This window comes from Phocoena sinus, chromosome 3 (genome assembly GCF_008692025.1).
Source record: "Phocoena sinus isolate mPhoSin1 chromosome 3, mPhoSin1.pri, whole genome shotgun sequence".
Taxonomy (NCBI): domain Eukaryota; kingdom Metazoa; phylum Chordata; class Mammalia; order Artiodactyla; family Phocoenidae; genus Phocoena; species Phocoena sinus.
Window position 1 is genome coordinate 138,918,236 of NC_045765.1, and position 288,358 is coordinate 139,206,593.

General features: G+C 38.9%; 4 protein-coding genes, 1 non-coding gene and 1 pseudogene across 9 annotated transcripts; 2 read left to right on the forward strand and 4 right to left on the reverse strand.

Moving 5' to 3' along the window:
- Positions 1–19,901: 19,901 nt before the first annotated feature.
- FBXO4 (F-box protein 4) lies at positions 19,902–33,509 on the reverse strand. 3 transcript variants are annotated; one of them, XM_032627196.1, is made up of 7 exons: positions 33,270–33,472; positions 31,050–31,285; positions 28,783–29,003; positions 25,169–25,244; positions 24,883–25,058; positions 20,676–20,851; positions 19,904–20,275 (listed from the first exon to the last, which is right to left on the reverse strand). In XM_032627196.1, exons 1-7 carry the CDS (start codon positions 33,456–33,458, stop codon positions 20,186–20,188), a joined length of 1,164 nt encoding a protein of 387 aa, XP_032483087.1. In that variant the 5' UTR covers positions 33,459–33,472; the 3' UTR covers positions 19,904–20,185. The 3 variants fall into 3 exon arrangements, with proteins under 3 accessions (XP_032483089.1, XP_032483087.1, XP_032483088.1); XM_032627197.1 differs by having other exon boundaries at positions 19,912–20,275; positions 20,676–20,749; positions 33,270–33,458; XM_032627198.1 differs by lacking the exon at positions 20,676–20,851 and having other exon boundaries at positions 19,902–20,275; positions 33,270–33,509.
- Positions 33,510–37,902: 4,393 nt separating this feature from the next.
- On the reverse strand, positions 37,903–58,742 carry C3H5orf51 (chromosome 3 C5orf51 homolog). 3 transcript variants are annotated; one of them, XM_032627010.1, is made up of 7 exons: positions 58,419–58,675; positions 53,495–53,601; positions 51,194–51,337; positions 49,919–50,050; positions 48,913–49,027; positions 44,739–44,850; positions 37,903–43,259 (listed from the first exon to the last, which is right to left on the reverse strand). In XM_032627010.1, the coding sequence occupies exons 1-7, from the start codon at positions 58,516–58,518 to the stop codon at positions 43,250–43,252; spliced, it is 720 nt and encodes a 239-aa protein (XP_032482901.1). In that variant the 5' UTR covers positions 58,519–58,675; the 3' UTR covers positions 37,903–43,249. The 3 variants fall into 3 exon arrangements, 2 of the variants coding, with proteins under 2 accessions (XP_032482901.1, XP_032482900.1); XR_004349226.1 differs by adding an exon at positions 54,018–54,097 and having other exon boundaries at positions 37,903–49,027; positions 58,419–58,702; XM_032627009.1 differs by lacking the exon at positions 44,739–44,850 and having other exon boundaries at positions 58,419–58,742.
- LOC116751297 (protein FAM136A-like) lies at positions 52,541–58,539 on the forward strand. Its single transcript, XM_032627011.1, has one exon. It carries the CDS (start codon positions 53,647–53,649, stop codon positions 54,058–54,060), a length of 414 nt encoding a protein of 137 aa, XP_032482902.1. The 5' UTR covers positions 52,541–53,646; the 3' UTR covers positions 54,061–58,539.
- Positions 58,743–85,789: 27,047 nt separating the features above from the next.
- OXCT1 (3-oxoacid CoA-transferase 1) lies at positions 85,790–228,536 on the forward strand. The gene is made up of 17 exons (XM_032626760.1): positions 85,790–86,005; positions 89,890–89,998; positions 98,805–98,895; positions 103,425–103,560; positions 106,866–107,015; positions 112,739–112,845; positions 115,253–115,313; positions 154,421–154,528; positions 155,950–156,064; positions 158,827–158,921; positions 160,691–160,739; positions 166,297–166,369; positions 166,987–167,062; positions 199,474–199,563; positions 213,519–213,599; positions 219,607–219,708; positions 226,335–228,536. The coding sequence occupies exons 1-17, from the start codon at positions 85,928–85,930 to the stop codon at positions 226,374–226,376; spliced, it is 1,563 nt and encodes a 520-aa protein (XP_032482651.1). The 5' UTR covers positions 85,790–85,927; the 3' UTR covers positions 226,377–228,536.
- Positions 131,115–131,187, reverse strand: TRNAE-CUC. Its single transcript has one exon. It is a non-coding gene; the product is annotated as a tRNA-Glu (tRNA).
- Positions 135,374–143,473, reverse strand: LOC116750536 (annotated as a pseudogene).
- Positions 228,537–288,358: the final 59,822 nt, after the last annotated feature.

Here is a 288,358-nt window from a genome sequence, read left to right on the forward strand (position 1 = left end):
AGACACATTAACTGTTCTTCCAGTCAAAATAAATACTTGCTGTCTTTGTGGATAAGCCAACTGATGACTGTCCTTTCTTGAAAGCAAAATATAAAACATGTTTTTTTCCCATTTTCAATTTTCCTTTATTGCTTTATGTAAATCATTACATTTGGATGAAGGAAAGTAATTCCTCTAAGAGTGAACTTTTAAATTGCTATTGTTAGCTTCTTCCAATAGTAATAATGTCCTCAAGTTATGCTGGTAAATACAGTATAGGAAACAATGAACCTGAGAAGTTAGTTTCTTTGATAAAGAGAGTGATCAGATGCAGGGAGGGGTGACTTCAAGTTTTACCACCTGAGTAGTGGTTGAAGGATCAATGGATGATTATTCCACAGAAGAGGTTTTATGGGCTGTGAAACAGTTTGTGTTTGAACATAAGAGAGAAATTTGATTCATTCTATGTTGCCTCAGAAGACATAACTAGAATTGATATATGAAAATTGTAAGGAGGAAATTGCAGCTCAAAAAAAGAAGACCTGCTTAACGATTACATTTTAAACTGATCTGATTTTAGAATCCCACAGGATAATGGGGTCACTAAATTAGAATCTCCATACACCTTCTGAATATCATACAAATCAGAGAGAATAAATAAAACCACAATAACCCATGTTTACAGCATGACTAAAACAGAATAATACTTCAATTTACAAGTAACTAGGGAAATAAACATTCAGAAGCAAGCAGAGCCACCTCTGGAGCCCACCGTAGAGCAGCAAGTGGGCACTTGAGGTGTGGAATACAGATATAATTATCTTCCAAAAGACAGAGTCCCACCCTTAGAGCATAAATGCTGAGAATAAGTCTGACACCTGGATATTCAGAGTACTGGCTGTGTGGAATTGAGAGGGAGAGCCTTGAAATTGTTTGCAATCAGAGGTGGGAGTTGTACCCCTTCTTGAAAAGAGTGGGAAAGACTTGGAAAGGGAATAGCGTTAAGGGGAAAGATTCATGTGGCTTTGAGGGTGAAAGAGAAGAAGGAAATAAGCGGTAAAAATTTAAAGTTCAACATTAACATAAAATAGAAACATCAGAAGACTTCATGATCCTCTCCCCTTGCCACCCAAAGAACATAGACCTTCATGAAACAAGCTGCACTTCAACATGCCAACAAAAGAGGGCTCTCTTGAGCTAAGAAATCTAATTTGCCACCAAACTCATCCTTTTCTTCACACAACTGTTAATGCTGGCCTAGAAAAATGTAAGATATTCCTAAAATTAACAGAATATAGAAGATAACATCTATATTAAAAGTACTGTAATAGAAAGCAAAAAAAATGAAAATCAAAACATTTCAGATGAAAATTATTCCCAAAAAACAACCACAAAGCACAGAAAAACTATAACAAAATATGCCAGACAAAATTAATTATCTTTAAACAAGCATTTGCAGGTGTGAAAAAAACTCAAAGAATATATTTAAAAATTCAAAATAGAAATGGACATAAAGTTAGGAAGATGTAAAATGAGAGTTAACAACACAGGGGATAAAAATGAAGATAAAGAAAAAAATCATCCTTCCTTGAATGATAACCAAGGAATGAACAGCTTAGACTGAGAATATAATGAGGGACATAAGCAAAAATTAAAACAGATAAAACAGTGAAAATGAAATAAAGAGAGAAGTAACAATGGTCAGTAAAAAAGTGACAGAGAAGGTAAGGGGAAAAAATCTAAGTAAGGAAATGGGCATTAACAAAGGTATTAGTACACGGGATTCTCTGGTGGGGCAGTGGTTGAGAATCTGCCTGCCGAGGCAGGGGACACGGGTTCATGCCCTGGTCCAGAAAGATCCCGCATGCCACGGAGCGGCTGGGCCTGTGAGCCATGGCCGCTGAGCCTGTGCGTCTGGAGCCTGTGCTCCACAACGGGAGAGGCCACAGCAGTGAGAGGCCCGCGTACCACCAAAAAAAAAAAAAAAAAGGTATTAGTACAAAGCTAACCATTAGAACAAAAATTAAAATATAGAACATATAAAATACATAATATTTTATATATGACATGTAATATTAAAAATATCTAGAGAACATATCAAAATAGAAGAAAAAGAAGTACACAGATTACAAAAAATGAAACTACAGTTTCAAATTTTCAATATCTGCAAATCAATCAATGTGATACACCATATTACCAAATTGAAGAATAAAAATCATATGATCATCTCAACAGATGCAGAAAATGCATTGACAAAATTCAACATTCATTTATGATAAAAACTCTCCAGAAGGTGGGAATAGAGGGAACATACCTCAACATAATAAATGCCATAGAGGACAAATCCACAGCTAACGTCATACTCAATGGGGAAAGCTGAAAGTATTCCCTCTAAGGTCAGGCACAAGAGAAGAATGCCCAGTCTTGCAACTTTTATTCAACACAGTATTGGAAGTCCTAGACACAGCAATCAGACAAAAAAAAGAAATAAAAGGAATCCAAATTGGAAAGGAAGAAGTAAAACTGTCATTGTCTGCAGATGACATGATACAACAGATAGAAAATCCTAAAGATGCTACCAAAAAACTAATAGAGCTCATCAATGAATTCAGTAAATTGCAGGATGCAAAATTAACACATAGAAATCTGTTATATATCTATACACTAACAACAAACTATCAGAAAAAGAAATTAAGGAAACAATCTCATTCATCATCACATCAAAAAGAATAAAACACTCAGGAATAAACCTACCTAAGGAGGTAAAAGACCTATACTCAAAAACCTATAAGACGCTGACAAAAGAAATCAAAGATGACATAAACAGATGGAAAGATATGCTGTGTTCTTGGATTGGAAGAATTAATATTGTTAAAATGACCATACTACTGAAGGCAATATACAGATTCAGTGCAATTCCTATCAAAATACCAATGGCATTTTTCACAGAACTAGAACAAATAATCTTAAAATTTGTATGGAAACACAAAAGACCCCAAATAGCCAAAACAATCTTGAGAAAGAAGAATGGAGCTGGAGAAATCATGCTCCCTGACTATATTATGAAGCTTCAGACTATATTATGAAGCTACAGTAATCAAAACGGCATGGTATGGACACAAAAACAGACACATAGGTCAATGGAACAGAATAGCCAGCCCAGAAATAAACCCACACACCTATGGTCAATTAATCTATGACAAAGGAGGCAAGAATATACAATGGAGAAAAGACAGTCTCTTCAATAAGCAGTGCTGGGAAAACTGGACAGCTACATGTAAAAGAATGAAATTAGAACGTTCTCTAATGCCATACACAAAAATAAACTCAGGACTTCCCTGGTGGCGCAGTGGTTAACAATCCACCTGCCAATGCAGGGGACATGGGGTCAATTCCTGGTCTGGGAAGATCCCACATGCCGCGGAGCAACTAAGCCCATGCGCCACAACTACTGAGCCTGCGAGCCACAAGCACTGAGCCTGCGTGCCACAACTACTGAAGTCTGTGCACCTAGAGACCACGCTCCACAACAAGAGAAGCCACCACAATGAGAAGCCCACACACTGCAATCAAGAGTGGTCCCCACTCGCCACAACTAGAGAAAGCCCGCACGCAGCAAAAAAGACCCAACACAGCCAAAAATAAATTAAAAAGTAATAATAATAAAATAAAATAAACTCAACATGGATCAAAGACCTAAATGTAAGACCAGAAACCATAAAACTTCTAGAGGAAAACACAGGCAAACACTCTTTGATATACATTGTAGCAATATTTTTGGATCTATCTCCTAAAAGCAAAGGATAAAAGCAAAAATAAACACATGGGGCTAAATTAAACTTAAAAGCTTTTGCACAGAAAAGGAAACCATAAACGAAATGAAAAGACAAGCTACTAAATGGGAGAAAATATTTGCAAATGATATGACTGATAAGGCATTGATATCCAACATATATAAACAGCTCATATAACTCAACATCCAAAAAAACAAACAACCCAATTAAAAAATGGGCAGAAAAACTGAATAGACATTTTTCCAAGAGGAAATGCAGATGGCCAACAGGCACATGGAAAGAAGCTCAATGTTACTAATCCTTAGGGAAATGCAAATCAAAACCACAATGAGATATCATCTCTCACCTGTGAAAATGGCTATCATCAAAAAGAACACAAATAACAAATGTTGGCAAGGATGTGGAGAAAAGTGAAGCCTCATACAATGTTGGTAGGAGCGTAAATTGGTGCAGCCACTGTGGAAAACAGTATGGAGGTTTCTCAAAAGACTAAAAATAGAACTACCATATGACCCAGCAATTCCACTCCTGAGTATATATCAAAAAAAACCCTCAAAAACACTTATTTGAAAAGATACATACACCCCAATATTCATGGCAGCATTGTTTACAATTGCCAAGATATGGAAGCAACCTAAGCGTCCATCAACAGATGAATGGATAAAGAAGATGTGGTATATATATACAATGGAATACTACTCAGTCATAAAAAAGAAGGAGGGCTTCCCTGGTGGAGCAGTGGTTGAGAATCTGCCTGTTAATGCAGGGGACACGGGTTCGAGCCCTGGTCTGGGAGGATCCCACATGCCGCGGAGCAACTAGGCCCGTGAGCCACAACTACTGAGCCTGCGCGTCTGGAGCTTGTGCTCTGCAACAAGAGAGGCCACGGTAGTGAGAGGCCCGTGCACCACGATGAAGAGTGACCCCCGCTTGCCACAACTAGAGATAGCCCTCGTACAGAAACGAAGACGCAACACAGCAAAAATAAATAAATTAATTAATAAACTCCTACCCCCAACATCTTCTTTAAAAAAAAAAAGAATGAAATTTTGCCATTTGCAGCAATGTGGATGGACTCGGAGGGTATTATGCTAAGTGAAATAAGACAGAGAAAGACAAATACTGTATGTTATCACTTATATGTGGAATCTAAAAAGACAACAAACTAGTGAATATAACAAAAAAGAAGCAGACTGGATGATAAAGAGGACAAACTACTGGTTACCACTGGGGAGAGGGAAGGGAGAGGGGCAAAATAGGGGTAGGGAGATTAAGAGGTACAAACTACTATGTATAAAATAAGCCACAAGGACATGTTGAACACCACAGGTAATACAGTCAATATTTTATAATAACTATAAATGGACTATGACCTTTAAAAATTGTGTAGCACTATATTGTACACCTATAACATATAATATTGTACATCAACTATACTACAATGAATAAATCAATTTTTAAAAAGAAATACAATATATAATACATAGTAAATATTACTTAAAAGAATATGCAATAGGGGCTTCCCTGGTGGCTCAGTGGTTGGGAATCTGCCTGCCAATGCAGGGGACATGGGTTTGAGCCCTGGTCCGGGAAGTAGCAAAACCCAACTGCTAAACAAACCCAACTGTTAAATAAACAGACTCACTTAAAACAAAGTGACTCAGAAAAGCTGGACCCGGTAAATACAAGTAAATAAAAAATCCTGATATTCCATAAGGGAGACTTTAGGGTTAAAAGTATTAATTAAGACAAAGAGTTTACTAGATAATACTGAAGGATCCAATCCACAGTAAAGAAAAAATGGCTATGAATATATTTTCACCAAATAACGCAGTAACTTCCTTAATAAAGCAAGCAGAAATAGACAGAATACAGTAATAACAGGTGACTTCAATACTTCACTCTCTCTCAAAAAAGATCAAAAGAACAAAAAAATTAAGTAAAGATATATACAACCCAAATAACGTAATCAATAAAGTAGCTCTTACTGACACCTATCAAAAAGAACACACCTTCTCAAATGTACATGACACATTCAGTAAATCTGACCATCTATGAGGTCATCACAAAACCTCTGTAAGTTTCACAAAGTAAAATTAATACCACATTCTCTGATTATAAAACAACAATTAGAAATTAATTAAAACAAAACAAAAAGACTCTTCAATGAAAATTTTAAAACTTTCTATTAAACAGTTCTTTGGAAAAGAAAATAAAAATTTCAGAATTTCTAGAGAATCATGATATAAAAACACCACATTAAAGAATCTATGGAATACAATAAAAGCAGTGATAAAATAATCAAATTCCTAAGAAAGAAAGTAGAAGAGAGAAGGGAAAAATAACAGCAGAATTAATGAGGTATAAAAGAGAAGAGCAAAGCACAAAATAAATCAAAACTCTAGTTCTTGAAAAATAAGTAATAATACAGACAAGGGAGACAGCACACAAACACAAAATAAGAAATGATCAAGAGGAATTAATCACTGAAACAGGATCTATTTAAAAATCATAAGTATAATATCTATGCAAATAAACTGGAAAACCTAGATGCAATAAATAATTTCTTAGGAAAAATTGGTCCCTACAGAGATAGATTAAGCAATTTCCATAGAATAGAGAAAGTCATCAAAGAACTATCCTGTAATAAAGGAATCAGAAGCAGATGTTTTCAGAGAATAAATTCTACCAAAATTTTAAAAACCACATGTTCCCAATATTACCTAAACTGTTTCAGAGAACGGAAAAAAGAAGAAAAACTTTATAATCATTTTTATGAAGCAAGTGTAACACTAATACCTCAACCTGATAAAGATATCACACTTTCTGGGCTTCCCTGGTAGCGCAGTGGTTGAGAGTCCGCCTGACGATGCGGGGTACACAGGTTCGTGCCCCGATCTGGGAAGATCCCACATGCCACGGAGCGGCTGGGCCTGTGAGCCATGGCCGTTGAGCCTGCGCGTCCGGAGCCTGTGCTCCGCGACGGGAGAGGCCACAACAGTAAGAGCCCCACATACCACGCAAAAAAAAAAAAGATATCACACTTTCAAAAATTCTTATGAATTTACATACATTCATAGTAAAATGTTTTAAGCAAATATTAGCAAAAGATTTTAACACTACACGAAAATAATACAATATGAGGCAAGAGAGATTTATCCCAGAAGTGTCAGAATGGTTCAGTATCAATCTAACACATTTCACCCTATTAAAAATTTAAGGAGAAATACCATGATTATCACCATAGGTGTTAAAAAGACCTCTGATGAAATGTGTCACCCATCCCTCATTTTAAAAAAGCACTTAGGGGCTTCCCTGGTGGCGCAGTGGTTGAGAGTCCGCCTGCCGATGCAGGGGACACGGGTTCGTGCCCCGGTCTGGGAGGATCCCACATGCCGCGGAGCGGCTGGGCCCGTGAGCCATGGCCGCTGAGCCTGTGCGTCCGGAGCCTGTGCGTCCGGAGCCTGTGCTCCGCAACGGGAGAGGCCACAGCAGTGAGAGGCCCGCGTACCACAAAAAAAAAAAAAAAAGATAAAAAAGCACTTAGTAAGATAGTATTTAATGCATACTTCCTTAACATGATTACTAAACCATCACTCCTAAAGCCAATATGTTACATAGTGGGAAACCTCTGACTAGAGGTATTTCCACCAGGATGAGGAACAAGGCAAGAAAGGAGGTTCACTGTCTCACTACTCTTTAACATACTACAAGTATTAGCAAAGCAAAATCACATAGAAGATTAAACACTGTAAAATAAGAAGTAAAACCTCCCTATTTGCAGATGATGCCTTTATATCTAGAAAATCAAAGGAATCAAAAAAACTAAATCAAACTATAAAGTAGGATATAAATTTAATAAACAGAAATCAATAACTTTCACATATACAAATAATAATGAATATAGAACATTAAGGGAAAACTCCATTTATAATAGGAACAATAAAGATAAAATTCTTAAAAATAAACTTAACAAAAAATGTGCAAAATATATGTATATAAGGAAAACTTGAAAACACTTCTGTTTTGAATAAACGGAAGCACATCCATTGCCTTGGGTGGGACAACTCAACATCCTAACTACGTAATTTCTCTCCAAGTTATTATATATATGTGTAATATATTTATGCATGGGTATACATAGAATTTCCAATAAAAAATACAAATTTTTAAATAAGCTGATATTATAGGTCATATTGAAAAATAAATATTTAAGAATATATTAGAAAACCTTTCAAAAGAGGAATGATGGAGGACAAGCTCTATCAGATATTCAAAAATGTTAAAACCCCTCTATAAGTTTAACAGTGTGGCATTAGAACAGGAACACAGAAACAGACAGAAAAGCAAGGCTAAACTAGATTACATGAACAAATTTAGCGTCTAATAAGATGGTATCTCAAAACACTGGGGGGAATATGGTCACTTTTAACAAATTACAGTTGACCCTTGAACAACACAGGTTGGAACTGTATGGATCCACTTATATGCAGATATTTTTTTCAAAAGTATTTACTACTACTACATGGAAGTGGAATCATGGATACTGGAGGAATAGTGTATACAGAGAGCTGACTATAAGTAATACACAGATCTTTGACTGCATGGATGGTCAGCACCGCATCCCCCATGTTGTTCAAGGGTCAACTGTATGACGAAACAATCAAATATTCATTTGGAGAAAGCCAAAACTGAATTCACACTTCACAATATACCTGAATACACTCCAAATGGATCCAAGATTTATGTGTAATATATGAAACCACACAAGTATATACAAGTAGAAATATGGGTAAATTCCCTTATAACCTGGGTGTTGGTAAAGAATTTCTAACTATTACCAAAATATATATATAACAAAAGAAAATGTTAATAAATTAGACTACATTTTTTAAAAGCTTTGGACATCCAAAATACAATAAGTAAAGTCAGAAGACAAATGATAAACAGGGGAAAAAAATACTTCCAACATACATCACAGACATAGATTTGTCTCCCTGATACACCCAGCCCTTTAAATTTTGAGGGGAAAAAAGAACAATTTGATATAAAAGTGGGCAAAAGGCATGAACAGAAAGCTCAAAGGAGAAAAAATTCAAATGGTTCTAATAATGTTCATAAAAATAACCTCAAAAAATCAGGCTGAAATAATACTAGTCCATACAATGTAGCAAATTATTTATTACCAGTTACTACTTTCTGTTTCATTTAGTAAATTATTAGTCTAGATTTCTAATTTAATAGTATATTATTTTTTAAAAAAGCAGACTCATAGATATAGAGAACAAACTAGGGTTACCAATGGGGAGAGGAAAGGGGGGAGGAGCATAATAGGGGTAGCAGCTTAAGAGGGGCTTAAGAGATACAAACTATTAGGTTTAAAATAGAAATTTTAGTTGAAATAGAAATTTGGCAAAGGAATATTTAATTTATTTAAAACTCTTAAGAACCCTATGAAGTAGGTACTACTATTATTTATCTTCATTTTAAATTAGGGAAACTCAGGCACATAGAAGATAAGAATCTTGCTCAAGATCATAAAATAATAAAGTTAAGATTTGAACCCAGACCAATCTGGTTTTAGGGTCTTTGCACATAATAACTTAGTTATGCTACTTCTAACAACTTCTTATACAGATGTGTACAAAGAATAAGCAGCTAGAGATTTTTAAATACAGGAAATTTAATTTGATGAGACTGGTAGCAAGAATCAGATCTCATATGTTATGCAAATTTGCTTAGTACTTATTCCAAGGATCAAAGAATATGAAGGTAAACACAACCCCATCAAAAAAGAAAAAAAAACAGTAAAAAGTCATCATACTATATAGTAAAAATGAAATAATGATGAAAATCATGAGGAAAATGAGACTGTGAGAACTTTTCACAACATATAGTAATAATAATTCAGATAATGGGTATAGACATAATGTTAAAAATGTTTTAACAAATGAACATTGTAATATATGAGATCATAGATGATAAGGTGTTTAAAACAGTGTAAAAACCACTAAAAGTTTTGTTTTAAGACAGAATGTAGGTCACAAAAGATTGTTATTGCAGCAAGAAAACACAGGATAAAATGAAAACTATACTTGAAGCCAGCAAAGAGTAGAAGATACAAAGAAATCTAAATAAACTAAATTCCAAAGAGAATCAGGCTATTTTAGTGATCAAAGAGCTACACTGCTTTTATGGGACCAATTGCCTATTCTGGGTATCTGTGGATGGAATACCAGCTCTGTCATAGGAAAAGAGATTATGCTGGGATGAGAAAAATACCACTGAAGCTTTTAATTACAAAATGACTGGCACAACATATTGTAAATGAAAGAACTCCAAATGTGAAAACAAGTTGTTGAGCCCACCAATTCTCCCCCACAGGAATTTTGGCAAGAGACAAAGAGGGCAGAAAAATGTCTCATATTTTTGTTCAGTGCTTAGGTTTCAGGACCCTGCTGGAATTACATCTAGAGATGAACTGAAACTGACTATATAGGCAACCCAACCCCTTTCCAGGTGATAATATAATGAGATCAGCTCCTTGGTGGTAGCATAACATATTGGGGATTGGCACAAAAGGAAACAAGAGATATGATCAGATTTGTAAAAGAGGTAAGTTAAATAAAGATATGGTCCAGCTCCAAGTCAACCTAGCTGACTGATGAAAAAAGAAAGGATGGCTGAACTTGCCTGAAAAACAAAAGACAAAATAAAAAGTATTATCTACTTCACAATCTACTATTCTCTTAAGGAAAAACTCCCTGTGTACAATTTTTCAAAACAGGAGACATATAGAGATTTCCCTGGTGGTCCAGTGGGTAAGACTCTGTGCTCCCAATGCAGGGCATCCGGGTTCAATCCCTGGTTGGGGAACTAGATCCCACATGCATGTCGCAGCTAAAAGTTCGCACACCACAACTAAGAAGTCCGCATGCCGCAACTAAAGATCTCGCATGCCGCAACTAAGACCCACTGCAGCCAAAATAAATTAAAAAATAATTATAATAAATATTTTTTAAAAATAGGAGACATATAAAGAAATAGGGCCCCAAATCAAGAGAAAATATACTCAAAAGAGGTATGGTATGCTCACAAATGACCTAAGTTGAAATTAGTTAAAAATGATTATTAAAAAGTATTTAAATATGTTAAAGAATGTAGTGGAAAAGACAGAATGAATGAAGAGATAGAGTTTTAGCAGAAAAAGGGAAGCTCTAAAACAGTGAAAATTTTAGAACTAAAAAATATGATTAAATTTTTAAAAAATGAATGGATATAAGAAACTAGACAGATTAGAAAAAAATCATAAGCTGCATGGTGTGGCCAAAAAATAAATAATATTTTGTTGAGAACTTTTTGCATCTATGTTCATCAGTGATATTGGCCTGAGTTTTCCTTCTTTGTGGCATCCTTGTCTGGTTTTGGTATCAAGGTGATGGTGGCATCATAGAATGAGTTTGGGAGTGTTCCTCCCTCTGCTATATTTTGCAAGAGTTTGAGAAGGACAGCAAACAGAATCCAACAGCACATTAAAAGGATCATACACCATGATCAAGTGCGGTTTATTCCAGGAATGCAAGGATTCTTCAATATATGCAAATCAATCAATGTGATACACCATATTAACAAACTGAAGGAGAAAAACCATATGATCATCTCAATAGATGCAGAGAAAGCTTTCGACAAAATTCAACACCCATTTATGATAAAAACCCTGCAGAAAGTAGGCACAATGAGAACTTTCCTCAACATAATAAAGGCCATATATGACAAACCCACAGCCAACATCCTCCTCAATGGTGAAAAACTGAAAGCATTTCCACTAAGACCAGGAACAAGACAAGGTTGCCCACTCTCACCACTATTATTCAACATAGTTTTGGAAGTTTTAGCCACAGCAATCAGAGAAGAAAAGGAAATAAAAGGAATCCAAATCGGAAAAGAAGAAGTAAAGCTGACACTGTTTGCAGATGACATGATACTATACATAGAGAATCCTAAAGATGCTACCAGAAAACTACTAGAGCTAATCAAGGAATTTGGTAAAGTAGCAGGATACAAAATTAATGCACAGAAATATCCGGCATTCCTATACACTAATGATGAAAAATCTGAAAATGAAATCAAGAAAACACTCCCAGTTACCAATGCAACAAAAAGAATAAAATATCTAGGAATAAACCTACCTAAGGAGACAAAAGACCTGTATGCAGAAAATTGTAAGACACTGATGAAAGAAATTAAAGATGATACAAATAGATGGAGAGATATACCATGTTCTTGGATTGGAAGAATCAACATTGTGAAAATGACTCTACTACCCAAAGCAATCTACAGATTCAACACAATCCCTATCAAACTACCACGGGCATTTTTCACAGAACTAGAATAAAATATTTCACAATTTGTATGGAAACACAAAAGACTCCGAATAGCCAAAGCAATCTTGAGAACGAAAAACGGAGCTGGAGGAATCAGGCTCCCTGACTTCAGACTATACTACAAAGCTACAGTAATCAAGACAGTATTATACTGGCACAAAAACAGAAAGATAGATCAATGGAACAGGATAGAAAGCCCAGAGATAAACCCACACACATATGGTCACCTTATCTTTGATTAAGGAGGCAGGAATGTATAGTGGAGAAAGGACAGCCTCTTCAATAAGTGGTGCTGGGAAAACTGGCCAGGTACATGTAAAAGTATGAGATTATAACACTCCCTAACACCATACACAAAAATAAGCTCAAAATGGATTAAAGACCTAAATGTAAGGCCAGACACTATCAAACTCTTAGAGGAAAATATAGGCATAACACTCTAGGACATAAATCACAGCAAGATCCTTTTTGACCCATCTCCTAGAGAAATGCAAATAAAAACAAAAATAAACAAATGGGACCTAATGAAACTTCAAAGCTTTTGCACAGCAAAGGGAACCATAAAAAGACCAAAAGACAACCCTCAGAATGGGAGAAAATATTTGCAAATGAAGCAACTGACAAAGGATTAATCTCCAAAATTTATAAGCAGCTCATACAGCTCAATAACAAAAAAAACAAACAACCCAATCCAAAAATGGGCAGAAGACCTAAATAGACATTTCTCCAAAGAAGATATACAGACTGCCAACAAACACATTAAAGAATGCTCAACATCATTAATCATTAGAGAAATGCAAATCAAAACTACAATGAGATATCATCTCACACCAGTCAGAATGGCCATCATCTAGAAACAATAAATGCTGGAGAGGGTGTGGAGAAAAGGAAACACTCTTACACTGCTGGTGGGAATGTGAATTGGTACAGCCACTATGGAGAACAGTATGGAGGTTCCTTAAAAAACTAGAAATAGAACTACCATATGACCCAGCAATCCCACTACTGGGCATATAACCTGAGAAAACCATAATTCAAAAAGAGTCATGTACCAAAATGTTCATTGCAGCTCTGTTTACAGTAGCCCAGAGATGGAAACAACCTAAGTGTGCATCATCGGATGAATGGATAAAGAAGCTGTGGCACATATATACAATGGAATATTACTCAGCCATAAAAAGAAACGAAATTGAGCTGTTTGTAATGAGGTGGATGGACCTAGAATCTGTCATACAGAGTGAAGTAAGTCAGAAAGAGAAAGACAAATACCGTATTCTAACACATATATATGGAATTTAAGAAAAAAAATGTCATGAAGAACCTAGGGGTAAGACAGGAATAAAGATACAGACCTACTAGAGAATGGACTTGAGGATATGGGGAGGCGGAAGGGTAAGCTGTGACAAAGTGAGAGAGTGGCATGGACATATATACACTATCAAATGTAAAATAGATAGCTAGAGGGAAGCAGCCGCATAGCTAGTGGGAAGCAGCCGCATAGCACAGGGAGATCAGCTCGGTGCTTTGTGACCACCTAGAGGGGTGGGTTAGGGACGGTGGGAGGGAGGGAGACACAAGAGGGAAGAGATATGGGAACATATGTATATGTATAACTGATTCACTTTGTTATAAAGCAGAAACTAACACACCATTGTAAAGCAATTATATTATAATAAAGATGTAAAAAATAAATAAATAAATAATATTTTGTGGGACAAAATATCAAATGATCTAATATATGTGTAACTGGGAGTTCCAGAAGCTGTGGAAAGAACTGGACAGCGGAAATATTTAAATATATTGGCTAAAGATTTTCCAAAGCTGATGGCATATAGTCAGCCAGAGATCAAAGAGTTTCAGTTCTTTAGTTTAGTTCAAAACTAAGAAATCACTGCCAGACACATCAAACTGTTTGAACATTAAAAATAAAGAAAAAAAATTAAAGCAGCCAGGGAAGTATAACACATTCAATTCAGGGAACAAAAATAGCTGACTCTTGTCAAAAACATTGGAAGCCAAAGGTAATGGAATTATATCTTTAATGTGCTGAAAGAAAAAAGTCAACCCAAGATTCTATTTCCAGATGGGTATTATAATTCCTAGAGCAACTACTAAAAAATAATATAAAGTGATATAGGTAAAATGTCAAATGCTTTTTGGCCCAACAACTTCCTACTGGAATAATTCTTCTGCAGAGAACATAATATTAATACAAAAAAGGCAGCTACCTGATACCGCTGAATAGTGAAGAGAAGCAGGCAAATTTTGGTGGAGAGTATATACTCTGGGAAGTTCAACAGAGTAATTTCCCACTTTTTTTTTTTAACTTGTAGATTGGGGGTAGGCATTGGTATACATTGTAGCATGGGGAACTGGTAGAATAATCACAGCCTTTCTGGCATGGGGAATGAGAGTAATGACACGGGGCAATTGCAGCCATTAGAGAGAAAAGCAGGAGTCTTAGAAAAGAAAAATCTAGGAACGGAATCCCCAAATTCTGTCTGTATCTTTGAATCTTGAGCGCAAAACTAACTCAAGCTGCTCACTTAAAAAAAAAGATATGGGCTTCCCTGGTGGCGCAGTGGTTGAGAGTCCGCCTGCCGATGCAGGGGACGCGGGTTCATGCTCCGGTCTGGGAAGATCCCACATGCCACGGAGCGGCTAGGCCCGTGAGCCATGGCTGCTGAGCCTGCGCATCCGGAACCTGTGCTCCGCAACGGGAGAGGCCACAACAGTGAGAGGCCCGCGTACAGCAAAAAAAAAAAAAAAAAAAAAAAAAAAGATATGAGGCTTCCCTGGTGGCGCAGTGGTTGAGAGTCTGCCTGCCGATGCAGGGAACACAGGTTCGTGCCCCAGTCCGGAAAGATCCCACATGCCGCGGAGTGGCTGGGCCCATGAGCCATGGCCGCTGGGCCTGCGCGTCCGGAGCCTGTGCTCCACAACGGGAGAGGCCACAACAGTGAGAGGCCCACACACTGCACCAAAAAAAAAAAAGACATGAACTGAGAGTGGAGCTATTGCCCACGGGACAGAGTTTGTTTATGTCTAAACCTGTTAACTGATTAAATGAAAGAAACATCATCCATTGGAGAAAAATAGCAGAATCCAGAGTCTCCACAACTTAGCATTTATATTTTTCAGGATACAATACAAAATTCTGCAACATTACAAAGAAAACTGAGAATGACACTCATTCCGTTCATAAAAGAAAATCAACTGAAATCAACTCTTTCACATTTCAGAATTAGCAGAGAAGGATTTTAAAGCAGCCATTACAACCATTTCTAGTGATATAAAGGAACATATGCTCTCAATGAAACAAAGGAAATCTGAGAAGAAAAATAAAATTTGGGAAAACTAAAGGAAATTGTAGAACACAATATCTAAGTGAAAAATTCACGGGATTTATTTAACAAGAGAATTGAGATGAAAGAGGAAAGAGTTTGAGAACTTGAACATTAATCAGTTGAAACTACCCAAACTGAAAAACAGAGGAAAAAAAACTGAAAAACATGAGCAAAGCCTCAGAGACAGGTTAAATACCAACACATTTAAAGGTGTTACACAATGGAGACCTAAGACGGATGAAAAGAGGAAAGAATGGGGAAGAAAACATATTTGAAGAAATAATGACCCCAAATTTCCCAAACTTGGTGGATGACATGAATTTACATATTCAACATGCTCATTAACCCCCAAGTTGGATAAATATAAAGACAACCATACCTAGACACACTATGGTGAAAGTGCTGAAAACCAAGACAAAAAGTAAACTTGAAAGCAGAGAGAAAATTACATTCAAGGGAATGAAGATGCAATTAGCGAATGACTTCTTATCAGAAATTAGAGGCCAGAAGAGAACAAAAGAACATCTTGAAATGGCTGAGAGAATAAAATTGTCAACCCATGATTTTATATACAGGCATACCTCAGAAATACTGAGGGTTTGGTTACAGACCACTATGATAAAGCAAATACTGCAATAAAGTGAGTCACACAAAATTTTTAGTATCCAAGTACATACAAAAGTTATATTTAGGGCTTCCCTGGTGGCGCAGTGGTTGAGAATCTGCCTGCCAATGCAGGGGACGTGGGTTCGAGCCCTGGTCTGGGAAGATCCCACATGCCACAGAGCAACTAGGCCCGTGAGCCACAACTACTGAGCCTGCGTGTCTGGAGCTTGTGCTCCACAACAAGAGAGGCCACGACAGTGAGAGGCCCACGCACCACGATGAAGAGTGGTCCTCGCTCGCCGCAACTAGAGAAAGCCCTCGCACAGAAATGAAGACCCAACACAGCCAAAAATAAATAAATAAATAAATAATTTTTAAAAGTTATATTTACAGTATACTGTAGTCTATTAAGTGTGCAACAGCACTGTCTAAAAATACAGTTGAAATATCTTAATTAAAAAATACCTAACTGCTAAAAAATGCTAATCATCATCTGAGCCTTCAGCAAGTCATAGTAGTAACATCAAAGATCACTGATCACAGATCACCATAACAATTATAAGTAAAAAGCTTGAAATGTTGCAAGAATTATCAAAATCTGACACAGAGACATGAAGTGAGCAATGTTGCTGGAAAAATGGCACTGATAGAGATGCTCAGTGCAAGGATGCCATAAACCTTCAATTTGTAAAATATGCGTAGCTGTGGAATACGATAAAGCAAAGTACAATAAAACGAGGTATGCTTACATCTTGAAAAAAATAAAAGAATACTTTCATTATCTAAAAATTTTTTTTCTTCTTTTAATTTCTTTATAATATATATGACTGTTTCATCAAAAACTGTAACACTGTCTTCTGGGATTTATAACACAGGTAAGTGTAATACATTCAATAGGTGTTAGCAAAAAAGAGTGGTAAGGAGAAAAATAGGGCATAAACAGTTACATTTTGACATATTACACATATTGGTACAATATTAATTATAAGAAAACTTTGGAAGGTGTATATGTTGTAATCACTAGTGCAACCTCTAAAAAATGCAAAGAGAAAAGCTACTAGAAAAATTTTAATCAATTTCTAAAAAAAAATAAAATAATTCAAAATAGAACAGAAGGAATATAGAAACAACATTGGTGAAGGGATAAATGATAAAGAAAATAATAAAACAGTAGATCTGAACCCAATCATATCAATAATCACATTAAATGTAAATAATCTAAACATTCTAATTAAAATGTACGTATTGCCAGAATGGAAAAGGAAAAGGCAAGATTTACTATATTCTAACTATAGGAGATACACTTAAAATATAAAAACAAATTTAGGTTGTATGTAAATGGATGGAAAAGATATACCATGAGAACAATATTTTTTAAAAGCTGGATTGATTATATTAATACTAGAAAATGGATTTCAAGACAATGAGTATTATCAGCAAAAAGGACATTTCATAATGATAAAAAGGCCAGGGCTTCCCTGATGGCGCAGTGGTTGAGAGTCTGCCTGCCGATGCAGGGGACACGGGTTCGTGCCCCGGTCCGGGAGGATCCCACATGCCGCGGAGCGGCTGGGCCCGTGAGCCACGGCCGCTGGGCCTGAGCATCCGGAGCCTGTGCTCCGCAACGGGAGAGGCCACAACAGTGAGAGGCCCGTGTACCGCCAAAAAAAAACAAAACAAAACAAAAAAGGCCAAATCATCAGGAAGATAAAGTCATATATGTGTGTGCATTTAAAAACAGCATCAAGGGCTTCCCTGGTGGCGCAGTGGTTGAGAGTCCGCCTGCTGATGCAGGGGACACGGGTTCGTGCTCTGGTCCAGGAAGATCCCACATGCCACGGAGCGGCTGGGCCCGTGAGCCATGGCTGCTGAGCCTGTGCGCCTGGAGCCTGTGCTCCGCAACGGGAGAGGCCACAACAGTGAGAGGCCCGCGTAGCGCGCAAAAAAAAAAAAAAAAAAAAAGCATCAAAATACATGAAGCAAAAATTGGCAGAATTAAAAGGAAAAATAGGAAATCACAGTTGAAGATTTTAATGCCTTTCTATTAGTAATTGATAAAACAACTATACAAAAGCAATATAGCCATATAAAAATATCTGGACATCGTCAACTACCTTGACCTAATAGATAGATACCGAATATTACACCAAAAAACTATAAAACATAAACTCTTTTCAAGTGCATGTAGTACACTTGCCAGAACAGACCATGAGCTGGGCCATAAAGCAAGTCTCAATAAATTTAAAAAGACTGAAATTTTACAGAGTATGTTCTCTGATAAAAAGATAATTGAATTAGATGTCAATAAATTATCTAGGAAATAGAGAGTAAATAACACTAAAACAATACTACTAAATAATCACTGGATTGAAAAAGTAATCACACGGGATTAGAAAATATTTTAACTGAATGATAATAAATATACAATATAAAAAAACATGTGGATGCAGCTAAAGAGGTCTTGAGGAAAATCTATAGCTTTAATTTTTCTTTTTTTTTTTAAGAAATAGAATCAGTGACCTAAGTTTGTACCTTAATAATCTAAAAAAGGGAAGATGAAATTAAAAATTTTTTTTACATTTAAAAAGCAGAAAAATAGAGATTAGAGCATAAATCAATGAAACAGAATATAGAATAAATCAATAAATCCTAAAGCTGGTTCTTGAGAATAATAAAATCAATAAAACTCTAGCCAGACTGATCATGAAGAAAAAAGACATAAATTACCAACATCAGGAATGAATGAGGTAACATAACTACATATAATTAAAAAAAGGGGAGAGTAGATCTACTTTTGGCATAACAGAATGAAGAGTTCCATGTAATGGCTCCCTAGAGAAACTGGAGAAAATTAATTTTTTAAAATCATTAAAAAATAAAATAAAGACAAAAATGGACTAAAAAAAAATCATTAAAATCTCTGTAAATGGTCCTAAGAGCATACAGCAAATGAAGAAACATTTATTCAAATATATATATATACTAAAACTCAGTAAGAACAGTAAGCGTCTGTGGGATTTGAACCAAGACCCACTCCCCTCCTTCCCTCCTCCAGCTCAGAAAGAAGAAACTCCATTCTAGACTGGGGCAGCTGAGGAAACAGCACTCTCTCTCCAAGTCAGAGGGCAACCTTCCTAGGAAGAGCAGGATGTCAGCATTTCTCACTCTGCCCCCAACTATACAAGTGCTGAAGCTAAGTTCTGGATAAGTGCACCCAAGATGTGACAGCTCCTTTCTTTGAAACGGCACCTAGCTCGCAGGATGGAGGCTGTATCTTGGGTGCAGCACCACTAATATTATGCTTTTTAAATTATAATTTAAAAATTCTTCAATTCCAATGAGATAGGAGGACTGTAATGTTTCCTCTGCAAAGTGCAAGCAATTAGTGAATAGGAGGTCATATGATCATGAGCGTCTCTGGAATATTTTCTCTATGAGTAAAGAATAAAATTTGGCTTTAGCACCTCATGAGCTTTCAAAGTTATTTGAAAAGAGCAAGAATTTCCAGTTATTTTCACTGAATTAGTATTGAATATGATACAAAGTTAATTCCTACTGTTTCAGAAAAGAAACAGAAGTTGTATGGCCATAATAGTAAATGAAATTCCAGTGAATATTCAGTTTTAAATAGTACATTTATTAAAAATAGTTAGAAACTTATTTTTTGATAACCAGTTAAGGACCTTTGAAAAGAACCTATTGAAAGCTTAGTAAATTTGCTATTCCCCACTATAGCAATCTTTGAAACAAAAAGAAGAGAAACCACAAAGAATGAGAGAGGCATAAACTTGTTTTTCCAGAATTTAATATTAAAAAATATATATATATGTATATATAAGTTATTTTAAAATATTAAAAGGTTCATTTTGGGGCCAAATGCTAGCACTGAAACTTTTTTCTTGTAATTAAGGTAAAAAGCAAAAATTATATTAAAAAATAGAGTAGCTACAGCTGTCCAATATAAACCCTACCTGCAAAAAGGCAGGGCAGAATGAGCTGACTTGAGCAAATATCCACATCACAACCTTAGTAACAAGTTCCAAATGCTTTCAGTTCCCAAGGTCTGAAAGGAGGATCATCTTGCATGCTTAGATTCTACTTCTTCAAGAATCCACTGAATGCCATTCAAAAAACCAGTTAAAGTTTCAGCCTCTGTATCCTGGACCTATGAGCAAATAAAAGAGATTACTGTCAATAAGAAACTGAGTGAAAAATCTTATAATTAAGTGGGACATTTTCCTGGACACTCAAAAAAGAATAGGACGAAAAAGATCCCAATAGACTTTGGGTGAGTCACTCAAGTTTGGTCTTCTAGAGAGCTTAGATTAAAAAATATCATCTTCTCTTCTGTCTTATAATTACTACCAATATGAGGTTTATTACTTATCTCAGAGGTCAGCTTTGATACCAAATATCTCCCACCAATTAAGCTACTAAAACTAACTTTTAGAATGTTATTTTATTAAAGAGAATGAGTAGAAAAGAATTTTAAAAATAAAAATCAATTAGAAAGTAGAGTGAAAAACAAAATGAGATTTTTCTCACCAGAGAAAATAGGGCCTTACCATCCATGGGTGGCTTAGATGATTCAGACGCAGCTCATGGGCCAAATAAAAACAGGGCATTCTTTTTACATTAGCTTGAGAAATACAAGATAAAACCAGCATTGGTCTTCCTGCAGATCCAAAAGCTGGATCTGTCATTGCCATAATACGAGAAAATTCATCTTGCCATTCATGTCCTAAGGAATGTAGTCAAAACCCTTAATTTGCATTACTTGTAATGACTTAAAAAATAATAAAACAAAATTAAAAACTAACAAAACAAGGGAAGCAAAAAATTACCAGGATCCAAACATAACAAACTGCCTCTATTGCTGTGTTCATTTACTGATCTTTCGTAAAACTACATTAATCAGCCTTGCAAGGACAGGAATTTAGGTGAAATCAGAGAGAACGAAAACAGTACCACTCAGATGTCTCTATGGTTTAAAAGCAAAAATACTTTGATATAGATATTTTCCTCTCACAAATTCTGTAGCTGTCACTACCCTTTCTTTCAAAGGCCATAGTTTCCAAAACTTAAACATATAATTGAGTCTAGCTTTTTTATCCAAACTGAAAATCTCTGCCTTTCATTGGAGTGTAAATCACTGACATTTTGTGGTAGGCAGAATTCTAAAATGACCCCAGTGACTCATACCCCAGTATAATCCCTTCTCCTCTGAGTGTGGGAGGAATCTGTTAATACAGTGGGATTATCACTGACATGATTAGGCTATACCATAAGACACAGCTGACTTCAAGAAAGGGAGATTAAACTCAGTGAGCCTAACCTAATCAGGTGATCCCTTAAAACAGATGAGATTCTACCTAGTGAGAGAGACTCTCCATTGCTGGATTTGAAGACAGAGGGAGTCACATGACAAGGAATGCCGATGGCCTGTGAAGCTGAGAGCTGCCCCAAGCTGACAGCCAGCAAGGAAACAGGGATCTCAGCCATACAACAGTAAAGAGCTGAATTCAGCCAATAACTGAGTGAGCTAGAAAGCAGATTTTTCCCTAGAGCCTCCAGAAAGGGATGTAACCCATCTGACACGCTAATTTCAGCCTCTGAGACCTAGGTTGAGAACCCAGCCATGCCGTGCTCAAGACTTCAGACATAGAGAACTCTGAGCTAATAAACAGATGTTGTTTTAAGCCACTAGGTTGGCAGTAATTTGTTACATATTAATAGAAAACAAATAAACATTTAATGTAATTATCAACACAGTACACTTAAATCTATCATATACCTCTTGAATTTTGACTTGTTCCATCTATTCTTTGTTCCTTTTCCTGCCTTCTTTTGAACTGACTTTTTTAATGATTCCATTTTATCTTCACCACTGGTTTATTTAACTATACCTCTGTTACACTTTGTTTTAGTGGTTGCTCAAGGATTTATAATGTATATTTTAAACTTATAACAGTCTACTTTTTTTTTTAGTTTTTATTTTATTTATTTATTTGACTGCATTGGGTCTTCGTTGCTGCGCGCAGGCTTTCCCTAGTTGTGGCAAGCGGGGGCTACTCTTCGTTGCGGTGTGCAGGCTTCTCATTGTGGTGGCTTCTCTTGTTGCAGAGCATGGGCTCTAGGCACGTGGATTTCAGTAGTTGTGGCACATGGGCTCAGTAGTTGTGGCTCGTGGGCTCTAGAGCGCAGCCTCAGTAGTTGTGGCACACGGGCTCAGTTGCTCCATGGCATGTGGGATCTTCCCAGACCATGGCTCGAACCCATGTCCCCTGCATTGACAGGTGGATTCTTAACCACTGTGCCACCAGGAAAGTCCCTAACAGTCTACTTTTAAAAAGTATTATATAACTTCACATATAGAACCTCATAATACTATATTTCCATTTCTGCCTTTCATGCTGTGTAATATTGTTACAATATATTTTATTTAAAAAATATCATAAGCCCATAATACATTGTTACTGTTTATCCTTTACATAATGATAAATAAATTAAAATTAGAAAAAAATATTTTATGTATAGCTATATTGTTTATATCCCAAGGCTCTTCATTTCTTTTTGTAGATGCAGTTTTCTACCTGGTATCATATTCTTCTGCCTGAAGTTTCCTTTAATATTTCTTATTATACAAATCTGCTGATTGAACTTTCTCAGATTTTGTTTGCCTGAAAAAAGTCTTGATTTTGCCTTCATTTTTGAAAGATGTCTTTGCTGGATATTAGATTTCCGCCCCCCTTGAATACTATAAAGATTTCCCTTCATTACCTTCTGGCTTACAGCAAAATTCTGTCAGAAAGTCTCTGTCCTTATCTTTGGCCCTCTATATGTATGTTTTGTTTTGCTCTGGTTGCCTTCAAGATATTCTCTTTACCTTTGGTTTTCATCAGTTTGGCTATGATGTATCTGTATTTTTTATTTATCAGGTTTGGAGTTCTTTGTGAATCTTGGATCTGTGGTTTATTCTCTTTCAGTAATTTTGAAATAGTTTTGGTCATTATCTGTTCAGAAATTTCTTTTTCCCTGTTCTTACTCTTTTCATGTTTTGGGACTCCAATCACATATAAATTGAATCAGGGGTCAGCATACCACACTCTGAAGATCTGTTTTTATAAATAAATTTCTTTGTGAAACAGCCATGTCCATTCATTTGCAAACTGTCTATGGCTACTTTTGCACTATAATAGCAGAGGTGAGTAACTGTGACAGACTGTATGGCTCACATGTCTAAAATATTTACTATATGGACCTTTAAGAAGATGCCAACCCGGGCTTCCCTGGTGGTGCAGTGGTTGAGAGTCCGCCTGCCGATGCAGGGGACATGGGTTCGTGCCCCAGTCCGGGAAGATCCCACATGCCGCAGAGCGGCTAGGCCCGTGAACCATGGCCGCTGAGCCTGCGCGTCCGGAGCCTGTGCTCCACAATGGGAGAGACCACAGCAGTGAGAGGCCCGCGTACAGCAAAAAAAAAAAAAAAAAAAGAAAATGCCAACCCCTGAGTTAGATCACTTAATAGGTTCCCCCAGCTCTTGAATGTTTTGTCCTCCACCCCTACTCTTTTTTCTCTTTGTGTTTTAATTTGGGTAATTTCAATTGATCTATCTTCACATTCACAAAAGGTTTCCTTTGTTAAGATGTCCACTGAAGGAACTGTTCACCTGTTATCATATTTAGCATTCCCATTTTACTTTTTCATAGCTTCCTTCTCTCTGCTGAAAATCCCTATTTGTTCACATATATTGTCCATCTTTTCCACTAGATTCTTTAACATATTAATCATAGTTCTTTTAATGTCTCTTTCTGAGAGGGCTAACATCCAGGCCATCTCTGTGTCTAATTCCATTGAATGCTTTATCACTTGACAATGGGTCATTTCATTTTGATATTTTTTTGTATCTTATAATTTTTAATTTAATGCCAGATGTTTTATGTGGAAGAACAGAAGAGACTGAGGTAAAGAATTTACTTCTAGAAATGGACACGATTATTCTGTTAGGCCATTAATGCAGCAGGATGAGTCCAGCTAGTCAGTAATTGAGCTGGATTTGGCTTTTGTTGCTATAGTTAATTTCAGTGCACCATAAACTGTAAATTCTTTCAGCAGTGGGATGCTGCTATCTTGTTCCGAGTGAGAATAATATATTGTATATTTATACCCTACTTTATTCACAGAGGATTTGGGAAAGAAATTACAATACTGGCTTGTGGCCCAATAGTATTCTATTTTCATGCTATTTATCACACTGTGAATGGCAATTATTCAGAATATATGGATAGTGTTCTTAACTAATCTACTTAAAGTAAACACTCCACCCCACACATCTCTCTACTCTCTGGATAATTAAAATAAAGGTAAAATTTTTCATTTACCTGCATGAATTATTTGAATAGGGCCAAAAGCAGACAAAACACCAATAACAAAAAGTGTAGACGCATACAACAACAAAAAAACACTATGTAGTTATAGTATCAAACTTCGGTGTGCATCAGAATTCTGTAAAGCTTGTTAAAAAAACAGATGCCCAAGACACAACCCAAATCTATGAGTCATAATCCACCAGGGTAGGAATCAGGCAGCTGCGTTTTTAACAAGATCCCTCAGTGATCCTAATGCACATCAAGTTTTGGGAATCCAATATTAACAGTAATAACAGAATCACATTGATAAAATTAGCCATGATATTCTTAACAAGCCACAGTAAAGCCTAAAAACATATTTGCTTTGCAAAGAAAGCACTGTTAAAAACAAAATAATACTTACTTTTATGAGCTTCAGCATTTGCAACATAGATGAACCCATCAACAACTTCACACACCTTCTGAATTTGTGGAATTACACTGTACCGGCTTCCCTGTTGATCATCCCCTTCATTCTGTATACTGAACATCTTGTTAACTGCACTTGTATGTTCTTCTCTTGCTCTATCTCTTTCCTTCCTATAAGAAAAATGTAAATACAGAACATAAACAGACACTATACAGACTTCACCCCCCTAAAATATTCCATTACTGATGTCTCAGATAGGTTGCCAAGTAGGTAGCCTTACCTTGTAGTTGAATATAATATTAGGATGTTGAATTTATGTTGGTTGCTCAACTGAAAACTGACTCCTGATCCAATACCTAAAGGAGAAAATTACAGTTATCAAAACAAGTCATTAATAAAGACAGCAAAAGATGAGAATGAAAAAAATTACTTGGTATAAGTAAAAAGAGTAAATGAAAAACTATGACAAGTGATATATATAGCTTTGGAATAAAATGAAATGTTTGTGTTGAAGAAAAGATGCCGTAAGCAATTTTTATTCACATAGTAATAAACTATGGATATAGAAGAAAAAACTGCTAGGCTTTAACATTCCTTTTTTTTTTTTTTTTGCGGTACTTGGGCCTCCCACTGCTGCGGCCTCTCCTGGCCTCTCCCATTGCGGAGCACAGGCTCCGGACGCGCAGGCTCAGCGGCCATGGCTCACGGGCGCAGCCGCTCCGCGGCACGTGGGATCCTCCCAGACCGGGGCACGAACCCGTGTCCCCTGCATCTCAACCACTGCGCCACCAGGGAAGCCCTAACATTCCTTTTTATACCATCATCACTATCATCATTAACTTTATCATCATCCTCTCAGTAGCAGCTGCATCGTAACAGCTACTACTATTTATCCTCAAGACTAAGGCTTAGTTTCACTTCTTTTATGTTTCTCATTAGTCTTATACTCCACGTACACATTCAACCAAATGGCTTTTTTCCCCCACTCTGAAAAGCTGTTTTTAAATTCATGGCACCTTAGAAAACTGAGGAAATATGGTAGACACTGAAATTTTGAATTGGACTTGGGCTACAATCCTGAATTTGCCACATATGCCCATGTTTCTGTGAGCCTTCTTTGACATCAAAATATAGAAATAATACACACTTTTTAGGGTTATTGTAAGCATTAAATGAGATCACATATGTAAAACACCTACGGAGTGACTGGTAAGTAACAGGTGCTAAACACTATCTTCTTACTATTTTATATCTAAATCATTCAACATTGTCATTTGTCCTTCTTTCTTAACTCCTTCCCTCCTTTGGCTGTGTTAACACTACAGGGCTGATTCTCCTCTTGCCTCCTGGAAAGATCCTTTTCCTCTTCCTTGGCTTTACCTCTTTTTGCTATATAAATGTCCTCTTAGATCTGTCTACTTCTCTCCATCCTCACCCCCACCTTTTAGTTTAAATTATCTCTCACCTGGACTTCTGTAATCATTTCTAACTAGTCTCCTAAATCCACTTCTGCCCCCTACTATCCATTCTTATGACAGCAGCTGGAGAGATTGCTTTAAAATGCATTTAATTACATCTCTTCCCTTCAAAGCCCCTGCTCTTCAGATAAACAAAATTTTAATATAATCTGGCCTCTACTTACCTCATTAGGACAACGCCATCTTTCATATCCTTAATCCCTGCATAACCACTCTAGGTATTTAAAGCAGCTATGCCGTGCCATCTTATGTCACCATTCTGGGCAACACATATATAGAGATCTTGGTGGCTGGGACTGCAAGCATCCCAGGCAAAGTGGCCCTAGTCCTCCCGCCACCAGGGGCCTCCCAAGAGAGATCACAGAAACAAATTCTACCACGTCTCTAATCTTTGTTTACATCAGTTTAACTTCCAGAAATTACCCTCTCAACACATCTAACCTCAGCCCAGTATGATTCTCATGTTGTTTTGCCCCACCTTGCCAATGATTCATCCCTCCACTCTTCCCTGACCTTGCAGGGTCTGAGGCACAATTAGATGGGCAATTTCAAACAATCACTCCAGCTGCTGTCTGGAGAATGAAACTGCCATTTCACAATCAGCAAATTTCCCCATATCCCCAACCTCTTCTTGAAGGGTTCCTTCCACCTCATGGCCCTACCTGAAACTAGCCTGTCCCTAGGTGCCACTTCTCTTAACAGTGGGGTCTCAAGTAACAAAGTTACCTATTCTCTCACATCTCAGGGTAAAGAGATGAGGTGAATGGTCTCTTTACTCCTCAATGCCATGTCTTAACCATTACTCACCAACCCTCTTGAAAAAACTCCATCTCTCTGAGACACGCACACCATTTAGCTGTAATACCATCTCCTGTCCTTAACCTTGTCATTTATGAATCTCCTTTTGATAATCCCTTCCTCCAAACATTCACTGATGATTTCAGCACCTGGCTTACAATATTCCTCTCTATACTCAGAAATTTCCAAGTCCATGTGGACTTCATATGATTCCCAAATCTTCATTTCTAGCCCAGATCTTTCTCTTGAGATATGGATGCATAAAGTAATCCATAAAGTCATTCGTTCATTCACTCATCAAATGTACATTGAATGCCTACTATGTGCCTGGCACCACAGCTAAGAATAAAGCTGACAAGTTTTCTGCCCTAATGGAGCTTCCATTCAAGTGGCTAGCTTATAGCAGGCATCTCTACTTGTATCAAAAGTTTCTCTTCCTCCTGTGTTTCCTTAACCTAGTGAATGGCACCATCATCCAATATGAAAATCAGACCAAAAACCAGGAATTATCCGTATTACTGCTAACACACATTGAGTCAATTCTATATCCTTCATATTTTTATCACAATATTGTAGTGGTTTCTTAACTTCTAATCAAGTCTCCACTCAGGAGCCAGAGTGATCTATCCAAAATGCCATCTTGATCATCTTACTTCTCTGCTTAAAATCCTTCAACAAATGCTTGACATACAAGCGTCTTCTCACCTGGCCCCACTCTGGACACACAGAGCTACTTCAAGTGTGTCATGCACACTCAGAACTTTGGGATTTCAGAAATGTAGTTCTCACTGCTTAGAATATTTTACCCTTTTTTTTTGATGGCCTACCCCTACTTATCCTATTGACTCATGTAAGGCATCAGGTTCAATGCAGAGCTTTCTCTGACCCTTACCTTTCTACACAGGAGCTAATTACACCACATTCTAATCACCTGTATACATGTCTCTGCCCTCCTTTAGACCAAGTACCTTTCAGGGCAAACAGGAGATTTCTGATGTTGTTTGTTTTAAATCTCTGCATCTTTAGTATCTAATGGGTACTCTCAATAAATGAATAAATAAAGCACAAGCTAGTTTACACTGTTATGCATGTTTATTATACATCCTGCTTACGAAACTAACTCCATGGCTGTTGTTGCTATTGTTTATCATAGAAATAAAGGTAAGGTGATAATTTAGCTCTTTTTTGAAATTCCAATATATATCAAAGTACTTTGCATATAGTAGGTGCTGAATGGATTTTGCTGTTAACATTCTTTTAAAATATGGTAAATGTACAAATATAACTTTTTTTTATAACATCTTTATTGGAGTATAACTGCTTTACAGTGGTGTGTTAGTTTCTGCTTTATAGCAAACAAATATAACATTTTGACAACATACAATTTGCTTTCACATAATCTCATATTCTGGACTGAGAAAGTAAGAGAAAGCTTACCTCTTATAAAAAGTAAATTAATTCTTTCAGTCCATAGAGACCTGAGGGCTCCCATGCACCAAATTAGTATATTTCATTACAACAAAGAATTAATTTAAAAACTAATTTTTTTCTATTTAACATTAGAGTCAAGCTCAAAGTGTTTGAATTATTATGTACTGTAGATTAACATGAAAATTACCATCAATCTGCCTCTGAGGCAAACCAGCTGTTGGGCAAAGCTCCTCGGAAGACATCAAGCTCAACACCAAAGATGTATTTAGTTCTTCCAAACCTGGTCCAAACATGGCAAATCGTGGTTCATTCTGAATGATCAATGAGTGTAAAAATGAGGTGACAGCTCCATACATAGGACGGCTAGATTTTGAGGCTCTTCTTGTATATGGACAGCACATTTTATAGCTGTATAAAATTGTCACAATTAGAAAATTAACACAAACACTTACTTAGCCAGTTATTCATTCAACAATATATAATGTATTGAGAACTTGCTAGACAAAAGGGATATAATGATTATACAGTCCCAATCCTCATGGAGGGCAGTGGAGGACAGGCACCATTATAATACGTATGCCGAGTTTCATGACAGAAAAAAGCACAAGATGCTATGGGAGTAGTAGTGGTCTAGTAGCTGAGGAGGTCTTCCTTGGGAATCAGTTACTTACTTTCTAATTTTTCATTTAGATTCTCTCATGAAACACTTGGTCTAACACGTGTTTCAATGCTTAAAATTCACTACATAAAGCAGTGATTCTCAACCTGGGGAGATCTTGCACCCCCAGGGAACATTTCCTAAGGTCTAGAGTCCAGGGATGCTGTTAAACATCGTACAATGCACACAAAAGACAGTTCCCATAACATCTGGTCCAAAATGTCAACAGTGCCAAGACTGAGAAACTCTGTACTAAACATAAACTACATAGTTAGTATAAATGTCCCTAGAGATAAAAAAGAAAAAAAATTACTAAAGCTACCAATATAACCAAATTTCTTAGGGTACTTCTATTAACAGTAACAGTTCAATAAGTATTAATCACAGGGCAGCTCAAATGTTCCTTATAGGTAACCTGGCAAACTAAGAATCATGTGAAAGAAACGACTCAACTTTTTCAATAGCTATAAATTTCTAAACTAGCAATTCAACATGTTATCAAAAATTAAAACAAAGTTACTCAAATCAAAATAAAACCTAAAGCCCTTTAAATCGAGCTGGTTAAGACAACAACTAACGTTACATGACAATCATCTTTACTTAGGAACCTTGTAATTCAAGAAGGGAAAAAAAATCAACTTTGCAGCTATGTAGATCTGGCCAAGCCTCACCACTTTAATTAGTCATATAAGCCACTTATAGTCTAAACTTCAGTTTTTTCATCTGCATTATCTGAACAATAACAATCAATCCAGGGTCGTAAGGATCAGAAATAATTTATATGATCACAAATGGTCGTTATTACGATTATTACTATCCCTAGGAAAACGTGGTTCCACAGCACACAGAAACACTTGATGTTATGGTTGGCTGTGGGACAATGAAGAGGTAACACTAGCAAGTGAGAGTACAGTAGCACTTGTTAAAATTACATACATGTATATTTTAATCAAGTAGTCTCACAAGACTTGATGTAATGGCATCTGTATTGAAATAAGGAAAGATGCTGAATAACTTAAAATATGAAAAAAAGTCCCACATGTAGCTATTAAATCTACCACAGGAAAACAATTCTTACCTAACGCACAAATATTCTTTAAATTTTACTTACAATGTCTTAAATTTGGGGCTCTTAATAAAACAGGTTATATCCAGAAATAACGACATTACAGTCCCTTACAAATTATACGACCTTAGACAAATCCATAACCATGCAGAACCTTCATTCCACATCCATAACACAAGGAAAATACCTTCTTATTGCGTGAGAATTAAATAAGTAAACATACATAAAACATCCATCATAGAATCCAATACACTATAGTTGCTCAACAAAATTAATTCTCTCTAATACATGATATTCGAAAATGTCAATGCATTTGGGTGATAACAAAATCTTATTTCCCAGAAACTTAAGAATGGTTTTCTTCCATGCAAAAGAACTCCTGTCTGAACTCTGGCCTTTCCTTCTCTGGACATGGAAAAGTATTTATTTTAACAAAATGTGTTCTAAAGATAATGAAAATTTTAAGAAGTGTTTTACTTCTTGCCATATAAACTATCTATAATTATTCGAATACTCTACTTAGGTACTACAGGGAAATAACAAAATGTGAATGCTAAAAGGGTTCTATGAAGGAAGTTATTTTACCTAACCCCCAATTTTTACAAAAGGACACTCAGACTCAAAATTCATGCAACAAATTAGTAGGAGGGCCAAGACTAACTTAGACTACTGACTTGTAATATAGTCAAATTTAATATCTTCTTTTTAATTCGTAAAACTAGATACTTACACTGCCATGTAGTCAAAAAATGCACCATCAGTGACCTCAGATATAGGCTTTTTTAAGATTTCTAGATCTGGAAGAGACTTCCAGTCAACAGATGACCAAGAAGGAAGATCCCGCAACAGAAAATATCTCCACAGAATTGCATCTCGTACAGTTTCATTCCAATAATGACTTGTACTTCCCAAATGACATAGATCATGAGGTGAAAGAAATGACAAAATATATAGCTGTACATCAATCTGAAACAGAGGGAAGCAGCAAGTAGGTTAAAGGGATGAATAATTTGTCTTGGTAAAAAGTTTTTTTTAAATAATACATTACAGGGACTTTTAAAAATAATAAATTACAGGGACTTCCCTGTTGGTGCAGTGGTTAAGAATCCGCCTGCCAATGCTGGGAACACGGGTTCGAGCCCTGGTCCAGGAAGATGCCACATGCCGCGGGGCAACCAAGCCCGTGCGCTACAACTACTGAGCCTGCGCTCTAGAGCCTGCGAGCCACAACTACTGAAGCCGTCACTCCTAGAGCCCATGCTCCGCAACAGGAGAAGCCACCGCAATGAGAAGCGCGCGCACCTCAATGAAGAGTAGTCCCGGCTCACCACAACTAGAGAAAGCCCACGCACAGCAACGAAGACCCAATGCAGCCAAAAATAAATAAATTTATATTAAAAAAATAAATAAAAAATTAAAAATAAATAATTATATTATACTAGGAAACCAAAGGTCAACTGAACAGTGTATCATTTGAATAATTAAATCTATCATGATAAATGACAAAATTAACAGTTTTTATACTAAATAACAAAAAATCAACTTAACAGTCTTTTTTTTTTTTTTGCAGCGGCATGTGGAACTTCCCTGACCACGGATGGAACCTGTGCCCCTTGCAGTGGAAGCACAGTCTTAACCACTGGACCACCAGGGAAATCAACAGTCATTATTTTTAATGATGAAATCTATCATGCTGAAGTTATTTCCTGTCTCAGGACAGAATCATAATGAACATTTCATTTTTGACACATGGAAACATTCCTGAAATACCTCCCATTGTTCTGGTAGTTTTCAAGTAAAATAAGCACTTCATTTAATTTTTCCTTATGGATATTCTGCTCCACCATTTATCTGAATGAACTTCTTAATGAAATAATTTATTCTTCAAAATAAAATCTTTATCAAGCGTACAAACTTCTGATTTTATCATTACATCAAATCAAAGAGTAAATCTGTCACCTGAGTTCTTCTGTAAAATCTGTTATTTCAGAGAACCTCTGCAAGGAGAACCATGGAGGCAACCTAAGCCTGAAGTTTTTTAATTTCTGATGGACCTCAGAGAGTCAACAGTCCAGCTGAGATACAGCACTTTAATAATTTCTAAGAAATTCTCCTCTCTCCGTTTTCCTATCTACCTGAAAAGTTTAACAACGAAAAATGTGTGTAATTCTCGTGGCCTGCTGTAACTTGAGGCCCTTGTAACTTAGTCATTTACTTTCCCGCATTTTTTTAAGATTTTTTTTTGATGTGTACCATATTTAAAGTCTTTATTGAATTTGTTACCATACTGCTTCTGTTTTATGATTTGGTTTTTTGGCCAGAGGCATGTGGGATCTTAGCTCCCCACCAGGGATCCACCTGCACCCCCTGCAGTGGAAAGTGAAGTCTTAACCACTGGACCGCCAGGGAAATCCCTAGTCATCTACTTTCAATTGTCAGTTTTGTCACTTGAAATACAGGTAAGATAACAGTCGCAAAATCCTAGGAGAGTGTGTGTTTTGCGGGACCGCCAGGTGTTTCGGTACATGGAAGCTGGGATGATAGATGCTGAGAACACAAGACACTGGACGCTTTCCATGATTTCCAGAACGTCTGGCATGGTCTCCGCGTTTCCTTAACCTGATGTTCAGGGTGCCCCAGTCCCTAGACCTGTTTTTGGGGTAGAAGACCGGAGGGTGACCTGGCTGGTTGCCAGGGCACAACCTGCAGGTGAGTTTCGGGGCGACCTTCGGCCCAGCTGCGGGGCACCACGGGTCAACGCCAAGGCGTTTCTGCTCAACTGCTGCCCCCAGGTGACGACACTGCCCGGAATGGCTGCAGGGACGGGGCCAGACACAGGCCGAGCCCAGGGAGGCTCCCCCCGCCCCCGCCGCGGCCCCCAAAGGCCGCCCCGGCGAGCGCCCCTCCCGGCCCGGCCCGCGGTCCTCCGCGGGTGGCGGCCGACGCTCACCGGCAGCCGCGTTAGCGAGCTGGCCTTCTCGTCCGCCTCCTCCGGGGAGGACCTCGGAGCCGCCCTCTCCTTGCCCACCGACTGCCAGAAGTTCCTCCAGCCGCTGAGGATGGCAGCCTCCAGGCGGCTCCAGTCGCTGTGGTGAGGCTGAGGGGTGACGCCTCCTTTGCGCGGCTCGCTTCCCGCCATGGCTGCCGACGCCGCACGTGACGCGCCGCAGGGTGACGCCGGCGTGTCAGTCCCCTGCTCCCCGCCCCGCCCCGCCTCCGCTCCCTCCCTTCCCCCACCCCCCGTTGCCGCCTCCATCCCCCCAAGCCCCCGCACCCCCGGCGGAGAGGCCTCCAGAGACGGGGACAGAACTGAGAGATGGCCCGATTGAGCGTGGTTCCCAGTTGAGCTTGAGGTTCCAGCCGACAATCACTGCTACCCTCACTCCACGCCTCAACCTTAGGCGCGCTGACCTCACCCGTTGGTATAAAATCTCTCGCCCTTTGACCCTTTATAACTTCGTTACTTCACCCAAGGTGGGTCCCTCTGTCTGGGACCCATTTCCACTTTGCCTGGGTCTGGGAGACTCTTACTTATGCAAAAGATGGGGGCCCTCTTCCACTATCTGGGGCTTAGTATCTCTACGTAATCTGGTTTAAACTGTCAACCAGCACTTGAGTGCAATTTCCAGGCCATGCAGCTATCCCTTCTCTTCGTGAGAATATTCAAATATGGAAATTTCTAAATTTCAGAATCAGCCTCCGTCCACCATTGTCTTGTCAATTGTCAAAATCTTCTCTCACATATTACCCAAATCACCCATTTAAAAAATTAATCTATTTTTTGTTGCAACTTTTTTATTTAAGCATAGTTGATTTACAGTGTTGTGTTAATTTCTGCTAGACAGCAAATTGATTCAGTTATACATATATACATTCTTTTTTATATTCTTTTCTATTATGGTTTAGCACAGGCTATTGAATACAGTTCCCTGTGCGGTTCAGTAGGACCTTGTTGTTTATCCATTCTATATATAATAGTTTGCATCTGCTAACCCAGAACTCCCACTCCATCCCTCCCCCACGCCTTGGCAACCACAAGTCTGTTCTCTATGTCTGTGAGTCTGTTTCTATTTTGTAGATATGTTCATTTGTGTCATATTTTAGATTCCACATATAAGTGGTATCTTTATGGTATTTGTCTTTCCCTGTCTGACTTACTTCACTTAGTATGGTAATCTATAGGTCCATCCATGTTGCTGCAAATGGCATTATTCTTTTTTATGGCTGAGTAATATTCCATTGTATATATATGTACCACATCTTATTTATCCATTCATCTGCCAATGGACATTTAGGTTGTTTCCATGTCTTGGCTATTGTGAATAGTGCTACTATGAACATAGAAGTGCAGTATTTTTTGAATTTTAGTTTTGTCCAGATATATGTCTAAGAGTGGGAAATTAATCCCATTTTTTAATAGTCTTCAAAATAGAAGACAGGATCAGCAACTTCATAAAACCATTCAGGTCTTTAAGGATCATGATAGGCTACAGGGAACATATACATACCTTGTGTGTATGTACAAATATTTAAAGACATACATATATTTAACATAATATATATTCACCTCTCTGCCTCTCTCTCCCTATCTGTATCTATATCCATATTTTATCTATATTCCACATAGCAGAGTGCCATAATGCTTAACGGACACAGGGCTTATCGGTTTGTATTTGCACTTCAAAAGTAAATATCTGGGGATCTAAATGTCAAATAACAGAAACTCAATAAAGCCCAATAACTGAGGTTCTGTGAGATCTGAATTTAGTTTCATTATTTATCTTGCATGCCATTGCCAGGGGCCAATAACCAACCCAACTGAAGGCTTAGTTCTGTGAGGCTGTCCAGACCAGAAAAAGAGCCATGAATTAATTGGCATTCCTCCTACCTCTCTAGGAACAAGAAAGAACTAACACAAGAAAAAAAAAAAATCAGTTTAGGGCTTCCCTGGTGGCGCAGTGGTTGAGAGTCCGCCTGCCGATGCAGGGGACACGGGTTCGTGCCCCGGTCCGGGAGGATCCCACATACCGTGGAGCGGCTGGGCCCGTGAGCCATGGCCGCTGAGCCTGCGCGTCTAGAGCCTGTGCTCCGCAACGGGAGAGGCCACAACAGTGAGAGGCCCACGTACTGCGGAAAAAAAAAAAAAAAAAAAAAAAAAAAAAATCAGTTTAAGTATGAAGTACTGAAATGGTTCTAAGCTTTCTTAGAAAGAAAGTGACATTTGTAAAATAATGTGTTCAAATAATTTTTTATTATGGAAAAATTTGAATACATATATATATAGGAATATGAGTGAATAATAAAATGAAATAAACTGTATTTACTAGCTAAGATTCTAGTTACCAATGATTGTTTTTTGTTTACAAGGTGCAAAATGTTGCTTTTCAAATTTTGTAATTCCTTTTATTAGATGAATTAAAGAAAAATTGTCCCTCATCAACCATTTGACTGCCCTGCCCAAGATCTGAATCGGCCTTATCTCTAAGGAGCCCTAGTTATTTTTAATGGGTAATGGTATTTAGACATTATTTAATGGTCTTCATGCTGTTATTTCCCATTCAAATTTAGAATTACAGAATTTTTACTTACCTTATTCAGTTTCATGTCTCTTTTCTCTTACACTGAAAATCCTCAATACATTTCTGATTTTCATAGTTATTAACAATATAAGTACCGAGGAGTTTGATTTCTTTCCAGCTCCTTTTGCCCTTGGGGATATCCCACTAGGGGTGTGAAAATTTTGTGCTTTAAAGATAACTGATACATTCCTGTGTGTTGAAGCCACCAACTTGCTACATAATTACAGCTCATTTGTTTCATTTTGCTTTGGATTTTTAGGGGTTTTCTTTCATTCTGATGTAAAAAATACAAAATTCAGCATATATTCAGAGAAGTCTAGTTTCCATCCTGATCCCCTCCAACTGGTTCCTCTGACCCCATCTCCCACTTCCACCATAGGTAACCATTTTTTTAAAGTTTTTTTTTTTTAAATATAAGCAAACAAGATTATTACACATTTATACTCTTTCTTAAATAAATAGTACTATACACCTTCTCCATCTTGTTTTTCACTTAATATGGCCACTCCATAGCATTTTACAGAAATATTCCTCTTTGGTTTTTAAAGCTACATGCTACTCAGTCATGTGGATTTACCAGTTTAATCTATTTTTAAATAGGGTATCCATAATATTTAGATGACTAATATTAATTAAATGCATCTGACTTGTGAGATAAGAGACCAAAAGCTAAGAGTGAGACCAGAAGCCAAGTCAGTCAAGCTGATTGGTAAATGTGGAAGTTCGTATACAGCAGGTATATATACATTTGGAGTCTGAGGCTGAAAACTTCTGAAAATTAATTGACCGTTTTCTCCCAGCCACACTTATTACAAACATTTAAGATGCCTATACAGCCAGTGATTTCTTCTCTGAAAACTTCTCATTTAGAATGGCCACCACCACTTGTACTGAGCAAAGGGCAGTGAGTGCTCACTGGTCAGAACAAGAATTTGTCACTCAATTATTCTGGTTCATGAGTATTATGGTATTTTTTAGCATGATGAGTGAGGTGTGCCAATACATAGAACTGGCCATTAAGGAAAATAACTTTTGAGCTCTTACCATGTGCTAGGCATTGAACTAAGCACTCTGAATATTAACTCATTTATTCTTCGATAACCCGTGAAGTAGATATTATTATTATTCCTGTGTTAATAAAATGCTAAGGCACAGAAAGGTTAAATAATTTATATGGAATCACACAGCTAGGAAACAACAGAGCTGGGATTTAATCAGGCCTCTACCCATATTCCTAACCACTAAACCACCCTGTCTGAAAGTTATCAGGACCAGAAGAAATAATATCGTCAGTATGTTACCAAACCAAACTTGGGTCCATTTGCCCTTATGCAGTAAAGCCAATCTATTGACACTAGGTTGTGGTGAAGGTAAGTGCAGCATCTACCTCAGGCGCCAAACAAGGAGCATGCACAGCTAATGCTCAAAAGACCCAAATTCTCTGACGGCTTTCAGAGAAAGGTTTTTAAAGACAGGGCGAGGGAGAGGGTTGCGGGGTGCATGGTCAGCTCGTGGACACTCCTGATTGGTTGGTGGGGAGGTAATCGGGAGTCAGCATCATCAACCTTCTGGTTCCAACCAGTCTGGGGTCTATGTGCTTGTGGGCAGCATATAGTTAACTTCTTCCACCTGGTGGGATTTTCAGTATTTGCAAAACAGCTCTAAGGGTATGGCTCAGAATATTATCTATAACCCTTGAGGAGGAACAAAAGGTTCTTGACTTTGTTTAATGGTTAAACCATTATTATTTTGTCCTGTTTGACTGTTTTCCTTTGTTTCTGCATTTTCTCACTTCTCTGATTAAATTTATTTTTGGAACTTGGGGAAAGCCTAGGAGGCTAAAGTTTTTCTATAAACAAGAGGCAGGTGGAGGACATAGGGGGAGGGGAGGAATCTGTCCCAGAAAGGGCCCATAGGGTCCTGCTTGATTATAAATCGTAAACTAACATGATAAGTTTTCATTCTGACACAACACTCAGATATAAAAGAAAACAAAGATACAAATATGGGACTATGGTTTTATTTTTTTTTAATTTTATATGTTCCAAAACATTTTACTTGGAAATTTTCACTAGAAGTAGGAAAATAAAAAACAGTAAGGAACAGCAGCACGAATACATAATGCATATTTTAACTGTGGATACATTAAATGTATGTTAATGTAATACTTCCATGATAGCTCATATTGTGTTAAAAAATAATAATACAAGGAGGTGATACTAGAGAACTATGGAATCCTGTATTCTGTGGTAGAAGGGGTATCCTTATGGGAGTCAGAAAAGGAGCCCTGGAAGGTGGAGAGAAAAGTGACAAGCAATCTAAAACTAGCATATAAGCCAGCTGTGGGTTTTTAAAAAATGGCATTAAAATGAATCTCCCACTTTAATGAACATCAGACAATTCCCAGTGGGACTGACTGTAAAGGCAGGAATGTAAATTTCATTGTGGGGTTTTAGCCAATGACTCTCACCTCACTCTACTGTATGCAAACAAGTAAGGGAAAGTCTTCACTCATGATCTGCACCTTAATCAGCATCAAACAATTCACAGTAGCCAGAAACCCTATAAATGCAGCAAAGCAGACAAGCCTTTAACTAAGTCTCAAAGCCTAGATAGCATGAGAAAATTCATAATGGAAAAGAACCATACAAATTTAAGGATTATGAAAAATCCTTTAACAAAGTTTAAGTTTTAGTAACCATCAAAGAGTTCAAAATGGAGAGAAACCGCAAGTGTAATAAATGCTACAAGGTCTTTAGGTTATCACTTACCCATTAGTAAGGGCCACACTGGAGAGAAACCCTTTAAATGGGATCAAAATGAGAAGTTCTTAGGTAGTGATTCATTGTTTAATTCAGCATCAAAACTTCCGTAAGAAAGAGAAACTTCATGAATATACTGAATGTGCAATGGCACACTGAACAGTATTCAACCAGAGGGGTAGACCCAAATGCTGAAGTGGACAGGTGCTTACAGGTGCCTTCCCAACCACCCTAAATAAAACAGCACCCCTCTTGAGTCACACTAGCCCCATGCCCTGCTTTATTCTTCATAGCACTCATCACTCACCAAGCTACACATTTATTTCTTAAAATGCGTTAACTTCCTCCACTAGAAAACAAACTCTGGTGTTTTACAAAGCTATATACTCAGTGCCTAGGATAAAACCTAGCATGTAATAGGCACATAATAGTTGTTGATGAGTGAATTATAGTAATTATAGTACTTTTCTTATGTGGAGTATTTGGTATTTTGAAGTTAATCCATTCTAAATGAAACAGAATTTACATAGCAGGCTTTAACACATACAAAAATGTACTGTCCATTGTTTTGTAATACATCACAGTAAAAAGCATTATAACTGTTATGGTCTACAAATTATTCTCCAATTGTGTGGGGGATGAAAAAGTTGTACAAAAAGCACCCAACAGTAGCCCCATTAGTGTACCAACCAGTGAGAGACCCAAGTGGTTCACAGGGTCATGAAGACAAAATGGAGTTCCCAGCTTCTGAAGAGAAAGCTCTCTACTTTTCTCTGGTTCTAGATCTAAATGATACTTTACTCCTCTGAGGAGTAATTCCCTCTTGGCCTTGTCAACCGCTGGTACAGAGGTCAGGGCAGTTTGGAATCCAAGAGCAGTAACCCTTTTGTGGCAGACTTCAGCACTTAAGAATCATGCCTCTTATGAATTCAAAAAACATTACTAAGGGCCTACTATTCATTAAGCACTATGCATAAAGATAAATTTTTAAAATATGGAGTTTGCCAACTCATAAGAAAAATGACTATAAAGCAATGTGATCAGTGTGATAACATGGGTTGGGGAAGTTTCAGGGAGCAGAAGCAGAGTGACATGTAACTTTGACTGAAAAGGGCTGGAAAAAGCCTTATGGATCCAATATCACTGGAGCTGAGTCCTAAAGGATAAATAGGTATTCACTTGACTACAAAGAAGGGCAAAGTGTTCCAGCCAGAAGTAACGAGGATATTGAGGAAAAAATACACACAGCACATTGGGGAAGGAACTAGTATACTTGTGATTGATCATGATTCTCTAAAAAGGGTGGGGCGAGGGTGGGTAGTCTGTGATTTAAACCTTTATACTTAGAAAGCACAAAGGTTATTTTCATAGCAAAACTTGTAAAAGCTAAGTTAAATAAAAATCTTAGCTGTGTAAGGATAAACAAGGAGACAAAGGCAGAGATAGGGAGAGACTCTCCTTGTCCCAAGCAGCTCCATCAGAATGTTGATCAAAAATGAGCCTAAGGAACACTGGACTAGAAAATGATCACACAGGAAGAGCTGCAGAGATGTGGCTGGCAAGGTAGGCAGAAGTAGGTTACAGCATTCTGTGTTGCCCTGCTTCGTGGAAGATCAAAAAACGAGAAAACATGAACCGGAAAAGATTTTAGATGAAAAGTAAGGATTAGTTGTTTGAACATATCGAATTTAAAATTACTATGGGATGTCTAAGTGAAGATATTTAATAGGCAGTTAGAAAGAAGGTTTAGAAAGCAGAAGCTGGGATTCAAGCTACAGGTTTGGGAGTCAGCCTAACATTACAGGTGATAGAAGCTGTGGCTATCAATAACATCACATAAATGCACAGTTGACCCTTGAACAATGACGGAGTTAAGGGTGCAATCCTCCTGGCAGTCAAAAATCTGCGTATAGGGCTTCCCTGGTGGTGCAATGGTTGAGAGTCCGCCTGCCGATGCAGAGGACGTGGGTTCGTGCCCCGGCCCGGGAGGATCCCACATGCTGCGAAGCTGCTGGGCCCGTGAGCCATGACTGCTAAGCCTGTGTGTCCGGAGCCTGTGCTCCGCAACGGGAGAGGCCACAACAGTGAGAGGCCCGCGTACTGGGAAAAAAAAAAAAAAAAAATGTGCATATAACTTTTAGTCAGCCCTCCATATCTGCAATTCCTCTGTATCCAGAGATGCAACCAACCACTGATTGTGTAGTACTGTAGTATTTACTACTGAAAAAAAACCCACGTATAAGTAGACCCACGTAGTTCAAACCTGTGTTGTTCAAGGGTCAACAGTATTTAGAGTAAGTAAAAAGGAAAAAAGGGAGAAAGGAAGGAAGGAAGGAAAAATGGAAGAAGGAGGTAAAAGAAAAAACAGTATTCTGGAAAAGAGCAATATGTACAGGATATTGGCAGATAAAAGAGAAGCCTCGGGGGAATGAGGGAGCCGGCAGAGAGGAAACGTGGAGACTAGTCTTCAACACGAAGCAGGATACCTCTTTTCCTCCTCAAAGGGGGGACATGAGCAGGGCAAAATGGGTGAACAAACACTGACCTCCTCATAGTCTCTATTTTCTTTAAGACAGGACCAACAGCCATGTGCTAGGGGAGGGGACAAAGGGCCAGAGGAGAGTGATGAGGCAAGTTAGAGGTTTGGATTAGCCACACTGGGAAAGGGACAGGGGCCACACTAGTAACAGACGAAAGGCTTACACTGAGGGCTCTTCTAAAGCTGAAGGCAAGATACTTAGAGTGATTCCACTTTGAAGAAGCTGCAGGAACTTCACATGAAACTCAGCATCCCAAAAAAAGAAGGTGGAACGATAGGATTAATTCAATGTTGAGGGACTGCAGAATGATTAGGCTGAAAGACCAGGGGAAGATGGATTTGAAGGGACTGTGAAGAGCACGTCATATGGTGCCCCATAAGGCCAAGGCTGGACAGGGAAGGAAGAAAACCTGAAAGAGGCTGATGGTGAGGAGAAAAGGGGACAGGAAGAGGAGGAGGCTATGAGGAAGCTAAAGAGATACAAAAGAAATAAGAGAGAGAAGAATCAATCAAAATGAGGAAGTAAAAAACTGGAAAGATAAGAATGTCACTAGCTATTGAAATTTAAGATTTCAGAAAGAGAAACTCAGGATGGTGATATTCATGTTGAGGGCATGGGAGTTAAGTTCCTGGAATGTGATGAAGTCAACGGCCCAGAGGTGAAGGATATTGGCAAGGTATCAGACAGATCATCCCAAGACGACAACAGAAACTGAGGTAGACAGAAAGACTGTCAGCAAGATACGAGGTGGGGCTCTTGGCCTTTAACACTCACCCCTACAATTAAAGACAAAGACTATTAAAATTTCAAAACATGAAAAGATGTGCTCTAAAGACATAAGACTAATGGCGGACTAACCTAACTTGGTTTTATCTTCATTACTCATTTAATAAACCGTGCATATTCTTTTAAACAAAATAGGAAAATCATTTTGAAATTTTTATAAAATGCCTAATAGACTAAAAATTTTAAATGCCATTAGTAGTACGTGGTGAAACAAACAAAAATTCTTTTGTGGAGTCTTTCATTATTTATCTTAGTCTGGAAATGGTACATGGATGTTGGTCACAATTTTTCATTTTGCCAATTTTTATATCTATAGCATATATACAAAGCAAAGAGGGGACTTGATTTTAATCTCTGAAGTGCAGCAAACTTCAAGACAGGGAGATTAAAAAATAATCTAAAAACAGTTAAAATGTTCAATTTTATGTTATGTATATTGTACCACAATAAAAAAAAAAATCTAAAGTAATAGAAAAAAACTCTTTATAGAGATAAATTGGATTTCTCCTTAGTATTAGTTACAGGATATCTGTAGCTCAGAGTGAGTTAGAATAACATAAATGCCATTTTAGATATTAAAGAATCATTCCTTCACAGGTTTAAGAATATATAGTGAGGGACTTCCCTGGTGGTCCAGCGGTTAAGACTCTGCCTTCCAATGAAGGGGGTGCAGGTTCGATCCCTGGTCGGGGAGCCAAGATCCCACATGGCTCGTGGCCAAAAAACCAAAACATAAAACAGAAGCAATAATATAATAAATTCAGTAAAGACTTTAAAAATGGTCCACATCAAAAAAAATCTTTTTTTTTTTTAAATAAAAAGAATATTAGTGAAAGATGGTGATGGCATTTAAAAAAGGGTAATAACCATGCTGGCTATCTTTATGTAGTGTAATGTTCCTAAATTCAGTATCAATATGTCTTCTTTTCTGGAACTTCCATTTCCTGAGCCTTTTTGTTTTCCTGTTTGAAAAGGAGTAGATGAACTTACTAGTTAGTGTGATGCTGAAAGAAGTTTAAAATTTGTTTTGCATTTGTTGTATTCCATTCTTGTTCTTTCAGGGGTCCTTCGCACACAGATACATACTTTTTCAAAATTTTTTCTCCTACTTCTCGGAAATCCAAAGGTTCTTTGTGTGTAGTGTAGCTTGCTCCAGAAACACCAGTATCCACTTCATGATTTTCTGGCTGTTGATCTGCACAATGCTTCAATCCCCAATAACACATTTCTCCACTGTACATCATAGCCAGCAAATGAATGTCACTAAATATTCCTGGGAAAGTCATTTAAGTTGAGAGATTAGAATTTAAAAAGAAACCCTGGTGATTAAGACTCTAATAAAATCCTTTTACATCATTAAGCATTTTCCCTTCTCATTTAACAGCTGTACTTAGAAAAGCCAACTATCACTAACACAATCCTCATTCCATAGGCACTTCTATCTCTATTTTATCTATAAAAGAGACCCAATCCCACCCTCCCCCAGAAAAGAATTATTTTTAAAGACTCATATAGGTCAGTGTGTTAATCTTTCTGGTGTTCTCTTTAGGATCTCTTTGAGAATCTAATCTAAATCGATGGAACCTCTCCCAGAAGGTACATCCCATATTCCGCATACAATTTCAGAGTACTCAAAGATTCCCTCAATCCCATCCATGAACACAGCTTTTACTTAGGGGTATACTCAGGATCAATAATACAGTTCCTATATTTCTACAGCAGTGTACAGAGATGATCCTGCATAATCGTGTCCCTTAGAAGCCATATGATTCTAAGTTACCAAAGATGTTAAATTGTATCCAAGATGCTTTATGTTCCCAGGAAAAAGGAATACACTGCAGGATTTCCATCAAAAGTTGAAAGCCTGCTTATTATGGAAGAAGGTGATTATATAATTAAACATTTATGACACACAAAGTATATTAATTTGATATAAAAACAAAAAGACCTAGAATTGTAAAGATCTGGGGATAAATTATCAACTTTGTATAACTCACTAAAGCTCTTTAAACTTCAGTTTGCAAAAATCGGGATTCCACATGCCCTACTTATTTCATGGAATTTTCTTAAGAAACATAAAATAAAAATGCATAAACCATAAAGTGCTATTAAATTATATGACTATTTAACTTTTTCAAGTCATAAAATACAAATAAATGATCTATTCTACTAGACAGGTACTTGTGTGACTAGAAAAGTTTACCTCAAATAAATGAGCATCATAATCTCAGTTGCTCACCTAATATGGCTCATCAGAAATGACTATGATAGTACTAGAGATATAATAATACAAGAAAAATCCAGCTTCCAAAACTGTTACAGTTTGTATTATCTTGAATCTATTGCAAGTTTTTGGTAGTCTCAGAGTTTGTCCCTATAGGTAACCCTTCACCTCACCTCCAATTCAGCTTATAAATAGTAGCAAGAGAAGGAATAAGCTTAGCAGACGAACTGATTCATTACACTGTTATATCAACAAAAGAAATAATTAAGAGCAGAATCTGAGGCTTGCATTCATGAACATACGATGGGCTACACTCTATAAATTATGCTTTCTATGTATAAAACAACTCAATAAGTACAATGCATATTACCCATAATCACTTCTTTTCACTTCATTTCTTCATAGTTAAAAGGTCATAAACCTCACAGAAAAAGCTGGAATAGCATTAGATGTTATTTAGAATATAAAAAGAAACAGACCTAGAATCAAGAGGATCTGGGTGTAAATTATTGACTTTGTGCAACTCACCAAAGCTCTTTAAGCCCCAGTCCGCAAAAATCAAGATTCCACATGCCCTCCTTAATTTCATGGAATTTTCTTAAGGAATAGTTTGCTGTTTTTTCCAAATTAACGATTTTCACTGCAGAATTATATTTCATATTAGATAGGACATTTTCACTGAATTTATATCCTTTTTCTTTTTTGTGATCCTACACCCTAATTATTCCTCAAAAGACTGGTAGAGGGGAGTAAGGAGATAGAAGCAAAAATGAAAAGAAGGTTAACTTTTAAGCAGACTAGAGCCTTAGCAGGAGGAGCTGAAGTAAGTCCCACAAAGTGAAGCCACTTGGGAAAGATGAGAAGTGTTTGCTTAAGGGAGAGCTGGCATTCAATTTGTGCCCAACTCTAAGTTAGCCTCATCCTTTATATTAACAAGGAGTGATGGTTAAACAAGGTAGACAGATATCCTTTGGAAAGGTGTTTCTGAGGAGAGAATGAATAGCTATATGCTAAAGAGTGGTTCTCAAACTTTAGTCTGCATTAGAATTACCTGGAGGACATGTTGAAATGCTGATTGCTGGGCCCCCACCTCCAAAACTTTCAGATTCAGGTATGGGATTGGGTCTATGAATCGGCATTTTTTTTTTTTTTTGAATCGGCATTTTTAACAAAGTCCTAGGACCTAGGGTGAGGCTGCTGGTCCATAGACACTATGCTAAACTACTGTACTGCATTAAAATACCAAAGGAAGAAATGAACAACGTAAAAATTACACATTCTCCCTCTCTACTCCCCCAAGGAATCCATTACTCTGTAGCTATAGTCTTTTTGCTGATACAAATTTTCCTTGGTATTTTTTCTGCTAATGCTCAGCATTGTTTTCAATAAAATACTTCACTTTGCACTGCTTATATCCTTGGCGAACACATCAAGAGAGCGCGGGGGGCAGGGAGGAAGAGAGTGAATAACCCATGAAGTAAAAGTGATGGCAGAAAGATGACCTTCATAGAAAAAAAAAGGTAGCCAGACTGGCATTCTCTAGAAGCACTGATGTCTAAATCTGACTGCATCATAATTACGGTAGATTATAAAAATAGATTCCTGAACTCCACATATTAAATCAGAACCTGAATGTGATACACAGAAATCTGTATTTTTGGGGACTTCCCTGGTGGCGCAGTGGTTAAGAATCTGCCTGCCAATGCAGGGGACAAGGGTTTGAGCCCTGGTCCAGGAAGATACCACATACCGCAGAGCAACTAAGCCCGTGCACCACAACTACTGAGCCTGCACTCTAGAGCCCACAACCCACAACTACTGAGCCCACATGCCACTACTACTGAGCCTGCGCACCTAGAGCCTGTGCTCCGCAACAAGAGAAGCCAGAGCAATGAGAAGCTTGAGCACTGCAACGAAGAGTAGCCCCGCTCGCTGCAACTAGAGAAAGCCCGTGTAAAGCAACTAAGACCCAACGCAGCCAAAAATAAATAAATAAATTTAATTAAAAAAAAAAAAAAGAAGAAAAGAAATCTGTATTTTTAAACAAGCTACCCAAGCAATTAGTGGCGTCAATTCAGAGCTGCTCCTTTAAGCCATCTGAAATCCAGGTTCTGGGCTAAGCTATGAGCCAAAGGCTGCTGGGAAGGGGGCTCTTCAGTGGCATAAAAAGGCATAACCCAAGGATGTGCACAGCTGAACAATCTTTTAACCTAGTTAACTCGAGTTATCCTGACAAGGCTATTTTTATAAGGGCCCACAGAAGAATGAACCATAGAAATGAGATAAAAAGATTTACTGAATACATTACCTGGTAATTTTTAAAAGCTGAAAATTTAATGGCATACAGGTAATGACCAAAGGACAAAATGATTATCTCACCTTGGAAAACGAAATAAAAATCATACTAAGTATACACTGTTTTGAGTTTTATGTAAAATCAGGCAAATTATCATTAAGATCTGGCCACAAAAATATTTTGATGATTCATATAGAACTTTTCTCTCTAATTAGTACTAAGAATTTTTCCGAATTATGTTTTTTATATTGACTAACAAAAAATTTAAAAAAAAATTAGAGCCACTCCACCAGGGCCTTAAGAGTAATTTGGCCTATGAAAAGTAGGCTTCCTGGCTTCTAATCTACATCTTGAGGAATGAAGTATGGAGGAACAAACTGCTTTAGATGAGAGCAAGAAGTCAGCACCAAAAGAGGACTGATGCCTGTGGCAAAACTGCTAGGGAGTTGATGTTGTTTTGTTGTTTCCTGGAAAAAAGAGACCCTTTCTGTGCCTTTGATTCCCCTGTTGAAGAAGCAATGGAAGATAGAGGCGAGTGTAATCAATTATAATCCAAGAGAAGACACCAGTATCACAAGCATCGTGATAAAAAAATGCTAGGCCATGAGAATATATGACTTTATGACTAGAAATGGGAGAATAAGGGAAATTGGTGACTTGTGCTCTTTTCTTTGGCTCTAAATAAGCTTTAATGCCCATCTCTGCTTTTTCTTTTAAATCAATCCATGTGGGTGAGGAAATTTTAGAAAGATCATTTTTAACGCAGGTAATCGGTTCACTAGTTACCTGGAATAAATACTTCCCACAAATAAATCAAAACACCCCATGTTTGTCAAAACATCATGCCCACTGAAGAAGCACCTTATAGTCACAAGTTTTTTTAGGACAAGCTACTTGCCTGAATAAACTGAAGGTAACAACTTTTGGACAGCAGTAGCCAGTCATATGTTAATGGCTCTTAAATCATGGTGGTTTTTTTCTGTGTGTTTTCTAATAGAAAGGAAAAGCCTATAGAAGCTAACAAAGAAAGAATTAAAATACACTTATAAAATTAAAACACAGAATTTTCCCTAAGAAGTTTTCTTCTTATTCCCCATGTCTGAATTTTCCCCATCAAAATTTCCCCAAAATTTCAGATGAAGCATAAAAGCAAGTTTACACAAAGAACCTAACATCACTTGCCAGCTATGTGACCTTATCAGGCTTATCAGGACCTCAGTTCTTCCATCTGTAAAAAGAGACACTAAAAGTAAGTGGTTCTTCCCTCCCAAACCTCAGTCTAAAACCCAAATGATGCTCTATATCCAGTTCCTAACATTTTTAAGTGCATATAAGTTTATGACAGAAACTAGCAGTTACCACCCAATATTCATTCTTCCTTTCTTTCTTAGTAAAGAGACATTATTTGGGATGGCAATGTATCATGTAAAGGGCTATACATCCCAGATTCCCTTGTAGCTATATGAAGCCATGTGATTAAATACTGGCCAGTGAAATGTAGGTAGAAGTGTCCTAAGTGTTGTAACAAACTTGAGAAGGATGAAAGAAAGACTTGGCTGAAAGAAACATCCTTTTGCCATTCCTATGGACTGGAACACAGGTGAGACGGAAGGAGCTCCAGCAGCATCTTGAGACACTGAGAATGGAAGCAATGTCCTCAACAGGGACGCATGTTGCACAACTCTGGCAAGTACTGTTTACACGCATTCTATATAACTCGCCTCCTTCTGAAGCTGTAGCGCTCCACTTTGAAAGACGATGGAGGAAGAAGATAGGAACCTGATGATGCCATGAAGCCACCATAACCAGCTCTAGACCTTTCTGAAGTGAAAAAGCAGTAAATTTCTCCTTGTTTAAAAGTTACTTCCAGTCTCAGGACTTCCCTGGTGGTGCAGTGGTTTAGACTCCGCGCTCACAATACAGAGGGCCTGGGTTCAATCCCTGGTCAGGTAACTAGATCCCACATGCATGCTGCAACTAAGAGTTCTCATGCCGCAACAAAGGAGCCCGCCAGCCACAACTAAGGAGCCCGCCTGCCGCAACTAAGACCTGGTGCAACCAAATAAATAAATAAAATAAATTTTAAAAAATAAAACTAAAATAAAAGTTACCTCCAGTCTCTGTTACAATTAGCTGAACCTAGAGCAGGATCAGGGCTTTGTGGGGATGCAAAATAAGTAAAAGCAACATGATATATTACTGTCCCTAAATTACTAAGCAGAGATTAGCAGTATTTCTCTATATTACGTGAGAAGATTTTTTTTAATTGTTTAAAAAGCCCTTTTATTATTTTTCTGTCTATAATGTAACCTGAAATTTATTTCAATCAAAGTTAAATCTAGTAAACTTCTTAAAATTTAAAAATGCTTTGAAACACTTACAAAACTACAAAAAGGATCACCTTACCTTCACTCAGTAATTTAGCTGTGTCTAGGTCTTGGAAAGAAACTCCTTCATTTAACTGGATGGGACACCGAAAATTCAGCATCTGTAGCAAATAACTGATTCCATCAACAAGGTACTAAATGAAAGTCAAAGATAAAGAATCCAAGTATTAGATGCAGAACTGTAGAAACTTCAAATGTTAATATTTTTACTCAAGAGAATATTGGCTAATATACAGATATATCATATGATTATTACATTACAATATAAGGACCTACTACCCCAAAACTTTTACAAGTATAACCCTCTAATTAGTAAAAGAGTATGGGGAAAAAAGAGAAATCATTAACCAAGAACACATGATTCAGTAATATACTTGTCAAAAATGTCATCAGAGCAAGAAGAGGTTAAAGATAATAAAGATGTGTTCAAAAACTTGTTAAAAATATGGATGTACTTTATTACAATTTAGAAATATTATGATCAAACTTTTACATCTGAAAGTGTGACCTCTCATTTGCAGGCCCACATAAACCATGTGTACAATCAACCTAAGTTAGGAAGGATCCTTAGTGATACAAATATTAAGACAGGATCTTTGGATTTACTAATTTGGTCAGAAGAGTCAAGAAAAATCAGAGGGCCACAATTTCCTAGGAGCAGGGTCATGTGGGATCTTTAGGAGTGATCTGCTGATAGAGAGAGGCTCACAACCAAGTTTGTTTTCTTCAGGCCAAAAATATGCTTAGAAATTAATATAGATTATCTATCTTGTACGATAAAAAATAAAAATCCAGAACTTAAAAAAAAAACATATAAAACTTCCCAGTTTACAAAGGGCTTTTACATGTTATCTTATTTAATCTTCACAGTAATTCCAATTTGTTTAAGATTACATAGCTGGTAAGTACAGGCCTGGAATGCCAACCCAGGCCCTTTGATTCCTCTACTCTTAATCCTGTACTAAACAGCTTTTGGAAACCTATAAATGTCAACAATAAAACATGTATGAGGAATGCTTTTTCACCTTTTTAAGCAAGCTAGATTTTCTTGTGAGCCATTCTCTCCTTTTGGTCAGAGAATGACAATACATGTAGAGTAGGGCTCCTCGTCTCCAAGAGAGACATTCCAGGAGTTCATCCCCAAGCAAATCGCAGTGCTGAAATACAACAAAGACACAGCTAAAAAGAGAAACTTCGTGTCTGTAAAAATCAAAATTAAATTTCAAAATATTGAGCAATTAAAAAATACTCATTTCACAAAATTTGCTCTTTACTTAGCAACCTACACAGGAATGCCTTACTCTGAATCAATTAGAAATATAGAAATCTATTGCTACGTGAAAATTAAAATAACTACTCCAATTTACAAATATTTCTAGAAAATTGATGTTCAAGTATTTTAGTAGCCAATTCTCTAATACATTTGAAATATAAGTATTCCATAATCTGAAAAAATAAGTTTTCAGAAATATGTTACTTGAAACAATTTCTACTACTGCTAAAATAAAACAATGAAAAGATATACACAAGAACAATTTTAATAAATCAAACTTTTACTATGTGATATCATTTAAAACTTGGGATTATTTGTTTCCAGTTAGCATTCCCTGATAAACACAAAGAGCAACAAAGATATCTACGTAGAGAAAGCCAGCGGACAGTTCAAGATGAGAAATCATTTGCTTGAAAGAGTAGCCAGGGCTAGAGACAAAAATCTTGGAATCATCTAAACAGAGACAGCAGTAAAAACAAGTTGTCAAGCAAAGACAAACTACAGACTATCAGAGGATTAAGGAGATATCTTTGGGGAGTGCCTATGTTTCCAGACTGGAAGAGAGGGGAGATGCTTGAAAAAGAGCAAGAGCAAGGCTTCTTAGAGATGAAGAGGAGCATGCAGGGCCTCCAAGGGATGGGGTGATCATTGGTAAGAAAGGCAACAAATGTCCAGGCAGAAGAAGACTGAAAGGACGAGAGATGTGGTATTAGGTTACTAGGGACCTTCAAGAAAACACAGCATCTGTAAAAGTAAAGGGAGCAGAAACAGCAAATGTGTATGTTTAGAAAATTACTAGGCACTGTAGTTACAATATAATTCCATCAAACAAACATTCTGAAACATATTTACAAAAATATGATACTCGAGTTGTGACATCAGTCTGAAATGTTCAACTCTTACGTCCCTCCTTCAATCTTAATTTAAAACAAAGATACATTTAAGAAAAAAAAAATACAGATTCTAAAGGGTAATATAGCAGTAATCAGCAGCATTCCACCATAATTCATAGTTGTGCAAAACTTACTTTTGGATGCATATTATTTTCTTTAACCAAAATTTCTGGTTCTGAAAGAAAACTGATCAACTCTTTTACTTTTTGTGAAGAATCTTCAGGAAAATCTTCATCTACTAGCTTGTTCTCCTCAAAATATGTCATGTCCAAAATAGCCTGAAGTGAGAGAGAAAAAAAAGTAGAAATGATTTCAACTCGAATAAATAATTCTTATAGTTTAATCTTACATATATATACTTTATTAGACATTTAAATCTTCTAGCACAGTATTTAAGTAGTCAAACTATCTAGCTATAAATATAATCTAAGATGAACTTTATAGTAAACTTCATAGGATTTTACTAAAATACTGAATTAAGATAATCTAGTTTCCCTCAAAAAGTAAAATGGGTATTTATGTTTTAATTCAGATAAGCTAACTATATACAATATAATTATGAAAAGTATATTATAGTCTTTGCTATTTGTACATATATACTTCCTGAACATTTTCTAAATGCCTGCCATATCAAGACAAGGTCACTACCTCTAGTTTTGTATACTGAATCTTCAAAGAATTACCTGTTTCTCAAATGAAGCACCAGCACTTTAAAACTACCCAATCCTTTTTCTTTGTTTAATCTACTGGACTAAGACTAAGGAAACTGAGTTCTAACAAAGGACAAGTCATATTTTATCTTTGTTTTGGAGCCAGTTTCTTCATTGACAAAATGAAGAAACTGATCCAAATGCCTTTCAAAGTCCCTTGCTTTGAGGGTAAAATGAATTAACATATGCAAACACTTCGAACATTACCTAGCAAACAGCACTACTTAAGTGTTAAGTGCTCTCGTGTAGAAGGTCTAAGCCAGGAAGGGAGAGATTATCATCCTAAGGAAAATGACCTGGTGAATGAGAACCGTAAGTAAGATCCAAAGGGGTTTGGGGAATTTTAATCTATATTTCTAATTCTTTTGCCTTATTCTTAGAAATAAGTTAAAATGTTTAGAACTCTCCCATGTGAAAGAAACAAGACAAGCAAGGAAACTTCTGAAAGAAAAGAGAGGTAAATTTCTCCCAAATTGTAACAGCTCTCTGGGGTTTGTGGGTAGTTGTTACAGGCTCATTCAACCACATCGGAAGGCAGAAAGCATCTCCATGTACCTCCTAACAGAAAGCAGAGTGTCAGGCACCTAAGTGCTATGAACGTGCATTTTGGAAACTTCACTGAGTTTACTCTATCTCCTATAAACCACTTCATCTTTATTATCCCTTGGCAATCAAGTAAGGGCATACGAAGCACTCTGTCAACTATAAAGTGCTATACAAATGTTACTTACTATGATAAAATTATGTGTTTTGTTTTTTTTTTTTGCTGCACTGCACAGCCTGCGGGATCTTAGTTCCCTGACCAGGGATCGAACCCATGCCCCTTGCAGTGGAAGCACGGAGCCTTAACCGCCGGACCACCAGGGAAGTCCCTCAAAATTATGTTTCTTAGTGTCCACTTGCCTCAGCAGTGTTTGAGAAAACTGAGAAAACAGATCTTATCTGTAGAAAGGTCTAATGTGAAAGGAAAGTAAAAAAAGGGGGGAACAGAAAAATCTTATGGACTTGCATAACAAAAGCACAGGTAGTCAAGTTGAGAATCCAAAGGAAAGGTGAATTTCAGGGAAAAAAAATAATCAGAGCCCTTATAGAAACCTCCATTCCCTCTGACTAACCTTTCACACCTTGGAAATTGCACATTTGAGTGTTTCTTTGTTTTGTTTTGTTTTAATTAATTTATTTATTTTTGGCTGTGTTGGGTCTTTGTTTCTGTGCAAGGGCTTTCTCTAGTGGCAAGCGGTGGCCACTCTTCATCGTGGTGCGTGGGCCTCTCACTATCGCGGCCTCTCTTGTTGCAGAGCACAGGCTCCAGACGCGCAGGCTCAGTAGTTGTGGCTCACAGGCCTAGTTGCTCCGCAGCATGTGGGATCTTCCCAGACCAGAGCTTGAACCCGTGTCCCCTGCATTAGCAGGCAGATTCTCAACCACTGTGCCACCAGGGAAGCCCCATTTGAGAGTTTTGCTTAATTATCTATAAAGGGAAGCAATACTGTTATCTGCAAGATTTTTTTCCTTTTTATCAACACATCCAATAAACTTTTCTTCTTTGTAAGGATACTTACTGCCTTACAGCTTCAAGTCTATATGCTTTATACATACAGTTTTTTTTAACACAAACACTTTAAATAGAGAATAAACTGCTTTCATCACACCTAAATTTTGGAGTAACCCTCTTAAATAAGCAAACTGCCTCAACAACGTCAGAAACCACATCTGTTTCAGTACCTGTGTGTAAAGTTCAAGAAGATTTGATGGATTTGAACATTCTTTGTCTTCTCCACACAGAAGTTTCAATTTTTCTAGAGCTGCAGAGGCCCGAATTAAAAAGTGATCTATAAGAGATAAAATCATGATTATTGGAGCAGCATGGGGTCATCATGGCACAGCTGCAGCAGCTCCAGGTGCAGGAGGCGGTGGACTCTATGGTGAAGAGTCTGGAGAGACAGAACATCCGGAAGATGCAGGGCCTCATTTTCCGGTGCAGCGCCAGCTGTTGTGAGGACAGCCAGGCGTCCATGCAGCAAGTGCACCAGTGCATTGAGCGCTGCCATGCACCTCTGGCTCAAGCCCAGGCCCTGGTGACCAGCGAGCTAGAGAAGTTCCAGGACCGCCTGGCCCAGTGCACTATGCATTGCAACGACAAAGCCAAGGATTCAATAGATGCGGGGAGTAAAGAGCTTCAGGTGAAGCGGCAGCTGGAGAGTTGCGTGACCAAGTGTGTGGATGACCACATAAACCTCATCCCAACCGTGACCAAGATGAAGGAGTCTCTCTCATCCATTGGGAAATAGATGTCTGCTATTGGCCATCAGGGCTGAAGGCAGGAATCTATTTAAAAAGAGGAATGGGGATTTGGGTTTTCTAAAGTTTATGAATGAGGAAATTAAGGATGGCAGCAAGTGCCTATGTCTCTTGCCTCTGGACACTGGTTCCTTTGTGTTTGAATCCTAGAAAGTGAAAAAACCTGGTGCTAGAATTTGGGTCAGAGATAGCACAGGAGAGTTTTTGTGAGCCTGAATTTCATGTGGCAAGTGCTTATCCTGGCAGCAGGGAGTCTCCCTTGTACCAAACCAGAGCCCTCCAAGGTACCAGCTTCTCCTAGTACACAGATATCAACAGGCTGGCAGGTTCATCTGACCTGCTTATGAGCTGGTGGAGTGTGAGGAGAGGTGTTTCTGTTTGTTGCCAACCTCCTGTTTACCAGAAGGATCACTACAACATTTTCCACAAACTGGAAATAAAACAAAATCCATGAGGTCACTAATTTAGAAGGGGAAAGGGGGGCTTCTGGGGATTTGTTTTGCTTGGTTTTGTTTTATATACAAGGGCATGAAGTTACTTTAAGATGTAGAGTTGGGAGAGGTAATTTGGATAAAAACTTTGAAAGGGTCCTTGCGGATATTCATTTCTGGCCATCAAGATGTGGATGCACATTTCTTAAAATTCTCACACATTACATCTTTCAGCCTGGAGACCCTGCAAAAATATAAGAAGCGTTATCACACCGGTAGGGGAAGCAAACCTTCCCTCTAACTGGCAGCCATAATGGGCCCTGAGGGTGTCTGCAGCAGAGTGAGCTGAGTGACAAGACAATCTTGCAGTGATACCCTTGAAGGGAAAGGGGATTTTGATTGTGCTATATGCTAGTATTCAGGAATGAACAGCAAAAGAGGAATTGTTAGCTGCATAATTAAGAGAGTTATGAAGTACTGGCCTTGGAAAAATCTTGTTTTCATAAAACATAACAGAATGAAAGCCTAAACCCAGTATTGCTTACTTTGCCCCCTGTAATAACAGAGCTCTGTTCAGACAATCCCCTGGCAACACGAAGGTCAAAGGAGAAAAAGTAAGCAACTCAGGGGCGAGCTGTGACTCCTTTAGGGCAAAAAAAGGGACAGCCCTCCGTTACCAGATACCACTTTTGCGACCTGCGTTGTTCTTGCCCCAGTTCTGGCACCTTATCATTTTATTAAGGACCTTGCTGTATTTTTACCAACTTATTACTTGAAACGATAATACAGCATGTCTGTTTGCTGTTTCAAGACTGTGATATATTATCCTAGTGGTTTGGTTTTAAAAATAAATAAGACTTAATTTTTCTTCAAAAAAAAAAAAAACATGATTACTTCACATAGTTTCAGAGTGTCATTTAAATGAAAAAAGTTACATATCTAAAATGATGAAATGAAATTATTACAGCATGGTAATAATATCTTTCGTAAAACATGAAGTACATCATAATGCCTAATCCTACTTAAATGTATCATGGAAATTTATTCTTGAAAGCTGGACTGAAAACTTTCTAGGTTCAGCTGTCATTTCTTAAGTGCAATCTGTATTTTCATAATGCTTCTTTTATGACGTTGACATACTCAAAATGTTTAAGCAATAAATTTAAAACCTGTATTGGAATAGTACAAATAATATACATAAATCTACAGAAAGGACTTCCACTAACTTATAACTTCATAAATATATTCTCCAAAAAATAACATGTTTGATTAAATCAAATGCCTCATAAAATGTAAGCACTCTGAGCAATTATAACTTTATAATTGTGTTTATGTATTTATGTATGCAAATAGCTGTTACAATTAAAATTACACAAACTACCTAAATATTTTACTCCTTTAAAAACCTAGAAATGGGACAAATTACTTAATGCCTTCAAAACCTAGACAAAATTAAACTAAATACTTCTGATATACCCTCTAAAAACAACTCCCCCTCACTTCCCCTCTACATGGTCTAATTTCTTCCTTTTCTCTTATGTCATATTCTCTTTGCTTCGACGTTTTCAGTTTTTCTTATGGATTTTTCCTCCCTAACCTACAAAGTGTCCATACCAAGGTGCCATCCACACTTCTGCATCATCTCACGTAGTCAAATTTAAATATGCCCACCATCAAGACGCTTAAATTCCTAAGTATGCCCCTCTGTGGCTTCCTCCTGAAATATGTATCATTTTCCCCTCACTGGCAAATGGACAGAAAATTTAGCACTTGGTGAGGGTCCATCTGATCCAACCTCAGCACCTATACAGGTACGTAAGCTGCTCAGCGTTGGAACAAAAGCACCACCAGCTTAAGCTGCATCTGTTGGCAATAATATGATGACTTTAAGTTTTCCCTGGTAAAGCCTAACCTGTATCTAAACCAGATTCTGAACGCATTAAGGTCCACTATTCACCTAAATTGAAAACTACTTCTTTAGCACTGCCCTCCTATCTCTCCTCAGCCCAGAAGTATCATCCACACAGCTCAGAAAAAAAATTCTATTGCGAACTAAATTGTATGAAACATGGTACTCCTTAGGTACTTCTTAAAACACTGAGTTGATATTTTCTTCTTAATTTGCAGGATTATTTTAAATGTAAAGACTTGCACTTAGTTCACTGAACCGCTGCTGAAGGAGTATCTCATATGAATTCATGACGTAATTACAGAGGTGGAGGGATAATGGCTCACAATTTTAGAAAATTTTTATGAAATGTAGTATTTTTCCTAACCATTCAAGGTAGTGACTGACAAGGCAAAGACAAGTGATTCTTACATAGTCCCTGGAAAAGGTCCCTCTCATGGTATATTTCCATAAAGTAAACATACTATGCTTGTACAATGAGAAATAAATGAACAAAAATTGACCAGAGGTAAAAAGGAGAGTATTCTTAGATGGACTAGTGTCTGGTTGTATCTGATCTAATTTAAAGATAACAGGAACTATCAATCCCTATAACCTAATACAAATATCATTAAAGGACAAATTTTAGGTGCATAGTATTTTTGTGCTATGGGAAAATACAAGTTCAATTCAAATACATGCAACCATGTTTTAATTAAACTTCATAAATACAAGAAAATCTTGCTAGTAATACTGATGAATAGCTCATTACGTGGACCACTATTATTTTAATTCCAGTACACTTCAGAACTTTAAAGCCTCCAAACAAGAATATATACCACTTTAATTTTCAGCCCCCATTCTAGACTGGATTAAAGAACTCGTCCATTGGAAAATGACAATGGCTTTTGGTTTCAATGGTAAGTGAATAGCACACATTCTTTGATCTCTTTAGACTGATTCTAATGGAGTTGGAATGGGGTGGAGATCACTGAATAGCTTACTTAGAAGTAACTTAGATACACTTCCAGGTACAGCTACTACTGTCCATGAACTAACTATTCATGTGATTCACTTACCACAAACCAAAAAAGAAAACAGCTCAGGGTAGTCTGTGGGTTTTTAAGAACATACCCCTAAGAAAAGAAAATCCAGCAAATAATCTTCACTGGAACTAGAGCCATTTTATCATGGACCCTATTCAATAAATTCAGCAACTACTCAATCGCTTGGGAAAACGTTCCACTACTATTTTCCTATGAGTTCGATGACAATGAGACAGTCCACAAGAATTTTTAAAACTGTCTATCTGTAGTAAAGGTGCAAAACTCAAAAGGAAATAATGTAGAAACGTAGAGGCAGCCGGTAAGTATTGAAAGAGAACAAAAGTCCAAGTAATTCTCCGTCAGTTTTTCAAAGGAAACCACTTAGACATTTCCAAGAAAGTATTCTAGTACTGACAGGGCCCTTATGAGACCTGAGGTGATGAATGTGAGAGAATCGTCGAAATTATAACAATGTAAATCTCTTCTGTATTGTTTACAGCTGAGTTTAGAATCCAAAACATAACACAGAAATTCACAACGAAGCAATGAAAAAGTCGAACTGTTATACACGCCTAGCTATCTCTACTACACGCAAAACCATTACTTATTTGCGTACCATCATCCAACTTTAACAACTCATTTAAACTTCCACGTGTACTTCCATCCAGATCTTGCCCTTTTCCCAGTTGCTACCGAGACAATTAAAGACAAGCAGCACTAATATGACTGGGATTTCAGCGCTTTTCACGGGTTATGAAAAATGGGGTCTGGAAGCAAACGCCTTGCCTTTAGGCGTTGTGAGTTCTTGGAGGTGGACCAGCGACCCCGTAGCGCGGGCCAGAAGGGCAACACCTTCGGCAGTCCTGGCCTGGGATCCACACGGACAACAGGCCGCAGCCTCAGCCCCTACGGCCGTCGACCGCCAGCTCTGAACAACCGTCCGCCCGCCCACCTCCCTCCCTCCCTCTCCTCGGCTCCCTCACCATCTTCGCCGGCGGCTTCGCTAAGTTGTTGTATGTGGGCCTGAGCCAGGTCCCCGAGCTCCTCCACTCGCCTCACCACACCGGAGCCTGAGGCCGCCATGGCCACAACAGGCGGGCGCGCCTAGTCACGTGACTGCGCCGGCCTAAGGTCACCTGATACCCCGGCGCTGGCGGGGAGTGGGGGGGTGGAGCTCTCCTGATGGGTGGGAGGGGACCCCAGCTCCAAAAGAGGGCAGGCTCAGGCCCGCACAGGTTGTTCCGGGTTATTCTCGGAATTCTCTCTCCAGAACCCTGAGCAGCAGGCCGACTTTTTAGGGCGGGCGTGACGTCAGGACGCACCTCCCCTCCTCTAAACCAATCGGAAACCGCCCATGTCCCCACGCTGATCCAATGAGAAGCCAGATCTCTGGGTGCGGGGGGGAGGGGGCTTGGCGGGGGCTCTGACTAGAGAGTGCCGAAGTGGCTGGCTGGTGTCTGCCCTGTGTCCAGGGCTGCAGCCGCAGTCAATAGAGCAGACAGGAAAGTCTGAAAATAGTACTGTCTGGTTTTGGTTGCCTGAAATATGCAAAGCCTGGGAGACACTGCTTTGGGAAAGATCCCTGGTATTCTCCCTCCTTGCTGCAACTAATAAATCATTCCTTCTCTGGTTAAAAAAAAAAAAAAAAAAGGACTGGCTCTCCTGGAGAACATCCAAGTCTCTAAGAGGTTACTGTGCGTCTAGATGGGGACCTCCAAACACTGGTGGAAATTCCCAGTCCAAGCGGTTGAGGGTCGCTTTTTTAAAGTTTAATTTTAGCAGCTGGGTTTGTTTTATTTCTGGTCTGCTTTGTCCAGCTCATATTTAACATATTCATCATCATCTCACATCCAATAGTACAAAAATTTTGCATTTACAAAAATTTCTATTGCCATACATCTGAAGACCATGCCTTAAAGCCCTTCGTGTGAAAAGTTCATCCTCTCAACTGTGAGTTTCAAAGCACTCAGGAGTCTAACTTCCACTTTGCAGTCCCTATTTTCTTGCCTCTGGTCAAACAAATCTTTAACTCATTTTTTTCATTTTTCAATTTGACACAGTATATCTTGAATAATCTCCATCCTATCTTATTTCTTATGAAAGGTAGTTTTTTATTGAATAGAAAATACTAAAAATAGGTGCCAACTAAAAGTTGTCGCTTGTCATCTGTTGCCATTCTACAAGAATGAAGTCACTAGCCACTGTAGTCGCTGACCTTCAACACACTCTGAAAGGAGTTCAGGGTAGAGATCAGAAACGAGGCACACTGTACTCTGGGAAAAACTGCAGAACAGACCTTCAGATAGTTAGATATATTCAGGAGAAGGTTTTGTGAGCCCAATTTCTTGTCTCTTCTCATTTCTAGAAAACAAGTAAAATCATTAATGGAGACATCTGCTCCTCGTGACTAGCAGCAACCTTCTGCCAAAATGTGTACTTGACTGCACATATCCCCCTTCACTAAAATCATATATACACTGACAGTTCCTCAGAGCTATCTATAGTCCAGGCTATAGTCCTCATGGGGCCCCAAATAAAACTTAACTCACAACTCTCACGTTGTGCACTTTTTTTGCAGTTGACATAAGGAAATAGTGTAATTGACCACAATGGCTTTCTAGCTGACCTTTGTAACACCAGTTTCTTCTTCCTTCAATTCTCCCTAAACATAGGGAGCAGGAATCAGGTATTAATTTTGTATCCTCAGGGATTCCTACAGTGCCTGATACGTAATAAATACTCAGGAAAAGTTTATTAATTAAACAAAAATTTCATGTTATCTTGTCAATATATTACTCTCTAATCAGGAAGCTGAAGACCAGGAAGGTTACATTATGTGATCAATGTGGGCTAAAGAATCAAAATTCTTATAAACATTTGACATCTCAAAATGCCAAACCTCACTAAGTATATGTATTAAATAAAATTTACAATTCCAGAGATTCATTAAACAACCATGGACTTTCAGCGGGAAACATACCTGACACTGGGAATTATTGCTCAACTGATAGTAAGTGTGTGCATGTCTTCAGAGAGATTTGGAAGGGATCTGAGAACATATAGTACAGCCCCTCATCTCCGGGTGAAGAAACTGGACAGAATTTAACTATTAACTGCTCCAAATCCTAGAATACGTGATACTGTGATTTGTCCAAAATCATACCAAAGTAAGCATGTGTAGAAGCCCCTCACCATAGACATAAACAGCTAACAGCCGGCCCTCACCAATGCACACTGAAGAAAGGGCTTAAAGCCAGAAACCCAGTCCTAGAAAAGAGGAAATGTGAGTAATTTCTCCAATTTTATAGTTAATTATTTCTACTTTAGGAGACCTACAATGCATAGAACAAATACAAATATAATGCTAGATTTAAAAAACTCATTGAAATTAATAACTCATTATGAACCTACCAAAAAGTACCTTCTAAAATAAATAATTGATCTGATTTGGACCATTTCTCTCTCAATTGATATATAACAGATAAAATCCAATTAGCTAAGAAGAAATTAATTTCTAGGAATTTTATAAAAAATACAAGTCTTTTTTTAAAATTAATTAATGTATTTGTTTTTTGGCTGTGTTGGGTCTCTGTTGCCGTACATGAGCTTCTCATTGTCGTGTCTTCTCCCGTTGGAGAGCACGGGCTCTAGGTGAACGTGCTTCAGTAGTTGTGGCACGCAGGCTCAGCAGCTGTGGCTCGTGGACTCCAGAGCCCAGGCTCATCTGTTGTGGCGCACGGGCCCAGCCACTCTGCGGCATGTGGGATCCTCCCAGGCCAGAGATTGAGTCCATGTCCCCTGCATTGGCAGGCGGATTCTCAACCAGTGTGCCACCAGGAAGCCCCCGCAAAATACAAAGTCTTTCTAAGAATAAATTCTTGATTGCCTCTGAATTACTAGTACTTACAACTTGTACCATTCTTTTGAAACCTTCCCTTTACTGCTTTACATTTTTTGTGTGGGTCTTATTCTTTCATATAAATTTGTCAACCCCCTGTGAACAGGGATTGAGTTCTATTTTTTTTTTTTTTTAGTTGCCACCAGTGACTTGAATGTAACAGGACCTCAATAAATGAGGTCTTTTTCATTTAATGACCCATTATTGGGTTAGGCACTATAATAGGCACTGGATTTATGGCAGTAGACAAAATAAACATGATCACTGCCCTCCTGGAGCCTGTTACCTAGTGGGAGAAGACAGAGACATAATAATTACACAAATGAATGCATAATTTTAAAACTGTGGAAGATGTTATGAAGGAAAAGAAAAGGGATAATTTGGTTTGAGATATCAGAGAAGTCTTCTCAGAGGAAATGATATTATCACCTAAAGGATAAATAAAATTAGACAGGTGAAGAGAAGGGGTGCATACCAGTCTGTGTCCAATCGAGAGAAAGAAGCTACATGGTCATTTGAACAGGGAAAGTTTGATATAAAGAATTATTAACAGGGACTTCCCTGGTGGTCCAGTGGTTAAGAATCCGCACTTCCACTGCAGGTGGCGTGGGTTCGATCTTGGTTGAGGAACTAAGATCCTGCACGCCGCGAGGCACCGCCAAAACAAAAGAATTATTAATGGGATTGAAGTCACAATGGATTGGCTAGTAAGAAGTAAGAATAGAGGAATAGCAGAGATAATGGGCAGTCATTACTCCTGGGATAGAGACCTAGACCTTGTTGGAGAATTTCTGGCTGTGGGTAGCTGGCTAGTAGAGTAGTTCACACCAGTGGAACTTGCTGGAACTCTACCCTCTGGGACTTGCTAGAAATCTGCCCTCCAAGGTGCTGGGAAAGCTGCTCACGGTGAGGTATCTCACAGGAGGCACTGTGCTACAAAACTGCCCAAGATGGGCACCAGGAGAAGCCGCTGGCCTTGCTGCAGAAGCCTGCCAAGCACAGAACCAGGAAGGAAAACTTTTGTCTCCTGCAATGTCTCTCTAACTCCCTCTACTGACAAAGTTTAATATATCAGCTGACAAAAATTATTTAAAGGGCTCATATATTTTTTCACAAAAAAGGACAAATTTGGAGCTGAGAGGCAATAAATATATAACCAGCACAGTGGAGAAGAACATATCTGGCACAGGGAATAGCATATGCAAAGACTCTGAGTTTGGAAAGAGCTTGGCAGTTTCGAGGGATGAAAGAAGGCCAAAGGCTCCTGGTGCGAGGGGAAAGTAGAGCAAGGTGAGGCTGAAGAGCACATGTAGAGGTTATCTCCTGAGGTGGATGCCTCACCCTCAACCATGGAAATGGACTCCACACCCCAGTGTGAGCCCCCATCAGCTGTGTCTGTATCAATTGTCTCTATCTTCTGACCATGGCCAATTCCTTTATTCAATTAGGTGGACATAAATTAGTTCAATATTTAATGAGCCCCTACTCTATGCCAGGCACGTGTAATACGATAATAAACAAGAGAGACCTGCTTTTGTGGAGATAGATTCAGGGATAGATAGATCCAGGGGTGAAAGTCTGACAGAAGCCAAGCCAATCAGATTCTTTCTCCTGGTCATTTGGCACATTTAAGAGAGAAAACTAATCACATCAATGTCAGCACTTGAGTGAGACAAAGCCACCTGCTGCTGCAGAGGTTCCTGGGGGAGGACTTGGTTTCTTTACCTCCCTGAGTCTTGTTTGCTCAGCTTTTCCTTGATAGTCTCCTGTGTCTGTATCTAGAAACTAATTAGATTCAGTTTCTGTTGCATGCAATTAAAAAAAAAGAAAACAAAAACATAAGAGAGCTTATGTATAGAACAGTAGAGGCAGATCAGGCAGGGCTTCTGATGCCATGTTAAAGATTGTAGACTTTATCATAAACGGGAAAAAAGCTATTGAAGTACTTTAGGCAAGGGATTGATATGATCAGACTGTATGTTAATGACTCACTCTGGCTGCTGAGGAGAATGGAATAACAGAAGTGTGAGAGAGAATTGGGTAGTTTAGTTGGGAAACTAGTTCTTTGGAAGAAAATTAACTAATTCCTGTCAGAATGAGCACAGCGAAAATAGCGAGGATTACGTTTGACACACTATAGAAGTAGAATTGACAGGACTTGGTGACGGGATTGGATGTGAGAGGGAAGGAGAAACAGGTGTCAAAGATGTCTTTCAGGTTTCTGCAGAGAGCTACTTGGCCAAAGGCAGTGACATTTGCTGGCTCAGATGAATCTGGAGTATGAGAAGATTGGTGAGGGAAAGCAAGAATCAATTCAGTCTTATTGATTTCTAGAGTTCTTTATGCAAATCCAAGCTGAATAAAACTTTCATCTACTATAAGTTTTTACATTCATCTAAAAAAACAATCAACAATTAATTTTTGAAGTTTACCTTGGGGAGGGAGAGAGAGAAAGAGAGCAACATCCCCTATAGGCATACTGGTAATTAAAAGCTGCTGGTTAAAGGACTTGAAATATAGATGTATTTTTTGGCTGCGTTGGGTCCTCGTTGCGGCGAGCGGAGGCTACTCTTCATTGCTGCGTGCAGGTTTCTCATGGCGGTGGCTTCTCTTGTTGCGGAGTATGGGCTCTAGACGCTCAAGCTTCAGTCTTCGCGGTGCATGGGCTCAGTAGTTGTGGCGCACGGGCTTAGTTTCTCCCAGGCATGTGGGATCTTCCCAGACCAGGGATCGAACCTGTGTCCCCTGCATTGGCAGGTGGATTCTTAACCACTGCGCCACCAGGGAAGTCCATGACTGGGAATGTTAAAGGCATGATAATTAAAGGGACCTTGAATAATAAGAACTTAAACATATAATTTAAGCTCTAGATTAAATTCATTCTGGAACAGAGCAGAAAGACTGCTGTGCCATTTAGGTTTTCTAGGTCTCATTTTATGTTATAGGAAACCGTTTCTTCTCCTCCACTCTCCAAGGTAATTAATCGTTTTCCCTATTCTGGGGGCAGTCCTATTTTGCTGTTTCCTTTAGCATTTTTAATGATATCCATATTACCTACAAGATATATCTGCCAGATAAACTAATTCTAATAAATGTGCATTATTGCTACAGTATCAAATAATTTCCAAGTTCTGTGCTTTGTTGGTGACATGACATTTAAAGATTGGGTACATTATTATAAGTCCACTGGAATCTTAAGAATCTTTTTTTTTAAATATTTATTTACTTATTAGGCTGCACTGGGTCTTCATTGTGGCATGCAGGATCTTTAGTTGCAGCATGCAGGCTCTTAGTTGCAGCATGTGGGATCTAGTTCCCTGGCCAGGGATCAAACCCAGGCCCTCTGCATTGGGAGCGCTGAGTCTTAACCACCGGACCACCAGGGAAGTCCTTAAGAATCTTAATACTTCAAAAACAAATTAACAGAACACATTGAAACCTTACAAATAACTGTTATTTAACTTGCAAAGATTCCATTAAAAGCTACACTTTGATTTATACTACCAGTTTTTTAATCCCTAATAAGCAAATATTGTAAAAACATCCACACAGGACATGAATCTCAACTGACAGACCAGACACACTAGCTTCTTAATATCCTAAAGAACTTACCTTAAGGAAAAGCGTTGTATTAAGTAGAATAATTTTGGCTGCAGATCTCAGAAAACCGAACTACAACGTAAACAGTGAGGAAACACATAGTTTGGAAAATGAATCCCAGAGGCAAGACAGGCTTCAGGGCTGATTTAAGCCAGCAGCCCCAGCTCCATGTCTCTGCGAGCGTCCTGGCTCTGCCTTCTTTGTCTGTTGGTTTCATGCTCAACCTGACAGTGAAAGGGCTGCTGCCATTCCAAGCCTCATACTGTCAGAGGAAGAAAGAAGCAGGTACTACTGGAAACTTTCACAGAATTATAACAAAGAACTTCTCCAGAATTCCAGATCAAACATTTCCTCACACTTCATTCGTTCAATCTGGGTCACATGATGGTCAATTACTGACACAAGGTTAAAATGATAGGGAAGATAGATAGATAGACATTACAAGGATAATTACAATAAGTGATTATATACCTAGAGAGAAATATAGATATAGGTATATACACATATATCACAAAGATAATCCCCTTAAGATCAAGTCATAGTGCTAACCTCGTCTACAAAATACTACACAGCAACACCTAGATTAGTACTTGGTTAGATAACTGAATATTATACTATAGCCTACCAAAGTTGGCACATAAAACTAACCATCACAGCTTCCATTTCCAAACCTGTGAGGAGTGTGTTGAAGAGGGTGAAAATGGAACTCTGTACAAAATCGGGACTCTGATCAAGAATTGGTCATTAACTTAGCACAAAGTTAAAGCCCAAGAGCATTAATTTGGGCCTGTTAATAAGAAAACTCCATTATTTAATTTCTATTTAATCTACTGAAGTAAAAGTTCTCCCTATCCCACTGTATAATATTGTTTATATTAACTTCAGAGATTTAAAAAAAATGATTTTAATGTACTTTGGTCAGGCACAAAGTTTTTTAGTTTTTCTTTTCAATTTATCAACAAAAATTAACAGACAATAAAGTATAATATAAAAGAGAACTTAATATTTTTAATTTAAAAAATTCAACTTCGTCCATCGCCAAAATTTAATACATTTTCGTTTCTTGTACTTGATCCAGAAACCTCCCTTTGACTTTACCGGCTATAATAATTAATTGCCTCTGGCAAATGCAGTTTACTTTTCCTGGCTCAAGACAACTTGTCCCAAGTTAACTCATTTGAGGTCAGTCACTTTCAACCATATTTCTAAGCTCTATGACCCTCAGGAAAGGGAAGTTCCACAAGCTCCAACATGCCTTTATGCCCTCATCTCCCTACTATCCTGAACATCTGCTCCCAAGATTCTTCCGAACAATCACCTTCCTCCCATCTTTTTCACTGTGCACCCTGGAACTCTTGCTCCAATGTTAATAGAGGCCCCCATCTCCTCCAAATTTTCATCTATTTATTTCGGTGGACATAACTATTAATACTTCATCTGCTTGAGGTCAAGCTCCCTGATCATTCCCCTCTTCCCCTCTACTGACCTCTGGATCCCTCTCTCACACTCAGTAGACACTGAGTCTTCATTTACATCATTTATCTTCACCTTAAACCCTGCCATAATCCTAAAATAGCCCAACATCCTGGTAGACCAATGAACCAGGCTATAGACCTCAGAAGCCTTAAACTCCAAAACTCAGTCTCTGACTACATCTCATGTATCATTTACAATTCTCTCATGATCTCGCAACAATGCAGATTTTTTTTTTTTTTTTTTTTTGTGGTACGCAGGCCTCTCACTGTTGTGGCCTCTCCTGTTGCGGAGCACAGGCTCCGGACGCGCAGGCTCAGCGGCCATGGTTCACGGGCCCAGCCGCTCCACGGCATGTGGGATCTACCAGGACCAGGGCACGAACCCGGGTCCCCTGCATCGGCAGGCAGACTCTCAACCACTGCACCACCAGGGAAGCCCAACAATGCAGATTTTTGATCTAGAAAAACCCTTTGGTGAAATTTTCTCTCAAACCTTTTAGCTCCTTTCTGGCCTTTTCCCCCTGGATAACAAGATTGGTCAACTGAACCTTTCACTCTACAAAACCCAACCAATCTTTAATGAACGTTCCTCTGCCCTGCCTCTCAGATGTTAAGCTCTGAAGCACAACAGACTTATTGCCATGCAGATTGATTCCACTATAAAATGAGCTGGAGCCTTCATGCTGCCTGGCAGTCCTTAATCATTTGTCCTTAGTCAGCTTCCTCTGGTGACATTCGCTCAGACAACAAGCTCTTGACGGCAGATTGAATACCTCATGGGTGGCTGCATCCCTTGCATATACCCCTGACTTACAGAGAGTAGACAAATATTTATTAACTTATTAAAAGTTAATTAATTTATTAGATATTTATTTTTAAAAAACGAATGAATGTACCTTAAAAATGCTTGAGCTTCCCCCATCTCTTGTCCCTGTGTTCCTCTCTGGCTCCTTTCCATTCTGAATCCAGCCCCAACATCCGAACTTTGCAGAAGTGTAGTCTACAGTCACTGACTCCTGTCTCCTCTTTCTTATCCTTTATTTTATTTTATTTTATTTTTGCTGTACGCGGGCCTCTCACTGCTGTGGTCTCTCCCATTGTGGAGCACAGGCCCCGGACGCGCAGGCTCAGCGGCCATGGTTCACGGGCCTAGCCGCTCTGCGGCATGTGGGATCTTCCCGGACTGGGGCACGAACCCATGTCCCCTGCATCGGCAGGCGGACTCTCAACCACTGCACCACCAGGGATGTCCTCTTATCCTTTATTGAGTCATCCACACACTTCAGTTTGGCTTCTTCCCTCATCATTTTTCAGTCATTATCTCACTGAACATCTCTGCAGCATGTGACACTGTTTATCACAATTTCCTCTGGGAACTCTCTACAGTTCCTTGGTTCAAAGACTCTATACTCTCTTGATTCTCTTTGTTCTTCTGTTGTAAATCATTACTTTACTGTCCCTTCCACAGAATTAACTTTTTCTACCCTCCCACAGAATTAACTTTTTCTACCCTCCCACTGAATGTGAGTGTATTAGCATTAGAATCCCCTGGAAATGGACACTAAAATGGAGATGTGTACAGGTGGGGTTTTTTGGAGTGCTCTCAGGAAGATTATCTGTGGGAGAGGTGGGACTGGGCAGGGGAGAAGTTGAACTGCTATGCAATTGCAACAGAGGCCTCAGCTGATCCTACAGAGAGTTCCTGAATTAAGGTAGCTCTTAATCGATGTCACAAACTGAGGCAAAGAGGCCAAGGCTTTGTATTTCTACACTGATCATTCGTTGGATGAAGGATTTCCCCAGAGGATGGGCTCAAAGTAGGGCAAAGCATCTCCCTTGGGCGGAGGGCAATTCTAGAGAAGTGATATGGATGTCATATAGCTGTGAGCCATCAGTAGGCAGTGCTCTCAGCAGCTGGGGAAGTGAGTGCCCCGGTTGTGAAGGGGGGAACTGTGACGGTGCAGTATAGCTTCCTCTACAGTGGGAAGTTCCTTCCCATTCCACCTTCAGCTCACTGCTCTTTCTGCTTCTTACTCTCCTTCTGCTCTTCTCAACATACCTCACTCGCATGGTTTCAGCTACCACCTATACTAATGACTCCGAGATCCATCTCCAACCCAAACCTCTTAACTGAGCATCACCCTTCCATATACTCACAGAAAACCGCCTACTGGGCATTTTCAGCTGCAAATGCCATAGGCATTTCAAATTTAAAATGTCCAAATGCAGAATCATCATCCCCAATCTCTTGCTCTTCTGTGCATCCACAGTTCCTATTGTGGAGTCATCCTTGAATCTTATCACTCACTCAGCCCCATTCCAGTCCAATCCAACCAGACAGAGACCTGAATATTTTACTTTCTTTCCATTTCTGGATAGAGGTGTGGAACTATCCAACCCAGAGTGTTGATTAACATATTCAATTTTATTAAGAGAATGATTAACCCATTGTGAGCAGAGCAATGGCCTCACAAAGATGTCCACTTCCTAATTTCTGGAGCTGTGAATATTTTACCTTACACGGCAAAGGACAATTAAGGTTGCAGATGGAATTGAGGTTGCTAATCAGCTGACCTTAATACAACGATATTATCCTGCATGATCTGGGTGAGCCCGATGTAATCACAAGTGTTCTTAAAAATGGAAGATGGGGGGAGAGGAGATCAGAGTGATGCCTTATGAGAAGGACTTGACTTGTCATGGCTAACTTTGAAGATAGAGAAAGGGGATTATGAGCTAAGGAATGTAGGTAGCCTCTAGAACCTGGAAAGGCAAGAAACTGATTCTCCCCTACAACCTCCATGTATCAGTTTTCTACTACTTTCTGTCACAGATTGTCACAAAATTAGTGGCTTAAAACAACACACATTTATTCTCTTATGGTTCTGGAGGTCAGTGTTCCAAAATCAGTTTCACTGGACTAAAGTAAAGGTGTCAGCAGGCCCACATTCGCTCCAGAAGCTCTAGGGAAGAATCCATTTCCTGAATTTTCCAGCTTCTAGGGCTGCATTTCTTGCATTCCTTGGCTCACGGCCCCTTCCTCTGTCTTCAAAGCTAGCAGTGTAGCATCACCAAATCTCTTTATGCCTTTATCACATCACCTTCTCTCTAAAGTCAAATCTCTCTACATCTCAAATTCTTACCTAGGAATTTAACTTGTAGTAGTTTTTCCAACTCTTACAAGACTTCTTAGAAACTATTCATACATAAAGGATAACAAGCCTTTCTATTACTATTCGACAGACCAGCACTGTCCAATAGAACCTTTTGTGATAATGGATATGGTTTATATTTGTTTTGCATTTCATATAAATAGAGTCATATACTATATGGTCTTTTGTGACTGGCTTCTTTCACTTAGCATAATGTCTTTAAGGCTCATCCATTTTTATGGCATGGATCAAATACTTCACTCCTTTTTATGGCTAAATAAGATTTCATTGATTGGGTATACCACATTTTGTTTACGTATTTATCAGTTGATGGGCATTTGGGTTTTTGTATTCACCTTTGGGTATTATGAATAAGCCTGTTATAAACATTCCTGTACAAGTATTTGTGTGGCCATATGTTTTCATATCTCTTGGGTATGAGTTGAATTGCTGTGTTATATGGCAACTCTAGGTTTAATTGTTCGAGAAATTGCCAGCCTGTTTTCCAAAGTGGCTGTGTTATTTTACTTCTCCACTGGCAGCATATGAGGGTTCCAATTTCTACACATTTCCACCAACACTTGTTATTATTTCACTTTTTGATTCTAACCATCCTAGTATGTGTAAAGTGGTATCTCATTGTATTTTTATGTGGATTTCCCTAATAAATAATGATGTTGAGCATCTTTTCATGTGCTTGTTGTCCAGCTGTATATGTTCTTTGGAGAAATGTCTATTTAGAATCTCTGCCCATTTAAAAAATTGGGTTATTAATACTTTTATTATTGAATTGTAAGAGTTCTTTAACCCATCCCTTATAAGATGTATGGTTTGCAAATATTTTCTCCTATTCTGTGGGTCACTTTTCACTTTCTTAATGGTGTCCTACTTTTTCTTTTGCTGCTCATGCTTTTGATGTCATATCTAAGAATCCATCACCAAATCTGAGGTCATGAAATTTACTTCTATGTCTTCTCCTAAGAGTTTTATGGTTTAACACATTTTACGTTTAGGTCTTTGATCCATTTTGAGTTAATTTTTGCATATGGTGTGAGGAAAGGGTCCTACTTTATTCTTTTACATGTAGATAGCCAGTTGTCTCAGCACTATTTGTTGGAAAGACTCTTCTTTCCCCATTGAATAGTCTTGGCACCCTTGTTGAAAATTAATGCATTAATTCATAACTAGGGAAGTTTTTTGATCTTCTTGCCTAGTTATTCTATACATTATTGAAAGTAGAATATTGAAATCTCTTTTATTATTGAATTATCTATTTTTTCCTTCATTCCTGTCAGTTTTTGTTCCATGTATTTGGTGCTCTCATGTTAGGGGCATATATGTTTATAATTGTTAAATCTTCCTGATGGATTTTCCTTTTACCATGACTTGGTGGGTATACTTATGAATGACCTGGCTATGGGGAATGCCCCTGTTCCCCTCTCTGCTCCCCCTCAATTAAAAGGAGGTAAAAATAAGTCTTCTCCTACATGCAGAGAGTCTGGTTTTCTTATTACTAGGATTGGCTTTCAGTAGATAATTGGCACAGCTATCCAATCATTGTCAGAAAGGAGGGCCACAGATTATTTATGCTAAAATACAAAGGACATTTTTTATTCTGTGCATTTCATTATTATAAACAGCAAGAATGTGACCCTTGTTTCCAAATCATTAAGTTCTAGTTCTTTCCTAGGCAACATCAAAAAAATATTCCTTACAAAAACTAGACTTCTAGGTCCCTGAAAGAAGGAAATAGATCTCATTCTTTCTTGTATTTCTACTGTGTAGAAGACAGCCTGCTCTACAACAAATGTCTGATGACTTGAAATTTTAAAACTATGTTTATCACTTCTCAGGTGATATGCCTTTTTATCCACAATGAAATTATAAAAGGTATTTATTTGTACTTCCCTGGTGGTCCAGTGGTTAAGAATCTGCCTTCCAACACAGGGGACACAGGTTCGATCCCTGGTCGGAGAACTAAGATCCTACATGCCGTGGGGCAACTAAGCCCTACGCTGCAACTACTGAGCATTTGGGCCAAAACTAGAGATCCCGAGTGCCGCAACTACAGAATCCATGCACTCTGGAGCCCTCATGCTACAATTAGAGAGAAGACTGTACACCGCAACGAGGAGCCTGCATGCTGCAGTGGAAGATCCCATATGCCGCAACAAAGATCCCATGTACTGGAACTAAGACCCGACACAGCCAAAACTAAAATAAATAACTAAATATTAAAAAAAAAAGAAAAGGCATAGATTATAAGAACATAAGAAATAAAGTCAAGGGAATTCCCTGGCGGTCCAGCAGTTAGGACTCTGTGCTTTCGCTGTTGAGGGTGTAGGTCCAATCCTTGGTCAGGGAACTAAGATTCCACAAGCTGCAGGGTGCAGCCCAAACAAACAAACAAAAAGAAATAAAGTCAAAATCACCTGAAATAAAAGCGGTTACTATTAAAATTCTATAAATATCCTTCCAGACATCTATGCATAAACAAAAGCAAAACTTTTTTCATGGAACAAAACTATAGGGTTTTAACCTGATTTAATGACATGTCAATGTCTTGAAGATATTGAAATGTGTCATTCTTTTTAATATTGCTGAGCTTATAAAATTGAGTTTAAGAAATTACTAGATAATTAATGGTTCTTCACTTTTAAAAATTACACAAATAATACGTATTAAATATAATACAAATTAAAACAATGCAACACATACAGGTGGAAAATTTTAAATTCCCTTTACTTTTCTTTTAATTGCTATACAAATATCACTAACATATAATTTTGATTTGTTCTTTTTTACATAAATGGAATCACATCATGCACATTATCCTGAAAACTTATTTATCCTGATTCCTTATTTATTTATTTATTTTGGCTGTGCCAGGTCTTAGTTGTGGCACATTGGATCTTTGTTGTGGCATGTGGGATCTTTAGTTGTGGCATGCAGAATTCTTAGTTGTGGCATGGGGATTCCTCGTTGTGGCATGCATGTGGGATCTAGTTCCCCAACCAGGGATTGAACCTGGGCCCCCTGCCTTGGGAATGTGGAGTCTTACCCAAAAGGGACCAAAAGGGAAGTCCTGTGATTCCTTTTTTTTCCCTAAGGTGTTATTTATTTATTTTTAATCTATTTATTTATTTATTTATTTATTTTTGCCTGTGTTGGGTCTTTGTTGCTGCGCATGGGCTTTCTCTAGTTGCAGCAAGAGGGTTACTCTTTGTTGCGGTGCACGGGTTTCTCATCGCAGTGACTTCTCTTGTTGCGGAGCACGGGCTCTAGGGTGCAGGCTCAGTAGTTGTGGCACATGGGCTTAGTTGCTCTGAGGTATATGGGTTCTTCCCAGACCAGGGCTCCAACCTGTGTCTCCTGCATTGGCAGGTGGATTCTTAACCGGTGTGCCACCAAGGAAGTCCCCCCTTGATTCATTTATTTAACTATGTCCTGGTGAAGTGTTACCATAAGTACGTGAAGATCCCTCTCATTCTTTTTTACTGCTGTGTAGTATCCCACAGTAAAGGGGTGGAAATGTTGAAGGAGGTGGAAATTTAAAATGATATTTTGCCTCACAAAATATGAGAGGATTATTTCTTCTACATCCTTGACAACATTGTTTATAACTAATCTTTCTAAGTTTTGCCTATCTAATACACATAAAGTGACATCTCATTATTTGAAATTGCATTTCCTTGGTTAGACCATCTTTTCATATAATAACTGCTTATTTACATTTACCCTTCCATAATATGTGTTCATTTTTCTTTTTTTGGTGATTATCTTTTTTGTCTTTTTTGTTTTGTAGGTATTAGAATTATGCCTATTAACTATCAGATTTACATGTGAAGAATACTTTCTCCCACTTTGTTGTTTAATTTTGGTCACGAGTGTGAGATTACAACTTTAAAGTTTATGTGGTTTTGTTGACTATCAATCTTTCACTTTATAGCTTCTGGATTTTATGATTGTTGGAAAGGCCTTTCCCATCCTAATATTATAAAATAATTCCTCTACATACTTCATTTACTTCATACATACTAACACCAATTTAGGAACTAGTTCATCTTTTTCTACTGATTAAAAGGACCAACTTTGACACATATTAAATTCACATGCATATGAATTGCTGAATCACATGTTGTTTAGGAAGTTTAATTCTTACATTTTCTTACATACAAATTCTTACAAATTCTTACATTTCTTACATTCTTACATCTTCTTACATACAATCTGTCTTTAAAGCATATTTACAGAAATTATATTTAGTTTGCTAAGCACGTGACGACATTGGAACTATGTGGAAAATTCTGTTCCTATATTATCAGTGTCAAAGATAAACAAAGCTGGACATTAAAGTGCTGAAAACAGATTTCATTCAGTAACTACTGATTGTAGGGGCAAGAGCTGAGGTCCATCTGATTAGTGCAGAGATGACTGGGCATTTTAATGGAAGAATGAAGGAGTAGGGAGGAGTGAGCGGGGCTCAGGTAGGAAAGGAAGTGAAAAATTACAAAGGGTGGTATCAAAGTGATTAGGCTACCTGTGTCTGCCAGCTGGCAATTAAGGAAATTAGAAATCTATCCTCCCATTGAGACTGGGAGACAAAGGCCCAATTCTTCCTGATAATTATATTTCCAAGGAATAGTTTTCAGGTCCTGGAGAGGACACCTCTGAGTAGTAGGAGGTATGTATACATCTCAAAGGGACAGAGGAAGGATTCATAATTGTAAGTGAATGCTCTGAGTAAGGGAGGTCAGGAGCCAGACATTGGCTAGTATCAATAAATTCTTCTGACAGTCCTGATTTTTTAAAGACAGGAACTCAAAAGGGGGCTGGGTCATCCCTGGGACCTGGCCTTAGGCTGCTAGAAGCCATGCTAGAATTGGTAAGGTTTCTTAGTAAAGGGGTTTGGATGGAGTTGGAGTTGTTATGTGCTAAGAGTTCTTTGCAGTTCTCACTAGGCATAAGTCATCATGTGCAAAACTGACATTCATTTCATAGGATATCTTTGGTAAGCAATTTCCCACAGCTTGAACTACACTATTTTCATAGGACATGTTCATTTTTTTTTTTTTTTTTTTTTTTTTTTTTTTGGCGGTGCGCGGGCCTCTCACTGCTGTGGCCCCTCCCGTTGCGGAGCACAGGCTCCGGACGCGCAGACCCAGCGGCCATGGCTCCCGGGCCCAGCGGCTCCGCGGCATGTGGGATCCTCCCGGACCGGGCGGGGCACGAACCCGCGTCCCCTGCATCGGCAGGCGGACTCTCAACCACTGCGCCACCAGGGAAGCCCAGACATGTTCATTTTTGACTACAAATGTTTCCATAGTTTTTGCCATACACAAAAAAAGTTATCAGAACACATGGATAAAATTATTTTATATTTTGCTGTGTTTCGATTAGGTGTCACAGGGGTTTTTAAGAACACTCCATGTACAAAGTCATTAGCTGATTTCTGAGGTAGTTGATTTTTATTGTCATTGAACCAATATTCATTCATACAAATGACCTGAGCTTTTAGACTATCACCTTGTCATAACAGCTCCAAAAGCGCTTCTTGTCAAGTAAATTCTCCTGACTTACCTTAGAAGTTGGCTCACATCACTCTAAGGGAAGCCTAAGTACTGTATTAGAAATTGGATGGGTTTAGAGAGACACAGAAAAAACACAGTCCCTACCCTTTTTTGAGGTATTTAGGTAAACATTCTTAGAAAATAGACTTATTGCCCTTGTAAATTGAGTTGTGCTTAGAAAAAGATAATTCAGAAATGTACAAAGAGGAAAGCAAATTTCATTCAGTTTCCTGCCACCAAGAGATAGCCACTGTTAACATTTTGGTTTGTGTATATTTAATATACACACATATATATACATATACATGTACACATTTAAACATATATTCAAACATACCTTTATGAATATCTCTATGTATACATACACATATACATTTTAGTAATTCTACATAAATGGACTCATACCATACATGTTCTTCTATAACCCTTTTTTCACTCAATATTGAATAGTGGGCTATTTTCTGTGTCAATAAATATAGATCACCGCTTTAATCATGTTAATGAAGAAAATCCCCCAAATTGATAACAACTTTATAAATTCTTCACACCCCAACTGCAGTGATATTTTACAAAGTTCAAAACTGATCATTTGGGACTTCCCTGGTGGTGCAGCGGTCAAGACTCCACACTCCCTATGCAGGGAGCCAGGGTTCGATCCCTGGTCAGGGAACTAGATCCCACATGCATGCCGCAACTAGAGTTCACATGCCACAACTAAGGAGCCCACGTCTTGACAGAGGAGTGGGCGAGCAGCAACTAAAAGAGCCTGCCTGCTGCAACTAAGACCTGGTGCAACCAAATAAATAAAAATAAATAAATAAATATTAAAGAAAAAAACCTGATCATCTTACCCCTCTGATTCAAATCTTCAGTGGCTTCTTTTTGTCCTTACAAAATGGACCGTGATTCTTGGCACACTTTTCAAGGCCCTACATGACATGTCTCTTGTCCACCTTTACTCATGCTGGATTATTTCTTATACCCACTAGGGCTTTGCATCATCGCCCTTCAACTAGCTAACTTCTGCTGATCCTTAAGGTCCTGATTTAAAGACAATTCTTACAAAAAGTGTTCACTGACACCCCTCTTCCTCTTATGTCAGTCTGTTATACAGTCTGTTAGCACTCTGCACTTCTCACTGACAAGACCCAGAACAAAAATGCATTGTTCAGTCTTAATCTTCCGATAAGAGGTAAATTCCATGAGGCCTGGGACCATGTCCGTCTGCCTTATTCACAACTGAATCCCTAGCCACATGTGCACAGTGCCACATGGAAGGAAGAACTTAATGATTAGTCCGTAGATGAATTAGTCTGTAGACTAATGTACTTTTACAGACCTATCCCCTTATTGACACATTTAACTATACTGTTTTTTTGCTGTTATAAAAATTGCTTTTTATAATTTACAAAGAAATAAACACATACACATACACATGTATGTTTATGCCCCTCGTTATCTGCAGGAGATTGGTTCCAGGACTCACCGCAGATAAAAAAAATCCGTGGATGCTCAAATCCCTTACGTAAAATTGCGTAGTATTTGCATATAACCTACGCACATTTTCCCATGTACTTCAGATCATCTCTAGATTATTTACAATATCTAATCAATGTAAATGCAATGTAAATAGTTGCTGGTGTGTGGCGAATTCAAATTTTGGTGTTTTGGAACCTTCTGGAATATTTTTTTCCGAATATTTTTCATCTGTTGAGGTTGGTTGAATCTATGGATGCAGAACCCGCAGATTCAGAGGGCCAACTGTATGTATATGTAGGGTACAACTTCAAAATTTATATATACAGATCACACAAAGTTTGTAGACCACTACTCTAGAATATGCAGAGAATAAAGATAGTGAAAATAATAATTATCATAAGATATTGATATCAAACGAATTTTTCTTCCAAGGTTCTTATCCAAAATGGGACATGAAGCTTGCCTGTTAAAATCTACGCTGCCTTTCCTCCACATGTGGTCACTGAAAGCAAGCTATACATTCTGTGACCCTGATTTTCCCCCAGTACTTTTCCTACTACATTCCAGGGAATTGCACTTCCGTGCTTTTAGACTTATTATATTCCAGGACTAGGCAGTAGATTAGTCAGTTCTATTCTTTTAAAATTCAGGGGTGTTTCATTAGAAATCAACAAATAGAGCTGCAGGACAAGCCTGAGGTAGGTAGAAAACCCACACATGTAGACATGGAGATAGCAATGTTTCAAGTCACAACTCAAGACTACTAGGAACTGGCTGATGTCCAATAGTGATTTACGTTATTATGAGGAGATATTTATCTTGTTCATTCTCTTGTTTCCCAACTAAATGGCTTTATTTCGTTGAAGGCTGCCACACTCGTTCATCTATAGAGAAGTACATACTGGAAGATTATTACTGTTACTCCATTCTGGGCAAAGGAAAAATTAGTTTGTGATGTGCATGGAACATAGTATCTAGTCCCCTGAAACACTCCCCTGGGTTTCCAGGTTGAGACTGGAGAAGGAAAAAGTTGGTAATCAAATCGGATATATATAATATATATAAACATAATATTTATGTATATATATATTGTGGTAGGAACACAACATGAGATCTACCTCCTAATACATTTTTAACTGTACAATACAGAATCGTTAACTATAGGCAGTGTTGTACAGCAGATTTCTACAACTTATTCACTTGTTCATCGTGTATAACTGAAACTTTATGCCTGTTAAATAGCAACTCTCCGTTTTCCCCTTCCACTGAGCCCCTGGCAGCCACTATTCTATTCTCTGCTTCTATGAGTTTGACTCTTTTAGATACCACATATAAGTGAGAATCATACAGTATTTGTAACCTTAAGGTTCATTTGTTTTGTCACATATGGCAGGATTTCCTTCTTTTGTAAGGTATGACTTTACCCCATTTCCCCTTTTAGTTAATGGTTGTACAATACCCCATTTTATGAATGTTCTGTAATTTCTCTAACTAGTACCACATTTTTGGGTATTTAAGTTGATTCTAATTATTTTGCCATTAAAAACAATACTATGATAAATATCTTAATGCATGTATCATTTCCCACATGTGTGAATATATCTCTGCGATAAATTTCTAGGGATGAAATTGTCAGTGTATTTAAAATTTTCATAAGTATTGCCAAATTTACTTTCATAGAGGAAGTATACATTAGTGAAATATACTAGGGAGACTTTCCTACATCTTTGCCAAATCAGCATGTGACAATTTTTGCCTATATTTTGGTGAAACATATGCCATTATAGATTTAATTGCAATTTAAAATTTATCAGTGAGGTAGAGAGCCTTGTACACTTGTTTTCAACCTTTTGTATTTCTTTTTCTATTGGTCCGTTTTAGTGATTTGCAGAGGCTCTTTATATGTCATTTGTTTCATGACCTTGTTTATGGCTTTTTTTACTGGTGTGAATTTTTTTAAAATGTATTTATTACTTTTTGTTTTATGGCTTTTGGGTTTGTGATACATTTATAATGATCTTCCTCATTCTAATATTTAAAAAGCTACTGTATTTTCTTCTTATAGCTAAGTGAAATTTTAAGAATGTGGCATGCCAAATAAATGATGCAATTTAATCATGAAGTCTTTTAAATAAAAATTATTGTACATGTAAATAACCATGGTCACTGCCAAAAATTGAAATCCTATAGTTTTTAAGAATTCAAAATGCATCCTAAAATATTGATTGGCATTTTATGCAAAGGTAATAAACTCTTTATATATTTTCTATATTTTAAAGTAACTAGGGCAATTAAATAATTTCTTGTTGATTATATATATATGTATATATATGCATATATGTATAAATTTACATAATTCCTGAGACATTTCTGTATTAACTCTTACAGGGTATAACCATAAAAGAAATAATTTGCTGGTGTATTCTGTCGGCCTGATAGACACAAGATAGCCACAAGTCACTTTTAGATTTCAATCACATAATATTTTCTTTCTATATACCAGGTCTATGTTTTGTGATGGTGAGTTGGCATAAAGCTTATTGTTCTTTGAAATGATGTCATCACTTTAACTTGTTTTTAGGATCTTCTACAAAATATGTGGAATTAGAGGTCTTTTTTTCTTCCCCCCCTACATGTAATGGGAAATGTTCTTTTTATTTCCCCCCCACAAATTTACACATTAGCTTGCTATTTGTTTTTCTGATTACTGACATTTCTATACCACATTTTCTTTATCTATTTATATGTGGATGGACATTAGGTTGCTTCCACATCTTGGCTATTGTGAATAATGCTGCAATGAACACAGGTGTAAAACTATCTCTTTGAGATACTGAAATGTATTTTAAATTCAATATATTTTAAACTCTCACACTAAAACTATATATATATAGTACTTTTAAGAGTTAACTAAAAGTTTTAAAATATTTAAACAATGAGAGAACATACCTAAAGTCCTGCCCTCATCGCATTTTTTTTTCTCATTTTTTGGGTGGTCCTTTTCAGTTTTGAGCCTTATGCAAAAATATTTAACACATGACTGTGATCATTATATAGTACACATTGAATTCTGCCTTTTACAATTATCCGAAACACATACTTAAAGTTTTTACTTTTTAGTGGTGGCAGTGTTCCAGAAGGGGATGTGAGAGAATAGTCATGTCCCAGGTCTCGGGCCCCCTTGGGCTCGAGTTTGGGATGGGCCAAGTGAGCATCCTTGGCTTCATGCAGGAAAGAGTTCAAGAGTGAGCCATAGTAAAGTGAAAGGGAGTTTATTTAGAGAGATATACATTCGACAGACAGAATGTGGTCCATCTCAGAAGGTGAGAGGGGCCCTGAGGTGAGAGGGTGGTTAGTTTTTATGGGCTGGGTAATTTCAAATGCCAAGGAATGGGGGAGTTATTCCAACTATTTTGGGGACGGGGAGGGGATTTCCATGAATTGGGCCACTGCCCACTTTTTAACCTCTAGGTTGGCCTCTGAACTGTCATGGTGTCTGTGGGCGTGTCATTTAGCATGCTAATATATTACAATAAGCGTATAAATGAGGCTCAAAGTCTATGGGAAGTTGAATCTTCCACCACCTTGGGCCTAGTTGGTTCTAACCAGTTTATGTCATATCCTCAATGGCTGTGGCATTCTTTTAATGGTTGTGTCCTGCCCCCTTCCTTCCTGTCTCAGTATAATAGTCTTTTAAAATGTATTTAGTAATTCAATCAACCTGTGTTGTATTTTATACATATGCTGAGATATAGCAATCTATATTTTTTCTAAATTTACAGCAAATTTTCCTAACCCAGTTCAGGGACTAGTTCATCTTTTTCCGCTAATTAAAAAAACCATCTTTGCCATATATTATTCTGAGTTCTGCCTCCTAACTGCATGATCTTGTAATTTTTAATATGTTAAAATCAGAGTTATACCACAATTGAGTATATATGCTACTATGTTAGAATTGACAGAAAAGTTAAAATATAATTAAAAATTTAATTTCAAGATTCAATGTTTGTGGAACCCCTGAAGTACTTCTGAAACAGGAGGGAAGGGGGCGGAGCACAACCTTTCAAAGAATGACATAGTCATAGGACATGACAAAAACTGGTTAGAACCAACTAGGTCCTGATGGCGGAAGATTGGACTTCCAGTGGACCTTGAGCCTCATTGTAATACATTAGCATCTAAATGACACACCCACCAGTGCCACGACAGTTCAGAGACCAACTGTAAGAGGTTAAAAAGTGGGCGGTAGCCCAATTCCTGGAAATCCTCATCCCTTCCCCAAAATAGTTGGAATAATCTTCCCACTCAGCCTATGAAATTACCCAGCCCATAAAAACTAACCCACCCCATACTCTGGGGCCTCTCACCTTCTGAGATGGCCTACACTCCATCCGTGGAGTGTGTTTCTCTCTAAATAAATCCACTTCTTACCTATCACTTTGTCTCTCACTGAATTCTTTCTGCGTCAAGACAACATCAAGAACCTGAGCTTCATTAAGTCCTAAGACCAGGTGTGTGATCACAATTAAAAGCCCGTGGGTTCAAGTCCCAATCTGAGTTATACGGTTTCACTTCTGCAAAGCTCTTAAGGTATGATGGTTTAGAAAGACCTTGGCTATAATTGGATGTTGAACTTTAACTTGTAGCCTATGAGGATTTCTCAAAGCGTTTTAGGAAAGCATATGAGAAGATCACATCTGTATTTGAAATGATAATTTAAAAAGCGGTTACCTTTAGGGGAGAATAGTACTTCATTTGGGAAGCAGCTGCAATAATCCAGGGGAGAGAAACTGAAATTGAAGTCCTGCACTAGGGCAGAATGAGTAAAATTGGGGAGGTGGGGTCAGATTCAAAGATATCCCATAAAGAAGGAGGCATAAATAGTCTTTAACACCATAGAGTACAGGGTTTGAATCCTGTCTGATGTTTCCCAGTTTATGAAAATATAGAAAGTATCTGAGAAATATATACGTTTACAAGGTATAAACTTTTAACACCAGAGTAGTACAAACAGATACTGGTCCAGACATGACCTTTCATTTTGCAGTTCTGCAGCTCTCTTTAACTATTGACCAGAGGAGGCCACATGGCTAGGGAACAGCAGAGCTGAGATTTGAACACAGGCAGTCTAGCTACAGAGTCCACGTTCTTTACTACTCTGCTATCAATATTTGATTCTGAGTTGTGCGGACTCATCCTGTGAAAATCAAGAGGCAAATACAGTTTGGAATACTGTATAAAGGTGATATACAGGTGAGAGGAAAACCAAAAGAGATGATACCCTTCTATGCCAAGTTAAGAAGCGTGGACTTTGGATCTTAAAGGCAATGGGGAAAACCACTGAAATTTTTTAAGCAGAAGTGACATGATCAGACTTGAATGCATGCAAGATATCTCTGGTGTGTTTTGCTCTTTTGAGTTTCCTTTGCACTTTAACATAATTTTCACTTTCATTCCAGTAGTTGAGCCTTCTCCAACCATCGCATGCATTTAGTTGTTTACCATTTTTTCCTAAGAAAAAACTACACTTTAAGCAAAATTCATTTTTTATCCATTGAACAAATATTAGTACACATTAGTTAATTAAAAAACACTATTTCAAAGAATCTACGAAAATAAGAAGCTTACAAAAAAGGTAAACTAGGGAATAATGATTTGCATAAAACAATACTTATATTTATAAATTTGTAAAATTTCAAATCTATGTCTTTCAAATCTACTAGAGGAAAATTGTCTGAATGGATTTGTTTTCCATATATTAAAGGATCATTGTATAAAATGAAACACATGTATATATATATATATATATATTTTTTTTTTTTTGCGGTACCTGGGCCTCTCACTCTTGTGGCGTCTCCCGTTGTGGAGCACAGGCTCCGGACGCGCAGGCTCAGCGGCCATGGCTCACGGGCCCAGCCGCTCCGCGGCATGTGGGATCTTCCCGGACCGGGGCACGAACCTGTGTCCCCTGCATCGGCAGGCGGACTCTCAACCACTGCGCTACCAGGGAAGCCCCATATATATTTTTTAAGATTCAAATGACCTACTTAAAAACTACAATTACTAGCTAAACCAGTCAAACAACTGGTTTTGAAAACAAGTTTTAAAGCCCCTGATTATCAGTTTGAATACTCCAACTGTGATGGCAGAATGTCCTATCTTTCAGTAATTAGAAAGGATGATGTTACCGCATATTTTAGGAGAATTTAAATAAAAATCCCTCAAACAGAGAATGACAACTTACAGTCTAACCAACTCTGACACATTGTTTTCATTCATTTGATAGAAAGGGAGGGGAATATATATATATATATATATATATATATATCACATAATATATCAATTACAGCATAAGCAAAAACTCTAAATTTCAGCATATCAGTTTTATAAAGCAGTTTAAGTTATGGTGATTTAGCAGAACACAGGAAAGCAAGAAAATGTGTTCACACTTATACCAAATTAAGGATGTTGACTTATGTTACTAATGTGTGCAACTTTAACTTTGTTTAACACTGTCTGCCAAAATAAACTTAACCCCATAACTTAAAACATGTATGTACATAAGAGTTTATTGTGTACAGTTAATGCCACTGTTTTGGCTGCAATAAAATTGATCTTGAAATTTAAAAAATATATTAAAATAATATATGCTATATTATATATAATAACATAATACAAAATAAACTTTCCTATTGCCTGTCTAAAATCAGACCTTTTGTTTAAGGGCTTTGAATTCAATTCAATTCTCCCAAGTTTTTTTTTTAAATCCATCGATCAATTAATTTTCTGCAACATCGGGTCTTAGTTGCAGTGTGCGGGTTCCAGAGCGTGTGGGCTCTGTAGTTTGCAGCACGCAGTCTCTCTGGTTGTGAGGCGCTGGCTCAGTAGTTGCGGCAGGTGGGCTTAGTTGCCCTGCAGTATGTGGGATCTTAGTTCCCCGAATCAGGGATCAAACCCGTGTCCTCTGCACTGCAAGATGGATTCTTAACCACTGGACCACCAGGGAAATTCCTCTCCCAAGTTTTAAGAATGTGGAAGTTAAACTCTACAATATTACACGAGGAAAAGTCTCCAGAATATGATATATATCTGTCACAAACTGCCCCTAAGACAAAGGGGAGCTATTCTTACTAGTTCAGAAAAATTTGGATATTTTTGGGGTTTTTTACTTTTATTTTTAAAAAGTTTTTATTGGAGTATAGTTAATTCACAATGTTGTGTTAGTTTCAGGTGTACAGCAAAGTGAATCAGTTGTACATATATTATACATATATCTACTCTTTTATAGATGCTTTTCCCAAACAGGTCATTCCAGAGTATCGAGTAGAGTTCCAGATGTTTTTAAAAAGTAGATTTTACAGAGGTTAAAATCGAAATGGTTGTGGAACCAGAAGGAAAATACGACAGAAAAACTTTTCTATAATTTGTTCAAGCTGAAGATTCTCATATTTTATTCAAAAAGTACAAAATGGAGTCATAGAGTCACCAAAAAATAATAGTGTGTTTTGACCGTTGAGTAATGAAGCTGATTTTTTTCACGAGATTTAAGAGTCACACAGAGTTTAAGACTAAAAATATGTGTCTTTTCCTCAGCCAGGAGCAACAGAGTGAGACCAGCCAAGAAGAGTGAGTCATATGACCACAGTTTGACACAGTTGCCAATGCTGTTTTCCATTTCATGTGTCCTCTGGAAGGGCGAAAGTGGAAAAGCAGACCCAGTTGTGAAGTTTAGCTTTTTCACATTCTGCCAGCTACCCTATGATGGCGTTATATGTTGTATTAGGACTAGAAATGGGACTTTAGTTCTAATACCTAAATTTCCCCTCTATCCAAGTTCTTAAAATGTGTCGAAAATAGAGAGCATTGTGAAGTTAATTTCTCCTTATGTCATTGGACAGTCTAACTTGGTATTTTGTTCTCTCAATGACTTTAATTAAAATTATACTAACACAACAATGTAAAGCAATTATACTCCAATAAAGATGTAAAAAAATATATATATATAGTATTCACAGGAAAAAAAGAAATTCGGAGTTAAAAAGAATACCATGAAAGGGCAGTGCTTTTATAGAAACAATTTAAACTGGACTGACTGTCCACCGTCTCAGTATACTTGCTAAGGAAGCTAAGGGCTCATTTAATTTTCGTGTTAGCTTTGCTTCAAAAACTAACAGCCACATTCCCAGGACATGGCCAGCCCTTAATCAAATAAAATGTTTATTGATTTCCCACTTGGTCCTTCCACTCAGCTGCTAAGTACATAGACGGTTCTGAAGAAATCAGACTTTCATTGAATGTATGTGTCATATCAATGCACCACTGCCAACTTGAAGAAACTTAGAGTAACGCCTAAGATTTATTGAGTGTTTATAAATGGGGCCAGAAGCTTTGCATGAATTACCTCGTGTAATCTTCAGGACAGTTCTGAGTATTATAAGCAATTTTAATTTGCAGATAAGGACACAGGCTTAGGAAAGTTATGAAACTTGTCTCAGGTCAGTCAAAGGGATACACAGCTGTATGTTTGCATCTGCTGAGTAATAGCTGGGGTTTCTGGGACTCCAGTGCCAGAAAGATCCTGCAAAATGCAGACTTGGATGATAGGGATGGAAAAGAAGGTGTGCTAAAATCAGGTCCCAGAGGCTCAGTCCTAATCTTGCCTTCCTGACCAGGGACAATCTTGACCAGGCCTGTCTGATCACACTTCAAGGAATATGGCTCGTGGCAGGTTCTCAGAGCAAACTTAACTCTACACAAGCCAGGGACAGGTGTGGGGAGAGGGGACTGAGAAATGGAAAACGTGGGAACGCTGTCCAGGCGGGGGGAAGAGAGGCGGTGGGCCTCCAGGCAGGTACCCCTTTGCAGCCCACACAGGTGCCAGACACTGACATGAAAAAGCAGCGAGCTCCGGGAGAGGCCTTCCTGCGCCGCCCGAACGCTAGGCCAAGGCTTATCCCTGACCTTGGTATATATAGACAGATACCCGCGACAGCTCAAAGCCGAGGAGCTGCGGCGGCAAGGGCGCGCAACACGACGGTCTGGAATACGCCCGACGCGAGGAAGCATCCGAGCGCGGCCGGAACGGCACTTTACCCGCGATCCGCCCCGGCCGCCAGCCCCTCCCAGCATCTCTTCTCTGTCAGCCGGAGCCCGGCCCCGGAGGTCCCAGGACGTCACAGAAGTGCGTTCGAGGCTCCAGCCCGCCCCCTGCGCGCCTTCCTTTTCCTCCCGTTCGGTGACGCGGAGGCCCGGGCCGCGCTTGCTGACACACTCACACGCTCGCTTCGGCCCGGCCTGCGACTACCCCCCAGCCCAACCATGGCGGCACTCACACGCCTCTCCTCCAGCCTGCGGTTCTGCCCCTCCGCCCGCCGCCCCGGGGGCGCCTGGTCCAAGGTAAAAGTGCGGGTGAAGAGCAAGGCCGCGTGTCGAACGAGTGCGGACGAACTCCCGAGTGGTGCCAGCGTTTTCTCCTCTGCCCGTACCCACCCGCTCCAGTCCGGGAGCCGGCATCCAGGGCCCCGAGACGCGACGACGCCTTCCTTGCCTGGCCGCTCTGCCGCATGGCCTCTTTGGCTTGGTTCTGCACCTGCTTTCCCGATGGGGCGAAACGAGGCAAAGAAGCGCGCAGAGAGGCTGAGGGGCAGGAGGACGCCTGGCAGCGCCGCCGCGCCCTTCGGGGCTCGCTCGCGTCCTTCCCGGCACGCGTCTCCGCTTCCTTGGCAGCCTTCTGGGAGGGGGCTCTGGCGGCCGAAACGGGACGAGGAGGGTTCGCTTGTTTAAAGGGGGCAAGGGGCGACGGCTGTAGCTGGTAGGTTTGCGCTCCGATATGGGAATCTCGGGGCAGGGGCGCCTCTAGAGGCCCGGAACCCAGCGCAGGGCTAGTCAGGGGTCGGCTTGAGTTCACCGCCAAGGGGATGGAACGTTGCGCCCCACCTCCCGGATAGGGCTGCGCCGCACCTCTGCGGTGGGACGGGGAACCCGGACTGGAGCCCTTGCCTGGGCGTTTTTTACCTCCCCACGCGGAGGAGCCTGTAGAGGATAGGCGGTGGCTAGAGCGCGGGCTTTGGGCGCCGGCGTCCCTTCTTCCAAGGCTCCTCGGGATTTCCGATTTCAAAGCCTTTTGCAAACCTTGTTCCGCCTTCACTGCAAACACGTTACGAGTGGTAGTATTCTGAGGCATTCGCGGCGCGATTGTTGGCTGATGTGTGGTCTTTTTTTGCTCCATGCTCTGTCCCCGCCTGTAAGCCCACGTCCCGGTGCGGTTCCTATTCCGAGTCCTCGGACAGGACCAGAGCTCTGAGTCTTGGAGGGTGGCTTACCTCGGCTACGTCCATCACCACGGGAGCCTTTACTTGGAAGAGACAAGGAAAAGTGATGTTTTTACTTAGCAGCGTTTTGAATAATAGTTCCGAGCTTAAAAGCGTGCCTTGCACACTTGAATACTCAGGGAACTCCTGCCCCGTCCCATTGCTCTCCCTTCTTCCCCACGTCCACCCTCTGAGAGCGGTGAACGCAGAGGAGCCACCAAGCCCCGTAGGTAAGGGCTAGGATGATTTAGACCTGGACCGGTTTACTCATAAATGCTTCTTAGGAAGCATTTTGATAATTGCAGATAGCTTTGGATATGTAAAGCATTATTAAAAGGGAACTTGACCTTCAGTCAGATTGCTGTGGGCGCTGAAACTAATGCAAATCAGGACACAGCGATATCCTTGGGCCAAGGTCAATATCATTCCTTCTTTTGACAGTTACTTATTTGCCTAAGTGTAACTTACTCATTTTCTTCAGTATATTGTTAAACTATTCCCGAAACCCAGCAAACCTCTTCTTAGATGGCCGAGCTACAAATTACGGGTTTTTCTATATCTCATCTCTCCTTTCAGGTTTGATTATCATCCAGCTTCCCTGTGTTCCTTCGGTGCTTGGCACTTAGGGCTCTTACTGCTTATTTAGCCCTTAAATCCTTACCTCCTGCTTGCGTTAACTGTGACACTTGTGTACTTGTTTAACTTTTTGAATGTGTGTACATTGTCTTCATAACCAGATGAAATTTGCAGAGACCATATTGTATGCCTTATTCTCTGTCTCTCTCAACATTACACACTACCCTGCATAGAATAGACATTCAACATGTTTCATAGGTGGATGAGAGAACGCTGTGGGAAACTTATGTGGTAACCTTGAGAATTTTTCTGCTAAACATACCCAACAGGTAAAATGAGATAGGTTTTTTTCTTTTTTATTTATGATAAACATGTCTTTCAAACTTGAGTTTGCATCAGAATTAACTGGAGGCTTTATTAAATAGATTGCTGTGTTCATCCCCAGAATTTCTGATTTAGTAGGTCCTGGCTGGAGCCCCATACTCTGCATTAATAAGTTCCCATTTGATAATGCTTCAGGTCTGAAGACTGCACTTTCAGAGCCATTGCCATTGACTTCGACTAAAATAGACTGTTGACTTAAAATATATATATATATATGCACAACGTGAGAGTTGCGAGTTAAGTTTTATTTCGGGCAAAATGAGGACTGCAGCCCAGGAGACAGCGTTTCAGGTAACTCTGAAACTGCTCGGAGGAGGCCAGGGGAGGGGCCAGGATATTTAGAAGTTTTGCAACAAAGAGCAGGTAATTGGGAACATCAAAAGATTGTTGTTAAATAAAGAAAACCAGATATCTCAAGTTTAGGAATTAAGCACTTTTTTTCTCTGTATGGGAAGATGCAAGAGTCTGGGCTCACTGAAATCACTCCTTTGATATGCACCTATCTGGGGCCTGTATTTTTACATCCTGAGTTTCCTCAGGGCTCCCTGCAGGGAGTGGCGGCAGTCTGATGGCTGCTAGATGGTAGGTATTCTTTTCAGCCCTGAGTTTTTTCAGGGCTCATCAGCTCACATTGGAGGGCTTGCAATCACTGGTGACGGTGACATTCTTTGTTTACTAATATGGCAGGAAATATTCAATTTCTCAGCCTACTTATTCAGACTATCAAACTTTTAATTTCTAAGATTAAAAATATGTTTTTGTGTGTATGTGTGTGTTAAGACAGAATCACATAACTCCTTGCTACTTGAGGGTAGGGAAGAGGAGAAAGCTGTTTGTAACTCAAGCCCTTTCCTTTCTATCCCCGCCTCTACTTATTTCCCTGTGTTTGGGCAGTATGCCAGAGTATACCAACCTCCTCATCTGACCTTGACCAAGGTTGAAATTTAAAAGGCCAAAGGTCATTTGGGCAACCTATACCTTTGCAGGTCTCATTTGACTTTCAGTATAGTTCTCCTAAATTTTCTTTTGTATTAATTAACACTTTTTATGAAAGGAGTTTTTGGAGGAAGAAGAATGACAGAGCTCATTTTTGCTGCTAAAAGGACCCCCTCGGGTTCTCTGTCTGGGAGACTGATAGGCCGTGGATGTGGGCTGGTTAAGGGACAGCATCTCAGGAGTCAGGTGTCATTCTCTCTACTCCCTCTCTTTCTAGGTTGACTATATAATGAGAATAAAGGAGAGAGGATGTTGAGTATGAGTGATTGATTACAACACAATCGACTTTATCATTTTTTCCTGTCCATATTGTGGATGAAGTGTAAAGAGGGAAACAGTTTAAAACTGATGGTGAATGCTCGCTAGATAGCCTGATTTGCAACAAATAGTACACTGGGGTAAGACTAACCATGCCTCTCTTGCAGATAACAGTTTGCTACTTTTCTCCAGCATCCATAAACTTCAGGCCCCTTAGGGGAATGAGTTTTTTGGTGTGCTGTTCTTTACTTGTCCTTTCAGGAGGCATTCTTTGACACCCAAGATTGGATCAGGATCCAAATATGTAGTATTTGTAGTATTGAGAGCAACAGTTGTGTCTTAATCCTTACTATCGATAGATTGAAATAAATAGTGCAGAACTTGGCACATAAATTTTGTCACAGGAAATATTTGTTGGTTGTGTTGCTATCAGAAATTGATGCTTGATGACACTGATATTGTGAATTTGAGTTCCAGTATACAGGTTATCTACTTTCTTTCACTTTTCCGAGGGGCCGCAAATGACACAGAGTTTTCCTTATATAATAAAAGATATGGATCATAAGGGGATTCTGGTGATAATCTGTGGGTAGAGTATGTCCATCCTACTCCTAAGATGAACTACTTACAGCCCAACTCTTTCAAAGATGAGCTAGTGAAATTGTATAGATAAAAATTGAATACATCGCTATACATGGAAAGCAAATGCATGTTTCCAAATGTTTATTCACTTAAAAATGTTTTTTAATGTTTTAGGGATGTGTTTGCTACTTTTCAACCAGCACACGTCACCATACCAAATTTTATATGGATCCAGTGGAAGCGGTAAAAGACGTCCCTGATGGTGCAACAGTACTGGTTGGTGGTGAGTAATAGTATTGTTTTTCTTTTTATGGTAACAGACTTATGTTTTTAGCAAAGCAGGGAAATTACAATGGCAAAGTATGTAGATTAGAAATGCCAATTATTTTCCTGCTTAGTTAATAAATGCCAAATATTGGAAATGCCAATTATTTTATTACTTATTTATTCATTATCTTATTTTTATTTATTAATTACATATTATCTATTTTTTATTAGTGTCCCCTTCCTGAAAGCTTAGCAAGGTTTAGCACTTTATGTTTTACCTTTTCTTTCCTTTTGTGTTTCTATTATTTTGAAAAGCTGATGCCTTAAATGGTGGTATCTTATTAGTAGTTTTGAAAAATCCGTAGATTCTTGGGAATTCATTGATCTCATCAGCCCACAGCTAGTCACTCTTTTTGTTTCTCCTCATTTTATGAGTTTGAGAGCACATATGCCTCAATCTGTTAGTGAGTCTCCCAAGGTCTTTGCTTCTCTTTGTTTAGAATATCTTTTAGCACCACTGTCTCACACTCATAATTGCTTTACAATGGTGTGTTAGTTTCTGCTTTATAACAAAGTGAATCAGTTATACATATACATATGTTCCCATATCTCTTGCCTCTTGTGTCTCCCTCCCTCCCACCCTCCCTAACCCACCCATCTAGGTGGTCACAAAGCACCAAGCTGATCTCCCTGTGCTATGCGGCTGCTTCCCACTAGCTATCTATTTTACGTTTGGTACTGTATATATGTCCATGCCACTCTATCACTTTGTCACAGCTTACCTTTCCCCCTCCCTATATCCTCAAGTCCATTCTCTAGTAGGTCTGTGTCTTTATTCCTGTCTTACCCCTAGGTTCTTCATGACATTTTTTTCCGTAAATTCCATATATGTGTGTTAGCATACGGTATTTGTCTTTCTCCTTCTGACTTATTTCGCTCTGTATGACGGACTCTAAGTCCATCCACCTCATTACAAATATCTCAATTTCGTTTCTTTTTATGGCTGAGTAATATTCCATTGTATATATGTGCCACAGCTTCTTTATCCATTCATCCGATGATGGACACTTAGGTTGTTTCCATCTCCTGGCTATTGTAAATAGAGCTGCAATGAACATTTTGGTACATGACTCTTTTTGAATTATGGTTTTCTCAGGGTATATGCCCTGTAGTGGGATTGCTGGGTCATATGGTAGTTCTATTTGTAGTTTTTTAAGGAACCTCCATACTGTTCTCCATAGTGGCTGTACCAATTCACATTCCCACCAGCAGTGCAAGAGTGTTCCCTTTTCTCCACACCCTCTGCAGAATTTATTGTTTCTAGATTTTTTGATGATGGTCATTCTGACTGGTGTGAGATGATATCTCATTGTAGTTTCGATTTGCACTTCTCTATTGATTAATGATGTTGAGCATTCTTTCTTGTGTTTGTTGGCAGTTTGTATATCTTCTTTGGAGAAATGTCTATTTAGGTCTTCTGCCCATTTTGTTTTTTTTGTTATTGAGCTGCATGAGCTGCTTGTAAATTTTGGAGATTAATCCTTTGTCAATTGCTTCATTTGCAAATATTTTCTCCCATTCTGAGGGTTATCTTTTGGTCTTGTTTATGGTTCCCATTGCTGTGCAAAAGCTTTGAAGTTTCATTAGGTCCCATTTGTTTATTTTTGTTTTTATTTGCATTTCTCTAGGAGGTGGGTCAAAAAGGATCTTGCTGTGATTTATGTCATAGAATGTTCTGCCTATGTATTCCTCTAAGACTTTGATAGTTTCTGGCCTTACATTTAGGTCTTTAATCCATTTAGAGCTTATTTTTGTGTATGGTGTTAGGGAGTGATGTAATCTCATACTTTTACATGTACCTGGACAGTTTTCCCAGCACCACTTATTGAAGAGGCTGTCCTTTCTCCACTGTACATTCCTGCCTCCTTTATCAAAGATAAGGTGACCATATGTGCGTGGGTGTATCTCTGGGCTTTCTATTCTTTTCCATTGATCTGTGTTTCTGTTTTTGTGCCAGTTACCATACTATCTTGATTACTGTAGCTTTGTAGTATAGTCTGAAGTCAGGGAGCCTGATTCCTCCAGCTCCGTTTTTCTTTTTCAAGGTTGCTTTGGCTATTAGGAGTCTTTTGTGTTTCCATACAAATTGTGAAATTTTTTGTTCTAGTTCTGTGAAAAATGCCCATGGTAGTTTGATAGGGATTGCATTGAATCTGTAGATTGCTTTGGGTAGTAGAGTCGTTTTCACAATGCTGATTCTTCCAATCCAAGAACATGGTATATCTCTCCATCTATTTGTATCATGTTTAATTTCTTTCATCAGTGTCTTACAATTTTCTGCATACAGGTCTTTTGTCTCCGTAGGTGGGTTTATTCCTAGATTTTTTTTTTGTTGTGGTACACGGGCCTCTCACCGTTGTGGCCCCTCCATATGCAGAGCACAGGCTCCAGATGCACAGGCCCAACGGCCACGGCTCACGGGCCCAGGTGCTCCGTGGCACGTGGGATCCTCCCGGTCTGGGGCACGAACCCGTGTCCCCTGCATCGGCAGACAGACTCCCAACCACTGCGCCACCAGGGAAGCCCCTATTCCTAGATATTTTATTCTTTTTGTTGTAATGGTAAATGGGAGTCTTTTCTTGATTTCACTTTCAGATTTTTCATCATCAGTGTATAGGAATGCCAGAGATTTCTGTGCATTAATTTTGTATCCTGCTACTTTACCAAATTCACTGATTAGCTCTAGTAGTTTCCTGGTAGCATCTTTAGGATTCTCTATATAGAGTATCATGTCATCTGCAAACACTGACAGCTTTACTTCTTCTTTTCCGATTTGGATTCCTTTTATTTCCTTTTCTTCTCTGATTGCTGTGGCTAAAACTTCCAAGACTATGTTGAATAAGAGAGGTGAGAATGGGCAACCTTGTCTTGTTCCTGATCTTAGTGGAAATGGTTTCAGTTTTTCACCATTGAGGATGATGTTGGCTGTAGGTTTGTCATATATGATCTTTATTATGTTGAGGAAAGTTCCCTCTATGCCTACTTTCTGCAGGGTTTTTATCATAAATGGGTGTTGAATTTTGTCGAAAGCTTTCTCTGCATCTATTGAGATGACCATATGGTTTTTCTCCTTCAGTTTGTTAATATGGTGTATCACATTGATTGGTTTGCGTATATTGAAAACTCCTTGCATTCCTAGGATAAACCCCACTTGATCATGGTGTATGATCCTTTTAATATGCTGTTGGATTCTGTTTGCTAGCATTTTATTAGGATTTCTGCATCTATGTTCATCAGTGATATTGGCCTGTAGTTTTCTTTCTTTGTGACATCCTTGTCTGCTTTTGGTATCAGGGTGATGGTGGCCTCATAGAATGAGTTTGGGAATGTTCCTCCCTCTGCTATATTTTGGAAGAGTTTGAGAAGGATAGGTGTTAGCTCTTCTCTAAATGTTTGATAGAATTCGCCTGTGAAGCCATCTGGTCCTGGGCTTTTGTCTGTTGGAAGATTTTTACTCAGTTTCAATTTCAGTGCTTGTGATTGGTCTGTTCATATTTTGTATTTCTTCCTGGTTCAGTCTTGGCAGGTTGTGCATTTCTAAGAATTTGTCCATTTCTTCCAGGTTGTCCATTTTACTGGCATAGAGTTGCTTGTAGTAATCTCTCATGATCTTTTGTATTTCTGCAGTGTCAGTTGTTACTTCTCCTTTTTCATTTCTAATTCTATTGATTTGAGTCTTCTCCCTTTTTTTCTTGATGAGTCTGGCTAATGGTTTATCAATTTTATTTATCTTTTCAAACAACCAGCTTTTAGTTTTATTGATCTTTGGTATTGCTTCTTTCATTTCTTTTATTTCTGATCTGATTTTTATGATTTCTTTCCTTCTGCTAACTTTCGGGGTTTTTTGTTCTTCTTTCTCTAATTGCTTTATGTGCAATGTTAGGTTGTTTATTCAAGATGTTTCCTGTTTCTTAAGGTAGGATTGTATTGCTATAAACTTCCCTCTTAGAACTGTTTTTGCCGCATCCCATAGGTTTTGGGTCGTCGTGTGTCCATTGTCATTTGTTTCTAGGTATTTTTTAATTTCCTCTTTGATTTCTTCAGTGATCACTTTGTTATTAAGTAGTGTATTGTTTAGCCTCCATGTGTTTGTACTTTTTACAGATCTTTTCCTGTAATTGATATCTAGTCTCATAGCTTTGTGGTCAGTAAAGATACTTGATACAGTTTCAATTTTCTTAAATTTACCAAGGCTTGATTTGTGACCCAAGATATGATTTTTCCTGGAGAATGTTCCATGAGCACTTGAGAAAGATGTGTATTCTGTTATTTTTGGATGGAGTGTCCTATAAATATCAATTAAGTCCATCTTGTTTAATGTGTCAGTTAAAGCTTGTGTTTCCTTATTTATTTTCATTTTGGATGATCTGTCCATTGGTGAAAGTGGGGTGTTAAAGTCCCCTACTATGAATGTGTTACTGTCAATTTCCCCTTTTATGGCTGTTAGTATTTGCCTTATGTATTGAGGTGCTCCTATGTTGGGTGCATAAATATTTACAATTGTTATATCTTCTTCTTGGATCGATCCCTTGATCATTATGTAGTGTCCTTCATTGTCTCTTCTAATAGTCTTTATTTTAAAGTCCATTTTGTCTGATATGAGATTTGCTACTGTAGCTTTCTTTTGGTTTCCATTTGCATGGAATATCTTTTTCCATCCCCTCACTTTCAGTCTGTATGTGTCTTTATGTCTGAAGTGGGTCTCTTGTAGACAGCATATATATGGGTCTTGTTTTTGTATCCATTCAGCCAGTCTGTGTCTTTTGGTGGGAACATTTAGTGTATTTACATTTAAGGTAATTTTGATATGTATGTTCCTATTACCATTTTCTTAATTGTTTTGGGTTTGTTATTGTAGGTCTTTTCCTTCTCTTGTGTTTCTTGCCTAGAGAAGGTCCTTTAGCATTTGTTGTAAAGCTGGTTTGGTGGTGCTGAACTCTCTCAGCTTTTGCTTTTCTGTAAAGGTTTTAATTTCTCCATCAAATCTGAATGAGATCCTTGCTGGGTAGAGTAATCTTGGTTGTAGGTTTTTGTCCTTCATCACTTTAAATAAGTCCTTCCAGTCCCTTGTGGCTTGCAGAGTTTCTGCTGAAAGATCAGCAGTTAACCTTATGGGGATTCCCTTGTGTGTTATTTTTTGTTTTTCCCTTGCTGATTTTAATATGTATGTTTTCTTTGTATTTAATTTTTGACAGTTTGATTAATATGTGTCGTGGCATGTTTCTCCTTGGATTTATCCTGTGGGACTCTCTGTGCTTCCTGGACTTGATTAACTATTTCCTTTCCCATATTAGGGAAGTTTTCAACTATAATCTCTTCAAATATTTTCTCAGTCCCTTTCTTTTTCTCTTCTTCTGGAACCCCTATAATTTGCATGGTGGTGCGTTTAATGTTGTCCCAGAGGTTTCTGAGACAGTCCTCAGTTCTTTTCATTCTTTTTTCTTTATTCTGCTCTGCAGTAGTTATTTCCACTATTTTATATTCCAGGTCACTTATCCGTTCTTCTGCCTCAGTTATTCTGCTATTGATCTCTTCCAGAGTATTTTTAATTTCATTTATTGTGTTCTTCATCATTGTTTGTTTTATCTTTAGTTCTTCTAGGTCCTTGTTAAATGTTTTCTTGCACTTTGTCTATTCTATTTCCAAGATTTTGGATCATGTTTACTATCATTATTCTGAATTCTTTTTCAGGCAGACTGCCTATTTCCTCTTCATTTGTTAGGTCTGGTGGGTTTTTATCTTGCTGCTTCATCTGCTGTGTGTTTTTCTGTCTTCTCATTTTGCTTCTCTTACTGTCTTTGGGGTCTCCTTTTTGCAGGCTGCAGGTTCGTAGTTCCCGTTGTTTTTGATGTCTGTCTCCAGTGGCTAAAGTTGTTTCAGTGGGATGTGCAGGCTTCCTGGTGGAGGGGACTAGTGCCTGTGTTTTGGTGGATGAGGCTGGATCTTGCCTTTCTGGTGGGCAGGTCCACGTCTGGTGGTGTGTTTTGGGGTGTCTGTGGACTTATTATGATTTTAGGCAGTGTCTCTACTAATGGGTGGGGTTGTGTTCCTGTCTTGCTAGTTGTTTGGCATAGGGTGTCCAGCACTGTAGCTTGCTGGTCGTTGAGTGAAGCTGGATGTTGGTGTTGAGATGGAGATCCCTGGGAGATTTTCACCATTTGATATTAGGTGAAGCTGGGAGGTCTCTTGTGGACCAGTGTCCTGAAGTTGGCTCTCGCACCTCAGAGGCACAGCACTGACTCCTGGCTGCAGCACCAAGAGCCCTTCATCCACACGGCTCAGAATAAAAGGGAGAAAAAGTAGAAAGAAAGAAAGAGGATAAAAGAAAATAAAGTAAGGTAAAATAAAATAGTTATTAAAATAAAAAAGTGTTAAGAAAAACTATTTTTTTAAAGTAAAAAAAAAAATCAGAAAAACGGATGTATAGAACCCTAGGACAAATGGTGAAAGCAAAGCTATACAGACAAAATCTTGCACAGAAGCAGACACATACACACTCACGAAAAGAGGAAAAGGGGAAAAAATAAACCTTGCTCTCAAAGTCCACCTCCTCAATTTGGGATGATTCGTTGTCTATTCATGTATTCCACAGATGCAGGGTACATCAAGTTGATTGTGGAGATTTAATCCGCTGCTCCTGAGGCTGCTGGGAGAGATTTCCCTTTCTCTTCTTTGTTCTCACAGTTCCCAGGGGCTCAGCTTTGGATTTGGCCCCGCCTCTGCCTGTATGTCTCCTGAGGGCTTCTGTTATTCGCTCAGACAGGACGGGGTTAAAGGAGCCGCTGATTCGGGGGCTCTGGCTCGCTCAGGCCGGGGGGAGGGAGGGGCACGGAGTGCGGGACGAGCCTGCGGCGGAGAGGCCAGAGTGACGTTGCACTAGCTTGATGTGCGCCGTGCGTTCTCGCGGGGAAGTTGTCCCTGTATCCCGGGACCCTGGCAGTGGCGGGCTGCACAGGCTCCCCGTAAGGTAGGTGTGGAGAGTGACCTGTGCTCGCTCACACGTTTCTTGGTGGCGGCAGCAGCAGCCTTAGCGTCTCATGCCCGTTTCTGGGGTCTGCTCTGTTAGCCGCGGTTCACGCCCGTCTCTGGAGCTCCTTTAAGCAGCACTCTTAATCCCCTCTCCTCGCGCACCAAGAAACAAAGAGGGAAGAAAAAGTCTCTTGCCTCTTTGGCAGGCCCAGACTTTTTCCGGGATTCCCTCCCGGCTAGCCGTGGTGCATTAAATCCCTGCAGGCTGTGTTCACGCTCATTCTACAGAAGCCGGAGCCTCAGCCACCAGCCCCACCCACCCCTGTGGGTGCGCAGACAAGCCTCTTAGGCTGGTGAGTGCTGGTCGTCACCGATCCTCTGTGCGGGGAATCTCCCCGCTTTTCCCTCCACAACCCTGTGGCTGCGCTCTCCTCCGCGGCCCTGAAGCTCCCCTCCTCCTTCGCCCGCAGTCTTCGCCCGCGAATGGGCTTCCTAGTGTGTGGAAAGTTTCCTCCTTCACAGCTCCCTGCCACTGGTGCAGGTCCCGTCCCTATCCTTTTGTCTCTGTTTATTCTTCTTTCTGTTGCCCTACCCAGGTACGTGGGGAGTTTCTTGCCTTTTGGGAGGTCTGAGGTCTTCTGCCAGCGTTCAGTAGGTGTTCTGTAGGAGTTGTTCCACGTGTAGATGTATTTCTGGTGTATCTGTGGGGTGGAAGGTGATCCCCGCGTCTTACTCTTCCGCTGTCTTCCCCTTCTCTCTATCCTGATTCTTATATTGTACATTTCTTTGGATTTCTTGGCCTTGGTCACAAAAATCAAGGCTTATTTTTAAGCCTGCTCTTCATTCATTCAACTCAGCAGTCATTGGTCTTTAGACCCAATACCATTTGAGGAATTGTGGAAGATGTAAAGAAATGAAAGTCATTGGCTTAGGCTTCTGGATCTGCAAAATCAACTCAGGCATATAAAAGAAACATGCTTGAAAAAGTGACTGTACAAAGGTTCAATTTTAAAGTGGGAAAATAATAGAGATGTAGTTAAGTGCAAGAAGAACGACGTGTAGCCGTATTAGCACGTTGCACTTGGCCTTATACTTATGAATCAAGACTTGACAGTGATGTCTGGTATTATATAACGATGTAAAACATTTGGATACAGCTGTATGACCATTTATTTTATTTTTTCTGGGGTTAATTTGTGCTTTTATAAGTGAAACAAAAGTTTTGCCAAAAATGTCTGTCCTGAGTGTGAATTCTTTTTTTTTTTTTTTTGAGACTTTTTTTAAAGCAGTTTTAGGTTTACAACAAACTGGACAGGAAGGTACAGAAATTCCTCATGACCCCCCTCCTCACACATGCATAGCTATTATCAAGAGTGGTAGCTTTTTTTTTTTAAACCAGGGATGAACTGCCTTGACACATCATAATCAACAAGTCCACAGTTCATCTTAAGGTTCACTTTAACAAAGTGAATATTATTGCATGTTCTATGGGTTTGGACAAAAGTATAATGACATATATCCATCATTATAATGTCATACAAAGTATGTCACTGCTCATAAAAACTTATATACTCTGTGTATTCATCTACCCCCTCCCCTCAAATTCCTGGCACCAGGAATTTGATCTTTTTATTGTGTATTTATTAAGTTGCTGAGATATGCCTGTGCATTTTGCTTAGTAGGTCTAATAATGTGTTGGTATATTTTCTTTTTATTAAAAAGAATGACACATACATTTCCCTAAAAGAACATTACCCTCTACACAAATTGTTTATCTTTTTGGCTCATTATAGGTTTTGGGTTATGTGGAATTCCAGAGAATCTTATAGGAGCTTTGCTAAAGACTGGAGTAAAAGGACTAACTGCAGTCAGCAACAATGCAGGGTAAGCGTGCATTTTTAAAACAATTGGCTTGAAAGAAATGACAGTCCTCCATGATACTGAAATGAAGTCTATCAGTGAAATGAAAAATTTCCCTATTGACAAGAGCAATATGCTCAAGGATCAAAAGATAATGTTTATTGGGACTTCCGCTGCAGTCCAGTGGTTAAGACTCCGCGCTTCCACTGCAGGGGGTATGGGTTTGATCAGGGAAACCAAGATCCTGCAATAAAAAAAGAAGTATGTTCAAATTGAGTCCTTCATTTTAAAATTTAAAGAGGTTCCTTTATGTTGTATGTTATTGTAGATCCTTATTTATAAAGGAAGATGGACATCTATTTGAAATCTGTTTCAAGTCTTTTCTTTTGGTTATGCCCTTACCCTAGACGATACATAAAGAATACCATCAATCATTACAAATGTTGCTGTTCTTGGTAAAAGGAGGAGGGTATGCAGCTGGCACTTAAGCCAGTAGGCTCACATATCAAAATGGTCAAAAATGAGCCATAACATTTTAATGATGAATGGCCTGCATATTAAGATATATTTAGTTATCAAGGAAAAAGCTATTTTTGTGAAAAATGGTAAATTGTCAGCTCTCTTTTAATAATGAAGGACTTTAAAGATCTTAAAAATTAAAGAAATTAACCGAATTGGCAGTTAGTTTAGTCTGTTATCATAAATGCAATTTAGAAAAAATAGCACAGATTACTTAGGAAACAAAACTGATCTACATTTGTGCTCATTTTTTCCTTTGCTGAGTTTATTTATGCTATTATTTTCATTTGGAAGGCTCTCCACTTCTCTGCCTATCCACATCTTTCCCATCTTACAGAAGAAGCCCTATCTAATTATAGAGCTGCTCTAGCCTTCATTGATCTTTCCCCTTTCTGAATGCCTTTGGAGATGGTTAGCCTTTCTTTATGTACTGAATTGTATTTATTATCTCTGATGTATATTACAGGCCAATCCTGTTACTTGGAGTAGTTTTCTTTGTTCTTTTTATTTATTTTTTGGCTGCCCCACGCGGCATGTGGGATCTCAGTTCCCCCACCAGGGATCAAACCTGCGCCCCCTGCAGTGGAATCGTAGAGTCTTAACTACTGAACCGCCAGGGAAGTCCCTAGAGTAGTTTTCTATTTCCTGCTATGCTTAGCCTATAGTCTCAGAATCACCGAGAGTTGGAGCTGGACGGGATTGTAGAGATCATCTGTTCCAGTTCCCTCATTTAACAGGGGAAACTCATCTGTAATCCAGGAAGTAACTTGTTCATGATCACTTGGTATTTCTTAAACACATCCTGTGCCCTTTGAGCGGACTTTATATTTATTAAAAATACTTTTGATTATCAGTACTTGGTTGGGTTTTCCTGTTAGCTCAGTGCTTACAAGGAGTGGTGTAGATCAATGTAAATTTTCGATGCAGAGTAGGTACCAATAACCTACTTCGCTGAACTCAAAGAAGGCACTTTGCACACCCTCATTGGAAGTTGATTCTCATAATTAGAGGAGTCTAAATCCTTGAGGTCTATAGGGATAAGGGCTTTGTTTTGATCCTTAGAGTCAGATAAATGAGGACAACTTAGCATCACTTTATTGGAGAACCAACGACATGGTTTGAGTTGTTGGGTAAATGTAGAGAACATGGAATTAGAAGTAATGGTTATCACCAATATGTGGAATCGAAAAGAATGATACAAATGAACTTATTTACAAAATGGAAATAGACTCAGACATAGAAAACAAACTTATGGTTACCAAAGGGGAAAGGGGGCAGGGGAAGGATAAATTAGGAGTTTGGGATTAACAGATATATACTACTATATGTAAAATAGATAAACAAGGACCTACTGTATAGCACAGGGAACTATATTCAATACCTTGTAACAACCTATAATGGAAAAGAATCTGAAAAAGAATGTATATGAATATATAACCAAATCACTTTGCTGTACAGCTGAAACTAATACATTGTAAATCAACTATACTTCAATTTTAAAAAAAAGAAGTAATGGCTATTTTCTCGTAAGACTCCATCTATATAAGTTCTGCCTGAATTGGAAGTCTTTCCAAAGCTCAGGATTCCTGATTGTCTCCTTTTGTTTTATTTGCTTTTAATGATCACTAAGACCTGTTGGCCTGAGGTACCACTTACTTTGCTATGGAGTATTAACTGTTAGTCTTGATACGACAAACCCTACCTTAGGATCATTCAGATGAATTAATACTTTGATATGGGTTGATTAGGAAGGCAGGAAAATTGCAGATGTTCCTTTGATTTTTGGAAGACTTTGACATATGAATTATAAGCCTGTATAAACCAAAAGTTTCATGATATGCTATATATCAACCAATTAAATCACAGAGCCCAGGGAAGAATAGGTGTGCTATATTAGTTATTTTCATTTCCTTGTGACAAGGTAATTTTGGATTACAGTTCTTGAAGGTGGGGGTTTAGACAACTCCAAGGGCAGCCCCACTTACATGTAGAAGACTAATAAATACTAACAGGTAATATGTGCAGCACTCCTCCCATATCCATGATTTTGCTTTACGTGGTTTCAGTTATCTATGGTCAACCTTGGTCTGAAAATATTAAATGGAAAATTCCAGAAATAAACAATTCATAAGTTTTAAGTTCCAGGCTATTCTGAGTAGTGTGATGAAGTCTCGGACCCTCCTGCTCTGTCTTGCCCTGGATGTGAATCATACCTTTGTGCAGTGTACCCCTCCAGCTGGTCACTTAGTAGCCACCCCGGTTATCAGATCCATGGTCATCAGATCCACTGTTGCCGTATCCTCGGTTATCAGATCCATGATCTGTATCGCAGTGCTTGTGTCCAAGGAACCCTTATTTTACTTAATAATGGCCCCCAAGTGCAAGATTATTATTAACAGTGGAGAGCTGTTTCTTCCAGCCCTGGGCCTGATGGGATGAGGGGAGGGGGCTGTTTGGACCCAGAAGAAAGCCTTATGGAGAGGGCTATCCAATGTGCTGCAGCCTGCCAGGGAGAGAGCCAAGGGAATAGATGTCCTGCTACCATTCTCCCCCCACACCCCCCCCAACCCCCCTGGTGGTGCCTTACACTGGCTGAACCCAGTCAGCAATGGATGGGCCCAATCAGAAGCCAGAGGGCAGGGCACCCCATGATTCAGTCTACATAGGGCAGCTGCCCCAGGCTAGAGGTTGGAGAATGGATCCGGAGGGACACATAGCAAATATCCAGCATGAAGACTTGATGATTTTCATTTTTATTACAAAGAAGCCAGTGAGGAGGGGGAAAGTGAAATCAAGCAATAAATTCATTTGACAAATGGTTAACAGATGTTTATGTAGAACGCTATCTGGAGGAAGAGTTTCCAAGAGAGATGGAAAGCCAGTTCAAAGCCCCTAGAGAGGATGTCTGGTATGTTTGACGGACTGTAAGGAGGCCAGCAGAGGTAGAGAAGTGAGCAAAAAGGAAAATGGGAGGAGTGAGGTCAGAGGTGTGAAAGGGCATTCCATCCCAGCCTTGCAGTCCACTCTAGAGACATTTGCTTTTACTCTAAATAAATGGGTACCAAGGCAGGGTTTTGAGCAGAGCAGTGACATGATCTGACATATTTTATTTTATACTTGTATTTTTGGCTGTCATTTTATGAGTAGATCGTAGCAGGCAGGATTAGAAACAAGAAAGGTTACTGCAGTATCCAGGAAAGAGATGGGCCGGTCCCAGAGAGGGAGTGAGAAATGCTCAGATTCTGGATAGATTCTGAAGATAGAGTCAGGATTTTCCAATAAAGTTGCTGTGGAATGTGTGTGTCAGAGATCACACCATGAATTTTGTTCTGAAGTAGTGAGGATGGGGCTGCCATCAGGTGAGATGAGGAAGGTTGCAGATGGAGCTGAATTGAGGGGAACAGAATTGTTTACCTGAAGAACTGAAGGCCTAGCTAGATGGTAATTAGCAGTAGGTAAAAAACAAACAAAAAACATAAAGCGTTTTGTGTAATGTTTTGCAAGACTGACTTCTTAGTGATTTGTAGCCCTCTAGTGGACAAGTGTGTTATCAATCTTCAGGGAATTTTCACATCTCAAAAATGCACTCTTGAAAATACTTGTTATTTAGGCTTTAGTCTTCTTTTGAACCAAGTAAGAATAAATCATGCAGGTATTTCTTTTACACTCATGGTGGGTGGGAAATGTTATTAGATTCAATATTGGAAGCTAGGACTATAAACAAGTCTATCAGGAGGTTGACAGTTACCTGTTACCTGAACTACTTTAAGGTATTCAGTGTGTCGGGACAGTTGGGGGGAGGTTAGAGGCTTGGAAATGCATTCTGAGAATTAGGAAAGAGTTAGTTGAGTGGGAATGGCCATTTGTGGGCATGAGAATGAGGAGGGAGAGTGAAGTCGAAGTTGGGAGAAAAGGAGGTTGTCAGGAGAAATGTGAGTGGTTTGTCATATAAAATTTCAAGTTTTTGAAAGTAAGTGATATGAATGTTCTATCAAATATCCCTTGATTGTAAGCTGCTTGCATTTTCCTTCTAGGGTTGACAACTTTGGTTTGGGCCTTTTACTTCGATCCAAGCAGATAAAACGCATGATCTCTTCGTATGTGGGTGAAAATGCAGAATTTGAACGACAGTATTTATCTGGTGAATTAGAAGTAGAGCTGACACCTCAGGTAAAAAAAAATTCTTTTTTTTTTTTTTTTTTTTACAATACTAATTTATTTTAAAATTTACCTTTTTCCTCCTAGAAATTTCATTGTGTAAGAGAGGTAAGGTAGAATGCTCTTTTGCCAAACCAAGGAATTGTGTTTATAGGTCACACCTCTTGATTGCTAGAGAACTAGTTTGTTGCTGTGCACTGAAAAAGAAAGTGAAAATATCTAGGCTTCAGGATAAAATTTTAAGTTTGGCACTATAATGTATATTTCATTGGCGCATGCAAAAGAAATTGCTGGAATGTTTGATGATTGTCCTAAAAGTCAATTCCTATGAATCATAGAATTAGAAATTTGTGGGGAATCTGGTCTTGCTGAAACATAGGAAAGTAAAGGCCATGGAGGGACTGCATCACAGAGTAAGTGCTGGGATCAGAGCCCAGGTGTCTAGAGAGCTGACACCATTACAAAGGAAGCAGTGATTGCAATTAATCTAGCAAGTTTCTGCTCACTTTATACACCATTTCCTCTCCTAACTGATTGAAGAGTTTGTCACTGAGCAAAGTTTTTGAAGCCTTATGAGTAAAACAAGGGTCTACAGGTTGTATACATTACTCTTCCAGTTTGACATGGTCTGCCTTCATCTCTGAAACTGAGCCCACCACACTGCTTTATTTTGTCAACAGAATGTATTATTACCACTAACTTTATCAAGTTGGTAATAATGTGATATAGCAGAATTTTTAAAAATTCAATCATTAAATCACTGTATATGCTTATCTGGAGAGAGCAGGCGTGGGAGAACTGTTTTTTCTACCCGAAGTTTAACAGTGTTTTTCCAAGTCGCACCTGATCACTCTACAGTGTTGGCACCTGTGTCTCTCATAGCATTACACATGCTTGATTTATCCAATCTTCATTTAAAGTTTTTTGAGAATAACAAAAGGTGTACTATCTTCATCGCTTGTGCCACTTTTACAAAATACCACAGACTGGGTGGCTTAGAAAAGACAAATTTATTTCTCACTGTTATGGTGGCTGAGAAGTACAAGATCAAGGTACAGGCTGATTTGGTTCTTGGTGGGGGGAGGGGAGAGAGGGAGAGGGACAGTGAGAGGGAGAGGGAGAGCACGTGCAAGTGAGTGCTCTGGGGTCTCTTATTATAAGGACACTAATCCTCTTTGATCAGGGCCCTACCCTTATGACCTCATTTAACCTTGTTGCACGTTGGGGGTTAGGGCTTCAACGTGTGAATTTTGGGAGGGGGGGGAACACAAATTCGTCCATAGCATATAGTTTTCATCTTCACATTATAGGTTGAGGTAATATATACTTTGAGTTGTGGAGCTATTGAAAATTAACTTTTCAATTACCTTTTTTATCTTTTTGACTGTGCTGGGTCTTTGTTGCAGTACACGGGCTTCTCTAGTTGTGGCGCACGGGCTCTAGAGTGCACAGGCTCAGTAGTTGCAGCACACTTGCAGGGCTTCTCTCTAGTTGTGGTGCGTGGGCTTAGTTGCCCTGTGGCATGTGGGATCATTAGTTCCCTTACCGGGGATTGAACCTGCGTCCCCTGCATTGGAAGGTGGATTCTTAACCACTGGACCACCGGGGAAGTCCCTGCCTTTTTTTAATCTTTTGCATTATCCCTTATTTTGTCAGAGGGCATATACATGGGAAAGGAACTTCCTTAATATTTCTTTCACATTCTTCCTTTAAGCTGAAAGAAGTCAGAATTTCTTGCCCCAGCTTAGTGGTGCATGAGTAAACATTGGCTCTGGGAACTCGTTTTGCAGCCTGAGAGCCAGGGAGGAAGTGCTGATGAAGTGGTAGGGATTAGGACTCCCTTGGGGGTTGGATGTGGGGTCTTAGTGGTACCTGCAAGGGGCCTGTATGTGGCAATAGTCGATTTTCATGCCTTTGCCCAGTTGGACAAAGAGGAGTATAGTATTCAGGGAGGGTGGACATAAAAAATATTTTAAGGTAGGGAGTGTTATTATGGTCGTTTTGATGATTTAATTTTTGTGGATGTTATTAACTTAAAATACCCAAAGTGCAGGGAAGAGTCACCTCTGTCCATCAGTTAGAACAGAGAACCAGGTATCTGGAAGGTTTTCAGTTATGTCACAGGTCCATCCTTCCTCAGAATATACTGCCTATTCCAAATGACTCAGTGTCTGAAATCCCAGCTGTTAGTCCCTTCTTTGAGTTTAGTATTTAAAGGCCCCAGTTCAAGTGGAAACTTGTTTTCAGGTTGGGACAATATTAACACACCATCATTAATATCTAAACCTAGGGAATTCCCTGGCAGTCCAGTGGTTAGGGCTCTGTGCTTCCACTGCAGGGGGCATGGGTTCTATCCCTGGTCGGGGAGCTCAGATCCCACAAGCCGCGTGACACAGCCAAAACAAAACAAAACAAAACAAAATCTGAACCTATTCTTACTACTGGGTAGCTAGTCAGTTACCTAGTCTGAATATGATGTAGCTAGACCGTAATAAGATGTTTCACATTAGGGAGCGTGTCAGGAAACGTTCGGGTCAGAGTTATTACCCTGTGGGAAAACCAGGTGGAAAGGCAGGTGGTGGTGGAAGAGCTGGGGAAATTAGGTTTGAAATCACTGGTCCCTAGAAAGGGGACAAAGATGATCAGAAGAAGATACAAAAAAACTTAACATATAGCTGTTCCTACTCTGAAACAAAATTTGAATCTCTCTTGGCTTTTTAAAAACCATTTTACCTGTATGTTGTACTCTTTGCCTATCTTGAATTTTTCCTTAGTTAGATAATGTAGTAGATAAAATACTTATGAGAATGGTTTAGAATAAATTCTAGATAGGTTTGAACGTTTTACATTATTATTATATAATCATAACATTGTTATTAAAGATAAGGTTCAGGCCATGCCTACATAGAGCACATAGTAAAACACAAAATTTAACTGTATGTTTTTTAATGTATACAGTTAAAGTTACATACTTCACATTTGGAAATTTCTTTAAAAATATTACAGATAGACTGATGTAGAATGTGATGTCAAGAAACCAGTGGAGACATGGAAGCTGAAAGCACTAATATACAAATAAGCTGTTCCATTAAGAATTAAGGATTAAGGATAGAGAGGTTGTTGTCTAGAAAGATAGTAACTGTTTTACATTGATATTCTAGCCTGCGGTGTCAGCGAGACAAACCAGTATGCACTGCTGGGTGTGGTTTAGATTGATAAACACCTAGAAAACAGGGATGGTGCCTGTAAGTTTTTCTGTGTCTGCAGACAGAAGTGTTTAATGGACTTCTGATGCAGTGTTGTTTTTTCACTTGTAGGGCACGCTTGCAGAGAGGATTCGTGCAGGTGGGGCTGGAGTTCCTGCATTTTACACCAGCACAGGGTATGGGACCCTAGTGCAAGAAGGAGGGTCACCGATCAAATACAACAAAGATGGCAGCATTGCCATTGCCAGTAAGCCAAGAGAGGTAAGAAAGCTGGATATCTCTATTAGCACAGGATTCCAGGTGGACTCATTGGGTAACTAAGTATAAAACCACACCTGTTGGGCTTCCCTGGGGGCGCAGTGGTTGAGAGTCCGCCTGCCGATGCAGGGGATGCTGGTTCGTGCCCCAGTCTGGGAGGATCCCACATGAGCCATGAGCCATGGCCACTGAGCCTGCGCGTCCAGAGCCTGTGCTTCGCAACGGGAGAGGCCACAACAGTGAGAGGCCCGCATACAGCAAAAACAAAACAAAACACATCTGTGTGAGAACACCGTCATTCATTCCGTAATGTAAACATGTTAGGTAAAATTTCTAGCTAAAACTGGGCATCTGCTAGTAACTTAAATCACATAGAGAGACCAGAATAAATAAATGAGAAGAAAAGAATCTGTAATCCATAGAAGAGGTACAAGTCAAGATTAGTTTTAGGGTAAGTTTTAAGAAATTTAGGAGCGTTTATAATTGCTGATTATGTTTATGTGGAAAATAGAGTAGATGTATGCTATATATGGTATTAAACTCTTCATGCTCAGGCCCCTTCTGGATGTGATTGAAGGGGGAGAAAAAAGCCAAAGAAATCACAAGTTTGTCTACAATCTTAAAAAGCGGGGGCAGTTATAACTATATAATGGAACAGAGAGTTCATATTATCTCCTTTGTCCTTCATTTTGTATACTGGACCTATTTGAATAACTTAGTTTTATTTAAAGTGCTAGATAAGATGGGGTATCTTTATACTGGGTAACTTCACTCACATATTAGAAAAGAATAGGGACTTACCTGGCAATCCAGTGGTTAAGACTTCGCCTTCCAATGCAGGGGTGTGGGTTCGATTCCTGGTCGGGGAACTAAGATCCCACATGCCTCACAGCCAAAAAACCAAAACATAAAACAGAAGCAATACCGTAACAAATTCAATGAAGACTTTAAAAATAGTCCACATCAAAAAGAATCTTTTTTAAAAAAAAAGAAAAGAAAAGAACTCTAGATATAGGTATTTGAGATACTCAGGTTTGAGCCAGTTTTTAAAATGACACATGCCAGCTGTATTTTTAGTGTCTTTCCCTTTTCCCTGCCCACATGGCTCATGAGCATTAACAAATGTTGCAGAAATGCTGAGCTTATCTCTAGGGAAGCGAAAATTTAGTAAATCAAGGGCTTTTATCACCTTTCTGCTTATAGGGATGTTAGCTCTGCACGTCCGTGTTTTGAGGGAAGATAAAGGTCATGCCCTTGTCCCCTGCTGTCCAGTGTTTATCCAGCAGCGTCCTCCATCTGGAGCTTTGCCTTTCTGATTAGAGTGACCTATATTGACCCAAAGGTTTTGTTAAAATTTTTCATATGCTATCTTGCTTCTTTCTTTACCGCCTAATTAGGTTTAAAAAGTTTTTGACAAGGTAAAGGACAGGAACCTAATTATTAAGATGGATCTTGGTTAATATAGATAAAGATGCCTGGCAAAATCGGGTGAATGCTTTGAGAGCTTGCTAGAAGTTACAGCATTAACTCTCCTGGTGAAAACATAGGATAGACTAGAATCTGTTCTGAATGCCTGGGTTCATCTCAGGAGGTGTAGGAATCTAGCAGTTTTGTCATTTTGTCTGCATCCCCTAGGAATACAACAGTAATTTCTTGAAATGATTCTTGTTAGCTCTTTTGTCCTTGATTACGGTGGGAAGAGGAAATGAGTGAATTACTTAGGTCAGTGATAGTTATTGAGGACCTTCTGTTTGTCAAACACTGGTCTAAGCATGGTGGAAAAAGGGGTGTTCTAGACCAAGTCCCCCTGACAGGGAACAAATAGACAAACACACAATGTCAATACTGGAAGTGCTGTGAACACAAATCAAGTAGGGCAAAGGCAGAGAGGATGATGAGTGGTCAGGAAGGTGTGCTCCAGGCTGGGTCAGGGAAAACCTCTCTGAGTAGGTGAATGAGCTGGGTGAAGATTATAGGTTTGTGCTCTACTCAGAAGGAAGAGGAAGGACAGGGTCCCAGGGCAGGCTTGCCTCATGTGTGGAACAGCAGGACAGTGAGACTGGAACAGAATGGATGAGGAGAGAGTGGTAGGGTTGGAGGTTAAAGAGAGGCAGGAGCCAGGCTACACGAGTTTGGCCTTTACTGAGTGTGGTGAGAGGACAACAGGGTGTTTTGAATATGGTGGGACAGTGATGGGATCTGAGTTACATTTTGGAAAGAGCACCGTGGCTGTTGGGTAGTGAGATTTTTTGCTGGAGACCCAACAGCAGAAGCAGGGAGACGGATGAAGAGGCTGTTGTATTAATCCAGGTGGGAGTGGAAGGTGGTTTAGACTAAGGTGGTAACAGTGGAATTTGTGAGAAGTGGTTGCTATTGGGAAATACGTTGATAGTAGAGCCAACAGGATTTACTGAGTAAGAAAAGACAAGAATCAAGCATGCTGCTTATTGAAAAGGGCCGAGCATGGGGGTAATCAAAGAGCTCTGCCTGGACTTGGTGTTTTTGAGACATTCATTAGCTTCCAAGAGGAGGTGTTCTGTAGGCTCGAGCTCAGCGCCGAGAGGGTTGAGAGCTGGGGTAGGAACTTTGGAGGCATCCGCACGTGGTGTTTAAATCCATGGGACTGGGGCTGAAGTGTAGACACAGAACAGCTCTTTTGCCTTTAAGGGTTTAGAAGAGGCCTGACATTGAAAGGTTGAAAAGAGGAAAGGGAGCAGCAAATAAGATGGGAAAGAGCATCTAGTGAGTGGAGAGGAAACCCAGGGGAGTCCGGTGATTTGGAAGATGGGAACTTTTACAAAGGAGGGAGTGGTCAACCGTGTCAGAGTATGAAGAGGTTGGGTAAGAGGACTGGAAATTGACTGTTGGGTTTGGAAACGTGGAAGTCATTGGTGACCTTAAACAGTGATTTTTCTGGAGAAGAGGATTTTTCTGGAATGGTGAAAATTTGACTGGAGTGGATTCAAGAAAGGACTGAAAGATGGGGAAGTGGAGACTCTGACATGCATAACTCTTTCAAGTGAATATAACAGCTAGTTGGACAAAACCAATTCCTCTCCTGTTTTAAAATTTTAGAATAGTGAACACTTAGCAACTGCTGATGTGTAGACTCTTCAGGAAATTAGATAACTGGAATAGAAAGAAACGCCAATGTTTTTACTTTGCCCTGGCTTAGCATATATTTAGATGTATATGTAGTTCTCTAGATCTGTATATAAAGGCCTCAGCTATCATCTCTGGTGATGGCTGAAATACATAAGACTTAAACTATATTGATGTATAGGTTACAAATATCTTTCATATAATTTGTCTAAGTTCATATTAATATGATCCTCATTCATCAGTGATTCCCTAAATTCATTGAGCTTTTCTAACAGGAAAGTGGGATAATGTCTTTAAGGAAACTGTTCTTTAAGAAATGATTCTGTTTTAGTGCAGATCAAAACTACAATGAAGTGTCACCTCACACTGGTCAGAATGGCCATCATCAAAAAGTCTACAAATAATAAATGGTGGAGAGGATGTAGAGAAAAGGGAACCCTCCTACACTGTTGGTGGGAATGTAAATTGGTGTAGCCACAATGGAAAACAGTATGGAGGTTCCTTAAAAAGCTAAAAGTAGAGTCACCATATGATCCAGCAATCCCACTCCTGGGCATATATCTGGAAAAGACAAAAACTCTAGTTCGAAAAGATACATGCACCCCAATGTTCATAGCAGCACTATTTACAATAGTCAAGACATGGAAGCAACCTAAATGTTCATCAACAGGTGAATGGTTAAAGATGTGGTACATACATACAGTGGAATATTACTGAGCCATGAAAAGAAATGAAATAATCCCATTTTCAGCAACATGGATGGACCTAGAGATTATCATACTAAATGAAGGCAGACAGAGAAAGACAGATATCACATGATATCACTTATATGTGGAATCTAAAAAAATGATATAGATGAACTTATTTACAAAACAGAAATAGACTCATAGACATAGAAAACAAATTTATGGTTACCAAAAGGGAAAGTGAGGGAGAGGGATAAATTAGGAGTTTGGGATTAACATACACACACTACTATATATATATAAATAAACAAGAACCTACTGTATAACACAGGGAACTATATTTAATATCTGTAATAACCTATAATAGAAAAGAATCTGAAAAAGAATATATATGTATGTGTGTACATATATATGTCTGAATCACTTTGCTGCACACCTGAAACTAGCACAATACTGTAAATTAACTATAATTTAAAGAAAAAGAGAATTTCTTGTTTTAAACCACAGTTAAAGAAAAGTAAATGTACTGGAGCTTTCTCCAGCTTTCTATAAAATGCATGTAATTTGTCCACTAGGGGGCGCAGTAGGAATGAAAATGGAGTTTGGCCTTCAAATGGCTCCCACCTTGTGTGGTGATGGAGAGAGGTATTGACGTTGTTTCTCCTCTTCCTTTCAATTCCCAGAGCTAAGTCCCCTTGAAGAAAAAAGGAACAAAATGCCGCAGCATACTTTTGCTTTATACGTCTTCTCCCCTCCCCTCCCATTTGGAGTAGAATTAAAAGTAAATAAACATACAAAAATCAATAGCCTTCCATTAGACCAGTAATGACAGAGAGAAGGTATAATAGAATAAAATATAACAGTCACAATGGTATCAAAAACCAAGAAGCACCTATGAATAAAGTTGGAAAATATATACAAAGCTTTTTCTGAGGGAAAACTATGAAACTATTGAAGGAGGTAAAAGAAGACTTTAAAAAATGTAGGCCTAGGGCTTCCCTGGTGGCGCAGTGGTTGAGAGTCCGCCTGCCGATGCAGGTGACACGGGTTCCTGCCCCGGTCCGGGAAGATCCCACGTGCCGCGGAGCGGCTGGGCCGGTGAGCCATGGCCGCTGAGCCTGTGTGTCCAGAGCCTGTGCTCCGCAACGGGAGAGGCCACAACAGTGAGAGGCCCGCGTACGACAAAAAAAAAAGTAGGCCTATATTCTCACAGGTGGGAGGATATAGCATGTCAGTTCTCTACAAATTTTAGGAATCCCAATTAAAATCTCAACAGAGGATGATGGATTCATTAGAAGAGATGAATGGATTTTTATAACTATTTTAGGTAGGAAAACAGTGCATTGCCCGTTTCATGCAACTTACATGGTTTTCTGGGGCTCTTTTTCGTGTTCAGTATGTAAATTATTCACACAAATAATAGAGTGAGTGCTAACACACACAGTCTATGCCGTAAGCATATGGAGCTTTCAGTTCCTCACCATTGCCAAGCTTCCTCTTGCTTCTGAGCCTTTGCACATGCTGCTCCCTCGGTGGCCTCTTCACCATTTTTTTTTTTTTTTTTTTTGCGGTACGCGGGCCTCTCACTGTTGTGGCCTCTCCCGTTGCGGAGCACAGGCTCCGGACGCGCAAGCTCAGCGGCCATGGCTCACAGGCCCAGCCGCTCCGCGGCATGTAGGATCCTCCCGGACCGGGGCACGAACCCGCGTCCCCCGCATCGGCAGGCGGACTCTCAACCACTGTGCCACCAGGGAAGCCCCTCTTCACCATTTTGACGAAGCCCTGGTTGCCTGCACTACTCTTCCTTGAAGTTTCAATTTAGATCTCTCCCTCTTTTCTAACTAGGCTCGTATCCTTATTATCTGCCTCTATCAGAGCAGGGAGCACAACCAAACAAGACCTCTGCAGATCCTGCAATGCTCTCTTTGTCTCTTGCAGGTGAGGAAGTTTAATGGTCAACATTTTATTTTGGAGGAAGCAATCACAGGGGATTTCGCTTTGGTGAAAGCCTGGAAGGCAGACCGAGCAGGAAATGTGATTTTCAGGTAATATAATGGTTTTAAAAAATGTTAAATGTAATGCATTTCAGCAACTTTATATTTCCGAAATTATGATTACAAAATGGATATCTTGATGTGTTTGGTATTTAAAAATTTATTTTAAAAATGGCTTAAAATCAAACACACCTGTGTGTGTGTATATAGGTGGGTGCAGAACCATTGCTGTGCAGTCATGCTGGTTTGATGCACTTGAGGACATCTGTTCTGATTGGTTGGTACCCATGGTGCACTGTTTGTTAACTATTTGAATCTGTATATCCTTGTATATAGTCACATACAAATTATTTTTGCCCGTGTACTTTAGTTGCCAAAACTAGTTACAGTGTTGTGACATGCTTAAAAAATGTGACTAAAGCACACAATTATATTTAATTTTGACAGTGTTATTTATATGAATTGTCTTAAAATGCCTGTTACTTTGATATTATGGAAAAATATTGCTAATAATCACTTAGGTCAGTTCTTTTCCAGGCCTATTGGTGTCTTCTAGGAAATGCTGATAAAGATTATGTCTGTAAAGTTGGTTACCCTTAATAATGTTCAACTTTCATTCTCGTTATCTAGATAGCCACATATATTAAGCCACTTAATAGATTTAAATACCTTTTGATTACCCTAAGCATACTAAATACCTAGTTTTAGTATCTTGGATTTAGGGATTATATAGTTGTTTTTGCAAATTGTGCCACGTTTGAATATATTCATAAAAGTTTTTCAAAATGTTTGGTCTTGAAGACGTCACCTGTTAGGTTACAGAAATACTTGTCTTTCTCATAATATTGGCCTTTTCCTGCTTTTAGTTAGTGATATTTTTTATCTTTACCAAATGCAGCTTTGGTATGATCACAATTAAATTACCAGTGGTCACTCTCATGTTTTTGTTCATTTCTGAAGATCTTCTATGACATTAATACTGTATTTGATTTCTTGAATTTAGCCAATTTTTTGGTTCCTTTGTTTTTGTTTTGTTTTTGTTTTTTTGTCCGGGCCACAGCGTATGAGATCTTAGTTCCCCAGCTAGGAATTGAACCCGTGCCCCCTGCAGTGGAAGTGTGGGTCTTAACCATTGGACCACCAGGGAAGTCCCGGAATTTAGCCAATTTTTGATATTATAACTAATTTTGGCAATTACAGAGGACATTTTGAATGATGTCTACCTTATTTGACACCTTGATGTAATGCTTGCAAAGCTTAGTTGTTGTTTTTTTTAAAGGTTAATGAAATTGTATAGTAGCAAATGGAAATGAATTATTTAAAGTATTTCCATGAGTTTATCCTGTGCTTTATTGCCTGTTATCTAAAGACTGCACAAGGGCTATTCTGAGTACAGACCTTATGCCTGTAGTTTCTGCTCAGTAGCCATTGAGCTTTGATGTGAAATGAGAGTGCTTGTCCCCAGTGGTCAGGTGGCCTAGATTCTTAAGATACTGACTTCTAGGCTGACCTTCACGTTTAGTGGGACAACTGGTACAGAGGTCTGTCTAGACCATTGTTAGAGTGGGCAGGCTCTGCATGCCTGCACCTCAGGCCACTCTGCCCTTGGAGCTTTTGATGCTGGATGTCTGGTGGAATCCAACACGGTAACTTGTCAAAGTACACAAAGATTCCTCTCTTGAGGACACACCTATCCTTGAATCCAAGTGAAAGAAACATTGGTGTCACAAAGAGCTGTTAAGGCGTAGCTGTGAATTATTTCTCTTTACCAAAGAATTTTCCCTATCAATTTACACTCTCAGAAACAAAAGTACATTAAAATTTTTATAACTAGAGGAAGTGCATTAATTTAGGAACTTGGGAATGCAGAACCATCAGCAAAATTGGCCGCTTCTTAAAATTTTTCACTTCAGGGTCTGATGGGGGGGTTGTAGCTTTAAAAATTTCATTAGAAGTTGGTTCTCCACACTGATCTTTACGACTCACAAATCACCCATGAATGTTTCAGTTAATTTCAGCAATAGGTTTCTTTAATAGGAGTATAATTACTATACCTTCTCATATAAAGCACTTGCTACTTCTCTTAATATTTTAACAAGAGCAAGCTTAGTGAAATATTTAACTATAAAACAAAGTGGCATCTCAGGTAAAAGACTTAGAGAAATTAGTTTTAGAGTAGATTTGTTAATATCCATTTTATTTTTCTGTGTATAACTATGTTGAATATGAAAAATATTCCCTCTTTCTCTTAACCCCATATAAAGCTATATAACTGAATGAAGTGACCATCGTATTGTTTTTGTTTATAAAATGGCTATAGAACTTAACGAAAATATGATACACTCTTAAAAAGATTCACAAAGTCTTGGTTTACAGAAATTCTTTTAATCTATAATTAAAGCTGAGAGAGATACTTATTTTGCCCTTCTTTCTCCACTTCCTTATTCCTCTAATGTAGGAAAAGTGCAAGGAATTTCAACTTGCCTATGTGCAAAGCTGCAGAAACCACAGTGGTGGAGGTAAGAGAAGTTATTTCTGATTTCCTGTTGTTAATTTTCAAAGTTGATGTTATGTATTAGTTCAAGAAAAAGTACAATCGTTCATTTGTTTTCACGAAGGAGGGCAAGCAATAACCACTTTTTCATTTTGGATGTTGAAGGATTCTATTTAAATATATCATAGTTGAAGTTTTGCTGGAACATGAGCTTTCTGGTTACTATGGTCTCACTAGAACACTCTGTTTGGGAATCAAGCTATCAGGCTGACCAGCTCATAAAAGTCTTTTGGTACTTGAGTAAAGTGGACCTTCTTGGGTGAAGTCTCCAGGTGAATTTTTTTTTTTTCACTTTTTTCTCTTTTTAATTTAATTTAATTTTTTTTATACAACAGGTACTTATTAGTTATCTATTTTATACATATTAGTGTATATATGTCAATCCCAATCTCCCAATTCATTCCCCCTGCTTTCCCCACTTGGTGTCCATACGTTTGTTCTCTGCATCTGTGTCTCTATTTCTGCCTGGCAAACCTGTTCATTTGTACCATTTTTCTAGATTCCATATATATGCGTTAATATATGATATTTGTTTTTCTCTTTCTCACTTATTTCACTCTGTATGACAGTCTCTAGGTCCATCCACTCTCTACAAATGACCCAATTTTGTTCCTTTCTATGGCTGAGTAATATTCTATTGTAAATATGTAACACATCTTCTTTATCCATTCGTCTGTCAGTGGGCATTTAGGTTGTTTCCATGACCTGACTATTGTAAATAGTGCTGCAATGAACATTGGGGTGCATCTGTATTTTTGAATTATGGTTTTGTCTGGGTATATGCCCAGTAGTGGGATTGCTGGGTCATAAGGTAATTCTATTTTTAGTTTTTTAAGGAACCTCCATACTGTTCTCCATCATGGCTGTATCAATTGACATTCCCATCAACAGTGTAAGAGGGTTCCCTTTTCTCCACACCCTCTCCAGTATTTGTTGTTTGTAGATTTTCTGATGATGGCCATTCTGACCTGTGTGAGGTGACACCTCATTGCAGTTTTTTTTTTTTTTTTGCGGTATGCGGTACTCTCACTGTTGTGGCCTCTCCCGTTGTGGAGCACAGGCTCTGGACGCGCAGGCTCAGCAGCCATGGCTCACGGGCCCAGCCACTCCGTGGCATGTGGGATCTTCCTGGACTGGGGCACCAACCCGTTTCCCCTGCATCGGCAGGCGGACTCTCAACCACTGCGCCACCAGGGAAGCCCCTCATTGCAGTTTTTTTTTTTTTTTTCTTTTTTTTTCGGTACGCAGGCCTCTCACTGTTGTGGCCTCTCCCGTTGTGGAGCACAGGTTCCAGACGCGCAGGCTCCGCGGCCATGGCACGGCATGTGGGATCTTCCTGGACCGGGGCACGAACCCCTGTCTCCTGCCTCGGCAGGCGGACTCTCAACCACTACGCCACCAGGGAAGCCCCTCATTGCAGTTTTGATTTGCATTTCTAATATAATTAGTGCTGTTAACCAGCTTTTTGTGTGCCTCTTGGCCATCTGTACGTCTTCTTTGGAGAAGTGTCTATTTAGGTTTTCTGCCCATTTTTCGATTGGGTTGTTTGTTTTTTTAATATTGAGCTGCATGAGCTGTTTATATATTTTGGAGATTAATCCTTTGTCCATTATTTCTTTTGCAAATATTTTCTCCCATTCTGAGGGTTGTCTTTTTGTCTTGTTTATAGTTTCCTTTGCTGTGAAAAAGCTTTTAAGTTTCATTAGGTCCCACTGTTTATTTTTGTTTTTATTTCCATTTCTCTAGGAGATGGGTCAAAAAAGATATTGCTGTAATTTATGTCAGAGTGTTCTATGTTATCCTCTAAGAGCTTTATAGTGTCTGGTCTTACATTTACGTCTTTAATCCATTTTGAGTTTATTTTTGTATATGGTGTTAGGGAGTGTTCTAATATCATTCTTTTACATGTAGCTGTCTGGTTTTCCCAGCACCACTTACTGAAGAGACTGTCTTTTCTCCATATATATCCTTGCCTCCTTTGTCATAGATTAGTTGACCATGGGTGCGTGGGTTTACCTCTGGGCTTTCTATCCTGTTCTATTGATCTGTATTTCTGTTTTTGTGCCAGTACCATATTGTCTTGATTACTGTAGCTTTGTAGTATAGTCCGAAGTCAGAGAGTCTGATTCCTCCAGCTCCGTTTTTTCCCCTCAAGGTTGCTTTGTCTATTCTGGGTCTTTTGTGTCTCCATACAAATTTTAAGATTTTTTGCTCTAGTTCTGTAAATAATGCCATTGGTAATTTGATAGGAATTGCATTGAATCTGTAGATTGCTTTGGGTAGTATAGTCATTTTCACAATATTGATTCTTCCAATCCAAGAACATGGTATATCTCTCCATCTGTTTGTGTTGTCTTTGATTTCTTTCATCGGTGTCTTATAGTTTTCTGAGTACAGGTCTTTTACCTCCTTAGGTAGGTTTATTCTTAGGTATTTTGTTCTTTTTGTTGTAATGGTGAATGGGATTGTTTCCTTAATTTCGATTTCTGATCTTTCGTTGTTAGTGCATAGGACTGCAAGAGATTTCTGTGCATTAATTTTGTATCCTGCAACTTTACCAGCTTCATTGATTAGCTCTAGTAGTTTTCTGGTGGCATCTTTAGGATTATCTATGTATAATATGTCATTTGCAAACTGTGACATTGTACTTCTTCTTTTCCAATTTGTATTCCTTTTATTTGTTTTTCTTCTCTGATTGCCGTGGCTAAGACTTCCAAAACTATGTTGAATAATAGCGGTGAGAGTGGGCATCCTTGTCTTGTTCCTGATCTTAGAGGAAATGCTTTCAGTTTTTCACCATTGAGAATGATGTTTGCTGTGGGTTTGTCTTATATGGCCCTTATTATATTGAGGTAGTTTCCCTCTATGCTTACTTTCTGGAGAGCTTTTATCATAAATGGATGTTGAATTTTTCAAAAGCTTTTTCTGTATCTATTGAGATGATCATATGGTTCTTCTTCTTCAATTTGTTAATATGGTGTTTCACATTGCTTGATTTGCATATATTGAAGAATCCTTGCATCTCTGGGATAAATCCCACTTGATCATGGTGTATGATCCTTTTAATGTGTTGTCGGATTCTGTTTGCTAGTATTTTGTTGAGGATTTTTGCATCTATATTCATCAGTGATATTGGTCTGTAATTTTGTTTTTTTGTAGTATCTTTGTCTGGTTTTGGTATCAGGGTGATGGTGGCCTTATAAAGTGAGTTTTGGAGTGTTCCTTCCTTGGCTATATTTTGGAAGAGTTTGAGAAGGATAGGAGTTAGCTCTTTGCTAAATGTTTGATAGAATTTACCTATGAAGCCATCTGGTCCTGGACTTTTGTATGTTGGAAGATTTTAAATCACAGTTTCAATTTCATTACTTGTGATTGATCTGTTCATATTTTCTATTTCTTCCTGGTTCAGTCTTGGAAGGTTATACCTTTCTAAGAATCTGTCCATTTCTTCCAGGTTGTCCATTTAATTGGCAAAGTGTTGCTTGTAGTAGTCTCTTACGATGCTCTGTGTTACTGTGGTGTCCGTTGTAACTTCTCCTTTTTCATTTCTAATTTTATTGATTTGAGTCCTCTCCCTCTTTTTCTTGTTGAGTCTGGCTAAAGGTTTATCAATTTTGTTTATCTTCCCAAAGAACCAGCTTTTAGTTTTATTGATCTTTGCTATTCTTTTCTTTGTATCTATTTCTTTTATTTCTGCTCTGATCTTTATGATTTCTTTCCTTCTACTAACTTTGGGTTTTGTTTGTTCTTCTTTAGTTACTTGTAAGGTTAGATGGTTTATTTGAGATGTTGTTTCTTGAGGTAGGCTTGTATTACTATATACTTCCCTCTTAGAACTGCTTTTGCTGCATCCCATAGGGTTTGGATCGTTGTGTTTTCATTGTCAATTGTCTCTAGTTATTTTTTATTTCCTCTTTGATTTCTTCAGTGATCTCTTGGTTATTTAGTAACGTATTGTTTAGCCTCCATGTGTTTGTGCTTTTTACGTTTTTCTCCCTGTAACTTATTTCCAGTCTCATAGCTTTGTGATCGGAAAAGGTGCTTGACATGATTTCAGTTTTCTTAAATTTACTGAGGCTTTATTTGTGACCCAAGACGTGATCAATCTATCCTGGAGAATGTTCCGTGTGCACTTGAGAAGAAAGTGTAATCTGCTGTTTTCGGATGGAATGTCCTATAAATATCAATTAAATCTATCTGGTCTATTGTGTCATTTAAAGCTTGTGTTTCCTTATTAATTTTCTGTTTGGATGATCTATCCATTGGTGTAAGTGTGGTGTTAAAGTCCCCCACTATTATTGTGTTACTGTCGATTTCCTGTTTTATAGCTGTTAGCTGTTTCCTTATGTATTGAGGTGCTCCTATGTTGGGTGCATAAATATTTATAATTGTTATATCTTCTTCTTGGATTGATCCCTTGATCATTATGTAGTGTCCTTCCTTGTCTCTTGTAACATTCTTTATTTTAAAGTCTATTTTATCAGATATGAGTACTGCTATTCCAGCTTTCTTTTGATTTCTATTTGCATGGAATATCTTTTTCCATCCCCTCACTTTGAGTCTGTATGTGTCCCTAGGTCTGAAGTGAGTCTCTTGTAGACAGCATATACATGGGTCTTGTTTTTGTTTCCATTCAGTGAGCCTGTGTCTTTTGTTGGAGCATTTAATCCATTCACGTAATTAGGTAATTATCGATATGTATGTTCCTATTACCATTTTCTTAATTGTTATGCGTTTGTTTTTGTAGGTCCTTTTCTTCTCTTGTGTTTATCACTTAGAGAAGTTCCTTTAGCATTTGTTGTAGAGCTAGTTTGGTTGTGCTGAATTCTGTTAGCTTTTGCTTGTCTGTAAAGCTTTTGATTTCTCCATTGAATCTGAATGAGATCCTTACTGGGTAGAGTAATCATGGTTGTAGGTTCTTCCCTTTCATCACTTTATATATATATATTGTGCCACTCCCTTCTGGCTTGTAGAGTTTCTGCTGAGAAATCAGCTCTTAAACTTATGGGAGTTTCCTTGTATGTTATTTGTCGTTTTTCCCTTGTTTTTAATACTTTTTCTTTGTCTTTAATTTTTCTCAATTTGATTACTATGTGTCTTGGCATGTTTCTGCTTGGGTTTATCCTGCCTGGGACTCTCCGCACTTCCTGGACTTGGGTGGCTGTTTCCTTCCCATGTTAGGGAAGTTTTCGACTCTAATCTCTTCAAATATTTTCTCGGGTCCTCTCTCTCTCCTCCTTCTGGGATCCCTATAATGCAAATATTGGTGCATTTAATGTTGTCCCAGAGGTCTCTTAGGCTGACTTCATTTCTTTTCATTCTTTTTTCTTTATTCTGTTCTGCAGTAGTGAATTCCACCATTCTGTCTTCCAGGTCACTTATCTGTTCTTCTGCCACAGTTATTCTGTTACTGATTCCTTCTAGTGTATTTTTCATTTCAGTTATTGTATTGTTCATCTCTGTTTGTTTGTTCTTTAATTCTTCTAGGTGTTTGTTCTTTAATTCTTATAGGTCTCTGTGAAACATTTCTTGCATCTTCTCGATATTTGCCTCCATTCTTTTCCTGAGGTCCTGGATTAATTTCACTATCACTATTCTGAATTCTTTTTCTGGAAGGTTGACTATCTCCTTTAGGTGTTTTTAGGTGTTTTTCTGGGGTTTTATCTTGTTCCTTCATCTGGTACATAGTCCTCTGCCTTTTCATTTTGTCTATCTTTCTGTGAATGTCCACAGGCTGCAGGATTGTAGTTCTTCTTGTTTCTGCTGTCTGCCTTCTGGTAGATGAGGCTATCTAAAAGGCTGTGCAAGTTCCTGATAGGAGGGACTGGTGGTGGGTAGAGCTGGGTGTTTCTCTGGTGGACAGAGCTCAGTAAAACTTTAATCCACTTGTCTGCTGATGGGTGGGGCTGACTTTCCTACCTGTTTGTTGTTTGGCCTGAGGCAACCCAGCACTAGCGCCTGGAAGCTCTTTGGTGGGGCTAATGGTGGACTCTGGGAGAGCTCATGCTCAGGACATGCAGGCTCAGTGGCCATGGCTCACGGGCCCAGCCGCTCTGCGGCATGTGGGATCTTCCCGGACAAGGGCACGAACCCGCGTCCCCTGCATCAGCAGGCAGACTCAACCACTGCGCCACCAGGGAAGCCCCTTCCCAGAACTTCTGCTGCCAGTGTCCTTGTCCCAGCGGTGAGCCCCCGCCCCCCCCCCCACACTCCCACCTCCCCACCTCCCCACCTTTCCTGCTCCTGCAGGAGACCCTCCAACACTAGCAGATAGGTCTGGTTCAATCTCCTATGGGATAACTGCTCCTTCCCCTGTGTCCTGATGCACACATTACTTTGTGTGTGCCCTCCAGAAGTGGAGTCTGTGTTTCCCCCACTCCTGTTGAAGTCCTGCAGTCAAATCCCGCTAGCCTTCAAAGTTTGATTCTCTGGGATTCCTCCTCCTGTTGCTGGACCCCCGGTTGGGAAGCCTGATGTCGGGCTCAGAACCTTCACTCTAGTGTGTGGACTTCTTTGGTATAAATGTTCTCCAGTTTGTCTCCAGATGATTTCGTGTATGCAGAATCCTAGGAAAATAGTAAGTTGTATTAGGAGAAGTTCCTTATCTCACTGTTAGTTACTGGTGTTACTTTAAGGAAGAAGGAGGCTAGTACAGCTCACTGCTTTGATGTGGTTCTCTTCAGAACAGTTGAATTAAGGCACTAACTGACTCTCCTTTGGACATCTCAGGGTTTGGGAGAGACTAGAATAATTTTAGAACCTTCCCAGAGTTCAAGCTCTGGGACAGAAATAGGTGCTTATACCAAAATCTTGCCATTTTGTTTATACATATTTGAACCTGAAAGGAGACTTCAAAATGATTCATTTAGGCTTTGAGGATCACTTTGGAACCAGATTTTCTTGGGTGTTCGAGATAGCTTTCCCATGGGAGGGCTTAATAGGAACCCCTTCTGCAATCTGGAAATGAGTATATATGTTCTTAATTTTTCTTGTGATGGTAGTATTCTACCTGGCATTTTTTCATTCATCCATATGCTTGCCCAAGATGGTATTTCATGGAGGCAGCACTGCCATATGTTTGAAATAATCAAATGTTAGAATTCTGTTTCTCTCTTGGAAAGTGAAGTATATTATTATTTTTAGTAGATAGCCATAGTTTGGCTTCATTTTTTTGTTTGTTTTCTTCCTCTTTTATGGAAATATAGTTAATTTACAGTGTTTGAAGTGTATTATTTTTAATGTGCTGGGGAATGTGGTACTTTCAACACTGGCAGGGTGGTTTCTTTTGCAACGGCTTCAGTATATTTTCTGCGTTTAAAATGAGTAGTGTGGTTTACTCTCTCTGTGCGATCTTTTTTTTTTTTTTTAAGCGAATCTTCTTAATGACATGTCCATTGCACACATCTGTAACAGTACTGAAAAAAAGCCTATAGCGTAGCTTAAAATAATTGATAGTTTAACCCTCTCTTGATTGTATGTACTTCTGTAAAACTGCCACAAACCAGTATATTTTCTCTGAGTACCATGGGGCAGTGTGCATCGTCCTGGGTGAATTTCTTTTTTTCCTTCTTTTATAATCTGGTTCTTTTCAGCCAATCTTATCTCTTCCAAAAGCAGGAAATGACTCTCTACTGTCTGAGAATTAATGTAGGTATTAGGAAAGAGAGGTTCTCTGTCGGCATAAGGGAAGAGGAGATAAAATCCTTTAATTGATCGTGCAAATATGATAAAAGCTGCCCTCCCTCTGTCCTAGAACAGACATCTCTGATTCACAGCATTCTGTCCTCTTAGACACAGACTCACATTAGGATCCCTTTCAATATAGTGCTGTTGATGGCCACTCCCAATTGATTATACCCACACTGTCCAGCTGGTAGCCACTAGCCACATGCGACTTTTAAAATCTAAATTAATTAAAATTAGATAAAGTAGAAATTCAGTTTCTCTTCAGTAACTACATATGCTAGTGACTATTGTGTTGATACACATAGATAAAGAATATTGTCATCACTGGAGAAAGTTTGATTGGACGGAGCCTAATTGGAAGGATAAAGATGAAGTATAATTTGTCATTCTAGTTTAGGAATATAAGCAAAACAGCAATTTAGACAATAAAGTATCGTAAGCCTGCTCCCTCTGCGTGCTCATAGTAGAAGAGGTCCACATGCCTTTAGGTTGAATTGTAAGAACTTGTGCTCTTGGATGTAGAAGATAATTTGGAATTGGGGATGATGAATAGATTAGGTGTCTTCTGATAACAAGAAATCTCTCTGGACTGTGAGTTTTGTATTATTCTTAGTCTAGTGACTACCCTGGACCTCCAGCTCCTCTTCTGTGCTATGTTTTGTGCACTCTGTTAACAGCATCGGCCTTTAGGACTCTGTAATTCCTTTCCTGTAGCCCTATCCTACTTTATTGTGCAGTGGTCCTAGTGAGATGGACGATTATGAGCTGGTTTAACAGGAGTCTTCAGAGATCTTAAATTACCTGCGTATTTTCCTGCCTGTTAAATATTAACAATAATAATAGTTACTATTAATCAAGTATTTATTATGTTTTAGTCATATTCTTCATGGTTATTGTTAATTTTTTTAATGTTAACAATAGTCTTATGAGGTAGGAATCATTATTTTCCTTATTTTACAGATAAGGACTTAAAAGCACAGAGAGGTTTGGTTATATACCTGATGTGATGTCACACAGCTAGATGGAGCTAGGACCACAGAATGACTGATTCCGGGGTGTCTGCACTTTTCCACTATTTTATGAAATATTCTCAAATCATCATCAATGGATGGTGTTTCAAAATCTTGAAAGGTATTGAATTTCTGGAAGTTGTCCATTTCAATGCTAACTATTAGAATCAAGCAGATTGGGAGTTTTGGGCCAATATATTCCTCTACCCCCAGCTTTCCTTGCTAGTTATTCCAATTATGTCTCTTTGCCTCCTTCACCATCTGCCTCCAAGAGGGCTTTGAGAAAAGCATCATCCTGTGATCAAAAGCCCTGTGGATTCATTCAGTCTTCCTCTTGGATTCTGTTCATTCTGTTGTGTCGCCTCTCTGAACTGTGCAGCTTTTCACAGACTTCCCTGAACATGGTGATTGAATGTCTATTCTTGTACTGCAGTATCTTAAGCAGTGGGAGCTTTAACAATGACTACACCCTACATTTCAAACAAAGCCTTTTTTTTTTTTAGAACTCTTAGTTCATCTCCTTTCTCTTATAAATGAGGACATGAAGGACTTTTCAGTAGCAGGATCTGGGTTAGAGCCTGTCTCGTAAAGCACCACTCCACCCCCTGGTGCTGAATCTTTTCAGCCTTTCTCCCTGGTTACCCCCTATAACTTGAGTTTTATGGGAGCTAAAGAAAGGGGTAGAACTATAAATATCTAAAATATTAATGATAATTCCCTCAGATATCTTAAAGTCTTTTTGCACGTAGAAGCAGGGTGGCAGGGGACTTCCCTGGTGACGCAGTGGTTAAGAATCCTCCTGCCAATGCAGGGGACACGGGTTCAAGCCCTGGTCCGGGAAGATCTCACATGCCGCGGAGTAACTAAGCCTGTGCACCACAACTACCGAGCCTGTGCTCTAGAGCCCGCGAGCCACAACTACTGAGTCCATGTGACACAACTACTGAAGCCCACGCGCTTAGAGCCCATGCTCTGCAACAGGAGAAGCCCCCGCAATGAGAAGCCCACGCACTGCAATGAAGAGTAGCCCCCACTCGCCGCAAGTAGAGAAAGCCCGTGCACAGCAACGAAGACAACAATGCAGCCAAAAAAATAAATAAGTAAAATAAATTTAAAAAAAAAAAAAGAAGAAGCAGGGTGGCAAAGGAACATAAAGCTGTCTCTTGCTTTTTTGGTTCATAATTTCAACTCCAATTGACAAGAGGTAAACCAGTATATTTATCTTGAATTGAAGAGAATACCAAATTGGCCGTTGACATGAATTATTTCTGGTTTCTCTAAAAGTGGGATATTGCTCCTTTTTGGAAAAATTTTGCCTTTCAAATGTGTTTTAAACAAACTTATGAGTTGTGGAAAACCAATTATGTCTGTTTTCCCCTTTAACAAAACCGATATGAATATTGCATTTGCATTCTTAAAACCTGCAGCCATTTGCATGTTTCGCCACAAAGTTGTGACATAGTGAAGGCTGGCTGTCTCTTTCCCCGTCTCTTAAGGAACTGGGGGTAGTTACTTGGGGAAAATAGTACAAGTGGGTGCACATATTGGCATACATGCCAGAAAGATATTTCTCTTTTTAGGACAGACAGTGTTATTTCTGGACCTCCTCTTTGAGTGGGTGGAATCTTCCTTGATAAACTTCACAAGTTTAAGTGCAAGACCAGCCAGGGAACAACTCTTGGCATTGCGTTCCATGTGTATGAGTAACAGCAGTACTGTGGAACTCATTTGGCTTTTGTAGGGGTCTGTTAACCCTTCAACTTCCCATGAGCCCCTCAGCCAGTCTCCTGGGTGCATATCCAATCAGGCTATGTTTCTCTGGGAAGTTACCGTTCTTTACATTTTTTTTTTTTTTTAAAGCAGCTTATAATAGAAAACTCATGGGGAGGGGCGCAAGTGCTTCACTCAGGAACCTGTTGATGCTTTGTCTCCTGCAAGCAGCCTGGCGTGCCGGTGCTGTCAGGGAAGCTCATCTGACTCAGCCACCGAAGGCTGTTGAGGTTACCTATGAACAAAATAACCCACCTAGTTTCTTCAGGTGTGTGCCCTGGCTGGTGTTGGAAGATGGCAAGGTTTATGCAAGGCCTCTTCAGCTATTTTGGCTAATTTCAGCTTTTAGTTAAGACAAACACATTCATTACCATGACTTCAATAAAGTTATTTTTATTATTTTTATATTATGGCATATTTATGTATTTGCTTATGAAAGAATTGTTCATATTACATGATGTTTGATGCATACAAGTATTATATGCATGTAGCCTTTGTGGGTGATTAAGCACAGTAATAAATTGAACACCTACGAACCCACCTAAGGTAAGGATTGGCGGATTGCTTATTCTCATTTTCATCTGCCTGCCTTTCCTGCAGAGAGAGCCACTGTCAGGAATATTGTAGTTATCAGTCCCTTAAAAATAATTCTAAGTCATAAGGTATGGACATATGGAAGATTATTTTCCAAAGATATCCTAAGACTTCTTGTTTAGAAGAGCCAAGCTTTGGGACCTGTGACTTCTGCGTCCTGTACTAGTGCCTGGTACATGCCGTGTCTCCAGAGGAGGTTAACTAGAGGAAAAGATTAGGGGTACATCTACCATCCTGCCAAGAAGATATGTGTTGTTCCTGATTGGTGGATGAGGAAAGGTGAAAATAGCAGTGTAAATGGTATCACAAATTTTGTTTTCAATGTTTATTATGAAGGCTAACGGACATAACACAACAGTAAACAGAAGAGTGTAATGAACCCATCTGAGCTCGTCCTCCAGCTCCAATGACTGTCAACCCACGATCACTCCTGCCCCTTCTTCATCCCCATCTCCTGCCTCCTCTTGTAGTATTTTGAGATAATCACCGGATATTGTATCCCTCATGAGCTTACATTATAATGCTCAAGACTGACAATAGGTGCAATAAATAAGTAAAATATATATTATATTAGATATTGATAAAAAGGAGATGAAACAAAGCATGAAAAGGGACATGAAATGTCAGGAGAAGAAAGATAAATTTTGTTTTTGTCTTTGCTTCCCCCCTCCCCCTTTTTTTTTTTTGCGGTACGCAGGCCTCTCACTGTTGTGAACTCTCCCGTTGCGGAGCACAGGCTCTGGATGCGCAGCCCCAGCGGCCATGGCTCACGGGCCCAGCTGCTCCGCGGCATGTGTGATTTTCCAAGACCAGGGCACGAACCCATGTCCCCTGCATCGGCAGGCGGACTCTCAACCACTGCGCCACCAGGGAAGCGCCCCTGTCTTTGCTTTTTTTTTGTCCGTACTGCATGGCTTGTGGGATCTTAGTTCCCTGACCAGGGATTGAACCCGGGCCCTCGGCAGTGGGACTGTGGAGCCCTAACCCCTGGACCGCCAGGGAGTTCCCCAAAGTGGAAGTTTGAATGGGTTGGTCAGTAACAGAAGGCCCCACTGAGATGACAGTTGAGCAGAGGCCTCCGGGAGGTGAGGAAGCTGGGCGGTGGAAAGAGGAGCAGTGGAGCCTCCCTGGTGGACCTGGCGACTGGGGACGACACACTCCCCTTTCTTCCGTCTGAGGTGGTGGGCCGAGGACTCTTATATGAGGGTAGCTGTCTTGAGAATCATGGCAGTATCTTCTTCCTAGGCTGTGTGAAGTGTGATTTCTGTTTTTAGTTCATTTGTAATAGTTCACAAGATGACTAGGCCCAAATCTGACTTTAAAACTCTGAGATGAATGGAGAATGTGAATTTGCGATTGGAGCCTCCTGACTTTTGTGACTCTCTGGCCCTGTTTGGAGAACTTTGTGTTGACAACACCTCATGAATTACCTTTGCAGAAGAAGTCAAACTGGTGGTTAGCTCACTTTACACTAGGATGTGGGAATACAGTGGATTTTAACCATTCGACCTAATCACTTCAGTGGATCCTGTGAACATTTAATCTCCACCAAGCAGGCCCAATTAGTGTACCGATGTTTTAGAGACTGGTTATCTTCCGTCCTGCTTCAGGAAAAATGAAACTGCACACGGGATAAACATAATTCCTTTCCTCTTAAGTTTCTTTTATTCTTAATCTTAAGATTGCTAATGCCTTTTGATATTACAGAGAAACTCATAATTTTTCCAAGAGACGGTAAAAAGAAAAAAGAAATAGGTCTAAACAGGAAAAAACCTAAAGGTTCCATCCACCCAAGAGAAACACATGTAACCATGTTGAGAAACTTCATTAGACAGATGCAATGTCAAGCACACACATGCATACACAGGCGACCACTGCTCCATGCCTGTATGGAATTTATGCCCACGCACAAATTGCTGATTGACTTGGAGACATGATATTTATGAACTTGGCTGAAATGTCAAATTTGACATTCACTGTGTGAAGCGTAATATAGTAAATGCCCTTCACTGCACTTTAGTATTTACCTGGTAATGCTCTCTACTTCTCTTCCTTAGCGAGAAGATAAGGACAGCTAGAACCTGTTTAATCCTAATCCTCTTTACTTCATTCACACAGGCCAGCTGAGTTGAACACTCAACCCAAGTTCTTTAAAAACACAGGCAGGTAAGAGAGCTATTTGATACAATACAAAAAGAAGGAACACTCTCTTCCCAACCAACTCCCCGTGAACCCTGGGACCTCATGATCCTAAGGCATAACACGGTCACCTTCCCAAGTGTTAACTTTGGGGATGATGTGGTGAGCTATGGATGTCATTTACAGTGATTGATTTTTAAGTCTGTTAAATTATATAATATCCTTAATTTACATTTTTTTCTTTTTTAGTTTTTCAGTTATAGGATTTTATTAATGCTTTTAGATTTCATTTTTTAAAAAGTGATTGCTATACCACTCTGAAAGAGATATCTATAAATTTATGCTACAAATTCAGCCAGATGTACAATTGCTTTGACAGATGATAATATCCTTACACAACTAAACTAAATGAAGTGATTGACTCTACTTATTTTGAAGTATTAAAGTATTTAAAGACAATTCATTCATTTCCTTGAATTTTCATAAAATGCAACACTGATTTGAGAATATTTCAATGCTAATGAAGATGTATTTAGTGAAGATTTAGTTGAATATTTTGACAAAATAACCTTCTCAGTAATAGAATCACTATTCTGTTATTATTTGCTGTTTCTACCAAGGAAGCAGTAAATATAAAAAACATGAACTTGGTGAATGCCAGGTATTAACTTCACTGCATATTTTTTTGTGTGTGTACTCTTATAGATTAATAATTCTTAGCCTAATGACCATTTACATCCAGAAGAATAGCAGAATAGAAGTATGGTTTGTTGATGGTAAAAATTAAATCAAGTGCTAATCCTGACATTTTATTTCTTGTTGCTTGGTAACAGTGCAGCAACTCTGTAAGAGTTCCTTTATCTCAGCTACAGTGGACTTCATTGCCTTGTGGGGTAGCAATACCAACTGCAGCAAGTCATTTGTATGGCATTATCCTTCCAGAATTTTGTTGCTATTTTTTACTGTTAGTGCAGAGATCCTAAAAGAAAGTCATTTTAATAATACATCCTCCTTCTTTGATGGATTGGTGAATTTTATTCTAGCTACTTTTGGCTTTTTGGCTTTGTGTCTGTAATTTCTGAGGTTTCACAAATTTGTGTTTTATCAGTCTGTACAGTATTAACCTAGGCTTTTGAATTTCATTGTAAATATGTACATTCTAAGTGATTCTTCATTAGTTCTTAGTGAACATCTTTTATCCTTGACCACCTAAGAAGGGAGAAAAAAATAGCTGGGCAGAATTTTTCTTTCATAAAAATAGGACACATTCCTCATCCTTCTCTAATATAGAGCATTCCTAGTTTTAGAACCTGCTTTAGGAAAAGGAAGCCTGTTGAACCAGTGTGATTTGTTTTAAGTGAAAGGTTGATTCATGTTGCATATACTATATATGTTCTATATGCTGTTAGTTCACAATTATTATTTACAACAAAGGTTGATAAACTATAGCCCATGGTCTGTTTTTGTATTGTCTAAGAGCTAAGAAATTTTTATATTTTTAAAGGTTGTTTAAAAAAAAAAAAAGCAATATGTGACAGAGACAGTGTGGAGCCTATAAAGCCTGAAATATTATCTGGCCCTTTGCAGATAAAAACTTGCAGGCCCTTGATTAATGGCATAGTTTCCATTTCTATAGTCTGAATATATTAAATGTCACTAAGTATTATTTTTTAAAGGACTAGTGAACTTAAGTAGAACTGAAATAAAATAATGATAACTGGTTTGAAGAGAATCAATGAAAAAATTAAATTGAATAATATGAATTTGTGAAGAAGTAGTGAAATGATTATGCAGTTTGGTGGGTCTGTTCTGGGGACAACCATGAAGAAAGGAAGATTACATGTAGCAACTTGTTTATCTTGCTCATCTTGCCACAGTTTTTACAATTTCTTTCCTAACTCAATGCCTTTGTCAATAAATCTGACTTTAATAAAATTGTATAGTGATAGACTCACTTTATTAGAAGCATTTTGCTTTTTCCTGCCCATTAGACTTTATGTCATACTTGAGGCCAGTTTCTTACTTACAATGTCTGGATCCTGGGGTGATGGGGTGAGGACTTCTCCAACTTGACCTGGGTCTGGCACTCAGCTGCAACTCCTGCTGTCTGGAAGAATTTCCAGGAGCTACGGAAGTGGTCCAGAGTTGGAGTCATCCTGTGTCCCTGGGTTTTGGAAGGGCCCTGCAGCCCTGGGTTTTCATCTCCTCTGGAGCTGTGTCCCCCACATCCTGGAGAGAGGGCAGGAGAAGAATTATGGACAGACTTTGGGCAAGGTGAGGCTCATTTTCTCAGCCTTCCAAACCAGGGCTTTTAGCTTCCTACTTTCTTTTTAGTCAAAAATGTGTTTCTAAGAGTTATCTGGCTATTTCTTATTTATTGGTAAGGTAAAGCCTGAAATCAGGAAGTTAACCAGGGCAGCCATGTGTTTTTTTATCTGGCATTAGTCTTCTTAAGCAATAGAAAGGGCTCCAACCAGCCAAACTGTATTCTAGTGATGAGAGTTAAAAGTCAATTTTTTACTTATTTATTTTTGCTGTGCTGTGCGGCTTATGGGATTTTATTATAGTTCCCCGACCAGGGATCGAACCTGGGGCCCTGGCAGTGAGAGTATCAAGTCCTAACCACTGGACCACCAGAGAATTCCCAAAAGTCAATTATTTTAGCTAGACTCACTTAACTCCTCTTTCTTGTAAGAAAAGGCCCAGAAAACCCCATGCTTGAGCACCATTTGTGTATTAGTAGGCGTTTTATATTACTTTATATTTGTAATGCTTTATGTTTTCAAAGTGCTTTTACATATATTATCTCATTTGATCCTCTTAATCACCAGGTGAGGTAGGAGGAGAAGCAGTTTTCTTATAATATTACAAATGAGAAAACTGAGAAACAGATCAGTTTCTGGGAATAGATCATTGGGAAGTTGAACGGCTTAATGAAAAGGACATTTGAAAGACTTGGTTTAAGTCCTGACTTCCATGTTTCCTCTGCCACTGTCCTGCCATGAGAATACTGAGCCTTTATTTCTGAGACACTGAACATTTCTGAAAATGTTGGCATAGCTAAGTGGACTTTTATAGGAGCTTTCACCTTATTTTAAGTGCAAATGGAAAGGGTCATGATTTTAGGTGTTGTATATAGAATGGATTTTTATGGAGCTGTGAAGGGAGACAGGGTAGCCGATGAGGAGACTATTGCAATGGTCCAGGCAAGAGGTGATGGTGGCTTGGACTTGAGTGGTGGAGTGGAAGTGGGGAGAGGTGGTGGAATTGAGATATACAGTATCTTGGAAGAGGGATCTTATCAGACTTGCCGATGCCTTGGATGTGGAATGCTGGGGTAGAGGAAAGGCAGAGAGTAAAATGATTCCCACCTGACTTGAGCAATGGTGTGACACCTACCAAGCTGAGGAAGCCTGGGAACAGCTTTTGGAAGGAGGAGTAGAGTAACAAGACCCCTGGTAGGATTGATTGGCTTTTTTAGGCATTCAAGTGGTGATGTAGGTGAAGATGGACATGTATGTGTTGTGCTCAGCGGAGAGGTCTAGAAGGGAGTTATACAATTGGGAATAATCCACAAATATTTGATAAGTAGAGTCATGGAATAGAAAAGAACTCTTAGTGAAAAAGTCCTGGGACTAAGCTCTAGGAGTCTCAGTATATTTCTTTCTTTCTTTTTTTTTTTCCTTTATTTTTGTGAACAGTATCTGAGATTAAGAATCACATCTTTATTTACAATAGCCAGGACATGGAAGCAACCTAAGTGTCCATCGACAGATGAATGGATAAAGATGTGGCACATATATACAACGGAATATTACTCAGCCATAAAAGGAAACGAAACTGAGTTATTTGTAGTGAGGTGGATGGACCTAGAGTCTGTCATACAGAGTGAAGTAAGTTAGGAAGAGAAAAACAAATACTGTATGCTAACGCATATATATGGAATCTAAAAAAAAAAAAGAAAGGTTCTAAAGAACCTAGGGGCAGGATAGGAATAAAGACACAGATGCAGAGAATGGACTTGAGGACACAGGGAGGGGGAAGGGTAAGCTGAGACTAAGTGAGAGAGTGGCATGGACATAGATACACTACCAAATGTAAAATAGATAGCTAGTGGGAAGCAGCCGCATAGCACAGGGAGATCAGCTTGGTGCTTTGTGACCACCTAGAGGGGTGGGATAGGGAGGGTGGGAGGGAGACATAAGAGGGAGGAGATATGGGGATATATGTATACATATAGCTGATTCCCTTTGTTATACAGCAGCAACTAATACAACATTGTAAAGCAATTATACTGCAATAAAGATGTTAAAAAATAAAACAAAATAAAAAAAGAAATAGAAAAAAAACCAATCACATCTTTGCCTCCCACTGGCATTGTGACCTTGGACAAATAAGTACTTTAGAATCCCAGCTTCTCTATAGCATCTCCTGTGTATTTGCCTATTTCACGGGTCTATTTTGAGCGTCAGTGGGTTAGGTCATTTGGATGTGTTTTCTAAAGCTCTGAAGTGCTATATTCTTACCTTGATCCCTCCTGCTGCTTTGATTAATGAACCTCAGATGACTGTCCTCACTGGCCCAGTGACAGTGACTATAGGACCACCCCGTGGGTTGCAGCTGGCAAGGCACACCCTCCCTATCCTTTCCCTGGCATCCAGAGTTCTTGAGATGTAGGGGAATTAAAATTCCATAATACCACCGACTTCTAAAATCTCAGGACATTATCAAAAAACTAATCTAGATTGTTTTTTAAATATATTGTTAGCTTTAATCGGCAGTAAATTACCTAATATTTAAAGCTCATCAAAATCAACCTAAATATGTTGATCCCTTACATTGAGCAAATGCAGTGATGACTTTTAAGGTGAGCATTATGGACCCCTTATAGAAAGGAAGGTTCTTATAAATCTGTCATTTCATTAGCTTATGAAATGACAGATTTATAAGTTGCATGCAGTCAAAAATTGATGGCCACTCTCTGCTGTCATATTTTAAATGGAGGATTAGCCAATGACCTATTTATCTCTTTTTGTACTTTGGCGCAAAAGATTCAGACATTCTGGTTTGGGATGAAAACTAACCTTTGTTCCCTGATGAAACATGCTTGAACTGAATATCCACCTTGAATTCTTTTCATTGAAAGTAACATTTATTGTTTTAGGGGGCGTAAGAGAAATGAAATGAATAAAGAGGGCCTCAGATACTCATTGATGCTTCATGTTCAACTAAGTGCACACCACTACCTGCAAACGTCAGAGAGACTAAAGGTCAAGAAATAGACCCTTATTTCTTTAGGATGCAGCACACTGTTACATATAAATAAATTAGTCTTCAGGTGTGTTTTCACTGCTTCCTTATGAAAGCTTTGCCTTATTGAATTTTCGCAGACTCAGGAAAAGATATATTTTATTTAGTTTGTTTTTAGATGAAATGGTTTGAAACAAACGGTTAATTTGGGAGAAATAATGAAAGATTAGAAACCAAGAATGACTTAATTGTTAGAAAGTACAGTAGTCCCTCCTTATCTGGGGTTTCACTTTTCACAGCTTCAGTTACTTGTAGTGTAACTGTGGTTCAAAAATATTAAATGGAAAATTCCAGAAATAAACAATTGATAGGTTTTAAATTACATGTTGTTCGGAGTAGTGGATGAAATCTCACCTGCTCCAATTCTGTCCCGCCTGGGATCCCCAGCCGTCAACATCTGCTTCTGACACCCAGCCATCAACATGGCTTGACGATCCAGGATGACATGGAGCAGATGATCTTCCTTCTGATACATCGTCAGAAAGTCAGTAGTAGCCTAACATTACGTCACAGTGCCTATATCCTTCACCTCACTTCATCTCGTCACACAGGCATTTTATCATTTCACATGGTCACAAGAAGAAGAAGGGGGAGCACAGGATAGTAATGTAATTTGAGAGAGAGCAAGACCACATTCACATAACTTCTATTATAGTATATTGTTGTAATTGTCCTATTTTATTATTAGTTATTGTTGTTAATCTCTTTTTTTAAAATAATTCTACAACATTTCTATTTATTGATTGATTGATTGGCTGTGTTGGGTCTTCGTTTCTGTGTGAGAGCTTTCTCTAGTTGCGGCGAGCGGGGGCCACTCTTCATCGTGGTGCGCGGCCCTCTCACTGTTGCAGCCTCTCTTTTTGCGGAGCACAAGCTCCATACGTGCAGGCTCAGTAGTTGTGGCGCACGGGCCCAGTTGCTCCGCGGCATGTGGGATACTCCCAGACCAGGGCTCGAACCCGTGTCCCCTGCACCGGCAGGCAGACTCTCAACCACTGTGCTACCAGGGAAGCCCTGTTGTTAATCTCTTATCATGCCTAATTTTTTTTTTTTGGCTGCGTTGGGTCTTTGTTGCTACGTGCGGGCTTTCTCTAGTTGCAGCGAGTGGGGGCTACTCTTCGTTGCAGTGAGCGGGCTTCTCATTGCGGTGGCTTCTCTTGTTGTGGAGCACAGGCTCTAGGCGCACGGGCTTCAGTAGTTGCAGCACTTGGGCTTCAGTAGTTGCAGCACACAGCCTCAGTAGTTGCAGCATGTGGGCCCTAGAGCACGTAGTCTTCAGTAGTTGTGGCACGTGGGCTCAGTAGTTGCGGTGCGTGGGCTCTAGGGCACACAGGCTTCAGTAGTTGTGGCCCATGGGCTTAGTTGCTCCACGGCATGTGGGATCTTCCCGGACCAGGGATTGAACCTGTGTCCCCTTCATTGGCAGGCAGATTCTTAACCACTGCATCACCAGGGAAGTCCCATGCCTAATTTTTTTTTTTAAATGAACAACTTTATTTACAGTTGAAAACCTAAACACAAAATCTTGGCTTCTGAATCTGTGAGGTCTCTTGATCAAATGGGGCAGCAGCAGGCAGGGAAGCAAACACAGGGGCCAATCCAGAGTATCTTACTCAGGAGCATCACCCCGAGCAAGGGAAGGCCTGATTCAGTCTTCCTCTGGACTACATCTCTCCACGCTGTGAGATCACCACAGGCAGCTTGGGCTTATTGTTGGGGCCTGTGGGAACATTCTCAATCTTTCTCATCACCAGAAGTCCATCAATGATTTTTCCAAACACCATGTGCTTCCCATCAGCCAATCACATTTAGAGCAGGTGATGAAAAACTGGTAGCCATTTGTTCTGGGACCACTGTTTGCCACGAAAAGCAGGCCTGGAGCTGAGTGTCTAAGCTTAAAGTTTTCATCTGCAAACAGCCCCCCCCAGTAGATACTAGTGACTCCAGTACCATCTCCATTAACAAAATCTCCACCCTGAATCATGAAATCTTTTATGACCCTGTGGAAGCTGCTCCCTTTGTATCCTGTTGGAACCCCATCTTATCTGAATTGTCCAGTGCAGAACTGCCTAAAATTCTCAGCCATCTTAGGCGCTGCGTCTGCAAAGAGCTCCATCTTCATGCAGCCAACTTCCCTTGTGTTCTACCCAGTCCTTCTACAAGCCAGTGCCTAATTTTTTAAAAAATATATTTATTTATTTATTTTGGCTGCTCTGGGTCTTAGTTGTGGTGTGTGATCTTTTAGTTGCGGCCTGCAGACTGTTAGTTGTGGCATGCATGCAGGATCTAGTTCCCGGACCAGGGATCGAACCCGGGCCCCCTGCATTGGGAGTGTAGAGTATTACCCACTGGACCACCAGGGGAGTCCCTATCATGCCTAATTTAAAAGTTAAATTTTATCCTAGGTTTGTATGTATAGGAAAAAACCAGTATATATAGGGTTTGGTGCTATTCACAGTTTCAGGTATCAACTGGGGGTCTTGGAACGTATCCCGTGTGGATAAGGAGGCACTCCTGTAATGGTTTTCTCTTCTGTTCTTCATTCCGTGAAGAAACCAAGACCACTCATGTCCAGGAGTATAGGTCGCCTTCTCTCCGATTTGGCATCTGAAATTTAATGTTAATTTCTGTCACTGAATAACTAAGCCCACATTCAATTTCTTTGAAGAGAATTTTAAATCCAAATCCCATGGGAGAGAAGTTAAACAGGAATCTGAAGAACTTAGTATCTCTTCTGTGCTTGCTGTGAAAAGGAGCTGGGTTATTAATTTAAAGAAGCTATTTTAGTTTCCTTAATAATTATGGGAAAGGATACAAGTTTTGCCTTGCATTCTGAAAAAGTTCTTTTCAGTTTAGAATTTCTTTTTAAGTTTTGGAAAAGGTTTGCTGGCATAGACAAAACTCGGAAGAAAAATTCAATATTACGAAACTCAGACAAATACAGGTTACCTACAAAAAGCTACAGGATTAAGGCTGTTGAGTTTGAAAGTTTTGGTATAATTTAAATTTCTCTCAATTTGAGGAATTTACAAAGCTCATTCATTTTGAGAATTGGCATCTCAGAAGTGGAATTAGACCTTTAGAAAGAAAGGAAGTATTAAATGGTATTTTAAAGCCAGTTCCATAAACCAATTCCTGCTATAAAAAGTAGTTTAGCTGCTGTTTTATTTATAGATATATTTCCCCAATGCTTTTGGCATTATGTTTGCACCCAAAAAGTTTTCACTTACTTTTCCTTTTTGTTGGTTCTTTTTTTTTTTTTTGCTGTATGCGGGCCTCTCACTGTTGTGGCCTCTCCCGTTGCGGAGCACAGGATCCTGACGCGCAGGCTCAGCGGCCATGGCTCATGGGCCTAGCCGCTCCGTGGCATGTGGGATCTTCCCGGACCGGGAGACGAACCCGTGTCCCCTGCATCGGCAGGTGGACTCTCAACCACTGCGCCACCAGGGAAGCCCATGGTTCATATTTTTAAATGTACAAAGTAGCATTTTATATGTGGATTAATGAGGACTAGATTTTATAAGGAGAGAACAAAATAGAATGGAAAATTTTTCTTCATAAAATTCATTCCCAGGAAATAGGAGGGGCAGTAAAATGGTCCAAATAGAATAGATACAGCTAGGGTATGCCTACACAAAGTGGAGTAGACTCCATAATTGAAATGTTTTCAACTGTGGCAATAGCAGATAAAGGAGATATAGCCTAATGATGATAAAAGCAACAAAAACAACAGCAGCAGCAGCAAGTACTATTTATACCGTGAACTTACGTGCAAAGCACATAAGGTCATCTGTTATAATAACCCAGTGTGGTAGGTTTTATTATCCTTATTCTATAGAGGAAGGAAATGAGGATAAGGAGAGGCTTTATGATAAAGCTAATAAGGGAGCGTTAAGATCTAAAAACATTTCTTTCTGCCTCCAAAGCCATGTTCTTAAGTACAAGTGAAGAATGATAGGTGTATTTTGTTTTATACTTTGTAGTGTTAACATTTAAAATATAATTTATTACCTCTTTAAGGGCAGGGGCTTAGACCTTTAGCTAATTGAATTTTTCAGCCAAGTATAGCTCCAGCACAATGTTAATACTTCCATAAACACAAAATTAAAAAATCATTCAGAAATGTTAACCTCTTAAAACTTATAAAATCGGATAATCTCCTGAAAGCTGTGAAATGAGAGCCTTCACACTTGAGAAGGTAGAATGGTTCCCCCCAGTTAAAAATGATGTAGATGATATTATACAGTAGTTTGAAACCAAGATAGAAATTTTAGGATTCTGTATAATAAATACTGCTAATGATTATCTACTTAAAAAATAGGAACTTCCAGTTTCTATTCTGGCATCTAAGTAGCTTAGTAGTCACCACTCCTGTTCTCACAATAAGAAAGTGAACAAACTGAAAATCAACAGACAACAATTTGTTCACAATAATAATAGTTTTAATGTATTTCATAATTATAGCTTATGGATGAATGAAATGAATGATAGCAATGTTTTAAAGGACAGGAGGGAGAGATAAGAGTACTCTGTCATAGGGTACTTGCACTACCTGTGAGGTGGTATAGTGTTATCTGAAAGAAGCCTTGGATTAGTTGTAAATGTGTATTGCCAACTCAAGCATAACCACTAAAAAGGGTAAAAAGAGAGGTATACAGTCAGCTGTATCCATGGGTTTCACATCCACACATTCAACCTGAATTTGCTGATGTGAAACTCATGGATACAGAGGGCTGGTTATAATGAACATGCTAGGAGAGGAGAAAAAATGGAATCATATAAAAAGCTTAGTTAAAACCAGAGAAGGAGGGACTTCCCTGGTAGTCCAGCAGTTAAGACTCCACGCTCCCAATGCAGGGGGCCCTGGTTTGATCCCTGGTCAGGGAACTAGATCCCTCATGCCACAACTAAGAGCCTGTATGCCACAACTAAAGATCCCGCATGTTGCAATTAAAATAATAAAAAGATCCTGCATGCCGCAACTGAAGATCCTGCAGGCGTCAATGAAGATCCTGCGTGCTACAACTAAGACCTGGCGCAGCCAAATAAATAAATAAATATTAAAAAAAAAACAAAACAGAAGGCAGAAAAAGATAAGACAAAAAAGAAACAAGGACAACAAATAGAAAATGTAACAACTATGGTAGATGTTAATCCAACTATATCAGTAGTCACTTTAAATATTAATGGTCTAAGATATACCGGTTAAAAGACAGAGACTCTCAGACGGGATTAAATGAGACCCAGCTATATGTTGTCTATAAGAAACCTGCTTTTATATATATTTTTTGCAGCTTTATTGATATATATAATTGACATATATAGCATTGTATAAGTTTAAGGTGTACAACATGTTGACTTGATACACTTACATATCATGAAATGATTACCACTATAGTGTTAGCTAACATCTCCAGCTCCTCACATAATTACCATTTCCTTTTTATGGTGAGAACATTTAAGATATGCTATCATAGCAAAACTGACTTCAGAGCAAGGAAAATACCAGAGATAAAGAAAGACATTCCATGATGATAAAAGGACCAATTCTTAACAAAGACATAAGAATCCTTAAAGTGCATGCGGTGACAGTGGTTCTTTTTTTTTTTTTCACACTCATTATGACCTTCTGAGATACCAGCACCAGCTGCCCCATGCCATCTTCACAGCAGTTTGGGTCCCAGCTCTGTGCAGCCCCTTTCCTAAGCATCAGTTCAACCACTTTCTTTTGCTGCTCTTGCAGTTACTGTATCTGTGTCACCTCAGTGCTTCTTTTTTGCATTTTTAGTTCTCTAATTCCTTAAATTTCCTTTATTAAAATAACTGACAAAAATTAACTCAAAATGGACCATAGACTTAAATGTGAAATGCAAAACTATAAAACTTCTAGGGGCTTCCCTAGTGGCGCAGTGGTTGAGAGTCCGCCTGCCGATGCAGGGGACACGGGTTCGTGCCCCGGTCTGGGAAGATCCCACATGCCATGGAGCGGCTGGGTCCATGAGCCATGGCCGCTGAGCCTGCGTGTCCTGAGCCTGTGCTCTGCAACAGGAGAGGCCACAACAGTGAGAGGCCCGCATACAGCAAAAAAAAAAAAAAAAAAAAAAAAAAACAACTTCTAAAAGATAAGAGAAAATCCAGGTGAACTTGGTTGGGTTTGGCAATGCCTTTTTAAATACAACACCAAAAGCACAATCCATGGTCAAGACGTCTGTACAGACACCTCACCAAAGACAATATACATATGGCAAATAAGCAGATGAAAAAATGATCAACATCATATGTCTTTAGAGAATTTCAAATTAAAACAATTCAATAGCAATACACACCTATTAGAATGACTAAAATCCAAAACACTGGCATCACCAAATGCTGGTGAGAATGTGGACAACAAGAACTCTCCTTCCTTTTTGGTGGAAACGTAAAGTGGTAGAGCTACCTTCGAAGACAGTTTGGCACTTGCCAATAAAACTAAACATACTATTACCACATAATCCAGCAGTTGCATTCTTTGGTATTAACCAGCTCTCCTGGTTGGAACACTTGGAAGATTAACAAATTGCCTGTTTTTGTTTTCATATAGAATATATAGTGGACTTCCTCACACTCTGAATCTGAGCCATTGTTGAATTTCATATTTGATTTCTTGTATTTGTCCAAATATCCAAGAACTATTAGTCCTGTGTTCTGACTTTCACAAGGAAATAAAAGTTTCATTCTTTCAAGAAGTTACTGCATGTGTGACCATGTATAGATACAAACAGTATTTCACTTAAATGTGGAAAATGGACAATTAACTAGAACACTGGGTCAAGTTCATAGCTTATGAAATCTACAAATTACCCCCTTCAGAGTTGCTTGGGAAGATAGTTAAAACGTGACTGTTAAGTTTACAAATGATAAGGATTGCTATATGAGACACAGTGATTATCTTAGATGATCCCACAATATAGTTGCTGAGATAGGACTAACCTGAAATTAGAAGTTGTATATAGAGCAATGGGTGCTAAATTTAATGATAAAGATAGTAATTGCTATGGGATTCTGATGGTTGTTTGCATGGTTTGTGGCTCTAACCTCAAAGACGCCCTTTCTAACAAGGCTAAGGCCTTGTTTCTGTAGATATTTATATATGGTGGATTGTAAATGAAGAATAAGACTTCAGGTATTTTACACTCTGTCTTGGCTCACAGGTCTAAGGACATTTGAGTGGGGATGGGCCAAAATGGGGTGTGGAGACACATCTTCCATAGAACCAACGGCCTTGAGGAAAGAAATGGAATGGATGTCTCTTGGTTTGATTTCCTTACTTCCTGTTTGTTACTTATATGTTTGCTTTTATAAAATTAGGATCATATTTTATATTCTTTTTTCATTATGTAAAACATTAAGAATGTTTTTGGAGGTCACTAAATGTTCCCCAAGAGGATATTTTAGTAGTTATACTCAAATTTATATTAATAACTCTATTGTTATACTTTTATGTTGTTTTTCCCTCGCTATTATTAATAATGCTATAGTGAATATCCTTGTTTCAGTGTATGTATGATGATTTGATGAAATTCCTAGAAGTGGATTTTTGGGGTGTGTGCCTCAGCATTTTATCAGCTTTTGATAAATATTGCTGAATTGTTCTCTAGGAAGGTAATTTCAATTATAACTCTATAATGATATTTAAAAGTATCATTTTCAGCCATTATTGACAATATGGATATATACTTAATTTTTTTTTGGATAATCTGCTAGGTGAAAAAAGCTGTCCTGTTTTTGTCCTGTCCTGGTTTTGATTTGCATATCTTTGATGAGAAGGGAGTTGAATATTTATTGGTTGTTTGTATTTTTTGTGATTTTATGTGTTGTTATAAGTATTACTATCATTATTTGAATGGGAATGTCTAGTATTTCATTTCCAAGTGTTCTTTGGTGATGACTTATATAAGAGGGAGAAAGAAAATGTGCAGGATTGTGGTTGACATGTGAGCTCTGGAATTAGGCTTTTTGGATTTGAACCCAGCTTCCTGAGGGATCCCCCAGCTGCTGGTCCCCAGGCAAGAACTTGATTGGCTATGGCTAGTAGAATATATAAGGAGGAGCATCTTAACTCTGAGTTACAGGAGTAAAGATGGATAAGGCTCTCAGAAAGAAAGTAACCATGGCTGGCAGCTTACCCCCAGAACCCGTTCCTAAAATAAGGTGTGAGTCAAGTGCTCTGTTGATTCACTGTTTTGAGACAGCTCTCTAAAACTTACAGTCATGGTTTCCCACAAAATCACCTCATTGCAAATGAGGACATAGATCCTGTTGAAAAAAAGAGAAGGGAAGAAAGGGTAAGAGGGTATTTCTAACACAATCTAATGGTTTTGGAATCTTTACCTGTGATATTCTCTCTCAAAAGGTTATTGAATAATAAAGCACAGTATGCCTGACATAAATTGAGGAGATGCACTCTTATGAATTGTCTTATTGGAAAAAAGGCCAAAAATTCCATTTATTAATTTTGCCTTCACCTTTATTTTTTTTTTTTTTTTTTTTTGGGGGGTACGCGGGCCTCTCACTGTTGTGGTCTCTCCCGTTGCGGAGCAGAGGCTCGGGACGCGCAGGCTCAGCGGCCATGGCCCACAGGCCCAGCCGCTCCGCGGTATGTGGGATCTTCCCGGACCGGGGCACGAACCCGTGTCCCCTGCATCGGCAGGCGGACTCTCAACCACTGCGCCACCAGGGAAGCCCCCACCTTTATTTTAACTAACAATTTTTGACCTACTTATCAATTTATTCCATGTTGGTCATAAGAATTTAGCTTGTGATTTTAAAGTCATTCCTATTAAAATAGCAGTGGCTTTCCTCACTCCTTCCAGAGACCTTGTCAAAAAATGTTATTTTTTCCACCTCAAATGTAGATTTAGCCTACAAATACTGAAGCGATAATTAGGGCTTATGCAAGATTGTTTCACTTGAAAAATTAGCTGCTTTTTTTTTTTTAAAGTTTTACTTTCCAAATCTTTCTAGTTTGAGAGTATAGCTAAAAAAAGAAGGTATTTTAAAGTCATGGCTTACATAAATGATTTAAGTAAGAAATGTGTGAGAGGAAAAATGAAAAACATTACTCATTGACCCCTTTTGTGTTACTGGTTGTATCTCTTTTAAATGCATTTTTGCATGTATCATTATTGTAGCTTGCGCATCTAGCATATGTCAGCCTCCCAAAATTAGAATATATTCAAATTTCTCAATGGCCTTTTATCAGGCTCCTAGAAAAGCCAGGTGCACAACCAAAAATTAGTAAAAGTGAGAGAATGTAATTGCCAAGGTGTTGAAAATTTCTTTCTGATGAGAAGCCACTGTAATCAAAAGAAACTGCCCTAGCAACATCAGTTAAGGTGGACTCTCACGTGAGATTTTTGAAGTGTGAAGGAAATCACATTTCTTTTTTGTTCAGGTTAGATGTTACCATTTCTGATAGCTCTTCCAAAGTTAGGTTCCTCGTTCCATAAAATAAGCATTTCACACTTCTTTCTGCCATTCCTGTTCCTAGGTCACGAAATTCTTTCACAGGTACCATCTTTCCACATTCCTCCATAGAACACATCCTTCCCTGACTCCAGGCCTTTGCCCTGGCCATTCTGGCTGCCTGGAATGCCCTCCCCGTCCTTCTTTCTGTGGCTCATTTTCTGCCTTCTCACCGAAGCTTTTCCTCTGTTGTAGCATTTATTACTTTGTTATATTGTGGTTAGCTGTTCGCCTGTCTCCTCCAGTAGGACTGAGCAAGAACCTCGTGGGACCTTGTCCTATTCATCTCTGTATCCCCAGTACAGGCACATGATGCCTGGCACATAATAGGTGCTCACTGAATGATGTTTGAGTCACTTAGCCAGAAGGTTAAAATATAAGCATCACTTTGCAGGCTTAGAAATGTTCTGTTCGTTCTAGTTGATTGCCATTATCCTGCTGTAGTCTATAAGAAAGTAAAAAATGCCTTATGTTCAGTGGTTCTTCCTGATGGCTTTATAGTTTAGGTCTTTGTTGGGCCTTGCTTTGAGAGGCTTGATAATCTGCCACCAGGTGTTCTGTAATCCCCTTCCTTATTACGGTGACTAGGTTCCTCTGATTTCTCTGGGATCACTAACTCATGGTGTGCCTTTTAATGCTGGCTGGAATAGATAGTGTGTCTGATTCAATAGGCTTTTATTGCTCAGCTAAAGGAGAACAAGCCATATGGTAGTTAACTAGCTTTGCAAAAGATGATAAATTAGTGGCAAATAAACTGGCCTTGTAAATGCAACAGCCTGGTTAGTCAGGAGAGAATTGGCATAGCATATACACAAGTGCAGAGGAGTGCTGAAGGTATACTAAGTGGCATGGAATTAAAATCATGTGTTGTGTTCTGGAAATGTTAGAGTTTAACCCAAGTCTTCTTTGCAGTTTGTGTGTTAAGTACTGTGTTCTTGAATTATAAAAAGCTCCAAGGATGATTAACAGCCCCCAACTGAAGGAAACAGTCTTAGAAAGTAACCTTTTAAAGTTTTAGCATCTCTAATAGGCAGTTTTTCTGTGGCTGTAAAACCCAACACAAACGTTTTTCTCTCCTTGTTTCTCCATAACTCTCTTCATTAAAAAATGTTCCTAGTTAATTCTATTAATTATATCATGTCTTGCTGTTTTTCTTGGATTATGTGTTAATGGTGTAATTTTTTTCTTACTATTATAGATAAGGCTGGTGCTTTGAATGAATGTGTTAGAAGTATTTTAATTCCTTTGGGTAGATGTACTCATTTTAATTACTTCTTTGGATTTGCTACAGCCTTAATAAGATTTTCTTTTAGAAAAAGATAGGACAAATAAAATTGGATATTTATAATACTGCCTGCATGTTATTAAATCACATACTTAGTGAAGGTTGGCATTTTTTGGTTAAATAAAAAGTGAGAAGACAGAATGCCATCATGGACTAGACTGCATGTCGTATTAGTGTCAGTGGAAATGGAAATAATACCATTAACTGCTTTTGAATTTGTTTAAAAACACTTCTTCCATTCTACATAAACTATTGGGATAATCCATGAAGTGAGTAATACTTTTTTTAAATCCGTATGTCCTATTTTGCTGCTAGGCACAGTTTTAGTAAATTAGGTTATTTTAGGTAAAGCTTTTCTTCTAATGAATTCAAACTGCTTCATCCATTTTCCTTCTCATCCCATGTTTTTAAATGAGACATTGTAGGAAGGAAGAACTGCTTTTGTTTTGTAATGAGGAACATGACGTGGAAGGTGATTATCATCAACTCTGAGTTTGGACAAGTGGAGAAAGGAAGAGTCTTTTGTTGTTCTCTGGGTATCTCTGTCACATTATAGTTTTTTTGCTGGTGGTTAACTAAACCCTTTTATTTCCTAGAAAATATTACCAGGCCAGGTATTATTTTACAATATTAACTTTGCTCCGTGCTTAATTTCATTCACTTAATTGGCTCATTTTATTTTCCTAATCAGTAGAGGCCCTTTTCTATCTTCATTATATCAACTATTCTTTCTGGCCTTGTGTCATTCTCCAATTTGATAAGCGTACTGTTTGATTTTTATACATTTTGTTCCAGAGACGATGTAAAGTAGCTTATAAGACACAGAAAATATACAAGATAACATCAATTAAAAGTAGGGGGCTTCCCTGGTGGCGCAGTGGGTGAGAATCTGCCTGCCAATGCAGGGGACACGGGTTGGATCCCTGGTCCGGGAAGATTCCCACATTGCCATGGAGCAGCTAAGCCCGTGCGCCACAGCTACTAAGCCTGCACTCTAGAACCCGTGCTCTTCAGCAGGAGAAGCCATGACAATGAGAAGCCCGCACACCACTCGCTGCAACTAGCGAATGTCCGCGCACAGAACAAAGACCCAACACAGCCCCCCGCAAAAAAACAACAAACAAATAAATTAATTAATTAAAAAAAAAAAGTAGGGCTCTACGAAGAAAGAAAAGCAATGGTTGGGCTTTAAAATGGAGCTAGGACGAGATGAAAAATTATACTGTAATGGCAAACAAAAGATGTCAAATAAAAATTACTCATTTACGGTCTTCCCTGGTGGCACAGTGGTTAAGAATCCACCTGCCGGTGCAGGGGACATGGGTTTGAGCCCTGGTCCAGGAAGATTCCACATGCCATGGAGCAGCTATGCCCATGTGCCACAACTACTGAAGCCCGCGCACCTAGGGTCTGTGCTCCGCAACAAGAGAAGCCACTGCAGTGAGAATCCCACACACCGCAATGAAGAGTAGCCCCCACTCTCCGCAACTAGAGGAAGCCCATGTGCCAGCAAAAGACCCAACACAGCCAAAAAGGAATAAATAAAATAAATAAATTTTAAAAATTTACTCATTTATATAGTTGATAGTACATATAATTTTTTAATTTAATTTTTATTTTATATTGGAGTATAGTTGATTTACAGTGTTGTGTTAGTTTCAGATGTATAGCAAAGTGATTCAGTTGTACATATACATATATCCATTCTTTTTCAGATTCTTTTCCCATGTAGGTAACTACAGTATACTGAGTAGAGTTCCCTGTGCTATACAGTAGGTCCTTGTTGGTTATTATTTTATATATAGTAGTGTGTATATGTTAATCCCAAACTCCTAATTTATCCCTCCCTCCCACCATAGTACATATAATTTAAAGGAAACTAATGATTAAGTGAAGTACAACTATTCTTGCTATTAAAACTAGACAGAATTTTATCTTAGGCACTGTTTTAATTGCAAGAAAGAGCTCTTTATAACTATGGTATAAAGATACAGGTTTTCTCTAAGAGCATACTCTTCTTGGAGCATTAAAAGAGTGGTTGGGCTCCTAAATCATTGTTTTTTTACCCAAACTTTTGCTAAATACTTGGAGGTCATGAGCCTGAGATTGTCTTCTCTGACACAGATGGGAATATATCTGTTCAGAATTGCCTGTTGCACCCAGACCCTTGCCCCTTAACCATAATGAACTCAGGATGTGTTCCCCGTCTTCATTTAAGGCCTTGATACAGACATTGAACAGGATAGGACCAAAGACATCAAAGCACTAGCACAGGGGTTCTTTTCTAATCTGGGGTCTCCCTGAGGCCAGAGGGTAGAAATGGGCCATGGTTATGGACAAATCACCTGTCATCTTAAGAGGGACTTTACAGGTCAGGAAACATTTTTGTGTGAGGAGATATTGTAGCTTTCATCAGATTCTTAAAGAAGTACATGTTTCCCCCAAAGTTAAAAACCTCAGCATCAGAGACCTCTAAGACTTTGTCAAGCCATCAAGTACTTCTGTGGTTCTTCTGTTATCTACCTATCTGTACATCAGAATGGGCTCCCTGTTTTCTTCTCTGTTGTATCTAGTAGGTGCTTAATTAATATTTGTTGATTTAAAGTGAATGAAACCAGGGCTTCCCTGGTGGCGCAGTGGTTAAGAGTCCGCCTGCCGAAGCAGGGGACACGGGTTCGTGCCCCTGTCCGGGAAGATCCCACATACCGTGGGGCGGCTCCCGTGAGCCATGGCTGCTGAGCCTGCGCGTCCGGAGCCTGTGCTCCGCAATGGGAGAGGCCACAACAGTGAGAGGCCCGCATACCGCAAAAAAAATAAAAAATAAAAAAAATAAAGTGAATGAAACCAAGTCACATTTTCCCAGTATGTCTATAAAACTCTAACTTGAGGGAGTTGGTCAGGTGCTTTGTGAAATCTTACCCTGTGCTTTTCTCTTGGCCCACCAATGAGCTAGCTAGATCTGCAAGTTAATGAAGTTCATTTGGCAGGGTTTGGTGTGGGGAAAGACTTGTATTGGTGTCTAGCAATATTCTTTTCTCTGCTTATGACCTTATAGACCATTTGTTCAATAATCCTTTTTGGCGGGGGGCGGTGGCTGCACCACACGGCATGTGGGACCTTAGTCCCCCAACCAGGGATCAAACCCGTGCCCCCTGCAGTGGAAGTGCAGAGTCTTAACCACTGGACCGCCAGCGAAGTCCCAATAATCCATTTTAAGACACTGTTGTGAATCAAGCCCCAGTTTGAAAAGGAGTATATTTGTGTATTTGCCTCTCTCCATCTGCTGACATCTGTACCATTTTTTACTTAACTGTAATTCTGTGGCCATATTTTCAGGCTCTTTAAGAATCCTGGGATATAATTTTTGTGGGTACAGCCTAGAATTAATTTGGAGAATCTAAGTATCTCTTCTTGGAATTCAGTTCTTCCTTAGCCATATTATTTCTGCCCTTTTCTTCTCCCTGATGGTGAAGTCAGGAGTAACAGGGAATTGAACTGCTGTGCTTTATTCTGTCCTCTCTCTCTAGCGGTCATGATGACCATGTCTGAACTCCCCATCAGCAACAACAACAAAATCACCCCAGAAACCACTCTTTCATCATCTTCAGTATTTGGACAGGACTGATCTCATTACAGTTTTCTACCCTTTGACCTACCTGTTAAAGTTTCACGTGACTTCCATTTGTGCTAGGTCATGTGTGTCTCTCTTTTGTATGAGCTCTTTTTTTTTTAAAATTGAGGTATAGTTGATTTACAACGTTGTGCTGATTTCTGCTGTACAGCAAAGTGACTCAGTTATACACATTTATACATTCTTTTTTTATATTCTTTTTCCATTATGGTTTATCCCAGGGGATTGGATCTAGTTCCGTGTGCTTTACAGTAGGACCTTGTTGTAATAGTTTGCATCTAAATGTAATAGTTTGCATCTGTAGTACTAACCCCAAACTCCCAGTCCATCCCTCTCCCTCTCCCCCTCTCTTGGCAACCAGAAGTCTGTTCTCTATGTCTGTGAGTCTGTTTCTGTTTTGTAGATAGCCCTTTTAAAATATGAGGAAACACATGGCTATCCATGTTGTTATATTCTTTCTGTATATACCATTCTCTCATCGTCAAGATGATCTGTTTTCATACTGTCAGAATGGGGGTTTTGAGAGCCTCACATCCCTCGTGAATCCATCTGTCATTTAGAGTTTCTGACCACTTGATCCTGATCCTTACTTTTTTCTCTCAACTTTTGGAAATCTGCTTTCCTTCAAAGAACAGGATACATTTCTATGTATGCCCGGGATTCAGTTCCTGGTCTATTACAAATTCCAGTTTTACATTATTACTTTCCCTCAGGGTTTCCATCATTTCTACTTTACCAAGCAGTTTATCCTTATTGGTTAGAAGTCCTGAATCATGGTTTTTCTCACTGTTTCATTCTGAAAACTAGAACTTGTCAGAAGGCAATATAGAATTTATCAGCAGAATATGATGAACAGAAGATGTTCAAATAATTGGCATCTCCCATGATATCACCATCTTACATCACTATCTTGTTTCTGAGTTAGTTTTGTCATTTCTGTTAAAGATAAGCCATCTACATCTTTAGTTTGGTGAGCACTCTGATTATATGGCCATTAGCGTGATATTCTTTCTCCTTTTAAAGTCACTTTAAATATATTTTACCACATCTCATCATAGGTCAGTGCCTTCCCAGGCATGTGCATATTTTCTTGACATAGCTTGTTCTTTTGTCAGCTTATTTTCACCGGACATTGGAGAATGTCCATTAGCATGAGATCCAATCTACAAGGTTTCAATGACTATGCAATTGTAGTTACAATCGTTTATAAGGTTGAAAATTCATTAATAGCCACTAATCTTTTTAGTCTTTGTGCTTTTCTATAGAGACATCTAAGACCCTATGTATTTGACCCAGGCCTTTTTAGCTTTCATGCCATTTTCTCCTATATTTTTGTACTAGTCAAATTACCCCTTAGCATGAAGCTTAAGAAGATGTGCACCTTCTTGCTCCTTTGGATATTTTGGGAGGGATGCCCTGCATGCTGACCTCCCCTTTTGCTCCACATTTCCTCTTTCTCTTCCCCATTTTTCTGGGTTAAATTAGTATCCAGAGCACCTCTGCATCTAGCTTGTAACTTTTTCTGTTATTGCTCATTGCTCCCCTCTTCCATTTTTCTAATCTTCCAAGGCTTTTTTTTTTTTTTTTTTGCTAATTTGGGATTACCTAGTGTTATAAGATTCTAGCCATTATTGCTGTTATTGTCTGCTTTGAAAATTTCTGGACAAAAGAAGAATATTCATCCTAAGGCTTTTTGAAGATTAAAATGACTCAGGAAAAATATCTACAGTGTGATTCCTCCCCTTCCTCGCACCACAGGCCTCACTTTGTATTACACAGCGAGGTTTGCAGGTGTGCAGCTTTTTCCACTAACAACCTTCAGGGCTGGGCCCATTTTTTTGGCTATACCGGACTGAGGTTGTCAGTAAAATAAAATAAAAAAATAAGAAGGTTATTGCCTTGCTGCTCCTCTGTTACCTTACCTGAGATATAATGTTCGCCAAGTAAAAACAAAAACACTTGTCACCTGAGGATGAATTCTTATCCTTCTCCAAACTTTAAAGTACAACTTTTCAGAATTATAAAGTAGGAAGGGTGCAGGGTAGAGAAAGCAACCTTTTAAAACAAAGTTCAAGTCAATAATAATTAACATTTCCTAGCCTCTATTTTCCTGCTAATAACCAAAGACAAGTACTAGTTAGAGAAGCCTCAAGTGTCTGGATTTCTGGACGTACCAGATGGTGCTGCATAAGGACTATGCATCGTGCCAGGGAGAAGCCTGGGTTGCTCTTAGCTACCACCTCTCCTACATCTTGACCTTGTCCGAGGACATTTAAACATGCCCAGTGCTTTGCACTGAGGCTTTTTCTTTGTTCTTTATTCTCTATCTTACCCACTTCTGATTTCAGGAGGTACATTTCTGCCATGCTTAGTGAGTGCTCTTGTGAGCTTTTATTTTTACTTCTTCCTTAATGAACTTGTTCTATTCATCTTTTTCTTTTCAGATTTCCTTTGACTCTCATGTTACTGCCTGATCTCACCAGATCCCCCCTCTCCCCCACTACATTGGTTCTTTCTCACTGTTATTTCTCAAGATCACCCAAAACCAGCACAGAAGCCTTCAATTTCTTCAATAGCTAGCATTAAGGTAGTTCTGCCTCTTCAGTTTTTTTTAAAAATTTTATTATTTTTTTTTTTGTAAAATCTTTTCCCAGATTGTCTGAAAACATATGTTTTCTTCTTTTGGTTTGTACTTCAAATATTTTCTTCCTCTGCAATTAACTCTGCTAACCAGCTCTGAGAAAGCTTTGATTTTTGTATAGAAATTTTCAGTACTGTTGATATTGTGTTGACACAAATACTGCCCATGCATTTTTGACAATATGCAAATCATTCATATTAGGATGACAAAGCCTGAAACTGATTATGTTTAACCAGATCCTTGCTTTTCATCAGAGTTGTTTTAGCAGGACACATTCTTCCACTCCATTTGTTGTGAAAGTCATGATGTAATTGCCCTTGGTAAAGAAACTTGGTCTTAATTTGGTGGGTTTTGTCAAAACTTTCTTTGGTGGAACCAGAAGAAAATCGCTATTGGTTACCATCAACAGTTTTGGTTTAAGTGAAAAGGGTTACTTTTTTTTCTTTTCCGATATGTTTCTCGCTCCTGCTGAAGGGTAGATGTAGGGAGACCAATTAGGAAGCTGATGCAATAATTCAAGCAAGAGACAGGAGGGCCTGAACTTTTGAAATAGCATTAGGTATGGAGAATAATTTGCATTATCTTCAAAAATGTAAACAAAAAGTGTTTCCATAACTTATTTCATAATGTTGTAAGTGCTTTTAGAGTTTAGAAATCACAGTTTTTCTTAAGTCTCTATTTTCTTTTTAACATGTGCTTTTGGTACATGGCTAACTAAGCACTTCATCACATCTTCCACTTTTGTATTTCCTAGTTTTGGAAACTATCTACTTAATGTCTATTTCAGCTTTTAAAAAAATTTGTAGGTTTTTTACCTCTTGATTATAGAAGTAAAATTAAACAAAAATAACTTGGCACTGTCACCCAGGGATAAAAATGATTAACATTTCAGTGTTAATTTCCTGTATGTTTTTCTTCTCAGTTTTTTGTAGATATAGAAATAATTGAGCCGAAGAGCATATCTGTAAATATTTATATAGAATCTTGCATTTTTATGAAGCATTATGTTATGAGATGTCATTAAATATTATGAGAGCCATAATACTGATTTATCATGTGGATGCACCATATATATTTTACCATTATTCTATTGTTGATCCTTCAGGTTGTTTCCAACTTATTGTTATTTTAACAAATGCCGTGGCCAATATTTTCATGAATAGTCATTCTTCACATATATCCTCAGGATAAAATTTTAAAGTCAAGAACTTCTTTGAAGGCTTGAATCGAATAAGTGTAAAGATGTGAATGAACCCTAATGGCTGAAATTTCCAACTAGTTGAAGAGGTAGAAGTAGTGCTTAGCTGCTCTGCATTTCCTGTGTCCACCTCCTATTTACCTGGTCACCACCTTGGTTGCATTGGGCTAGAAAAGAATCAATATGCAGGAGGCTTAGTAACCTGATGAATAAGTAAAAAAGTGAAGGCTATGCTCTTGATATATCAGAGCATAGAGAAGTTTGGAGGAGAAGATCTGGAGTACAGTGATGGGGAGTCCCCTTGCCTTCTGACTCATTCTCATATGAGTATAGATGAACATCTCTACCCACTATTTCAACTTGGATGCCCACATGTTTTTTTTTTTTTTTTTTGCGGTATGCGGGCCTCTCACTGTTGTGGCCTCTCCCGTTGCGGAGCACAGGCTCCGGACGCGCAGGCCCAGCGGCCATGGCTCACGGGCCCAGCCGCTCCACGGCATGTGGGATCCTCCCGGACCGGGGCACGAACCCATGTCCCCTGCATCGGCAGGCGGACTCTCAACCACTGCGCCACCAGGGAAGCCCTGCCCACATGTTTATTGACTCTTCTTTGGAGTTTCTGTTTTATTTTTGTTAAGATCCTTCTGTTTATCAGAGAAGACAGCTTTTATCCATTATGTCCTATTCTTCTTCAGCTATTTAGAAGTAGTGCACAATAATGAAAATGACTCGCTAATCCCTGTTATTCTTTCATTGTGGAGGGAATGTGGTGTGGGCATACATGGTAGGATAGCAGAAAGGAAGGGGGTGCTTAACCTCAAAAACTTCTGTAGAGTTCAGTTACTAGTTTAAGGAGACGGTATAATACACCTCTCCTTGTACAAGTCAGTTCATTGCTTTGGGTATGACATCTATTAAGCTGAGCACTCTCAGTCTTCAAGACGATATTTTTCTTGGCACCAGAAAGATAATTTTGTTTTTAATTAAAAAAAATATTTTTAATTAATTAATTTGGCTGCATTGGGTCTTAGTTGCGGCACATGGGCTTCTCTCTAGTTGTGGCATTTGGGTTCCACAGAGCATGGGCTCAATAGTTATGGCACACGGGCTTACTTGCCCCATGGCATGTTGGGATCTTAGTTCCCCGAATAGAGATTGAACCTGCATCCCCTGCATTGAAAAGCAGGTTCTTTTTTTTTTTTTTTTTTTTTTTGCGGTAGGTGGGCCTCTCACTGTTGTGGCCTCTCCCGTTGCGGAGCACAGGCTCCAGACGCGCAGCCCCAGCGGCCATGGCTCACGGGCCCAGCCGCTCCACGGCATGTGGGATCTTCCCGGACCGGGGCACGAACCCATGTCCCCTGCATCGGCAGGCGGACTCTCAACCACTGCGCCACCAGGGAAGCCCTGGAAAGCAGATTCTTAACCACTGGACCACCAGGGAAGTCCCCAGAAATATAATTTTTTGATCTCAATGACGTTGACTGTAGTTTTTCTTGATCCTTGTTATTCTGAGGTTTTTTTTTTATGTTGATGTAAAAAAATGATTTATCTTCTTTAAAAATGAATTCTAAAATAGCAGACTAACTTGGGGCATTCAGTATTGCTATAAAATTCCCTTTTGCTCTGTGAATAATTTCAATTCTGATTTTTAGAATTTCCAGTTATTAGTTAATAATTCCTTTTTCAAATTTCCATATTGAAATTAATGATCAATCTTAAAGTAAAATTATTTCAGCAATTGCAGTTCTATCACGATCCTAGGAAGCTAATTACAGGAATAAATAAAAATGGTTACAAATAGCATTTGTATCTATGTTTAAAAAGCAATTGACCAAGCAGATGTTGTTACAGATTTTTGTCTTTGATATGATAAATTTCCCATTAATTTTGAAAATCTGGGTTTAAGGGATGTGCTTTCAGATTTTACATAGTTGAGCTGCAATTTGTGAAAGTTCAAGCAGCTGTACTGACAAACCATTTGACAAATTTGTAACTGAGGCTGTTTTAAGCAAAGTTTTAGAGCTTTATGTTTTGTATTTTATGTTCAGACACATGTATTTGAATTTCTTCTATTTTTGTGGATCTAGAAGTTTGTATGTTTGCGTGTGTGTTTATTCTTTCTCTCTCTCTGATTTATATGTATATTTGTGCCGTGCATGTGTGTGTGTATGTGTATATGTATACTTACATTGTACATCCAGCCTAAGTTGGTTGTAAGGATGCATATACTTCATCTTTTTTTAATAAAAAATATTCAGTTTAAGCTCTCACTATATAATTAAATTTTTTTTTCTTTTTGCCTAGGTTGAAGAAATTGTGGATATTGGATCATTTGCCCCAGAAGACATTCATATTCCTAAGATTTATGTACATCGCCTTATAAAGGGAGAAAAATATGAGAAAAGAATTGAGGTAATTGACTTAGCTTGTCTGTCAGTATTTATGGATCTGTCAGAGATGTGTCCCTGGGGCTATTCTAGATGATAAGGAATTAGAGCTGAACAGGAAGTCTTGCTCTGAATCTTAATAGGAGCTTCTCATGTGTCTATCTTGAGGGGACATGATTGTCTATGTAATTGTCCAGTTCAACAGTTCCTTGTGTATATCATCAAATTACATGCTTCTCTAGGCTGTGTCTTCTAGGCTTTTGTAACTGTCCTAATTTATGATGCATAGTTTTGGCTGGCTGTCCTAATGGGTAGAGGAGGATATAATCAGGTCTTCGGTGGCTTTACCCCTGCTGGACTCTTAGTGTTTGAGTGTTCAGAACTATCTATCTATCTTGAAGTCTTTGCGCATTATAGAGTCCAGACAGAACATCATTTCCCATGAGTGTTGGGCTCTGGGCAGCTGGTGGGTATGAGATCATGGCAAGGAGTGGGTACCGGGAGCATTGGAGGTACTCTAAGGCTACTGAGAGCATGAAGACCAGCTGGACCAGAATTGATATCAAGATTCAGAAGTGTCTAGGGAGATCGGCAACAGAATAGACGTGCAGTAAGAGATACCGTGGGTTCAGAGATACCCTCTACCCGCGGACATCAAACAGAAAGGCATTCTGCAATCTAAAACTAATGTCAGGGGCCAGGGATCAAAAATGGGACATTTGCAAACAGAAACCAGAGTCTGTATCAGGAGATTTAGTAACGGAAATAGTTTTCTGGCTGGTTTCTGGATATTTCTATGATTCAGTTGTAGCAAAACCAGTCTAGATTCTGCATGTGGAAATAGTCAGTTGGCAGCAGCAATACCTGGTAAACACATTCTCACAGCCCTGCAAACATAAAGTCCCAAGGTCTATTTCCTTTTCTTTATTCTGGCTCCATCCCAGAGCACCTGAGGAGAGTTCAATTGCCGGAGTCTTAGAGTAACAGTAGTGGCACTCAGTGTGACAGTAACAGAGGAATTATTTGCTTCAAGGAGACAGAACAATTATATCTTCCTCTTCAAACATCTGACCTCTTTCACTTACTTTTTATTTAATTAATCTGTTTGTTTTATTTATTTTTTAAATTTACTTATTTGGCTGCACTGGGTCTTAGTTGCAGCATGTGGGATCTAGTTCCCTGACCAGGGATTGCACCCGGGCCCCCAGCACTGGAAGCGCAGAGTCTTAGCCACTGGACCACCAGGGAAGTCTTTTCACTTACATTTTAAAGAATTATTTCTGTCATCAAATTTTATCCATAGTATTCTTTTTAAATTTAAAAATTCTCTACATTATATTGCAGATTTGCCTTATAGTAGTAATGGGAGAGAGTTTTGTATTTCATTAGTGTTAAAATACAAAGTATACCTCAACCATGAATAATTTATTTCTGTTTATTTTAAAGCGTTTATCAATCCGGAAAGAGGAAGATGTAAAAACCACATCTGGTAAACCTGGAGATAATGTAAGGGAACGTATCATCAAGCGGGCAGCTCTTGAATTTGAGGATGGCATGTATGGTATCCTTTATTCCTTGCCCCCTGGGCTGGGCAAAGACGTAGCCCTCACTTTTTACATATTCATCAGGTTACTAGGCCTCCTGCATAGTGATTCCTTTCTAGTCCATTGTAACTTCTAAAGCAATTGATCAATTTTTACAGATGTGGCATATAACCTAAAGGTATCAAGATAAATGAAATTAGAATTATAATCCTTTTGCCTTCTTGAAACAAAATGGTGACTGAAAATTTCCTTAGCTGTTCTCTAATATATGAGGAATTTCAGTATAATTTGGCATATGGCTAAGGGTAATTGGGAGAAGAGATTACCCAAGGTGAGGGTTTCAAATCTCAGAAGTACTGCTTATAACCAGTGCTATTTACTTTCTCTGTGTTCTGACATTTACATACTCATTGAAACGTAAGATCCAACTTCTTAACAACCTCTTGTTTCCCCTGACAAAGATTCTGTGAATGTACCCTTTTATGTCTGATGTTTTGTAAGGGTATTCAATGAATGATTCAAATTCTGCTGTAGATATTGAATACTTTGTCAAAAAAGAGGTAGGTGAAGATGGTTTAATGCAATTAGTGTTTGGATTTTGAATGTGTTTAAATAACAGTGAGTCTATTCACCATTTTGTTGATTTTCAAGACATCCACTGTTGAACTATATAATACAAATAATACGTATAAATTCAAAGATAAATATTTGTTGAATGGTGAATCCAGTAAAGCCATACTTAAAGGCCTGGGACAGGAAGTAGTAGAAACATGACATGTGTCTCCATTCTCTGAGCTTCCCCTAGTCCATAAAAATCTTCTTTCAGACTGATACTGACAGGAGAACGGTTTTTTTACTTTCTTTTTACCTCCACCACTTCATTTTTCTTTATCTTTCAGTTTATACATTGGGTTATGGTGGGAATTCACATAGGGGAAGAGAGCATAATAGTGCTTCCTCTTCCACCGCCAGTATCAGCAAGATACGGAGTCAACCAAGTGAACTGAACAGGTGAAAGCTAGTCTCTGGGTTTTCTTCTTACGTCCAGTCAGTTGGTTTACCATTGATATTTTAACACTGACTCTATGATAACGCTGATTTTTAGATATAATGGATTCTAGGTATCCTTTATTCACTGTCATTGTATTGCCTATGAAAAATATTTGCAAGTCAGTTCATATAAATGGTCCTTTCCATAGCACCTACTCTTCTTCAACCCAAATTACATAGGCTTTTTTCTCCCTGGTATTTGACTTACTAAAAAATACTAAAGAACTGAGAAAATTATAGCATATGATGAAAAAGGGGGGGTATAAAACTTGTAATTTGGGTTGCCCTTACCTGAAAATGCCTGCTTATAATTATAATGGAATTAATACCTCAGTGTGTTCCATGCATCACTGTGAGAAATGAAGTACAAATAAGTCTACACTAGATTGTGATTTGGTAAGAGGTGAACCAAGAAGCTATCATCATAGCTTCATAGACTTACTGTATTCACAAGAGGTGACCTGACACATTGAGTTGTCCTGCTGGCCTTTGTAGTCTATAATATGGCAGCATATACAAACTTTATCTTTTCTGGACTTCATTCACAAAGCACTCACTGTTATTAGAATCTCATCAGAGTGCCATCATTCTTTGCACTAATTCTGTCAAAGTCTGTGGTTTGCAGTGGTAGTGGACAGCAATTCCAGACAGTGTCAGTTTTTGTTTGTTTTTTTTTTTGGCCAAAGTGCACAGCTTACAGGATCTTAGTTCCCCAACCAGGGATCAAACCGAGGCCCACAGCAGTGAAAGTGCCAAGTCCTAACCACTGAACCACCAGGGAATTCCCACAGACAGTGTTAGTATTTCTGATCTGGTCAGCCTGCTTGTATTGAGAGGCAAGGTCGAATCCACACCACTGCATACAAGTCAGAACTTTGATCACCTAAGGAAGAAGATTTAATACCCTCAGTTAGCTCTTCTTGAAGAAAAAATTTTATTGAAGTGTAGTTGATTTACAATGTTGTGTTTAACTTCTGCTGTACAGCAAAGTGACTCAGTTATGCATACATAGATTCTTTTTCATTATTGTTTGTCACAGGATATTGAATATAGTTCCCTGTGCTATATGGTAGGACCTTGTTGTTTATCCATTCTATATATAATAGTTTGCTAATCCCAACCAGTTAGCTCTTTGATGCTGTAACACAGCTTTTGTTTTTATATGGTCTCAAATGTGTTCACTGAAGCTTAAACATCCCCACCATCCTGTTTATGTCTTAAGGAAGGTTCAGTTACCAGTGGATGTTATCACAGTGATCCAAAGGAATCTACAATTTAGGCAGACATTTTGGTGTTGTCATAAAACTTTTTTTAAAATTCAAAAATGGTAGCCCGTTTTAGAATATTTTAATCATCTTTATTTTCAGTTGCAGTTTTGAATAGTGAAAAATGCTTTTAAACAAAGGTCAGGCCATGTTATATCAGACATCAGTCATAATAAATCATAATACAGTCCAAATTTGCTAACTATGTCTTACAATAAAAATGACCTCTTGGCTAGTTTTCTGAAGCCACTGCTTTGATACCTTTATGGGGAAGGCTGTGATTAAGAGATTTTCTTTTTGAAAAAATTACAAAATAATACCTAGAGGGTGGTGGGAGAATGTATTCAGTGATTACATTCAGAGTAAGTACCTTTAAAGAAGGCCTATGTTCAGATTTATTCATGTAGAAGATTTATGACATAATCTATCTTTTATATGCTGGACCTTAACCTCTTTTTTCCCAGCTAATTTGGGCATAGGAATACCGCTTCTGGCCAGCAACTTTATCAGCCCCAGCATCACTGTCCATCTGCAAAGTGAAAATGGAGTCCTGGGTTTGGTAAGATAGAAATTAAAGTTTTATTTATTCAATCTTGATGGAGAATGAGATATTTTATATAGTGAAATCTTCTTATAACTGAGAGTTGTTACCTTAAAGTTCCCAATCTTGTTTTTCTTTCTTTTTATCCTCATAATAAAATAGTTAACTTTTCCCATAAAATGGTGGTACTTGTGAGCACGTCGTGTTGTGTCTTTTGGAGTAGATGGTGGTTTCCTGACTATGAGCTTTCCGACTGCTCCTCCTTTGTCCCTGTATCAGCTTCCATCTCCCCTATTGCATCTGCTTCAGAGATCTCACACCATCATATTTAGGTAGTTACTTTTAACCTTTGTGTGATTGAACAAGATAATGAAGGTCATTAACAATTCTACATTAAATAAAAATCAGTAAGTCTCAGCATGAGAAACTGAAGAGTAACATTTCTACTTTAGGACAGGACATTTTTTGACAGTTGATTGATTCAAGAACTTCTCCTCATGTAATACCCGTTTTGAGGCCACGTTGTTCAAAAGGGTAGAATTTTCCCTTCCTCAAGATTAACCTTCCAGATGGGCTCAATATTCTCATAGAATTTGGCCATTCTCTTTATTCAATATTATAATAAAATTAAGAAATACTTAAGCTTCCTGGGTAACATTTTTTATTTACTTATTAATTATGGCAGAGATTACTTATAGACTGACAATTTATAATATTCCTAATCTTTTATTGTTTTTCAGTAGCTCTTAACTGTTAATGCAGTGCAAATTGTACATATGGAATATGTATATCTAGTATTTAAAATATAAATAATGGTCATGAGAGTGTAGTTGATACTGATTGAGGCAATAATTGTGATCACTTTCAGAAACAAAAATTATGTGAGTCTGGATAAAAGCAGATTCATATTGCAAAGACTTAAATTTTTAAGGTACCTTAAAGATTATCTAGAGTGACCAATTCCCTCATTTTGAAGACAAGGGAAATAAGTCAATATGAATTACCCATGGTCACTGTTTAAAGAAAAATTTACATAGGTCTAAAACATTAGTTGCCATTTCAATTTATTCAAAGAATAAATTTTTGGTCCCTTATTTTGAAAGTATGTTAAAATTTCGCAGCCAATATTTCCTCATTCTTGGCTCTAATTTAGACCTTTTCTTTTCCCTTTTTCCATTTCCTCCCTTTTCGTTTAATAAATGTTATGTTATGAAACTACTCCAAGTAATTAGAGATGGTTTATAAGAATACATAGAAAATTAAAAATCAAAAACTTAGTGAGAATGACCAGGCAAAAAGAAAATAAAGGTATCAAAACTTAGATGGACTGAGAGATAAGGTTAGAACTCCACATCCGAGCCTTTAGGTGCTACATACCAAAAAGCTGAAACTGCTTCTCCAGACCCTTCTAGCCAAATAAGGCAGCCATTTAGTTTGTATTCATTGATATACTACCAGGAAGAGTTCTGAATAACATCGGCTGCATAGTAGGTACTAAATAATTACTTTTTTATTGACCTGTGTTTCCAACAGCTTAACATTTCTTTCAGACTTTGGTAGTTTTTAGAAAATATTTTTCACTTACCCAAGCACAGTTTTTAGCATAGAAAAGACAAATCAACGTGGGAAACAGAGCCACGAAAACACTGGGATTATTTTGAAAAGGTTCACCTCAAGTCTTTTGATGATTTCCTAGGGTTTTAAGCAAAGTTACTTATATTTCAGTTTTAGTGTGTGATTCAGTGAGAAACTTCTTTTCCTAATTGAACATGTGCTTTATTTGACAGGGTCCTTACCCATTAGAAAATGAAGTTGATGCAGATCTAATCAATGCAGGTAAACTCACTCATTACATGTTTTTCCAGCCTTCTCCTTTGCTATTGATTTAGTTCTCTGCCAAGTAATAGCAAAGAGTTGGGCTTGTTTCTTTGTCTTTTCCTAGAGAGTATGCCACTGTATTTTTCATGGAGGAAGCGAGAGAGAAGTCTTCCTAGTGCCCTCTTGGTCCGGATTGCCTGTCAGAGGTCTCCCCTATTTAGGGCAGAGTAAGATAAAGGAGAAATTGCAGGAGGGGCTACATATAACGGTAGGAGCTTTGGTGGGTCAATCATTCAGCGTCCTGAGAGCACTCTCAGGTGGGGTAACGAGGAGAATTAAAGGAAGGGACAGTTTACAAGGGTGCAGACAAGATTAAGGGAAACCAGAAAGGATGCTGAAGCACCACAGGGAGTTCTTATCACTCCTAGGCCTTAAGGGGCAGCTGTGGGAGAGGGCCACCTAACAGGAAGCAGGGTCTTTGTAGAGGAACACGACCATCTTGCAGAAACCTGGGTGAAGGTGAGAATGGAGGTCTTTTCTGCTGGGTCTTCTGCTTGTGCCTCCCATTGGCCAATCCCAGGTTGAAATAGGTCTGCTTTCTCATGCTGAGAAGGTGGGGAGTGGATCCATAGTGGCCAAAATCAAGATCTGGTGCACTGAGGTTTTTGTTGTGGTTAATAATTACTGTCCTCTAGTCGACATCAGAGTTAGGAGAGCATCCTTCAAAGGTTCAAGGGTGCTTAAGGATGTACTCTGCCACTCAGTGCAACCCAGTGATGTAAGTAATAAATACAGTTTCTTTGTACTGGGGACTCTAGCCTGTCTTCTCCTTTATTCCTGCATTCATATGCTTTGCCTTTTATTATTAGCCTTTTATTTGACTGGGACATAGAGTCACATGTAGCAGCAGCCTAGAGGAGGAAAAACAGGTCAGACCTTTTGCCCATGCTTGAGGCAGCACTGCCACCATGTTAGGGCTAAAGATTATCCTTAGAATGGGGCTGTCCATAAGAAGCTAATTTTTATATTCTAGCATGTTTTTCTTTACTGTTCCTCTACTCCTGTTCACTCTACCCCCGCAAAAGTATTATTGTTGCTTCATGTTCAAAAACAGTGTGTGTAAATTTCAGAAGAAAAGTAAGAGCTGAACATAAAGGCCAGCTGCCAAGTAGAATTGATGTTTGATGCTTAGGATTTTTGAAAGTAAAACAGCTTCTGGTTGAATAGTTGAGTTAGTTAACACAACTCAACTCTGAAAGGCCCACTGTGGTAAAGCAATGACATTTAACCAAGGCTGTAATTTAATTGTACTGTACCCTTTAGCAATAGCTCGTTGATCTGTGAAAATATTTGCTGCTTGGTTTAATTAATTAATGTTAGTGAGTTATTTGCAAAATGAATAACTCCATTTTCCAAATATCAGGCTTGAGCTCATAAAACCCACTTTCTTTGGAAAAGTAGTTAATCTTTTCAGTGACATCATTGGACAGCAGGCATTTCTGATTCCATTGAGCTTTAGCTCTATCCTGATGAAGCCACCAGTTTTAGATGTCAACTTCTGAGATATCACGTATAATCTTAAACTACTTTGTAAAACAAGAATTCATTGCTTTGGGGAAGCCAGGCTGCAGAATAGTTTAATAATATCCTATCATTTTCATCAAAGTCCTGTTTGGAATTTGTGATGCTTTTGACTTTGGAACTAAGTTAGGGAGGAAATACTTTGAACTTGAGAACCCAGAATATAAATTGGTGGTTCCGCAATTCCCCAAGTTTGGAAATTACTAGGAAGATCAGCCCATTGTTTGTGTTAATTTGAAATGATTTCTCTAGAAATCCCTTGGAAGGAATATAAAGAGTTATGTTTCTGGGCATAATCAGTGTATTAAAATTTTAAAATAATAATACAGCTATTTCTAAGGATCCCTTTTTCTAAATAATAATTTCATATGGTTATATAACAATGAATGACCACTTGTATAGTACTACATAGTTTACAGCATACTTTTTTCAAATATATTAAATCATTTGAACCTCAAGTGAAAACTTGTTGTACAGATTGGGAAATCAAGCCCAGAAAAGTGACATGATGTTCTCAAGATCACGTTGCTAGGGACTGGACTAACACAGGGTCTCCTGGTTCTGGCCCCCTGGCCTTTTCTGCACTTTGAGCTATATCCACTGATAACCTGAGTTTTACAGAGGTGCATAAGGCAGTGCTTAGAACATTTCCAAGGTCCCAGGAAGATTTGCAGTATCCCAATGGAATTGTGAAATTTCTAATAAATCTCACGTTAGCTTTCATATTAACGTGCATTTTGCATTCTTTCCTATTTCTTAATATTACTTTCTTTAATATCAAAATAATGTTTTAAATGACTTCCTTTTGATTAAAACTACTTAGAAAGAACCACCGTGTTAATCTCACAGCTTTTGAATATCTGTGGTTCCTGCCATGTACCTCTAGAGCAGTGGTTTTCCGTGGGAAAGAGGGGTGATTCCTCTCCCCTGGGGACATTTGACAATGTCTGGAGACATTTTTGATTGCCAGTGTTACTGACATTTAGTGGGTAGAGGCCAGGGATGCTGTTAAATATCCTACAATAACCAGAACATTTATCCAGCTCCCAGCATCAATAGTGCCTGCTCTAGAGGTCTGTGTGCCACATCTGAAGAATCACAGGCCTGAACATTAAAGTTCAAATAGTGTGGCATTCAAGATCTATCTAATGGTTGTGACTGACCTTTTCAAATTTATCTTTCTCTACGCCCTACAAGGTCTTCTGAGTCCACCCATACTGAACTGCTGGATCTTTTCTGACCATAACTCGTGCTTTCCTTCCTCTGTGACTGCTCTTGCTGTGCCTTTCATTTTTTGTTTTGTTCTATCCCTTCCTTTTTTATCCCCGTCTCTTTATTGGTAATGTCCTATTGAAATGCATTATACCTATCCTTGAAATCCCAGTTCATTTGTCCTCTCCAGATCCTTCTGTGGCTCAGAAGTGCTCCTCCTTCAAACCCACAACACATCTAGTGTCTCATAAGCATACCATATTTTGCCTTTTAATTATTTGTGTGTATTCATCTCTCTTGCTGGGTATTATGTTCCCTTTTCTTGGGGCAGTGGTTCTCAAAGTGGTCCCCAGAGCCACAGCATTAGCATCCCCATCACTGGGGACTCGTTAGCGATGGAAATTCTCAGACTCTAGGGAGTTGAGCTCAGCAGTCTGCATTTTTGTAAGCCCTCCGTGTGATTCTGATGGGTGTTAAAGTTTGAGAACCATTTGTTTAGGGCATCTGCATTTTGTGTGTAACATTGTTCAAGGCACAGAGTAGACATTTACTTGATATTGAGTGAATGACATGTTATATCAGGAGCCAAAGGACTCAAAACTATGAAATTGAATAACTCTATTGCCTGAATATCATTAGAGGATATAGACATACACAGAGCAAATTTGGAGGAGACAGAAATCAATTAGGAAAAATCAAATAAGAAAGACCCTTTTCTTTAAGATATTGATTGTGTTATTGATTATAATTGTTTCTTGACTAAATTTGGACGTTGCATTTGAAAAGCATGGATTCAACTTTAGGATACCTTTTTTTGTTTAGATTTTGGATATTAAAAATAATGAAAATTAACTTTGCTTCCAAAGAATGTATTTATAAGATGCCAGAATGTGTTAGCAGGGGCCTGAGAATAACTTTGTTTCATAAGAATTATTTTCTGGGCTCTTTAATAAAGCCATCCATCATAAATCACATGGGGAGAGCTGAAGCTCTCTGCATTGATCTCAAAGTTTCCTATAAAGTGGTAAATAATGCCTTCTATGTACTACCAGCTGGTTGAGACGGCCTTTTGGAAGTCATTGTGATTTATCACATAGAGAACAAATAATTGAGAATTTTTTGTTTCTCTGCATTTTCAGCCTGCAAGTTCTTCCTTGCCTCTCCACCTCACAGGATTGGTGAGGAACTGTATTTGCTGGACGTGAAAGTTGTGTTAGGATAAGGTTTAGTTGTATTACACTTGTCCCGAAACCTGGAATTCACGGGCTGGTGTATAACCCCACCATAAAAGTGAATTGCTTGCCCCTGTAGCATTTATCCCTAAAGGGGTGATGGCACTGTCTTTTCCACAAGCAGGTTTGCAGTGAGGAATAATAACAATGACAATAACAAAAGTAATGTTTACAGAGTCCTTTCTCTATGCCAGGTACTAGAGTTAAAGACTTCACATGCACCATTTCATTTAATTCTTCAAATATTATGTGCTGTCCAAAAGCCAGCCCCTACTAACCGCACCAGAAAGTATTTTCCAAAGCTTTTCAGCTTTGTGGTCCTTTAAAAGATGTGAAAATGTTTCCTTTGTTTAGAATGAAACTTTTTTGGCCAATAAATAATTCAGCATGATGTAAATAGTCTTACCCTTGCTTTACAGTTGAGCTCAAATGGAGCGGGATACTGGTGGAGAAGTCAGCTCTCAGGGAAGACTTGAGAAGTTGAGGTTATAGCTGTTGTTGCACAGCTGAGCACGATCAGATCGGTCTGGTCCTGTTGTGTCCAAGAGCTTCTCTCCGTTCTAATCTTGGAATCACTTTTCTTCCCCTTCTTTTTGTCTGCCCTATCACACTGGGACCATGGCATGAGGTATTATCAGACAGTTGACTTACCTTTGGCAAAGTGGCATGTGAGCACTTTTCTACTGAGACCAGAAGCTTCTCCTAGGCACCTAAAGCTCCTGCACAGACAGGTCACAAGAAAAAAGCAGCTCAAGTTTGAGTCAGGTGATATTATAGGTTGTGTGGGGACTGGATGACCTTGAAGAACTTTTCTAGTTCTGGACTTTTATTATGAGATGTAAGTTTTGTGAGAGGTCCTTCTAAGAGGACCTTCTTTGGTTTTAATAGAAACATAGGAGCAAGGGAAGAAAAATGAAGCAGAGAGAGAGAGAGAGAGAGAGATGGAAGAAGAGATTCAGTCCCAGTGATGTTAAGGAATTCGGTGGGACCTTTCTTTCTAGGTTATTTACTGAATTTTAAGAAATATCTGAGGAGCATCTCCTGTGTCACTCCCTTCAAGTTGTATTCCTTCATGTCTGTTCCACAATATCTTTGCTCTAGTGACTTACAGTAGCATGGGTTTTGACGGGTGCATCCCAGCAACTCCGTTCCTCCTCACTCCTATTAGCATTTAACGGGCTTGTGAAGGGACTGAGTCTGGTGGGAGGCGGGGATGGTTATGTAATAATAGGCAGTAGAGAGGTGCATTGTCTGTAGAGAATTTCAAAACAATAATAAAATTAAAAGTTGGGCTGCTTTTTATTATCACCATGCAAGGGCAAATCTGAACAATGTTAGTGACAAAATGCTCTTCTTCATAGGTGAACAGTTCCCACTGTGTCTCCCATAACCCTGTTGCTGCCACATTTTGGTTAAGGGACCCTTAGTTCTGTAGGAAACAGAGAAGGTATAGACCTCTGTCTCCACCATGATTTCCACTCTTAGAAATCTAATAGCCTTTTCTTTCCTCTTTTTCTCCCGTGTGTGTGTGTTTGTGTGTGTGTGTGTAGGCAAGGAAACAGTTACTGTTCTTCCAGGAGCCTCTTATTTCTCCAGCGATGAATCATTTGCGATGATTAGAGGGTATGTAATAACGGAGCCCCTCATGTTTCACATGACATTTAATGAGCTGAGTCATTCCCTGAGTCTGTTAGCAAGACTCTGAAACATAGACACCTCTCCCAGCCAGAAAATGATCATGGGCTTGTTTGGCTGCACCAAGATGTGAAATTATTCACATTGAATGTTGGCAGTTGGAACTTCCAGCCCGCTATTATCAAAGGAACCCTCAAAATGGAATATATATCTGTGCCAACTAAACTGAAGTAAACACTTTTAAGGCTCTTTCTGAGGATCCTAACATTTTCTACAAACTGTGTTTTCATTTTCTAGCTAGTGTTTGCTTTCAAATCTAGCCATATTCTCCCTCACTGAAGGAAACAAACTCACTGTGTACACCTGTTTTTAATTTGTTTTTGGAGACAGTATAGGCTATAATTTTTTAAAAAGAACTCTTAATGGTTATTTTTCTACATTAGCTTGAGCCAATCTATTTGGAAATCAGGTGTTGAGTAGAGGAGAGCAAATGTACTTTGGTGGGGGGGAGGTTAGAATTATTTATTTTCATTGCTGGCAATCTCAAGCAAAAGGGACATAAAGCTTGTGAAGTTTGCTTTATATTTCTTCTTTATCTTTCTCAGGGGACATGTCAATCTAACAATGCTAGGAGCCATGCAGGTTTCCAAATATGGTGACCTGGCTAACTGGATGATACCAGTAAGTAGACATGTTTTCTTCTGAATTATGCCTGGGTCAGAATAGTTATTCTTGAAGTATTAAGAAAAATCTTGTCAAATTGCTTTGAGTGCAAATATAATTGTTACAAAAATAAATATTTTGATATGTATTTCTTATTTCAATCAAATTCTAATAAAGGAAATACTGAAAATATTTAGCCTTGCCAGTTTACTATGTAGTTGGGCCTAAAAATAGGTAAGATCAGGGTCAAAGCATAATTTTCCATGGAGGAATAGAAAACTGAGGAAGGTAAAAAAGAATGGGTTAATTATACTCTGATAAAAGTAAGAAATATAAATATTTATTATAACTCAGTTTTTATAACTAGAAAGTACAATTAAGTTCATTAATTTTATGTTAATTCTATTATTTTCTTATTCACAGTGATTAAAATCCTCTCGATTAGTCATGTGACCCCATGAGTAATCAATCACATTTTCTTCTATTATGGAATACAAAACCTGTGATGTTTAAACATGCTTGTGAAATGCAAACAGTTTTCATTTACTAATGACTTAGATCAAGGAGGAAGCCTCTTGGAATTAGCTTTGGAAAAAGGACTGTAATCAGTTGATTTATGAGTGCGGTTCTTTACATTCCTGATTGGTGCTTCCTGATGTGTGTATGGAAACAACAATGAGTGTGTGTCTATGATTATGAGCTCATTTTGGCTGGTAGCTCAGGTTACTCTTTTTTTTTTTTTGCGGTACGCGGGCCTCTCACTGTTGTGAACTCTCCCGTTGCGGAGCACAGGCTCCGGATGCGCAGGCTCAGCGGCCATGGCTCACAGGCCTAGCCGCTCTGTGGCATGTGGGATCTTACTGGACCTGGGCACGAACCCGCGTCCCCTGCGTCGGCAGGCGGACTCTCAACCACTGCGCCACCGGGCGGGGGGGGGGGGTGGGGGGGGAGCCCTCAGGTTACTCTTTTAATGTGTGTGTTTAAGGATTTCTGCGTGTTTCTCTGAATTATCAGCTACAAGGAATTTAAGTAACTGAGGCTGATGTTCTATGATGAGAGTTTTTTGTTTTTTGAAATTTCTTAGATTTTTCTCTACTCATTTTTTGAGGAAGGTGGATTAATATAGTTTATAACAATGTTAGAGATTGTGTTAGTTTAGCTTTTTTGATCTATGATCTCCCAAAACATTATTTTAAAATTTCAATTTTTATTATAACCTGGTTCTCAAACGTGGTTGCATATTGGAAGCACCTGGGAATTTTAAAAAATGGTGATACCTCGGTGCCCCCCCTTAATGATCCCAATTTAATTAATCTGAGATATAGCCTGGGAATTGGGCATTTTAAAATCAATCCTAGGTGATTACAATACGTAACCAAGTTTGAGAACCGAGTTTGTGTGTATTAAAGAATGATCATCAGGGACTTCCCTGGTGGTACAGTGGTTAAGAATCTGCCTGCCAATGCAGGGGACACGGGTTCGAGCCCTGGTCTGGGAAGATCCCACATGCCGCGGAGCGGCTGGGCCCGTGAGCCATGGCTGCTGAGCCTGCGCGTCTGGAGCCGTGCTCCGCAATGGGAGAGGCCACAACGGTGAGAGGCCCGTGTACTGCAAAAAACAAAAAAATGTTCATCATCCTAAATCAGCCATAGGGATAAGAGTTAGCAGCTTTTGGAGGCTTCAAAGAAATCAGAGAGGGTCTCCTGAGCATTGTATAGTAAGTCAGATTGATAACTTTATAGGAATGTTTATTTGTGTAGAAAGAATGCATTTCTTTTTTCAAATTTTAGAAAAAGGCTATAGGAGGTAGTAGAAGGAGCATAGAAAAGCAAGCCCTGGGTTTTAGCCCTGACTCTACCAGTAATCAAAGTGTAACCTTGAACATGTCACTTAAGCTCTTTGGGTTAAAAATCCTCATTTATAAAATGAAGATTTGAGAATAGATAATTTCAGGGGTCTCGTCTGGCTTTCACAGGTTAGCAGTTCAGAGCAAAGATCCTGTAGTGAGACAGACCTGGGTTGAAATCCAATTTTTGTCACTTACTAGCAGTGTAACTTGAGGCAGTTGCCATTTTTCCTCATCTGTAAAATGGGAATGATATAATAGTATCTAATTTATAGGACTATATAAAGGAATAAATGATATAATGCATACAGAGTATGTATCATGGAGCTTGACCCACAGCATATGCTAGATAAACAGGTTGTTATTATTTGCTAAATTAAGAAGGAGAAGTTGGAGATGCCTGACAGAGAAGGGAATAGGATTGGTTACCATGAACAGAAACAACAGAATTTTAAATAGAGTCTATTTCTCTGAGCTATTAGTGAGTTTTGAAATCAAATTTCACAGTGGTTCTAGGTGTGGAGCAGAAACATGTCCAACACATTTTTGCTTTTGGGGAACTTGGGCATCTTTAACAAGTTAGTATATGATTTGTTTTTATTATGGTTTAGCACACAGTGAGGCTGGAAGCTGTCATAGTGAGAGTATGCATTATGTATTTGTCATTTGTAGGAAAGATTTTCCAACATGTATCACAATTTTACATATCCTATGGAGATTCCTGTGAATGATTAAAACATCACTGTTAATTACTTTATAAATTTCTTAATACAATTTGGAGCTCATGAGTTTCCAAAGGACTGGATCTAGTGGGGCAGCGATAGGGAACTCTGGAGTTCTGAAGGGACATGGAGAAGAATTAAGCATAAAAAGTGTTCTTGTGTCTGGTTCCACTCTTTTGGTCATGGAAGTTGGTAGTGTCATTTCTGAATGAGCATTTTTGTTCTTTTAGTAACTGATAATCACTTCGTGGATTCTTTATATGTGACACACAGTATATATTTTGATTCCTTTGGATACAGGATAGCTTAAGAGTCAAGACTATGAGCTCTAGTTTGGAAGAGATCTGATTTGAATTTCAGCTCTACTGCTTACAAATTACACAATCTTTAGTACCTGTTTTTGTTAGGATTAAATGAGAAGAAAATGAAAAGTGAAGACTCCAAGCACTCCATAAATAGTGGCTATTATTTTTATCTTCTTCAGTGCGCTATTGCTTAACTTTAAAGAGGGAGTATTTGCCTTAAAATACACTGGCATAAGCAAGACTATATTGTACAGTAACTAGTACAGCCTGTGTATCCAAAGTTCATATTCAAGTACCAAATCTGAAGACACATTTCTTGTTCTTACTCGTTATGGATAAGATACAGCCTAGCCTCCTTATATGGTTTCAGTGAGTGATCTATGTCTATTTGCCCCAAAGATTTATGTTGATTTATAAAATTCAGATATATTTTTATTGCAGGGTCTGGCAGTCAAGGAGCTGAAAAGTTCAGTTTTATTGTATCATTTTTCACTTACTTTTATCTTTTTACTGAGTTTAATAATCTTTCAATGGTTGTAAAGCCTTGAGTTTCTCTGCATCATGGCATCCCCATGAATTATTACCATGTCAGATTATAATAAACATTAAGCTTTTAAGGCAGGCAAATGGTGTGGATGCTATTTGTCTTATCCTTTAATAGCTTCTTAGTATGCAGCATGGGTCCCATTTTCACAGAGTTTTGAAAATTCTGCCCCGAGCATCCAAAGAGAGAAAATGTGACGAAACAGTAGTTGGCTTCTTCGAGTTCCGTGATTATTGTGATGATGGTAAAACCCCAGGCAAGCTATGGAAATGTGGTAAGATGTGCAATCCGTTGACTCTCCATTCAGAGCTGCTCTGGCTTTCCTAATGCTTATTTTTGGGAAACAGCTGTCATAAATGATTGACTTGTGAAGGGAAGTTGATGGGTATGATCAGCTATGGGAGCTGTTTTTTAAAAACATGCAACAGCCGCCTGCTGGGCAATGTTGCTGTATATGAGCAACATGGCAGCCAAGGGCCTCCTCCTTCTACGTGGGGAGAATTGAGATGAGAGATTCTTGGGGCAAAGGAAAATAGAATGTTTAGGTGTTTGTTTTTCCCTAATATTTTTCATTTCTTTGTGCATTTAGAAGATTAAATCCAAATCAATGTCATATTCATGTATGCTTACATGTATGAGTACATAAAGTTAATTTGGTCTTCTATCTATGATGTCTGTTTTAAATAAGCTAACTCTCTCTCTAGTCTTCCTACTTGTACAGCTGGGGCCGGGGGTTGTGTTCAAGATTTAATCTAGTGATTTAGATCTGTCAGTTGTACTCCAAATATTAAATCTGTAGATACAGATATAGAAATATAAAGATTATGGTATAGAAAAAGATATAAACATACAGATACAGATATGATTTTAACATATTGGTGTCTTGTCGATTTGGTCCCAACACTCCGGTAACCACAAACCATGGGTAAGGAAAAAGGATAGGTGGACAATATGTTTGTGATGGTATGATGCTTTTACAGTTATTCAGTAGTGTTCTTTCTCTATCAATGTAATGTAGTAGAAAGTGTACAGAACTTGGAATTAGATATACCTGTGCTTAAATAGTGTTCTGTTACTTTCTGATGGTGTGGCAAATTATTTCACCTTAGTATACTCATTTGTAAAATGAGAATATTTAACTCATATGCTTGATCTGGGGATTAAGTTAGCTCATTCAGCAAATATTTATTAGGCATGTATTAAGGGCCATGCTATAAATTTCTCTCTAAGCACTGTATTAGTGACATTCTACAAATTTTTATTTTGTTTGTTTCATTGTCATTTTCTTCAGAATATTTTCTTATCTCCCTTGTGATTTTTTTCCATGACCTACTGATTATTTAAAAGTATGTTATTTAATTTCCAAATATTTGGTGATTTTCCACAAAACTTTGTGCTAATTTCTAGTTTAATTCTCTTGAAGTCAGAGGACATACTTTATATGGTTTCCATCCTTTTAAATTTGAGATGTATTTACAGCCTAGAATATAGTCTATCTTTGTGACTTTTCCATCTGCACTTGAAAAGAATGTGTATTCTGCTCTTGTTGGCTAGAGTGTTCTATAACTGTCAATTAGGTCAAGTAGGTAGATGGTGTTGTTCAAGTCTTCTGTGTCTTTCTATTAGTTATTGAGAGAAGAGCATTGACATCTTCAGCTATAATTGTGCATTTGTATATTTCTCTTTTTCAGTTGTATCACTTTTTACTTCATATATTTTAGAGCTCCATTACTAGTTGCAGTAGTACAACTAGTTGTAGTAGTAGTACTTAAGATAGTTATGTTCTTTTAACAATTTGACCTCTTTTTAAAATTATATCTCTCTAGAGCAAGTGGGCTTAATTGCCCCACAGCATGTGGGATCTTAGTTCCCCGACCAGGGATCGAACCCATGTCCCCTGCATTGGAAGACAGATTCTTAACCACTGGACCACCAGGGAAGTCCTGACTTATTTTCTTACATATATTTTTTTTAGTGGTTCTTCCAAGTTTTACAATACACATCTTTTATTTATCACAGTCTACTTCAAGTTATATCACTTTACCTATAATAAAAGAACCATACAACTGTAAACTTATATTCTATGCTCTTATCCTATTTGCTATTAATATTTAGTCATATGTTTTATTCTGCATGTATTACAAACCTGCGATACTTTATTATTTTTGCTCAAAACAGTCAACTCTCTTTTAAAGAGATTGAAAAATGAGAAAAATATTGCATATTTTAAAAATATAATTTATATATATAAATTGTATATTTTATCTATTTTCCCAATATATTTGCCCTTTCCGTCACTTATCCTTTACATCAGTTCAGATTGCCATCTGATGTTATTTTCGTTCCACTTGAAGGACATCCTTTGATGTTTCTTGTGGTGCAAGTCTTATAGCTGTCACTTAGATTGATTCTTTCAATATTTGCTTTTAAGCTTTTTGAGGTCAGTAGAGAGCAGCCTTTACTTTCAGTCTAATTAGCCCCACTACTAATGCAATTTCTTTCTGAGGATTCTACCTGATGCCCCATGGTATTTCCCTCTGGTTAGGAGGAACGTGAATTATTCCCAGGCCTGTGTGAGTTCTGGACATTTTTTGCCTAATACTTCCTAGTGGTTCTTCACCAGGCCTTGGGTAATTTTTTCTTGTAATATACACACATCAGTACTCCACCAGCAACTTGAGTTAACCTTTTGCAAATCTTCTGAGCTCTCTCTCTGTATAGCAGCCACCTCTCTGCTATTTTGAGATCTGAAGTCATATTCTAGCTGGGCTCTCTGAGCACAAATGAGACAGCTGGATTTCTCCTGGATTCCCTTCCCTGCACTGCAGCCTGTAAACTCTAGACATTAGCCTGGGGTAACTGTAGGCCCACCTCACTGGCTTCCCTTTTCTCAGAGATCACAGTCCTGTACTGCCTGTTATCTAATGTCTGAAAGATGCTTTTTCCTTTGTTTTGTCTGATTTTGTAATTGTTTCATACTACTAATAATATTTTTGAACTTAGATTCCTATTTCTTGGATGATTTTTCTAGTAAAAATCCCTAGTAGGAGAATATCAATTTTTTAAGGTTTTTGATACATATTGAGTTGCTGTCAAAAAAATTATCCCATTTGCACTCACACTGTTTCCACTCTATCACCAACACTGGTATCTGCTTTTTTTCTATTCTGTTATTCTAGTCTGTTATTTTGCATTTCTTTAAAAACTGCCATCTGGGACTATTTAAAGAGCAGGCAGTGCCTTATTCTTCTGGAGGGGCACTGAATCCTCTTCTCTTTTGTTCTGAAGGTCTTCCTTTTGGCTTTTTAGCATTATCTCTTATTAAATATTGTTTCCAGTACTGCTGTCTTTGGTCTTTTTTTTTTGGCTACGCTGGGTCTTTGTTGCAGCGTGTGGGCTCTTTCTTGTGGGCTTCTCTCTAGCTGTGGCGCGCGGGCCTAGTTGCCCCATGGCATGTGGGATCTAGTTCCCTGACCAGGGGTTGAACCCGCATCGTCTGCATTGGAGGGCAGATTCTTAACCACTGGGCCAGCAGGAAGTCCCTATCTTTGATCATTTTCAAAAGCAGCATTTATGGTGACTATTCTCTGTTAGGGAATGTGTCTTAAGAGACCAGCTGTAACAAGCAAACATGTGTGTGTGTGTGTGTGTGTGTGTGTGTGTGTGTGTGTGTGTGTGTGTGTGTTTTGTTTCCGATATATTGAACAAGTTCTACATGTGGGATGAAATCAAAACACAACATTTTTTATCTCCTGTGGTGCCTTTAACTTCATTCAGTTAGGGAAGCTTTCCCTCTGCATGAGCTCATTCTCAGATAACAAACTGTCAGTGGGTCACTTTAATTCACAAACTCAGTCTTGAGTGTAGAATTAAAGGATCCAGTCCAAACTAGTGAACATTGCTTCAATTTGAATTCAAAAGCAATGCATCTCCTTTCACTACTGTTTCCCAGCTATAGGCAGCACAGACTGCCTACATTTGGGGAAGGTTGCTTGGTGTTCTTTTGCTTTTTCTCTCCACTCACTCCTCCACCAACTCAGTTTGGCACCACAAGGTCAAAATTCAGGAGAATGGGAAGTGAGGAAGTAGGGCAGGAAAGTTCTTACATGGCTGGTGACTGGTAATGTTACAAGCTGTCTCCGTGCTCTCTGGTCCTTTCAGATGTTTAAGGGACATAGATTCTCACTGATAAGATCCTCTCTTCCTTCCAGAGCATCTTGTTGAGAAAATATTAAAGCATCTTCATGCTGGCCCTCTCCCACATGGCCCACATCTGGGAAGCATCCACACATTTCTTGTCCCGCCTGCAGTAGTAGTGTAGGTATTTCCCCAGAATGATTACTTCTGCTTTCTAAGGTAGAAGTCAGACACGCCATTCCCTAGTTGCATCCTGGCTCTTCTCCGGAGGGTAGAATGCTCTCCCGTTGTCATCCAGGCTCTGTGAGATGTCGATTTAGGGGTAGGCATGCAGTTAACCCCTCTTTTTGGTTGCTGGAACGGAGAGGGTAGGATCACAGCCCACTTTTCTTTTATACAGAATCCTCTGCTATGGCCCATACTCTGCTCCTTGATCTTGTCAGTGGACCCCAAAATCTTAGAACTTGTTTTTGACCATTTTCTCTGAAAATTCTGTTTCTGAACATGTCTCACATGCTGGTATTTCATAGTGGTCACATTTGAACATCAGTCAAAGGCAGGACCAAAAAAGTCCCAATCTAACATTCAGTTACTGCCGCTTTGGCTTGTGGGTCTGCTGTTTCCTTGCTGCCGTTATTACTTTTCCCTTGTAAGCTCATATTCAGCTAAGCCTCCGTATATGCTGGGGTATCTTCTATCTATGGTTCCTGTACATCAGGGCGATTCCCCCCAGCTTATTCTGTTCCCAGTTGCCCTGGATGGAATAGAGGACCATGGAAGAACCTAGCCAAGCTCTACTCCTTCTTCCAGTGAATAAAAACTGCACTGAGCCAATGGAGAGACCTTTACCTCCTGTGCCAGTTAGAGACCCATTTAATGCTTGCAGAATTTGTGAGAGCAAAGAATGATTTATTTTTGTACTGCAGTTTAATAAATGAGCATACATTTTTAAAAAAGACAACCTAGTATTAGTGAAATTTATGAATTTAGGGTATTGTTAGGAATATAAGCTGTTTATTGTTGTTCTTTACTTGGAAACTATATTTGGCTATCCAAAAATACTTTAATCTGTGACTGTCTGGAAAACATTATGTTGAAAACTACTCCTTAGTTTTATTATTCACATCCAATATTTTTCAGACTAAGAGTACTTACTGACTAACATATTATTAATTTTATAAGGAAAATTCCTCTTACTTGGAGGGTCCTGTTGATGATTAAAAGTTGTGATTAGGGTTTAAAAGCCACAGCTAAATTATAAATCTAATATTTTTACGAGAAGGGAGCTAAGAGCTCTTAATTAAGCACATGCCATTAGCCAGGTACTATTTGGATATTTATTGTCACTTAATCCTTATAACTCTGAGTTAAATATAACAATCCCTGTTATTATAGATGAAGCGATTCAAGCCAGGAGAGTTAACTATTCAAGTTTACCTATGTAGCAAATTATGAAATGGGGATTTAATCACAGTATCCTGCTTTTATGTACTTTGCATTCTGCTGCAAGGTTTTTTTGGGATGTATTTAATTAATGCCTTTTGTGATGGAGGCAAAACTACCTGAAAAATAAATATATTTATAACATTTCTATAAACTTGATAAAGTATTGTTTCACTGTGTGGGGTAGAGGCTGTTGCAGTTGGAAGGATACATGCTGTACGTGTAATACTAGTACAAGCTTCAGGCTTTGGAAGGCAGTGGGTTGACCATTTGCATTTTCTTTCTTCCGCATCTTACCTTTTTAAGCCCTCACTCGAATTCTAAAGTCTCCACTGCCTAATCACATGTAATTAACATTAATCTCATGTATGAAGTATTTTATCCATTATCTACCCATTTTGTTTTTTATAGTCTATCAGTTGAAGAGTTCTTTGAAAGAGTTCATGTCCTCTACTAGGATTTTTATAATTTTAGCTTTCAGTATTTCTTAAATGGGAAACGTTGAGACATAACTATAGAAATATGGGAATCAATGAAAAGGGGAATCCTAAATAGAGGTTAAAAGAAAAGATTAAAATTAAGATCAGGAAGGAACGCTAGCAAATTCATTAGCAAGTCAGGTCACTCAGCCTAGGTCCCCACCAAAGGGACGTGAGAATATGAAATAGATTTTTCTTTTTGGAATATCTCAATTTTCAGTGATCTTAAAGAGATTTTGTCTTTTGATTGTTGTCTGGGTTTGTTTTTTGCTCTGAACGAAAGGAAATATTTTCCTCCTTGGGGTTGCATATGATGCATTTGTGAACAGCTGCTTAGTTCTAAGAACTTTGTTCACTGGAACTCAGATGTTTTTAAGCCAGACACTGAAACATAGGTGAGCTAGACATCTGATTAGTTCCAGGCCATGATGCTACTTGGCTTCCTAGCGGCTCTGTAAGAACTTGATCATGCTCTCCACCTCCTCTGGTATTGGAAGGCAGACTTGTATGCATGAAATGTGAGTTTGGTCCTTTTTATTAAAATCAGTCTCCTCTCTCTCTCTCTCCTTTCTCCTTCTATTTATAGAGAGAATGAACAATGATATTTTCAATTATCTCTTTGGCTAATGATGTATTTGTATGACTGCAGCAGTATGTATTTGTATGAGCCCCTCTCATTAAAGAGCCCACTTAATAGAAGGGGAGGAAACATTAAAAATGATAGATGAGGTCTCCTTAGAAAACCATTACTAGTAATTTCATAAATAATGGTGCTTCTGATATGACTTAGCAGGGAACGAAGCCAAAGGGCTGAAAAAAATGTGACCCTGCAGCTAAAGGCTAATGAATTTTTTTTAAATGCATTTTTTAAAGGAATTTTTTCTTTTTCTAAAAAATTAAATTAATTAATTAATTTTTGGCTGTGTTGGGTCCTCGTTGCTGTGCACGCGGGCTTTCTCTAGTTGCGTCGAGTGGGGGCTACTCTTCGTTGTGGTGCACAGGCTTCTCATTGTGGTGGCTTCTCTTGTTGTGGAGCACAGGCTCTAGGCACGCAGTTTCAGTAGTTGTGGCACGTGGGCTCAGTAGTTGTGGCTCTTGGCCTCTAGAGCGCAGGCTCAGTAGTTGTGGCGCATGGGCTTAGTTGCTCCGCGGCATGTGGGATCTTCCCGGACCAGGGCTCGAACCCGTGTCCCCTGCATTGGCAGGTGGATTCTTAACCACTGTGCTACCGGGGAAGCCCAAGGGTAATGAATCTTGAAGAGTAAATGTTATTAAGTGACTGAATTGAGCATTTCCAGTTGGTGAAAGCTTTATTTCTTACTTTACTCCTTTGGTTTAGGGACAGTTTTTGATCAGCACTTTTATAGTCAAAAAATGTTTTATGTCAAATATGTACAAAGATAGAAGAGTAAAATGCATATGTCCAGCTTAGGCAGTTATCCATTCATGGCCAGTCGTGTTTCATGTATACTCCTAGTCACTTTCCCCCTCCCCAGATTATTTTAAGGCAAATTCCATGCATCATACCATCCTATCAATAGATATTTTACATTATCTCTGAAAGATAAAGATTCCTTTTATAAACCACAATTGTGTTATTCCATTAACAGTAAGGAATTGAGGGGCTTCTCTGGTGGCGCAGTGGTTGAGAGTCCGCCTGCCGATGCAGGGGACACGGGTTCGTGCCCCGGTCCGGGAGGATCGCACATGCCACAGAGCGGCTGGGCCCGTGAGCCGTGGCCGCTGGGCTAAGGAATTTAGGTTACAGTTCCTTAATGTCATCTACCCATACAGCACCCTCCTTTTACTGATGGAGAACCTGAATTCAAAGAAATGAAGTGGCTTGACTCAGGTCACAAAACTAGTTAGTAGCTAAGCCAATACTGGAACTCATCACTCCCGTCTCATAGTCTTACAGGGATGCTATATGAGGAAGAGTTTGCTTTTGAAATATAAAATCCCATATTAAAAAACCTTCCATTTTTCTCCAAGTACACTTAGAAGCAACTCTGGGTCTCTATGAAGGCACTTAACCTTCTAGACCTCAGCTTTTTATTTTTAAAATTGGATGAATGGGATAGGTTTTATTTAACAAAATTTATTAGGTCCCCACCCCTCCTTTTGTATTAGGCACTGTGGGTAGAGCAGTGAGCAAACCTGATACAGTTCTCCTCTTTATGAAGAATCTTATTTCTGGAGTGAATATGATAAAATGGTGAGAGATGGTACTGTGTGAAACCTTGTGGACTAAACATTAAATATGCTGATTTAGGAAGAACTGATAGGTTTACAATAGTGAAGTCTCCTTGTCCAAGGAATATGGTATACTTAGTCATTATTTAGGTCTTCCTTTATCTCCTGCATTATATTTATTCCTAATTATTTTCAAGTGTTTGTCAATATTTTGAGCTGGATATTCCATTTCAATTTCTAAGTGGTCATTGCTAATATAAAGGTAAACTATTGGTTATTGTATACTTAGCTTGTATCTATTTTATTAAATTCTCTTATTTGCTATCATAATTCTTTTAGAATTCTCTTATTCTACACAATTTTTTTATCTGAAAATAATAATAATTTTTCTTTTCTAAGATGCATGCCACTTAGTTTATTTTCTTTACTTAACATAATATCCAGAACCAATATGAGTGAGTGGTAGTGATTGAGGACTTTCTTGATTTTGATGAGAATTCATTTAGAATTTTAACTTTTAATATTATTCTTGCTGTTTGTATTGTTTTTGATCTAGAAGTTTCCTTTTGCTTATAGTTCTTAAACTTAATGGCTGTTGAATTTTATCCAATGTGTTTTTTAATCTGTTGATTTAATCACACAGTTCTTTACCTTTAATTTGTTAATGTCATTTTAAAAATTGATAGACGTTGAATCACTGTTACTCTTTTAATACAGATCATCAGTTTTTAATAATCTGTAAGAAAATTTTTTGCTTATTGGTCACCTCAAATTTTGTGATATTTCTTGTGGCAATTTTGTTAATATGTATTTTACTAGAAAGCATTCATTTCTTTTGGATTTTCAAATTTATTGGTCCAAAATAACATGTAATATTTTTATATAATTTCTTTAATATCTTCAAAAACATATCTACTTTTTATTCCTAATTCTGTAGATGTTCATTTTCTCTCTTCTCTTTTAATTGGGCTTAGAAGAAACCTGTCTTATTAATCATTTTTTAATTAAGTTTACTTTAAGAAATATATATAGGGCTTCCCTGGTGGCGCAGTGGTTGAGAGTCCGCCTGCCGATGCGGGGGACGCGGGTTCGTGCCCCGGTCCGGGAGGATCCCACATGCCGCGGAGTGGCTGGGCCCGTGAGCCATGGCCGCTGGGCCTGCGTGTCAGGGGCCTGTGCTCCGCAGCGGGAGAGGCCGCAGCAGTGAGAGGCCCGCGTACCGCAAAAAAAAAAAAAAAAAAAGAAATATATATATTTGTTAATTTTATCCTTTTCATTATTTAACTTCTGTTTTATTTTATACTAGTTTCTAGATTTATAAATTGAGTGCTTACTTAATTTTCAATCTTTCTCTTTTAATGATAAAACCTCTTAAGGCTTTCTATTTTTGTAGTATAATTTTAATTGTATACCATAAATTTTGCTGTAAAGTTTGTATTTTCATTAATTTCTAGGTAGCTTTTAATTTCAGCTTTTGATTTCATTTTTGATTCAATAATTTTTTAGGAGAATTTTTTGTTGTTCTTCAAAGGTTTGAGGGAGTTATTCTTTGTATTTTTGGAATTAATTAGGTTTTCTTCATGGCCAAGTACATGATTCATTTTTCTAAACTTTACATGGAAATAGGGTAATTTTATATTAAATTCGACTTATTGCTTGTTGTGGTCAAATCCTTTATTCATTAGTTCTTAGGGACAGTGTGTGTTTTAGTAGAAAGCAAATAAGAGTAGAATTTAAACGATCTGAATTCTAGTTTTAGCTTTGCTACTAACAAATTGTGATCCTAAACAAATTACTTTCTCTCCTTTGGTCTAATCCAGTGTGGGCCAAAAATCTTGCTGTGATGAAGGAAATGTTCTGTATATACTTTGTACAATATGGTAGCACTAGCAACATGTGGCTTTTGAGCACTTGAAATATGGCTAGTATGACTGAATAACTGACTTTTTAATTTTACTTAATTAAAATTTATATAGCTACATGTGGCTGGTCTACTTTATTGGACAGTGCAAGTATAATCTATTAAATCAAAGTCTTGGACTCAGTAAATCCTTAGGGAACCCAACTATAAAATTTTGTTTTAACGTTCAAGCTGTAGATTTATATATTTCTGAAGATGCTCTGATATATAGTGGGACATTTGAATGCTTAGAAAAATTAATAGCTGAGAGGTGGTAAAATTTCAAAATTTTCATACCCAGTTCAAGCTTCTAACATTAAATAATTGAGTCTTTGGTGATCCAAAGGTTTTGAAATACAGAAAGTTGTACTGAGGGTTAGCTTCTAAAACAACTCTAAGGGACTTACCGGATGGCACAGTGGTTAAGAATCCGCCTGCCAATGCAGGGGACATTGGTTCTAGCCCTGGTCCGGGAAGATCCCACATGCCGCAGATCAGCTAAGCCCGTGCTCCACAACTACGGAGCCTGCGCTCTAGAGCCTGCAAGCCACAACTACGGAGCCTGTGTGCCACAACTACTGAAGCCCACGTGCCTAGAGCCCGTGCTCCACAAGAGAAGCCACTGCACTGAGAAGCCCACGCACCGAAATAAAGAGTAGCCCCCGCTCGCCACAACTAGAGAAAGCCCACGTGCAGCAACAAAGACCCAAAGCAGCCAAAAATAAATAAGTAAAATAAAATAAATTTATTTTTAAAAATTAAAAAAAAACTCTAAGGTGAAAAATCACATTATTCAAATTACACTTAAGAGTGTGTTTTACTTCTTTGTTAAAGGTTGGGAAACCCATAAAATCTGTTACATATTCTTTTCCTGTAGGGCATTAAATCAAAAAGAAATCAAAATTGAAATTATAAATTACCTGGAAATAAATGAAAATAAAACTTTATGTCAAAGCTTGTGGAATATAATTAAAATTAGACTCAGAAAAAAATTGAGAGCCAAAAATGCTTTTATTATTTGCAGATACTGTGCATTGACCCTTCTGGCTTCCTTGCATTCCTTACCAGTGTAATGCATATGATGTGGCAATGTTTTTTGGGTTTGTTTTTTTTTTTTTTGCGATACGCGGGCCTCTCACTGCTGTGGCCTCTCCCGTTGCGGAGCACAGGCTCCGGACGCGCAGGCTCAGTGGCCATGGCTCATGGGCCCAGCCGCTCCGCGGCATGTGGGATCCTCCCGGACTGGGGCACAAACCCAGGTCCCCTGCATCGGCAAATGTACTCTCAACCACTGCGCCACCAGGGCAATGTTAAAGGACTTCCATTATCTGATCATATTAGCGGTGGGATGTGTATTGGTAAGACCCTCAGGACCAGTGCTAAATTAGATCATGGTTATTGTTAAGAACCAGATAGATCAGCTGGCTTTTATTTGGAGGAGGTCATATGATATGACAACATGTATCTTTAAACCCTAGAGTTATCTTGGTAAATTCACATTACTAGAGGCATATGGGATTGAGACTGAATGAATATCAGTTTCCCATCTTATCCTCTTCCCAGACCTTCAGTGTCTAAATAGAATGCCAGGCAAAATCACTAGCATTTTACATTTAAGCTTTCTTTCTCCTTTCTTTTCCCTTCTTAGTCAGTATAGTGGAATTTTCTTAAGTAAAAGGCAGATAGAGTTTTTGAACTTTATTGTATGCAATAAAATTAACATTGCCCATTTTATCGTTTAGTAGCTCATTGGAATACTTGTAATAATTATTTATTGAGAATTAGCAGAGAATAAGATATTCCATATATTTTTTCAGATTATCCAAATTTAGCTGTATAAGTACCAATTTCTAATTATAATTTTGGATGGAAAACCAGATTACCAGTCTTGTTACAGTCATGCATAAGAAGAGTAAATATGGGGCTTTCCTGGTGGCGCAGTGGTTGAGAGTCCGCCTGCCGAGGCAGGGGACACGGGTTCGTGCCCCAGTCCAGGAAGATCCCTACATGCCGCGGAGCGGCTGGGCCTGTGAGCCATGGCCACTGAGCCTGCGCATCCGGAGCCTGTGCTCCGCAACGGGAGAGGCCACAACAGTGAGAAGCCCGCGTACCACAAAAAAAAAAAAAAAAAAAAAAAAGTAAATATGTTTTGCATGAAGACCTGGCACAGAGTCCTTTTTGTTTTTAATGCTAAATTCTACTTTTTTTTTTTAAATTTTATTTATTTTTGGCTGTGTTGGGTCTTCGCTGCTGTGCGCGGGTTTTCTCTAGTTGTGGCGACCGGGGGCTACTCTTCTTTGCGGTGCATGGGCTTCTCATTGAGGTGGCTTCTCTTGTTGCGGAGCACGGGCTCTAGGTGCACAGGCATCAGTAGTTGTGGCATTCAGGCTCAGTAGTAGTGGCTCACGGGCTCTAGAGCACAGGCTCAGTAGTTGTGGCACCTGGGCTTAGTAGCTCCGTGGCGTATGGGATCTTCCCAGACCAGAGACTGAACCGGTGTCCCCTGCGTTGGCAGGCGGATTCTTAACCACTGCGCCACCCAGGAAGTCCCAGAGTCCTTTGAGGCAGGCTCATAAGCTTTAACTCAAGTTCTTGAGATTTGACATGTTTTAGCCTCTCATCTGATTTGCATATTTATGGATTATAGTTATAGCTTTGAACCTTAACAGTCTTCGATAAGGCAATTTCTGATTGGTGAATTGATATTATGATTTGGGTCTTTTGTTTTTGGAAACACCACCTTCTGGTAGAGATCATGTACTTATTATCAGATAATAAAGGGCCAAAGAAGTGCACAGTAAAATGAAGAAAAATAAGCATATCATCTAAATAATCAGACCCTGAAAAACTAATCCACAAACAAACTAGCTCCCTTAAAAAATGCAACATTTTTCTTACTGCCAGGATGTTATGAAAAATAAACTTATTACTCAGCTAACATTTTCCATCCTGAATGTGGCTTCTCATAATCATGTAGTTTTTAGGAAATTTAATTTGCTTAAATCATGGCTTTCAGGTTGGTGAAAGATAAATGGTTTGTTGATGAGCACATTTGGAAAGTTTTTAAATTTTAGTCCTAAAAGATCCAACTGTATTTTTAGACTTTGTCTAAACTGAAACTACACAGGGCATCTCTAGGCTTGCTGTCTGTCTCTTAACTAAATTAATTAACACCATCCATCAGATTAGGAACAATAAGAAAGAAAAATAGTGCAATAAGTCCAACATAATGGACATTTTAAAATAGGAAGCGTCTTCTATGGTGATTCAATTACCTTTTTCTAGAAGTTAGGGAAAGACTTCAGTTCTTTTCTGATTTGTTCTTATAACTTCAGGTAATTTGTTTAACTTTTCATTGTTGTATTTTGTCTTTTCTGTAAGGGAAACTTAAATAATGTCTACTTACTTTCTGTAAGTACTGTTTACGTAATGAGGAATTATCTTCATAAAATTGTGTTTATTAAAAGAGGCTCAGCATGGAAAAAGTAAGCCATAACAAGAAAAATGAAATAGCAATAGTAAAAAGTAGAAATGGTAATTATATATCATAGAACAAAGGTCCAGTCCTAACTTTTTCAAACTTGCAATAATATGGTTGCAGAACATTGTTTTAAAAGGTCCTCATTACCATGTTTTAATTTTTTGAAAAAAGTGTTCTATCAGAAACCTAAGCTATCTAACATCAGAACAGGCTTCTCAAAATAATGGTGACGTGGATGGCAAAGTTTATTTATTGGGAAAAATAAAACACAGCAAAGGAAATCATTAACAAAATGAAAAGGCAACCTGCCAAATGGGAGGAATTATTTGCAAATCATGTGTTTGATAAGGGGCTAATATCCAAAATATATAAAGCACTCATATAATTCAATAGCAGAAAAACAATCTGATTTAAAAGTGGACAGAAGATATTAATAGACATTTTTCCAAAGAAAATATGCAGATGGCCAACAGGTACATGGACAGATGCTAAACATCATTAATCATTAGGGAAATGCAAATTAACCACATGAGTTATCACCTCACACCTGTTACAATGGCTATTATAAAAAAGACAAGAAAGGGAATTCCCTGGCAGTCCAGTGGTTAAGACTTGGTGCTTTCACTGCTGTGGGCCTGGGTTCGATTCCTGGTTGGGGAACTAAGATCCCACAAGTCATGCGGAGCGGGGGGAAAAAAAAAAAAAAAAAAGACAAGTAAGTGCTGGCGAGGATGTGGAGAAAAGGGAATCCTCGTGCACTGTTAATGGGAATGTAAATTGGTGCAGCAACTGTGGAAAATGGTATGGAAGTTCCCCCCAAAATTAAACATAGAACTACCATATGAACCAGCAATTCTACTTTTGGGTATTTATCTGAGGAAAACAAAAACGCTAACGAGAAAAGATATATGCACCTCTATGTTCACTGAGGGATTATTTACAGTAGCCAAGATATGGAAGCAACCTAAATGTCCCTGTATGGATGAATGAATAAAGAAGGTGTGGTGTGTATACATACACACACACAATGGAATATTACTCTGCCATAAAAAAGAATGAAACCTTACCATTTATGACAACATGGAAGGACCTCTAGGGCATTATGCTAAGTGAAATAAGTCAGGCAGAGAAAGACAGATACTGTATGATCACTCTTACATGTGGACTCTAAAAAATGAAAAACAAAAAACAAGCTTATTAGATATAGAGTACAGGCTGGTGGTTGCTAGAGGCTGGGGGTGGGAGGTGTGAGAAATGGGTGTCAAAAAGTAAAAAGAAAATTAAAACAACAGCAAAGAAAAACCCACATATACAGTTCTCAGAACTATCGTTCTTATTCTTTATCCAGATACTAAATTGTGACTTTGTTAAGCTAGTGTACTCTGTATTGCAATAAAGTTCACTTACAAGAAAACAGATCATACCTAAAAACAAAGCACAGATTCATTTAATTGTCATAAATTAATTTTTTTAGAGTCTAGATTTTACAAAACATTTTAGCAATAGGCTAAAAGAGTTAGTAGGAGAGGCCCTCACAGAGGGAAATCTGAGAACTAATCTGTATTGTTTTCATTTTGATGAAGAAACAGAAACCACAGGAGCAAGCCATATACTGAAGTTTAAAAAAAATAAACTTTGGATTTTGGAATAATTTTAGATATACAGAAAAGTTGCAGAGATAGTACAAAGAGTTTTCATATCCGCCTTACTTGATTTCCCTCATTATTACAATCTTTTATTACTGTGGTACATTTGTCAAAACTACAAAACACACAGTAGTACGTTACTATTTGAGGGGGGAGGGGTTTAATCAGCTTTTTTTTTTTTTAATTGTAGTAAGAACACTTAATGTGAGATTACCCTCCTAACAGTACAGTATTGTTAGCTATAAGCATTGTGTTGTGTAGCAATCTCTGGAGCTTATTCACCGGGTATAATGGAAACTTTATACCCATTGAACAACTCTACATTTCCCACTCTTCCCATAAGTGGAATCATGCAGTATTTGTCCTTCAGTGACTGGCTTATTTCACTTGGTATAATGTCCTCTAGGTTCATCCACATGGTCACATATGGTAGGATTTCCTTCTTAAGTGCTGAATAATATTCTATTGTATGTATATACCATGTTTTCTTTGCCCATTCATTTGTCAGTTGACATTTAGGTTGTTTCTATATCTCGGCTATTGTGATTAATGATTCAATAACCATTGTAGTGCAGGTATCTTTTCAATATCCTGATTTTAATTCTTTTGGATATATACCCCAAAGTGGGATTGCTGAATCATCTGGTTGTTCTATTTATTTTATTGTGAGGAACTTGCATACTGTTTCCCACTAGCAGCTGCACCATTTTACATTCACACCAACAGTGTTCAAGGGTTCCAGTTTCTCCACATCCTTGTCACCACTTTTTTTTTTGATAATAGGTATGAGGTAATACTTCGTTGTTTCGATTTGCATTTCCTTGAAGGTTGGTGATTATAAGCATCTTTTCATATACCTGTTGGACATTTGTTATGTCTTCTTTGGAGAAATTTCTGTTCAAGTCCTTTGTCCATTTTTTAGTTGGATTATTTGATTTTTTGCTGTTGAGTTAAGGAGTTTCTTATATATTGTGGTATTAACTCCTTGTCGGATGTGTGGTTTGCAAATATTATCTCCGATTTCTTAGGTTGCTTTTTCATTTTGTTGATTGTTTCCTTTCCTGTGCAGAAACTTTGTAGTTTGATGTAGTCCCCCTTGTCTATTTTTGCTTTTGTTGCCTTTTGTTATCCTTATAAGATCCCAATTTTATTCCTTCCATGCAGATACACATTTTTCCCACCACCATTTATTGAAGAGTCTGTCTTTTCTCTGTTGTATATTTTTGGTAACTGTGTTGAAGATCAATTGACTGTATATGTGTTGATTTATTTTGGGCCTTATATTCTGTTCCATTGATCTATGTGTCTGTTTTTATGCCAATATCATACCTTTCTAATTATTGTAGCTTTGTAATATATTTTGAAATCAGGAAATATAATACCTCCAGCTTTGTTATTCTTTCTCAAGATTGCTTTGACTATTCAGGGTCTTTTGGGGTTTCATGTAAATTTTAGGATTTTTAAAAATTTCTGTTAAAAAATGCCATTGATATTTTGATAGGTGTTGATTTGAATCTGTAGATTACTTTGGGTAGTATGGACATTTTCACAATATTAAGTCTTCCAACTCATGAACACGGAGTTTCTTTCCATTTATTTGTGCCTTTTAAAATTTGTTTCATCAGTGTTTTATAGTTTTCAGTGTACAGGTCTTTCAGGTACATTAATATTAATTAAACTCCTGACTCTATCTGGATTTTATCAGGTTTTTCCATTAATTTGTCCTCTTTCTTTTCCAGGATCCAGTTCAGAGTACCATATGGCACTTAGTTGTCACATCTCCCTAGTCTTCCCTGGTCTGTGACACTTTCTCAGTCTTTCCAGTTGTTTTTCATGACTCTTGTAGTCTTGAGAAGTACTGGCCAGAAGTCCTGCAGAATGTTCCCCAGTCTGGGTTTGCCTGATGTTTTTCTCATCATTAGACTGAGGTTATGAGTTTTTGGAAAGAATACTATAGAATAGTATTAGAATAGTATTAGAAGAATACTATATTGTAAAGTGTCCTTTTCACACAAGTTAGGGAATTTAGGTTATCCACATGATATCACTGTTGACATTGACCTTTATCACTTGATTAAGGTACTCTTTACCAGGTTTGTTCACTATAAAGTTACTATTTTTCCCTTTCCATACTTTATGCTTTAGAAGCATGTCAGTAGATTCAGCCCACCCTCAAAGATCACTTAAAAGAGGGGTATTATGTATTATTTGCAGTTCTTCCAGAGAGAAGATTTGTCTCTTCTCTACCATTTATTTGTTTATGGCAGTATGGGCTAATGTATATTTTATACTTTGAGTTATAATCCAATACCATGTTATTTATTTGCATGCTCAACTTGTGCCAACTATGGCCATTGGGAGTTTTTTCACGTAGGCTCCTATACAACTCCATTATTTTTATTTTTCGTTAAGTACTTCCTTTCTGTTACTACAAGATGTTCCTAGTATCAGCTATTTCTCCAAGGAGCCCTGGTTTCTTTTATATGAGAATGGTATTTGAAACCAAGATCTGGGTGTTGGGTGTGCTTATTGCTACTGGGACGTCATTGCTTCTAAACCTTCTCAATGGACAGAGCTAAGTAATGTATGTATGCATGCGAACCCACACTTGTACAGTTTTGAATAATAAAGATAAACAACTTTGCATTTTAGACCTGCTCACTTTGGTTAGAGGAAAAAGCAACTCCTTCCTTCTCAGGTGGTTATCAAGAGAATGTGTTTCCTTCTAAATGTGGAGCCTAAAAATGGCATTCTAGGGAATAAAAATGATTTTTTAGCTAGTACATCCCAGCTCCAAATATTTGCCATGCCTGAGTTCCAGATGAATGTGAATGAAGTCATTTCTGCCACAGGGTGTTATAGCAGTAAAAGAAATAAAATTCTTCTCAGTTACTGTAGCTCTTGCTACTCACCTGAGAATGTATTAGATTTAAAATGTATCTCAACTTAGGCTCCATAGAAAATGGGTCTGAAATAATCAAGTTTTTTGCTAACACATTGATTTTTAATACTGTTTTGTCATATATGTTATGTCTCTGGTATTATAGACAGAGATAAAGTTACTGAAACCACCAAGATCAGAAACTTAAAAGGTCACTTATGAAGTATAGGGAGTTAAAGCACTGGCATATCAAAAAATAAGTTAAAGTTTATATGTTTATATTTCTACCCTCTTCTGATTTTTCTTTGTATTTTACTTCAAAAGAATATCTTTTATTTTTTCATTCTGTTCTTGGTGTTTTGATTTCTATATTATCAAGATGTTCACCAAAACGGTGTTTTTTTTTTTTACTTGTTACTTTTCTCTAAAGACACTTCACTTTTCACTTTTAGTCCCAGAACCATTCCCCCACTCCACCCCCCCCCCATCTCCCTCCCACCATCTAAGAGCTTGCTCTGGCACAGTTGACTTTAAAAGATAAGACGATAGGGCTTCCCTGGTGGCGCAGTGGTTGAGAGTCCGCCTGCCGATTCAGGGGACACGGGTTCGTGCCCCGGTCCGGGAAGATCCCACATGCCGCGGAGCGGCTGGGCCCGTGAGCCATGGCCGCTAAGCCTGCGCGTCTGGAGCCTGTGCTCCACAATGGGAAAAGCCACAACAATGAGAGGCCCGCGTACCGCAAAAAAAAAAAAAAAGAAAGAAAAAAGATAAGAAGATAGAAATTAATGCTTCCTCAATTTCCCTCGTTATGTATCTTTCAAAAATGTTTGTGGCAAATTCCCCAAAGTAATTTTTTTTTAAATAGAGGCTTTTAAAAAAATTTTTTGGCCACACCTACCAGGGATCGATCCCGCACCCCCTTCAGTGGAAACCTAGAGTCCTAACCACTGGACTGCCAGAGAAGCCCCCCCAAAGTAATTTTTTTAACCTGATTCAGTGTTTGAAAAAATTCTTGGTTTCCACCTCATTCTCCCCAGTTTGAGGAGGAGCCATTTTTACCTTCCATGCACTTGCAGTTCCAAGGTCTTCAGAGGAGAAATTGTGTCATTGATTTCTAAAACCATGCTATGCCTGTGATGCTAGGACCCACCCACAGTGACATGGCTCCTTGGCATTCTGTTTTGCCCCCGAAGTGGGTCATTCTCGCAATGATGCTATGCTTCTCCCTCTTGGGACTCAGACCTCATACTAGTCCCAGGATCTGAATCTCTGTGGAATGATGTTACCCATGGTTCTCCCAATCCCGAAGGTGAGGTATGCTGTCTTAGCAAACCAGAGGTGAGAACTGTCTTCACATCTGAGAGGCACTGGGTACCCATTTTACAGATTAGGACTGGCTTAGGAGGAAAGAAATTAAAAGACTTCCACCAATGACCAAAGGGTTATCAATTCGCTGTGGATGTTCATAGCTGTTAACTCTCAGTGGGTACTTAGCAATCATTAAACTGGGTCATCAGCTGAATCTAGAGGACACCTTGGGAATAAACAGAGTATTTATTAATTTGGTGTAGAATCAAAATGGTTTTATGTTCTTTCACCTAGCCCTCTAACTTGCTTAATATAGCACCTACATTTAGTATTCATAACATGCTCTTTCACAATTGTTCTTAAGTGTGTGTGTGTGTTTAGCTTTTAAATTATCTTCTACATTTTTTAATCTTTTCTACTGTGGCTAAAAACACTGGTAATGATTCTGATGTATTCCTTAATAATGTTCTTTTAGTCCCTGTCTTTCTCTCTCTCTGAAAATTCCATCCAGCTGTCAGAGATGGCTGTGTAATTATAATAATTCTGTAATTGTGCTCTTTAGAGCTTTGCAGACAGTGGGAGTAGGTGATGGAGCAAGTCTGCTTCTGCCCATGGTTCTATGCTCACTGCCCCCACTCTTCATCCCAAACAATCCACACCCCTTTGAAGAATCGGAAAATAAAACTTCTGAGAAAGACTATTTCCTGTTTCCAAAAGGAATGGTAATAATTTCATATTCCACGTGAGTGAGTTATTGAGGGATGTTGACATATTTTAGTACATGCAGACACATAAAAGTGATTGTTATTCTTCCGTTTGTATTTTAGCTGTCATTTTTGTTGGGATTTCCTAAAAATAATATAAGCCCTTAAAAAAATTCTGTGTGATAGTAAATGGGATCTGTGTTCCCACCATTAGAACATAAGTTTGAACCAACCATGTGAAATTCCTGTATTTGTAGGTCATACGTGGTCACGTGGGGGCAATTGCATATGATTCCAATGCATTTCTCTCAGTGACCCAGTGGAAAGAAGAGGCTCTTAATGCAGAAAATAACATCCTTGGATTTTTAAATATTGTGCTTATCCTGTTTCTGGATAATGTACAGGGCCAGAAACACCGGTGCTTAGTTGTATTTAATAAATTAAATAACTTATTTATACATAATATATAATTATTACTGAACTATTATTAAGTAATAATACTTAATCATGTTAAATAAAAACAAATCCCCTTATATCTGTCCTGGAGCATTTGCTCAAACTCTTTCTATTTCTGTAGGAGGCCTGATAAAACAAGGCAAACTCACCTAGCCAGTTTATTTGATGTTTGTTTTCATCTTTGAAGAATAATGAATAGACTCTATGAAAACTGAACCTATAGCTTCACAACAGAGCTAAGAATAACATAGGGTTTTTCTCCTGCTGTCCATTTTATTAATCCAACAAACAAAGTAATCAGAGTCAGTCTGTCTGACCTTGTACAAAGAAGTTAACCTATCCAAAGTGCCTCATTTATAACCAAAAGAAGCTTCATCATACATTGCTTACACCTTAGGAAAAGACAGTGTGAAAGTTTTATACTTTTAATTATTCACTTAGTAAATTCTTAGTAATTTCCTGCACAAAGGTGGAGTTAATGGCCTGTAATCAATTTTACGCACATTGGGATTTTTTTTTTACTTGGAGCAGTTGAGGTTTCAAAAGTGAATGACGGAGACACTCTTGAGCGGTATTTACACTTTTGTAAAAGGAGAGCATCAGTGTCGTTAATAGCTAGGAACAGGGTTCATTTGTCCCATTTGAAGTTAATTGATTTCTTAAGTGCACAGGTACTGATGAATCAGAATAGATGTGATCGATCAAAACACATAGTCGGGGCTTCCCTGATGGCGCAGTGGTTGAGAGTCTGCCTGCCGATGCAGGGGACACGGGTTCGTGCCCCGGTCCGGGAGGATCCCACGTGCCGCGGAGCAGCTGGGCCCGTGAGCCATGGCCACTGAGCCTGCGCATCCGGAGCCTGTGCTCCGCAACGGGAGAGGCCACAGCAGTGAGAGGCCCGCATACCACAAAAACAAAACAAAAAAAAACACATGGTCGTCGTAGCTGGATAGGTCTTGGAGGCCTGCTCTTGTGTTTTAAGTTGCTAGATGGCAGTAGTGGGTGGGACATGGTTTGTTAGAGGGGGGATGGGATGCCTCTCATGAGGAAGAATTTCAGTTATAACTACCTGGATGGCCTTGTCACTGCTGGCCAGTGAAACATCAGCTCTGATCTTAATGCAGGTCATGGGGCAAACTCTATAGTGGGGATAAGCAAGGATGCTGTGAGAGCACCCGAGAGAGGCCCCTCATCTCTCTTGTTGATGGGGTGGGGGCAGGGGCATGCGGATGCTTCCTGGGAGAGGTAGTCATGATTTGATGCGTTAAGGGTGAGCTGGAGCACACCTGATAGAATGAGGGTGGGACCTTACAGCATAGTATGAAGCCATACACTGTAGACAAGCAACTCACTATTCCTGGGATAGAAATGGGAACTGGAGCGTAAGACAGTGAGGAGGGTCCAGGCCACACTGTCATAGGTTTTGTATGCCAGACTGAGTGAGGTGCTTGGACTTTACCCTGAACCACTGGGGAACTAGTGAAAAGTTTTAAGCAGAGGAATGATATAAAATGCTCATTTTAAGAAGATTATTTTTGTGGTGATGAGTTGGAAAGAGTTGAGAGGGACAAGGCTCGACATAGGTTAACTGGAGGGATGTTACACCACTCGGAGAAGTCATAAGGATCTTAGCTAGGGTGAGAAATAGTCAAGTTCAAGAAATATTGGGAAAATAGAAGTTCCTTGTGATTGAATGATTCATTGATTGTACACGGATAATGAAGGAGAGGCAAGAGATAAAGACGTTTCTGATTTGGATCCTGAGATGGTTGATTGGCCACTGACTGAAATAGGAAATCGGTGGGCAGATGAGATTTGCCTTGATAAAGATGCTTAATTTACTTTGGACCATACTGAGTTGAGGCATGAATAATTAACATAAGATAACAGAAGTTTTTATTTCTCACTCACATAGAACCAAAGTGAATATCCCTGATTTGCAGACAGCTCTCTTCTGTGTAGTAATTCAGGGATTGAGATTCCTTCCATTCCGTGGCTGCACCATCTTCAACATGTAGTTTGCAGAAAAGACAAGGGCATGGAGCATTGTTCTTGAAGTTTTTATGGTCCAGCCCTGCAAGTGTTATATATCACTTTCACCCCGTTCCATTAGTCAGAACTTATTCATATGACTAGTCCTAACTTCAGGGACGGCTGGGAAATGTGGCCTCTGTGCCCAGGAACAAGAAGAAACAATTTGGGGAATCAGCCAGCAGATTGTGCTACAGGGTGACTGGGAAGTTTTTGGATATTGAAATCTGAAACTCAGGGAAGATCTGAGCTAGACATGTGGCTTTAGGAATCATCAGAGATAGGGCCGGTTTATATCATAAGTGTATAGATGAAGTCACTCGTGGAGAGCAAGTGTCAATAAGAGCAGGAGGCCAAGGGCAGAGCTTTAAGTTGGCCAACACAAAGCTGGTGTGGGAAAAGGATGCTAGAAAGGAGCCTGAAAGCCTCAAGGTAGGAGGTATTATACCATGGAAGCCGATGAGTATAGAGAATTTACAGATGTTGATGGAATACAGTGTAAAATGTAGTAGAAAGTTTCAGGAGTGTATAAAGTAAACCTACAAAGTGTGTACTGAATCAAATGATTAAATATTAGAGACTGGATTGAGTAGTTCTCACTTCAAGGGCATGGTCAAGGAGAAACTGGACTTCAATGTGTTGAAGAATATATAGAGAGGGGCTGTGGAGAGGGGGAGGGTGGAGGAGCTGTGAAGAGGGGATAATTTAAACAAGATCTCGGAGAGAACAGGAGCAACAGCGCTTACTAAAATGAAATTTTGAATTTATCCAAGTGCTGCTTTTCTGACATGCCGCGGAGCACAGGCTCCGGACGCGCAGGCCCAACACCCATGGCTCACGGGCCCAGCCGCTCCGCGGCATGTGGGATCCTCCCCGACTGGGGCATGAACCCGTGTCCCCTGCATCGGCAGGCGGACTCTCAACCACTGAGCCACAAGGGAAGCCCGACATGCTTTTTTTTTAGCCCATATTATGATTGATAACTGATATTTGTTATAAGCAATTTTGTTAACTTACTTAGCAATAAAGATATTATTATATTTCTAGTTACATATTAATTGGTTTACATGATCAGTTCACCTGTCCTGGGAAATACAATTAAACTTGGAAAGGAAAATCACATTTTTCTTGGTTTTGAATACAAAGTATAACAGAAAAGAGAAATCTTCTGCTGTACCTTTGTTATAACTTTGCTAAACTAAGGCAAATTTTTAAAATCTTTTATAACATCTCTCTTTGTATTTAAACAAATGTTGATATCATGTTTCTATTTTCCCTCTCTCCTGCTCTTTAGCTAGGAACATGTTTAGAGACCACTTTCTTTCCTAGAACATTTTTTAATAATGGGAAAGTGAGATAGAAATAAAGAGGCTTACATTTGGATTGAGGTGGATACTTAATGCTCTGGTGTTTAATATTAAACAACAAGCCCTAGTTTTATAAATAAATCACAGCTATTTTTCCCTTTTTCTTACAGTTGATTCACATTTTCCAGTGGTGCACATAGCATTAGTTTAAAATGCTTTAAAAATTGTTTCTGTAGATTGTACATTGTTTCTCACTTAAGAGCAGAATACTTAGAGGTAACAAATCTGAAAATAAGCCATTACTATTTATATACTTATGATAAAAATGATGGCAAGAATCATTTTCAGTATGTTTTATTTTAAATGGCATTTTAACAATTTCTTTCACTTTCTTTAAAATTCTGATATTAGGAAATAGGATCGAAGTAAATAAAAATATATTTAAAATATTGATTTTGGTTTAAATATATTTTCTAGAAAAAAGGTAGATCTTTTTTTTTTTTTGCGGTACACGGGCCTCTCACTGCTGCGGCCTCTCCCATTCCGGAGCACAGGCTCCGGACACGCAGGCCCAGCGGCCATGACCCATGGGCCCAGCCGCTCCGCGGCATGTGGGATCTTCCCAGACTGGGTCACGAACCCGCGTCCCCTGCATCGGCAGGCGGACTCTCAACCACTGCACCACCAGGGAAGCCCGATCATGTTCATTTTTTATTCCTAATTCTTCCTTAGTTCCTGGTTCATAATAGACCCTGAAAATATTTGTGAATGGAGGATAACAGTTGAGTCAGTATCTTTATAGAAAAGTTTTGTAATTGTGCAGCGTTCTAGTGCATTTTATTGCAGTATTCTTTTCATACTTGATGTCAGAGTCAGTCCTTAACTGAAAAAAAATGAGTTGGCTATGAAATGAGTATCCAGCAATCATCTCTCCATTATGCTAGCCAGAATACATTTTAGAACTAAAGTTGCCCCATTCAAGAAATGTATGTTTGCTGATGAGATTTAAAAGAAAGCCACGCTTTGTGTCACCCTGGCCCAGTGCTTCAATCATGACCATAATCTCTTCATTATAGGCCTATTTTTTTTCCGTATCACTTCTCTCTCGTGATTTATTTAAAGGTATATTTTTAGCTCCTTAACTTCTCTCTTTTATCAGCTTTTTATTTTGTATATTGATTAGGATGTTGGGTTTCTGGGAGGGAGATGAAGACGGAGGTAAGATATGTATCTCAGCTCTATCAAATGTCAAGCAGTGTGCTGGACATTTGGATAAAGAGGTAGATAACAGTGCCGAGGACAGTATCTGGCATAGTCACCTCCCTCAAAGAGCAGTGGTAAAACATCTCCTTAAGAGGCCTTCTCAGGTCCCCCCTCTGTTATGCAGCTGTAACAGTTCTAATTCTACACAATTCTTTCCCTTCCATAGAATCCATTTGGGCAACACACCACTGTATTAGTCACACCAGCTGCTGTAACAAATAAGCCTCCCGATTTCAGTGGTTTAGCACCCTGTGTTTTTCACTCATATTGAGCAGTGCAGTGTGTTTCTGAGTAAGTGGGCTCTGCTACACGTGGTCATTTAAGGACCCAGCCTGAGGGAAGCTTAGTCATCTGTGAGGACACCTTGGATGTCAGTGTCCACATTGCAGAAGGTGAAGGAGCGTGAAGGATTACACATGAGAGGTTTTTATGGGCCAGAGCCTGAAACCACAGGTAGCACCTCCCTCTCTTCCATTGTCTAGCACTCAGGCACATGGCTACCCCAGCTGCAGTAGAGAACTGGGATATATAAGTAGTTGATTCCCAGAAGAGTGCCTGCTGATCCGGGCTGAAAGGTGGCGTTGAATTTCCCACTTGCTTCAGAGAGGATGTCTTATATCTCTTTTTTTCTTCTGGTATAGATAGAATAAATTATTTTCCTTTAGTAATTGATTCTGTTTCAGAAATCACTTGGGAATTGAAATGGAAAAAAATGTTTTCATTTCTTTTTCTAATACAATGAACGTACTTAAAAAATACAAAAACCAAATATTTGGAGGTTTTCCGGTTAACCTGCTAGAAACGCTTTCTCTTAGGAGACACTGCTGTTCTCTTCCCCATCTGGCAGACTTTGGTGAAACACCTCCTCTGTGACATCCTGCCGAGCCTCTTCCTCCCATTCCTGCCTCTCCAGGCACAGTTAGCAGTTGCATCCTGAGTGCTCTGCTAGAACTTGAACATACCTATGTTACTTGAAGCCATTCATCCACTCATTCATCTAAGCACTTATAATGCAGTAACAATAATAATAATACGGTGAAAGAAAGAAAAGAGTTGAAATTCACTGTGACAGAATTACATACCAAATAGTGCCAAGGATACAGGGAAAAGGCACTTAGCTCTACCTTGGGGATGAGGAAGAGGTGGGGAATGCTTCTTTTAGAGGGAAGAAGTTTGGTTCAAGTCTCTTTAATTACTCATGGATGCTTTCCCTTCCCCCAGTGATGAAGTTTATGAGAAAAGAAGCCTGTCTTGATCATCTCTAAGTCCAGCACCCAGTACAGTACAGGCTCATATTAGACACTCAGTAAAATGAATTGACTGAAGATGTAAGGCAATAAATTTATAAATTTCTGTTTACTCCACATCCATTCCTCATAACAACTTTATGATAGGGCAGATATTCTTATTCCTGGATTATAGATAATGAGCCTAAATACAAAGAGATTTGGTGTTTTGCAAATGTCACACAGTGGGTTAATAGATCTCAGGTGTTCTGCACCTAATCTTGTGCATTTTTTAGTCTTGGAAACAAACATGTAAGTATCAAAATAGTGCTTTGAAATTTGTAGCGTGTGCTTTGAAGACAAGACATGAGACCACTTGAATCTCTTTGAGTGATGAAGACTGTTCATTTACATTGAGTCAAGAGATACAGTTCTTTCTAACAGACACAAAGAGATGGTTCTTTCCAACTTGTTTTATAGCACTTTATATTCCTGCCAGTACAGTGTTATGTACCCAACTCGTGCTCTATAAATCTTTCTTAAATAACTGACGATGATTTAAAATATGTACATCAGATTCACCTAAAATGGACAAGCTTCCTGTTAGAAGCTGTCATAAGCTTTACCAGTATCATTGTGTCACAGGGGACAAAATTTGCCTGTGGTATATTCTAATTCAAGGAATTTTTTTTTTTTTAATCCAAGGAATGTTTAACACACTAGCTTGGTTTCTGGTTTTCTTTGGCTTCCTCTTTCTTCTGGCACTTACACTCTTAGTCTGCCCAAGGACACTATCTATGGAAGCTCAGACTGGTTGGATGTTCTCACCACAGCAAGAACATGTTGAGACATGTTTAAATGGAATAGCTTTAGTGTCTTTTGATGTTTTAAAAATCCCAAACGTCCTTAGTGTTGGAGTTTATGATAGACATTCATTGCTTCCATCTCTAACTTATCCATATTTTGTACCATAAAGTATCAGTGTTCTCTTCAGAAATGTTATGACCTGGTGCTTTACTTATTAAAATTGCAGCTAAGGATGACGGTATGGCTTATAGAAGTATAAAATTACACATTTCCACATGGATATTCTGCTTCATGGCAACCTTACATGTCTGAAGACAGACTCATTTTGTCCCTTCCACTCCTTTCTTGCACCACCTCCCAACCATTGCCAGCTGCTTCCCAATGTCATTTAGTGGCAAGCTCCAAACCATGAAGATGTCCTGACTACTTACTCCTTTGTTTTATACTGCCCATCTAATTCATGTTCGTGCAGTGTTGCACTGACCTCTAAAATGTTTCTGAAATCAGGGGATTTGAGACCGTGTCTTAAAGCCAGATGTGAGTGTATTGCCTGATTTCCTTAGAGGTATGAAATTATGGGAAAGGAGCTGAAAGCCCTGGAAGAGTTTACTGTCAAATCAGCAAGAGGAAAAAAATAAATTAAATTTTCAGGAGGTTTCAATGTTAGAAACATTTGTTTTCAATCTACTTGAGTAAGAATTTATTTCATCATCTCTGGGGACACTTGCTTTTTCCAAAACTCTGTAACCAGGAGACAGACTAGACAGTGGGAATTATTCAGAGTGTGTGGCACAGAGAAGGTGGTTGGTAAATGTTTAATGAATGAGGAGATAGATGAACAAAAATAGAATGGTCTTGGTGAAAGGATCCTGAAGTCTGCTTCTGTTTTTGCTTAACAGAAATATATTTTCTTGTTTTGTTTTGTTGTATTTTTCTAAGAGCAAGATAAGTGCCAGGTTTTAGAAAGACAGACCCACCTTTCATATTAATCATTACTAGGGAAACACCACTAATGCCTTAGTTTATTACCTAATGGTATTTTAATCTGCAGGAAATCCAAGAAAGTGCTTTAGAAAGTGTCTGTGATTGAAGACTCAGTGGTGCCAAGTATATGTTTAAAAAGAAAGAAATGAATGTCAGGGGCATGTGGATTTCAGTCTCATATTATTGTAATAAGAGTAATGTGCCCAGAATTTTGGAAAGGTTCTTGAGTTTTTTCTTATCCAATGATTGACATATTGCTAATATAGCGTTGACAAAGTAATGTTAGCCATACTCAGTGAATGTAACATCATAATATTTATCCTGAACTTATTCTTCAGCCATAGAATAATAGAACAACAGGATATTAAGGTCATAAAGCTCAAGTACTAAGCAATGCAGGTCAGTGAGTTTTTTCCACTAATTATTCCAGCGGCGGCTTCTTGCAAGTTAATTTTGTTCTGCCACATACTAAAAAGGTGAAAGAGAATTACTTCTTTTTATTTTTTTAATATTTATTTATTTTTTGGCTGTGTTGGGTGTTAGTTGAGGCACGCGGGATCTTTCGTTGCATTATGTGGGCTCTTTGTTGTGCACGGGCATCTCTCTAGTTGTGGCACACAGGCTTAGTTGCTCCGCAGCACATGGGATCTTCATTCCCCCAACCAGGGATCGAACCAGTGTCCCCTGCATTGCAAGGCTGATTCTTAACCACTGGACCACCAGGGAAGTCCCAAGAAGTACTTCTTATTTTCTGTTTGTTTTGCAGGGGAAGATGGTGAAAGGAATGGGAGGGGCTATGGATCTAGTGTCCAGTGCCAAAACCAAAGTGGTGGTCACCATGGAGCACTCTGCAAAGGTAATGAGAGCTGCTTTTGGAAATTCACACTACACTGAAACCCTGTACACCAGGTCATACGACCGTTGTTTTTATTGTTTTCTCTGGATCACTCAGCTTGATAGCGTTTATATTTTAGAGAAAAACATTACAAATAAAGACCATTATTTATTATCATTCAGCTAAATGTTTGTTTTAACTTTGAAGCAAACATCAGGGTGTTCTTTGATTATTTGTCTCACACACACATTAAGTAAAAGCTATAATGTCTTCAAAAGCAGTGAAAAGATGTTAGGGCAGATGTGTTGATTCAGGTTTATAGATATTTTTATTTTATTTTTATTTTTTTGGCCAAACCCAGTGGCATGTGGGATCTTAGTTCCCCGACCAGGGATCGAACCCGTGTCCCCTGCAGTGGAAGCGTGGAGTCATCACCGCTGAACCACATGGGAATTCTCTGATTCAGGTTTAAAGATGATTATAGTGGTTGCTATCTCTGTGCAAAATGAAAAACACAGCAGAATGTGCGTTTTTAACAGTAGTTATTTTGAAGTGGACAATATGGCCTCTTACCAAGTCTGTGGAGGTGCCGTTTTGAGACAGTGTTAGAAAATGATGGACTTGGTGATAGCAAGTGTTCTATTCTGAAGAATATTATACTTTTATTTTGATAAATCGTTGAGTGTTTATTGAATACCTATTATGTGGGGGGCACTGCTGGAATTTAGCAATGACCAAAACTAGACAAGAATCATTGACCGCATGGCACTTACATTTAATAATGATATCATCAGCCTGTAATAGTGATGGCTCCCATTCATTGAGTTTACTGTGCACTAAGCTCTCTGTGTATGTTTGCCTGTAAAAGCCCATGAACTTGATATAAGTATTTTTGTGGGTCCAGAAACAGAGCTTCAGAGAGGTTAAGTAACTTGCCTGAGGTCACACAACTAGTGGAACTGAGATTTGGCCTGGATACCTCTGACTCCAAAGCCCAGTCTTCTAAATACCGAGTTATCAGTATGACTTTCTTCCTATCCCAAGTCATTGTCTTTGAAACAACTGAGCTTAATTGCCTTCCCCACCTGAATCCCTGGGCTTCTGATGATTTGCAAAGTTGATATTGGGTGTCAGGTACCCTCTTCACCCTCTATACCTTTGCTCATTCTCCTTTATAATTCTTAGTTTTAAAACAAAAGCTACCTGTTCTCACCTTGATACCTGCTATTTTGAGTGGAAGTGGTAGTTGTTTGCCCTTTTTTATTTTGTGATGCAGCATTGTGGGAGAGTGTGGGTCTGGAAGATTTGCATCCGACTTGCTTCCCATAAGGAGTTCTGTTACAGAGTGATGGGTGCCATGAAACAGTTTCATTGTGAAAACTGTAATAAATATGAAATTATCATAAATTGCTTAGTAAACAGTGAAGTGAGCAGTGAAGCATAAATATGGGACAATAGAAATGAAACCAACACAGGTGACTACTGAGCGATGATGCCTGGCAAAAGCATCCAAAATACTTCATTTCAGAGGCAAAAGGATGCCGTGCATGCAAATCAAATCCAAAGGTTTTCTGGAACATAATGTCCATTTGGAGAAAACTCTTTCCGACTTTCCTTTTGCTGTTACTTTAATGTTGACACATAGGCACTGAAGTCCGACTCATTTCAGATTATTTTTGTGCATTTGTTTTCAAAACATTAGGCCTGTATTTCTCTCTCTTTTTTTCCCCCAAAGTGTTTTCTTTCTCCTCAGCTGGAATTTCTGACAGAGGAAAAATTGTGCTTCAAACTTCCAATTAGAAGTCCCTTATTAAAGCTTTTCATAGAAGCAAGATAATGTTTTTTAGCGTTTCTTCTTCTTCTTCTCTCAGTGGGGAAATTGGCACTAAGTTTTAGACCAGAACTGAAGTTAGATATTTTTCCCTACATACTTTCATTTGGACAAACTAACAAAAAATATATTTGTGATTAAAATAATAATAGTGATTTGTTTATACTTAATAGATAACCTTGAAAACTAACCAACAGAAGTTTCTTTTCTTGCCATCTTCACTTTGTACTCTTGGTCCCAGAATGTGTGGTTGCTACTGTACATTGTTCACCTGGACTTACTGTTATTGGCCCAACTCAAGGGAACACGGGGACCTCACCACTTCTTTCCTGCATCTTTTGTCTGCCTGAAGGTTGGTAGAGGTTGGAAAGGAAATAGAGAGGCGAGGTCTTTCACTCCTGGTGGCCTCTCCAGTTAATGACCTGTTCTTTTAGATATGCCAGGTAACTTCTGCTGCCTTATGAGTAAGTGAACAGCCTAGGGGGAGAATCCCCAGAGTTTTCTAAGACACAGAATAGAAAGTTTGCGGTGAAAGATTAAAACCTGAGAAAAGAAATATAATCTTGTATTCTTGTGTTGCTGATTTTTTTTTTTTTTCCCCAGTAAGTGGGTGGAGCCATCAACTGGCCTTCAGGTGCAGCTTTTCTTTCTGCTCCTTTTCTTCTCTGTAGGGTTACAGATGCAGGTCACTTATAAATATAGTATTACTTGACCTTTAAAAATGTTGCTTTAATCAGACAAAGGAAACTCTTTCCTTGCAAGTCTTTGCAAGCAGCCAGCAGCTTCTGGTATTTGAAACCTGGCTGCTTGCTTGTGTTGCTCTAGAGTAACTGGCATAACATTTCCTTTGCCTTAAAACTGCCTCTGGAGACATGTGGCAGGCACTGGCGCCAGACTGGCCTTGGAGTGTGGCTTTCATTTAAGCTTAGACATCAGGGTTCCAGGCAAAATTGCAAAGTAGGCAGAGTTTTTGGTGTCTAGCCACCTTCTTACTTAAGCTTCTTTTGATCTCTTGGCGTGTCCTTTTTTTGCCCTCTAAAAATTGGGAGAAATGAAGGAAAGGAGTAGGAGTTTGAGTCTTTACTAGGTGCGAGGCCCTGTGTGTGGCATTGTACATACTGGATCTATAAACCTCTCAGCGGCTCTCCGATGTAAGGCTGGGATGTAGGCAGGTAAGAAACTTGTCCAGGTAAGTGGCAGAGCTAGGAGTTTCCCTCAGTTTGGTCTAGTCATGTTCATCATATCATCCCATGCTGCATCCTCACCTATGTTCCCATCCACACCTGCCCTTTTCTGAAAGCTTTAAGTTTCAGAATTACCTCTTTCCCTTTTTCATTTTCCCTGGTCAAAGCTGTCCTTGTTAAGATAGATATCAGCAAAATATTTAAAAGAAAACAGTCTCAGAATTGTGCCCCCTACTACCCATCTCCTCTTCTTCCCTTTTGTATTAGAATCTTCCCATGTTTTAGTTGGGCACAGAGTAGCCCAGTGACGGACTACATTTCCCAGATTCCCTTGCGTGTAGATTCATCTGTGTGACCAAGTTTAAGTCAATGGGATTTGAGCATTTGTGCAATTTCTGGGTCATGTCCTTAAAGAGAAAGCCGATTTCATTGGACTATTTTTTGTCCCCCTCTAGCCTTCTGAGAAAGGCCTTAACTGCAACATCAGCCTTGGAACCAAAGTTGTAAACCACGTGCTGAGGCCTGCAGAGCTGCCCCACCAACCTAGGTCACTAGCTGCCCCATCCTTCTCTTTATCAGTTCCTTCCAGGACTCCTCATAACTTCATCTTTGGCCCTCTGTACTTCTCACCCTCTGCACCTTTCTTGGGTGCTTTCTAAATCTTTGGCACCAAATATTATTTTTCACTCAGTGGCTCCCTAATCCTTATTTCCTCACTGGAATTCTCTAATGAGCTCTATAACTATATTTTTTCCCTATTAGACACCTCCACCTGGTTGTTCCATAGCTACCTCAACCGCAACACTTATACAAGTGAAATCATCATCGTTTCCCCTAAAAATCTTCCATCTGCTAGCTCAACTGGAGAAGTGATCATCTCCCAGCCCCCCTCTGGAAAGGTACTCATGGAATTTCTGCCCCTCCCACTATACCTATCACTGTACATATTGCATCTACAATACCCCTGTAATCTGCTCCATCCTGTGGATTTCTACTTGTTTAGGTCCCTGTCACATCTACATGGGTCACTGTTGCAGCATCCCAAAGGTTCTCCTCCTGCCAGACTGACCCTCTTTCCTGGTAATCAAGCACACCACTGCCAAAGTGACTGGTCTCAAACTAAAGCTGGATCGAGTTAGGTCCACATTATTTAGTTCACCTTAGCCTGCCAGCCTTTTGTCATCAGCTCCCCAGCAACCTACTTTATCCTTGTTTCCAGGGCTTCAGTTCTGCTAGGATCTCCACATTCATGTTGTTTCCTGTTCTTAGGTGTTTCCACATTCTGTTCCCCTTCCCCCTTTATCTGACTCACTCCTACCTCTACACCATCATATATAAATGAGCCAACACTTTGTGAATTTGCTGGCTTAACGTCTTCCATCCTCTAGACATGATGAATGACTAAATGTATATTCTTCGAGGCTTTGTCTTGAAATTTGGCAGAATTATCTTATGTGAGTATGTTAATTTACTTGTTTATACAGGCATCAAATATTTATTGAGGGCCTACTATGTGTCAGGCACTATGATAGGGTCTGAGGAAATGAAAAATAGAAAGGCATAGTCCTTCCTTTAGGCAGGTCAGAGTCTCATGAGGATAGAGTCATAGAAACCAATACTTAAAATAGAAAGAGTGTACAAAACAGAGTGCTTCCCATGAGATGTAGCATTTGCATGGAGATCTGAAGGATGGGGCAGGGTTTGAAGGGACTAGTGTGTTTCAGGTCAAGGGAGTAGGCACTGGGGTGTGAAAGGGCAGTGCATGCTGAGGGATTTACAATTAGGTCCCTGTTGTCAGAGAGCAGAGGGAGAAGAGCTGGGTGGAAATACACACACACACAGAGTCTATCCTCCACACAGTGGTAGGAATGATGTTCTAAAAATATAAATCATGTTATAGCACTTCTTCCTGGGCTCAGAAACCCTCTACAGCTTCCCATCTCCCTTAGATTCAAGTTCAGAGTTCCTTATACTTTGTCCCTAAGGCCCTCCCTGGCTTGTCAGCTTCAATCCCAGTACCTCTCTGACTCCATCTACTAGGATTCTCCCACTTGCCCACTGAGCTCCAGCCAGACTCTCTTCCTGTAAGTTTCTGGAACATTCCAAGCATCCTCCTGCCTCAGGGCCTTTGCACTTGTTATTGTCTATGTCTGGAAAGCTCTTCCTCAGATATCTACATGGCTCACTTCCTCTGTTCACTCAGGCCTCTGCTGAGGGTACCAGAGAAGCTTTCCCTGACTGTTATAAAAACAGAATTCCCCCCTCTTCTGATGATTCTTCATCTCCTTTCTTCACTAGAATGGAAGTTCCATGAGGGCAGGGTCTCTTTCTATCATAACAACTAAGGAAAATCATGCCTGGTGCATATTAGGAATCAATAATTGTTGAACTCATTAGTTCTTCAAATAATAATGATACTTTGAACATATAGAGCACTTCTAACTTTTTCCAAGCAGTTACATGTTTATTGCCTTTATTTTATCATTACAATACTCTTGTGAGGTAGGTCTTATTATTCCCCTTCCAGAGGTAAACCAACCAAATTTCATAGGGGTTAAACATTCCCATAAAAGTCAAGTAGAAAATTAAGAGCAAAAGCAAACTGAGAGCCTATGTACCCAGCCCCTCCGTTTTCTGTTACTAAACTTTTCTGTCTGGCAAATACCATCACCACTAACAATATAAAGGAAAGTGTTTTGTTCTTAGTATTGTGTACTGGAAATGTGTTCCTAAGGGTATAACTCTCAGAGCACAAAAACAAAGAAATTCAGTCATAGTTGTCATTTATTGGAAACAGGCAAAGGTCTGGTACCTATTTTTGAGAACATAAATGAGAGTGCTATTTCTAAAACAGGCTTAGTTTTTATTTGTATTACAGTAGGAGGGCTGGATTCTAAAGGATAAAAAGAGTCATAATTATATTGTTATGAAGTTGAGAATAAATCTTTGTGAATAATGTTTTTTATTAAGTCCAATCTGTATCAGATAGCAAAGGTGTCATATAGAAATCCTGAATACTGTTTTACCTTGTCTTTGCTTTTTTTAAAATGTAATTTATTTTTTAATTTTTATATTGGAGTATAGTTGATTAACAATGTTGTATTAGTTTCAGACGTACAGCAAAGTGATTTAGTTACACGTATGCATGTATCTATTCTTTCTCAAATTCTTTTCCCATTTAGGTTATTACAAAATATTGAGCAGAGTTCCCTGTGCTATACAGTAGGTTCTTATTGTTTATCTATTTTAAGTGTAGCAATGTGTACATGTCAATCCCAACTTCCCAATCTATCCCTCCTCCACAACCTTCCCCCCTGGTAACCATAAGTTCATTCTCTAGGTCTGAGTCTGTGTTTCTGTTTTGTAAATAAGTTCATTTGTATCATTTTTTTGTTATGAAGTTGAGAATAAATCTTTGTGAATAATATTTTTATTAAGTCCAATTCATATCTGATAGCAGTGTCATATAGAAATCTTTTTTTTTTGTTTTTTTTTGTTTTGCGGTACGCAGGCCTCTCACTGTTGTGGCCTCGCCCGCCGCGGAGCACAGGCTCTGGACGCGCAGGCCCAGCGGCCACGGCTCACAGGCCCAGCCGCTCCGCGGCATGTGGGATCCTCTCGGACCGGGGCACGAACCCATGTCCCCTGCATCAGCAGGCGGACTCCCAACCACTGCGCCACCAGGGAAGCCCTAGAAATCTTGAATACTGTTTTACCTTGTCTTTGCTTTTTGTGCAGAGGAATTATAAAAAGTAAATGAGATTTATTAATCCTTTTTATTTTGGACCAAATGTGTTACCAAAAGCCAGCAAATATAAAAGAGTTGCTAAAAATGCTTTCTTGGAAGCATCCTTGAGATAATTTTCAGCAACACTGAAAGGTATCCCAAGATAAAGTATTCTTTTGTTAGGATAATTTGTAATTAACATAGTTTCATCTGGTTTAATTTTTTTTTCCATTCATAAAAGCTTGTCAGTATTTTATAATTTGTTAATGAAACTATTTCGTGGCTAGGATTGTTTGGGAAAAAACGATAGTCACCATTAAAAATAGAAATCCTTACATGGTTTTGTCTTTTTTATTTGTCCTTTAATGATGGACATGCCTGCAAAAAAATGTTATAATGGAAGAAAATAGCAGAACACAGTCCATCAACCAATAAACACTTTAAAATGTCTTACAGAATTTAATTAAGCAAATAACTTTAAATTCTGTGACCTTGAGCATCCATAGTTCTTGATAGGAAAGCTGACACTAAGAGCAGCTTTCTAAGGTATCACAGCAATTCATGGATGGAAAGAGAAAATAATTCCTGCTCAGTCCTAGGCTCTGCCATCCTTAGTCTAGAGAGCATAGGATGCAGTCTTTAGAGAGAAAATAAAAGGCCATGATAAAGATTTTTGTATTATATTGAAGAAAAATGGCCTTCTATTCTAAGATCTCAAAGCCCTGAAGACTATTTTCAGGGAAATGGCTTGCTGTATCTATTGTCTCATTTGGCTAGGCTTCCCCTGAGGATGTGCCTGTGTAACCACAAACTGTTATTATATCCACATATAAAAGCCATTTGTAACAGCAACCATTCTCTGCTTCAGAGCTAGCCGAGCCTTTCCACTGAAGTCCTATATGGATTGCTGGGATCCCTACCAAATAGGTGCTGTGTAAAGGCCAAAAATATCCCATGAGGATAAACTCAGTGTGAGTAATATCATCATCATCTTGTCCTTTTATTCTGTGTACCTTGAATTTCTTTCTTTAGCAAATCCCATTTTTCTTTTCTGGGCACCACATCAATCATCATAGTGATGTGACAGTCATGGGTCTTGTAATACAGCGTTCCCCGATTTTTATATCATCTGTTTTGTGTGTGTTCGTGTGTGTGTATAGAAGGAAGGGGCAAGGGCGGTAGCACTCCAGCTTCTTCCATGACATTTTGGCAAGCCCTAAGAGAGACCTGTCCTTGCTTTCATTGTGCCACCAGACAAAGTATGGAGTATTCCCTTGCCAAGGTCAGCCTTTGTAGCCCCGCTTTTCAACAGATTAATGCAAGCCTTGCAGCTGTAGGAGAGAGCAAGCAGAAGAGGTAGAATAAGTATTGTATAATTCACTCAGTTTCTCTGTTTACTTATACATTTGTATGTTTCATACTGCAGTCTTTTCTTTTTGTTTGGCTGCGCTGCATGGCTTGAGGGATATTAGTTCCCTGACCAGGGATTGAATCTGAACCACGGCAGTGAAAGCGCCAGGTCCTAACCACTGGACCACCAGGGAACTCCCCATACTGCAGTCTTGAGGTGTCTTCGCTACGCCCTTTGCTCATGCCTTTATCTGCCTCCCCAAGTTTCGTAAGCCCCTTTGCACACCTCTGCTAGCTGCACTCCTCCTAGTGAGCTCAGAGATGCTGGGAATGTACAAGTACATTTCTTAGGACTAAAAGCAGCCTCCAGTGGTCCATAGCCACTCAGTCACATGGTATTTTACAGCTCCTATGCTGTTGGAGTTCCTTGGATAGGAATTATAATAGTCAGACAGCATTTACTGATCGCTGTGGTTTGTCTAGTACTCTACTCATTGCGGAAGATACAAAGATAAATTGTTTCAGAGTCCAGTGGTGGGGAAAGAGAGGGCAACAATTACAACATGTGTGGAGAGTAGAGGAGACACAGGAGCACCTACAAGGTGCACCGGACTAGGAAAGTCCCTGGGACACTGGAGAGGCAGCACTGGATAGGGGATGTTGGAGATGGTTTCTCCAGGGTAGCTGACACCTGAGCTAAGTCGTGTAGAATAGGGAGGGTGTTGCCATTCAAACGTGGGATGAAGAAGTACAGGGTGGTGTGTGTTTCAGATGGCGTGAATACACCCGTAAAGACTCGGTCCCTTAAGGATCAACCAACTTCTAGACTTTGCCTTCTTTGTACTTGATCACTAGGGCTTTCCCAAAGAAGAAATATATTGCAGCCACACTGAAGAAATACTTAACAAAAAAGATGGGCATAAAATGGGGTTTTGTTGTAAGGCAAAATCTTACATGAATGCTCCATTGCCTCAGGTGAAAGAAATGTTGACATCAAATGTAAAAATCATCATGTTGTAAAAAAGAGAGCTTTTTATTTGGGATTAAGTTTATTTTGATAACACAAAGCTTATTGTAATGATAACAAGGGAATTTATTATCGTTTAACCAGAGTCGTTTATTTCTGAAGGATTTAGTAATAAATTGCACATAACGAATTAAAAAGAGGTCACCATGAAGCAAGTAATAGAAAGTATTAACGCCTTCGGTCATACAAAATCAAAACGGTGGATTCCTAGATTTTGCAGGAGGCCTGTAAGTGATGCAGTGGGGAAAAGAGAAGCAGGTGGAGGAAAGAGATTTAGCTATTCACCAAGGTTATGGTGAAATTAGGAAATAAGGAAATATCAAAATCAAGAGCCCTCGGGTCCAGTCAGAGAATTTTTAATGCTACACTTGGTGTCCGTCCCTCTGCCTTTTCTGACCTTTCTTTGCGGAGAAAGAAAGAAGCAGAATGATGAGGATGAACAAGACCCCACTCACCCAAAATATTGGAATGTAGATTCAACCCCTCCTACTTTACTGCACTTGCAGAACATTTCTTCCTGCCGTGATCAGGTGAGGAAGACAAGGCAATCGAACAGAAAAGTACAGCACAAAGAATTTAAGGGACCAAATGACTATTAAGTGGCAGAGTTAAGATTCAAAACCGGGTCTTTGGACTCCTAATATAGTGTTCTTTGCTACCACACTACACTGCATCTCTTTTTCAGGATTTATTTTTAAATGCTAAAAACGCAGTGATTGTTCCTCCTTTGTGAATCATAGAACTTGGTAAGGCTCAGCCTGGCATGGTTAGAATAGAATGCTCAAGTGGGCGTTAGTCATATTTTGGCTTCATAGCTAACCTATTGTTGGATACTGAAATTGTGACATTCTTTAATCTCTCTTTGCATCCCGTTTTCTCTTTATCTTTGATCTGTGTTATGTCTTGAAGCTCAGAGTGAATGGAGTCATCTAGCTACACTGTTCTCACTGCAAGAATACTCTTGGTGCCAGCTTCCTAGGCCAGCCATATGGTTTGCCCCCAAATACGTGTTGCCGTTTCATTAGTTTTGTGGCTTTCAGGAATTCTGTTTAGGCCATTTTCTGTGTAATTCTATGTCCAACTTCGTTTAGGAACTTAAGAGCTCCTGAAGAATTCCCTGGTAGATTGTAGGAATGTTAATTATAGGTTATAAAAACAGCGCAAACTTATTGAGCACCTGCTAAGTACTGGACACGTACAATAACCCCTGAGGTAAAGCGATGGATAAGCACAGACACAGGAACCTTGCCCAGCTAGTGTGGAGTAGAGTTAGGCTTTGCACTCAGGTCCTTTGGCTCCACTCTGAACCACTGAGCTATACTGTTTACATGGAAAAGGGTCTCTAAAAGGTCTCTGTTGGTAGGGCACAGTTAATTCCGTCAGTTGAAATACACGCTTGATCCTAAACCAGCGTTGGTTGTTCATTGAAATCCAGGTGGCTGCTTTCACACCAGGTGTAGATCTTGCTCAAATAATGAGAACAAAGTAAGAGCTCCCTGCAGAAAATGTTCTTTGGAGGCCCACAGATTGTTCACTTTGTTCGCAGGCAAACCTGGAATTCATTGTGACATGTCTTATTTGAGTTATATTAAGTGTAAGGAGTCCTGACAACTATTGAAGTTCGAATGTTCATCGTTAATTTCAGCTCTTTAGTTAAGCTTCTGTGACACGTGCAAGCTTTCTTTGAAATCTGGGAATGAAAATGGATCATTAAAAATGAAGCAAAAATGAGGTTTCATTTCTACAGCTATAAATTGTCTTACAAATTAAGACCCAGAAGCATATAACTTGTTAAAGGTATAACATCTATCTACTCTATGTGTATTTAGCACTACTTTTGACTAAATTAAAGTAATAGAGTTTGTCTTCTTTTGAAATCCACCCAAGATTCCCAATAGACTTCCCTTTTTCTTCCCATTCGTTCATTCAAAAAATGTTGAGTATCTTTTATGCCATACACTAGGTTAAATATACTAAAACCTCTTAATTACTAGTATGTTGGTGAGTTGACAGATTATTACAAGCAGTAAAATCTTAATTAAGCCCAGTTATTTGAAATCTCTTGCCTCTGATCGTACTTGGTATAGCAGCAGTTTTGAGAGAGAAGTAAACCAGGTAGTGGTGCATATTTCAGAAGGTAAAACATTGAGATGGCTAAAGATGATGATGACATCACGTGTGGTGCTTTCATATCCCAAAAGGAAGCAATAGAAGCATTTTTACCATTTTTAATAGAAGATCTAAAATGTGATAAATTAGCCTTCAGCCTCAAGGGAAATATTAATTTAGGCTCCTGGTGCTTGATACTTAGAAAGGAGCTGAATCATAATCAGAAGAAAATGATCTGAAGATCGAATCATCAGAGCTAATGTTTCCACTGTGCTCCATAGATGTGACCCAGAGGCCACCTCTATACTGGGGGGTGGTAGGGGGTGGGGGAAGGGGGTTAATGGGTGAAAGCCTGCTTTCCACTCTCAGTCCCTCTTTTATGTTTGAAAAAAGTGTACCGTGGCTAAAGGAAACTTTGAAAAAATGTGACTATAGACCAATGCACACATTTTACCAATGAGCAAACTGAGGCTCAGACAAATTCCAGGAAAAGCAAATCACTATATGAGAAAGTGAATATAATCATGGTTTTCTACACTGCCTGGCCCAGCAATGAGCCATTTTACATAGCTGTTTTGTCAGCAGGTGTAAATTCTGACTATTGAGTTACCTACAAATTGTGATATAGCTATGCTGGGAGAACTGAACATAATGAAGGATGGGGGTTTGTAAGAAAGTCTTCATACACCCCAATAAGAAGTTAGTAGATAATATCTAAAGCTGATTAATTAGGAAATAAATAGTCTGGTCAACATAGTATTAAAAAATGCAGAGGCTCAATGGAACAGAATACAGAGCCCAGAAATAAACCCACACACCTGTGGTCAATTAATCTTTGACAAAGGAGACAAGAATATACAATGGAGAAAAGACCTTCTCTTTAGCAAGTGATATTGGAAAGGTTAGACAGCCGCATGTAAATGAATGAAGTTAGAACACACCCTCATACCACACGCAAAAATAAACTCACAGTGGCTTAAAGACTTAAATATATGACACAACAGCATAAAACTCCTAGAAGAGAACATAAATCCTAGCAACGTTTTCTTAGGTCAGTCTCCCAAGGCAATAGAAATAAAACAAAAATAAACAAATGGGACCTGATCAAACATATAAGCTTTTGTACAGGAAAGGAAACCTTAAACAGAATGAAAAGACAATCTTCAGGCTGGGAGAAAATATTTACAAACAATAAGACCAACAAGGGTTTAATTTCCAAAATATACAAATAACTCATACAACTCAATAACAAAAATACAAACAACCCAGTCAAAAAATGGGCAGAAGACCTAAATAGACATTTTTCCAAGGAAGACATTCAGATGGCCAATAGGCACATGAAAAGATGCTCAACATTGCTAATTATTAGAGAAATGCAAATCAAAACTGCAATGAGGTATCACCTCACACCAGTCAGAATGGCCATCAAATGCTGGAGATGGTGTGGAGAAAAGGGAACCCTCCTACACTGTTGGTGTAAATTGGTGCAGCCACTATGGAGAACAGTATGAAGGTTCCTCAAAAAACTAAAAGTAGAGTTGCCATATGATTCAGCAGTCCCACTCCTGGGCATATATCCAGACAAAACTAATTCGAAAGATACATGCACACCTATGTTCATAGCAGCACTGTTTACAACAGCCAAGACATGGAAGCAACCTATATGTCCATCAACAGATGAATCGATAAAGATGATGTGGGTGTGGGTGTGGGTGTGTATGAATGGATAAGGAGGGTGTGGGGTATACACATACACACACACACACACACACAGGAATATTACTCAGCCATAAAAAGAAGAATGAAATAATGCCATTTGTAGCTACATGGATGGACCTAGAGATTATGATACTAAGTGAAGTAAGTCAAAAGAGAAAGACAAATACCATATGATATCACTTATATATGGAATCTAAAGTATGACATAAATGAACTTATCTATAAAACAGAAGCAGACTCACAGACATAGAGAACAGACTTGTGGTTGCCAAGGGGGGTGGGCAGGGGAGGGTTGGATTGGGAGTTTGGGACTAGCAGATGTAAACTATTACATATAGGGTGGATAAACAATAAGGTCCTGTTGTATAGCACAGGGAACTATATTTCAATATACAGTAATAAACCATAATGGAAAATAAAGTAAAATTTATTATAAACTTAAAAAAAATTTTAAATGCAGAGGTAGGAAGAAAATGTAAAATAGTACATAAGTAAATGCTAAAAAAATTGAATTTTGATTTCTGTTCAGAGCAGGTCTAAGCATACAGAAGGGAGGCAAGAACTGCTGTTTTCTGTGAATATGTTATGTTTTTAACAAATAAAATTAAAACTTTTTAAAAAAGGTATATTATGCATTTGCATTCTGTGTATGCTTCCTACCCTCGGTAAATAATAGGTCATTTGTCAAGGAGACCATTCCCTGGAAGAGAAAAATTAGCAGGATGCTAGAAGTGAAATTTCTCCATCATATGATCTAAGGGCTGAGGCTTGAGGGGTCAGATCTGCGGCAGGATGTTTCCCAACTAAATCAGTTATGCCTTTGGCTATTCATTTGGCACTCTCCCTAAATTATCTTAGGGACACAAGCTGCCTCCAGAAAGAAAGTAAAAGCATGACTGGGCAAAGATTTCAAACAGACTGTACTTAGGAGACGATTTATCTGACAGTTCCTGTTTGTCCTGTGTTATACCAATTCTAAATAAGAATTGGTTCGTAATTACTCTTTTTAATGTTTCTTTTTTCAAACAGGGCAATGCACATAAAATCATGGAGAAATGTACATTACCACTGACAGGAAAACAATGTGTCAACCGCATCATTACTGAAAAGGTAAAGTGCCTTTCTCTTTTATTTCCTCTAAATGTCTACCACCTTTTTTTTTTTATAAGCATTTTAGAACTTTTTTGTTACCTTCTAAAAGTGTGTTATATTGGTAGTCATAGGATTAATTTAATCCGTGGGTAGACCTAATAGGAAGATTCATCAATTTAATGTTTCTAGATGTAGAATTCTTAATGTGAAATTCTCTGGAAATATGCATATACATACACAGAATTGAAATACTGTCCTTGGTAACTTTGACAGTGTGATATAATAAAAGTTGTACTGATCCTTATACTTGGGCTATTAAAATGGATGATATATACAAAGTTAAGACTACCTTTCTTCTTTGCTTTCCCAAATCACAAGTACAAATTGTTGGATCTCATTTTAGGAAACTCAGTAAAAATTAGGTTTTAATCATTTAGGTGCAAATTGCAATACAGGCCCCACAGTGAACCAAGAAATCTATTCTTTGGTTCTTGCATGCGTTCAGCCCTCTTTTATAAAGCAGACTTTAGAACGCACCAGCCATTTTAGTGCACCTCTAGATTTTATCTTCCTAAATAGAAAATATTGGTTAATGGTACAACTGAAACTGCTCAGATCAGAGAGAAACTTCACTGTTGGTTGCTACAGTCACCTTTCTGACCCAGATTTGAGCCTAAGATGTTGGAATGACATAGTTCTCATAAATGAGCTAGAAGGGTGTCATTTTCTTGATTCAGTATCTTGATGAACCACAAAACAGAATTCTCTAGATCAGCATTTGTTCCTTTGTTTTCTCTTAATGATGCTGTTCCTTTTGGCATTAATCTGGTTTAGAACCCTCATTCAGGTATGGTATGAAGCACCCTAAAACAGCCTTTTGAAGTAGGTTAGAAGGCTCATAATACTTTTCAGAAGCCACATTTTAAGGAGAGTTCTATCCTAAATGGTGCCTTCCTCTAGGGTTGTTTATGTGGAATCCATAAAGATGACGTGTAGAGAAGAAAAAGTGGGTAAAAGTGCAGAATATTTTATCTCACCATTTATTCCTTGAGTCTTATCATTTCATAAACCCCTCCAAAACCATGGACAGGACTGGTTGAAAAGAATCCATTACTTTGAAATCAAAGACAAGACAGTCCTTGATCCTGTTTTCTTTAATAAAGTAAGGTGGTACAGCTTCTAAGGATAATTCCAGCAACATTTTACCCCTGATCTTCCTCTTCCCCCAGGTAAGCCCTCTCCCTACATCCCCACTCCACATATGCCCTGACCTTGTTCTTACCAGTTTAGTGCTTCTACGTGCAACAACTCCCACTCAACTCTACCTGTCCAAATCCTATCCATCCCTTAAGTCTAATGCAATTTCCATATTCATCATGAAGAGGCTTCAGATAGCTTAGCACTCACAACTTCATCTTCAGAGTGGTCCACCTTTCATTTTGGCACTTACCATCTAATACCTACATTTTCTCATGACATTATTCATACATTACTTGCCATTACTCATACATTACTTAACTTTACTGCCATTTAAAAAAATTTTCTACCCTTTCTATCCACATTGTTGTTTCATACATTTATCCATATAATAAGCATTTTTAAGCTCCTTCTCTGAAGCCGACTATTGCCAACAGTGGATACAGAAAGGAGGACAGTCTTTGCCCCCAAGGAGCACATTCAAGGAGAGTAGACAGCAACAGTACCAGCCTGTATTAGAGGTACACTGATAAAGTCCATGAGAGAGAGACATGCCAAATGCTGAGCTGAGAACATAGAGGAAGGCTGCTTAACAGCCTGGGGAGCGTGGTGTCAAATATTAACTTTTTCCCAGTCTGGATCTTTTCTCCTCCAGTCTCAGCTTCTCTCATTTTGCCTTAACATTCTCCCTCCTTCAGCCATGCTGAATGTTGTGTGCACTATGTTGCATCCCCTGCCCTCGCCCCCGCCATGCTTCTCTGGGACTTGGCACATCCTGTCTCTCTCCCTGGCATGTTCTCCCCACCCCAACCGTCTGGCTAATTCCTGTTCATCTTTTATGTCTCAGCTATATAATTTCTTCACTGGCAAGTCTTCCTTATCCCTTCCCAAGTCTTCTGGGTGCTTCCGTGAGTCTTAGTACTTACCCTAACTCAGCACTGATCACTGTATTGAAATAACCTTTGAGCTCTCTGCCTGTCTCGCTCATCACTGTTTGTCCAACACTTAGGATAATGCTTGACCCATACACAGTGAAAGCCTGTTGAATAAATACTGTACTTTTCTCAATGGGAAAATTAATAGATTGAGTGAGGACTCTTGAAAGATAAGTAGTTTTATAAGTGAGAATAAGACCAAAGAGGCCCTTCTAGGCAAAGGGAAGAAACATTGGCAGGGTCCTCGAGGAATTAAGAAAACAGAGTTTACTCAAGGACCTGTGAGTGGGATAATGTGGAGTGAGGGCATGGCCAGAGATTCTGAAGGCTGAAGGTGAAAAGCCAGTAAGGGACCAAATTATAAAGGAGTGTGAATGTCTTGTTAAGAAATTTGGGTTTTATCTGGAAGGCACTTGGGAGCCCTTCAGTGATTTTTAATAGTTGGGGACACCATTGATTAGATTTGCATTTTACAAAGAGCCCTGTGGCTTTTATGTAGAGTAGGGGGAGAAGAGATGAGACTCCTTCAGTTATGTTGGCCAGAAATATCAAGGTCCTTAACCACAAGACAGAAAGAGAGATTTCAAAGAGATTTAGGAGATGGACTCAACCTAACTCGATGATGAATGGGAAGTGGTTGCTAAGGCAGAGGTGATTCCTGAATTTTCTGGCTAGAGGCATGGTCGACCTGTTGTATCCTTAATGAAGGCTGGGTCTGTAGGAAGAGAAAGGGAGGAGCAAGGGGAGGCAGGAAAAGAATAGGTGCCATTTGAACATACTCAATTTGATATTCCGGAGTAAGTTAACATCCGGAACATCCGCGGGCACCTGGAGCTCAGAGAAGTCATCACTGGAACGGATGTGTGAACTCATTAGCAGACGGGGATAATTGGAGGCTTAACGGCAGATGGTGTTGTGTAGCAAAAAGGAGTAAAGTGAAAGGCAGCTACATATGGAACTTCGAGTGCCCCAGGGAAAGGAGTGGTGCGTTTACCCCTGTGCGGTATCCTGTAGGTGTTTAATAAATTTTGCAGTGCCATTAAGGGCATTGACTCTGGACACTCTGCCAGAGTGATATGGGACTAGAATTCCATTTTCAGCTCTTAAGGAAAATTCCATTAGTTGCCTGCCATTTGAAAGAGGCTTTGGAGATGTTATGACCCTGATTTCTTGGTTTCGTGTTGCTAGAATGATGTGATGAAAGAGGCCTTCCTCACCAGCACTTGGGCTGTGACTGACTGCTTTATCCGTAATGCAGCCTGTTATGGTAGTGAAAAAATAATAAAAGTATCATCTGTGAAACAGAGTAGTCGAAATATTATTCTTGGCAGTTGAACAATTGATTGTAGCTTTTAGGTTTTAGTGTCCATTTTTATCAAGTTTTTGTTTACACTTTATACCACTAAATGGAAATCTTCCTAAATATTTCAAAAGTAAATTTCCCATTTTTAAAAATCATAGATGCTTAGTTTTCCTTGAGAGGAAATTAGGGACCTTGACCTTGAGAGCTAATTAGGGATTGATAAAGGTGTTCATTAAAGGTTTTAAAAAGCAGTAAGTCATTTGCCATAGATTTTATCTTCTCAATCACTGAAGTCTTATATTCATGATACCAAAGTTGTCTTCTCCCCAAATCCTCTTCCTCCCTGTTCTTAATAACACACCCCAAAGGCTCTTTTTCTCTTATTTGTTCCATTTTGATAAATTTGTAGTTGTTCATAATACAGGGGAAAGAAAATCAGTATGAATGATGCTCCAGACACACTTTCTGCAAAGGAAAAGTGTCCAATTAAAAAAAGAATTGTGGGCTTCCCTGGTGGCGCAGTGGTTGAGAGTCCGCCTGCCGATGCAGGGGACACGGGTTCGTGCCCCGGTCCGGGAAGATCCCACGTGCCGCGGAGCGGCTGGGCCCGTGAGCCATGGCCACTGAGCCTGCGCGTCCAGAGCCTGTGCTCCGCAACGGGAGAGGCCACAACAGTGAGAGGCCCACGTACCACAAAAAATTTGTAATTGTCATTTGGGAATTGAATAACGTACTGAAGCATATGGACATTCCTAGATGAGCATTTTTTTCCCCCTCAAAATACATTTCTGCTAAAAAACGTTTCTTTAGGAACATAAAAATGTGCAAACAAAAAAGAAGTTTGCTGAAATATTTCCTCCTAGATTTAAATAATCTTTTCCAGTAAAATCAACCAGGTTATCTATGAATTCATCAAACAAACAGAGAAGGCAAGTATCACTGGTCCCCTTGATGTTTTCCTCCTGAGGAGAAATATCAATTAACTGGATACAAATAAGCATTTGGGGGCTTTGATTTGGGTTCATGCACAAGTGACAGTAAGTTAAGCTGTTAAGGAAAAGCATATGCCTCTATGGTGCCCTTGCTGTATGTCCCAGGCATGAGGCCAGCTGCTCAGAGTAGGTTTGTTATTATATTTGTCCTGTATAAAAATCTTGGGAAGTAGGTTTGTTTGATATCCATCTACACATGCAGGTGAACCTGAAGACAGGTTCACCAAAGATTGCATAGCTAGTGTTGGCAGAGCTGGAATTCCAGTCCACCTTGAAAGCCAGCGTTCTTTGCTCTGCATGTTGCTGTGTCTTCTTTTTTATTTTTATTTAAACATTTTTTAAAACTTTATATTGGAGTACACACTGCTGTGTCTTCTTAATAGCCTCCTAACCAGGAGTGTGTTTAAAAATGACAATTTAGGGTTTGACTTCCAAGCTAGCTGAAAATAAAGATTCTAAGCCTGAAAATAATAGTTGAATTTAAGGTAAACCCAGAGGAGAGGAGCAATCTGGAAAGAATAATATTTAAGTCTGAGGAAGACTAACCATGACAACTGAAAGAGGGAACAGTGCCTGTTGCATGGGAGGACAACTTACTGTAGAGCCCGTGAGTGAAAGTCATAGGGAAGCAGTTATGGCTCTTGCAGTTAGAGCTTCCTATCAACAGGCAATCTGCCTGAGACAGTGAGCCTCCTACCACTGGAAGTTTCTAAACAGAGCCCTAGTGACCATCTCAGAAGAACGTTTTAAAGAATTCTTGGGTGGGAGGTTGTATTACATGATTTTGTTGGTCCCTTCCACTCAAGTTGTCATATTACCGAGTGTGACCATGTGCGTTCTATATCAGACATGACAGGTTGCTTGGGTCAAGCTATACCAGTTGGCACTGCCATCACCTAGTGTTACCAACCAGAATGTTGTCGTGCAATATTTAGGGTGAGGTGAGCCTTCTCATGCTGTCCTAAACATAAGCATCTTCATTTGATTTCCATACCAGAGGGAGATTCTCATGCTCTACTTTTGGATCTATGTGTTTTCATAGGACTTAAAGGGAAAGCTTTACTATTTACCTGGGGATGGGGGTGGTCTTTCAGGGCCCGCTATCCCTTTATAATTACTCCTAGCTACTTCAGAGCACCTTCTTTTGTTTCCTGTAGTTTACCCAGAAGCATTGATCAGCTTCCCCCCATCATCCCTGTGCTTTCACCTTCCAAATACCTCCTCCCTCCCTGCTTTTCTTCATTCTTTTCTTTCTTCAAATCATTATTCATCATCAAATTGAAATTTTGACCCAAAGTGTTAGATCTAACAAAAAGAAAGTTTAAAAAAACCTGGTTATTATAGTAGCAAATGCCATCAATAGTCAACATTCACTTATTTTCTGGCATCAGCAGAGCTCCCTAACTGCCAGTTAGGGAGTTGGCATTTATTCTCACCAAAATATAGCAGTTACGGTTTACGTTTTTTCATTGCTGATTTTCAGTCTTTTATCCTGAGTCTTTTCTCTCCTTAAAGAACTTGAGAGGTTATTTCTGTTTTGTGCTATAAAATAATTACCATAATAGAAATTGTCATTGTCATTTTCTTGACTTCTACAGGCTGTATTTGACGTAGACAACAAGAAAGGCCTGACTCTGATTGAACTCTGGGAAGGCCTGACAGTGGATGACATAAAAAAGAGCACTGGGTGCGATTTCGCAGTAAGTGTTTCTGTGAACAAATCCAGCCACTTGTCCTATATCCTGAGCTTGATTAATGGGTGTTTATGCGACATGAACCATTAATTTGTGATCATTTTTGGAGTTGACCTTAGCAGAGAACAGGAGTGGAAGGAAGGGTGCCTCTGCTGAGAGCAGGTGGCAGCAGGAACAGGCTGTGGCTCATGGGCCAGGGTCTGGCTCAGGAGTCAGAAGGGGGAGGAAACACCAGGAGCTGCTGGAAACAGCAGGTTGAGCTTCAACTCAAAGCTACTTTCTGTCAAGTCCCTTGCAATCCTCTGTTCTTGGGTTACGTATCAGCTGTGGCCAAACTTAATTAACTAAAAAATGCGAGCCACACTCAGAGAAACAGTACTTCCTTATTTTTAAACCCATCTATGACTTACGACTTTCTCTTTGATTGACTTCTTTGCCTGATTGTTCCATCCCTTGTAGATATTAGAATGTTGAGCTTTTGACACCACCAGATTTATAGTCACAAAATAGGTATTCTCTGTATTTGAAGAAAAACTTAGTGCATTAAAACTCTGACTTACAAAGCAAATAAGAACATCAGGGGAGTATCCACTTAAGAAATCTCCAAATCCCTTTTTAAAACTAAGAGAATAATACTGTAATATAAATAATCGCCCTTTAATATAAGTGATTGTTTATGAATCACCAATCACCTACCTAATGGGGGTCAAGAGGACAGCTCAGTCCATTTGAAGTTAATCAAATGTAAAGTCGAAATGTGTCTGAGAAAATGAAGAAATAGACTTTACTTCTCACATAACTTTTTAAGAACAGCTCTATGTGTTAAAATGAAATATATTTATGATGAGAAGAGATATTGCAGCTACCCATCCTGGAGAAGGTAATTTAATAAAACTTACTTGATAAATCATGCATGTATTTCATACATTTCTTCCTTAGGTACTACATGCTTGGCTGGTACCTGTCAGTGTGTAACAAATGTCTGTAAAAACAATTTTGCTGCATAATTCATTATCCACATATAATTGTTTCTGGTATTATATGAAGGTCTTTGTCTATTAACCTTTTTTTGAATTTCCCTTTGGAAAAAAAGAAGCTTTCCAACAATACCTTACATGAAAAGCTCATCTTTAATTAACTTTTCAATGACCCCAGGGGGTAAAAAATGGGATTTGTTTATAGTTTAACTGTTTAGAATTCCTTACTCCAGTGATAAAAGCAAACAGTTCTTCTTACTTAATTAGCTATTTATATTTTTTCCCTATGTGGATGAGTTAGTCTCTTCTTCAGCAGATAGCATTTTTGAGATCTATAGAATGTTCCAGTCTCTGCTGCAAAAGGGAATTGCAAAAAAGATCCTCATTGTTATCAGGTTTGGGTTTTTTTTTTAGTCACGTAGGTAAATCAGGAATGAAAAAGATGTATTTTTACTGTTTTTGCTTTTTCTTAAAGTGCTAGTTTCCACATCTTGATACATTGAAAAATATCTCTATGGCCCCTCTTTTATCACAGTACCACCCCTCCTTCTCTTTTGACATTGACATGTAATCTTGTTTCCTCCAAATTAAGCTGTTGAAATGAAATGTTAATTTTTATGTCAGTGTTGCCCTGAAAAGGTGTAGTATCAGCTAAACCATCTTGACAGAAGAACTGGATTTTGAGGATCTGATGATCAATGGCATCTCTTTAAGACCCTGACAGATGAAGTCATGTGTATCAAAATCTTTGTAAGGCTAGGGTCTGGAGTGTTCTAATTAATAAGATGTTTTGCCTAATAGCTGGGTTATCAGTAAGATACATTTAATAATAAAAGTACATTGGGATAACATCTCTTTATTTGATAATTCAGAGGTATTCCATGTCAAAATTCAGAAGACATCTCATAAGATTATTACTGCATAGGTAGCATTTTACTCTATATCTGACTACATTACAACTTGCTCAAGATTTCTGTTTGAGAAAGGATTTCTATTTCTCAGCCTTCACTGTATACCGAGAAGTGAACATTCTAGAAGAGGATAGTTAGACAGGTTGTTGCATAAAGAAAAAAAAGTAAAAACCTAGGTCAAAGTAATTGTGAACATGTGTTGGAAAAGGTCCTCTATACGTAAGAATATGGGCAAGTGTATGGGCAAAGGATACAGAATGTGGATATAAGCTGATTGAGAAAATCCTGAGAATTTCAAAGAAAAAGACAAGATACGACAGCATCAGATAACAGGGCATGACAAAATTGTTGTTTCAGGGTATTAAAAATAATAGTTATAATGAACTATTTGGGCATTAAAAAAAAAAAAAAGAATCACTAAGACTTTCCTGTGTGCCACAGTGCAATTAACAAAAACAACAAAAAATGTGAAAGGAAAATGTGTCCCTTAGGTATCACCCGAAATAGCTTCTTAAAAAATTCGTAGTAACCATAGTGCCAGCTGAAAAGAGTTTTCTTTTCAATTAGGAGGAAACTCTCTTAAGGGTCATGTTATATCTAGAACTCCAAAGGAAGCTGTGGAAATTTTGTAAAAAAAAAAAAGCAGATATTGACTATATTTCTGGAACCTTCATCACACTTCTAAAATAAAATTCTGGTCAGGAGTAGTTCACAGCAAGAGAAGCCAACCCATAATGGACAGAGATCTTGCTCCATACCATCACTCTCCTTCAAAATGCAGTTGTTATAAAGAAAGGGACTTCCCTCTATATTTCTTGGGGATTGAGTTCCGAATCTATTGAGAGAGATAAGGGAGCTGGACAATTTGAGGTTAAAAACATCATCATTATAAAGCCCAGAATGAAGGATGGGGCTTTGGTGTACAGCCACAAAAGCCTTCCCAGATACGAGCCCCTGAAGTGGGGAAGACTTCAGCTCCCAGTTATAGGCAGCCATGGAAAATCATAGGCCTTCTACACAAGGGCAAGTCTTTACTGCTGAGCTTCTTTCCATGTGACTGAGAGCAAAATAGAGCACGTGCTGCCTACAGAAGGCTGATCCCGATGAGGAAGAAGAGTTGGGCTGAGTTTCACATACCCCAGTTCCTCTGCCCAAATCATCATTTAGTTGAGCCATTAAGGGACACACTTGAGGCCAGAGTATTACACTAATAGGTGTCCCTCCACATGGAAGGGAATGTGAGAAGTGGGAATAAATGCTCCACCCCAGCACTGTTGCTGGGTAGAGCCATACACACCCTCTACACATGCTTGATTGTGATGCTGTGCAGAAATGCTTTTCTGTTGTTCTTTAATGCTACTAGCTCCCAACATTTTTATAATTAAGGAGTCCTTTGGTTTATTTTTTTCCCAGGGCACTCACATTTTGAAAACATTCTGTCTCTCAAATAAATATCCAGTAATAATTCATTTTCAAAGAGTCAGAGTGATACTGCACAGTTCCTCATATTATAGCTGTGACAAGCTAATGAAAATGTTAAATTTCTTTAAATTTTTTGGGCTATACTTGCATCACTTAGTGTGTTACTGCCAGCTATTTGATGGGTCAAATAGAAAGAAAAAAGAAAGGTGACATTCCACCACTTAAATTCCATGATCTGCAAAGTATCTTTTTCAGTGAGTAGTTAATTCAATTGGTTATTCATTTCTTTCTTTTCTGATGCATGCTTGAGTTACATAAGTTTTTCTTTACTATATATGTCTGTGGACCTTTTTAAACTAGAATATTTGTTTCTTTTTTAAGTTAAAAATTTTTAAGTAAATTGAATCCATAGTTGAACATCATGTGGTAGAATAAGCTTCCAGAGGTTATTAGTCGTCCATGATTATTTATTAAACACCAAGTGTATGTCCCATGTTGAGCTATGAAACGTGAGTAAAATAGAACAAATTGGTATAGTTCCTCCTCCTAGGGGCCTTGGTCTTGTTCTCTAGGTAGGAATACACCTAAACCACCAGTGGCAAAACATCAAATAAGAATCCTGCCTATTTATATGTTTGCAGTGGAATCTGAAAGAAGCCAGCTGTGAGCATTCTTTGCCAAGTTGAATAAATTTGTACTCTCAATATCTATTATGAACTGGCATTATACCAGAATTAAACAGTATACTCTTTGGATTTCAATGGACTGGGAAGACAACTCGTTAGCTTATCTTATGCATTTAAATCATATAGTCCTGTGCATAGCCTGTAGATCACTTTGGAAGGATAATCTGCTTCAGCTTACATGGACTTACAATGTTGATGAGACTGTGAGAGAACAGATGAAAAATGGAGGTTCAGTAGATGTTTTTCTGTACAAAAATAGACAGGCCAAGTCAGTCTACATAAAGGTTCATCTTCTTTTCTGATAAAAGTCAAGTTCCACACTGAGGATATAAATGATACTAAGAGCTGAAAATAGGGCCAACATGACAAGGAGAAGGATCAGATGTTTAGTTTAAAGAATCAAGGTGTCCAGTTTCCTTTTAAAGGTAATGCCATAAAGCACCCATTAGTGCTTTATGGCCTTAATCACCTATTGATCTGTTGTCAAAAAAGAGTTTTATTTCATTAAATTATTTCCACAGTTGCTCTGTTGTTTAAAAAAAGAAAATCGATAGTTTGTGAGATACACTTTCTAAATACTCGGAGCCCATATATCTTTATTCTTTTCAGTAGAGTTGAATATCTCTGCAAATGTGGGCTGTGACTTTTGTCTATTAATGTCTATTACTTTGTCTATTATGATATATCTGTTCTCGGAGCTGGCAAGTCTGAATGAGCTCTCATTTATCCTAAGATATGGATATGTACCAAGCCATTCCTATCCTTTTTATTCTAGACATGTCATTCTTTAGGTAGAAAAATGGAGAAGGGGGCATTAACTCTCGACACTGTGAAGACTATATAAACAATTTACAAATGAACTAGAAATATTTAACTTCATCAAAGCCAAATGATTGCCTTCTTCTATTCTTAATACCGACTTAACCTCTATTAGAAACCTTTCTTCTAGTTCTTGGAAGTTTATCTAATCCAGTCACTCATTCATTCATTTAAAAAAATATTAAGTGTTTATTTTGGAAGGCAAATTAGACCCACTTCAATTGCCACATCCTTGAAGGTCTCAAAAATCACCTAAATTTTAGTATTCCTTACTGTGCTGTCCGTGGGGCCTGTTACTCAGACTTAATGGATATTTGCCAGATTAAATGAAGAAATCTGTACCTGCCATTACACCGTGAAAAATCAGTCAAAATTAAGCCAGACTACTTATATTTAGGTTTCTTCTTCCACCACCTTTACCATTAAATGTAGATCTGTCCTCATATTTCTCTGCTTCAAGACTCCTAGGAATATATTTGCTATTTTGTACATTGAACATAATTATAGTTAATATTTTTAATGCTGTTACCTCCTTTTCGTAATAACTTGGTATCTTTTTACTGCCTTTATATCATTTCCACTCCTCTGTCTTTTTTTTTGCAGCCTCTGATTTTGTAATTACGTCTTGTTTCCCTAGAGCATCCCTTCTCCCACCCCTCCTAACCCTCCCCCCCCCCACTTTTTGTAACTAAGTAGATGCCCAAGAAGGCAAACAGGAACATCTCTGTGTGGGAGAAGTAACCTGGTTTGTGGGGGAGACCGAAGGGTATAGGGTCTATTGGTGCTGACATCCAACCGAGAAGTTGCCTTTATAAACAAACCAAATAACCATCTGTGCTTTGCCAAAGATTAAAGTTGCTTTTAGCAAGAGGGCTGTAAGCCTAACTGACCTAGTCAGTTTTCTCATTTTCAAACCGTACAGTATTTGTGTGTATCCAAGGGGCCATTAAGTGTCTTTCTCTCTGTTACTGTGGGCTTCTTATACAACACCACCTCTTAGACCAAAAGGGGCTGTGCGGTAATTCATCGTGAACCCATAGTAACAGTGACAGCAGAGTTAAAAAAATCCTTGCTTTTCAGGGCCTCTTTTTTCTGCTCAGAAATTTCTGATAAAAGTTTGTCATCCAAAGACTACATTAAGTATCTCTTAACAAAATTGTGAATTGACTGGACCTATTTTGAGGATTTTGAAACTTGTGCCTTGCTCTGTGTCTGTTTCATCAGTCTCAGAGCTCAGTGGTCCTTTCAGTAGATAGTTTGGTTTTCTGGACCCTTTATTTGTCTCCCGCGGCTCCTCCCCTACCTCCTCCTAGTTGCGAGTCTTAATGATCCTTAATTTTTTTTTTTTTTTTTTTTTTTTTTTTTTTGCGGTACGCAGGCCTCTCACTGTTGTGGCCTCTCCCGTTGCGGAGCACAGGCTCCAGATGCGCAGGCTCAGCGGCCATGGCTCACGGGCCCAGCCGCTCTGCGGCATGTCCGCGGCATGTGGGATCTTCCCGGACCAGGGCACGAACCCACATCCCCTGCATCGGCAGGCGGACTCTCAACCACTGCGCCACCAGGGAAGCCCAATGATCCTTAATTTAAGAGCTATAATGCAAGAAGGTTGAGAACTACTAAATATACAAAATGTAAATGGAAAAGGTATTCTTTTTCTCAGTGGTTCAGAATGGAAAATAACGAGGAAACTCCTGGTGAGGTTCCTGAGAAGGCTGCTTGTTTCCAAACATCACTCAGGTTTGGAAATTCAAAGTAGAGATGTTTATACCACGAGGTTTTTTCATAAGTTGCTTATTTATTTCTCTTTCTTTTACCAGGTTTCACCAAAACTCATACCAATGCAGCAGATCGCAATTTGAAATGTGGAGTAGACTTTTGTCCCAAGCTGTGTGTTTTTCATTTTAACCACATAGGATTTTATTAAAAGGACATCAGTAATCATAACTGTATATCTAACAAGCAGTTTTTGACTAGTTTTCTATCATCTTAATGCTTTATACAGCCATGTAGACTTTGTTCTCTCAAGCGTACTGTGACATTTTAATGAAAAACAAAAAGAAAAAAAATATTATTTGCTTTATAAGTGCTGAGAAGGTCATATTTACAGTTGGTGCTCACATTGGGTTTATCTTCATCTTCTGTGGTATGTACATTAAATTGTGTGCAGTTTGTACCAAGATAGGCCCTTACTTAGGAAGAGTTTCATTGATGTACTTTCCCTCCTAACTAAATCATGACACGTAGAAAAAAAAGAATGAGGGAGAAAATGAACTCCACCCAGAGTATACCCAGGGGAGCATCGTACTAGTCCTGAAAGATAACATTTGTGTGAATTTTAATCAGGAGAAATGCTGTCTTAAGGGTTATGATTTTCCTTTGGCCTCCTCTGTCTTTTTTTTTGGAGCCTCTGATTTTGTGATTACATCTTGTTTCCCTAGAGCATCCCTTCTCCCACCCCTCCTAAGCCCCCCCACTTTTTGTAACTAAGTAGATGCCCAAGAAGGCAAACAGGAACATCTCTGTGTGGGAGAAGTAACCTGGTTTGTGGGAGAGACCGAAGGGTATAGGGTCTATTGGTGCTGACATCCAACCGAGAAGTTGCCTTTATAAACAAAGCAAATAACCATCTGTGCTTTGCCAAAGATTAAAGTTGCTTTTAGCAAGAGGGCTATAAGCCTAACTGACCTAGTCAGTTTTCTCATTTTCAAACCGTACAGTATTTGTGTGTATCCAGAGGGACCATTAAGTGTCTTTCTCTCTGTTACTGTGGGCTTCTTATACAACACCACCTCTTAGACCAAAAGGGGCTGTGCGGTAATTCATCGTGAACCCATAGTAACAGTGACAGCAGAGTTAAAAAAATCCTTGCTTTTCAGGGCCTCTTTTTTCTGCTCAGAAAAGTTTCTAAATGTTGAATGCCTTTTTCTGAAGAACAGTGTTATTTCTAATGCCCAGGCTTGTTCCTTGAACAAAGTACTTTTAATTCAGCTTTATCAAACTAAGGGAAATACTGATGAGCAAATCCAGGATTTGAAGAGCAGTGAACTTCATTCTTAGAAAATAAACATGATGGATTAGGTTTTGCAAGGACCTTCTCCTCAGAGGTATCCTCAGTATCAAACAGTTCCCCAGGGAGTATACCAAGCATCCTGCATATCAAATGGGAGAAAAGTCCAGGCACCCTGAAGACAGGCCAGATTGCTGTCCTCTGGACAGAGGTAGGCATAGTGTGATACACCATTTCTCTCATACCAGATATAGGAATTTATGCATGTTCTTAGCTGATGGTTGCCACTGAAATTCACTTTCTCTTCAGATATAGCTATAGTTCTGTCATTTCAGAGGAAGGAGAGGGTTTTTTTGTGAGAAGCACACTCCATATATAAAATGGTCCCTCTGGCTGGCTGCATGGTTGAAAGCATACTCTCCCAGTACCGGTAAAATGGACTTTTTAAAGAATTTGCCAGGTCTGGAGAAATGATATACATCCATGTTAGAGTTATGGTTCGGAAAATGTGTGATTATTGATGGTTGCTATATTTGTAAACTTACTTATTCTGTGATTCTAAGAATGTTCTTCACTTTGAGTGGCAAATCCTAAGTAGATGGCTTTATATTCTTGATTAAAGAGTACCATGGATGGGGCTTCCCTGGTGGTGCAGTGGTTGAGAGTCCGCCTGCCGATGCGGGGGACGCGGGTTCGTGCCCCGGTCTGGGAGGGTCCCACGTGCCACGGAGTGGCTGGGCCCGTGAGCCATGGCCGCTGAGCCTGTGCGTCCGGAGTCTGTGCTCTGCAACGGGAGAGGCCACAACAGTGAGAGGCCCGCATACCGTGGAAAAAAAAAAGAGTACCATGGATGTTAAGAAATGCATTAAGATGTGCAATAAGTATTCCAAATTGATATAGATTGGTGTGATTGTCCTTTTTCTCATTTGGGAATGGCGTGCCTAAACATGGGAATAATACAACAGAGATTGGTGGAATAGCCAATAATAAAGTTAGCACACTGTACCACTTCTAATCGAGTTACTGCTTTTTCTTTTTCTTTTTTTTTTTTTTTTTTTTGCGGTACGCGGGCCTCTCACTGCTGTGGCCTCTCCCGTCGCAGAGCACGGGCTCCGGACGCGCAGGCCCAGTGGCCACGGCTCACGGGCCCAGCCGCTCCGCGGCACGCGGGACCCCCCCGGACCGGGGCACAAACCCGCATCCCCTGCATCGGCAGGCGGACTCTCAACCACTGCGCCACCAGGGAAGCCCTGCTTTTTCTTTTGATCTTACCAAAGAAAAGCTATTATCCTTCATGAAAGAACAAATGAAATGTTTACCTAGATGAATTCCGACTTTGCTCCTTGTCAAAGTCAATGATCTGTCTATAAAAATTGATTATCCCAGATTTCACATGTTAATATTTCTTTGCTTTTATGTAACATTCCTTTAGGATACACATACATCAGTAATTTCCCAGTGGGGTGTTGCGTTTGCTTGCATTTTGAAGTGGCTCTAGTGATGTCTACGCAGCATCTGTGTTGCCCCTCTCCTAACAGACTCACCCCCTGGCCAAGGAGTTGGGCCTGTGCTCAGGATATGCCTCTTTTGGTAGCTCTCCTTTGTCCAGAGTGATTATACCTGGGGGTGGGTGTATGACCCAAAATGTACCATTCAGGTTATTTATCCTCTGTTTACAAACTGGAGATGACAGAGAAGCTAATTTTCTGATTCCTCCTGTTCCCTAAGCCATAAGAAGAATGTGACTCTGGCACCAACATCCTGCCCCCCATCCCCACCCCAATACACACACGCTACAAGCTGAGCTCCAGTTGGAGAGAAATAAGTGGAAACACACACTGCAGCTGTAGGGAGGAGGCATCCTGGTGGTATTTGAGTTCCTGTTTCTGCACATATCGAAGGCCAACTTCTCTCCATCCATGCTTGTAAATGAGCCCAAAATTTCCCCTTTTTGCTTGAGCAGATGTATTATTGAGCAGATGCCTTTGCCACTTGCACCCAGAGTGTGAACTCAATCAGCTTTGGTAATTCTTGAGTCCTAGGAGGGATCTGGTCTCCTACAGAAGGTATGCAGAATACAAGCAAAACTGCTTGTCCCTGGGCCCGGAGAACATATGTAAGAACATTTATAGGTGTTACCCAGTGGGTAGAAAGGTTGTGGGTAGAGGTTTTCTTCTACATCGCAGTATAGGCAGCACAACTTTGAAAATGATTCCAGTGGAAGTGTAAGCAGAGATTTATTCAATGGATGGGTTTCCTTGCACTAACCTCTTCCCTTTCCTCATAAAACATTACCTTGAGTTTCTTCAGCTTATTTTCAGATTCTTCATTTTTAAGATGAGGAGAATATATTATCTTCCACCATGGTTCAATAAAATATAATTAATACATCTGGTTGCAAAAATACTGACAGATCTTTTTAAAAATGTCTGTCAGTACTACCAGAATTGTCTCTTGTTCCTGTCCTTTTATTTTCTACACTGCCTTCCCACTTCCCACTGCCATACTGAATATCAAAGTGGATTTACGCATAAATATCAATAAATGTCATGTGGTCTAAGGGCATGACTGTGTGACATATACTTGAAGTGTCCTCGTTCCATAATATTAAATATGTCTGTGTGAAATCATCCAAAGGCACCTTTCATGTACCACATAGCAAGTCTCATGGGAGTGATGCCCATACCAATCCAGGTAAGTAATTAATAAGACAATTCCTTCACTCAAAGCCACAATCAAACACAGATGATATTTGCTTGTGGAGGTTAAGCATGCTTGATTATCATGGTCCTCATTGCCTTTAATGGGGTGCCACTCCGGGTGGTCCACTTGGAAACGACCTCAGGCAACTACCCTGGCTTTTTTCTAGCATGAATCACATAGGATCCTATTTACACTGACAAACCATGGGAGCCCAGGTACCTAATGCAGTCATTTTATGTTTTGGGCTCATTCCTAGGCATTCTATCTGTTACCCTTTAAATTTTTCAAGAGAAGATTACAGACCAGGCTGTCTATAATTGGGGAAGGTAGTAAAATAGTCTTGTTCAGGCTTCAGAGGCAACAATAGGCCTTTGACTAAACAAGGACCCTGAAAGAGCTGCATGCCGAACTGCTAGACTGCATGCAGCTCAGTAGAAACGGTGCTAGCAAGTCCTGGGAACCAACAGATAAAGAAGGGAGTAAGTCACGAAGCTTCCTGGGCCTTGGGAATCTGACCAGTTCCCGGGGATCAGCGAACATTGGACCCTTCCCAACTGGGGCTCCAGATCGTTCTTACTCGGGACTTCCCAGCTGCTGCTTGGATCTGGAAGTAGGTGTCGGCCCGATTCGGTGATGTATGCTCTGTTATATACTCTGTTTATATTCTTATTCCTTTCCCTCTAATGATTGTATATTGAAATTTATATACTCTGTTAATATTCTTATTCCTTTCCTTTTAATGATTGTATATTGAAATTAAGTTAAATCACCTTCTATTAAAGATTTGATTGAAGCTGTTTATTCGTGTGAGAGAGTATTTAGTTTGCCAGCGAATCCAACAAACCTAACCGAAAGCAGGCTTTCGGCAAAACACAGGCTCACATTTAAACCCTGATGTTGTATTTGAAGCTTCTCTCTCTTGATTTAGGGATAGGAGGTAGCATCTCCTACTTTGCCTTCTTGGGTTAGAGTGCCCAATAGCTCTCCAAAGCTCCACAAATACGCCTTTAATCTCCAGCTCCCAGCCCTTTTATGCACCCAATATAAGTAAGGGTTTAAGGGTTGTCTGTTTCTTAGCCAGATATTCCAAAATGTGTGCATAGTGGCCTCACTTTGGAATGTAGCATACATTGTGTCTATGTGCTGTTTTTAACATCTTGTATATTAGTATAACAACTCCGTGACTTGCCCATGGTAGCTTTCCAAATGTGTTTATTAAACCAATTTACTAGTGGAAAACATGAGGTGACAGTAAGCCAGGCCTGAGGGTTTCCCTTAGCTAAATAATTAGGTTAAAACCTCTGAGGAAGATGTAGGAAAAAGAAAAGGAAAGAAATAAGAGGTGGAATCTGGAGGCTATAACAAAAGAATAAAGATAATTACCTACATTTGCTTAGCATTTTATACTGTATAAAACACCTAGAATATACTAGCTAGTTTAATTCATTCTCATAATAATCTGCCAGGGAGATATTATTACCTCCGTTAAAATTAACTTCTTTAGTCTGAGAGAAGTAATGTCCATCAATTCTTTAATCAAATTAGCCTTTCAGGGCTAACGTTGGATTTTGCCAAGGTACTTAATGAGATGTGAATTAAATTCCTGAATAGAATAGATTTGTTACTCTCTGGTAAGCTACAAAACAGAGAGTTCAAAACCTTTCAACCTAATGGGACATGTCTTCAGGTTTTGTTCCTCCTGTCTACACAGCTCTTGTACACAACCCAGTTCATAAAGAAATGGGTAGTTGTCAAAATAAAAGAGGATAATGGCACCCACGAGGCAAATTGTCCCCGTGAAAAATTTACAATTACTGGGTTTGCTGTAATAAAAGACCCTGTGTAGGCAACCACACAAGTAAGGTTGCTCAACTGACACCAGCAGGAGGGGCTGATGGGCATTGCTTTATCTTTGTAGCTGAACACCTGAAATTTGGTTTTCTTGGCATTAATCTTAACCCATGTTCAAAGTCAGAGCTGTGGCTCAGACTCAGTAGAACCCCAAAGATAAGATTGATTTTAGGAGCCTAAAAATATATGTTATTTGTGACACAGAGAGAGCATCGCCTGGTGAAATCTAGTGCCATTCCATTCACTGGGTCCTGGAAAGAGGAAAACGAGTCACAGCACTGGAGCCTGTGGAGCTATTGAGGGTGGGTGTAGGGGTGGGAAGGCATTAGGGCCATCAAGATACACACCATATGAGAATGTTTAACTGTTATTATCGTATTTCTTTGAATATGACACCATCTTTTTGTTATAGTAAGAATATTTAACATGGGATCTACCTTAAATATGGTATTGTCAAGTACAGGTGAAAGGTAGTAGGCAGATCTCTAGAACTATTCATCTTGTATAATTGAAACTTTATACCTGTTGAACAGTAACTCCTCATTTCCTCCCCCCTCCCCAAGCTTCTGGCAACCACCATTCTATTCTCTGTTTCTATGAGTTTTGGAATCATGCAGTATTATTTCACTTGGTATAATGTCCTCTAGGTTCATCCATATCATCACATAATGGCAGGATTTCCTTCTTTTTTTTATGGCCAAATAGTATTGTATGTGTACACCGTATTTTTTTTTTATCCATTTATCTACCTGTAGACTTTTAGATTGTTTCTGTATCTTGGCTATTGTGAAGAATGCTGCAGTGAACATGGGAGTGCTGATATCTCTTCGAGTTCCTGATTTCAATTATTTCAATTATTTATACACCCAAGAGGGGATTGCTGATCATATGCTCACATTATTTTTAATTTTTTGAGGAACCTCCATACTACTTTCCATAGCAGCCGAATCATTTTACATTCCCACCAACAGTGTACAAGAGTTCCAATTTATTCATACTGTCAACACTTGCTATATATTTTTTTTGCTAATAGCTATTCTAATAGGTGTGAGGTGATACTTCATTGTGGGTTTTTTTTTCTTTTTTTTTTCATTGTGGTTTTGATTTGCATTTCCTTGATTAGTGATGAGGAGTATCTTTTCATATATCTATTGGCCATTTGTATGTTTTCTTTGGAGAAACGACTGAGTCCTTTGCGCATGTTTTTTTTTTTTTTTGAAATACAGTTGATTTACAATATTGTGTTAGTTCAGGTGTACAACAAAGTGATTTGGTTATACGTGTATATTTTATATGTCTATATTCTTTTTTTCTATTCTTTTCCATCATAGTTTATTACAAGATATTGAATATAGTTCCCTGTGCTATGCAGTAGGTCCTTGTTGTTTATTTTATATATGGTAGTTGCATCTGTTAATCCCATATTCTGAATTTATCCCCCATTCCCCTTTGATAACCATAAATTTGTCTTCTATGTCGTGAGTCTGTTTCTCTTTTGTAAAGAAGTTCATTTGTACAATTTTTTAGGTTTCATAGATAAGTAATATCATACAATATTTGTCTTTCTCTGTCTGACTTAATTCACTTAGTATGATAATCTCAGGGTCCATCCATGTTGCTGCAAATGGCATTATTTCATTCTTTTTCATGGCTGAGTAATATTCCAGTGTGTGTGTGTGTGTGTGTACACCACATCTTTATCCATTCATTGTTGATAGACTCTTAGGTTTCTTCCATGTCTTGGCTATTGTAAATAGTGCTACTATAAACATTGGGGTGCATGTATCTTTTTGAATTAGAGCTTTCATCTTCTCTGAATGTATGCCCAGGAGTAGGCTTGCTGGATCATATGGTAACTCTATTTTTAGTTTTTTAAGGAACCTCCATATGGTTCTCCATAGTGGCTGCACCAATTTACATTCCCACCAACCATGTACCTTTGCCCATTTTTAAATTGGTTTATATAAATTTTGCTACTGAGTTGTAGGAGTTTCTTATATATATGCAACCCCTCTTGTCTATTTTTGCTTTTGTTCCCTGTGCTCTTGATGTCATATCTAAAAAGTCATTGCCAAGACCAATATGCGGAAGATTTTGCCCTATGTTTTCTTCTAGGAGTTTTTATAGATTTAGGTCTTACGTTTAAATCTTTAATCTGTTTTGAGTTGATTTTTGTGTATGGTGTAAGATAAGGGTCTAATTTCACTCTTTTGCATGTGGATGTCCAGTTTTCCCAGCACCATTTGTTGAAGAGACTATCATATCCCTATTGTGTGTTCTTGGCATCCTCGTTGAAGATCAGTTGATCATACATGCGTGAGTTTATTTCTAGGCTGTCTGTTCTTTTCCATTGGTCTATATGTGTGAAGACACCATCAATTTAAAAATTCATTGTGATTTTGTTTGCTTATTTTTTAATGACTTTGTTTGCTTTTTTATCACTTATTTTATTGTCTGCACATTAAGATACTTTTTAGACTTTCCCTCAGTCTCAAGTGAGTGTGCCTAGTGTTCCCTTTTTGGATTGGAGGATGCAAAGTATATGTAGAATGGATAAAAAACTAGGTCCTACTGTATAGCACAGGGAACTATATATGAAAAAGAATATATATATATAAAAAACTGAATCACTTTGCTGTACAGCAGAAACTAACACAACGTTGTAAATCAGCTATACTTTAGTAAAATAAATTTTAAAAATAAAAGAAGGGTCATTAATGGATGCTTTCTTCAGCTGATAGACATCATAAGCAGTTAATAGCCCAAGGAAATCCACCCTTCTTGAAGTCTGCATTTACTATCAAGGGCTTCTCACTGACAAGAGAGTTCAAGTTGTCCAAGGAACAGATTGGGGGTGGACATCAGGTCAGGATTAGAGTGAGAGGGAGCTGGGGTGCCTGTCTCAGCTTCTCCTGGAGGAGTAGGGCTGCCAGGAGCTGAAGGAGCCAAGCCAATAGCAGGATACCATCACTTGTGAAATGCATCCCGATTCTAAAGACTTAAAATGGGGGAAATTATTCATATTGGGATCAATGAATTGAAAGGGTCCTCTAAGACCTTTCTGAATTAGCATAGTGTCTGATTTAAGAATAATTTAAAGAAACCTGTCTTTATGACTTTCAAGTACACACAGAACTGCTTGCATAGGAAAAGACTCTTAGGGAGTTGCTTTATGGATAGAAGAGAGTCAATAATTTTATTAGTGTGTTTGTAAATAGTCTTTAAAGCAGTTCTTCCAAGTAGTCCAAGTGCTTATTATGTAATGTTTCCATCACAGTTTGCCTTCCAGGTATGTCTCTAGGTCCTCCTGTCCTTCTCCGCTAACTCCCGTCTTTTCCATATATACAATTTCTATCTTAGGTATACACAGGTTTACCTGTGAAAAGTTGTTCATTTTTAAACCTGTGAAAAGTTTTAAACCTGTGAAAAGTTTTTAATATTGTAACTAAAGGTGTTTAACATATCACTGATACCCAAATACACAAACAAGCATATAGAAGGCCAAAGCATTTGAGAAGGCACTTGCATTAAGTCAGGAGTATCAAACTTGACAAGAGATTGCCGAAGAAAGTACAGTGCCATTTAGGATGAATGTTGCTGTCGAAAAAATGTTTCTGCCTCTCCACCCAAGTTCATGTATCGAAACCCTAATCCTCACTGTGATAGTATTTGCAGGTAGGGTCTTTGGGAGGTTTAGATTAGCTTTAGATAAGGTCATGAGGATGGAGCTTCCATGGTGGGAATAGTGCCCTTATATGAAGAGGAAGAGACCAGAGTCCCCCATCCTCTCTCTCTGCCATGTGAGGATACAGCAAGAAGGCAGCCGTCTACAAACCAGGGAGAGGGCTCTGGTCAGATGCTGAATTTGCCAGCACCTTGATTTTGGGTTTCTCAGCCTCCAGAACTGTGAGAAATAATATTTAATGTTTAAACTACCCAGTCTGTGGTATTTGCAGCCTGAACTGACTGAGACAAGTGTGAAAAACTTGGAAAAAGGTCAGGAAGACAGAATTAAGAAGAATAAAACTATGGTGAGAGAATAAAATTGGAATATTTAAATTGCAGAAGGGAAGCTAAAGGAGTGCTTTAATAAGAATTTAAAGAAGGGCTATGTATAACTAATGAAGGATATCCTTGGTCTGAAAAAAAAAGAATAGAAAAGGTGGGTAAGGAATTTAATTTAGATGTTAAGCAGCATTTCCTGACAGTGAGATTTTAAAGAACAGGAATTAAATTACCTACCTATTTATTTATTTATTCATTCATTATTTCCTTTATTGGTAAGAGTTGAGAGTGGGAGAGGGACAGGAGAAGTATTATGTAGTTGATTTAAAGTCAGTTCTGAAATCTGATATTCAGAGAAATTTCTACTGGCTTTATAGTCTGGATTCTCTTGGCCAATTTATCAATTCTCTCATTAACCTAAGAAATCTGTTATCATAAGCTTGGCAAAATAGTTTCTCTAAAAGTTTTAGTGAAGGAATGAATAAAGAGTGGATAAATTAATTACAAGTAATTCAGTGGCCCAAGATTATATTCACAAAATTCAGTGTGTCTTTTTAGGGGAATTCCCTGGCAGTCCAGTGGTTAAGACTCCGCGCTTCCACTGCAGGGGGAGTGGGTTCAATCCCTGGTCGGGGAGCTAATCCCACATGCTGCACAGCAAGGCCAAAAATTTAAAAAGAAAAATTCAGTTTGTCTTTTTAAATTTCTAACTCCAAATAATAATAGTAAATAATCACACAGCTGGTTTGGGGATATGATAGTAATAATTTAGAGCTCTCTCTTTCTCTCTCTCCTTGTCTCTCTCTTTTCTACTTACCTCCCTCTGTTTTCTTTTTCCTTCTTTTCTTATTTTCTTTCAACAGATATTTATTCAGCACATTATCAGTGAAGGTCTAATCAAGAGACAGAAACTACATGGTAAGTTGAACAGGGAAAGTTTAATATGAAGAATTAGTAACTGTAACAGGGACTGGAGTGATGAGGAATTGGCTAGTAAGAAGGAAAGAAAACTCAAAACAACATAGGAATGGTGGATATAAGGAGGAACCACTACCCCTAGGATTGAGATAGGGCATCCAAGGAGAGGCCTTCAGGACTGTGATCCAGACGTTGTTGGAAAGTGTGCAGCTGTGGCTTGTTGGATAACGGAGAAGTCACTATGGTGTCATGCCAGCAGAACTTGCTGGAAATCTGCCTCTGAGGTGCCCAAGACAGCTGTTGTGGGGAGTGCAACACTTCAGAAGTTGCCAGAAACCCACCTGAAGAGATGCCAGGGAAACAGTTCACAGGAAGATATCTCACTCCACTGCTAAGCTCCCTGAGGAAGTGCTGGGGGAAGCTTCTGGCACTGGGTCCCACTGGCCATCACACACCACGGGAGCCAGGAAGTGGAGAAGTCAATTGTGCTGCAGTTTCTAGGTGTGGAGCAGCTGTGTGTGCCGCAGGGGCTGGACAGTGGAAAAACTGGGCTGTAGGACCCTGAGGAGAAGCACACCACAGCAGGAGGAGAAACCTCTTCATCCTCCAGTGTCTACACGGCACTTTCTTTTTCTTTTTTTTCTTTTTTTTTGCGGTACACGGGCCTCTCAGTGCTGTGGCCTCTCCCGTTACGGAGCACAAGCTCCGGACGCGCAGGCCCAGCGGCCATGGCTCACGGGCCCAGCTGCTCCGCGGCATGTGGGATCTTCCCAGACAGGGGCACGAGCCCGCGTCCCCTGCATCGGCAGGCGGACTCTCAACCACTGCGCCACCAGGGAAGCCCCTACACAGCACTTTCTATTGACAAGGGTTAACGTTGTGCCAGTTGGCCAAGGAGTCCTGTTTGCTAGGTCCATCTCCATTATCATGGAACAGACAGTAAAGTGTATATTTGGAGCTGAGATGCAATAAGTTGATAGCTGGCATACCAACAGCTATGAGCCAGTGGTTTGCTAAGTTCTGGGGATACAGCAGTACAGCAATATAGGGAGAGATATAGCTCAATCAAATAATCACAATTAAGAGTAAACTTAAAATTCCTTTCATGTGAAGGAAAAATATGTGTTCCATGAGAGATTATTTTAGAGGGGTCTTGAACATACTTGCTTGTGTTCAGCACATCCTTAAATATACAACAAGTTGTTCAATAAAATGTGTAACCATGTTTAGAAAAAAGGAGCTAAAGTGACTCAACGGTCAAAATCAAACAAAAACAAAACAATAGGGAAATCAAGTAATTTATGAATTATTATGATCTATGCAAAATCAAAAGGAATTCTGTCACAAACAATGCAGTACTCTTGGTAAGGAGTGGGTGGAAGACAAACATCAACCATCACTTATGTTTGGTTTGAGAAAATCTGAACTTTAAAGTTTCAGTGATCTAGAGTTATTGAAAGGATATGGAATAGCACAATTCTGGTCCAGAGTAAGGGACGTACCACTCAATGGCTATTGTAGTCATTTGATTATGCAGGTTTTATTGTGGAAGGATATTACATAGATACAATCTGTTCTGAAGAGGTCAATTGAAATACCATGTTGACTTAGGAAATGCAGCAATGAGAATGTTGCTGACCAAACTGAGCCAGCTGTGTTTTTCAGAAAAGAAGCAATTGTGAAATGACCTCACTGTCATCTACAGTATCATGGAGAAGCAGAAATCTTCCAAAGACAGCAGAATTTGTGGTGGAACTGGACATGTTTGCAAAAGTTAACTGAGGCTTAAACTTAAAAGTCATTTCTTATGGTAGAAAGGAAAAAAACAAAGGCTTAAAGTCAGAGAAACAACTGTCCTACACATGGAGTAGATGCTCCTGTTTATCTCATATAACCTTCCATTTTAAGGAAAATCTTTTTTATTTTATCAAGACCATAGCATAAAATGATCAGTCTACTTATATGTATAAAACAGTGGTGTTCAGTACAGAAAAAGAGTAATTATGTTGAAAGCAATTCAGTTAAACATTCCAAAAAGTACACCTGCCTAATAGATCATGTTCTGCACTGATTTTTTTTCAACAATACAAAAAGAGAGCATTTTGAACCTTTGCTCCACAATCAGCTTATGTACTCCAGCTTACGCAATAGCATGACCACCTTGTCAGGAAAGGTGTTAATTCATGGGTGAAGTTATATGACATAGGGATTTTCTTTAAAATACTCTGAATAAATAATAAAAATTGCAAGGATAGGTGAAATAATATTGGCAAAATGTTGGTAATTAATGAAGCTTGAGGCAATCATTACATGAAAATGGTTACAATGAAATAATGGTTAGTATTCATTTTACTGTATGTTTGAAATTTTTTCATATTAAAAAGTTTTCCAAAGGAAGTGTATAAATGAATATCCATTTCAGCATCTTTATAATAACTACAGTTCTGAATAAGAGTACTTAGTAATGGTCTACTTGATTTTGGATAAGAAATTTAGTCAAGAGGAACTATAGTCTCAATGGAGGAGAGAATATGAGGATGGATTTTTTAAAATCAAGTTTTCTCTTATTCTTCCAGTTACTAATAATGCAAATCTTGGTGCTAAATAGAATTAAAACAAGTGCAAAAAGCATGAAAAGACAATCAACATTATTAGTCCTCAGGGAAATGCAACTTAAAACCTCAATGAGATATCAACACACCAATCAAAATAACTACAATAAAAATGTGACAACACCAAATGCTGGTGAGGTTGTGAAGACCCTAAATGAGCCCTACATTGCTGTTGCTGGGGATGTAAAGTGGTACAGCCACTGTGGAAAACAGTTGGGAGTTTCTTTAAATATGCATTACCATATGGCCTAGCAAATGCACTATTTGGCACTTATTCCCCCAAATTAAAACTTATGTTCATACCAAAACCTATAAGTGAACGCTGATAGTAATTTTATTCATAAAAGCCAAAAACTAGGAACAGCCCAGATGTCCTTCAGTGGGTGAATGGTAAACCAAACTGTGGCAAACCCAAGCTATGGAATACTACTCAGCATTAAAAAACAATGAACTACTGAGACACGTGACACCTTGGATGAATCTCCAGGAAATTATGCTGAGTGGAAACAAAAGCCAATACCAAAAGATTACATCCTATGTGATTTCATTTATGTAACATTTTTGAAATGACAAAATTTTAAGAATGGAGAACAGAGTAGTGGTTATCAGGGAATAGAGACCTGGGAAGGAGAGTGGGAGGGAGGTGGGTGTGATTATAACAGAATCACAGAAGAGATCCTTGTGGGGATGCAACTGTTCTGTATCTTAACCATGGTGGTGGATGTATGAACCTACACATGTGATAAAATTGTATAGAACAAAATATATATATATATATACACCCATACATATACACAAATGAGAAATGCGAATAAGATTGGTGGATTGTATCAATGTTATTAACCTGCTTGTGATATTGTAATACAGCTTAGCAAGATAATATTACTGGAGGAAAAGAGATAATGGGGAATTAGCTCAGTATTATTTCTTCCAACTGAATGAGAATCTAAAATTATCTCAATAAAAGTTTCAATGAAAAAATAAGTGCAAAATAACTAAAAGTTCAAAGACTGCCTTTTTACTCTACTCAAAACCTTAGTGGAGGGCTTCCCTGGTGGCGCAGTGGTTGAGAGTCCGCCTGCCGATGCAGGGGACACGGGTTCGTGCCCCGGTACGGGAAGATCCCACGTGCCGCGGAGTGGCTGGGCCCGTGAGCCATGGCCGCTGAGCCTGCGCGTCCGGAGCCTGTGCTCCGCAACGGGCGAAGCCACAGCGGTGAGAGGCCTGTGTACCGCAAAAAAAAAAAAAAAAAAAAAAAACCTTAGTGGATGTTCTTTCTGACTTTCTTTTATCACTTAGAATTAAAACAAGGTTGAAATCTCCCTATTAATAATAGAAAGTCTAGGAATGCCATTCACTAGTTAAAGGGTCTGTTTTCTTTCTTTTCTTTTTTTTTTAACATCTTTATTGGAGTATAACTGCTTTACAATGTTGTGTTAGTTTCTGCTTTATAAAAAGGTGAATCAGCTATACATAAACATATATCCCCATATCTCCTCCCTCTTGTATCTCCCTCCCACCCTTCCTATCCCACCCTTCTAGGTGGTCACAAAGCACTGAGCTGATCTCTCTGTTCTATGTGGCTGCTACCCACTAGCTATCTATTTTACATTTGGTAATGTATATATGTCCCTGCCACTCTCTCACTTCGTTAAATGGGTCTGTTTTCTAAAGTGTAAATAGATGTAATATCTCCTTACAGGTCTGTTGTTAGTATTAAAAATATATCTTAAGTTCCTGATACATAGTAGCCATTTTAAAAATCCCCCTTCACATTGGAGATAATTTTTTTCATTTGTAGATTTTTTAGGACCCCTACTCTTCTACTTTGGCTTTCCCTTTTGTCTTTGGGGATTTTCTTATGTGCCTAATTTTCTCATGTGTTTCTGTGTCCCCTGAAACATGAAAAACATTTATGTACAGTAAAATCTCTGGTTAAGAAAAAAAGCATGTAGATAAAGCTTAAAACTAATGGTCAAAAGAGATATTGGATTATCTGTGGTTTTCAATTATCTATCCTCTTCCCGGCCAAGTGTAGCATATGAAAGCAAGAATTACTGGCATTGAAATTAATGGCAATTTGAAATGCTGAACGATTAGGCCATTAAAGATGAATATAAATTCTCACGGAGGTCTCTCATCAGTTCTCATTTATTGCCAAGGACACTTGTTGATTTAAAAATGTAAAAGTGCTCAGTGAGAGCTTGTTCTGGCCTTGTAATGAGAAGTTATAAAAAACCAGAATTTCACCATCAGTACTTATGTGTGTTTCCAGGTTCATCTACATCTATGAAGCAGACAATGAGCATTTTTTTAAAAGTAAAATGAGAGAAATCACTCTTTTAAAAAACAAAGAGGGAATTTTCTACTTCAGTAATGGTGCTGTAGATTGCTATAGGTAAAACTGGCCACAGAAAGCAACTGGGAGAGCTGCATAAAATACCGTTCCCACCCCACATCCACCACCACCACAGGAAAAATGTTTGAGGGTATCAAAGAGCACGCAATGCAGCTGACACTTTCAGTAAAAGAAGAGGCACAGTGAGGTTAGCCTTAACATTCTTAAGCTTGACATTCCATGTTATTTTTTTCTCCTTGAAGTACTTGCTAATTTATAAGATTTGTGGAGCCAAAACATGGAGAAAATAAGTATAAAGTCACAGCTAAGAGTCTGAAAAGAATAGAAGAGCTTAAACTACCTTATGAATTTGGGGAGACAAAAATTAGAAATCAAGGTGGCAGAAGAGAAAAGGTCCTAGTAAACAACTTAGAATTCTAATTAGTTTCCCAGAAGGGCTATACCTCAGAAGTAAGGGTAGACCAGAAATAGACATGCCTCTGTAAAGATGAAAACTCATCTCCAAAACATCTCAGTCCATGAGTGAAGTAAGGTGATCTGTTCATAATCTGACTACCCCCCGCAAAAGAAGAAAACTCCCCTCAAGAGGACCTCAGAAAGAGGCTCAAATTATTGCCACATTTTTTTTTTTTTTTTTTTTTTTTGCGGTATGTGGACCTCTCACTGTTGTGGCCTCTCCCGTTGCGGAGCACAGGCTCCGGATGCGCAGGCTCAACGGCCATGGCTCACTGGCCTAGCCACTCCACGGCATGTGGGATCTTCCCGGACTGGGGCACGAACCCATGTCCCCTGCATCGGCAGGCGGACCCCCAACCACTGCGCCACCAGGGAAGCCCTATTGCCACAATTTTTAACAGACAGGTGATCCAGGTGTCAGAATCATTAGACACAGACTTTAAAAATGATTAATACAGGGACTTCCCTGGCAGTGCAGTGATTAAGACTTCACCTTCCAATGCAGGGGGTGTGGGTTCAATCCCTGGTTGGGGAGCTAAGATCCCACGTGCCTCATGGCCAAAGAAACAAAACATAAAACAGAAGCAATATTGTAACAAATTCAATAAAGACTTTAAAAATGATGCACATCAAAAAAAAATCTTTAAAAAAGCTGAATACGTTCAAGAAAATAGATGATGAGATAGACAATTTAACCAGAGAAATTCTAATATATGATAAAGTGAAATTAAGAATTCAACAGATAAGTGTAAGAGCAGGTGAGATGGAGAAAGAGAGAATTAGTGAATTGGAAGATAGAACAATATAAAATATCCAAACTGAAGCACAGAAAGAATAAAGGATTAAAAAAAAAACACTGAAAAGTGTGTAAGAGATGTACAGAACATAGTAAAAAGATCTAATATCTGTGTAAAAATATTATAGAAGAAGAAGAGGAGAGAGATAATGAGGCTAAAGCTTTAATGTACAAAATATTGGCCAAGATTTTTAAAGATTGCCAAAAGAACTTGAGTCACAGATTCAAAGAAGGTCCACCAAACCTAAGCAGGATTAAAAAGAAAACAAAGACAAAAACCTAGGCATATCAGCAGCCAATAGCCAAAAGTCAAAGACCAAGAGACATCTTAAAAGCAGCCAAAGGAAAGAAATGACACATTACTTTTAAAGGAGGAAGAATAAATTGGAGAGTGACTTCTTTAAAAAAATGAGAGAGAATGGAACGATATTTTTAAGTGCTAAAAGAAAACAATTGGCAAGCCTATAGCAAGCCAAAAGCTGTTTCTCAATAGAAGAGTTAACTACAGAGGATGGGATAGCTTGCTTCAAAATCCTAAAGGTTGGTACTGTGATTGACTTACAGAGAAGGGGCCTGCAAAAGATTCCATATGGTATTCTTATCTGCCATCAACACATAAAGCACCATTGAATCTTTGTCATGGGACTCAAGTGACAGAGTAGCTTGTACAGTATCCTGGGCAAGTTACAGAGCCTTTTTATTTTGGGCCCCACTCAAAACTGGGAAACTTTTAGGTTACTTGGTAAAGAGGTCAGAAGAACATGCTCAAATTGGGTATATGTTGCCTCAAAAACCCAGAGAGACTCACTAAGTGTCGTAGTTGTAGGATGGTTCAGATGCCACAGCTTGTCTATCACCTTGAAAGGAATGTCTTGATATACTTCAGATCACTGGGCCTCTATAAATTTCACCAAGGTGGCAGGCCCCTGAATGTTTGGGGGATTTATTACCTACCTGCTGGTACACACGTGCCTTAACAAGATATATAAACTAGTTACTACTTCCTGCTCACCAGATCCAATCAGCATATTATCATCAATGTAATGGACCAGTGTGATGTCCTGTTTAATGGAGGTCCCTGCAGATTATGTTACAATATAGGGCAGGAGAATTGATATACCTCCTAAAGTAAGAAAGTGAATGCCTATTGTGAGCTCTGTGAACTGAAAGAAAACTGCTTCTGTTGGTTTTGACCAAAAGATATAGAGATAAAAGCATTAGCCAGACCAATAGCTATACACCAGGTGCCAGGAGTTGTATTGATTTACTCCAACAAAGAACCACATCTGGAACAACAGCTGCAATTGAAGTCAACACCTGATGTTTAAGATAATCCGCTGTCTTTTCTCAAGATCTGTCTGTTACCTGCCGACCAAATAGACCTGTCAGCCAAATAGATAACTTGAATGGGAATGTGGTACAAATCACTGTCAGTGTATCTTTCAAGGTTTTGACAGAAGCATAAATCTCTCAAATCCCTCCTGCAGAGCAGTATTGCTTTGAGTATACAGTTTTGGTAGGTAGAGGCAGTTCTAGTGGCTTCCACTTTGTTTATTATTATTATAATATTATTATCTATCTCTATCTTTATCTGTCTATCTATCTATCTATCTATCTATCTATCTATCTATCTATCTATCTATCCATCTATCATCTATTATCATTATAGCCCTCATTCCATGAGCCAAAGAACTGTTGTGGGGATTTTGACACCTGCTGAGTATGTCTGTTCCAAAGATGCATTCTAGAGCTAGAAAAATAATCATAGAATGAGTTTGGTGATCCACTGGACCAATGGTGAGATGTAACCAAGCCAAGGGCCCTTAAGTACCTACCCACCATTAGCTTCTACTCTACCTGGGGGACCACAGGGGCATTTGGATCTATGTGAGTTATGGTCATTTCACAGCAAGTGGTCAGCAATCCCCCAAGTACAGTTAGTTTGGTAAACAACTGCATGTCCCTTTGCAGATGGCTAGAGGAAGATTTATAGTATAAAATTTAAGCTGTGTTGCAAGTTCCTTTCTCAAGTAGGACAAACTTCCCCTTCTTTCAAGGGACTCTGATTTTGTGAACTGCCTGGGGTCTGGGAATTGGTTGTAAGAATGCAACTCTCTATTGTGGCAATTCAAATTAGACTTCTCTTCACCAAAAGCAGAACATTTCTACTTCAATAGAACCTGCTCATATGTTCCAACCCCAATTTTCTAGGTCCCCTCCTTACCAATCCATGTTCTAACTTTAACACAGGAGGCCCTGTGAGATTTGAATTCAATTTGTGCTGTAATGCAGGCATCCACAGGATTAGACTGGTTTTATTTTTCAGAAATCATAGCCCCATGGCTATAGGAGATAAGGGTTCCTTTCAGGGCAGTCATAAAAGCTTTCTGGTCATTTACTTGAACTGTGATCTGGGAATTTAAAGCTTTAAACTCATTAATTTTTTTCCCTCAAGTTTTCCAGCATACATAAAAGCAACCAATCCATCCCATTATACTTATTTTCACTAAGATATTTTATGAAAGCAGCTATTTTTTTCACCCAAAGCCTTACTCTCCTTAAGCACTTAATTGCAGGTATCCATAAGTGATAATTTGTATGACTTACTGCTATTGCATGCCATGTGCCACTGGTGTCCTCTTTACCACTGGACAATGTAATCATTAGTGTCTTTAAACTTAACCAAATCAGAGAACTAATTCCAGATTAGCCAGAACTAACTCAGAGAACCTACCCTTAAAGTTCTGTTTTCCTAGAACTACTTCTGGTACCAATTTCTGTATCACTCAGGGGACAAGAGCCATATTGAGAGATAAGAAATAAGGGATTTATTATAGAAATTAGAATTGAGACCCTGTGGGAGCTGGTGAAAAAGCGTATGGAAGACCTCTGCATCTGGAAATGAGTGTAACGTCACTATAGGTCATCAGGGCCAGCTGGACATGAAGCAGGGGAGAGGAAGGACTCACTGGAACCCATGAGGACAAACTGGAATCTGCACCTGTCTCTCATCATCTGCAATCTGTTAACATGATTGGTGTGGAAGAAGCATACACCTGTCATCAGGGAATTTCCCATGCACCTGGGCCAGTACTCGTAAGCTGGAGGAAGAAATTAGCAGCTGTTGGAAGTCTGGGTATTTCCCTATAAGAAAGATGAGTCAGCAGGTCAGTGACAACATGCATGAACTATAAAGCACCTCATACTATATACCAACTTTCAGAATGTCATGTCAGCTGCTTCACTTTCACTTTCCCAGTCTCATACAAATTTCTTCTGGTGCCAGCCCAGAACCATGCAGGGAAAGGAATTAGGGAAATATGCTTCCAGTTTATCTAAATACAAACTCAACGCAGATGGCTTGGAAGCAGAGATGGTTGTTGAAGAAGCAAGACTCAAGGTGGTATGACTAGTTAAGATATTTTAATAATTGAGAATAAAAGTTATAAGAACCTGTAATTATTAGTGATAAAAATAGGAAAGAAAGGACACACACATAGAATATATTTTAAACACCCAAAGGTTTCCTTGAGGAATGTAAGGAAAAAGAGAGAGAGAGAAGTAAAGGAAGGCTTCAGTCCATTAATTAGGAGACTAGAAGAATGATATGACCAGACACAGAAAAATGGAAGGGAGGAGGAGGAGGAGAGAAGAGAGAGAGAATTATGGGAAATTGTATTTGCTGAGGTAGAGGTGCCCTGTAGGCATTTAGAACCATAGGACTAAACAAAGTTGCAAGGTAAATGGCTCTGAGATGATTAGTATATTGATAACTTAAATTTCTTGACAAGTACTTAAAGCCATGATCTCAATCCATAGAGAAAGGAACATGCACACAAAGATGGTATATCTTTCTTTGGGTAAAGATATAGATATAGACATATAGACAAGTGTGTAGATATTTACTATATGGCCAATGAGATTATTTTATCCTGAGAATTACATTGAATTTGCTTTAAACCCCTATTCCCATCCAATGGAAATTCTGAAGTACTAACCAAGATTTCTTCAAATTCCATGGAGTTTACATTCTCATGGTCAGACCTTGCTCCAATTTCCTGTTCCTTCTGAACTCTTCAACTCACTCATGCCTCATATCCCCTTGCTGTTCTCTTCACTCCATTGGTTCATTTGTGAGATACTGCTTGCTTTCCTTAATTTCCCAACTAGTAATTTTTGTGTTTAGAGATTTAGCTTAAGTTTGGAATGACAGAGGGGAGGTACTTAGCTATACTATATGGTCATCTGGCTAGCCTTGCCCCTGGAAATTTCTTGGTACCTGGTATTGCTTCAGATGTCCCTCCTGCTATTATGATGATCAGCTCCTTCCTCCCTTCAATCCCCCACTACTCCCATTTTCTGCTCCACCTTCAAATTTCTCTTCATTTTGCATTTGTAGAACAACTTATTACCCTTTTATTTATTTCCTTCCAGATCATGATCTAGGAGCCTCATGTTTCGTTCCCAAAGTTGTTGATCAAAGTATTTGACCAAGCATAAAACCATCTTCTCCCATCTTCTCATTTACCCAAAAGTAAATGAAGCCACTGCAATCAATTGTGGTTTAAATAGCTAATACAAGGGAATATATAGATAGATACAGACAGATGATACATAGATGATAGATAGAAAGGAGAGAGGCAGGAATGAAGGAAGGAAGGAGGGAAGGCAGAAAGGAAAGGAGGAAGGAAGGCGGGAGGGAGGGAGGGAGGAAGGAAAAGAGTTTTCTTGCCACTTATTTCTCTGCATCTGCATGTTTGGGTGTTTAAAATATATTTCTTATTACCGTCCTTCTTAAATATAGAATTTGGTTTTTCTCCCTTTTAGAAAATGTTAGTACTGATAAACATAAATCATAAGCCTTTAAAAACAAACCAAATAACGAAACTTGCCCTAGAAACAGGTCTGTGAATTTGCAGCCAATTTACTTGAAATGGGGCAAAAGTTCACTTCACCGTTCCCCTGTCTACAGAAAGGCACACATGAAATTTAAGAGTGAAAAGGCTCTCGGTAATCCCTATGTCTTGTATTCCGAAACCTGGAAAGTAAACAAAATTTCTACAGGAACGTAGGTTCTCTTAGGCAGGCATTGCTGAGGCTTTAATGGCCAATACAATATGTATTATATGTGGTGGTGGTGTGGTTATCCTAAGAATGGAATACAGTGTTATTAACAGGGAAAGCCATCATTAAACAAGGTGAACAAATAATGGTTATTTTAGATTTTTGCTATTTGGTTATTTTTATTTAATATTTTAATTTATGTATTTAAATTTAAATTAATTAATTATTTCATTTTTATATTCAGTTTTGTTATTTTTAGATTTAGTTACTCAGCCACTTTCTTGAGAGTCATTCAGTCCTAGATACTGTGTCTGGTCCCACTCTACCTATTAACTTTTTCTCCACTACTCCCCACATATTCCTTCTAAAATAATTAAGGAGATACTTGTTTGCAATCTATAGACACTCTATGCTTGCTCCTGTTTTATAAATTTGCATGTATTTTTGCTACCTTTCTTACTTTTTGTTTACCTGTAATTTACTTCTGCTTTAAGATCCAGACGGAGTCCCATCTCTTCCAAGCAGCATGTTCAATTTAATCCAGATTGCTCTGTCTGTTCACTGAATTCTTACTGTATTTTCAACTGATCTCACACAGATTGGAAAGTAATTGTTCCCTAGGACTTGCTTTTGTTTTAGAGACCCTATAATACCCTTTCCCCACTACACAATGAATGGTCTATAACTGGGCAATTGATCTTAATTTAACTAATAGATTTATTGGCTTCTTAGATTGAGAATGATTTGAGAATGCTCTAAATATGGAGTAAAATTTAGTCATGGCTAACATTAAAGCAGTGGAATTTCCCAATGAAATTCCATTTTTAACAAGTATTTTTTCCAGGAGTGACAGTTCAATTTTTAGACAGGAAGGATTCTAGAGAAATAAGCAAAAAACCATGCCAACTGTGAAATTCCACAACTTTGTTGACATCTCTGTGCTTGGCAGAATGGGCCCTGATTAAATGTATTACCACCATTGTTCTGGAAAGTAACAGTTCTCCCTGCAGCATGGAAAAGGAAAGAGTAGAGTTGGGAGCAGCATGGTAAGCATGGTGGAATGGAAAAAACAGTTCAAATAAAGGTTAAAGGATACAGGTTATTTTTCTAGTTCTGCCACTTAGCTGCTCTGTGACCACAAGCAAGTGCCCAGACCTTGAGAGCCTCTTTTCCCCTTCTGTCAATGAAAACATGGAGAGCCACTGTTCTCCAAAAGCAGCCTTTCTGTAGACAATGGCTTTGACAATGGACTAGAAAGACTCTTAGACCCTTAACAGTGGTTATTACAAACAATGCAAGAAATAATATTCTATAGGGTCAGGGGGAGAGAAATTGTCTAATTTAATGGCATGGCCAAGTATAGCTAATACTCATGGAAAAATTAATCTTTTCAAAATCATGGATTCAGAACTATAAAATATAGATGCTGCTACAGTTTCTACAAAAACTACTTTACCACTGTATGGAGTTTTACATTTTTTTATTTTCCAGATGAGTCTTGAGAAAGCTTTTACATGAGAGACAGCTAAGTCTTGGCAGTGAAAAAAATTCAAAGCTAGGAGAAATATATAAAGGCTTGGACACTAGGAGTTTCGGTAGATTTGACTTCCATTTTCATGTTTTAATGGGAAAATGAATATAATCACACATAATGTTTTGGTGTCTATATTCCCATATATTAAATGGGAAGGGTGTTATGTTTTAGGAAAGACTTAGGGGATCACAAAGTCAAATGTCTACAGGGACCAGAGAGTTAAAGGAAATGGATGAAATGAGCTGTGGTGAGTACTAAGGAATGATGTGGAGTGAAGCACACTGGAGAGAGCAGATCTCATTTAAACCAACTGACTCACATCAGGCAAGCAAACTGCTTGGCACAATGTTGTCATGGTTTTTGATTTTTCAAGTGTAATTTACATATGAATTTCCAGATTTTCAGCATTTAATTAAAAAATTTTAGGTCGCTGTGCAGATCAACCAAAACTTGTCTGTGGGTCACCATGGGACTCTACCTTGCTGTGTACCATCAGAAGAACATTAAGAGAAGATCATAACTGATTCTGTCTCTGGGTCCTCACATTACAAGAACAGAGACTGAAACCACAAGAGACCATCTGGCTGGTAAGCATTTTATGGATTCAGCAAATATTCTAGACATTATGCTGGAAACTGAAAATACATTTTGTGAACAGGACAGACACAGTCTCTAATACTGAAATGGATTCTAGTCTTCCTCTTAGACTCTCTTAATCCCATTCTCATATTCTTCAGCTCTGAATCGGCCAAATAAATGTACTCTGGTGTAGTTATTGTTTCCATTTAGTGAATATCTAATATGCATCAGATACTGGTGAGAGATATCTTACCTTATCTTATTTCAAATCTTTACATCTACCCTACAAAGTTGAAGAAACAGAGGTTCAGAGATATTAATAGAATTACCCCAGGCTATACAGTTAGTAAATGACGAAGGTAGGATTTGACCATTGGCAGGTTTAGTTCCAAAGCTTGTTCATAAGCTTGGGAAAGGAGTTAAATACAATGTAAATAATTAAAACTATCACTTTATTGGCTAATCCTCAGCTGTACCAATATCATGCCACAAACAGTGGGCAGGCAGCTAGCTTCTAACAACTGCATGGAACTTTCAAGTGAAATACAGTTGTTATGCAGCTTGTTTGGCTTAGGAACAAAAAGCAACCAAAATCCAAAGCTTTAGTGGGAACTTTGAAGGTAAAAAACTTTTAAAAAGGAAAAAGTGATTGTTAAAAAATGTTATTGAATGAGTTTCTAAGAATGGCTATTGTTATTTTTTAAAAGAGAAACTCCATGTTCTTTTAAGAAGCATAGGACTGCTAGCAATTTCAAGAGGGATGGCATCTGGCTCAACTAACTTTCCCCAAATGTGAGCAGCAATGTCATATGAAGCCCAAGGTAAGAGCCCTCTGGAAAAGACAATTACCAATCAACAGACATTGTTTATTTTTTGTTAGTTCATTCATTCATTTTTTTTTTTCATTTTAAAAGTGTTGAAATACACAGAGAAGTATATAAACTGTATGTAATGATTTTAAAGAATGATTATAAGTCAAACAGTGAAGTAATAAAAGGAATATAACATTGCTTGTTGATTAGAAGTTGCCCTCCAGAGTATCTTTTCTCAGTCAGGTCTCTTTGGAAAGGTACCTTTTGAGTAAAGACTTGAAGGAGATAAGGGAGAGAGTCAAGAGTTTTTTGAAGGATAGCATTCTAAGTAGAGGGGGCATAACTTTTAAAGGCTCTGAGACAGCAGCAATGCTGGTGTACTCAAGGACAGTGGGAATCCTGTTTGACTGGAATAAAGACAATGAGGAGAAGTATTCTGAAATAAGGCTAGAGACAAAATGGCGGGCTCCCGTGGGCCTTGTAGATCTGTAGGTTTTTTTACTCTGATATAGGAGCAATTGGAGAGTCTTGATCATAGGAGTGTCATGAACTGATTTACATTTAAAAAGGATCAATATGACTGAGGGCAGGGGGAGAAAGACAGGTCAGAGAGACCACTGCAATAATCCAAGCAAAAGATGATGTTGGTTTTGAACAGGGCAGTGGCAAGGGAAGTAGTGAGAAGAGGTCAAGTTATCTATGTAATTTAAACATGATTTGCTTACATTTTTACTATCACTCATATATGCTTAAATATTATATTCATTTATATATGCTTATAGTAGTTATAACTTTCTATGTTATTTTATTCCTTGGTTGTATCATAGATCTACCTGTGATTATTTTCCTTTAAAATTTCTTTTTGCGAGGGTCTGCTGGTGACAAACTCTTTTTTCTAAAAATAGATATATTTCTCTTTTATCTTGGTCTGCAATTATTTTCTCTCAGCAAATTGAAGACATCATTCCACTTTCCTATGACTACCATTGTGGCCGTTAGTCTAAATGTTGTTCCTTTGACAGTAATCATCTTTTTCTCTCTGACTGCCTTAAATCTCCCAATGGTCTTTCTTGGGCAATTTCTCTATGACATGACTAGATATGAGGTTTTTTAAAAAACATTTTTCCTGCTTGGGATTTTGTGCAATTCCTAAATCTATAAATCAATGTCTTCTATTGGTTGTGGAAAATTTTCCCTGCACTATTGCCTCAGTTCCTTCCTTCTCTTTCTGGAACTTCAGTTATACATATGTTACACCTTCTTATTCAATATTCTCTGTCTCTTAGCTGCCTTTCATCTCCCTCTCTCTCTCTCTCTCTTTTTGTTTTCCATGCTGCATTTTGAATTGTTTCCTTTGGTCTACTTTTCCTTTTACAATGTCTTTGTTCAGATGTATCTTATCTGCTGATAAATCCTTATAGTGAGTTTTTTATTGCAATTATTATATTTATCATTTCTAAAAGAACTATTTCATTGCCATTCAAATCTCTTACACCATATTTCAAATTTCTTGAAACTATTTTTAAGCATATATTTGAATTATTTTAAATTGTGAATGCTATTATTTTAATATTTGACATTTTAAAGGCTCCATTTCTGCTGGATTTTACTCATGAAGTTTTGTCTCCTTGGGTATTCTGATTTTTGACCATGTGTATAATCCTTACAAAAGTGTTTGTGGGAGTTTTTGAGGTGTAAAATGAAGGTGCATTCCTTCACTGAGGACTTTCATTTGCTTGGAGAGCATGGAGCATTAGTAGTCTGGAAACCTTTTTTTTGGCCATGCCATGTGGGATCATAGTTCCCTGACCCAGGATTGAACCCATGCTGCCTGCAGTGGAAGCTCAGAGTCTTAACCACTGGACCACCAGGGAAATCCCATTCTGGAACCCTTTCATTTATCTATTTACTTTTGTTTAGTTTGGATATTTTCCTTTACTTAGAGGTTGTGATAACTGACAAATGTCTAACATGAAGATCCTTAACTACAGTTACACTGAGCATGCTTTTAATAAGATTTTTACTTACATTCATAACACTTTTTTTTAACAATTCAATAGTTTTTTTTAATATATATTTTTTATACAGCAGGTTCTTACTAGTTATCTATATTATACATGTTAGTGTATATGTGTCAATCCCAATCTCCCAATTCATCCCATTGCCACACCCTCACACTTTCCACCCTTAGTGACCATACGTTTGTTCTCTACATCTGTGTCTCTATTTCTGCCTGGCAAACCAGTTTATCTGTACCATTTTTCTAGATTCCACATATATGTATTAATATACGATATTTGTTTTTCTCTTTCTGACTTACTTCACTCTGTATGACAATCTCTAGGCCCATCCACGTCTCTAAAAATGACCCAGTTTCATTCTTTTTTATGGCTGAGTAATATTCCATTGTATATATGTACCACATCTTCTTTATCCATTCATCTATTGATGGACATTTAGGTTGCTTCCATGACCTGGTATTGTAAATAGTGTTGCAATGAACATTGGGGTACATGTGTCTTTTTTTATGATTAATCCTATTTTTTTATCATCTTTATTGGAGTATAATTGCTTTACAATGGTGTGTTAGTTTCTGCTTCAGAACAAACTGAATCAGCTATACATATATCCCCATATCTGCTCTCTCTTATGTCTCCCTCCCATCCTCCCTATCCCACCCCTCTAAGGGGTCACAAAGCACTGAGCTGATCTCCCTGTGCTATGCAGTGGCTTCCCACTAGCTATCTATTTTACATTTGGCAGTGTATATATGTCCATGCCACTCTCTCACTTTATCCCAGCTTACCCTTCCCCCTCCCCATGTCCTCAGGTCCATTCTCTACATCTGCATCCCACTACTGAGCATATACCCTGAGAAAACCATAATTCAAAAAGAGTCATGTACCACAATGTTCATTGCAGATCTATTTACAATAACCAGGACATGGAAACAACCTAAGTGTCCATCGACAGATGAAAGGATAAAGCATATGTGGCACATATATACAGTGGAATATTACTCAGCCATAAAAAGAAATGAAATTGAGTTATATGTAGTGAGGTGGATGGACCTAGAGTCTGTCATACAGAGTGAAGTAAGTCAGAAAGAGAAAAACAAATACTGTATGCAAACACATATATACGGAATCTAAAAAAAAAAAAGTTCTGAAGAACCTAGGGGCAGGACAGGAATAAAGATGCATGTGTCTATTTGAATTATGGTTTTCTCTGGGTATATGCCCAGTAGTGGGATTGCTGGGTCATATGGTAATTCTATTTTTAGTTTTTTAAGGAACCCCCATACTGTCCTCCATAGTGGCTGTATCAATTTTCATTCCCACCAACAGTGCAAGAAGGTTCCCTTTTCTTCACACCCTCTCCAACATTTGTTGTTTGTAGATATTTTGATGATGCCCATTCTAATCAGTGTGAGGTGATACCTCACTGTAGTTTTGATTTGCATCTCTCTAGTAATTAGTGATGTTTCATGTGCCTATTGGCCATCTGTATGTCTTCTTTGGAGAAATGTCTATTTAGGTCTTCTGCCCATTTATTGATTGGATTGTTTGTTTTTTTAATATTGAGCTTCATGAGCTGTTTATATAGTTTTGAGATTAACCCTTTGTCCATTGATTCGTTTGCAAGTATTTTCTCCCATTCTGATGATTGTCTTTTCATCTTTTTTGTGGTTTCCTTTGGTGTGCAAAAGTTTTTAAGTTTCATGAGATCCCATTTGTTTATTTTTGGTTTTATTTCCGTTACACTAAGAGGTGGGTCAAAAAAGAACTTGCTGTGATTTATGTCAAAGAGTGTTCTTCCTGTGTTTTCCTCTAGGAGTTTCATAGTGTCCAGACTTACATTTAGGTCTTTAATCCATTTTGAGTTAATTTTTGTGTATGGTGTTAGGGAGTGTTCTAATTTCATTCTTTTACATGTATCTGTCCAGTTTTCGCAGCAACACTTACTAACGAGACTGTCTTTTCTCCATTGTATACTCTTGCCTCCGTCATAGATTAGTTGACCATGGTTGCGTCGGTTTATCTCTGAGCTTTCTGTCATGTTCCACTGATCTATATTTCTGTTTTTGTGCAAGTACCATATTGTCTTGATTATTGTAGCTTTTTAATATAGTCTGAAGTCAGAGAGTCTGATTCTTCCAGCTCCGTTTTTTTCCCTCAATATTGTTTTGGCTATTCAGGGTCGTTTGTGTCTCCATACAAATTTTAAGATTTTTTGCTCTAGTTCTGTAAAAAATGCCATTGGTAATTTGATAGGGATTGCACTGAATCTGTAGATTGCTTTGGGTAGTATAGTCATTTTCACAGTATTGATTCTTCCAACCCAAGAACATGGTATATCTCTCCATCTGTTTGTGTTGTCTTTAATTTCTTTCATCTGTGGCTTATCGTTTTCTGAGTACAGGTCTTTTACCTCCTTAGATAGGTTTATTCTTAGGTATTTTATTCTTTTTGTTGCAATGGTGAATGGGATTGTTTCCTTAATTTCTCTTTCTGATATTTCATTGTTAATGTATTGTAATGCAAGAGATATCTGTGCATTAATTTGTATCATGCAAATTTACCAAATTCATTGATTAGTTCTAGTAGTTTTCTGGTGGCATCTTTAGGATTATCAATGTATAGTATCATGTGATCTGCAAACAGTGACAGTTTTATTTCTTCTTTTCCAATTTGTATTCCTTTTATTTCTTTTTCTTCTCTGATTGCTGTGGCTATGACTTCTAAAACTATGTTGAATAACAGCGACGAGAGTGGACATCCTTGTCTTGTTCCTCATCTTAGAGGAAATATTTTCAGTATTTCACCATTGAGAATGATGTTTGCTGTGAGTTTGTCATATATGGCCTTTATTATGTTGAGGTAGGTTCTTTCTATGCCCACTTTCTGGAGAGTTTTTTTTAATCATAAATGGATGTTGAATTTACAAAAGCTTTTTCTGTATCTATCGAGATGATCATATGGTTCTTATTCTTCAATTTGTTAATATGGTGTATCACATTAATTGATTTGCATATATTGAAGAATCCTTGCATTTCTGGCATAAATCCCACTTGACCATCGTGTATGATCCTTTTAATATGCTGTTGGGTTCTGTTTGCCAGTATTTTGCTGAGGATTTTTGCATCTATATTCATCAGTGACATTTGTCTGTAATTTTCTTTTTTTGTAGTGTCTTTTTCTGGTTTTGGTATCAGGGTGATGGTGGCCTTGTAGAATGAATTTGGGAGTGTTCCTTCCTTTGCACCTTTTTGGAAGAGTTTGAGGAGGATGAGTGTTAACTCTTCTCTAAATATTTGTTAGAATTCACTTGTGAAGTCATCTGGTATCAGGCTTTTGTTTGCTGGAAGATTTTAAATCACAGTTTCTATTTCATTACTTGTGACTGGTCTGTTCATATTTTCTATTTCTTCCTGGTTCAGTCTTGGAAGGTTATACCTTTCTGAGAATTTGTCCATTTCTTCCAGGTTGTCCATTTTATTGGCATAGAGTTGCTTGTAGTAGCCTCTTATGATGCCTTGTATTTCTGCAGTGTCCATTGTAACTACTTCCTCATTTCTAATTTTACTGATTTGAGTCCTCTCCCTCTTGTTCTTGATGAGTCTTGCTAAAGGTTTATCAATTTTGTTTATCTTCTCAAAGAACCAGCTTTTAGTTTTATTGATCTTTGCTATTGTTTACTTTGTATCTATTTAATTTATTTCTGCTCTGATCTTTATGATTTCTTTCCTTCTACTAACTTTGAGTTTTGTTTGTTCTTCTTTCTCTAGTTCCTTTAGGTGTAACGTTAGATTATGTATTTGAGATTTTTCTTGTTTCTTAAGGTAGGCTTGTATTGCTATAAACTTCCCTCTTAGAACTGCTTTTGCTGCATCCCATAGGTTTTGCATTGTCATGTGTTTGTTGTCATTTGCTTCTAGGTATTCTTTGATTTCCTCTTTGATTACTTCAGTGATCTCTTGGTTATTTAGTAACGTGTTGTTTAGCCTCCATGTGTTTGTGTTTTTTACGGAGTTTTTTCCCCCTGTAATTTATTTCCAATCTCATAGCATTGTGGTCGGAAAAGATGCTTGATATGATTTCAATTTTCTTAAATTTACTGAGGCTTGATTTGTGACCTAAAATGTGATCTATCCTGGAGAATGTTCCGTGTGCACTTGAGGAGAAAGTCTAATCTGCTGTTTTCAGATGGAATGTCCCATAAATATCAGTTAAATCTATCTGGTCTACTGTGTCATTTAAAGCTTGTGTTTCCTTATTAATTTTCTGTCTGGAAGATCTGTCCATTGGTGTAAGTGAGGTGTTAAAGTCCCCCAGTATTATTGTGTTACTGTCGATTTCCTCTTTTAGAGCTGTTAGCAGTTGCCTTATGTATTGAGGTGCTCCTATGTTGGGTGCATATATATTTGTAATTGTTATATCTTCTTCTTGGATTGATCCCTTGATCATTATGTAGTGTCCTTCCTTGTCTCTTGTAACATTCTTTATTTTAAAGTCTATTTTATCTGATATGAGTATTGCTACTCCAGCTTTCTTTTGATTTCCATTTGCATGGAATATCTTTTTCCATCCCCTCACATTCAGTCCTTATGTGTCCCTAAGTCTGAAGTGGGTCTATTGTAGACAGCATATATATGGCTCTTTTTTTGTTCAGCGAGGCTGTGTCTTTTGTTGGAGCATTTAATGCATTCACATTTAAGGTAATTATTAATATGTATGTTCCTATTACCATTTTCTTAACTGTTTTGGGTTTGTTTTTGTAGGTCCTTTTCTTCTCTTGTGTTTCCCACTTAGAGAAATTCCTTTAGCATTTGTTGTAGAGCTGGTTTGGTGGTGCTGAATTCCATTAGCTTTTGCTTGTCTGTAAAGCTTTTGATTTCTCTGTTGAATCTGAATGAGATCCTTGTTGGGTAGGGTAATCTTTGTTGTAGGTTCTTCCCTTTCATCATTTTAAATATATCATGCCACTCCCTTCTGGCATGTAGAGTTTCTCCTGAGAAATTAGCTGGTAACCTTATATGAGTTCCCTTCTATGTTATTTGTTGTGTTTCCCTTGTTGCTTTTAATAGTTTTTCTTTGTCTTTAATTTTTGTCGGTTTGATTACTATGTGTCTCAGTGTGTTTCTCCTTGGATTTATCCTGCCTGGGATTCTCTGTGCTTCCTGGACTTGGGTGGCTATTTCCTTTCCCATGTTAGGGTAGTTTTCGATTATTATCTCTTCAAATATTTTCTCGGGTGCTTTTTCTCTGTCTTTTCCTTCTGGGACCCCTATAATGAGAATGTTGGTGCGTTAAATGTTGTCCCTGAGGTCTCTTAGGCAGTCTTCATTTCTTTTCTTTCTTTTTTTCTTTATTCTGTTCTGTGGCAGTGAATTCCACCTTTCTGTTTTTTAGGTCACTATCCATTCTTCTGTCTCAGTTATTCTGCTATTGATTCCTTCTAGTGTATTTTTCATTTCAGTTATTATATTGTTCATCTCTGTTTGTTTGTTCTTTAATTCTTCTAGGTCTTTGTTAAACAGTTGTTGCATCTTTTTGATCTTTGCCTCCAGTCTTTTTCTGAGATCCCGGATCATCTTCACTACCATTATTCTGAATTCTTTTTCTGAAAGGTTGCCTATCTCCACTTCATTTAGTTGTTTTTCTGGGGTTTTATCTTGTCCTTTCATCTGGTACAAAGTCCTCTGCCTTTTCATTTTGTCTGTCTTTCTGTGGTTTTCTTTCCACAGGCTGCATGATTGTCATTCTTCTTTCTTCTGCTGTCTGCCCTCTGGTGGATGAGGCTATCTAAGAGGCTTCTTCAAGCTTCCTGTTGGGAGGGACTGGTGGTAGGTAGAGCTGGGTTTTGCTTTGGTGGGCAGAACTCAGTAAAACTTTAATCTGCTTGTCTGCTGATGGGTGGGGCTGAGTTCCCTCCCTGTTGGTTGTTTGGTCTGAGGCAACCCAGCACTGTTGCCTATAGGCTCTTTGGTGGGGCTAATGATGGACTCTGGGAGGGCTCATGCCAAGGAGTACTTCCCAGAACTTTTGCTGCCAGTGTCCTTGTTCCTGTGGTGAGCCACACCTGCCCCCACCTCTGCAGGGGACCCTCTAGTAGTAGCAGGTAGGTGTGGTTCAGTCTCCTTTGGTGTCCCTGCTCCTTCCCCCTGGGTCCTGATGTGCACACTACTTTGTGTGTGCCCTCCAGGAGTGGAGTCTCTGTTTCCCCCAGTCCTGTTGAAGTCCTGCAATCAAACCCTGCTCACCTTCAAAGTCTTATTCTCTGGAAATTCCTCCTCCCATTGCCAGCCCCGCAGGTTGGGAAGCCTGACATGGGGCTCAGAACCTTCACTCCAGTAAGTGGACTTCTGTGGTATAATTGTTCTCTAGTTTGTGAGTCACCCACCCAGCAGTTATGGGATTTAATTTTTTTGTGAATGCACCCCTGCTACCATATTGTTGTGGCTTCTCCTTTATCTTTGGCTGTGGGGTATCTTTTTTGGTGAGTTCCAGTGTCTTCCTGTCGATGATTGTTCAGCAGTTAGTTGTGATTCCACTGCCCTCACAAGAGGGAGTGAGCGCATGTCCTTCTCCTCTGCCATCTTGAACCAATGTCTCATCAACCCTTTTAAAATAAAACATCAGTTTCAAGTTTATGAGGACTCACCCTAATTTTTTTAAAATGATAGGCTTTATTTTTTAGAGAATTTTTAGGTTCACAACAAAATTGAGTGTGAAGTACAGAGTTCTCAACACAATGCAATCTCCCCCTACACATAGCCTTCCCCACCATCAACATCTCGTACTAGTGGGGTACATTTGTTATAGTTTCCTAGTGAATTTAAATTTAGTTTGTAAAGCTGCATAATGACAAGCTTTTTTTTTTTTTTAACTTCTCAGGGACAATTCTCTATTTTTGGTTCAGCACCAAAGCAACTTTTCTTGTAGTGCTCTCATGTTGGAAGAGGAGATGGTTTACGTCTGTTTCAGATTTAAACTGAGATCTATCTTTATGAGATGAAAGTCTCCTACTAAACTACCCACTTGGCAGTTCTGAACGTGGTTTTCTGTTCCTGTAACCAATAGGCCATGAAAACTGAAGCTTGAGTTTGCCAGGTTAGTAAACACTCTCATGAAAAAGTAGTTTTCTCCTATAAGAATAAAGTTCTATGTTTTTTCTCTTAGAAGTAGAATTTGGCCTGAAAAATTCCTATAATCTTTCAAGGTCTTCAATGCAACTAAGAAGGCTTAAACATTAATTTCCTCAGTCTTTTTTGTTGGTTTCAGTTGGATACCTGGCCAAATATTTTATCATAAATAGAAGTCCATTCATTTATTCTCTCAATCAACAAACAATTATTTTACATTTGCTACTGTGCTGGGTATTTAAGGGAGGCAATTATACATTGGATATTATTCCTGTCTTGAGGAGCTTGCAATCAATTTCAGGAGGAAGTGCATGAAGACTATTTAATATAAAAGTTTTCTGAACTGTAGAGAAGTTCAACATTATTTATAACGCAGTGTCCCTATCTTTTTCCCAAATGCAATTGAAGTAATTAAGAACTTAGCTTTGTGGGAAGAAACCAGTGACTCATTACTCTCTGTATCAACACCCCAATTTCTTCTGGTTCTTACGAAGGAACAGGGATTTAATAGAAGGGGACTTAGGGATAAAACTAGGGTGGAGATGGGGGTTCCAAAGATTTTACCACCAGCTTAAACTCTGTTCTCTTTTAAAAATATAATTAAAAAAATTATTTTGTACAATTTTTAAAGATTACTTTCCATTTAGAGTTATTATAAAACATTGGCTAAAACTATGGAGAACAGTATCAGTTTCCTTAAAAAACTAAAAAAAGAACTACCATATGACCCAGCAATCCCACTACTGGCCATATACCCTGAGAAAACCATAATTCAAAGAGATACATATACCACAGTATTTATTGCAGCTCTATTTACAATAGCCAGGACATGGAAGCAACCTAAGCGTCCATCAACAGATGAATAGATAAAGATGTGGCACATATATACAATGGAATATTACTCTGCCATAAAAGGAAATGAAATTGAGTTATTTGTAATGAGGTGGATGGACCTAGTGACTGAAGTGAAGAGACAGAGTGAAGTTAGTCAGAAAGAGAAAAACAAATACAGTACGCTAATGCATATATATGGGATCTAAAAAAATGGTACTGATGAACCTAGTGGCAGGCCAGGAATAAAGACACAGACTTAGAAAATGGACTTGAGGACACAGGGGTGGGAAGGGGAAGCTGGGACAAAATGAGAGAGTAGCATTGACATGTATACACTACTAAATGTAAAATAGCTAGTGGGAAGATGCTGCATAGCAGGAGATCAGCTCAGTGCTTTGTGGCCACCTAGAGGGGTGGGATAGAGAGGGTGGGAGGGAGGCTCAAGAGGGAGGGGATATGGGGATATGTGTATACATATAACTGATTCACTTTTTTTGTACAGCAGAAACTAATACAACATTGTAAAGCAATTATACTCCAATAAGGATTAAAAAAAATATTGGCTATATATGTCCTGAGCCTGTCTTACTCCCAATAGTTTGTACCTCCCACTCCCTCACCCTATATTGCACCCCCCCCAACAGTAACCACTAGTTTGTTCTCAATATCTGTGTAAATTCTGTTCTCTTGGGTCCATTAAAAAGCTGATATAGTCTGCTCTCTCCTGTTATCTGAACCTGTTTCACGTATGTGAACCACAAGTATGACCTTCCTGGGGAGCCTGCTATCACCAACATTGTCAGGGAGATCTTGTAGGTGTCACTTCCAGTACTAATATAACAATGGATGTCACTTGTTGGTCAATTATTTTACAACTTCATATCATCATAGAGTAGTTCTATGGACATTGAAAAACCTGAGTAGGACCCGCACCTACCATAAGATGTAGAGTTCATTTGACACTTTCAGGTATACATTCTTAATCCCAGGAAATTACTTAAATGGTTAGGACATTAGATTTTTATTTATATAGCTTAGAAAAAAGTCCAACAAGTCAACGTTAAACAGTGAGATATTTGATATCCTATCTTTATTTACACATTCTGGGAACAGCAGATCTGAAAGGCAAACCAAGGTTAATGTTCTCGCAATCAGCTGAAGTTAATTGATGGAGACCTTTCAGTGTAAAATAAAATTATCTTGACAGCTTTTCATTAGGGTAACAACCTGACAGTCAAGGGACTACTAATTTTTTCCCTAATCACAACAAATTATTATTAATACCAGCTCACACGTGTATTGCACACCTTGAGAGATGGATCCCAGCAGACTTCAGGGCACAGACTGGTGAAGTAGCCTCCTCCGCATTAGCTGGATCCTGGCATCCCTGAAATAGTGATACAAGAGTAGTTTATTCTAAATAAAGTTCAAAGGGCTGTTTAACTTCTTAAATTTACACCATAAAGTAAAGATCTAAAAATATGAGTGTTAAAAAGTAATGTTCCAGGGGCTTCCCTGGTGGCGCAGTGGTTGGGAGTCTGCCTGCCGATGCAGGGGACACGGGTTCGTGCCCCGGTCTGGGGGAATCCCGCGTGCCGCGGAGCGGCTGGGCCCGTGGGCCATGGCCGCTGGGCCTGCGCGTCCGGAGCCTGTCCTCCGCAGCGGGGGGGGCCACGGCAGTGAGAGGCCCGCGTAACGCATAAAAAAAAAAAAAAAAAAAAAAAAAAAAAAAAAAAAAAAAAAAAAAAGTAATGTTCCAGAAACTTTCACCAGATAATTGTAGCCCACATGAGTAATTTTTCCTTTTTTTCTTTTTTTGAGAGAATGACTCACTCCTCAGAAAAATTTACTTTGTTCACAGAATATGCATTATGTACTTGATGAAAACAAACCTTTTATAGCTTTAGAATGAATCATAAAGTCATAACATGAAGGGCAAGAAGGAAACTCTTTTCATTTGGCCACATAACCTAGGATAGATTTGGGAGTAGTTTCCCCAACATTCTGGTGAGAATTTCATAGCTTTCATTTCCCTAAGCCTTGAGCTCATGTCCTTGGGTATTTATGAATGCTGGAAGAAAGAGAAGAACATGGAAGATAAAATCCTGGGTGAAGGCTGGAGAAGCTTCATCACTTTAGTCCATCTTTATGCCCTTCCAAGAATTCTGAAGAATATTCCAGAATAGTACTGTAGAGAGAGGAGCCTGGTGATAGGTCATCCAGGTAAGGTAGAGCTGAACACAAGTTGGGAACTCTTGATTAAAGGCAAAGAACAGGTTTGCCCCTAACATTTGTGTGGCCTGGACTTTTATAGGTCAATTGACAAACTGTTAAATAAAATATGTTCTATCTTCCTACCTTGAAATTTCACCTTCATAAATGACACATTGAAAATTTTGAATCAAGCTATTGTTTTTATGTAGCTTTATAAAACAATTTCACAATTATCAATTAAATTTAAAGGCAAAGCTATAAACAGTAATTAGTGAATATCACATTTTAAATAAATATAATTTAAATGAAGCTGAAATTTAAATATATTTTTAAATATTATTCAATTTCAGTAAATACTTTTATATAAGTATTGGCAATTATATCATTCATCTTCAAATTAGTTACCAGTGTAAAGAAATGATATCATGCTTCTTGGTGTTATGCCTAGATGTACACTTTTAAGGGAAAAATGAATTTTTTAATATTGCAAAAATATTCCTCAGCCAAGTGCAATTGTTGTGAATATTGCACTAATCTATGAATATCTCCAATCATGAATTGGAACACAAAGAAGATCAAGAGAAAGATGTTTGGCACTGGGAAACGGTGCTTTATTCTGTAAGAATCATTGCATCCATGCTGGGTGGAAGGATTTAACAAATTAATTAATTAGTCTTAAAAAATTTTTTTAACCTAAATCCTTCTCTGACTCCATAGTTGTGTCCATCTTCAGTGTCAATAGGGATACAGTCCAAAATCTCTGTGGTGTTTGGATATAGTAGCTTTTTGTTTCTAGGCTATTGGGAAAGAGATGAGAAAAAGCATTTCCCTGGGGCCTGAACTGTGTTAGTTACAGGCATGAATGTTTAAGGTTATGATTTGAATGATACCATAGTTAAGCACCAGATTCTAAGTGACAGAGGCACCATGTGTTTTTGAAAATTCTGATTTATGTGTGCGTTTGTGATCTGTGGGGCTCTCTAAAGCATGGAGTTTGGGGAGGAAACCTTGCACGGCTCTAGGAGAGATATAGACAAAAGAGGTTTACAAATTCCAGAGTCACTGACTCTGTTTTTTAGAAGCCCTGGGAAACCCATCCATGTTGCATAGAGAGCTCTTGCAGATGACCTGTGAAGGCAGGCACAAGTGTAACACCAGGATACCCAGGAAGAAAGCTTCAGGAGGGCTTGTTGCCTGATGGTTTGATGGATCTAGGCATGGGTGGAAGCAGGGATGGGGGAAAAGAGCTATTTTGGGAGGTGCAACTCTCTTGTGAGAAGGATTCTACATGAACAAACTTCAAAATAGAATTGTAATTGTCCATATGGATGTGTCTAGACTCAGTGCATGATGTATTTCATGGAGTGTTTTTCCTTTAGCAGTATTTGTCAAGGATTCTTCAGATAACCTGGGGACTCTTTAAAATCTATTAAGAAGCAGTTTCAGGAATGTAAAACTCTCTAGAGTCCCATTTCAGTTGCTACAATAAGGTAAGATAAAAGAATTGGAAACTAACTACTTTGATGATAGGCTAAGCTTTTAAAGTATTTGTTACCTCCGGCTCTTTTTTTTTTTTTCTTTTATGGCAAAGGTACAGAGGTTAAAGCTGTGAGAAAGTATAGCACAAAGCTACATGGTAACGAAAAACTGGGCTTTTATTGAACATTCGTTCATTTCTAAAGACATCAGACCACAGGGTTATGCACACTTTTTAAAAAAAATAAATTTATTTATTTATTTTTGGCTGTGTTGGGACTTCGTTTCTGTGCGAGGGTTTTCTCTAGTTGCGGCGAGCGGGGGCCTCTCTTTAACGCAGTGCGTGGGCCTCTCACTGTCGCGGCCTCTCTTGTTGCGGAGCACAGGCTCCAGACGCGCAGGCTCAGTAGCTGTGGTGCACGGGCTTAGTTGCTCCGCGGCAGGGCTCGAACCCGTGTGCCCTGCATTGGCAGGCAGATTCTCAACCACTACGCCACCAGGGAAGCCCTCTGCACGCTTTTAATGAATCCCATTTTGGGGGCCTCTGACAGATGCAACCAAACAACCAGATAATTTACATTTAAAAATGACAATACTAAAAAATTAAAGAGAAAGAAGGTTGCCACGGATATTATTCCTGTACATATGATAGGTGAGTATCTCAATTCGAAATGTGAGATGGTCTCAGACGATATACAAGTTTACACTGCAATAATAATGTAAAAAGATCTACTAACCTAAATGAGAAGAACATTACTTATGTGGAAGAAACTTCCTTATTTCCTTTTATTTATACAATGGGAATATAAACCTTTATATTAACAATATGGCCAGAAACTGAATTGAAAAGCTAAAAATTCTCATCCTGTTATTTTGTATTTTATCAGTTGGTATACAAACATCAAATTTGAGAACAAATAAACACATGTCCCCTTTCAGGACAGGAATAGTGCTGGTTCAATGATAGATAGTCAAACACTACAATGATGGTGTATATGCCAAAATGTCAGGGTCTAAAACAAAACAATTCTAATGAGCAAAAACATCTAGACAAATTGAAAAGCCATCTGCTATGTTTAGAGGATTGGACATAACGAAAAACATTTTGAAACAAAGGTTCCACGATACAAGCTGGGTTTATGTAGATGTTGGAATCCCCAGGAATACTGAGAAAGAAGCTGGACTGGTTAAGAAAGGCAAGTGATCCTGTTGGAAGGACAGGTGTGTTGTTTCAACTCTTTGTTTAATAATTTTTACCGAGGGGAAGCTGGTTCCTAGATCCATAATATGACATCTTTCTATAGTCTCCAAATAGTCTGTAAATCTTAGAGACCTTACTTCTCTTGGAAGGCTTCATGAAGGTCTTGGAGTTCTTTAAAATGTGTTTGCTGGAGCTGTCAGATTCAAGAGACTCTGACTTATGAGGTGCAAGACTTTACTGTTTAGTAAGAGCCATGGAATTATGTACAAAAAAAAATCAAAGTTTCAGCTTTGCTATGACTGTGCTGTAAAAACTCTTCAGGAGAAATTAAAATCTTCCTAGCTGCACCCAAGAAGAGGTCCATAAATACCAGGACTATTTTTTCACTGCAACTCAATACATAAATTAGGATGACCATTCATATCACCATTTTATGTGATATGGTTATTATGTTGTCACCTGAACTGAACTCACGGTTTTGTGCCAAGCACTAAAAGAGGTAGATTATTTTTTCCAAATAGGTGTCATTTAGCATGCCGTATCCTTAATGACACCCTAAAGACTTGAAAGAGTTAATGTTCCCTCCCTCTCAGTATCAGAAAGTAATTTAAGGCTCCACGAAAATTTAGATTCTCATTATTATAATCAGAGATAATGAGGATAAATGTGCAGAGATAATTGGTGCACAGTGACTGCAAAAGGATGACAAGCGTGGACAACACTGTTTGGCAGGACCACAAGTTGTTACATGGGGAGCAGCTGATAAGCTCTGAAATCTTTAATTCCTAAATCTATTTGGTTTCAGGTTTCTACAGTGCCCATCACCTGGGCTATCTGCTGAACATTGGCTGGGTCAAAATTGTTTTGTTATGAGCTATTCACATCACCATAGGGAGACTGGCTTATATTATGAGCCTCAAATTTCCTATAAGCCACTGAACACGAAAACGTATTTCAGAGTAGATTAGTTCCTAAGAGGAGGGTGAGACCATGAAACTCTGGTTGCTCGTTATTCCCTAAGTGCTGAATTAGGAAGAAATTTTTAAATTTCTTCTCCCAATGCCAATACCATCCCGAGGTAAGAGCATTTGCCATAGATCCAGCAGTTGGGGATGGGGAACTGGGGTGATAATCGTGGGGCTTGGTCTGGGCTTGCTGCTAAAAAGGCAATGACTTGAAAAGGCACTTGGCTTGGGACAAAAAAAGAGGTAACTCTGCGAGATAGTGCTAAAAAAAATACCTAAAAATGACAGGGTATAAACTGCCCACAAGCCCTCCTATCATCACCAAGATACAATAATGAAAACTGATTCCTTCCCTAGCCATGTAACATGTCTTCTCTTGTTTTTTATGATTTTCCTTTAACTGCAGGGGTACCCTTGGTGCTCATGTTACTCTGATTTAACTTGAGTAAGTTAGTGAAAGAAGGATGAAGATGAACATGTGTGTGATATGTCTAGAGCCTGTAATCTCTTTGCAATAGTATTGCAAAACTTGACCACTGGTACTGCTGTACTCAAAGAATATGATCTCCCAAGCACTTTGCCTTCTCAAAGAACCAGTCTAGAATGTCATAGTACAGTTTGTTACCATTTCTTTTTAAACATTTCATCTTTCATCATTTGGATGCAGATATCTAAACTTACAGCACTGAAAATTTCAGCAACCAGTATGTCTCTTTTATATCCCAACAAATGCAAAAAATACAATAGTTAAAGCTGTTCTTTTTGTTGTAAGCCAGAGGAGCAGTGTTTAATCTTCCTCACTCCTTCTCTCCCAAGATGATCTTGTAAAAAAACCTTACAAGAGTTTCAGTTTTCTTAGTTGTCAAATGAAGATGGTTGTATTTATAAAAATTAATTGAGATGTTATGTGGGAAAGTGCTAAGTGCTATAAGGAGCAGTGTTATAAAAAGGCAAGACTCTGCTGTTATTAGCTGGAGATATTACACTCTGGTGTTAGAAGAATTAGGGTCTAAGAAGCATCCAATAGATGTGTATGAAGGGGACCTCTTTCCATTGGAGAAATATGTTTTGCACTTCATAAAGAGTGAAGTAGAATTTTAGAAAAGGATTTTTTTTTGAGTCTTTAAAGTGTTTTTTTTATCAGTTTTATGAGTAATGGTAAAAGGATAACTTCTAGATCACGAACACCAGTTATTTAGGACCCAAGGCCCTATTCTCTATTGAGTAGAGTAGAATCCAAACCTTAGGTTAAAATATGCCATGAGCAATTCTGTGTTTTATGGGTGGGTGGGTGAGAAAGAGAGAGAGAGAGAGAGAGAGAGAGAGAGAGAGAGAGAGAGATTGTCAAAGATCAATGCCAATTTCTTTAACTAACATTTTATTTCTTGATTTAAAGAACTTTTTCCACATGTCAGTTTACAGTATCATTTGGCTGTGTGAACTTCTTACTATCCCGAGTGTCATAGTGTTTACCACCCTCATCATTCATGGGCTTGAGGAAGCCCGACTCACTGCTTTCCAACATACTCATACAGGAGACAGACCCAAAGTCTGAACTATTATCACTTGATATCTGGATGAATAATGCTTTGCTTTTGTTGTGGTAGACTAAACCACATTAAGGTTATTAGTTCTTGATCTGTCTTGCCTTGGTTTCGCTGGGAAGACCGCAAGATACCTCATGACCTTGGACAGTTTAATCCAGTTCATGAAAATGGCATATTTATCTCTATCATGACTGCTAAGGAACAGGAGTGTAATAATGGTATATCCATGAATCAGTGAAGTCCAAGAATTTGGTCTCACTCTAGTTCCATTATCAGCATGAAGAAACAATGGGTACTCCTTAGTAATGGAGACAGCTACCATCTTGATCATGCCAACAGGCTGCAATTGGTTGAAAATTGTCATGTGACTTGCCACAGTTAACCCTGTCATTTCTTCTCCCCAAAACCATTAATAGCGTAGTTCTCAACTGGAGACAATTTACCCCTTCCACCTCAGGGGACACTTAGAAATGTCTGGAGACATTTTTGATTGCTGTGACTGGGGAGGAATTACAGGCATCTCGTAGGTAGACTCCAGGGATGCTGCTAAATATCCTACAATGCACAGGACAACACCCCACAACAAAGAATGATCAGATATAAGAAGTCAGTAGTGCTGAGACTGAGAAACCCTGTTTTAGAGGTAAGGAGTTTCAGACAGCTGGTGGGGGACTGGAAGAATGAACCATAAGCCTGGGTCAGATCCACTCCACACTGGCTATGCAAAAAGAGTCAATTTGGTGGTGATAAAGTCTAATTCAGAGCATTCCTGTTACGAGAAAGACATAAGGCTCCCATTCTCCTTTTGGGACTACTTTAATATTGCTCATATCTCATTGCTGATTCTAAAGCATGCAGTGTTTACTTCCCCACTTCCTGATAATCCTGCAGGGAGGGAAGAAATCCAGAGCAATTTATGACATGCCCTATTCCCATCATATTTCTAATCACTCTACCCAAATATATGAGGGATTGTAGATTGTCCATATGTGGCAATTTGCATGTTATCCTTTAATGAGGAGGTTTTTAGAAGCTGCACATCGTCTGCACACAAAATATGCTGGTGGTGTGGCAAAGCGGCTGCAGAATAATTGATGAAGTTTCCAGGTTCCGTGGATTATGCCAAGATTCATTCATATTAAGTCAACCTGGGATCTGCAATCTATGGTAAATTAAACTTATTTAATAAGGGCATCTGTTGTGATCCCTTTCATGTTGGCTTCAGCAGCATTCCTTTTTCATTATGAGTGAGGTTTTTGTTTTTGAGTCTCATGACAGCAACTCTTCCCTCCATAAAGCACTGAGTTTTTGCCAACTTTCCAACCACCTCCTGAATAAATTAACTATGTTCCATCAGGTGGCAGAGAGGACATTTTGAATTTTCTGTGGCAGATGGCTTGACGCATCTAATTGAAGTAATATATCTTTCAGAGTCTTGATATGCTATAAGGAAATGTAAAGCATGTCACACTGTGACAGGTCTCTCTTGGCTGAAGTAGGAAATTTGGAGTAAATGTGTTGCACTCAGCATAGACATGGCATTTTTCAAGGAAAGAACCCTACCTCTAGACGTTTAGCTTTATTAAGGCAGACATTTGTGCCAGTTACATCTAAGAAGGGCATCAAGGATTCTATTAGCCAGTTTGGGACTAGTGTTATAATGAACTAAATAAAGAAGGCCACCTGTTCAAAATTAGGTCATAATCTAGGAAAGGAATGGCTTTCAACAAGTCCAAATAGAGGTACATAATGTAGAAAATCAAACCCCCTTACTGGCTTTCAAGGTCCGCAAAATGGAAATTCATTTTTGCATAATAGAACCTCACTGGCGCGTGATGGGAGAGAAACAATCGATTTAAGAGTTCTAACTTCTGAGAGAGCTTTCAGGTATGCTCAAAACTAACAGTGACAAAGACATTTCCATGAAGATAACTCAGCTCCCACTAAATGGGGGCTTTTATATATTTAGGTTTGGGTCTTCAGATGGAGGAACTTTTGCAGTGAAGCAAACAGATGTAAAAAGATTTCCTGTTTAACAGAAACTGGATTCACATCTTTATTCAGCATTCTGAGGTTCTTTTTTGGGGTTGGCAGTGCAGTGAAGAAGCCATGGCTTAGAGAACTGCTATCACAGTACTGTAGGAGGGCTGGGGCTCTGAGAACCCCCTGGGGGAAAATGGGATAATAATGAGCTATAGGAGAAGAATAGGAATAGGAGTGACCTGGAGCCTGCAGCCTCCCTGCACCCTTCAGTTCAGCACCATCTGGACTGAGCTGATTGATGGCTCACCCCTTCATCCTGCCTGGGTTTCACTCACTGGCCCTCACCTTGCCCCAGACATGCATAGAAAAACAGAGCTTCGAGCCACTCCCCCAGGGGGCTTGCTACAATTTCTTGGAAGCCTGGTTCTTATTATTTATTATAGATAATTATCAATTTGGAAGATGCCTCCCCACCTGAGGGTTTGTTGAATGAACAAAGCTCACATTTCCAGAAAAATCTATATAGGGTCCTGTCTAGGCAGGTGCTATGACTATCTAACTCATTTTTCATTGATCCCACCTCACTAAGTACCCATCTGACTATAAATTCAGGCTTCTCTCCCACTTCCCCATCTCCTCAGATATCTTGGGTCCTACCAGGAGGAGGTTGCCCCATCTGGTTCAATTGGGTTTTAGCACAGGACTAGAGTCTGCCCTTGTCAATACTTTGATATATTGATTTATACATCAATCTCTTGTGAACATGGTTACTGGGAGTCATTTTCCTACATTCTCAGCAGCACTGGCCACTATAACTAAACTGAGCTTCTGAATCTGCAAACATGAAGCCCACAACCTGGAGCAGGCTGACCCCACTAGGTCCTGCCCTTGTGAATGTCTGGCATCTAGAAGGTCTCCTTCTCAGGCTTTTCACCTCTATCTTTAACAACTCTTGGCAGTAACACTCACTGGCCTTTAGTAAACATGACCTTTCCATGTAACTGCCCAGGGTCTCCAAAGAGACTGAAATGTCTTATAAGATAGGGCTATATGTCTTAATCCCAGTGACTGGACAGGAACTCAACTGAACACAGTCAATGTGATATTTAATAACTATTAAATAGTTATTTAATATTATAATTTAATATTCTGTAATATTATATAGTTTTTGCTTACCTTCCTCCAGTTGCCTGTTCTGCTCACCACTGTATCTCCAATACTTAATAAAGACTGCCTGGCACATAGTTGGTGCTCAAAAGTATTTGATGAATGAATCATCTGAGAAGACATGATATTTTATTCCTCTTGGGATTTAGCTATTTTAAAGCTTGCAAGAAAGTCAGTTACTTTAGCCCCCTCATGCTCTCACTTCCTGACACCTCCCTCCCTGCCTTGTCAAGATTTCAAAAACAATTCCTCTGGTTTCTGGTCAAATATAGTTATTGTTAATATTCCTGTAGTTCACACGTGTGTCATATACAAAACAAAGTTTTAAGCATTTTTTGTATATTCACTCCTTTCATCCTTAACCACTCTGTCAAGGAGATACCACAATTATCCTCATGTTGCAGATGAGGAAACTGAGGGACAGGTAGTAAAGTGATAGCATCAGATAGGAACTCAGGTAATCTGGCTTCAGAATTCATGTTCCTAATCACTAGACCAGCTGCCTCTGTGATGGCTATAGCACCTACCTCTTTATTTGGAAACTACCCAGTTTATGAAATTATAGTGCATGTAGAAAGGAAGGCTTGGTTAAGACATGTGGGTAGGAAGCCTGCTCTGCATGTTATTAATAAATCATACTTATAATAAACATGGCTTATTTATTCCCAATGTCATGATATATAAGCAGATCAACAGGGGGTGAAGTTAGGTCAGACAAAGAGCTCCAGCCCTGCCCTGGAAGATCTGATAACCCTAAAGGCATAAAACCTACTCTGTAGGCTCCAAAGGTGAGACCAGCCAGACCTATAGAAAGAAGAACTGTGAACTGTCGCCCTTCTGCACCAGAAAGTGGTTGTCTCGATTACTCAGCACGATGGAAAGAAAACTGCCTCATGACAACCAGGGATATCAATGTCGTCAAAATGCTCTTCCCATGGCCTATGGCATTCTTCTTCCAGACCAGGGGTGCCCTTGCCAGTTGCTCTTGATGGAGTTCATGTTCCTCTAGTATCCTTGGTAGTTGATAAGCCCACTCAAAGGCTGAAGCCCCTGCTGGCTTTGGGTGACCTGTGCCCAGGGAGCACTGGAATATGTGTAAAGAGGATAAATTTTGGACCCAGACGGTTCAGACACTACTTAATAGTCCTAACTAACCTGGCTAATTAACCTCCTAGAGCAAATATATTTACATATGCTTCTTCCTCTGAAACTAGGCATCAGGTTCTGGGAAGGACAAAGAACTTGCATCTCTGGCAGGTCATTATGCTCCAGCCCCAGGGACTCAGCCTTTGCATTTGTTTTCTCACCAATACAATAATACCCATCTTGCAATGACTGAGCAGTCACCCTGGGTCAGATGATGTCTGCTCTATATCATGCAGAACCAGCAGGAAACAGACAACAGGCTCAATTAAGATATATCACAGAGGGTCTAATAAAAGAACATGCACAAAGGTGTGGGCAGGGTATATGGAACCCAGGAGGAATAGGACTGGACCCCTGGGCTAGTTAAGAGTGGGGCTGTCATCACCCTTGTGAAGGGGAGAGAGGAGCTGTTATCCAAACCTGAAGGAGTCAGTTCTGAGGAGAGCCTGCCTTGATGGAGCCTGACCTTAGCTGGAGGAGATGCAGCCAGCCTGCCTGGTGACCTCAGACAGACTCAGCAAATACATGCTACGCCCTCATCCTCCTCTCCTTAGGACCCTGTGCTGGGGTTCTGCAGTGACCAAATTCAACCTGAAGCCAGAGGTCAAGAGAGCCCCTTGCTGTAGTCCATACTGGTCAAGGTAGAGATGGGTGGGAGAATGTGTAGAAGGGTAAATAGAGTCTTTTGCATGGATTGCGTATTCAATCCTTACACTATCCTTCTAAGATAATTATTGTTCCAGTTTTTCATGAAAGGAAACTGGCTTGTAAGCAGTGAAGCAATTATATATATGTAAATGTGTGTATATCTATCTAATATACACATTGCATATTTATATAATATATTCTTATTCTTGACTTTGTCTCAAAAATATATGTTTATTGTAGAAAATTTAGATATACAGACTCCTTCCTTCCCAAAGAAAGCGTTATCAAATAACTTTATCATCAGAGGTCACCTCTATCAATATATTTCCATATCTATTTATAGCCTTTTATATGACACATTTTATTTTATTCTGTTGCATCCCAATTTATTTTATTTCACTTTATGTATGAAAGTATGTGTGGAGATTCCATTGTGCCATGCACTGTTCTACATGCTTTATAAATATTAGTTCAGTAATTCTCATAACAATCTTATGAAGTAGGTACTATTAGGATACACATCATATAAATGAGAGAGGTTAAGTAATTTGTCTAGAGTTCCATATCTGATGAACGGTGGAGCTCACGTTCAAATGTACACAACCTGATTTGAGTCTCATTCTTAACCATTCTGCTCTACATATATGAGATACACATATATATATATATCATATATACATAGACTGCAAAATTGGAATCATGCTATACATTCTTGTTATCTAATTTTGTATCTAACTATATGTCTTTACATGCATTCATATAGGAGTTCTTTTTCTTGATTATTCTAATCCTAATTACATATGGAAATAAATATATCAGCAAGAAATAGAACATGCCAGTAACAAGCAGCTAAAAAATCAGGTAGAAAAATGTACTCCCCAACACACACACACACACACACACACACACACACACACACTCGAGAGAGAGAGAGAGAGAGAGAGAGAGAGAGAGAGAGAGAGAGAGAGAGAGAGAGAGAGAGGAAGAAACTAAGGGAAAAGGTACATATTTCTAGTCAAATATTGAATCATTTGACATACAGAATTACCCTTGCATGGGTCACTTAAATAAGGCTTGATATATTTAATTGGCTCTGTGTGTTTGATTAATTACATAGGGGCAGAAATAATTCATGGTGATCTGTTAACTGCTATCGGCATTTGATGTGTATAAGAAGCTTTGGGGATTTAGGGATATGTAAGACAAGTCCACAAAACTCTCTTGCTGACAGTCTAGTTGTAGAGGCAAGGTATATATGCATAGAGGAATGTTATGGACTGAATGTTTATGTCTCCCCCAAATTCACATGTTGAAGTCCTTACCCCCCAATGTGATGGCATTTTGATATGGGAACTTTGAGAGGTAATTAGGGTTGATGAGGTTATGCAGGTAGGGTCCTCATGGTGGGATTACTGCCCTTCTAAGAAGAGACACCAGAGAGTTTCCTTGCTCCCTCTCTCTCCACTGTGTCCTCAGAGAAGAGGTCAAGTGAGGACATAGAGAGCGGCCACCTACAAGCCAAGAGGAGACCTCAGAATAAAACCTACCTTACCAGCACCTTGATCTTGGACTTCCCAGCCTCCAAAACTATGAGAAATACGTTTTTGTTTTTTAAGCCGCCTAGCCCATGGTATTTTGTTTTTGCAGCTTCAGCTGAATAATACAAGGAAGATAATTTTAAGAAGTAGCTCAAGGTAGTAAGTGCTTAGCACTAAATGAAAACTGTAATAAGTATTTTAGAGGAGGGAGGGGTCTGAACATCTGTGGTGGTCAGATAAGGCTTCCAGGACTTAGTGGGATGGGGGAGGAGGAAGAGGCTGAAAACTCACAAGCAAGAGTATAAAATGATCATGCAGATTCCAAACGTGCCAACTCACGATTCACACGAGGGGTCTGTTCGAACAGAGCTTCTCCTAGGGCTCTGTGTTTGCCCTTCTCTTTGACCGTCTCCTCCCCACTTTCACCAGGTTACCATAATGCCTGGTCCGCCTCAGGACTCAGCTTAAATGTCTCATCCTTAGGAAACCTTTGTTGACTCCCAGGCTTGGTTATGGCCCTGGTTATAGAATTCCCTGATCTCTTTCAGGGCACCCTCCACAATGATATTTAAATTATTAATTTGTGTAAGTTTTTGTTGATGCTTGTCTGCCCCACTGGACTTCAAGCTCTGTAAGCACCCAGTCTGGGTTTTTCTTCTCCTCATTATGGTCTCAAATCCTGGCACAGTCTGAGTAGCATTCGGTGCTCACTGAATGTTTGTTGATTGACTAGATAGATGCATGGTTATCACACCCCACAAAAGAGCTCTTCCTCGCTGTACATTAACATATTTTAAAGGCTGAATCTCTGTTTAGGTCTGAGGTAAGGATCACATGTATAGTCAAAAGAAATATGTTATGGTTTCTGAGGCCATGTTTTAAAAAGAAGCTGGGTGGCTCTGATCTGTCCCAGCCCTCTTTAGAGCTCCAGTTTGTTTCTGATTTATAGAAATATGAGAGGATCGAAGCTCAGGGTCAGATAACAAAATAGACTGAGTGGAATTGATGGCCATATAGTACCTAAAAGAGAGCTTGGTGTGGTTCAGATATTCAAACTTTTAAAGTTTGTGAACTTATCATAAGCTGAGAAGAGGGATTTTTAAAAATTATTTAAGAAAAAATGTTAGGCTCTATTTAAAAATACAAACAGAACAGACTAAACTATAAAAATTCTCACTAGAAGGCTTTCCAGGTACTAGAGGTATAGTAGATTTAACTTATTTCCTTTCTGGGGCCTGAGCTCCTTAACTATTTAGGAAGAGAAGTGGGGGAGCTAGGTCAAGGACGTTTCTTCCTTTTCTGTTGGGTTCTCTGTGAGAATCCTTTGACTATACTTGGCTGCCCCAATTTCCAGCTTCCTGCAGTATCAGATGTTTGGGAGAAAAGGCAAGATCTGTTTTTAGAGACATCTGTTTGAGAGTCAGAAGCCCTCACTCTAATGGCTTTGAAATTAGCGGCTTCTGACTTATTTCAGGGCAAGTTTCCATCTTTCTGGGTAACCCTGGTGATAGCAACTCTACTCAGACACTCAAATCTCCCATTCCTCTCCCCCTGCTGCCCCCGCAGAGCAGATGGCCATCCATGGCCATTCCATCCAGATAGTGAAGAACAACAAGGCTTGGCAAGATCAAAGCCACTTTCGCCTTTCAACATTTTGGGAGCTGCAAGGCATGACATTAACAAGCCTTCCTAATCAAGGCCCTTTGTGTTGGAGCTAAACTGGCTCCTAATAAATAAAAAGGTCAAACATTGTCAATGGTGAAATTATCAGAGACTCTGTATATTGACTAGTTAATAGTGTTTAAGTGACCTTTTCTAATACAGAAATCTTTTTCAACATCTGCTTCACACTCAAAATGACAATCTGGCTGGTGAACTATCGATATGTTTTTACAAGAAATATGCCATGAACAAATATGACTCAAAGCCATCTCACATGTCTAAAAGGTGGAATGCTTCCTTTTTCTATTGGTCACTTATTCTATCTGAAATTTAACTGCCAGAAAGTAATATTTTAAAAAGCCTACAAGCAACCAAATGGATTTCTCTATATTCATGTATTAAGTTCAAGTACTTTTTTATATCGTCCCTCTGACCTTCATTTTGTGCTTGTATATTCTCTTTTTTTTTGCTGTACGCGGGCCTCTCACTGTTGTGGCCTCTCCCGTTGCGGAGAACAGGCTCTGGACGCACAGGCTCAGTGGCCATGGCTCACGGGCCCAGCCGCTCCGCGGCATGTGGGATCTTCCCGGACCGGGGCACGAACCCGTGTCCCCTGCATCAGCCGGTGGACTCTCAACCACTGCGCCACCAGGGAAGACCTGTGCCTATATATTCTTGCAGGATACACAACTTTAACAAGCCTAGGAGTGTAGTTTCCCAGTTCATAATATATTAGAAACAATATATCAGAAAGGGCACACCCAGCGTCACAAAAATAATCGTATTGTGATGGGGGATGCAGAGAAATGAGAAAAGGCAGATCCAAGAACTACAAATAAACAAACACTGCAGTAGCCTAAGGCCATTTGTATGGGCAAGTGGCTCTCTCCACTCCTATTGGAAAGCATTTTTGTATTATAGCCCTGCAGGGTAATCGGATGTTCATGGTGTTGACCCTGAATTGTCAGGCAAAATAAAGAGACAAAATCATGATAGGTAACCTCTGTTCGAGAGGCAAAGAAACATTCAATGTATTTTGGAAATATCTTCAAATAAAATGGTTCAAATAAAACATGTTCACTGGCTCTATCAGATAAGTTATGGTTACCTGGAAAATTCATTTATGTGAAACGCCATATTTTGTGATTTCAAATAAGTTAAGTGAGTTGTGTGGTGAGAATTGAAGAGTGCAGACAGTACAGTCTTGATTTCATTAGACATACTGAAATATTCATGAGATAATAATTTCTCCAATAAAATTTAATATTGTCTGTTCCTAACATGGCTGGAGTTGGGCTCAGAGAGAAGGAGACAAGAAAAATAGGTCTCTATCCTATATACAAAATGTTCGCACCTGACTAGTTACCTCCAATTGTCAAGCTGTGGGGAAGATAAATTCCCCAACTTGTGAAAAATTCAGACAGTCTGATGAACAACAGATTGAAATAATTCAGTTGAGCAAATGTTTTCAGTAGAGTGGAGGAATTGCATTTAAACAACCAAAGCCAGGGAAAGAAAACCTTAGTATCCTGAAAAGCTTGCCTCACCATGTCTCAGTATTGTATTTGGCAGGCAGAAGGGTACTCAACCCATGGGCTTGTTCAGATTCACCTGGCTTCTCTGCAGAGGACCAAGGATATTTCTCCTCCCTTGTTATTATATTTATCTTCATCAGCCTTCTTGGATAACATGGAGATAAGTGCTTTGAAATCACCCAGAGAGAAGCAGATTAATGGGTTTTTTTCCCAAACATCTTAATAAAAGATTTGAAATTTATTATTTGTAAAGTTGTAAGTAGATACGTAACAAAGTACGGCAGGTTGAGTCCTCCGGACGCACTGAATTAGCACCATGGACCAAACACCCACAAAATAAAACCATTCTAAGCTAAAGTCAGAAGTCCTCAGGGTTCTTCACTTACCTCTGCTTCCCAAATTTCCCTCCTGAACATGAGCCATGCTGTCTGTTGAACACACTGTTTTAGCTTGCTCTCTATCCCACAGACTGGAGGCTCAGGCAGTGTCTCATCTGTCATCAATCTGGGGAGCTTAGCATAGGCTATTCAAGAGCCCCAGGGTCCCAGGCATCACACTTCTTTTTTATAAAACCTCTATCAATCCGGAGGGATAAGTATCTATAGCGATACAAGAAATGAGTTAGTGATAACAACTTGGATCCCTCTAAAAATTCAAAGAAACTTGGGAGTGCTGTGACAAAAATGTGCTGATGGAGAAAAGATCTTTCCACTCAGAAATGTCTCACCCCGGTCCCATCTGTCCCAAGTCAGTATTTCCTTTACATCTCTGTTCCACAAATTCTGTGGGTGCCCCTTAATTTTAGCTTCAAGCCTCTGCTGGTAATAATGACTTCCCATAACATCAATTCTTTTCCTACTCTGACTTCACTGATGAGTGCCCTTTTCTTTTTCCATATCTGGCTCACCTGCTTTGGGAAGGAGTGAATCCAGTCTGAGTATGTAATATGAGAGACCGACCACGTTCTCCCCACTCCAAGTCAATGAGTGCATTGTCCTAGTAGTAAACTTGAGTTATTGTGTACTGTCTCAGACTGTGCCTGGTTAACTTCTACCCATGATTCATGGGGGATTACAGCTCAAAATGGTGACTGAAAATAACTACTGAGTAATTTTTAAAGACCTTATAGTATTTAAGCACTTTTGTATGTTTGATCTATTGTGAACTTCCAAACAGTCTTGTGTAGAAGGTAGTACAGGGATTAGTTTTATCATCCTAGTTTAGGGATGAAAAAGCCGAAGGAGAGTGACTTATCCAAAGTCACACACCTAGGAGCTGGCAGAAAGAAGAGTCTGGATCTTTCATGCTTTCCACTTCTGGCTGATGCTTTCCTTGGCCAGTTTAGAGCATCATGTGATGCTGTGATATGATGACAACAACAACAACAACAACAAATCACTATTGTCCCTTGGATGTGAAGGTGATGGTGTAGATCCCATGACAGGAAATGCAAAACCATTCATCTTCTTGTCTCTCATGGTACAATGGCAGATATGTCCAAGCTGTCTGGGATTCACGAGTAATGAAGCCTTGAAATGAGATAAAACTAACTGGTCCTTCTGGCAATGAAGTCTTTGACCTGATTAGTATCAGGCTGTATCTAATCAAGAGGACAATCGTGTAATGAATAGATTGATAAGCTGCTTTCATTACATGGTAGAGAAAACAAGAAAATGCCTACAAATGTGTGATATATCAAATTAAAAATATGTTCTGTGTCCTTCCTTATTTTAAATCTGATGAAATGAATGAATTTATTTATACATCTTTTCTTTGGAGCAGAAATTCTGGAATGAAACTGGCAAAGGCAAGGCCCAGATGACTGTGTGTCGCCTCCCCTTCTCGCCTACAGGTTACAAGCACATTTCAAAGGAATCTTAACTTCCACACTCCTGTGGTCCTGCTAGCTCAATTAGAGGGGCCAGCCTGGCCTTTTTCATTGTGCCCTGTGGGAATACACTTTGATATCGGTGGGGATCCTTGGGCTGAATGAGAGAATAGAATGAGAAGCTGGCTCCAGGGGAATATTTGATCTCAGAGTTGGGTCAGGGTGAGAGCAGACACTGCCTGTGAGGACAGTTTCCTGCCAACCGAGGCGATCAGTCTCCTCCAGGCTGACTGCAGTCGAACGCAGGCGTTTACCTTAGCTAAACCCTGAATGACTGTCTGCGTACCAGCCATGAGCACACTCGTGAGCCTGGAGCTCCAGACAATCAGAGGTCAGGTCTGCTTTCTGAAGCAGGAGGCTCTCTCAGGTTCTGTATTCAGGCTTCCTGCTGAAAACGTTACAGAGAACAGGCATCCTGTGGAACAGACCCAGAACCTGATTCAGCCGCTAAAACCATAGGATTGCTTCTACCCCACTCCATCCTTATCCCCCGCCAACCAACCACTTCTCACTCAGATCCTGAGAAGACTGGCCTTTTTTTTCCTACTGTCTATTTTAACTGGGAGAAGAAAGAAAGATGGAGAGAGATGAAGAAATGAAGAGGAAAACAGGGCACAGGGGCAGAAGGAGGGATGGAACGTGAGGCAGGTTTCTGAGTGGCTTGTATACCTGGGGCAAAACCAAACATTAAAAAAAGGCCCCATGCAAAACAAAAGACTATTTTCTTTCCTTTATACCCTTGACCTCAGCCAATCAAATTTCCTTCAGTTCAGTCTTTACCCTCACAACAAACACCCAATACTCAAGATTGATCTCATGGGGTTGGGGGAGGGATGGAGTGGGAGTTCTGGGTTAGCAGATGCAAAGTATTATATATAGGATGGATAAACAACGAGGTCCTACTGTATAGCACAGGGAGCTCTATTTAATATCCTGTGATAAAACATAATGGAAAAAATATGAAAAAGAATATATAAATGTGTAACTGAATCACTTTGCTGTACAGCAGAAATTAACACAACCTTGTAAATCAACTATACTTCACTAGGAAAAAAAGATCGATCTCATTACCTCTAGTCCTTGGAACACTATTACTGAGAACAATCAGGTTCCCAGAGTGCTTGGTGGATAAGCAAAGTGCACATCCCTCAGTGAGCTTCAAGGCCTGCTTTCCCTTCCTCCTGTGCTCTGTACAACCGTTACAGGACATACAGAGCCACTCTCCCTCTGAGGTACCACAGTATGTATGGAGCTGATCTCCCTCTGAGATAGTGCCATATATGCAGAGCTGACCTCCATCAGATGTCTACAGTACACACAAAGCCAGCCTCTCTTTGAGGTGCTCTAGTAGAAAACAATAAAAGTACAGAATAAGGAAAGTAAGAAGGGATGCGCTAAATTAGATGAACCTCTCCATCTCTATTTGGTCCAGTTTTTCAGAAGCAAATAGAAGATTGAAATATGAGAGAAGTAAATAGATATTGTTTTTATCATAAAAAATAAAGGAAACTATAACACTGGAACCATTTCTGCTATGAAACAAGGGCTCAGGGTCCCTGTAAATATGACATATGGTTCAGTGGCTGACCCTAAGAAGCCCCATATAAAAAGATGTTGGAGGAAAACTACAAATTAAGGTCCATTTCAGCTTGAATTTATAAAAAATCATGGTGTCTCACCTCCAAAGAAAAAGGAACTTCAGGAATATTTTTGGCTCTCCTGGGCTGGGAGGATTAGAGTTTTGGCTGAATCAAATGGCATTAGCGACAGTCAAATTGTATCATTCAGAACGACTACCAGGAGGTGATGAAGACCATCTCCAATGTGGTCTGCAAGATTTTTCGGAAACGTGTGCTTCTGTAGCAATGCATGCTGCTCTGTATGATCCACATGAATTGTTTTCATTTTCAAAATGCAGAGCTCCGCTGGGACAGAATTGAAGGAATAAATTATTTTCTCTAGTTAATGCCTCATGTCAGACACCTTCCTGAATCAAGTATTGTCGCTAGCAGGATTGCCTAAAAGCATAATTCATGACTCATGAGCACATATGGCAATGATATTTAAAACAAGGCTTGGGTATGGAGTTCCATTTATACCTATTGTGCTATTTACAGTAATGAGGGCTTCACAGTGAAGACCAATTCAGCCAGGGTAGTTCTAGCTACACGAATTAACAGGAAGTCATGTTACTGGGTTACTTTTATGAAAATAGAAAAGAAAAACAGTGTTAAGTTTTTTCAAATACAGAAAAATAGAAAAACTATTAACTTACTCTTGCTTACTGACTTGATTAAAAAAAAAAAACTTTGTTAGAACCGGGAGGACTTGAGCATAAGGTGTGATGGGACATGAGCAAAGCCTGGGTGCAGACAGGAACTCTGAATGTCATCCAGGCCTGGAATCCATGGGGGTCAATAAATGGAGATCAATTGATCAATCTATGGGGATCAATTGATCATCAATTTCAGTGAAGCTGGGGCAGGGGTGTCCCATCCAAGGGAGAGCACAATAGTATGGAAAGCTCCCAGGCTATGCTTGAACCCTCAGAAGCCAAGTAGACCTCAACATGGCACTGGAGATGGAACCATGGAAGGGGATGCTGGTTCTCGGGGGAAGCCAATTAACAAGATCCATGGGGGGCCTCAGGGCCTCCATGAGCAGTCAGTGTCCTTCCCAAGGTTTTCCCCCAATGGCTCTTGTTTTCTCTCTGTGTGCTTTTATTCTGCAACTGTCCCATCCCATAAAATCAGGGCAGGATCAAATCTGAGCCAAAGAAGATTCTCCAATTTTTTTTTTTTTACATCTTTATTGGAGTATAATTGCTTTACAATGCTGTGTTACTTTCTGCTTTATAAAAAAGTGAATCAGTTATACATATACATATGTCGCCATATCTCTTCCCTCTTGCGTCTCTCTCCCTCCCACCCTCCCTATCCCACCCCTCTAGGTGGTCACAAAGCACCGAGCTGATCTCCCTGTGCTATGCGGCTGCTTCCCACTAGCTATCTACCTAACGTTTGCTAGTGTATATATGTCCATGCCTCTCTCTCGCTTTGTCACAGCTTACCACTCCCGCTCCCAATATCCTCAAGTCCATTCTCTAGTAGGTCTGTGTCTTTATTCCTGTCTTATCCCTAGGTGCTTCATGACACTTTTTTTTTATATTCCATATATATGTGTTAGCATACGGTATTGGTCTTTATCTTTCTGACTTACTTCACTCTGTATGACAGACTCTAGGTCTATCCACCTCATTACAAATAGCTCAATGTTGTTTCTTTTTATGGCTGAGTAATATTCCATTGTATATACGTGCCACATCTTCTTTATCCATTCATCTGATGATGGACACTTAGGTTGTATCCAACTCTGGGCCACTGTAAATAGAGCTGCAATGAACATTTTGGTACATGACTCTTTTTGAATTATGGTTTTCTCAGGGTATATGCCCAGTAGTGGGATTGCTGGGTCATATGGTAGTTCTATTTGTAGTTTTTTAAGGAACCTCCATACTGTTCTCCACAGTGGCTGTATCAATTTACATTCCCACCAACAGTTCAAGAGGGTTCCCTTTTCTCCACACTCTCTCCAGCATTTATTGTTTCTAGATTTTTTGATGATGGCCATTCTGACTGGTGTGAGATGATATCTCATTGTAGTTTTGAGTTGCATTTCTCTAATGATTAATGATGTTGAGCATTCTTTCATGTGTTTGTTGGCAGTCTGTATATCTTCTTTGGAGAAATGTCTATTTAGGTCTTCTGCCCAGTTTTGGATTGGTTTGTTTGCTTTTTTGTTATTGAGCTGCATGAGCTGCTTATAAATTTTGAAGATTAACCCTTTGTCAGTTGCTTCATTTGCAAATATCTTCTCCCATTCTGAGGGTTGTCTTTTGGTCTTGTTTATGGTTCCCATTGCTGTGCAAAAGCTTTGAAGTTTCATTAGGTCCCATTTGTTTATTTTTATTTCCATTTCTCTAGGAGGTGGGTAAAAAAGGATCTTGCTGTGATTTATGTCATAGAGTGCTCTGCCTATGTTTTCCTCTAAGAGTTTGATAGTTTCTGGCCTTACATTTAGGTCTTTAATCCATTTTGAGCTTATTTTTGTGTATGGTGTTAGGGAGTGATGTAATCTCATACTTTTACATGTATCTGTCCAGTTTTCCCAGCACCACTTATTGAAGAGGCTGTCCTTTCTCCACTGTACATTCCTGCCTCGTTTATCAAAGATAAAGTGACCATATATGGGTGGGTTTATCTCTGGGCTTTCTATCCTGTTCCATTGATTTATCTTTCTGTTTCTGTGCCAGTACCATACTGTCTTGATTACTGTAGCTTTGTAGTAGAGTCTGAAGTCAGGGAGCCTGATTCCTCCAGCTCCGTTTTTCTTTCTCAAGATTGCTTTGGCTATTCTGGGTCTTTTGTGTTTCCATACAAATTGTGAAATTTTTTGTTGTAGTTCTGTGAAAAATGCCAGTGGTAGTTTGATAGGGATTGCATTGAATCTGTAGATTGCTTTGGGTAGTAGAGTCATTTTCACAATGTTGATTCTTCCAATCCAAGAACATGGTATATATCTCCATCTATTTGTATCATGTTTAATTTATTTCATCAGTGTCTTATAATTTTCTGCATACAGGTCTTTTGTCTCCTTAGGTAGGTTTATTCCTAGATATTTTATACTTTTTGTTGAAACGGTAAATGGGAGTGTTTTCCTGATTTCACGTTCAGATTTTTCCTTTTTTTTTTTTTTTTTTTTTGTGGTGCATGGGCCTCTCACTGTTGTGACCTCTCCCTTTGCAGAGCACAGGCTCCAGACGTGCAGGCTCAGCGGGCATGGCTCACAGGCCTAGCCGCTCCGCGGCATGTGGGATCTTCCCGGACCGGGACACGAACCTGCATCCCCTGCATTGGCAGGCGGAATCTCAACCACTGCGCCACCTGGGAAGCCCAGGTTCAGATTTTTCATCATTAGTGTATAGGAATGCCAGAGATTTCTGTGCATTAATTTTGTATCCTGCAACTTTACCGAATTCATTGATTAGCTCTAGTAGTTTTCTGGTAGCATCTTTAGGATTCTCTATGTATAGTATCATTTCATCTGCAAACAGTGAAAGCTTTACTTCTACTTTTCCAATTTGGATTCCATTTATTTCCTTTTCTTCTCTGATTGCTGTGGCTAAAACTTCCAAAACTATGTTGAATAAGAGTGGTGAGAGTGGGCAACCTTGTCTTGTTCCTGATCTTAGTGGAAATACTTTCAGTTTTTCACCATTGAGGACGATGTTGGCTGTAGGTTTGTCATATATGGCCTTTATTATATTGAAGAAAGTTCCCTCTATGCCTACTTTCTGCAGGGCTTTTATTATAAATGGGTGTTGAATTGTGTCAAAAGCTTTCTCTGCATCTATTGAGATGGTCATATGGTTTTTCTCCTTCAATTTGTTAATATGGTGTATCACGTTGATTGATTTGCGTATATTGAAGAATGCTTGCATTCCTGGAATAAACCCCACTTGATCATGGTGTACAATACCTTTAATGTGCTGTTGGATTCTGTTTGCTAGTATTTTGTTGAGGATTTTTGCATCTATGTTCATCTGTGATATTGGCCTGTAGTTTTCTTTCTTTGTGACATCTTTGTCTGGTTTTGGTATCAAGGTGATGGTGGCCTCATAGAATGAGTTTGGGAGTGTTCCTCCCTCTGCTATATTTTGGAAGAGTTTGAGAAGGATAGGTGTTATCTCTTCTCTAAATGTTTGATAGAATTCATCTGTGAAGCCATCTGGTCCTGGGCTTTTGTCTGTTGGAAGATTTTTACTCACAGTTTCAATTTCAGTGCTTGTGATTGGTCTGTTCATGTTTTCTATTTCTTCCTGATTCAGTCTTGGCAGGTTGTGCATTTCTAAGAATTTGTCCATTTCTTCCTGGTTGTCCATTTTATTGGCATAGAGTTGCTTGTAGTAATCTCTCATGATCTTTTGTATTTCTGCAGTGTCAGTTGTTACTTCTCCTTTTTCATGTCTAATTCTATTGATTTGAGTCTTCTCCCTTTTTTTCGTGATGAGTCTGGTTAATGGTTTATCAATTTTGTTTATCTTCTCAAAGAACCAGCTTTTAGTTTTATTGATCTTTACTATCGTTTCCTTCATTTCTTTTTCATTTATTTCTGATATAATTTTTATGATTTCTTTCCTTCTGCTAACTTTAGGGTTTTTTTGTTCTCTCTCTAATTGCTTTAGGTGCAAGGTTAGGTTGTTTATTCGAGATGTTTCCTGTTTCTTAAGGTAGGATTGTATTGCTATAAACTTCCCTCTTAGAACTGCTTTTGCTGCATCCCATAGATTTTGGCTCATCGTGTCTCCATTGTCATTTGTTTCTAGGTAGGTTTTTATTTCCTCTTTGATTTCTTCAGTGATCACTTCATTATTAAGTAGTGTATTGTTTAGCCTCCATGTGTTTGTATTTTTTACAGATCATTTCCTGTAATTGATATCTAGTCTCAGAGCGTTGTGGTTGGAAAAGATACTTGATAAAATTTCAATTTCAATTTTCTTAAATTTACCAAGGCTTCATTTGTGACACAAGATATGATCTATCCTGGAGAATGTTCCATAAGCACTTGAGAAAAATGTTTATTCTGTTGTTTTGGGGTGGAATGTCCTATAAATATCAATTAAGTCCATCTTGTTTAATGTATCATTTAAAGCTTGTGTTTCCTTATTTACTTTCATTTTGGATGATCTGTCCATGGGTGAAAGTGGGGTGTTAATGTCCCCTACTATGAATGTGTTACTGTCGATTTCCCCTTTTTTTTTTTTTTGCGGTACGCGGGCCTCTCACTGTTGTGGCCTCTCCCGTTGCGGAGCACAGGCTCCAGACGCGCAGGCTCAGCGGCCATGGTTCACGGGCCCAGCTGCTCTGTGGCATGTGGGATCTTCCCGGACTGGGGCATGAACCCATGTCCCCTGCATCAGCAGGCAGACTCTCAACCACTGTGCCATCAGGGAAGCTGCAATCTGTCTCTTTTGGTGGGAGCATTTAGTCCATTTACATTTAAGATAATTATAGATATGTATGTTCCTGTTCCCATTTTCTTAATTGTTTTGGGTTCGTTATTGTAGGTCTTTTCCTTCTCTTATGTTTCTTACCTAGAGAAGTTCCTTTAGCGGTTGTTGTAAAGCTGGTTTGGTGGTGCTGAGCTCTCTCAACTTTTGCTTTTCTGTAAAGGTTTTAATTTCTCCATCAAATCTGAATGAGATTCTTGCTGGGTAGAGTAATCTTGGTTGCAGGTTTTTCTCCTTCATCACTTTAAATATGTCCTGTCAGTCCCTTCTGGCTTGCAGAGTTTCTGCTGAAAGATCAGCTGTTAATCTTATGGGGATTCCCTTGCGTGTTATTTTTCCCTTGCTGCTTTTAATATGTTTTCTGTGTATTTAATTTTTGACAGTTTGATTAATATGTATCTTGGCATATTTCTCCTTGGAATTATCCTGTATGGGACTCTCTGTGCTTCCTGAACTTGATTAACTATTTTCATTCCCATATTAGGGAAATTTTCAACTACAATCTCTTCAAATATTTTCTCAGTCCCTTTCTTTTTCTCTTCTTCTTCTGGAACCCCTATAATTCAAATGTTGGTGCGTTTAATGTTGTCCCAGAGGTCTCTGAGACTGTCCTCAGTTCTTTTCATTCTTTTTTCTTTATTCTGCTCTGCAGTAGTTATTTCCACAATTTTATATTCCAGGTCACTTATCCGTTCTTCTGCCTCAGTTATTCTGCTATTGATCCCATCTCGAGTATTTTAAATTTCATTTACTGTGTTGTTCATTATTGCTTGTTTCATCTTTAGTTCTTCTAGGTCCTTGTTAAAAGTTTCTTGCATTTTGTCTATTCTATTTCCAAGATTTTGGATCATCTTTACTATCATTATTCTGAATTCTTTTTCAGGTAGACTGCCTATTTCCTCTTGATTTCTTAGGTCTGGTGGCTTTTTATCTTTCTCCTTCATCTGCTATGTGTTTTTCTGTCTTCTCATTTTGCTTATCTTACTGTGTTTGTGGTCTCCTTTTTGCGGCCTGCAGGTTCATAGTTCCCATTGTTTTTGGTGTCTGTCCCCAGTGGCTAAGGTTGGTTTAGTGGGTTGTGTAGGCTTCCTAGTGGAGGGGACTAGTGCCTGTGTTCTGGTAGATAA

What these genes read in the sequence shown, in the direction of transcription:
- C3H5orf51 (XM_032627009.1), bottom strand. Translation starts at nt 58,518, where the DNA reads ATGGCGGCCTCAGGCTCCGGTGTGGTGAGGCGAGTGGAGGAGCTCGGG. An exon ending in CGAAGCCGCCGGCGAAGATG is followed by an intron (nt 53,602 to 58,418) that starts GTGAGGGAGCCG and finishes TATCTCTTATAG; the next exon opens with ATCACTTTTTAATTCGGGCC. An exon ending in AGCTAAATTACTGAGTGAAG is followed by an intron (nt 43,260 to 48,912) that starts GTAAGGTGATCC and finishes TGACTTTCCCAG; the next exon opens with GAATATTTAGTGACATTCAT.
- OXCT1 (XM_032626760.1), top strand. Translation starts at nt 85,928, where the DNA reads ATGGCGGCACTCACACGCCTCTCCTCCAGCCTGCGGTTCTGCCCCTCC. An exon ending in TGCAGATCTAATCAATGCAG is followed by an intron (nt 160,740 to 166,296) that starts GTAAACTCACTC and finishes GTGTGTGTGTAG; the next exon opens with GCAAGGAAACAGTTACTGTT. An exon ending in TGGCTAACTGGATGATACCA is followed by an intron (nt 167,063 to 199,473) that starts GTAAGTAGACAT and finishes TTTGTTTTGCAG; the next exon opens with GGGAAGATGGTGAAAGGAAT.
- FBXO4 (XM_032627196.1), bottom strand. Translation starts at nt 33,458, where the DNA reads ATGGCGGGAAGCGAGCCGCGCAAAGGAGGCGTCACCCCTCAGCCTCAC. An exon ending in GCCTCAGAGGCAGATTGATG is followed by an intron (nt 25,245 to 28,782) that starts GTAATTTTCATG and finishes TTTCTCCTTTAG; the next exon opens with GTATTGGATCAGGAGTCAGT. An exon ending in ATATTATATTCAACTACAAG is followed by an intron (nt 25,059 to 25,168) that starts GTAAGGCTACCT and finishes TTTTTCTTATAG; the next exon opens with GAAGGAAAGAGATAGAGCAA.
- LOC116751297 (XM_032627011.1), top strand. Translation starts at nt 53,647, where the DNA reads ATGGCACAGCTGCAGCAGCTCCAGGTGCAGGAGGCGGTGGACTCTATG.